We start from the raw sequence: 288,358 nt of genomic DNA, 5'->3' as shown, positions 1-288,358 counted from the left end.
ACAGAGGCCAGGTGTCCGCACTGACGCCAGGTTTCCGCACTGAGGCCTGGAGTCCACACTGAGACCAGGTGACCACACTGAGGCCTGGTGTCCACACTGAGGCCAGGTGCCCGCACTGAGGCCAGGAGTCTGCAATGAGGCCAGGAGTCCGGAATGAGGCCAGGAATCCGCACTGTGGCCAGGGGTCTGCACTGAGGCCAGGTGTCCACACTGTGGCCAGGTGTCCGCACTGAGGCCAGATGTCTGCACTGAGGCCAGGAGTCTGCACGGAGGCCAGGAGTCTGCACGGAGGCCAGGAGTCTGCACGGAGGCCAGGAGTCTGCACGGAGGCCAGGAGTCTGCACGGAGGCCAGGAGTCCGCTTGGAGGCCAGGAGTCCGCTTGGAGGCCAGGAGTCGGCAAGGAGGCCAGGAGTCGGCACGGAGGCCAGGAGTCGGCACGGAGGCCAGGAGTTGGCACTGAGGCCAGGAGTTGGTACTGAGGCCAGGAGTCGGCACTGAGGCCAGGAGTCGGCACGGAGGCCAGGAGTCCGCGCTGTGGCCAGGAGACTGCGCTGAGGCCAGGTGTCTGTACTGAGGCCAGGTGTCCGCACTGAGGCCAGGCGTCTGCACCGAGGCCAGGTATCTGCACTGAGGCCAGGCGCCCACACTGAGACCCGGGGTCCATACTGAGACCAGGTGACCACACTGAGGCCCGGTGTCCGCACTGACGCCAGGTGTCTGCACTGTGGCCAGGAGTCTGCAATGAGGCCAGGAGTCCGCAATGAGGCCAGGAGTCCGCAATGAGGGCAGGAGTCCGCACTGAGGCCAGGACTCTGCACAGAGGCCAGGTATCCGCACAGAGGTTAGGTGTCCACACTGAGGCCAGGTATCCGCACTGAGGCTAGGTGTCTGCACTGAGGCCTGGGGTCCGCACTGAGGCCTGGAGTCCGCACTGAGGCCTGGAGTCCGCACTGAGGCCTGGAGTCCGCACTGAGGCCAGGTGTCCGAACTGAGGCCAGGACTCTGCACTGAGGCCAGCTATCCGCAAAGAGGCTAGGTGTCTGCACCGAAGCCAGGTATCCACACTGAGGCCAGGTATCCGCACTGAGGCTAGGTGTCTGCACTGAGGCCAGTGGTCCGCACTGAGGCCCGGTGTCCACACTGAGGCCAGCTGTCTGCAGTGAGGCCAAGAGCCCACACTGAGGCCAGGTGCCCGCACAGAGGTTAGGTGTCCACACTGAGGCCAGGTATCCGCACTGAGGCCAGGTATCTGCACTGAGGCCAGGTGTCCGCACTGAGGTCAGGTATCCGCACTGAGGCCAGATGTCTGAACTGAGGCCAGGAGTCTGCATGGAGGCCAGGAGTCTACACGGAGGCCAGGAGTCTACACGGAGGCCAGGTGTCTGCGCTGAGGACAGGAGTCTGCACTGAGGCCTGGTGTCTGCGCAGAAGCCAGGTGTCTGCACAGAGACCAGGTGTCCGCACTGACGCCAGGTTTCCGCACTGAGGCCTGGAGTCCACACTGAGACCAGGTGCCCGCACTGAGGCCAGGAGTCTGCAATGAGGCCAGGAGTCCGGAATGAGGCCAGGAATCCGCACTGTGGCCAGGAGTCTGCACTGAGGCCAGGAGTCCACACTGAGGCCAGGTGTCCACACTGTGGCCAGGTGTCCGCACTGAGGCCAGATGTCTGCACTGAGGCCAGGAGTCTGCACGGAGGCCAGCAGTCTGCACGGAGGCCAGGAGTCTGCACGGAGGCCAGGAGTCTGCACGGAGGCCAGGAGTCCGCATGGAGGCCAGGAGTCCGCATGGAGGCCAGGAGTCGGCACGGAGGCCAGGAGTCGTCACTGAGGCCAGGAGTCGTCACTGAGGCCAGGAGTCGGCACTGAGGCCAGGAGTCGGCACTGAGGCCAGGAGTCGGCACTGAGGCCAGGAGTCGGCACTGAGGCCAGGAGTCGGCACGGAGGCCAGGAGTCCGCGCTGTGGCCAGGAGACTGCGCTGAGGCCAGGTGTCTGTACTGAGGCCAGGTGTCCGCACTGAGGCCAGGCGTCTGCACTGAGGCCAGGACCCCGCACTGAGGGCAGAAGCCCGCACTGAGGCCAGGTTTCTGCACCGAGGCCAGGAGTCCGCACTGAGGCCAGGAGTCCGCACTGAGGTCAGGAGTCCGCACTGAGGCCAGGAGTCCGCACTGAGGCCAGGAGTCCGCACTGAGGCCAGGAGTCCGCACTGATGCCTGGTGTCCGCACTGAGGTCAGGTGTCCGCACTGAGGCCAGCTTTCTGCGCTGAGGCCAGGAGTCCGCAATGAGGGCTGGAGTCCGCACTGAGGCCAGGACTCTGCACAGAGGCCAGGTATCCGCACTGAGGTTAGGTGTCCACACTGAGGCTAGGTGTCTGCACTGAGGCCTGGGGTCCGCACTGAGGCCTGGAGTCCGCACTGAGGCCTGGAGTCCGCACTGAGGCCTGGAGTCCGCACTGAGGCCAGGAGTCCGCACTGAGGCCAGGACTCTGCACTGAGGCCAGCTATCCGCAAAGAGGCTAGGTGTCTGCACCGAAGCCAGGTATCCGCACTGAGGCCAGGTATCCGCACTGAGGCTAGGTGTCTGCACTGAGGCCAGTGGTCCGCACTGAGGCCCGGTGTCCACACTGAGGCCAGCTGTCTGCAGTGAGGCCAAGAGCCCACACTGAGGCCAGGTGCCTGCACAGAGGTTAGGTGTCCACACTGAGGCCAGGTATCCGCACTGAGGCCAGGTATCTGCACTGAGGCCAGGTGTCCGCACTGAGGTCAGGTATCCGCACTGAGGCCAGATGTCTGAACTGAGGCCAGGAGTCTGCATGGAGGCCAGGAGTCTACACGGAGGCCAGGTGTCTGCGCTGAGGACAGGAGTCTGCACTGAGGCCTGGTGTCTGCGCAGAAGCCAGGTGTCTGCACAGAGGCCAGGTGTCCGCACTGACGCCAGGTTTCCGCACTGAGGCCTGGAGTCCACACTGAGACCAGGTGACCACACTGAGGCCTGGTGTCCACACTGAGGCCAGGTGCCCGCACTGAGGCCAGGAGTCTGCAATGAGGCCAGGAGTCCGGAATGAGGCCAGGAATCCGCACTGTGGCCAGGGGTCTGCACTGAGGCCAGGTGTCCACACTGTGGCCAGGTGTCCGCACTGAGGCCAGATGTCTGCACTGAGGCCAGGAGTCTGCACGGAGGCCAGGAGTCTGCACGGAGGCCAGGAGTCTGCACGGAGGCCAGGAGTCCGCTTGGAGGCCAGGAGTCGGCAAGGAGGCCAGGAGTCGGCACGGAGGTCAGGAGTTGGCACTGAGGCCAGGAGTTGGCACTGAGGGTAGGAGTCGGCACTGAGGCCAGGAGTCGGCACGGAGGCCAGGAGTCCGCGCTGTGGCCAGGAGACTGCGCTGAGGCCAGGTGTCTGTACTGAGGCCAGGTGTCCGCACTGAGGCCAGGCGTCTGCACCGAGGCCAGGTATCTGCACTGAGGCCAGGCGTCCACACTGAGACCCGGGGTCCATACTGAGACCAGGTGACCACACTGAGGCCCGGTGTCCGCACTGACGCCAGGTGTCTGCACTGTGGCCAGGAGTCTGCAATGAGGCCAGGAGTCCGCAATGAGGCCAGGAGTCCGCAATGAGGGCAGGAGTCCGCACTGAGGCCAGGACTCTGCACAGAGGCCAGGTATCCGCACAGAGGTTAGGTGTCCACACTGAGGCCAGGTATCCGCACTGAGGCTAGGTGTCTGCACTGAGGCCTGGGGTCCGCACTGAGGCCTGGAGTCCGCACTGAGGCCTGGAGTCCGCACTGAGGCCTGGAGTCCGCACTGAGGCCAGGTGTCCGCACTGAGGCCAGGACTCTGCACTGAGGCCAGCTATCCGCAAAGAGGCTAGGTGTCTGCACCGAAGCCAGGTATCCACACTGAGGCCAGGTATCCGCACTGAGGCTAGGTGTCTGCACTGAGGCCAGTGGTCCGCACTGAGGCCCGGTGTCCACACTGAGGCCAGCTGTCTGCAGTGAGGCCAAGAGCCCACACTGAGGCCAGGTGCCCGCACAGAGGTTAGGTGTCCACACTGAGGCCAGGTATCCGCACTGAGGCCAGGTATCTGCACTGAGGCCAGGTGTCCGCACTGAGGTCAGGTATCCGCACTGAGGCCAGATGTCTGAACTGAGGCCAGGAGTCTGCATGGAGGCCAGGAGTCTACACGGAGGCCAGGAGTCTACACGGAGGCCAGGTGTCTGCGCTGAGGACAGGAGTCTGCACTGAGGCCTGGTGTCTGCGCAGAAGCCAGGTGTCTGCACAGAGACCAGGTGTCCGCACTGACGCCAGGTTTCCGCACTGAGGCCTGGAGTCCACACTGAGACCAGGTGCCCGCACTGAGGCCAGGAGTCTGCAATGAGGCCAGGAGTCCGGAATGAGGCCAGGAATCCGCACTGTGGCCAGGAGTCTGCACTGAGGCCAGGAGTCCACATTGAGGCCAGGTGTCCACACTGTGGCCAGGTGTCCGCACTGAGGCCAGATGTCTGCACTGAGGCCAGGAGTCTGCACGGAGGCCAGCAGTCTGCACGGAGGCCAGGAGTCTGCACGGAGGCCAGGAGTCTGCACGGAGGCCAGGAGTCCGCATGGAGGCCAGGAGTCGGCACGGAGGCCAGGAGTCGTCACTGAGGCCAGGAGTCGTCACTGAGGCCAGGAGTCGGCACTGAGGCCAGGAGTCGGCACTGAGGCCAGGAGTCGGCACTGAGGCCAGGAGTCCACACTGAGACCAGGTGCCCGCACTGAGGCCAGGAGTCTGCAATGAGGCCAGGAGTCCGGAATGAGGCCAGGAATCCGCACTGTGGCCAGGAGTCTGCACTGAGGCCAGGAGTCCACATTGAGGCCAGGTGTCCACACTGTGGCCAGGTGTCCGCACTGAGGCCAGATGTCTGCACTGAGGCCAGGAGTCTGCACGGAGGCCAGCAGTCTGCACGGAGGCCAGGAGTCTGCACGGAGGCCAGGAGTCTGCACGGAGGCCAGGAGTCCGCATGGAGGCCAGGAGTCGGCACGGAGGCCAGGAGTCGGCACGGAGGCCAGGAGTCGTCACTGAGGCCAGGAGTCGTCACTGAGGCCAGGAGTCGGCACTGAGGCCAGGAGTCGGCACTGAGGCCAGGAGTCGGCACTGAGGCCAGGAGTCGTCACTGAGGCCAGGAGTCGGCACGGAGGCCAGGAGTCCGCGCTGTGGCCAGGAGACTGCGCTGAGGCCAGGTGTCTGTACTGAGGCCAGGTGTCCGCACTGAGGCCAGGCGTCTGCACTGAGGCCAGGACCCCGCACTGAGGGCAGAAGCCCGCACTGAGGCCAGGTTTCTGCACCGAGGCCAGGAGTCCGCACTGAGGCCAGGAGTCCGCACTGAGGTCAGGAGTCCGCACTGAGGCCAGGAGTCCGCACTGAGGCCAGGAGTCCGCACTGAGGCCAGGAGTCCGCACTGATGCCTGGTGTCCGCACTGAGGTCAGGTGTCCGCACTGAGGCCAGCTTTCTGCGCTGAGGCCAGGAGTCCGCAATGAGGGCTGGAGTCCGCACTGAGGCCAGGACTCTGCACAGAGGCCAGGTATCCGCACTGAGGTTAGGTGTCCACACTGAGGCTAGGTGTCTGCACTGAGGCCTGGGGTCCGCACTGAGGCCTGGAGTCCGCACTGAGGCCTGGAGTCCGCACTGAGGCCAGGAGTCCGCACTGAGGCCAGGACTCTGCACTGAGGCCAGCTATCCGCAAAGAGGCTAGGTGTCTGCACCGAAGCCAGGTATCCGCACTGAGGCCAGGTATCCGCACTGAGGCTAGGTGTCTGCACTGAGGCCAGTGGTCCGCACTGAGGCCCGGTGTCCACACTGAGGCCAGCTGTCTGCAGTGAGGCCAAGAGCCCACACTGAGGCCAGGTGCCTGCACAGAGGTTAGGTGTCCACACTGAGGCCAGGTATCCGCACTGAGGCCAGGTATCTGCACTGAGGCCAGGTGTCCGCACTGAGGTCAGGTATCCGCACTGAGGCCAGATGTCTGAACTGAGGCCAGGAGTCTGCATGGAGGCCAGGAGTCTACACGGAGGCCAGGTGTCTGCGCTGAGGACAGGAGTCTGCACTGAGGCCTGGTGTCTGCGCAGAAGCCAGGTGTCTGCACAGAGGCCAGGTGTCCGCACTGACGCCAGGTTTCCGCACTGAGGCCTGGAGTCCACACTGAGACCAGGTGACCACACTGAGGCCTGGTGTCCACACTGAGGCCAGGTGCCCGCACTGAGGCCAGGAGTCTGCAATGAGGCCAGGAGTCCGGAATGAGGCCAGGAATCCGCACTGTGGCCAGGGGTCTGCACTGAGGCCAGGTGTCCACACTGTGGCCAGGTGTCCGCACTGAGGCCAGATGTCTGCACTGAGGCCAGGAGTCTGCACGGAGGCCAGGAGTCTGCACGGAGGCCAGGAGTCTGCACGGAGGCCAGGAGTCCGCTTGGAGGCCAGGAGTCGGCAAGGAGGCCAGGAGTCGGCACGGAGGCCAGGAGTCGGCACGGAGGCCAGGAGTTGGCACTGAGGCCAGGAGTTGGCACTGAGGCCAGGAGTCGGCACTGAGGCCAGGAGTCGGCACTGAGGCCAGGAGTCGGCACGGAGGCCAGGAGTCCGCGCTGTGGCCAGGAGACTGCGCTGAGGCCAGGTGTCTGTACTGAGGCCAGGTGTCCGCACTGAGGCCAGGCGTCTGCACCGAGGCCAGGTATCTGCACTGAGGCCAGGCGTCCACACTGAGACCCGGGGTCCATACTGAGACCAGGTGACCACACTGAGGCCCGGTGTCCGCACTGACGCCAGGTGTCTGCACTGTGGCCAGGAGTCTGCAATGAGGCCAGGAGTCCGCAATGAGGCCAGGAGTCCGCAATGAGGGCAGGAGTCCGCACTGAGGCCAGGACTCTGCACAGAGGCCAGGTATCCGCACAGAGGTTAGGTGTCCACACTGAGGCCAGGTATCCGCACTGAGGCTAGGTGTCTGCACTGAGGCCTGGGGTCCGCACTGAGGCCTGGAGTCCGCACTGAGGCCTGGAGTCCGCACTGAGGCCTGGAGTCCGCACTGAGGCCAGGTGTCCGCACAGAGGCCAGGACTCTGCACTGAGGCCAGCTATCCGCAAAGAGGCTAGGTGTCTGCACCGAAGCCAGGTATCCACACTGAGGCCAGGTATCCGCACTGAGGCTAGGTGTCTGCACTGAGGCCAGTGGTCCGCACTGAGGCCCGGTGTCCACACTGAGGCCAGCTGTCTGCAGTGAGGCCAAGAGCCCACACTGAGGCCAGGTGCCCGCACAGAGGTTAGGTGTCCACACTGAGGCCAGGTATCCGCACTGAGGCCAGGTATCTGCACTGAGGCCAGGTGTCCGCACTGAGGTCAGGTATCCGCACTGAGGCCAGATGTCTGAACTGAGGCCAGGAGTCTGCATGGAGGCCAGGAGTCTACACGGAGGCCAGGAGTCTACACGGAGGCCAGGTGTCTGCGCTGAGGATAGGAGTCTGCACCGAGGCCTGGTGTCTGCGCAGAAGCCAGGTGTCTGCACAGAGACCAGGTGTCCGCACTGACGCCAGGTTTCCGCACTGAGGCCTGGAGTCCACACTGAGACCAGGTGCCCGCACTGAGGCCAGGAGTCTGCAATGAGGCCAGGAGTCCGGAATGAGGCCAGGAATCCGCACTGTGGCCAGGAGTCTGCACTGAGGCCAGGAGTCCACACTGAGGCCAGGTGTCCACACTGTGGCCAGGTGTCCGCACTGAGGCCAGATGTCTGCACTGAGGCCAGGAGTCTGCACGGAGGCCAGCAGTCTGCACGGAGGCCAGGAGTCTGCACGGAGGCCAGGAGTCTGCACGGAGGCCAGGAGTCCGCATGGAGGCCAGGAGTCGGCACGGAGGCCAGGAGTCGTCACTGAGGCCAGGAGTCGTCACTGAGGCCAGGAGTCGTCACTGAGGCCAGGAGTCGGCACTGAGGCCAGGAGTCGGCACTGAGGCCAGGAGTCGGCACTGAGGCCAGGAGTCGGCACTGAGGCCAGGAGTCGTCACTGAGGCCAGGAGTCGGCACGGAGGCCAGGAGTCCGCGCTGTGGCCAGGAGACTGCGCTGAGGCCAGGTGTCTGTACTGAGGCCAGGTGTCCGCACTGAGGCCAGGCGTCTGCACTGAGGCCAGGACCCCGCACTGAGGGCAGAAGCCCGCACTGAGGCCAGGTTTCTGCACCGAGGCCAGGAGTCCGCACTGAGGCCAGGAGTCCGCACTGAGGTCAGGAGTCCGCACTGAGGTCAGGAGTCCGCACTGAGGCCAGGAGTCCGCACTGAGGCCAGGAGTCCGCACTGATGCCTGGTGTCCGCACTGAGGTCAGGTGTCCGCACTGAGGCCAGCTTTCTGCGCTGAGGCCAGGGGTCCGCACTGAGGCCAGGTGTCCGCACGGAGGCCTGGTGTCTGCACTGAGGCTAGGTATCTGCACTGAGGCCAGGTATCCGCACAGAGGCTAGGTGTCCACACTGAGGCCTGGTATCTGCACTGAGGCCAGGTGTCCGAACTGAGGCCAGGTGTCTGTGCTGAGGCCAGGTGTCTGTGCTGAGGCCAGGTGTCCGCGCTGAGGCCAGCTATCTGCACTGAGGTCAGCTGTCTGCACTAAGATCTGGTGTCAGCACTGAGGCCAGGTGTCCGAACCGAGGCCAGGTGTCCGCGCTGAGCTCAGGTGTTCGCAGTGAGGCCAAGTTGTCTGCACTAAGGCCAGGTGTCTGCACTGAGGCCAGGTGTCTGCGCTGAGGCCAGGTGTCTGCGCTGAGGCCAAGGTGTCCGCGCTAAGGCCAGGAGACTGGCTGAGGCCAGGTGTCTGTACTGAGGCCAGGTGTCCACACTGAGGCCAGGTTTCTGCGCTGAGGTCAGGGGTCCGCACTGAGGCCAGGTGTCCGCGCTGAGGCCAGGTGTCCGCGCTGAGGCCAGGTGTCTGCGCTGAGGCCAGGTGTCTGCGCTGACGCCAGGTTGCCGCACTGACGCCAGGTTTCCGCACTGAGGCCAGGAGTCTGCACTGAGGCCAGCTTTCTGCCTGAGGCCAGTGGTCCGCACTGAGGCCAGGTGTCTGCACTGAGGCCAGGTGTCTGCACTGAGGCCAGGTGTCCGCACTGAGGCCAGGATTCTGCACTGAGGCCAGGTGTCTGCACTGAGGCCGGGGTTCCGGGCTGAGGCCAGGGGTCTGCACTGTGGCCAGGTATCTGCAATGAGGCCAGGTGTCCAAACTGAGGCCAGGTTTCTGCACTGAGGCCAGGGCTCCGTGCTGAGGCTAGGAGTTCGCACTGAGGCCAGGACTCTGCACTGAGGCCAGGTATCCGCACAGAGGCTAGGTGTCCGCACTGAGGCCAGGTATCTGCGCTGAGGCCAGGGGTATGCACTGAGGCCAGGTATCCACACTGAGGCCAGGTGTCCGCACTGAGGCCAGGTGCCCGCACTGAGGCCAGGTTTCTGCACTGAGACCAGGTGTCCGCACTGAGGCCAGGCGTCCGCGCTGAGGCCAGGTGTCTGCACTGAGGCCAATGTCCGCACTGAGGCCAGGTGTCCGCACTGATGTCAGGTTTCTGCACTGAGGCCAGGAGTCTGCGCTGAGGCCAGTGGTCCGTACTGAGGCCAGGTGTCTACACTGAGGCCAGGATTCCGCACTGAGGCCCGGATTCTGCACTGAGGACAGGTGTCTGCACTGAGGCCAGGGGTCCGTGCTGAGGCCAGGGGTCTGCACTGTGGCCAGGTATCTGCAATGAGGCCAGGTGTCCAAACTGAGGCCAGGTTTCTGCACTGAGGCCAGGGCTCCGTGCTGAGGCTAGGAGTTCGCACTGAGGCCAGGACTCTGCACTGAGGCCAGGTATCCGCACAGAGGCTAGGTGTCCACACTGACGCCAGGTATCTGCACTGAGGCCAGGTGTCCGTGCTGAGGCCAGGTGTCCGGGCTGGGGCCAGCTATATGCACCGAGGCCAGCTGTCTGCACTAAGGTCTGGTGTCTGCACTGAGGCCAGGTGTCCGAACCGAGGCCAGGTGTCTGCACTGAGGCCAGGTGTTCGCAGTGAGGCCAGGAGTCCGCGCTGAGGCCAGGTGTCCGCGCTGAGGCCAGGTGTCCGCACTGAGGCCAGGTGTCCGCGCTGAGGCCAGGTGTTCGCAGTGAGGCCAGGTGTTCGCAGTGAGGCCAGGAGTCCGCGCTGAGGCTAGGTGTCCGCGCTGGGGCCAGGTGTCCGCGCTGGGGCCAGGTGTCCGCGCTGAGGCCAGGTGTCCACACTGAGGCCAGGTGTCCACGCTGAGGCCAGGTGTCCGCACTGAGGCCAGGAGTCTGCAATGAGGCCAGGTGTTCACGCTGAGGCCAGGTGTCCTCGCAGGGGCCAGGTGTCCGCGCTGAGGCCAGGTGTCCGCACTGAGGCCAGGTGTTCGCAGTGAGGACAGGAGTCCACGCTGAGTCCAGGTGTCCGCGCTGAGGCCAGGAGTCCTCGCTGAGGACAGGAGACCGCGCTGGGGCCAGCTACCTGCACTGAGGCCAGCTGTCTGCACTAAGATCTGGTGTCCGCACTGAGGCCAGGTGTCCGAACTGAGGCCAGGAGTCGGCACGGAGGCCAGGAGACTGCGCTGAGGCCTGGTGTCTGTACTGAGGCCAGGTGTCCGCACTGAGGCCAGGTGTCTGCACTGAGGCCAGGAGCCCGCACTGAGGGCAGAAACCCGCACTGAGGCCAGGTTTCTGCACCGAGGCCAGGGATCCGCACTGAGGCCAGGAGTCCGCACTGATGCCTTGTGTCCGCACTGAGGCCAGCTTTCTGCGCTGAGGCCAGGGATCCGCACTGAGGCCAGGTGTCCGCGCTGAGGCCAGGTGTCTGCATTGAGGCCTCGTGTCCGCACGAAGGCCTGGTGGGTGCACTGAGGCCAGGAGTCTGCACTGAGGCCAGGGTTCCGCACTGAGGCCAGGTGTGTGCACAGAGGCTAGGTGTCCGCACTGAGGCTAGTTGTCCAAACTGAGACCAGGGGTCCACACTGAGACCAGGTGACCACACTAAGGCCAGGTGTCCGCACGGAGGCCAGGTGTCCGCACTGAGGCTAGGTGTCCGCGCTGAGGCCAGGTGTCCGCACTGAGGCCAGGTGTCTGCATTGAGGCCTGGTGTCCGCACTGAGGCCAGGATTCTGCACTGAGGCCTCGTGTCCGCACGAAGGCCAGGAGTCTGCACTGAGGCCAGGGTTCCGCACTGAGGCCAGGTGTGTGCACAGAGGCTAGGTGTCCGCACTGAGGCTAGTTGTCCAAACTGAGACCAGGGGTCCACACTGAGACCAGGTGACCACACTAAGGCCAGGAGTCCACAATGAGGCCAGGAGTCTGCAATGAGGCCAGGTGTCCGCACTGTGGTCAGGAGTCTGCACTGAGGCCAGGTGCCCACACTGAGGCCAGGTATCCGCGCTGAGGCTAGGTGTCCGCACTGAGGCTAGGTGTCCGCACTGAGGCTAGGTGTCCACACTGAGACCAGGTGTCCAAACTGAGGCCAGGAGTCCGCACTGAGGCCAGGTTTCTGCACTGAGGCTAGGCGTCTGTGCTGAGGCCAGGAGTCCGCAGTGAGGCCAGGACTCTGCACTGAGGCCAGGTATCCGGACAGAGGCCAAGTGTCCACACTGAGGCCAGGTATCAGCACTGAGGCCAGGTGTCCAAACTGAGGCCAGGTGTCCGTGCTGAGGCCAGGTGTCCGCGCTGAGGCCAGCTATCTGCACTGAGGCCAGCTGTCTGCACTAAGATCTGGTGTCTGCACTGATGCCAGGTGTCTGAACCAAGGCCAGGTGTCCGCGCTGAGGTCAGGTGTTCGCAATGAGGCCAGGTGTCTGCACTGAGGCCGGGGTTCCGCACTGAGGCCAGGATTCTGCACTGAGGCCAGGTGTCTGCACTGAGGCCGGGGTTCCGGGTTGAGGCCAGGGGTCTGCACTGTGGCCAGGTATCAGCACTGAGGCCAGGATTCTGCACTGAGGCCAGGTGTCTGCACTGAGGCCGGGGTTCCGGGTTGAGGCCAGGGGTATGCACTGAGGTCAGGTATCCGGACTGAGGCCAGGTGCCCGCACTGAGGCCAGGTGTCCAGACTGAGGCCAGGAGTCCACAATGAGGCCAGGAGTCTGCAATGAGGCCAGGTGTCCGCACTGTGGCAAGGAGTCTGCACTGAGGCCAGGTGCCCACACTGAGGCCAAGTATCCGCGCTGAGACTAGGTGTCCGCACTGAGGCTAGGTGTCTGCACTGAGGCTAGGTGTCCGCACTGAGGCTAGGTGTCCACACTGAGACCAGGTGTCCAAACTGAGGCCAGGAGTCCGCACTGAGGCCAGGTTTCTGCACTGAGGCCAGGCGTCCGTGCTGAGGCCAGGAGTCCGCAGTGAGGCCAGGACTCTGCACTGAGGCCAGGTGTCCGAACTGAGGCCAGGTGTCCGTGCTGAGGCCAGGTGTCCGCGCTGTGGCCAGCTATCTGCACTGAGGCAGCTGTCTGCACTAAGATCTGGTGTCTGCACTGAGGCCAGGTGTCCGAACCGAGGCCAGGTGTCTGCACTGAGGCCAGGTGTTCGCAGTGAGGCCAGGTGTCCGCACTGAGGCCAGGATTCTGCACTGAGGCCAGGTGTCTGCACTGAGGCCGGGGTTCCGGGCTGAGGCCAGGGGTCTGCACTGTGGCCAGGTATCTGCACTGAGGCCAGGTGTCCGCACTGAGGCCAGGTGTCCGCACTGAGGCCAGGTATCTGCGCTGAGGCCAGGGGTATGCACTGAGGCCAGGTATCCACACTGAGGCCAGGTGTCCGCACTGAGGCCAGGTGCCTGCACTGAGGCCAGGTTTCTGCGCTGAGGCCAGGTTTCTGCGCTGAGGCCAGGTGTCCGCACTGAGGCCAGGTGTCCGCGCTGAGGCCAGGCGTCTGCACTGAGGCCAATGTCCGCACTGAGGCCAGGTGTCCGCACTGATGTCAGGTTTCTGCACTGAGGCCAGGAGTCTGCACTGAGGCCAGTGGTCCGTACTGAGGCCAGGTGTCTACACTGAGGCCAGGATTCCGCACTGAGGCCCGGATTCTGCACTGAGGACAGGTGTCTGCACTGAGGCCAGGGGTCCGTGCTGAGGCCAGGGGTCTGCACTGTGGCCAGGTATCTGCAATGAGGCCAGGTGTCCAAACTGAGGCCCGGTTTCTGCACTGAGACCAGGGCTCCGTGCTGAGGCTAGGAGTTCGCACTGAGGCCAGGACTCTGCACTGAGGCCAGGTATCCGCACAGAGGCTAGGTGTCCACACTGACGCCAGGTATCTGCACTGAGGCCAGGTGTCCGCACTGAGGCCAGGTGTCCGGGCTGGGGCCAGCTATCTGCACTGAGGCCAGCTGTCTGCACTAAGATCTGGTGTCTGCACTGAGGCCAGGTGTCCGAACCGAGGCCAGGTGTCCGCGCTGAGTCCAGGTGTTCGCATTGAGGCCAGTTGTCCGCACTGAGGCCAGGTGTCCGCGCTGAGACCAGGTGTCCACGCTGAGGACAGGTGTTCGCATTGAGGCCAGGTATTCCCAGTGAGGACAGGAGTCCGTGCTGAGGCCAGGTGTCCGCACTGAGGCCAGGAGTCCTCGCTGAGGACAGGAGTCCGCGCTGAGGCCAGGTGTCCACGCTGAAGCCAGGTGTCCGCACTGAGGCCAGAAGTCCTCGCTGAGGACAGGAGTCCAGGCTGAGGCCAGGTGTCCGCGCTGAGGCCAGGTGTCCGCGCTGAGGCCAGGTGTCCGTGCTGAGGCCAGGTGTTCGCATTGAGGCCAGGTGTCCGCACTGAGGACAGGAGTCCGCGTTGAGGCCAGGTGTCCGCGCTGAGGCCAGGTGTCCGCGCTGAGGCCAGGTGTCCGCGCTGAGGCCAGGAGTCCACGCTGAGGCCAGATGTCTGCGCTGAGGCCAGGTATTCGCAGTGAGGACAGGAGTCCTTGCTGAGGACAGGAGTCCGCGCTGAGGCTAGGTGTCCGCGCTGAGGCCAGGTGTCCGCGCTGAGGCCAGGAGTCCGCGCTGAGGCCAGGTGTCCGCGCTGAGGTCAGGTGTCCGCGCTGAGGCCAGGTGTTCGCAGTGAGGCCAGGTGTCCGCACTGAGGCCAGGTGTCCGTGCTGAGGCTAGGTGTCCGCGCTGGGGCCAGGACTCTGCACTGAGGCCCGGAATCTGCACTGAGGCCAGGTGTCTGCACTGAGGCCAGGTGTCTGCACTGAGGCCAAGTATCTGTACAGAGGCTCGGTGTCCACACTGAGGCTAGGTATCTGCACTGAAGCCAGGTGTCCGTGCTGAGGCCAGGTGTCCGGGCTGGGGCCAGCTATCTGCACTGAGGCCAGCTGTCTGCACTAAGATCTGGTGTCTGCACTGAGGCCAGGTGTCCGAACCGAGGCCAGGTGTCCGCGCTGAGTCCAGGTGTTCGCATTGAGGCCAGTTGTCCGCACTGAGGCCAGGTGTCTGCACTAAGATCTGGTGTCTGCACTGAGGCCAGGTGTCCGAACCGAGGACAGGAGTCGGCACTGAGGCATGGAGTCTGCAATGAAGCCAGGTGTCTACGCTGAGGCCAGGAGTCTGCACTGAGGCCAGGAGTCTGCAATGAGGCCAGGAGTCTGCAATGAAGCCAGGAGTCCGTGCTGAGGCCAGGTGTCCACGCTAATGCCAGTAGTCCGTGCTGAGGCCAGGTGTCCGCGCTGAGGCCAGGTGTCCGCACTGAGGCCAGGAGTCCACAATGAGGCCAGGTGTCCGCGCTGAGGCAAGGAGTCCGCACTGAGGCCAGGAGTCCGCACTGAGGCCAGGTGTCCGCAGTGAGGTCAGGTGTCCGCGCTGAGGCCAGGGGTCCGCACTGAGGCCAATGTCTGCACTGAGGCCAGGTGTCCGCGCTGAGGCCAGGAGTCCGCACTGAGGCCAGGAGTCCGCACTGAGGCCAGGTGTCCGCGCTGAGGCCAGGTGTCTGCGCTGAGGCCAGGTATCCGCATTGAGGCCAGTTGTCCGAACTGAGGCCAGGTGTCTGCACTGAGGCCAGGCGTCCACACTGAAGCCAGGTGTCCGCGCTGAGGCTAGGTATCCGCATTGAGGCCAGTTGTCCAAACTGAGGCCAGGTGTCTGCACTGAGGCCAGGTATTCGCACTGAGGCCTGGACTCCGCACTGAGACCTGGTGTCTGCACTGAACCCCAAAACATCTATTCTCCTGCTCCTTGGATTTTGCCTGACCTGCTGTGCTTTCCCAGCAACACACCCTTGACATAAAATATGAGTTTCCTGTTTGGGCCAGGTATAAGATTTGCAGGTAGGTGAGCACTTTAGTGATAGTGATGACAATTCAGTTCTGTTTATTTTAGTGATGGAAAGGAATAAGTATATATTGCAGGGCAAGGGGAAAGGCAATTACGATGGGATCAGGCAGGATTACGATGCATAGGATAGGGAATTCAACTGCAGGGGATGAGCACAATTAAAATGTGGAGCTTTTTCAAGGAACAGCTACTGTGGATCCTTGATAAGTATGTACCTGTCAGGCAGGGAGGAAGTTGTTGAGCGCAGGAGCCATGGTTTAATCAGGAAGATGAATCTCTTGTCAAGAAGAAGAAGAAGACTTATGTTAGGATAAGATGTGATGACTCAGTTAGGGAGCTTGAGAGTTACAAGTTACCCAGGAAAGACCTAAACAGAGAGAGAGAAACCCACACTGGTAACTGACACAGCAGTGTATCTGTGCAGTTACTGCCATTGCTGTTTGAATTCAGGTATCGCTGAACAGCGGAGAGTTTCTAGAAAAACTTAACGAACAGCGAAATTCACAACTAATCTTTGAGGAACGTGTTTGGGACAGGTCACAGCACGGAAACAGATAAATGAATAGTTTTAAGCATAGCCTTTGCTGTAAATCTACAATAGTGAGTAGATTGGCTTCTTTCTTGATCATATGTTTTTATTGGGATCTGTCTCTTGATTAAATTATTAAAATATAAGCCATAAGTATTAAGTTAACCTGGAGCAGTGTTTTGTGGAGTAAGAAGACAGTGCTATTTTCTGGGTCTGTAGATTGGAAGGAGCAAAATGGCCTTTAGTAGAGTGACGTGCTCTTCTTTTCGGATGTAGGAGTTTCGGGAGAATTTAAGAGTTGCTGAGGATTATACCTGCAATAAAAATCCTTGGTTGCAAACTCTATCAGATCAAATGGATAGGTTGGAGCAACAGTTAGAAGCAATAAGAGCAGTGGGGTGTGATGGATGGCAGTTACAGGAAGGGAAAAAGGCCGCAGATACAGTCAAGTAGATGGGTTAACTCCAAGAAAGGTAGGAGAGGTAGGCAGGTAGTGCGGGAGTCTTCTGTGGCTATTTAAAACAAGTATGCTGTTTTGGAAAATGTAGGGGGTGATGGACTTTCAGGGGAACAGCCAAGTTTCTGGTATCAAGACTGGTTCTAATGTAAAGAGACTACATCAGTTTCCAAGTGATCGATTATGTTAGGGGAATGTCTAGTCAGGGGCATTGACAGGCATTTCTACGGCAGCAGCAAAAAATCTGAATGATGTTTGCCTCCCTGGTGCCTCAGGATGCCTCAGAGAGGGTGCAGAATTTTCTCAAAGAGGAGAGGGACCAGCAGGAGACCATTTTACATATTGGTATCAATGAGATAGGAAGGGGGAATGTAAAAAGTTAGGCAGGAATCTAATAAGGAGGTCCTCAAGGGTAGTGATATCTGGATTAATCCCAGTACTACGAGCTGGTGAGAGCAAGAATAGGATGATAGAGCAGATGAATACATGGCTGGAGAGCTGGTGTATTGGGGAAGGATTCACATTCTTGGATCACTGGAATCTTTTCTGGGGAATAAGAAATCTGTACAAAAAGGATGGATTGCACCTGAATTGGAAAGGGACTAATATACTGGCAGGGAGATTTGTTAGACCTGCTCGGGAGGATTTAAACTAGTAAGGGAGGTGCAGTTGGACCCAGGGAGATAGTGAGAAAAGAGAACAATCTGAGACTGGTACAGCTGAGAAAAGAAGCGAGTCAAACAATCCGAGCAGGCAGGAACACAGCAGAGAACAAGGTAGAACTGATAAATTAATTTATTTCAATGCAAGAGGTCTAACAGAGAAGACAGATGAATTCAGGGCATGTTTAGGAACACCGGACTGGGATATCAAAGCAATTGTGGGTGGCACGGTGGCACAGTGGTTAGCACTGCTGCCTCACAACGCTAGAGACCCAGGTTCAATTCCCGCCTCAGGCGACTCTCTGTGTGGAGTTTGCACATTCTCCCCGTGTCTGCCTGGGTTTTCTCTGGGTGCTCCGGTTTCCTCCCACAGTCCAAAGATGTGCAGGTTAGGTGAATTGGCCATGCTAAATTGTCCGTAGTGTTAGGTGAAGGGGTAAATGTAGGGGAATGGGTCTGGGTGGGTTGCGCTTCGGCGGGTCGGTGTGGACTTGTTGGGCCGAAGCGTCTGTTTCCACACTGTAAGTAATCTAAACAAAAATCAGTTTTCTGTAAGAATAATAGGGTGGTTATGGTAGGGGATTTTAACTTTCCAAACATAGACTGGGACTGCCATAGTGTTAAGGATTTAGATGGAGAGGAATTTGTTAAGAGTGTACAAGAAAATTTTCTGATTCAGTATGTGGTTGTACCTACTAGAGAAAGTGCAAAACTTGACCTACTCTTGGGAAATAAGGCAGGGCAGGTGACTGAGGTGTCAGTGGGGGAGCACTTTGGGGCCAGTGACCATAATTCTATTAGTTTTAAACTAGATCTAACAGTTGAAGTTCTAAATTGGAGAAAGGCTAATTTTGACAGTATTAGGCAAGAACGTTCAAAAGCTGATTGGGTACAGATGTTCGCAGGTAAAGGGACGGCTGGAAAATGGGAAGCCTTCAGAAATGAGATAACGAGAGTCCAGCGACAGTATATTCCTGTTAAGGTGAAAGGAAAGGCTGGGGGGTGTAGGGATTGCTGGATTAAGGCTAGAGAAATTAAGGGTTTGGTTAAGAAAAAGAAGGAAGCATATGTCAGGCATAGACAAGATAGATCGAGTGAATCCTTAGAAGAGTATAAAGGTAGTAGGTGTCTACTTAAGCGGGAAATCATGAGGGCAAAAAGGGGACATGAGATAGCTTTGGCAAATAGAATTAAGGAAACTCCAAAGGTTTTTTACAAATAAATTAAGGACAAAAGGGTAATGAGGGAGCAAATAGGACCCCTCAAAGATCAGCAAGGCGGCTTTTGTGTGAAGCGAGAGGCTGAATAGGCTGGGGCTGTTTTCCTGGGAGCATCGAAGGCTGAGGGGTGACCTCATGGAGGTTTATAAAATCATGGAAAGGATAAGTAGACAAGGTCTTTTCCCTGGGGTGTGGGAGTCCAGAACTAGAGGGCATATGTTTAGGGTGAGAGGGGAAAGATATAAAAGAGACCTCGGGGCAACCCTTTCACTCAGAGGGTGGTACGTGTATGGAATGAGCTGCCAGAGGAAGTGATGGAGGGGGTAACAATTGCAACATTTAAAAGGCATTTGAATGGATATATGAATAGGAATGGTTTAAAGGGATATGGGCCAAGTGCTGGCAAATGGGACTAGATTAAGTTGGGATATCTGGTCAGCATGGATGGGTTGGACCGAAGGGTCTATTTACGTGCTGTACATCTCTATGACTCTATGACTCTAGGAGCCAGGAGGGGACATGAGAAGTCATTGGTGAATGAGATCAAGGAAAACTATAGGTAGATCAGGAATAACTAGACTAGACTAAAATTAGGGCCAATCAAGGATAGTAGTGGGAAGTTGTGCGAAGAGTCTGAGGAGAAAGGGGAAGTGGTTAAATGAATACTTTTAATCAGCATTCACACTAGAAAAAGTAAATGTTGTAGAGGAGAATACTGAGATACAGGCTACTAGACTAGATAGGATTGAGGTTCACAAGGAGAAGCTGTTGGCATTTCTGGAAAGTGTAAAATGCGTAGGTCCCCTAGGCCAGATGCGATTTGTCCTAGGATTCTCTGGGAAGCTGGGAGGAGATTGTTAAGCCTTTGGCTTTGATTTTTATGTTATCATTGTCTATAGGAATAGTGCCAGAAGACTGGAGGAAAGCAAATGTTGTTCCCTTGATCAAGAAGGGGAGTAGAGACAACCCTGGTAATTATAGACCAGTGAGCCTTAATTCGGTTGTAGGTAAAGTGTCAGAAAGGATTATGAGAGACAGGATTTATCATCATCTAGAAGAAAGTAAGTTGATTTGGGATTGTCAATATGGTTTTGTGAAGGGTATATTTTGCCTCACAAACCTTATTGAGTTCTTTGAGAAGGTGGATGACAGTAAATTGATTGATGTGTATATGGATTTCAGTAAAGCATTTGAGAAGGTTCTCCACAGTAGACTATTGCACAAAATACAGAGGCATGGGATTGAGGGTGATTTAGCAGTTTGGATCAGAAATTGGCTAGCTGAAAGAAGACAGAGGGTGGTGTTTGATGGGAAATATTTATCCTGGAGTTCAATTACTAGTGGTGTACCGCAAGGATCTGTTTTGGATCCATTATTGTTTGTCATTTTTAGAAATTACCTGGATGAGGGCATAGAAGGATGGTTATTAAATTTGCAGATGACACTAAAGTCGGTACAGTTGTGGATAGTGACAAAGGATGCTGTAGGTGATGAGGGACATAGATAAGCTGCAGAGCTGGGCTGAGAGGTGGCAAATGGAGTTTAATGCGGAAAAGTGTGAGGTTTTTTAGATTAGATTAGATTACTTACAGTGTGGAAACAGGCCCTTCGGCCCAACAAGTCCACACCGACCTGCCGAAGCGCAACCCACCCATTCCCCTACATTTACCCCTTTACCTAACACTAACAAGATGATTCACTTTGGAAGGAATAACAGGAATGCAGAGTCTAATGCAGAGGCTAATGATAAGATTCTTGGTAGTGTGGATGAGCAGGGAGATCTTGGTGTCCATGTACATAGATCCTTGAAAGTTGCCACCAAGGTTAATAGCGTTGTCAAGAAGTCATACGGTGTATTAACTTTTATTGGTAGAGGGTTTGAGTTTTGGAACCATGAGGTCATGCTGCAGCTGTACAAAACTCTGGTGCGACTGCACTTGGAGTATTGCATACAGCTCTGGTCACCGCATTATAGGAAGGATGTGAAAACTTTGGAAAGCGTTCAGAGGAGATTTACTTGGATGTTGCCTAGTATGGAGGGAAGGTCTAATGAGGAAAGGCTGAGGGATTGAGGCTATTTTAATTAGAGAGACAAAGGTTGAGAGGTGATTTAATTGAGACATATAAGATAATCAGGGGGTTCGATAGGGTAGAAAGTCAAAGCCATTTTCCTCAGATGGTGATGGCTAGCACGAGGGGACATAGCTTTAAATTGAGGGGTGATAGATATAGGACAGATATTAGAGATAGTTTCTTTACTCAGAGAGTAGTAGGGGCGTGGAATGCCCTGCCTACAACAATAGTAGACTCACCAACTTTACAGGCATTTAAATGATAATTGGATAGACATAAGGACGAGAACAGAACAGTGTAGGTTAGATGGGCTTCAGATTGGTTCCACAGGTCGGTGCAACATCATGGGCTGAAGGGCCTGTACTACGCATGTAATGTTCTATGTTCTAGTCTGGGAGTCAGGGAACCCTGGCTGATAGACATGAACAGGAGTGTCAGATGTTCTGTTCACTCTGAGAGCTGGCTCTGAGGAAGCCAGACCAGTGTCAAGGACTCTCAATGTTTTAATAAAGTGTGACTTGGTGGCAGGATACTGGCCTCTGTGGAGTTATTTCAAATGCCCCCTTGAATCCATCAGTTGAACTACCTCCACCAGTTTTCCAGGTAGTGCATTTCATACCCCAACTACTCTCTTTGTGTGAAACCATCTTTCCTCACTTCGCGCTTGCTTCTTTTTCAGATAACTTTCAAAAAGTTAATTGGGGACGTGTGGTTAGTGGGGTCAACAGAGAGTGCAGGGAAGAAAGGAACATGTAGGTTTGGAAATTTGGGAGAGTTTGAGTCAGTGACTCTTCCTATGAGGCATGATTTGTGTTTCCAATCTCGTCTGAATCGTAAATGTGCATTGGAAATGGAAAACTGGCTGCCATCACACCCAGAGTGGACGGAGTCAGAGTTAATCATTCTCTGAGGTCATGACCTCCACCTGTGGTCACATGAGGCCCTTAAAAGGGCAATCGTATGATCCAGACACTTATAACAAACAGTTTCAAGACTTAACCATAGGATCCTGAATGTAAAAAACCTACAGTGTCTAACTTTGTGAGATATGAATCCTGGCCACAAGCAATCTTAACCATGCCACTCATCATTACAAATTGACTGTAGTCTTGAAGTAACCACAGGTGATCTTTAAAATATCACCTGCAGACCACTATTCACAAAGACAATCCAATGTCTCATAAGCTACACAATGGTCTCCTGGCCGTGCCCTTCAAGATGGAAGGTGCTGCCAAAAGAACCTTTTTGAGGTGCTGCAGTGTATCTTTTAGACGGTGCGCACTTGTATCACTTTGCATTGGTGGTGGAGGCAGTGAATGTTGAAGGTGACTGATGGGGTGCTAATCAAGTTGGTTTGTTTCATCTTAGATGATGTACAGTTTCTTAAGTGCTATTGGAGTTGCAGTCATCCAAGTAAAGTGGAGACTAACCCATCACACTCCTATCTTACGACCTTTTGCTTAAACTTCACAGAAAGCCTGTTCAATCGTAGAGTCTCTCCAGTGTGGAAAAAGGCCATTCGGCCCATCAAGCCCACACTGACGATCTGAAGAGCATCCCAAACAGACATCAACCCCCAACCCTGTGCCTGTAACCCTGCATTTCCCATGGCCAATCCACCTAACCTACACATCCTTGAACACTATGGGCAATTTAGCATGACCTAACCTCATATCTTTGGACTGTGGGAGGAAATCCAAACACCCAGTGGAAACACATGCAGACACAGGGAGGATGTTCAAACTCCATACAAACAGTTGTCCGAGGCTGACCACCGTGCTGCCTCATGCTCCTGCCAATTATTTTAAATGAAATGATCAAAAAATTTAAATACTCCTTCCCAAAATATATGTTGTTGCGGACAGTCGAGACATTAGAAGAATGAGGAGAAAGTTACTCCATCATCTGTCCCTATCCATAACACCGCACAAAACTGGAGCTATAGCAATAACATGAGCAGTAATTGTGCCAAATAATGCTCATGTTAATGAAATGCATTCAGACCCAAAAAGCTACTTAACTCCTTTCATTTATACAATTTGCAGCTAATGGGAAGAGATCATTTTTCAGTCTAGGCTATTTTTAATGTCAAGTTCCAGAGGTGAACATTCCATTACTCCCTTGCCCCCAAGAAATGATGTGCCAACCATGACTCAGTTGGTAAAGCTCATGCCTCTGAATCAAATGATTGAAATTTCAATTTCCAGTCCAAAGATTTGAACACATAATTGAGGCTGACATAATTAATGGAATTCTGCATTGTTCCAGCGGCTGGTTTGCAGATGAATTGTTGAACTCAGAATCCTCCAGATGGATGGTAAAAATTCCAAAGCACTGTTGCAAAGAAAAGTATGTGAATTCTCTGCTCTACCATCCTGACAATTGTTGCAAGTTATGCTACCAACCACTGGCAGCTTGTCATTGGGGTCGAGGGCTGCCACCCCTCCCAGGTCCAAGTTACGTTCATTTGTTATACAAAATTGCAAAGACTATCAAGAGCCACAGGTGATGTGTCAACCTCCATCGGGACCTTGTGGTAGACTCTCCAGTTCAACAATATTAACCCTTTTGGAACAAGTACTTCATACAACAACCATGACACCAAAAGAAGATTATCAGATTAATATATCTTGTGGCTCTTTTGCCATAAAATTGTTTGCCACGTTTGCTTCATTACATCATGGCTCACTTTAAAAGTACTTCATTTGTCAAACATTTTGAAACATTGTGAGGTCATGAAATCATGCTATGAATCCAAATCTTTATTTTTTAAAAGATTACTCCTCTCTTGCTAAACAATGTTTGACATTGTTAGTCCAGCAATGTTTTCAGTGCTTCCTTTTCCAAAATAAAAATCAATGCATATTTCATGAAATAGCACTTCACTTGGAAAATACGTTTCCCATTTAAACCCTTAGATCAAAGCAATTCCCAATTAAAAATGAATTTTTGAGAAGGTTTAAGACCAGACCTTTTTGCCTGAACAATGACACCCCCTACTGGCAAAAAAAAATAGTTTTTGGAAGCGAAGACATTGTCATTTTGGGATTTTGTTGATTCCTTAGCACCCCAGAAGTGAACATTGACATTATTTGAATTGTAGCTCCTTATTATTCTGTCTTATTCTTCTTGCCTCTTCTTCATTTTTACTGGCTTAAAAACACATATGTTGTTTCAGTCCCGATAAAAGGTCATTGACCTAAAACCATGGGTGGAGTCTTACAGAGATCTGAACAATGTGGGCTATGGTTTGTTTTGTGGCAAAATAAGGTGAGAAGTCTGGCGAGGCCTATCTCAACACGGGAGAAACTCACTGTATCTTTTATGCATTGACTGAGCAGTGGGGCAAATTTCTCACTAGACACCAATGAATTGTGAATTAAAATAATTCCATATGGAAGGATAAGGACTGCAGATATATGGGAACACCACACAGGTTTCCCTACACACCTTTCGCCATCCTGTCTTGGAAATATATCGCTGTTCCTGTGGATAGGTCAAAATCCTGGATTTTCCTTCCTAAGGGCCTAAAGGGTCAACCCACAGCACAAGAACTGCAGCAATTCAAAAAAGAAGCCCACCTTCACCTTCTCAAGGCCATCTGGGGAAGGCAATAAATGCTGATCAGCCAGCAACACCCATATCCCAAGAGTGAATAAAAAAAGTATTAAATCTTGTTAAACACCTTATTAATGGCACAACTATTAGCTTCATTTCTTAGCAAATGTGCTAACATATAGAATTCCTGATGTGAAATTCGGAACAAGTACCTGGTGACTTCAGCTTGTCGCTGGCTCCAAAGAGCGTCTATGTTGCACAGAACCAAACAGCATCTCAGAGTATGTTCCCTGGGTGCCAGCACAGGCAACCTTTGCCCACTGACATTGGCATCCAACAATTGTCACCTCCTTACAATCATTGTTGTACCTCTCAGATCCACTTTCAGGGAATTGGGCACTTGAAGGGTACTCCAGCAACTAGCATTGAAAGGTTGCTGCAAGGATAGTCTCCACACAAGGACAGGCACGCAGCTCATGGACTGGACCAAGCCACATCTCAGGGCTGTTTACTTGCTCTCTTCAAGCTTGCTCACTTTGCAACCACCAGCATTCTCACAGTATCCTGGCTATGCCATGCTTGTTAGCATATTGGCACTTCATCCAAAGCCCAGTACTGCCGTATTGATGTGCTGTTGTGCACAATCAAACAGACAGGCTTCTTGCCATTAGGAAACTGTTTGTGGGGGTGGACATCTTGTCATACTGCTCACTGAGATGTCAATCTTACACCTACAACATTGGCCCATGTGGCAAGTACACTGCACATTTATTGAATCATATGGCCATGTTGGAAAGTGGGTGGGGTCCACCCTCAGTCCAGTTAATGGGGCCCCATTGGTAGTTCCAGCGACACAGACTGAACACAATCCAGGGATTTGGCTATGGTGCGTCATCTGCTCAGGTTGCTCATGGCCAGGGGATACATCAAATATCATTCAGGAAGTTGGCAGTGGTCATTTCTGTCGTTCAATCACAAATAAGCAGGAGAATCACTTATCATCTGTTAAAAAGCTATAAGCACTGATGTCTGCAGTCTGGTCAGTCATGTTTAGTGGCTTCTCATCAATACAGCCCTGGAGAGTCCATCCATTGATCATTGATGGACTCATGCAGGCAGCAGAGGGAAAGGGGTGGGGGAATGGATCAGTAGGGGACTGCAGAGGCACAGGTAGAGGTGGGGACAAGGATGGTAATGGAGAAAAAGTTCAACGTAGTGGGTCTCCATGTTGCGTGGATGTTAAGAAATGAACCGTTGCGATAAAGCGAGGTAACAGGGAACATGGAAACGTTTGGGGATCTAGCTAGCAACCAAGTGGATCCCAGTGCTAATGGTGTTCACCGTAAGCTGCGTTCCTCAGAAGGCAATTGGAAAACAATGCCCAGAGTGGGCTGAGTCAGTATAATTTTGAGGAGCAAAAGTGCAGGATCCATGTCTGCTGGGTGCTAGAATATTAAGGAGGCAAATACATGAAGCAGGGGTTGGCAAATTCCAGCTACATTCCATTTGTAATCTTTTATGAGGTGATGTGCTAATTGCTGAAGAACTGGGAGAATGGGGGCAGTTTTCTAAAGAGGAGGAGAGGTTATTGCAGAAGTGCAAGCATGTCAAAAATCAGTTGCTTTGGGCATTACAAAACAGACAGGATTTGATGAACTCACAATTGCAGTAGATGGGTGCAACAGACCATCATAGACTATAGAATAGCCGTTGGTCATGATGCCAGCATTTGGTTTGCATTATGGAGGTGTGATAAAGCCTTTATTCATTTCATTTGTATTCACTTTGCTGGCGTAAATAAAGGCTCATGTTTGAAATTGTCTGATTACTTGTCTGTAGGAGGTTCCTCTACTGGACAATGGCAAGCTGCAAGTGGGCATTGTGGGCAGAGTAGCAATATCTTAGAGAGGGTTTATAGATGGGATTAAGCTAAAAACAGGTAAACTGTATGGTTATGCAAAGACGTGTGTGAGCAAACGGGATTATATACGAAGGAGTGCAAGCCCTACCAGCTATGTGATGTGCAGTGTGGCTTTGTGGCTACTGTGTTATAATGTTATCAATGAGGGGTAATGCTGGATTGACAACACTTGTCCTGGGACACATTGGCCTTTCAAAGATGGTACAGTCATGAGGTATGCCCAGCTTTTATTGGATATTGTTGTTCTAGGAATGGTAATTGGTAAAATGGGAATAGAATCAAATGAGAGTCACCATGGGGCTGGGTAGGTAGTTAATGAGATGAGTTTGCAAAGACAAAGCCAAAAATCTAAGTAGGCCCCATAGTGAAAAGCCCTTCAAAAAAACTTGTTGCAACTAGCAATTAGCCAAAAAAACATAAACTTCAGCCCAATAACTCTATTTCCCTCCACAGATACTGCTCAACATGCTGTGTTTTTCCAGCTTTTTTAGTTCTTGTATTATAGAAGCACTCTCATTGACAATGAGTCACTATCTCCAGAGATACGTGTCTGTACTATTATCATTATGTGTGTACCTTTGGCCATAATGGATGATGTATGAGCTCAATAGATTTCTAGAAGCATGGCATTCCAACTGGAACTCTCTCAACAAACACAGTGACTTAGACCCCATTAACCATACTTTGAGAAAAAGAATAGGAAATGACATCACCAATCCAAGGAAACCTAAAAACATAAATAGAAAGCAGTCACTATTGCCAGTACTTCACCAGAGGCTCACTGGTGATGTTACCTAGTAGGGTGACAAAATGTCTAAAAATGAACCTTCCAGCTCAGTGAGCAAACTTACATCAAGAATCTCAACCTGAGCTATAAATCTTCTCAAAACTTACTGAACAGATTTCAGTATGTTTTCTGTGCACTCTGCCATTCGTGAGCAGTGTATTAGGAGGCTTTTGCCCTCTTAGGGAAATTTTTCATAACATTATTTCAATACCCTTGGCAATGCTAGTGAGTCCAACTACAACACATGGTCTGGATAAAAGACTGGCCTGTTTTGCCAAGGCTCATAATAGCTCCCAAACTGATATAAACCAAATCACTTTCCTGCCTCACTCTGAGAGAGACAGAAGGACAGAGCTCTGAAGGAAAACACACACACAAGATCGAAAGATCATTTTGGGCATCTCTGCCAAGTACTTTGGCTTGTGTTCCTGTACCCTCTGTGAGTTTCAATTGCTCCTCTGGATGAATTCTGGGCACTGAAGTTTTCCCATTTATTCCTGATGAGAATCTCCAAATGGTTCAGATTTTACAGGCAATTTACCTCCCCATATGCTATGTGACCTTGTGATACTCTGGAAGCACCTTCAGAATGTTCCAATATTTCTATAGGCCAGCACTCTGCATCTTGTAACATGTTTTGCAGCTTCACTGTTGCAGGTATTGCTTCAGAAATAATTGTGAATGATATAGTGAGGGTAAATGTAGCCCAAAAGGAAAAGCAAGAAATGACTGAGCCCTGATTACCTGGACTCTTATTATCCAAGCTCTATTTTGTCAATGACCTGAACCTGCAGAGGAAAAATAGGACTGTTGGTAAAGATGGAGTATGGTAGAAAGGGGTGGTGGAGGGAGGTGTAGTGAATGGGGCTTGTGTGGCAAGGCTCCTGGTCAGATTCCACCTATCAACAGCTGACCTCCAAGGATTCACATTCCTGATGAAGAGCTTAGGCCTGAAAGGCCTGCTCCTCGGATGCTGCCTGACCTGTTGCGCTTTTCCAGCACCACACTTTTTGACTAGGATAGAATGCTGTCTTTTGGACAAATTCTACTGGGATAAAACACCCTACACCAACTCTTCTGGACCAGGCTTTGCCAAGGATTCAGTTCAGATCATATTTCACTCTTTGCTGAGCCTTTTGTTTATCATGAGGGCCTTAACAATTTGTATTGTGGTCAAACCTTTCTAGTTGGACTGAATTACAGCTGAATTATCAGTCATAATGGCTTATAGCCTCTGTCATAGTGAATAGTCAAGATTCCACCTTACATCAAAAATATTCAGAAATATCCTGAAACTGTGGCAGGACAGAACCTCTGCTCATACCTTTGCCTTAACCTGAATGCCCTTGCTGCTCTGTCAAGAAATTGGTCATTCAGACTGAAACTGCAAGTCTTTAGCTGTAAGTTGCTCACTCGCTGGCCTGCTCCTGTCCCTATGTTGTTTAAACTAAATTGTTGACTGACCATTAGCATAACTCTGACTACTATGTTTTAGCCTTATGTACTAAGTGTTGTAGAGAACCTCCTTGCCATCATTGAACATAGAACATAGAACATAGAACAATACAGCACAGAACAGGCCTTCGGCCCACGATGTTGTGCCGAACATTTGTCCTAGCTTAAGCACCCATCCATGTACCTATCCAATTGCCGCTTAAAGGTCACCAAAGATTCTGACTCTACCACTCCCACAGGCAGCGCATTCCATGCCCCCACCACTCTCTGGGTAAAGAACCCACCCCTGACATCTCCCCTATACCTTTCACCCTTCACCTTAAATTTATGTCCCCTTGTAACACTCTCTTGTACCCGGGGAAAAAGTTTCTGACTGTCTACTCTATCTAGTCCTCTGATCATCTTATACACCTCTATCAAGTCACCTCTCATCCTTCGCCGTTCCAATGAGAAAAGGCCTAGCACTCTCAATCTATCCTCGTACGACCTATTCTCCATTCCAGGCAACATCCTGGTAAATCTTCTCTGCACCCTCTCCAAAGCTTCCACATCTTTCCTGAAGTGAGGCGACGAGAACTGCACACAGTACTCCAAATGTGGCCTAACCAAAGTCCTGTACAGTTGCAACATCACTTCACAACTCTTGAATTCAATCCCTCTGCTAATGAACGCTAATACACCATAGGCCTTCTTACAAGCTCTATCCACCTGAGTGGCAACTTTCAAAGACCTATGAACATAGACCCCAAGATCCCTCTGTTCCTCCACCACACTAAGAACCCTACCGTTAACCCTGTATTCCGCATTCTTATTTGTCTTTCCAAAATGGACAACCTCACACTTGGCAGGGTTGAACTCCATCTGCCACTCCTCAGCCCAGCTCTGCATCATATCCAAGTCCCTTTGCAGCCGACAAGAGCCCTCCTCACTATCCACAACTCCACCAATCTTCGTATCATCTGCAAATTTACTGACCCACCCTTCGACTCCCTCATCCAAGTCATTAATAAAAATTACGAACAGCAGAGGACCCAGAACTGATCCCTGCGGAACTCCACTTGTAACTGGGCTCCAGGCTGAATATTTACCATCTACCACCACTCTCTGACTTCGACCGGTTAGCCAGTTTTCTATCCACTTGGCCAAATTTCCCTCTATCCCATGCCTCCTGACTTTCCGCATAAGCCTACCATGGGGAACCTTATCAAATGCCTTACTAAAATCCATGCATACTACATCCACTGCTCTACCCTCATCCACATGCTTGGTCACCTCCTCAAAGAATTCAATCAGACTTGTAAGGCAAGACCGACCCTTCACAAATCCGTGCTGGCTGTCCCTAATCAAGTAGTGCCTTTCCAGATACTCATAAATCCTATCCCTCAGTACCCTTTCCATTACTTTACCTGCCACCGAAGTAAGAATAACTGGCCTGTAATTCCCGGGGTTATCCCTATTCCCTTTTTTGAACAGGGGCACAACATTCGCCACTCTCCAGTCCCCTGGTACCACCCCCCGTTGACAGTGAAGATGAAAAGATCATTGCCAACGGTACTGCAATTTCCTCTCTTTCCCACATAATCCTAGGATATATCCCATCAGGCCCGGGGGACTTGTCTATCCTCAAGTTGTTCAAAATGTCCAACACATCTTCCTTCCTAACATGTATCTCCTCTAGCTTACCAGTCCGTTTCACACTCACCTCTTCAACAATACGGTTGTTGAATATAAATACAAATATACCTGAACATACCTGAACATTTGATTAAAATATATTTGTATATTTGTATAAGTACAAATATATTTGTATTTATACAAATATACAAATATATTTTAATCAAATGTTCAGGTATGTTATGACACACCTCTGCATCCGGTGTGATAAATAAATTTCACAAGTGCACATTATTTATTTAAAATTCTGTAATCAAGAATGTAAAGTGATAGGGTTAGGATCAAAATTCAAAAAAATATTCACGCACTACGTTCTTTATCTGACCAAATAAAATGTTAAAGTAACAAAGACAGAATTTGCTCAAGAAATTCAGCAGGTCTGGCAGAATCTGTGGAGAGAAAACACAGCTCATGTTTAAGCAAAGAACTGCATAGATGCTGCCAGACATGCTGAGCTTCTTCAGCAACCTCTGTTCTCATTTCAGATGTATCGGTGCTACCTCGTGCTCCCACGAAGAAGTTGAACAGTTCATCCACTTTACTAACACCTTCCACCCCGACCTCAAATTTACCTGGACTGTCTCAGACTCCTCCCTCCCCTTCCTAGACCTCTCCATTTCTATCTTGGGCGACCGACTCAACACGGACATTTACTATAAACCGACCCACTCCCACAGCTACCTAGATTACACCCCCTCCCACCCTGCCCCCTCTAAAAACGCCATCCCATATTCCCAATTCCGTCGTCTCCGCCGCATCTGCTCCCAGGAGGACCAAACAACCTCCTTCTTCAAAGACCGCAATTTCCCCTCAGATGTGGTTGATGATGCTCTCCACCGCATCTCCTCGACTTCCCACTCCTCTGCCCTTGAACCCCGCCCCTCCAATCGCCACCAGGACAGAACCCCACTGGTCCTCACCTACCACCCCACCAACCTCCAGATACATCGTATTATCCTTCGTCATTTCCGCCACCTCCAAACAGACCCCACTACCAAGAATATATTTCCCTCCCCTCCCCTATCAGCGTTCCGAAAAGACCACTCCCTCCGCAACTCCCTCGTCAGGTCCACACCCCCCCACCAACCCAACCTCCACTCCCGGCACCTTCCCCTGCAACTGCAAGAAATGCAAAACTTGCGTCCACACCTCCCCTCTCACTTTTCTCTAGGCCCCAAGGGATCCTTCCATATCCGTCACAAATTCACCTGCACCTCCACACACATCATTTACTTCATCTGCTGCACCTGATGTGGCCTCCTCTACATTGGGGAGACAGGCCGCCTACTTGCGGAACATTTCAGAGAACACCTCTGGGACACCCGCACCAACCAACCCAACCACCCCGTGACAGAAAACTTTAACTCCCCCTCTCACTCTGCCAAGGACATGCAGGTCCTTGGCCTCCTCCATCACCAGACCATGGCAACACGACACCTGGAGGAAGAGCGCCACATCTTCCACCTAGGAACCCTCCAACCACAAGGGATGAACTCAGATTTCTCCAGCTTCCTCATTTCCCCTCCCCCCACCTTATCTCAGTCCCAACCCTTGGACTCAGCACCGCCTTCTTGACCTGCAATCTTCTTCCCGACCTCTCCGCCCCCACCTCCTCTCTGGCCTATCACCCTCATCTTAACCTCCTTCCACCTATTGCATTCTCAAAGCCCTTCCCCCAAGTCCCTTCTCCCTACCTTTTATCTTAGCCTGCTTGGCACACCTTCCTCATTCCTGAAGAAGGGCTTATGCCCAAAACGTTGACTCTCCTGCTCCTTGGATGCTGCCTGACCTGCTGCGCTTTTCCAGCAACACATTTTTCAGCTCTGATCTCCAGCATCTGCAGTCCTCACTTTCTCATTTCAGGTGGACAGCATCTGCAGTTTTTTTGTTTTATAAAAGGTTAAAGTACATTTCTCGTGTGAATTTGAGTTTTGAGATCACATACCAACAATGGTATCTATCATTAACTATTTACAGATACAATTTTCTACATCTGGTTTACCAATTTAACACGTGTGGTTATGGCTAACATTTGGATGACACTGCAATACCCTAACCCCATTGCTTTGACTTTAATGAATGGAAAACACTATAGTGTAGTCCATTTTACACGGACACAATTACAGCTCGCATTAAAATAGACAAAAAGGGTAGGACCTCTGAAGTTGGTAGAATTTCTGAGGGAGCTCCCAGACTCTTATCAACGCAACCGTCAAAATTGAAATCATGATCATGGGAAGCAGGTAAAGGAAAGAATACCTTTCCAAAAACAATTGTTTCGTCCAAATATTTGTACTCCAACACGCAAGTCACAGTCAGGATTCAAGTTGAGTCTGAATGTTTCTTTTGCTGTGTTGAATTTGTATTGCACTTCTCTGAAATAAAACTGATGAGCTTTTAATAATGTATAGATTAAGCAAGGACAAGCTGGACATTTTGTTTTGAACAGTGATAGGCAAAGGTCAGTGTTTGTTTTGAAGATTTGGAGGGATAAAAGGAATGCAGTTGTTGTGTTATGTCTCACAGTTAGTGTCTCAGGGACATGCTCATTATATCATCACTGTATCATGACATAAGACCTGAGAATGTTTGGGTTTCATAAGCCTTCTTACTTGGGATCACATGCAGCATGACATGCCACAGGGAAGCATGCTGCTCTTTCTAACCTCATAGCTTAACGTCAGACTAGACACTTCAGTGTCTGTGAATGTAATATCTGTGCTTAACAGCTAGTTGTAATAGTTATGCAGTGCAGAAGAAGCCCTTCAGCTCTTCAAGTCTGTGCTGACCTATCTGTACTAATCCCATTTTCCAGCACTTAGCCCATAGCCTTGAATATTACAACATTTAAAGTGCTCATCCATATATGTTTCAAAGGTTATTGCCTTCTCTGGTAGTGCATTCCAGATTCCCACTACCTCTCTGAGTGAAAGAGTTTTCCTCAAATCCCCTCTAAATCTCCTGCTTTTCACTCGAAATGTCTGTTGTATTCTTCAATATCATGAAATCAACATCTAGTTTCTTATGTTAAAAGGAATAACATACATATTGTCACAAAAGGTAAAAAAAAAGGTTGGATGCATCATGGCAAGCAGCAGTGGCTATCTAGAAAGTGACCCAAAAATTCCTGTGGTAGATATTTGGACATCAAATTGAAGTCCAAACAGATAACAGCTTTGGAAGGAGAGAACTGTTTGTTTAGTGTATGGATTCTTCTGTGGATGAAGAACAGTAGAGGTCCTTTGCAGGTCTGTGAGCAGGTCTCAGCCCCCACCCCAGTCTGACCTATCACCCTCACCTTGACCTCTTTCCACCTATCACATTTCCGATGCCCCTCCCCCAAGTCCCTCCTCCCTACCTTTTATCTTAGCCTGCTGGACAAACTTTCCTCATTCCTGAAGAAGGGCTTATGCCCGAAACGTCGATTCTCCTGTTCCCTGGATGCTGCCTGACCTGCTGCGCTTTTCCAGCAACACATTTTCAGCTCAGATAACAGCTTTGGAGAATTTGGACAGTTTCTGTCACGAGTTTCTGTGAGTAACGATAGCTGTATAAATATTTCAATCGGGCATTGACCAGCAACAAGTTAGAATATAATTTGTTTTGATTGGAATATATGTTCTTTCAAGATAAAATACATTTCTAAATATGTCTGAATTAATCATTAAAAGAATCTGCAATCCACTTTTGAGTTAAGACATAAAGGAAGAAGTCTAATAATTTCTGTTCTTCACAGTGATACAAAAGTAATAAACTATTGAACAATAGTTGCAAAGTCTTCCATTGGAGCATTGTTACACCAATATAAAGCTGGGAACATACAGTCTTAAAGGTACAGTCCAATGTTTGTCGGGTGTAATGATGAATTGTTTATGAACTGGGTACCCAGTGACATCTCTCCTGAATTACAGCATGCAAACAATGGATGAAGTTCTGAGGGTCGGTGTGGACTGGTTGGGCCAAAGGGCCTGTTTCCACACTGTAGGAAATTTAATAATCTAATCTAATAATAGATGATACCAAGAATAGAGATCAGAAAATCATTCCAGCCATTGACATGGAGGGATTTCACTAAATTAAACCACTTGTTTTTTTCTGTAGATGACCAAAAGGTTCCAGAAAAGATCTAGCAAATTCTTGAAGACCAGTCAAGAGTCTATTGACCAGTTTGGTGGGAGATGCTGCAGCTAAGGACATGAATGTGACTTTTCTGAAGAGTTAGTAATTGCTTCTACATCAATTAATGTCTTTAGGAAGAATCTTTTAGGCAAGAAAAAGCGTTATGTCAATGACATATAATTTGAGGATGGATGTAAATACAAGATTATAATGGCAGGCCAACAACAATACATGCTTTAGGTGCAGCCAACACTATTGTTATGGTCAGTGAAGTGCACCAAACTAACAAGGTGTGTAACAGATGTGATTGGTTGTACCTACCGAAAAGCTGATCCAGACTTACTGAATATCTTAAAGCATGTGGCACCAAGGGAGATTGGGTACACATATCCAGGAAATCTGATTCTAAAGGCCAAGCCAGAGTCCAGAACAATGGAAAGCTAATCAACAAGATGGTCCAACACTACAACACTGGCAGTATGGAAGTTCAATGAAGTTCAGAATCAACGAAGCAAAAGACAAAGTTCAGAGGCTGACAAAGCTTTCCATATTATAAGTCTCACATACAATCTCAACAGTGTAAGACAATCAAAAGGTTTTACAAATATAAATGTTACACATCCTAAGAAGGCAAGGCGGCAATCACTAAAAGTTAAGATCAATTCAGGAGCTGGGGCCAACATATTGCCCCTACACGTCCTGAATGATGTGCCTCAGCAAGTGGCACCCAAGGGTAGGGCCATTTCATAATGTGTAACAGACCACCAATTCAGTGCATTAGCAGAATCACACCACAGTGCCAGTAAACATTCTCTTGTTGGCTTCCTGAAATTTTTTACTAGGTAATGGCAATAATCCAGCAGTAGCAGGATTATCAGTATGGACAGTATGTCACAATCCATGAGATAGTCAAACCATACCCACTGAACGGTATAGGCCACACTTGATGAAATCATAACATTCAAAGTTTTCTCCAGGGATATGACTTTGAACTGAGATATAAGCCAGGTACCAGGATGATTACATCTGACAAATGGGACAGGCTACCCCAACCACACAATGACCAAAATATTCTTCTTGATGTACCATCAATGCTCTTGATAAGAAAGTTGAAGATGTTTTCGAAGTTGGTTTGTTACTCCTTGTCCAGAACCTAGTGTGAAAAAATGCCAATTAGCATCTGCTAGAGATGAACAATGACAAGATTGAAAAAGCTCATGAACCAGAGAAGGCCCAATGGTATTAAAGAAATACCTAAGAAGATTCATTCATCTTGGCCAGAGAGAGATGAATTTAGTACATCACAATAAGTCATTTTAAAGAGCAAACCAGTCCTAATACCAAAAGCATTATGTTAGGGTATCACAGCTATTTCAAACCAGGGGCACATGGGTACTGAATGCACAAGACAATGAGCATATGAGACTACATACTGAGTAAAGATGGATCAGGATATTCAGCAACAAATGAATGCATGTGAGGTATACCAGAGGTATCAATCCCAGTTGCTCTGGGACTTTCTACAAGCACACAACATTCCCCAGAATTTCTTGAACAAGAGTAGCAACAGACCTGTACACAACACACAGGGCAGGTTACATCCTTGTGATGGATTACTTCTCAAATTTCCCATTGTTTGATGATGTAGCAACACAATGAATGCAGCCATCACTGATACATTGTCAGTCTATTCAGTAGACGTGTACTAAGTGGAGAATGCCCTCCATCACATCAGCACAGTGCTGTCCATGCTGAAATGTATCTAGAAGAGCAAATGTATCTAGCATACCAACCAATCAACTTTGAAGTGTCAAAGAACAAAGCAAGTTTCTCATACTGCATTGCTGCATTTTCATGCAACACTAATGCAGACCAATATATGGCACACAAGTCATGCAGAAAGTGAGAAAGAGCATTCCAATAATGATAATTGTGTGTGATATTGCTTGAAAGAAGCCAGCAGGAAGGCAACAAAATTGTCAAGCAAGTGCAATGTTGAGCAACATGGACCTTGTCACGCAAGTGTATGATCAATATGATGAACATTAGTATCGTAAACTCTAATTTATCAATTTGTAGGATTATCGAACTGCCAACACATACCAATTTATGTATTTTTTTAGAATTATGTTTTATCTTTGCAAAAAACAGGATGCGCTGTTGTGTCTCCTGATCAATATGTAAGTGGAGCTTTACAGGACATGCTCATGAATGGCATCACTGTAACATAGAATAACTGTAACATGCGATCTGATGGTATAACAGTCTCATAAGCCCTTGGGATCACTTGAAGTAGGGCACACTAGTAGAAGCATATTTCTCATTGTAACTTCACAGCATAGCATTAGCCTAGATGCTTATATGCCTGTGAATGTAATGCCTGCAAAAAACAGCTAATTACAATGAATGTCTGTTGGATTCTTCAGTTCCATAATATCCATGTCCAGCTTCTTATTTCACAAGGGATAAAATAACTATTGCCTCATCAGGTAAAATACCTTGTTGGAGGCAAACCCCATATCAGTAGTAGTTACAATGTTTATGAATTTTGGGAAAGCAATTGAAAATGTCTCAGAAAGCTTGCCAGAAATATTCCAGTGCATGACTTAAGAGGAAATGTAACAATGTTAAAACTTGGTTGACAGACAGGAAACAAGAGTATATGGAAGTTACACAGACTGGAGATGGATTAAAACTGGTGTATCAGATAACATTCCACCCCCCACCCCCAGCCCCACCACCAATCTAGCTCAATAGAAGCAATCTTATTCCTACTGTAGCTACGATCAGCCATCTCAACACAGATTTTCAACTGAATTTAGGCCTTTCCGAGTGTGTATGACTCAATAGTTTAGCATCTGGAGCATTTACCTTCGAGACATTGAGTCAGTTGGCTGGGGAATTCAATAATGAGTTACATTATCGAGAATCAGAAATAAAGGCAGACTTGAGAGATTCAGTTAATAGTATTTACAAAAGTGAGCCATACAAACTGCAAGATGAGATATCCCTTTTTGCAGTATTTGAGGAGCAGTTTTATTTCGATAGGGTTAGGTATTGAAAATCAAAGTGTCCCACTCATTTCTGCTTAAACTTAGCCTGCATTCGCACTGCTATACTGAGATTCAAGGACATAGTTATTCATACATGATACATACAAATTTATAATAATAGGCAATATAGTTCAATATTATTATCTTTAATTTCCTATATCTCTTCAAATTGATTTTCTGAAGGCAGGAAAGAAGCTGGCAATCTGTTTGTTCAGTTTATGCTCTTTGCGATTCACATTTTGTCAAAATAAAACGGGAAGACGTAACCTTTGCTCTGCACTTTCCCACCATATGAAAAGCAGTCAGAACGGGACTTTAATTTGAATGGCGAGGCACTGTTGTTCTCAGCATTCTAATTTAGTAACTGTGCATAGTTACTCAACGACTAAGGGCCTGAAGGAAGCAGCTCCTAACTGTGGCTGCACGCAATGAACAAATTGATGGTTAAATGTTTTTTTCCTGTTCAGTGTGACGCCCTCCATCACTCTGTCAAGAACTTCCAGAGATCTAATAATGAATGTGCATACATCTGTTTACAGACAATTATGTGCTAACTTATTTTTTTTCTGGTGCCTGTTCCTAAAATCTGAATGGACATTCTGCAATGGCAGTAATAGCTTGCACAAGCAATACACTTTAATCTTCCAAAAATGACATTTCAGAGGATAAAAACTTATTGTCTATTTTTTCTTTAAGTCACTGGTTTCCCACTCAATATCAATGAACATTTTAATATTTTTCAGTATCTGGATTGGGACACCTATTATGTTTTGTCATCACAAAATTGAGACAGGGAAAAGTGGAAGTATTATATAATAGTGTTTTGTTAGAAAATTAAGGTTACTTAAAATTCAAGGAAAGGGAAAGCAAAGTGTAAAACTGCAAGAAGAGAGGATATGTCATGGGCGGCAGTAAGATATGATGAATATCTTCACATGCAAACAGAACGGATAAGTCGCTGCCTCTTGCCAATCTTGTAAGTGGAGATATTTATAACTTGCTGCTTGTCATCACATGTTTTGTTTGTGCCTTTTCTTTTAATCACCATCTTCATGAAATTCAGAACACACAAGATGGTTGTGAGCCAATCATATAATCAAATGGGACTTACAGCTGGCAAAATTTGTGATTCAAGAATTGGATCGTGAGCACACATGGCTAGAACTTTGTAGGCATGAGTGCAATCACACAATGATTACAACACAAATGGAGGCCATTTGACCCATTGTGTCTATGCCAGCTCTCTGAAATTGTATTTCACCAAGTGGCACACGTTTTCCCAATTGACCTGCAATTCTTTCCATTTCAGTTAAAGATCTTATACTGTTTTGGAAACTACAATTCATTCTACATTCACCACACTCTCAAGCAATGCTTTCCAAAACCTAATCCATTGTTACATGGAAATATAACTTCATGTTTTCGGTGCTTCCATTGCCAATTAACGTAAGTCTGGGCCCTCTGTTTGTTACAACTTGCAATTAAAGAAATCGTTTCTCCCTGTCTATTCTGTCTAGACCCCCTCATGGTTTTCAATATCTCTATCAAATCTTCTTGCAATCTTCTCTTCTCCAAGGAGAGTAGTCCCAATTTCTTCAGCCTATATACGCAACAAGTTCCTCATCCCTGGAACTATTCTTTGTCAATCTTTTCTTTATCCTCTCTAATTACCTTCACATACTTCCTAAAGTGTGACATCTAAATATGAACACAATACTCAAGCCAGCATTTTATAAAAGTTTAACATATATCCAAACTCAAATGATAAAGGTCAGATGCATTATCAAGCAATCTGTCCTGCCACCTTCAATGATTTCAATAATAGTCTTTATGTTCCTGCTTGCAGTTCGAGTAATATCTTTTATTTTGTTTCTCATATTTTTTTCTACCTATACGTTAACATCAATAGGTCAATTTCAAATTACTTTGTTTCTTACACTATTTTCGGCTTACCAACCCACATATCTAAACAGCTGAGGCAACATGGTAAAGGTGAAAATTATCTTTTGCTATTTACCCAACTAATACACATTCTGACAACATTTTGCTACATTAAAGCTCACAATTTCAATCAAAAGAACAAATGTAAATAGATTTTTCAAGAGTATCAACCCTGCTGTTAACACTATGCTGTAACATTCAATTTTTAAAAATTCATGTTATAGGTTTCATGCTAATTAAACAATTGGACATATTTCAGGAAATTATGCAACATATTATTTATGAGTACTAAAAAAGCATTGGATTTCATAAAACTTTAGAATATACAATGCTTTGTGTCATTGGGATTAGGCACCATAGTGTAGATATTGTTACATCCTTGAATCATGTGAATCTTTTCCATGTCTGCACTTTTTAAGTTTCTGTTTCTTTTTGCTAGCCCTGCTTCTCCGGGAATAGGTTTATCTTTTAATTATTTATGTTTTTCTCAAAATAATTAATATTTTTTCACTTGACTTTTCTTTTAAGACAGAGGGTCCTGTGGAATGCACTGCCAGAATTAATGACTGAGGCAAAGGACCAGTTCAAGATTTAAGAATAGAATCTGTCGATGGTTGACGGAGAAGGTGATACAGGTATGTAAGATATGGGGTAGGTACAGCAAAACTGCCCCTCTGGTGAGTAAATACTAACACACATACTGGACACAAAATGTCAATTCTTGTTTTTCTCATCACCAACCTGCTGAATTGCTCTAGCACTTTCTGTTTTTATTTCACACCTCCAGCATCTACAACTTTATTTGAGTTTAATAACTGTACATTTTAATGGGCTGTAATACAAATCTATTGGGGATGTGGATCTTTCAGTATCACATTATCCATGCTTACTTTCTTATGTTACAAGGAATAACATAACCTGTTCTACAGGAGATAAAGTACCCTGCAAATCCCATATGAAGGGAGTGAGTGGAGTTGGCAAAGGAGGGCAGTTCCCCCAAGGGGGTCCCTAAGGGCGTGGCAGCTGAGATGGAAGAAGTTCAGTGACCTTACATGGTTAGTCAGTGCATCTTCACATGGCTTTGTCTACCATAGTACAACCAATATCTCATAATATTCAATGCACCACACCTCAACACTAATCCAATTCCTCATATTCAGAATTCACACTGAGCATTCTGATGCTGTGCCTCAGCAACATTAATCTTCTGGTGATGTCAGTCTAAAACTAACACGTCCCTGCCTTTGCCTACCTCCAGTTATTCTACTATGGCAGCCATATCATACAAACACAATGTAACACAATCAAAGATAGTTTAGATTAGATTAGATTAGATTAGATTAGATTACTTACAGTGTGGAAACAGGCCATTCGGCCCAACAAATCCACACCGACCCGCCGAAGCGCAACCTACCCATTCCCCTACATTTAGTCCTTTACCTAACACTACGGGCAATTTAGCATGGCCAATTCACCTGACCTGCACATCTTTGGACTGTGGGAGGAAACCGGAGCACCCGGAGGAAACCCACGCAGACACGGGGAGAACGTGCATACTCCACACAGTCAGTCGCCTGAGTCAGGAATTGAACCCGGATCTCTGGCGCTGTGAGGCAGCAGTGCTAACCACTGTGCCACCGTGCCGCCCTTTGATCCAAGACATTCTGCCATTTATCGAACAGGACAAGGATGCCCATACCAAATGGGAGTAGCAGAGAATTGGTAGGGGATTGACACAACTTCATCCACTCAGACCACTCGTGAAGGTGGTGTTGTGCATTAAGGTGTGGGTTGTGACAGAGCTATAGTGTCCTGCATTGCTAAAGTCACCCAAGACGATGTTATGTTACTACTGTATACCCTTCTCAACTCCCTCCTTACCCTTGTCTGACATGCACTCTAAACTGCAGATGGTGTGATAATGGTCCTCTTGCTTTGTACCCTCACCCTGCTTTCGCTTCACCTCCACCCTCCCTTTCTGTTTCTGTGTCTTCAGATAGTAAAGATAGCTATCTGCTCAGCCACAGATCTCTCGGGAAGAGGAGAGAGAGTGATCTTACTCGAGTGAAGAAGAAGCCAGCAACTGTGGACAGAACAAAGGAGTTAACATGACTAATGTTCACATTCTAGGAGAAAGTGAGGACTGCAGATGCTGGAGATCAGAGCTGAAAATGTGTTGCTGGAAAAGCGCAGCAGGTCAGGCAGCATCCAAGGAGCAGGAGAATTGACGTTTCGGGCATGAGCCCTTCTTCAGTGTGTGTCAGTAGGAACTCTCTTGATCTCTCCTACGCAGACACTATTTCAATTACTGACACTGCAGAAACTTCAGGAAACCAGAGGAGGGTAATGTATTGGGATCTGCAGGTGGAGACTTACTGGGCTTAAACCAGTTATAGGCAGGGAAGTAGAAAGGCAATTTGTATACCTGCTCCTCATGAGAGTGAGATCTCAGTAGAATGCCGCTACAGGAGATTCAGATGAGGATACACTTCAGAGCAACAGTGGTGTACAGTGTACAGTAGTGGTCTTTGTACATATGGAAGGATGTCAATGCATTGGAAGCAGTTCAGAAAAGATATATGAGACCAACACCTGGAGTGAACAGATTGCCTTATGTTGAAAGGCTAGATAGGCTCGGTCTGTATCTTCTAGAGTTTAGAAGAGTCAGAGGTGACTTAATTGAAGCATATACGATCCCGAGGAGAATTTATCAGGTGGACATTAGATGTTTCCTCTTGCAGGAGAATCTAAACCTGGGGTCGCAGGGGAAAATAAAAGCTCATCCTTTTAAGACACAAATAAGATAAAACAAAGTCTCTCAGAGAGTTGAAAGTCTTTGGAATTCCCTTCCTCAAAAGACAGTGGATGTAAAATCTTTAAAAATTTTAGGGCAGAAGTATATAGATTCTCGAATACCAAGGGGTGAAAGATTATCTGGGAGGTGGGGGGGGTAGGGAGGGAGTGTGTGCGGGGGGAAGGGTGTGGAGGGTATGCAGGGATGTAGAATTGAGGTCACAATCAGATCAGCCAAGGTCCCAATGAATGGCAGAGCAGTCTCAAAGGGCCGAATGGCCTACCATTGTTTCTGTGCTCAAGTTCAACTGTGGCAGGTAGGGAAGGAAGTGGGGAGGCAATGAGGCCTATTGGAGAACAGTACTGAAACTTTATGCCAAGGCAGGCAGCCTTCTCCCAAAATCCCGGGGATGATCCAGGAATGAGGTAATGTCTGCTGGCCTGCCTCTAATTCCTGTGCAGCAAGTGGGAGCCACCACTGCCTCAGTGTGCAGTGGAAGTTCAGATAACGTTTATGAAACTCAGCTATCATCCTGCAGGCACTGGCTGCCACCATCATGGTTGAGGATCTCAGTGTCCAAAGGGGCATTTTGGCTTTCACCACAGTCAAACAGTCATTGCTCCAGAGGATTAGGAAAATGCTGAGACACCAGCCTAGAGGAGGAGTAGTGTCACCATGAAGCACATGATTGTGGGCTCCCACCAATACCACTCTGCCAGTGCCTCTGCTGTTATCTCTCAGACAGCTAGTCAGCCTAGGCTGCTGCTGCCCTGGTTATGGTAGCACAGTCAACAAAGATGGGCTGTCAAGGCCCAAAGTTGCTCAATGACTATCTGTAAGACCAGCACCAGTATTGTCCCCTGAAAGTTAGCAGCCTTCCATCAGTCACTGCGATAGAAACTGCATATCAGCAATAGGCAGAAACAGCCACAGGACAGGAACCAAGAGGATGAACAGGGTTGAATAGTTCATTTCTGTTTGTATCATTCAATGTGTTGTCAGATAAAGATACTAATGAGAAGAATGTTCTGGAGGCTTTTGTTGTTGGATGGTAGCCAACAGGACTCTGTGATGGGGTGTCTCAGAGTCAGGTGGAGATAGTAGGAAACATACATCAGAAAAATCATTGGTGGGACATTTTGTGGAGAGCTCTCTTCCTCTGAGTTTACAGAGTCCTTCAGACAATACCCCTGAGTGGCCTCGTTCTAATTTTAATTTTATGTTCCTTTTGTTCTGGACTCATTCACCAGAAGAAATTGTTTTTTCTCTATCCACCCTAACAAATGTTTTAATTGTCTTAAACATTGCAATTAAATTACCCCTTAATGTGTTACACACAATAACACATATAGGCTGTCCTGATATTCTAGACCTTCAGGTCCCAGTATGACCCCGGTGAACCTATTCTTCCAGCCAATGTGTCCTTTTGACTGAACTCTGGTTAAAACACTGTGCACACTCACACATACTGAATTAGCTGGAGGGCCTCACCATCCAGAACAGGGCCCAGTACATGGCTTAGAATATGAACCGTAAGGGTTTGAATACTAAATAGGTTCTCAAACACCAGTTTGTGATTGCAATTGCAACAAAAGCACATTCTTACAAAATGATACACTAACCAGAATTGGTCTCCTCAGTCAATCAAATGGCCAGTGTTTGATAAAAGCAGCCACTAATGTAAAATAAAGTGCAATCATATGGTTCATTTGACTGATGCAATTGACAGGAAAATAAAGAAAAAAATTAATGCATAACATATGTATTTGAGTCCAGCTTGAGCACTGGTTTTAAGACTGAATGCTGAATGCACAGTACCAGTTAATAAAGCAAGTAACAATTTTTTGTTCTTCTCTGAAAGGAAATATTGCATGCAAAGAAAACATTTATTCTTAAAGGGAAGTGCCCCTGTAAAGGAGGAAGTGTTAGTGGCATTCCTTAGTTTTAGGAGTAAACTAGTTAGTAGGTGTGTTTACTACAGGGACACATTCAAAATCAGGAGTAGACAATTCAGACACTCAAGCCTGTCCATCACTCTAATTGCTCATACCCGATTTACAGTTTAACTCCATTTGCTCCCTTTCTACATCTCTTCATACCCTTACCTTACAAAACTTTTGTCTACTTAAGCATTGAAAATTTTAACTGACCACTCCCCACCTCAGCACTTTTACAGAGGAGAGAGTTTCAGACTTTCCCTTCCTTTCCTCATCAAAACAGAAGAGTCCTGATTTCACTCCTAAATGGTCAAATCCTAACTGTACAACTGTGGAGTAGATCAAAAGACAAGATTTTCATCACATCACACTTGCGCATTAGGATGCAGGGCTAACATATTTTCACAGTGTGGAGGTTTCATGGTTGTAATTTATCATTTTGCAGTGCGTTCTGAGCTTTTCAAAACTGCCCACGGGGACAATTATTCAAAGTGGAGACGGCTGGCTTGTGAAATGTTAAAAGAAGAGTGAGGAAAATGCTGAAGAAAAACATACACTCTGTGAGCTGGAACTTATTGTCCATGATTGCTGTTGACAGCCCTTGTGATAATATAAAATTGGCAGGAAGAGGTTGCGAAGACATACCCGGAGACTGATGGCAAGACTTTCACTGGCAACGTGCAGCAGTAGAACTTCTGATTTTGTTTTTGTTATTCCTCTTCGTTTTGTAAAAAAAGAAAACAAACCTTTGAGCAGAATATCTGGAATTAAGGTTTTCCACTCTGCCTCCAGCAATCCTTAATAGAGGAATTGTAAGGTACTAATAATGATTCCTCTCATGAAAGTAGTAGATGAAAGTTTACATGAATATGATTTTAAATCCACATTAAGATTAGCAAACTACTCTGATCAGAACTGTACATTTGCTTTTTGCTGTGCTCCAGACTACACCGCAGGATAACTTGTTACCTTTTCATTAACTACATGTCATCCCATCCATTATTATGGGCATATTTCTACATGTTACACAACACTTCAGCAATTGTCAGGATAAGGCTGCAAAGGTATCTCTGCCTCTCTCTGCTGCTTATTGTGGCTTTACTCCTGAGGTGCCTGCAACCCTCCAGTACAGAGGGGAACAGATTGGAAGGTGGGGTTGAGTCAGGCAAACAGCTGTGATCATATTAAATTGATAAACAGCATTGGAGGACCATAAGGTCAACTCCCGCGCCAATTTCTTACATTCTTAAGAATGAGCTCCACAAATGTCAGAAACTATTTGTTAAGCTAGTTTATTCAATCTAGCAGTGCACTTGGTGTGTGGCTTTAAACAAAGTATACTAGGCTTTGTGGGATGGTGTCAAACAGATAGTAGTGACATAGCAAACCATCAACATCTCTTGATTTTGGTTTCCATTGTAAAGTACAAAGAAATAGTCAATCACTGTACATTTTATACCATCAGACAAAGTCAATTTATGACATTGTGCTTTTAAAATTAAGTACAGTAAACCAATATTGCATTCTAATCCAATATTTATTTTTAGGATCTATTTCAACTCATTGGATACCTGTTTGCACTAAATTTACCATATCATTAGGCAATTTTGTTACCAGAGAGATATTGCTGGGACCTTCAATTCAGCTAAAAGGATATTGTTGTCATCTGTTGTTTCACACTCGTCAAAGGCACAGCCTAAAGATCGTAACAAATAGTAGCAGCAGTAGGCCATTTAGTCTATTGAGCCACTTTCATCATCAATAAGATCATGGATAATCTGATCATGGCCTGAACTCCATTTTCCTGCCTGTAGCACCATCCCTGCCCCACCAAACTTTTAATTTCTTTTGTAGATTAAAAGTCAGCCTTGAGTGTATTCAATGACCAGGCCTCCAGTGCTTTTGGTCAACAGAGACTGACAATGCTTGAGAGAAGAAGATCCTCCTTATCTCCATCTTTGATGGGAGATCCTTCAGTCCTGGATTCCCCCAAGAGGGGAAACAACCTATCAGCAATTAACTTGTCAAGTGCCTAAAAATCTTATGTTTCTATAAAATTAACCCTCATTCTTCTAAACTCCAATTAATATGGGCCAAAATGGTTCATGTTTTCCTCATAAGACAATCCTTTTCTCCCAAGAATCAGTTAAGTGAAACTTCTCTGAAATGATTCCAATACAGATTCCTCTTCTCAAGTAAAGCAGTATGGTACAAACTCATCAATGATCTGTACAGTCAAAGCAAGACTTTAAGTGTATTGAATGGCTTTAAATAGGATAGAGTACCTTTAAATGGTGCTCCAGATGTTCAGGCATTCGACAAAGCAGTTAGTGCTGCAGCCATGTAAATGAATAGGCAGCAGGAAATTTACAGTCTGGCTGTATCCAATGCAATAGGTTAATTGTGCTTTGGGATCTCTGTTTTAAAAGCTATCAAATTTAGACTTACATCAACAATCCGGGACTTGGAGGAACAGGGAACAGGTGGAAAATTGCACTCTGAGTCCCACCAGTATTTTCAAATCTTATAACATAGAACTTAAAACGTTACAGCACAGCACAGGCCCTTCGGCCCTCGATTTTGCGCCGACCTGTGAAATTAATCTGGTGCCTGTCAAACCTACACCGTTCCATTAGTATCCATATGTATGTCCAATGCCTTCTGAATTTATATTCTTCACCTTGTCATTTTAAAATGGAGGCTTCCGTGAACCTCTCAAAAAAAGAATATGCATGAAAGGCATTACTGGAGAATGGCCATTGGTACAATCCTTTATGACGATCTCTGCATCAGTGTCACTTCAACCATGATTACTTAGTGGTTGTCAAAGGCATGTGAGGGGAGGAGTAAATAAACCAAAGAAGAAATGGTAAAACACAAGTGAAGAAATTCAAAAAGAAGAAATAGTCAACAGTAAATTAAATGACAAGAGAAAATTAACATAATTCAGAGAAAGAAAAATAGAATCTGAAAAGAATTAAATAACCATGAAGTGGAAATGCAGGAAGAAAGCTATGACAAATTAACAAACTGAAATGATAAATAAAACTTTTTTTTTGTAATGTTTAGGCACTGGTGAGACTACAGAGCCAAGCAATTGAAAGTAAAGAGCGTTGAATTTATTTACAGTAAAGTGATCTTATCCTGAGCATTAAATCACGTGAATTAGGTTGTATTCAGGATCTTTATATTGACTTTTAATGGAAACAATTAGTCAGTGATGCCAATAAAAACAATTTGACTGCCAGTAAATTCACAAGAAAAGTCCATTTGATTTACTCAGATGAACACTTTCCTCGCAATGCATTGCCATACCTCATAAACTTCTTTACTTTGGATCAGTGGTAGTGCTGCAGGTAATTGATTCCATCTTTTGACCTTTTACTTGGCGGTCATTGCAGTTAATAAATCACATAAAGACACCAGCTTTGACAATGCAGCACTCTTTCAGTACTGCATTGGAGTGTCAGCCTAGCTTATTTCCAGAATTTATAAGCTCCTGGCTCAGGTGAGAACACAGTCAACTAAAACCAAACTGACATCTCACTTTATCTGTTCAACTTTCTTCAAAAAAGCAGCATAATGGGTTTTGGCAACTGCATAAAAAGTTCAAAGAGCAATTTTAAAATATGATACTTATTTTAATTTGTAGATTGCAAATTCTAAGGACCCAATGTATTTTTTATATGTTCAGAATATCTCTGAAATATAGATGTATGGTAGCAATTTTTGATAGATATTTGTCAATCTTAATGCAATATTTAAAACTGTATCAATCCACATGCACGGAATCAAGTCTCCACCGCTACTCTGATGTTAACCTTGCTGTCTCTGGCCATCTACACTGCTCTAATGAGATTCACTGAAAACTTGAGGAACAGAATTTCATTTTATCAATACGCAATTTACAGCCTTTTGAATGGAACATTGAGTTCAGCAACTTCAGTCCATGTAAACAGCACTTCCATTTTCATTGACAGCAGATTTTAATAATGATTCTGTTCTTTTTTTCCCAATTTACAGCCAGCTTCTGTTTTTACTTATCTCAGTAGAATCCCTCCAGCCCCTCAACCCAACAAGTCCACACCAATCCTCCAAAGAGTAAACCAACCAAACCCGTTTCCCTACCCTATTATCCTATATTTACCCCTGACTAATGCACCTAACCTACACACTCCCGAACACTATGGGCGATTTAGCATAGCCAATTCACCTGGCCTGCACATCTTTGGATTGTGGGAGGAAGCCCACACAGACATAGGGAGAATGTGCAAACTCCACACAGACAGTCACCCAAGGCTGGAATTGAACCCAGGTTTCTGATGCTGTGAGGCAGCAGTGCTAACCACCGAGCCACCATGCCATCTCATTGAGTCATATAGTCACAGCAGTTTACAGCATGGAAGCAAGCCCTTCAGTCCAATTTGTCCTTGCTGCTCAGCTTTTTCAATTAATTTAGTCCAATTTGCCTCCATTTGATCTGTATCCTTCCCTACCTAGCCTGCCCTTGTATCTGTCCAAATGTTTCTTAAATGACAAAATTGTACTCACCTCAATTATTTCTGGCAGCCTGGTCCAGACACTCACTACCCTCTCTGTGAAAAAATTGCTCCTCTGGATCCTTTTATATCTCCCTCCACTCATCTTAAATCTATGTCCTCTTGTTTTAGATGGCCCTACCATGGGGAAAAGCTGTTGGCTATCTACCTTATCTATGCCTCTCATGATTTTATAGACCTCTATAAGGTCACTATGCCCCAGGGAAAAAAGTCCCAGCCTATCCAGCTTCTCCTAATAACTCAAAACTTCCAGTCAGGTAGCATCTTAGTAAATTTTTTCTGCACTCTGTCTAGTTTAGTTATATCCTTTCTATAACAGAGTGACCAAACTGCATGCAGTACTCCAAATGTGGCCTTACCAACATCTTGTACAGCTACAACAAGATGTCCCAACTCCTATACTTATATTGCTATTCTCCATTCCCTTGCACCCACATCTTTTTGACCATTTAATCTCTCCTTCCTTTCACCCCAGAACAAACCTCCATTGTAGTTCTTAAATTCCACTCGCCTCCTCCCTGCATCTGTACTTGAATCAAACCTCTGCATCTCTGAATGTTTCCACTTCTGACCATCATTGGTGTGAAAAATTGTATTTTTCTGCACAGATTTTGCTTGACCAGCTGAGCATTTCCAACCTTTCCGATCTTAACTGCAGATTTCCACCAACTGCATTATCTTGCTTTTGATTGACTTGGCATTTTATTCTGGTAAGTAGTCAGCATTTGGTGTAACAATCCTTGTTGCTAAAAAAAAAGCTGTGATTAACCAGTTTGACAGCCTGCAAACAATCCAAAAGTAAATACTGCCAATGCTGAAAATCTGAAATAATTTAGAAACTGTTAGAAACGGGTGACAGGTCTGACAGCCTCTGTGGAAGGAGGAGGGGGGTTGGATTTCACAGACACTCTCACTCTAGCCTTTTGATCTAAAGAGTCCTGTAGGAACCCATCCAGGACATAGCACATCGAACAATACAACACAGAACAGGCCCTTTGGCCCTCGATGTTGCACTCAACTGTGAACTAATCTAAGCCCATCCCCCTAAGCTATCCTAACATCATCCATGTGCTTATCCAAGGATTGTTTAAATCTCCCTAATGTGGCTTAATTAACTACATTGGCAGGCAGGGCATTCCAAGCCCTTACCACTTTCTGAGTAAAGAACCTGCCTCTGACATCTGTCTTAAATATATCACCCTTCAATTTGTAGCTATGCCCCCTCATATAAGCTGACGTCATCATCCTAGGAAAAGACTTCCACTGTCTACTCTATCTAATCCTCTGATCATCTAGTATGTCTCTAGATGATGTCTGCCTTGCTTCAATTCAGCACTGGAAGCAGAATTATTTGCTCAATGGTTTTATTGGGAAAGCTGCCACCTATCCATCAGTCAGTATTTCTATCATCCCATCTGATCTAACAGAAGCCACTGTTCAGGGTACAAGCTGTCCCACAACAGTTAAGGTTGACCCTGAAGATCATGGCAAGGGTTGTGAGTGTGGGCTTGTGTGGTGCTGGTGGAAATAGTATGTTCAAGTTGTCAAAGAGGAGGTTTAAAGAAGGCCATGGCCTTTAGGTGGTACCTCTCATTAGGCCACCAAAGGAGGATTCCACCGCCCACATCTCCTTGCCTGATACCAGCCTACAAGACTAAAGATGCTAGGCTTCCAGAATATCTTGGACCCCTGTGCCACAACTGATTAGATTACTTACAGTGTGGAAACAGGCCCTTCGGCCCAACAAGTCCACATCGACCCGCCGAAGCGCAACCCACCCAGACCCATTCCCCTACATTTACCTCTTCAACTAACACTACGGGCAATTTAGTATGGCCAATTCACCTAACCTGCACATTTTTGGATTGTGGGAGGAAACCGGAGCACCTGGAGGAAACCCACGCAGACACGGGGAGAATGTGCAAACTCCACACAGAGAGTCGCCAGAGGCGGGAATTGAACCCAGGTCTCTGGCGCTGTGAGGCAGCAGTGCTAACCACTGTGCCACCGTGCTGCCCACAAGTAAAATACTTGCAACAGACAGGATGGAGCCTTTAACTAACTGTTAGTTGGCTACTTCTGGACCTCAATAAATCCAGTGAAGACCAGACTACCTGACACTTCAGTTGCCTCTCATTTCATACAGGTTGGAAATAGGTAAATAACGAGAAGGATAGCTACCCTTTAAATTTTACATTAATGCTGCCTTCACATCAGCCCATGGGGAAAGATATAACCTTTTTATTGAGATAAGGAGAAACCTCTTCAGCCAGAGAGTAGTGAATCTATGGAATTCATTGCAGCAGGAGGCTGTGGAGGCCAGTTCATTGAGTATGTTTAAGATGGAGTTAGATAGGTTCTTGATTGTCAAGGGGATCAAGGATTATGGGGAGATAGCGGGAGAATGGGGTTGAGAAACTTATCATCCATGATTGAATGACAGTAGACAGGCAAGAGGCTGGAAGAACACAGCAAGCCAGGCAACATCAGGAGGTGGAGAAGTCAACATTTTGGGTACAACCCTTCTTCAGGACTCAAGGGTTACACCTGAAACATCAACTTCTCCACCTCCTGATGCTGCCTGGCTTGCTGTGTTTTTCTGGCCTCCTGCTTGTCTATTTTGGATTGCAGCATCTGCAGTTTTTTTTTGTCTCTTACCTTGATTGAATGATGGAGCCAACTCAATGGGCTGAACGGCCTAACTTCTGCTCCTATGTCTTATGGTCTTATGTCCCTATGGATCTCACCCACATAGCTAATAAATACCTGGAAATAAAATTTGAGTATGGCTATTTGTTCAATTCACTTGATGCCTCTTTCCTCTAGCAAGAATATACTTTGCCTGGCACATTAATAGGAAGAGTTGCATTTTATTGGTACATTCTCAATAGATAATTAAACGAGCTTGAGCACCCTTTCATTTTTTTGAATTGGATCATTGATTTTTTTTTGCATAAATTACCAACAATGTTTCTTATTATTAAGATCACTGTCAGACTTACACTTCCAACCTGTATTATATTCCATTTCCAATCTACCATCTTGAGGTGTCCAAAATAGGAGTAAATTAAATTATCTTCTCCACTCAAAAGGAAGGATTCAACTATAATGTTCATGATCAAGTGACCCAATTGAAAACAGCATAATTAATCCACTGGACAAATATTAATTGAAGTGTAATTCAAAAGTATAATTTGGAAGTAAATTCCTAGCATTGGTATTCACGATTCCAGAGTCAGAGTTCTTGTCTTTACTTGGATTTTAACATTGACCTGTATGCTTGAAATCATCAAACACATTTCTAAATTTTTTCTGGTTTTAAGTTTTTTACTATCAGGGTTACTGTATCTCAGGTCAGGTATGGTTTAGCTAGAATTGATGATATAAATGTTGATAGAATACAGAGGTTAGTCTGTGATGCTGATGCAAAGTGAAAGCAGAAGTATATGTTAAATAAAAAGGATGGCTAGCCCATTACTGTGCTCCCCACCATTTCTCTTTACAATGGATCAGAAAAGAAATTGGGACAAATTGGTGATTTTTGGCATTTTGTTTGGGTCCATAACAGTACTCCTTGAAATTACTATTGTGCCTCCAATGATCTCAATCATTCTCATATTGCCTCCAGCCATACCTTGTTCCCTCTGATTCAATTGTCACTCTTCCTAGGATCATTATTATTGTGTCTGCCACATCCTCAATTACCAGACAGTTGTTCTGAGTTGAGAGTGACAGAAATGGCATCTGTCTCCAAATTCTTGCCCTTATCTACCAAATACCTTGCTTGTCCCAGTTTACCACTTTTACAGAGGATATGTGACATAGAAACAATGCAATTGTCTCACACATTCCACATCTTTGTTTATATTCCATTCAACCCTGCTCATATTTTTCTTATCAAAATATGTGAATGGAACCCAATTTTCCCTCCTCTTTCATATTCATGTATGCAACAATCCTTCTACTGTTCTTTTCCACTGTGTCGGGCGAAATCCGTGTGTGGCAGTGGCTCCTGGAAGCTGAAGCCAATACATTGGAACACCAATGGGAGTGCATGGAACATCTTTGTGGAGAGGGAATGTTGATTATTTGCCTTGTATTTAAATGCACCTCTATTATTTGCTTCGAATGTTCACTGTGGAAGGAAGTTTCATATTCTCAGCTCATTTTGGGTAAAATTGTTTCTTCTAAACTCCTTATAGTATTGGAATGCTTAATGATGTCTTTCTATCTTTGGTTCCTAATTATGCTCTTCCTCACAAAAGAAAACATTCTCTCTGCATGCACTTTCTACATAACCTTTCATAATTCAAAATACATCAATGATTTACCCCTCACCCTTTGTATTTTAAAGAGAAAGGAGATACCCAGCCTGTCAGTCGCTTCCAGACATATGCATGCTCCCCCAATCTCGCATCACTGCTCTTTGAACAATCCCCTCTGATGTACTCTGGGCTGGACAACCTTCCTCCCCCAACCTATTAATGGCAGAACCATCAGCTATGAAAGCACTTTTTCTCTGGAATTCTCTCCCTAAACCCTTTCACCCTACTATATCTCTTCATAAATCTGCTCAAAAACCCTTTAGCTTCATGAACAATGACCTCCTGTAAATCTTACAATTCTTAGTCACTGTTTTTTCTGAAATTTTTTCCAGTTTTAAAGCAACTTGTTATACTTCACTACATTAAAGATATTGTTTGCACAATTTATTGCTGTCGTCAATCTCAACACCATCTCACCAAAGTACCTTAAAAGGTGTGAAACTGGTTGTAAAGAATCATAGAATCCTGATGCAATGAAGGAGGCCAGTTGGTTCATGGTGCTTGTGCTGGTTCTTTGACTGAATTATCCAATTTCTGTCACTCATTCCACGTTCATGTGAAAAGCCTCCAGGATGTAATTCTCTTTCCAAAGCTGTTACTGACTCTGCATGCACCACCCTTTCGCACACTGCATTTCTGATCATAACAACTCACGGTGCAAAAAAACACAACTCCCTTTGCCAATTGCATTAACACTCTGCCCTCTGGTGACAGACCCTCCTGCCTGTAGAAAAAAGTTTCTCGCTATCTGCTCTATCAGAATTCCTCATAAATTTTTAGATATACTTGAAGTATATTTTGAAAATCTGTTAAATTGGAGCAATTACAAAGCAAAAAAAAAAAATAAGGAAAAATTAGGTCTTTAATGGGACTGGAAAAAAATAATGTCTCCTACTTAAAATAATGTCGCTCCTGTTGGTTGATTAGAGCTGACACCAACTTTATCTATTTTTGTAACTGTTGGAGGCTAAATGGATAGAAGAAATTTAAGAGAGAGTTTTGTGGCATGCTTAAACTATGTATGTAAATGCATAACATTAAATAAGTAATTCAATGTTCTATTCACTCCTGGGTATATTTAACGTCTGTTTTGATTGTCCTCACCAGACCTTTAATTGAAATAACATTTCACTGTAATTGCAACCTCTGTGTTCCTGTCTTTTCGCAAATAACGCCATTAATTTGCTGGGGCATCGATAGCAGACTGGAGCCAAAGGTTGACTCTGGGGTGTGGTGTGGGGGGACACATTAGCTTGATATTGCTCAGCAGGTCACAGCAACAGGATGCTGATAACATCCTGCAAGCTTCCTCCCAGTGCCTCTGTAGAAAAAAATTACTGCCCTAAGGCATACAACGGCCATCCATGCATTGCAAAAGCTACTACTGGGAGACATATGTTTAATTGTGTCTTGGGAAAACTGTCATTATTCCACATAGCTGGCCACTTGCAGTTTTACCATTGAATGTACCAGTCCACTTATTGTGATCAGCAGTATTTAATGACAGAAATGAATGGTACATTTTAAGAAAATCATCCCTGCTTTAATTTTTCTTTTAAAAGGTGTTAATATTTTGACACCCTTAAATGTGTTCAGACTCTTTATCTTGACAATTGTTTGTATGAATACATGTAGATAAAATGAAACCTACTTTTGAATGAAGATTAATTTTGAAATCAGTTTCCCTGGTGGTGTATTTGTCCAGTATTCCACAAGGCCTTACAGATTGAACACACGTGTTCTTTTCGAACCAATGTATATCCTTGATGCAGTATATCAGGAGCCTGGAAAATACTGATTTCCTTCATTGAGACAAAGACCAGTAGGTAAGGTGCATTGTTCCTGACATTACCCAAATCTGTTTGTCGAGTCATAGAGTTTTACAACAAGGGCCTTCAGCCCATCGTATTCCTGCTGGTCATCAAGCACCTATCCACTCTGATCCCATTTTTCTGTATTTGACCCATAGCTGAGTAGTTTATGTCATTTCAAATGTTCATCTAAGTACTTCTTAAATGCTGTGATGTTCCCTGCCTCTACCATCCTTTCTGACCTTGGGTTCCAGGTATTCCCACCCTCCAAGTGAAAATATTTTTCCACAAACACCCTCTATTCCTCCAGCCACTTTCCTCAAATCTGTGCATCCTGATTATTGATCCCTCTTCTAAGGGGAAACTTTAAGCACTGTCTACCCAAAACATAGCCCAAAATAACTTTGTATACCTCAATTAGGTTCCTCCCTCAATCTTTTCTGCTGTAAGGAAAACCTTCACCTATCTAGTCTCTCTTTATATCTGACTCAATCAACATCCTAGTCAATGTTTTCTTTTTTCCTCAACTGAGGACTCACCCACTAAGGTCAGTAGGGCACTTAGATATGTCCAACACACTTCCCATATTTCTGTCCTCACCCCTTCTCTCCCAGAATAACAATTTGTCCTCACTTCCTACCCTACCAATCTGTACATTCAAATGGTCATCCTCTATCATTTCCACTCCCTTCCAGGATGCCACCACCAAACAAATCTTCTCTGTCCTTGTCACCAGTCTACAAGGAACGTTCCCTTCATGGCACCATGTCCACCCCAATACAGCATCCTACCACTCTCCAATTGCATAAACCCCTGTGTTCCCTCCCCTCCAATAGTCCAAGGCCAGGTCTCTGTACATTAACACACTCAATAACCCCAGGATGAAAATGACAAAGGAATCAATATCTTAGTACTGAGTAGTTACAGGATGGGCAGTGGACTGGCCAAACATCAAGTGAATGGCCACCTTATGAAGCTGTCAATGAGATGCTGAAGTAGAGATATCTTATGGTCTCTCAGGTGGACATAAAGATCCTGTGACACAATTCAGGAAAGAACAGGGGAGTTCTTCCCAGCTTTCTGATCGATTATCTGTCCATGATCACATTTCTATTGTGCAACCTTTCTGCATATTCTAACTGCTGTGTTTCCTACTTGAAATCAGAGACTATACTTCTAAATTGATCGTAAAGCATTTCAGAACATCTTAAGGTCATGGCATGACCTATATCAATGCAAAAGGACTTTTAAGATAAAAGACTTTGTTAAATATAAGGCTTTTAATGACCAGTGGATGTTATAAAGTGACTTTCAGTTAATGAAGTCCTTTTGAAGTGTAGTCGTGTACTGTAGAGAATGTGGCAGCTAAATTGCACCCAGGAATCTCCCATTGTCTCAGGAATATGACAATGACAGATAATGGCTGGAATTTTGTGGACTGCTTCATTGCTCCACCATCATCAGGATTGGGTAAATGGTTGGGTCGGAGGGCTGAGTGTCAAACCAGGTTCCATGGTGTGGTCACTATGTCCGCCAACTATTCACCTTCATTTGCACAACTGTAAATGGTTATCATCCCAGATGTTCAACCTGGGGCAGCAATGGTACCTACAACGATAGCAGAGACAGAGGATGCTCAGTTTTACCAGAACGATATCAGTGAGATGTCACTGACATGATGACCTTGAAGAGAATCAAGTGATTGGAAGTAGGGTGTACTGTGGAATTGAGATAAAAGATATTTCGATTGACTTATTTATTGTAATAATTACATGTATTTATTGCAGTAAGTTGCAGTGTTTTGTAATGTCTCTGCTATCCACTGTCAACTTAAAAATACAGAAAATAAACAAAGGTAGAGAATATAAAGGTAAAAAATAAAAAAATCAACATTACAGTGCTTCTTGTTCAGTGCTTTAGGCAGGGGCCTGGGTCCGGGCTCTTCCACACCGATGCTTGGTCCAACACCAGCACAAAGCAGTCAGCCAGCCTCAAGTCCCTTCACTGTGCTGCCACCGCTGAAACTGTGTCATCATTCTTCGGTTCCAGCTTGCCTCCACCTACATCATCAATAACACGAGTCTGCACTGCAGCGATCTCAGCAATGCAGCTGAAGCTGCGAAGTCAAACCCAGCACTTGGGCCCACCACACCAAATCAGTGCTGCCAATGTTGCCGGGTCCTGCACCGGGCGCTGGGCCCAAGCTATAAGGATATAATGATGTAATGTTATTAAATGGCAGAGCAAGTTTAATGGACAATATGGTCTAATGCAGTCCTTTTTTGTCACTAATATCCAGGGAACTATTTTAGAGTGCCCAATATTGCCAATGAATGTCATCATTGTCTTCAATCAGTGCTTTCACAGGCAATCACAAGAACAGCTTTTGAGTCATTGGTCCTAATTTTCCAAGAGTACTTGCATTTTTTTTTACACATGCCTAATTTCATCTCCGTTTAATCCAAACATTTTTCATTTTCACTGCATTTAAGTTAGGTGAGATAACAACTGGACATGGAACTTGGACAAATGAGAGGAAATAAATTGTTTGTTGTTACAATCCTAAAGGTCTGAAGCAGCATGACGTTCCAAAATATCATATTTTTACTTACTGTCAAAAGCATGAGACCATTGACTTTGTCCACTGGAACATTTAAAATAATTAAAACTTTCTCTCATCTGAAGGGAGAGGTCTTCAGCCGTTGGTGCCTCATTTATGTAGCAGAACTCCCCATAAATGAATTTTTATACCATTAAAATGTTCCTTTCTGTTTTCAATGTAATGTGTGGTCCAAGGCATCAATAACACAACATATACAAATCAAACCCAAATGGGAAAGCAGCCAATGATACAAGTCCTTGCCCAAGTGCCAGGAGTGGTGTGAGGAAGAGAAAAGCATCCCAACCATTTTGGTTAGTATCTCGGCTGTTGACATTGTTACAATCAGATTCTGTTCCCCAAGTTATTACAGTTTCAGAATGGAAATCCCAAATTGGCAAGCTCCCTGGTGAGAACTGATGAACTGGCATCCTTTCATTATTCACCAACCTCCTTCACTTGATCACACAAGGGTTAATTTACAGAGAATTGCCTTCCTTGTGGATACCTTTCTCCCAGACCAAACAAATTTATGTTTTAAGATTAGATTCCCTACAGTGTGGAAACAGGCCCTTCGCTCCAACATGACCACACCGACCTTCTGAAGAGTAACACACCCAGATTCATTTCCCTCTGACTACTGAACCTAACACTATGGACAATTTAACTTGGCCAATTCGCCTAAACTGCACATCTTTGGACTGTGGGAGGAAACCGGAGCACCCAGAGGAAACCCACACAGACACAGGGAGAATGTGTAAACTCCACACAGACAGACACCCAAGACCAGAATCAAACATGTGTCCCTGGAGCTGTGAGGCAGCAGTGCTAACCACTGAGCCACCGTGCTGCCCAACAGTTTTTGTTGTGGTGTCACCACAGTCTTACCAGTCATTAGTGAGAAGTGACTGGTGATGATTTAACCTGAGGACCACCAGCAAGGGAAGAGGTTGAGAAGGAGAGTCCTTCATGGCAACCTCAAACCGGTGATGGGAATTGAACCCACGCTGTTGGTATCACACTGCTCTGTAAGCCAACAATCTGGCCAACTGAGCTAAACCGATTCCCTGAGCTAAACCAATTCCCTGAGCTTTTAAAATAAGCCAGTTTCACCAGACTTCTTAAGTGAACAAGAAAGTGAGATTTAGTTACTAAATGTGAGAAATAACACCGCAGCTCAGTTACACGGAGAGAAATGAGAAGCAGCAAACAAAAGCAAATGAAGTTGAAAGATATATGGTAAGTGTCTTTAGGTCATGAAGAGTAGACAGTGGAATTTTGATAGTTAAATGGTCAATTTATTTTATTCACTCATGAGATGTGGACATTGTTGGCTGGATCAGCAATTAATTGCCCCTTCCTTTTGCCCTTGAAGATGGTGGTGAGCTGCCTTCTTCAACTGCTGCAGTCAATTTGATGTGGGTAGACCCACAATGCTGTTAAAGAGAGATTTCCAAAATTTTGGCTCAGCAACACTGAAGGAACAGTAAGATATTTCCAACTCAAGATGGTGAGTGACTGGGAGGGGATCTTGCAGGTGGTGGCATTTCCATATGTTTGCTGCTCAGGTCCTTTGAGATGGGAGAGATTGTGGGTTTGGATGGTCCTGTCTAAGGAGTTATGATGATTTTCTGTAGTGCATTGTGTAGATGGTACACACTGCTACCTCTGAGTATTGGTGGTGGAGGGAATGAATCTTTGTGCCTGCAGTACCAATCAAACGGGCTGCTTTGTCCTCAATGGTGACATGCACCTTGAGTGTTGTTAGAGCTGCACCCATCCTGGCAAGTGGGGAGTATTCCATCATACTCCTAGCTTGCGTCTTGTAGATGGTAGACAGCCTTTGAGACATCAGGAAGTAAGTTACTCACTGCAGGATTCCTAGCTACGGTACTTATATAACTAGTCCAGTTCAATTTCTCATCAATGGTAACACCCAGGGTTTTGATAATGCAGAATTCAGCAATTATGTTACCATTGAATGTCAAATGGCAGTGGTTATATTTTCTCTTGTTGGAAATGGCCATCACCTGGTGCGTGAGTGGTGTGAATATTACTTGTCACTTGTTAGCCCAAGTCTGAATATTATGCAGATCTTGTTGCATTTGAACATGGACATGGGCTTGAAGAGTCATAAATGGTGCTGAACATTGTACAATCATCAGCAAATATTCCCACCTCTGATCTTTGGATGGACAGAATGTCATTAATGAAGCAGCTGAAGGTGGTTGGACTTAGGACACCAACCTGAGGATGTCCTGCAGAGATGACCTGGAGCTGGCCTCCAACAACCACAATCATCTTCCTAAGTGCCAGACTTAACTCCAAGTTAAACTCTTTCCAATGGGCCTCCTCCATCGCCAAACCCTTACCACCCAATGCCTGGAGGAAGAATGCCTCATCTTCCACCTTGGGACCCTGCAACCACAGGGGAATTAATGTGGATTTCAACAGTTTCCTCATTTCCCCTTGACCCACATTATCCCAGTCCCAAGCCTCCAACTCAGCACCACCCTCCTGACCTGTCCATCACCTTTGCCATCTATCTGCTCCCCTACCTCTCTGACTTATCACCTTCTCCCCCACTTTCATCTAACTATTGCATTCTCAGCTACCTTCCCCCAACCCCAGTTACTTAATTGTTCACCACCATTCATGGCTGGATGTGGCAGAATTCCAGAGCTTAGATCTGATTTGTTCCTTGTGGATTCACCTAACTCTGTCCATCACTAGCTGCTAATGGAGGTTGGTACTCATGTAAACCAGTTTTGTAGTTTCACTGGTTAACACCTCATTTTTCAATATGCATGCATCCCAGCACTCATCATTTAACCAAGGTTGATCCCCTGGCTTGATGGTTTGGGTAGACTGGGGGATATGTTGTGTAATGAGGTTACAGATTGTGTTGGGCTACAATTTGACTGCTGCTGATGCTGACGGTGTCTCATGGATGCCCAGGTTTGAGTAGCTAGATTTTTTTGAAGTCTGTCACATTTAGCATTGTCATACTGCCATAAAACACAGTGGAGAGTATCTTCAATGTGAAATCGGATCTTCAACTCCATAATGACTGTGGGATGATTACTGTCATGAATCTGTGGCGGGCAGACTGTTGAGAATGAGGACAAGTATGTTTTGCCCTGTTGTTGGTTTCCTCACCATCTACTGCAAACCCAGTTTAGCAGATCTTTAGTGCTTGAATGTCTTAGTCGTTAGTGTTGCTGTTTAACAATTCCTGGTGATAGATATTAAAATTGCCTATCCTAGGCATTTGACTTTGCCACTATCAGTGCTTCCTTCAATTTCAGGACTCTTGGCTTAATTTTTCAATGTATAATTTCAGTTACATCACACTGTAAATTTTTGCTATAGTGTGTTAGGATTGAGCCCTACATAATCACCTGATGAAGGAGCTTCACTCCGAAAGCTAGTGTGCTTCCAATTAAACCTGTTGGACTATAACCTGGTGTTGTGTGATTTTTAACTCTCCAGGAAGCCACTGAATTTACATTCACCATCATTTGTTTGAGAGTAGCAGTCCCCTTTTAAAAAACACATGTTGGACTTAGAAGTTCAATCAGTGCACAGGTAAGCTTGGGTTATGATCCTTGTCTATGAAAATAATCTCCTGTTGTATAATGAGAGTGATAAACAAATGCATTTTGTGTGAGGGAAATAGCGTATGCATTTATTTTATTTTTCTGCTGCTTTTGATTCTTACATGCCAGAGATTTCTCCATACATTAATTGGAAGCTGCCTTCTGCCTGAAGCAATTTTCTTTGTTAAAGTGCTGATCCAAACTTGGGTAGATATACCAGCTGTTACTATCTAAGGAACAGACAGATATACATGCTTAGATCCTGCCAACATTTATTGACAGATGTTACTTATATCATGACATGAAATGTCATATGGAATAATAAATGGTGCAAATTGAATTACAAGCATATGTAAGGTCCTATTCAGTTTGCACTCGTATGCCAACCCAACCAGAAATGTACCCCACATGTTTCACATTAATCCACTGAAACACTTGTTAGTTCACATAATGCATATGCCATTTTTCTTTGGCCTCCTTTCACAAATAGAAGAAGTACCAAATGAACAACAACACAATGCAATTTAGATATGGAGCATGCTAATTGAATAACAAAGCAAAAGGAATACGTATTAGATGAACATTTGAGAAACATTGGAGTTGCCTGGAGTGATTCTGAAAGAGCAGATTGCTTGTCCATTGCACAGCCCACTTATTTGTATATGGCATTGAAATCAATGGAACAGAACTCTAACAGATTCTACAAATAACAAGTGTCAGTCACTTGTATTCTGCTCTTTGATTACATAGAAATTTCAAGTGTAGCAATAGGGTATTCAGTTCAACTGGTCCAAACCATTGTCTATGCTCTACATGACCTCCTGCCACAGTACTTTGTTTAACACTGTCAGCATATCCTCTTATGCTTGCTCCCTCATGTAGGTATCCAATCTCCCTTAGTTACATCTATTCCATTTACCTTACTTATTCCATGTGATAACAAGTTCCAAAGCCCCAACATGCTGTCAGTAAAGGATTTCTCCCAAGTCCCCTATTGGATTTATTTTTGATGACCATATATTTATGTGGTCTAGTTTGAAAACCCCACAAGCAGAAGGCTCTTCTCTACTTAAGCATTCGCAAATTTCTCCAATATTGCAAAGTCTGTCATGTGACAAATAAATGAGCTGTCAGAATGTTGTATTGTTTTGCTGGGTTATGTGGTTGGATGGAAAAACATCATAACATTCAAATTCAAATAGTGGCATATTGTTCCTGATATTTACATTTCATTATATGACATGACAACTTCTTGTGTGGTTACCCAAATAATTTTTTTCAAAATGCAGTGTTTCCACCACACATTAAGAATTTTTAACTTTATACAGGGCCTCCTGTTATGTCAACCCCTAGCCTTTGGCCTGTTAGTTTCCACAGTAACTCAATCATCTTGTCTGATCTTCAGTGCCCTTACCTCCTTGCTCTGTGTGCAATGACTAACTGTTACAATGGAAATCAAGCATAACTTCAGCTAAAACTATCATATACTATAATGTTAACACCAATAACATTAGTCCTATGGCTCTCTACTTAGAGTTCTACATCCTGTTTAATATTTTATGAGGAAATCTGTGATAGGATTAATACTACTGAGTTATTGACAGCTGTGCACACCTCACCCATGATTGGGACCTGACAATGTATTATCCCACAGTTAACAAATAAACCTTGCTGTGTCTCACAGAAATTCCTTTGCACGAAAAGGTAAGATTTGCTGATGCCCAAATTATGCAAAATGACCTGATGAAGAAATGGTATTTGGTGAAATTTGCTACAATACATTCATCTCACTCTCCACAATATCGAATTTCGCAGATTTATTCACCTTCTAAGAGAGAACCTTCCTCCATTCTCTGTCCTAATTGGACAGAGTGACCCCTTACTCTGAGATTATGTCCTCTGGTCCTAGAATACTCAACAAGGGGAAACAACTTCTCTGCATCTAACCTACCATCTCCCTTAAGAGTCTTATATGTTTCAATAAGTTCTCCTCTCATTCTTCTGAATTTGAATGAGTACAGGCCCAACCTACTCAACCTTTTCCTTCTTGGTCAATCCAGGTAACACTCTCTAAACTATCTTAAATAGCAATATATCTTTCCTTAGATAAGGGGACCAAAGCTGTTCACAATATTATAGTTGTGGCCTGACTAGTGACTTATATATTTTAGCGAGACATCCTTATTTTTAAACTTTTAAATAAAAAAAACACATTCTACTTACCTTCCCTATTACATGGCGAAGTTGTAATTTTTTGTAATTTATGCACAAGGACTCCCATATACCTCTGTGCTTGAGATTTCTGCAATCTTTCTCTTTCTCAATAATATTCAGACTTTCTATTTTTCTTGCCTAAGTGCATAACCTCACATTTCCTCTGGTAAGATCCATCTGTCAAGCTTTTCCAACGTATTTATCCAGTCTATATCCCCAAGCAGATTCTTTGTGTAATCTTCACAATTCACCTTCCCACAAATTTTGTATTACCCATAAAATTGGTTATTTTCATTCACCTGTCTACCTCATCCCAAGTATACATTGTAAACAATTGTGGCCCGAGCACCAATCCCTGTAGCACTCCACTAGTTACAAGTTACCATCCTGAAAATGTCTCTTTCTTCCAACTCTTTGTTTTCTGTTGGTTAGCTAATCTTTTATCCATTCTAATACATTACCTCCAATGTCATAGGCTCTTATTAAGTAGCCTAACACATGGTACCATATCAAATACTTCAAGGAAATGCAATATATTACATACACTGCTTTACCTTTATCAATTCTGCTTGTTACCTCTGCAATGAATTCTAATGAATTTGTCAAGCATGATTTCCCTTTTGTGTATCCATACTGATCAGCTTGATTTCTGATCTCTGACATTAAGTTTGTAAATAGTCTGGTTCAGTCTCATACAATTGTCAGGCAATAACTTCGATGTTTCAAACATTTCACTGGAATTGATTTTGATAATAATACCCCACAGAGTTTCTTAAACAACAAAGAGAGGTGTTACAATGAGGCACCTGCCTTGACCAGGGTGGTTATTTATGGGACCATTTGGGTCAAAGAATAGGGTGCTTTTTTTTCTGGCATATAAATATGGAGCAGCTTTAAGCTCTAGCTCAGGTGGCTGCAAAGCTGTATCCTGATTTGCCATTCCAGTTTTTTTATCTGCTAAGACCTGTTCATTAACATTTTCAGGTGGCTGGCCCTCTCTTCTCTTGAGGCACAGCCATGTAGAGTTGAGTATGGAATGACCATTAGCACGTAGTTAACTCCCCTGACCCACCTTAAGTAAAGGGACAATCCATTCCAGAATAACAGAACACATCAAATCCCTTCATCCTGAATTATCTGTGCCAATTATGATAAGCCAATTGAATACATTGGCAGGAAATTGGCATACCTTTTCCAGTCTGACTAAAATCCTCACGAATAACACACAAAACATAAATGGATATTCTCCTTTAATAAAATAATTAACAAAATATACAGGAGTCAACCTTATCTTACCTGTAACTATGTGTCCTTTAGGTGGCTCACATAACTTAAATTCTCCATTCTATTGTTTCTCAAAGACATCATACTAGGATTGCAAAAGTTGATTGACTGTTCATGTTAGATAAGGTTTGAAAGCCTAAGATGGTCCTCTATGCATAGCGACTTGCTGTGGGTGGATAGTAACTTGTGACATCATCTCTGGGTCATCCTGGTGTTACCTTTATGATGCCACTGGCAAACTGTGCTGAAGGGGAATGCTCATTAACATGCACGTGCTGTGAATCTAAGAATCAGCAGTCTCAGGAGGTCAATTCCATCCATTGCCATTCCACTATGCATTAATTCTGTGCCTCCAATGACCAATAAAATGGATAGTCTGATGACAATCATTATATAAGCATGAAGAGACGTGTGATCGGTATCCAAGTCATTAGAGTCTGAAAACCAGTACACAGGATATGGCCGAATTTCTCCTGTGAACAGTTATGTACTAGTTTCACTCACACCAAGATTTTAAAAAAACCAAGGTGAAGAATAGAAATTTGACTCCTGTGTTCCAATAGCATTCCACAGCAGATAGTAAGAGACAACTGGTGTCACCACCTTGTAGTGGAAAAACAAAATTTGTTCTAAAGTTTTAATTGCTCCAATGGCACCCAAGGTTTTATTACAGAGATTTCCTGGTTTCTTCCTGAAATGATGCAGAAGGATAAAGGTTAAATGTAGGTAAACAAGATTTTCACAGACTTTTAGCTTAAACAATGACTATAGTTGCAGAGCCCTGTGCAATGGTTGACCCAGCTTACTTATTTGGTGAAGAACACATTATTAACTTGTATCTGCTTAATAATATATGGTTACAGTTGTGAGGATAACAACATTAGTACACTCTGGGGTTCGAGCTCTAAAATAGAGTAACTGAAAGTGATGTGACAGGAAGCTTGGGTTGTTTGATTGTTCCAGATCAAAGGGAGATTTATATTGTTTTATGAAGAAGAAGGTGATGGAAATGGACACAACAGTGCTACTCGCAATAACCTGCTCACAGACACTCAGTCTAGATTCAGCCAGGACCTCAGCTCTTGACCTCAGCACAGCGTTGGATCAAACACAAACAGCTGAATTTCCAAGGTGGGTTAAGAGCACCTGGATATCAAGGTTGCATTTGATTAAGTGTGACACCAAGGAGCCCTAGCAAAACTAGAGTTAGTGAGATTCAAGGGAAGAATTCTTAACTATTTGGACTCATATCTGGCACAAAAGAAGACGTAATGGTTGCTACAGGTCAATCTTCTCAGCTCCAGCACATGTCTATGTGAGGTCCTCAGAATAACATCGAAGGCCCAATCGACCTCAGCTGCTTTACTAATAACCTTCCCTCCAGCATAAGGTTGAAAGTGGGGATGCTCACTGATGATTGCATGATTCATGACACCTCGGATACTGTAATAATCTAAATGCAGGAGGACCTGGATATGCCCAGGTTTGATTGGACAACTGGCAACATAACATTCACACCTCACAAATTCCAAGCAATGACCATTTCCAATGAAAAAATGTATTTAAATATCATCCTTTGACATTCAATGGCATTACTTTCGCTGGATCCCTCTATCAACATTCTGGGGATAACCACCATTGACAGAAACTCAGTTAGACTCACCATATAAATACTGTAGATACAAGAACAAGTCAGAGTTTAGGAATTTTACAATAAGTACCTTACCTCCTAACTCCCCAGAGCCTGTCTACCATCTACTAGGCATAAGTCAGGAGTGTGATGGAATATTCCTTACTTGCCTGGATGAATGCAGTTCCAACAACATTTAAGAAGCTTGATACCATTCAGGGCAGAGCAACCTGCTTGACTGATGCTACAAACATTGTCTCACTTCGCCAATGAAACTCAGTAGCAGCAGTGTGTACTGTCTACAAGATGAACTGCTGAAATTCACCAAGATTCCTTGGACAGCACTTGCCAAACACACAACCAGTACCACAAAGAAGGACAAGAGCAGCAGATATCTGGGAACATCAACATCTGCAAGTTCCCCACCAAACCCCATCTCACCATCTGGACCTGGAAACATATCATCGTTGTTACTCAGTCAAGATTCTGGAGCAACCTCCCTCCCAGCATTCTGAGTTTACCTAAACCACATGGTCTGCAACAGTTCAAGAAAGCAGCCCATCTGTACCTTCTCAAGGGCAACTGGCAATGGATTTTAAATGCTGACCAAGCCAGTATGCCCACATTCCCCATGGAATGCAGCTTCTGCAATATGTAGGAAATCAGGGACATTTCCAGTGTCCATGGTGACCACATTGGCAGGAAGTGTGTTAAATTGCAGCTCCTGATCTATCACGTAGAGTGGCTGAAGCTGTGGATGGACTGACAATGGAGCATCCATGATACTGAGGACAACATGGATAGCATGCTTAGTGAGCAGGTCACAGGTCACAGCGTTAACTACACTGGTAAAAAAAATTGGGTGACCACCAAGAAGAAAAGTAAGTGTGGGCAAGTAGTGCAGGAATTCCCTGTAGCTATCTCCCTCTCAGATACTGTTGTATACTGTTGAGGGAGGGAATGACCACTCAAGGGAAAGCCAAGTTGGTGGCCCCACTGTTGACTGTGCTATGTAGTAGGGGAGGAAAAAGACTGGAGAGCTTGAGAAATAGGGGACTTGATTGTAAAAAGGACTGACAAGCAGTACTGTTGCTGGAAATGAGACTCTCAAATGGTACAATGCTTCCCTGGTGCCAGAGTTGGGGATGTCTCACAGCAGCTGTAGGGTACTCTGAAGGGGGAATGTGAACATCTGGTAGTTGTGGTACATGTCAGTACCAACAATGCAGCCAAAAAAAAAATGACATCTTTCAACAAGAATTTAAAGAGTTCAGTAGTGGTTTTAAGAGGAAGGACTGCAAAGATAGTAATCTCCTGATTAGTTCCAGTGCTACGCTCTGCTGAATAGAGGAATAGGAATATAGGTCAGATGAATACATGGCTAAAGGGGTGGTGTAGGAGGATGGGTTTCAGATTTTTGGATCATTAGGACGGCTGCTGGAGTAGCTGGGACCTGTCCAAGCTGGACAGGTTTCACCTGAACCGGAAAGGATTCAATGTCCTTGCTTGGAGGTTTACTCATGCTTTTGGGAGGTTTTAAACTAAATTGACAGGGGTACAGGGCACAGGGTAGATGTAAAGTCATGAGCAAGATCCAATCAGATAGAAAAGGAACACTAGAACAGTCCAGCAGGTAAAGAAGACATAGGCACGATAAGGCACATGGACGATCCGAGAAACTAAATTGTATCTATTTTAATGCAAAAGGTCTGACTGGTAAGGCAGATGAAGTTAGACCATTGATCAGCTCTGGGAATATGTTATTGTTGCAATCACTCAGACATGGTTGAAGGAAGGGCAGGTCTAGCAGCTCAACACGCCAGGGTATTGAAGTTTCAGGCAGGATAGAGGGATGTAAGGGAGGGGGAGCACTGCATTATTGATCAAGGAAACTATCACTGCGGTAATGAGGGAAGATACTGGATTAGTGGTGCTGGAAGAGCACAGCAGTTCAGGCAGCATCCAAGGAGCTTCGAAATCGACGTTTCGGGCAAAAGCCCTTCATCAGGAATAAAGGCAGTGAGCCTGAAGCATGGAGAGATAAGCTAGAGGAGGGTGGGGGTGGGGAGAAAGTAGTATAGAGTACAATGCTGACAATGAAGGAAGATATCCTAGAAGTCTCCTCAAGTAAGATCATCAGGGTACAGCTTAGAAATACAAATGGGGTAATTACCTTGCTGAGTTTATACTACAGGCCTACAAACATTTCACATTACCAAAAGGATGTGGACACTTTGGAGAGGGTGCAGAGAAGGTTTACGAGGATGCTGCCTGGTATGGAAAGTGCTAGCTATGAAGAGAGGTTGAGTAGGTTAGGTTTATTTTCATTGGAAAGAAGGAGAGTGAGGGGGGACCTGATTGAGGTCTACAAAATCTTGAAGGGTATAGACAGGGTAGATAAAGATAAGCTTTTTCCCAGGGTGGAGGATTCAATAACGAGAGGTCACGCTTTCAAGGTGAGAGGTGAATGTTTAAGGGGGATACACGTGGCAAGTACTTTACACAGAGGGTGGTATATGTTTGGAATATATTGCCAGCAGGGGTGGTAGAGGCAGACATGGTAGATTCATTTAAGATGCACCTGGACAGATGCATGAGTAGGTGGGGAGCAGAGGGATACAGATGCTTAGGAATTGGGTGACAGGCTTAGACAGTAGCTTTGGATCGGCTCAGGCTTGGAGGGCTGAAGGGCCTGTTCCTGGGCTGTAAATTTTCTTTGTGCTTTGTTCTGTTCAAACAGTCAGAGGGAGAGAGAGAGATAGAGGTAGAGATTTGTCGACAAATCACAAAAAGGTGTGACAGAAACAGGGTTATACTTGTAGGGGATTTTAACTTTGCTCACATTAACTGGGATTGACATAGTGTGAAATTATTAGATGGGATGGAATTTTTAAAGTGCTTCCAGGAGAGCTGGTCACGCCAGTACATAGATAGTCCTACTAGAAATGGGGCAGTGCGAGACTTAATGATAAGGAATGAAGCCGGTCAAATGGTTGAAGTTTCAGGGGCAATCATTTTGTAGATAGTGACCATAAGTTTGAACGTTTCAAAGTCATTATGAAAGGAATAAGGATAGTGCAGAAGTTAATTGACTAAACTGAGGGGACCAAACTCATGTCTGAAACGTTGATTCTCCTGCTCCTTGGATGCTGGCTGACCTGCTGCACTTTTCCAGCAACACATTTTCAGCTCAAACTAAGGGGAGGCCAATTTCAATATCACTAGATACTGGCAAACATAGATGGAGCAGTGACTTGTAAGTAAGTCGACATTTGGAAAGTGGGAGCCTTTCAAAAGTAGTATTGTCAGAATTCAGGGCCTGCATGTTCCTCTTTAGTGAAAGACAAGAGCAGCAGGTCCAGGGAACCCAGAATGTCAAGGGATATCGAGAGTTTTATAAAGGAAAAGAAGGAAGCTTTTATCAAGTACAGTGTAATAAAACAGGCAATATTTAAAAAGTATGGATAATGTACGGGATTGCTTAAAAAGAGGGGCCACAAAATATCTTTGACATATGGGATCAAAGAAACCCCAAGGCTTTGTCTAAGTATATTAAGAGTAAGGGGATTACCAGGGAAAGAATGAAACCAAAGGAGCTACCTGTGTGCATAGAGTCAGTCTATGGGTGAGGTCTCAGTTTAATATTTCTCACCTGTATTCACAAAAGAGAATTCAGTAAATGGAGATTTCAGTTGGAATGGTGAGGTTCTGGAGCATGTTAAGATTAATGAAGAGGTGCTAGATGTTTTAGCATGCATAAAGGTGCATACATCTCCAGGGCCTAATGAGATGTATCTCAGGCTCCTATGAGAGACAAGGAAGGAAATTACTGGGGCCCTAGTGGAGATATTTAATACCTTACCTGCCACAGATGAAGTGCTACATGGCTGGAGGATAGTTAATGTGGTTCCATGTTCAAGAAGGGCAGCAGGGATAGGCCAAGTGATTACTGATGAATTAGCCTAACATCAGTGGTAGGGAAATTATTGAAAGAAATTCTGAAGGACAGGAGTGATCAATACAAGAAAAGGCAGGGAATAATTAAGAATAGTCAGCATAGATTTGTTACAGAGAGATCCTATCTGACTAATTTAATTGAGTTTTTTGAAAAGTGACCAAAGATATTGATGAGAATGGTGTGTTTTAATATGGTTTGCATGAACTTCAATAAGACCTTTCATGAGATCCCACATGGAAGGCTGGTAAAAGCCCATGAGATCCAAGGCAAGTTGGCAAACTGCATCCAAAATTGACTTGAAATTAGGAGACAAAGGATGATGGTGGGAGGGTTGTTTTTGTACTTAGAAGCTGTGACCAATGGTGGATCAGGGGTCAGTGCTGGGACCCTTGCTTTTTTTATGTATATTAACAACTTGCATGGGAATGTAGAAGGTATAATTATTAATAGGTTTGCAGATGATACAAAACTTTTAGATAGTGAGGAGGATGATCTCCGGCTACAATCTAATATTGATCAGCTCGTAAATTGGGCAGAACAATGGCAGAGGTCATAGAGTCATAGAGATGTACAGCATGGAAACAGACCCTTCGGTCCAACCTGTCCACACCGACCAGATATCCCATCCCAATCTATTTCCACCAGCCAGCACCCGGCCCATATCCCTCCAAACCCTTCCTATTCATATACCCATCCAAATGCCTCTTAAATGTTGCAATTGTACCAGCCTACACCACATTCTCTGGCAGCTCATTCCATACAAGTACCACCCTCTGCGTGAAAAAGTTGCCCCTTAGGTCTCTTTTATATCTTTCCCCTCTCACCCTAAACCTATGCCCTCTAGTTCTGGACTCCCCGATCCCAGGGAAAAGATTTTATCTATTTATCCTATCCATGCCCCTCATAATTTTGTAAACCTCTACAAGGTCACCCCTCAGCCTCCGATATTTCAGGGAAAACAGCCCCAGCCTGTTCAACCTCTCCCTACAGCTCAAATCCTCCAACCCTGGCAACATCCTTGTAAATCTTTTCTGAACCCTTTCAAGTTTCACAACATCTTTCTGATAGGAAGGAGATCAGAATTGCATGCAATATTCTAACATTGGCCTAACCAATGTCCTGTACAGCTGCAACATGACCGCCCAACTTCTGTACTCAACACTCTGACCAATAAAGGAAAGCATACCAAACGCCTTCTTCACTATCCTATCTACCTGCGACTCCACTTTCAAAGAGCTATGAACCTGTACTCCAAGGTCTCTTTGTTCAGCAACACTCTCTAAGACCTTATGGGCGGCAAGGTGGCACAGTGGTTAGCACTGCTGCCTCACAGCGCCAGGGACCAGGGTTCAATTCCCGCCTCAGGTGACTGTCTGTGTGGAGTTTGCACATTCTCCCCGTGTCTGTGTGTGTTTCCTCCGGGTGCTCCAGTTTCCCTCCCACAGTCCAAAAATGTGCAGGTTAGGTGAATCGGCCATGCTAATTTGCCTGTACTGTTAGGGGAAGGGGTAAATGTAGGGGAATGGGTCTGGGTGGGTTGCGCTTTGGCAGGTCGGTGCGGACTTGTTGGGTCGAAGGGCCTGTTTCCACATTGAAAGTAATCTAAATCTAAATCTTACCATTAAGTGTATAAGTTCTGTTAAGATTTGCTTTCCCAAAATGCACCACCTTGTATTTATCTGAATTAAACTCCATCTGCCACTTCCAGATCCTGTTGTAATCTGAGGTAACCCTCTTTGCTGTCCACTACACCTCCAATTTTGGTGTCATCTGCAAACTTACTAACTGTACCTCTTATGCTCACATCCAAATCATTTATGTAAATGACAAAAAGTAGAGGACCCAACACCGATCCTTGTGGCACTCCACTGGTCACAGGTGATGCATGTCTGGAGGTCTAATAAAGGAGAGATATACAAGATGAATGGTAGATCCCTAGGGAATACAGATAAACATAGGGACCTTGGTTCACAAGTCCATAGATCAAAAAAGGTGTCAGCACAGATCGACAGGATTGTGACGATGGATTACAAGATGCTTGCTTTCATTAATGGGGGTGTAGCATATAGGGACAAGGCTGTCTTGTCACAAATTTATAAAACAATGTTTGTGTCACAGCTAGAATACTGTGTGCAGTTATGTTGCCACAGTATTGGGTGGATGTGATTGCGCTGGACAGGAGATTCACTAGGATGTTGTCTGAGATGAAAAATCTCAGTTATGAGGAGAGACTGGAGAGGCTGGGTTGGGTTTCCTTGAAGCAGAGGAGGCTGAGGGAGGATCAATTTAAGGTGCATTAGTTTAAGGCAAAAAGCAAGTGGTTCAAATGAGATCTGAGAACTTTATTTTCACACAGACGGTGGTAGAAATATAAAATATGCTGCCTTAGAGGATGGTGAAGGCGGGTACTGTCACAACATCTAAGAAGAATCTGAATGAGCACTTAAAATTCCAGGATATTGTATGTTATGGACCAATTGCAAGTAAATGGGATTAGTGTAATTTAATGTATGTTGGTTGCATAGACATGGTATACCGAATAGTGTTTCTATGCTGTACACTTTATGACTCTCAATGATTCTAAAGAGAGAATAATAGCAATCTCTTACTTACAATGAGTGGACTTTGAGTCTCCCAAATTTCCAAAAACATGCTGTTGGTATCAGGTTGTAAACAACTGTGTTTTAATCTGTTACTTTACTCCTAAGTTAAACAGGAGTTGGAGCTAATAATAGGTAATTAGCATTTCTACTAGAATGCAGGCTAATGGATTTGTGACTGTAGGAAAGAAGATAGAGGAAGCCATTTTGAGATCACGCTATAGCCTTTCATACAAAATTAACGAGTATCACAGACAAAAGTTTGATTTTGGCAAAATGGAGTTTGGCTTCAAGAACTTCCACAACTCAATGCAAGTGGAAAAAGTTATCCAATCAAAGCGATAAGGACATAACGACTTAAGAACTAGGAGCAGGAGTAGGCATTTGATAAGATCATGGCTGATATTATCTCAGCCTCAACTCCACTTTCCTGCCAACTCCTTAGAATCCTTCATCTCATTATTAATTTAAAAATTGCCTATGTCCTCCTTAAATTTACTCAACGTCCTGGCATCCACCACACCCTTGGATAGTGAATTCCACAAATTGATGATCCATTGAGAGAAGTAATTTCTCCACATTTCTGTTTTAAATCTGCTAACCTCTATGTTGTAGCCTTCCCTGGATTGTCAGAGATTCATGATGACATAGCTGAGGGGAAAGAATCATTAAAACAAACTCTTCTGATGATGCTATCAGCGAGAAACTCTCTGAAAACTCAGGAAGCACATTGAAATTGCTTTGCAGCATTATCACTAAGCAGAATGGGCATACAAAAGCTCATTGGAAGCTGAAAGCAACAATGGACTCTTTAGGACTGTACTTCCATGAGTCTAATGTGTATAAACTGCAAACCTTCCTCTATATGTTAAAGAATAAGTTGTCTACAAATAAAACTGTTTAGTAAATAGTGTTTTAATCATTTGTTACAATAAAAGTTTTTAACTGTGAAGTTTTGCCATTTAATTCTTTCAGCTGAAAATTTAAGTTCAAACCTCTTTGTGAAAGTTGGTAGTCTTTGCAGAGATTGTAACAATATTTATAGAATGTGTGCTATCAATATATCTTTGAACATTGTTTCTTCCTTATATACTGTCTCAGTCCTTTCCTTTATACTTTACTCCAAGAAAATACTCTCAACTTATAAAGTACATTCGCAATGAATGCCATACTCCCTTCCAAGAAATATGCATTGTGTCGGGAGTCAAAACTGTCTTTCATTCTCACAACAGGTCAGAAGCAAATCTGAAGTCAAATGGAACACAGAATCACAATCCCAAAAATTGCAGATTGGGGTCATTCGGCCTATCAAGTTTACACTAACACATCCCACCCAAATCTATCCTATCCTTATACCACACATTTAGCATGGCCAACTCACCTAGCTTGCACACCATGGGGTAATTTAGCAAGGCCAATCCACCTAAATTGTCCATCTTTGGACTGTAGAAGAAAACCAGAGCATCCAACAGAAACAGGGGGGATGTGCAACCTCCACACAATCATCCAAGGCTGGAACTGAACCCAAGTCCCTAGCACTGTGGAGTAACCACTGAGCCACTGTGCAGCCCCAAGCTGTTAGCAGTCAACCACCACTGCTTAGCTCTGCTTGGCCTCAAAATCTCCTCAGCTGATCTTGCCAACAGCTGAATCTTGTATTTCTCAGTCAGTTTTAAGCTTAGTGCATGGCGAGCACAAAGAGAAAAAATTCAGAGCTGAAAAAAACCACCAGCTCCTCATTTCATTATATACACCTCAACTTTGGAGGGACTCAACTGGGGAATCATATGGATAATTTAAGTACTCAAAATCTTTTTGAGGTGGCAGAACAGTGGAGGCAGTTTAAGGTTCTGGAACTTGTTATTACAGTGAGGTTGCCCTGATTTTAGGCCCCAGAAACACCAAACCACTGTGGAATTTCAGATCCCCAGTGTATAAGACAGGTTAGACCCTGAGAGCACATCTCTGCAAGCAGCATGTGACCGTAATCCAAGAAAGTTTGTGAACTTTGCTAAAATCAGCAACAATTTTTAAAAATCTAACCTAACGTAATAAATGTTAAAACATTCGTTTACTTTAAAGTAAAAATAACAAATTTTTGGAGAAAGGATTGGGCTAGAATCCTATCCGCTCTGAAGAAACGATGTGGGTGAGTAGGAAGTGTTAAATATCCAAGCAGTGAGTCATAATTTTGTGCAGATGTACAGTAAAAACTTTTCGGTTACAGTAATTTGATAGATGAAAATGTTTGGCTTGGCAATAAGAAATGTTCTAAATCTTTAATTTCATACAACTAGCTTTTTCAGTGACTGTAGAGTGTAGCCATTGGTTCAGTAAAGCAATTCATGAAAAATATAGGCGAGGTTAATAAATTTATAACATGATAGTATTGAGCAATAAACCAGAATGTTTCATTTACACCTCTATCAGTATAATGAAATTTTTCATTGCTTTAAATATGGAGCTAGTCTGTGACATCAAATGTGTTCTTATAGAACCAAGTTTTGATCCCCGGTTGGAGAATTGATACCCAAACACATCTGGAAAGCAAGGTTCAGATGTGACTATGGAAACAAATTACCTTAGCTCATGCATCAAGCAAGTCACTTGGATTGAGAACTGGATGACTATTAAAGCATCAGTGATGAAACCATATCCTGGTAACAGTCAGATTCTTCAGGAGAGGTGGGATGTCTTTATGACATGGTAATTGAATGTATCATAGTAAAGTAGAGCAATTTTATCAGCTTTTAAACTGCTATGTTAATTTCTGTGCTTTACATATACCATTCTGCCTATTTGCTGGCCATACAATAGCTTAATATTTTTCACCTATATCAAATTTAGCAGATATTTTCCCAGAAGTATAAGGTTCCTTTTCTCTTTTTTTATTCATTCATTGGAAGTGGACATCACTGGCTGATCAGCATTTATTACTGTCCCTTGTTGCCCTTGAGAATGTGGTGGTGAACTGCTTCCTTGAACCGCTGCAGAACATGTGCTGTCGGTTGACCCACAATACTCGGAGGGAGAGAATTCCAGAATTTTGACCCAGCTGCAATGAAGAAATGGTGATATATTTCTGAATTAGGATGGTGAGTGACTTTGAGAGAAACTTGCAGTGGTGGTGTTCCTATATATCTGCCATCCTTGCAGGTTGAAGTGGATTTGGGTTTATAAGGTGCTGTCTGAGGATCTTTGGTGAATTTCTGTAGTGCATCTTATGGTGGTTGTTGTGGTGGTGGTGGCAACTCTGATCTGCCCTCGAAATAGCCTAGCAAGTAAACAGGCTTATCACTACCCTATCAAACCCTAATCTCTGACTTTATAAATTCAGAAGCTTGACCATCTGTCCTTATCAGCATGTGTTGGGTTGGGATGAGCTGTGTTTGAAGACTGCTGATTTGGATGTTGATCTTGTGTGAAAGTTGGTAGTGGCTGAACTATTTATTGGTATCATTCATCAGGTTCATCCCATTGCAGTACGGATGGGTGTGGTTCTTTAGTGGGACAAAATGTCGATGATTCTAATGTACCATTCTTTCCAATGTGTCAATTGCTGATTTGCTATCTACTGCATGTCTGCACCTTTCCGGTTCAGATCCTCGATCTGTATTGTTTGACCTTGTTTCAGACTTGTTGAGATGTCGCTGTGGAACCATCTGTTATATTAATATGCTGTGGGTGACCGAAGTTCTGACAAGTGCTAACAAATCCATAGGGCTTATTTGCGGAGCCAATTGCTATCTAAGGATAGGGAGCTAAGTTTTTTTCATTTTCTCTACATAAATAATTCCAATGGTAGAAAACCACATCAGGGAGCCCCAGGACAGTATTTTCAGAGTTGTAAAGAACACAGACATGTCCTTCTTCTAGAGACTTTTGATAGTTTAGATGCAATGTCACCAGCTTTAGGACTTGAACAAAGATACCTTGGTGGATATTCAATTTCCTTGATGCTGTTTGTTGAGGCAGTCCTCTGAGATCAATGTTTTGTTGATCATTTGTCTCCATTGGAGGGTCTTTAGTTTCCTTAAACCATGTTAGAGAAAATACTTGAGTTTCTGAAAGAAATAAACATTTCCCTTTGATGCTGTATCGTGATCCTTCCATTCTTGATTCTATTCTTTTTGACAACATCACTACCCTATCAGGTTCAATCATACAGAGTAAAGCTGACTGTTTTAGTTTTGTACTGCTTCTTCTAATCAGCTGAATTTCTGTTTTAAGAGTCTATCATGAACTTGTAGTGCCAAGAATATACAATGTTCAGATTCTCCTTCAGTTGGAAAATAATTGAATAATTCCTCCCAATCTGTGAAATCAGTTGTGTCTTCTTATCTCTTCATGGTGAAAAGTTGTCACATATCAATCTAATTAATGGCAAGTGGAGCATCGTTTTCCTTAGCTTCAGTGAATATTCTTCTGAGACCTAAGAACGCTTCTTTTTACTGAATAGAGTTGTGCTGATCTGAACTGGCTTCTAAATTGGCTGACATTCATCCAGAAACTATAAAATTTTAAGAGAGAAGTATGCATTTATGCTCCGATCTGGAAATAAATGTTTGCAGAGATCTGGTTGCAAAGTGACAAAGGGTATTTGACATTTTGAAAGGATAAAAAGAAAGGAATTGACACAGTTGTACTAATAAAGGATGGGATCAGTACAGTTGTGAGAAAAGATCTTTCTTACTTCATGACAATCTTAAAATGTGTCCAAGCTTATTCAAACAAAAGTCAAGTTTGCAGACAGAAAGACAGTATAAAGCTGCAGGCCAGTAAGGGTGGTGAAGAAAATGTAAGAAGGACAATGTGGAGGGAAGTGATAGGTAACAATGAAATTGGTGCAGAACTCTGATCAACAATTAGTTCCAGTTACAAACACATCCTGACCTTGACTTTGATTGTCTAATGAGATCATATTTACGGCAGGCCTTCAGAACATAGTATTCATTATTTTTCTGTTTTAGCTGAAGTGATCATTTTCAGCCCCACCCCAAAGCATAAAGCCTTCGATTAACACACCCATCCATGCTAGGGTGAATAACATAATGAAGAATTTTGATTAGATTACTTACAGTGTGGAAACAGACCCTTCGGCCCAACAAGTCCACACCAACCCGCCAAAGCGCAATCCACCCAGACCCATTCCCCTACATTTACCCCTACACCTCACGCTACTGGCAATTTAGCATGGCCAATTCACCTAATCTGCACATTCTTGGACTGTGGGTGGAAACCGGAGCACCCGGAGGATACCTACGCAGACATGGGGAGAATGTGCAAACTCCACACAGTCAATCGCCTGAGGCGGGAATTGAACTGGGTCTCTGGTGCTGTGAGGCAGCAGTGCTAGCCACCCAATTTTATCCCATTTATTTGGAAATGGTTCTATGTTTTATGCCTGTGTCCCCATCTTGCCACCCCCCTCCCTGCCCCTTTGGTGACCTGATAAACTGTACTAAGAAAAGCAGTTCCAGAGTGGAAATGACAATTCTGGTGCCTGTTTGCATTGAATCATGTTGTTTTGTCCAAATGATGATGGCCTTATACCTTTAGATACAAGTTTATGACCATCTCTACAATAGTTGAAGTTATATCTGATTTTATTTCTCAACTCAGTTCAAGACCTGGTTGGTGTATGTCAATGCAATGCTGCCTTTGGAATATATCAGCTCATGAAACACTTTAACTGCAATTCTGTAGTTGGAGACACTATCTGGATGGCCAGTAAGGAATAGTGCATTAGGTCTGTCTGCAGCCTGCTACCACTACTGTTTCCAAATGATCTGCCAATCTTTCAATTCTGGGTGCTATGATCACAATATTATCAGCATTGGAATAGCTGAAGATGTGCTGTACAAGGTTCCTTCCATGTCACTCTACTGCAGAAGGCCATGAAGACGTCACTTACTGTATGGCACTTTGCATTTCCCACAGGCCTGGATGAATGTTAAAATGTTCTGCAGCTGTAGCTAAAACAAGTGCTATTTTAACTCATGTATCAAGGAAGCTTGGTGAGATGCTAATGTAAATGTACGTTTACAAATCTTTCTACATTTGTGAAGTCTGATCTCCCCGAGAGAATAGGGGCACAGAAACACAAGTTCAAATCCCACCATCCAGGATTCTCAATTCAACAACTTAATAAAATTGGAATACATGCTTATCAGTAACATGGGAGAATCTGCTGGATTGCCATATGAAACCAATCTGGTTCACGAGCCATTTCAAGGGAGGAAATCTGCTGTCTTCATCTGGCATGGCCTTTGTGACTCCAAATAATTGCCCTGTGAAATGGCTTGGCAAATCAATCAGTTGCAAGAATTAGAGATTAGTTTTAATTTGATTTATTATTGTCACATGTACCAAGATACAGTGAAAAGTATTGTTTTGTACCCTAACCAGACAAATCAGACCTTGCAAAAGTTCATCAGGGTAATAAAGCAAAATTCAGTATATAGTGTTATAGCTACAGAGAAGTTGCAGAGAAATATTAACTCTAAGATATGAGAGGTCCGCTAATAGGTCCAATAACAGCACAGAAGAAGCTGTTCTTAAATCAGTTGGCATGTGTTTTCAAACTTTTGTATCTTCTGCCCAAGGGTGGAAGGCATTTTTTATTATGTTGGATGTTTACCAGAAGCAGTGGTAAGTGTGGATGACGTTAATAGAAAGAAGGCTGGTTTTTGTGATGGACTGGCCTGCATTCACAACTCTCTGTAATTTGCTGTGGTCGTGGTCAGAGCAGTTGCCATACCATACTGTGATGCATTCAGATAGGATGCTTTATATAGTGCATCTATAAAAATTGGTAAGAGTCATGTGGACATGCGGAATTCTTTTAGCATTCTGAGGATGTAGAGGTGTTCGTGTGCTTGACTGTTGCATTGACATGGATAGATCATTGATGATATTTACTGCTCGGAACTTGAAGCTCTTGACCACCTCCACCTCACCACCAGAGCGGGGTGGGCCCTCCACTCTGCTCCCTGAAATTAAAGACACTCCTTCATTTTACTGACATTGAGGGAGAAATTGTTATCTTTGCACCATGCAGCTAAACTGTCCATCTCTTTCCTGTACTCTGTCTTATTGTTGTTGGAGATCTGATCCACTATGGTGGTGTCATCAGCAAATGGAGCGTAAATGGAGTTAGAGCTGACTTTGGCCATGCAGTCATGAGTATTTAAGGAGTATAGGAAGAGGCCGAGTATGCTGCCTTGTGGTGCACCAATGTTGAGGATTATTGTGGAAGGGGTGTCCTCATCTATCCTTATTGGTTGCAGTCTGTGGATCAGGAAGTCAAAGATCCAGCTGCAGAGGGGGAAGCAGAGTCGAAGTCTCAAAATTTAGAGGTGGGTTTTGTTGAAACTAGGTGTTGAAGGTGGAGTTAAAGCCAATAAATATAAGTGCTGGTCTTGACAATAATACTCACATCTCAAGAGCAAATAACCAAACCAACAAATCTCACTGCTCAATCTCACCCAGAAGTGCTCCAGTGCATTAGTAGCTGTGATAGTGCTGAGGGCAAGGGGGGTGCTAATGCAGCTTGCTGTTTTGTCCATCCATTGTGTCACTTTCTCCAACATTCATCCCATAAGAACCTATAATGAGAGAAAAAAGAAAACATATTGCTCAGCATCAAAATGGTATCTTCAGTGAGCTTCTATGCAACACGTTCTATGCAACATTAAGAAGTTTAAAAAGTTTAACTAGCAGGGAGAACTATGTAAATGAAGTCAGTCTGATTCCATACCTCTGTACTCACCTTTCTCAATCCTTTTCCCTCTGCCTCTCTCTCCCTCTCTCTCTCTAAGGTTGTCCACAATCCTGGTTTCCGGGTATTGTATATTATATAGACAATAGCAGCATCCAAGAACCAAAGAAAGACTCAGAGGCCTGATGACCTTCTATGGTCTGGACACTGCATTTTAGACACTGAAGTCTGAATGCTGGCAGTATTCGTTGGACTTGGAAAAGCAAGATATACATTTTCCTCATTCAGGCTATATTTCCACAACCACCTTCAATTTGGATAATGAATAAAAACACTTCCCTTGGACACCCACCTCAGAATTGCATTGCATCTGGCCATGAGTGATGTTCGCATCTTAACCAGCGATGTCCTAAAATATTGTTTCCTGAGAACAAAATACATTTTTTTATTTTTCTGTAAATATCTTCCCTTCCCTCTGCTCACCTGAAGGTGTTAAATAGTGTTGGGGTAGAGTTACATTGATACTGGTCATGAGCAGAACCTTAGACAGTTCTTACCAGTGCAGGTACAATGTGTGTGGCCTCCTTCTGTACCATAATAATTGTGTGATTCTGTGATTCGAAATGTCTGAGCTAAAACAGTGGCTGTGAACTATTTATTCCATCGTCATACGATCATAGACAAATCAGGTTTTATTATTACCCAACATTGACATTTAAACATCTTTTAGCAGGAATCACTGAATACCGTGAGAGTATAGGATCATTAGGCAACAATATTCTCCCTTAGTCCAAGCGTGCTGACACTAATTGCAATATTTATACATTTGTACCTATTTATGTTGGGCAAGTTTATTAAGGATTGTGGAACCAAGGTGGGTAGATATAATTAATATGTAGATCAGTATTGATCTAATTGAATAGCAATGGATTGAATGCTCTTCTCCTGTTCCTGCTTTCCCAGTGCCGCATCAAATGAAACCAAACATCATTTGGTTTGTATAATGTGGCATCGTACCAAGTGGTGGCTTCAAGCTTTGGGTCATGTTTTAGATACATACAAATGTATCCCTTTCACCTAAGCTCCTTGAGAAAACTAATGAAGATCAGATGCCAAGACAGGATTCCTGGCATCAATGTTCTTTAAATGTTGACCTTGCCAAGTGATGCTACATCATGAATAAAGGACGGGGTTGTCATGGTCTGGTCAAGTGTTGTGTATATCTGATGAGGCACAATACCAAAGTTATTTTACAATGCATGGAAGCGCATTTGTGGCAGATACCAAAGAGTTGAGAAGTTGAACTTTACTTTTTTGGGGGTGGATATCACCTGTCCCTTATTTAAATGGGCACCTTGCACCTGGATGAGCACTGGCATTCCAAAGATGCCCTGCTCAGTGACGGACATTCAGTCAGAAGATTTTGAGTGGTAAAGAGGTCCTGTGTTTCTCCAGCAGCCATATGGAATTCCAGTAGGAGGGGGTGGGGGTCATGCAGAGGAAGATCAGAGGATCCGCAGTGCCAGAGCCTGGCAATCTGGTCAGAGGGTACTAACTGCATCAGGTGCACTGTCCATGGAATGGCCAGCAGTCCCTCAAGAAGTTCAATGGCATCTCAGCTCTGCCAGGTCACATGCCACACTTTTCTCTGCCATCTACTACCTCTGACTCATACTACCTCTGCGACATCACCCAGCTTCCAGCAAGGATCATGCTCTGCCACTGTCACCATTGCATGCAGCATCTTCCCTCATTTACTCTCATTGCCCTCCAACCTCCCATGCAACTAAGCTCACATTGTCACTACACTGGTAAGGTATGGGTGCTGCCAGCATGCAGGTAAGCACTAAGAGAGTGAGTAGGCCTGAGACGGAGCCTTGTCCAATCCGTAACCTAGACGCCTGTCCACGTGTGCAAGTATCCTTGCAACAGCCTTTCAATGCTAATTGCCTTTGTGCCCTACAATGCAGTTCAGTACTTCCTAAGCATCCTGTGAACGGATTGTGGAATGTCATAAGCGGTTGGTAAATCTCAGACACTAATCTCCATGGACCAGGAGTGTATGCAGCTGTGCCCATAGACCATGCTCAGAATTGCTGTCACGTGCTGAGTAGCACAAAGTCTCGTCACAACAAGCAATGGGCTGATGTTGCCAGGTGTCCGTTCTGACTTCTGTGCAGAGACTTGTTGACATCTAGCTTGTTCAGTACATTAAGTAAGATAGGAAGCTGTGTGTTAGTGAAACAAGAAGTGCAGTTAATAAGGCTTTTAGAAGCAAAACAAACCCTTAATTGGCAATTCTGTGCTGCCTCGCATGTAATTCACACCAGCATATGCATAAAGGGTGCAGCAAGTTGCTCCAGACTGTGAGATTGGCCGTCGTTCGACTTAAGTGATTCTGCAACAAATCTTGCTGTAACTGACATCACTCGGGTGCCCAGACCATTTTTACTGCTTAAAGGCAAATTCTGAGTACAAAATAGAATTCCATAAGTGGGAACAACTAACTCAAGTTAAGATTAAGTGCTGTGAAAATACTTACGGTGTTGGGCATTGTTACATCACTGGTGCTGGATATATAACTCTCCAGTGACAATGTCTCATTTTAAAAATTCAAGGTTCTAAACTTGGTACATCCTGTGTCAATTCCAAAGCTCTAAGTCACATCAGTCATCAAAGAACTTGCTGCAGAACATGAGGAAATGCCCTTGCCATTTTCTGAGATACCGAAGAACAAACAAACAGCAATGATACAAGATATTGTGACTAATTGTACTCCAGGAATTAAGGCAAAAAGCATGATAAACTGATTTTTGTTTTAAAAATGAAGAACAAAGTGTTGATAGAACCAATGAGAAAGAGCTATTTTTCATAGTCAGTGAAATACACTAATTGATTTCATTGGCATAGGAAAAAGCTTAGGAATTTGTTTTCTATGAAGATGGTTGCAGGAGCATAGAATAGGTGAGAAGGGCTTATGCCCGAAACGTCGATTCTCCTGTTCCCTGGATGCTGCCTGACCTGCTGTGCTTTTCCAGCAACACATTTCCAGCTCTGATCTCCAGCATCTGCAGACCTCACTTTCTCCTCATAGAATAGGTGAGACAGGTTGCATCACTTAAAGAAAATTTAGATAAATATTTTACACAGAGGCTATGGGAAGAGCATGGAGCAATGGAATGAGTTTGAAATTATCTAAAAACATAAAAACTAGGAGCAGGAATAGGCCATTCAGCCCTTCAAGTCTGATCCACCATTCAATTTGATCATGGTGAATCTCAGTGTCATACTGCTGCTTTCTTTATGTCTAAAAAAAATCTATAAATTTATCTATGTCTTTCTTGAGTATATTCAATGATTTGTCCTCAGCATCCTTCTGTGCTGGATAATTGCACTGGATCATTCCACTTTGAATGAAGATATTTTTCTTCATTTCAGTCTGAAATAGCCTACCCCATATCCTGAGACTGTGTCCCCTGACTCTAGACTCTCCAACCAGGGAAATTGTCTTCTCTCCAGCGAGTGTGACAAGCCCTGCAAGAATTTTGTGCATTTCAATCAGAACTCCTCTAATTCTTCTAAACTACAATGAATATGGACCCAGGCAGACCCAAGAAGTCACAGACCAAATCAGCTAAATTGTTTTTTTTCTGTGCTGTAACTGTCTATGATTCACATGTAATAAAGGGACAACAGTCCTCCTGTCCTTTTCAGGCCATTTGATTGTTATTCCTTCCTCCTGGATTCAAAAGGAGTAAAGAGTCATTGCTAATCGATATTATCTATTTATAGATTTCAGAACTGTAATATGTAATGGTCCTATGTAAGGATGATGATTTTTTTCCATATTTGTCGTAGATCCTCAGGTTTTAGTGGAGGATCTCAGTCAGTTTTTGCCCACTGGGACAAGAAGCAGGAACTCATATTAAACAGCAAGAACGCTGTACCATACTTTAAGGGAAATGTCAAAGTATTATCGATTGCTTGTTTAGATTAGAACTCTGCACTGCCAAAAAATAACATTAAAAAATAGTCATTTCTCCAATGCAGTGTTAGCTATGGCTGAGTGTGCCTGGATGGATGTATTATGCATGTCAGATCTGTCAACAGTTTGTATTTCTGGGACTTTTTTGGAAAGTTATACACCCAGTGCTGAAAGGTTCCACAAGAACTTCAATCAAAGGAGGTTTTTCTGTTGAATTAAGAACAGAAAGCACAGTTTTAAGGAATGCTGCAATAATGAATACATACATCACATACATGGAATAATATATTTAATTTTATTAAATCACACCATCCGCAAATCAAAACAACAGCCACAGGTTGAGTTATTGGCAACGTTATTGTATTGTTAGTGGGCATGCTGCATTTAGGAATGCAGGTGGACATTCAAAGAGTGGCAGAAGAAGTAGGCTGGATAAGAAATGGTGGACAGAGAGGGAATCATGTGCAATGATGATGCATGTCAGTACAAAAGCTATCTGTTATCTGCATTTTTGCTCTTTTCATCGCCTCTCACGGTGTTTGCTATAAAATGCCATTTGGTAAAATAGAACAAAGTGCTCTACAGTCATTTTCCTCAGCGCTACCAATGCTATTCCAGAACATCTTGTTCTTGCCTCGCACTTCATTAACAACCAAGCCAGCAACAGATGAAACAACTAGTGTACTGTGAATAGGCATGAGTGATTAGAAATTAAGCACTAAATTTATCTGGATTGAAATTATTTTCAACAGCAGCAGAGGCATGGGGTGGCTGCTTTCAGTGCTTTTATTTTCTTAACCCAAGCCCTTCTTCCCCATACAACCCCTAGAACACAACTCATGAATCAGAAACTATGTCAAAAAATAGATTTAGACCATTTGAACATTACTAATGTGAAAATATTACTGTAGCTCACAGTACCTTCAGTGATACAGCAAATTCATTTGTCATCCACATAGTTAAGGATTACGATTAAAGATAGCATAGAGCTCACTGTATCAGGGACAGTACAGCACTCACAGTATCAGAGACTGTACAGCACTCTGTGTCAGGGCCAGTACAGCATTCACTGTGTCAGGGACTGTATAGCACTCACAGTATCAGAGAGATAACAGCACTCACTGTGTCAGGGACAGTACAACACATCACTGCATCAGGTACAGTACAGCATTCATGGTGTTAGGGACAGTACAGCACTCACTGTGTCAGAGAGGTTACAGTACTCAATGTGTCAGAGAGGTTACAGTACTCAATGTGTCAGAGACAGTACAGCACTGACTGTATCAGGAAGGTTACAGCATTCTCTATATCAGGGACAATAGGATGCTCACCGTATCAGGGAGATTACAGCACTCTCTGTATCAGGGACAATACAGTACTCACTGTATCAGGGGCAGTACAGCACTCACTGCATCAAGAGATAACAGCACTCACTGTTTCAGAGACCATACAACACACTGTATCAGGGACAGTACAGCACTCACTGTGTCAGGGACAGTACAACACACTGTATCAGGGACAGTACAGCACTCACTGGATGAGGGACAGTATACCACTCACTGAATCAGGGAAAGTACAGCACTCACTGTATCAGGGATGAGATGACAGCACTCACTGTATCAGGGACAATGCAGCGCTCACTATATCAGAGAGATTACAGCGCTCACTGTGTCAGGGACAGTACAACACTCACTGTGTCAGGGTCTGTACAGAGCTCACTGTATCAGAGAGATTACAGCGCTCACTGTGTCAGGGACAGTACAACACACTGTATCAGGGACAGTACGGCACTCACTGTGTCAGGGTCTGTACAGAGCTCACTGTATCAGAGAGATAACAGCTCACACTGTGTCAGGGACAGTACAACACACTTTATCAGGGACAGTATGGCACTCACTGTATCAGGGAGATTACAGCACTCACTGTATCAGGGATAGTACAGCATTCACTGTATCAAGAGATAATAGCACTCACTGTATCAGGGACAGTACACCATACTGTATCATGGAGATTACAACACTCACTGTATCAGAGAGATTACTGCAATCACTGTAGCAGAGAAAGCACAGCACTCACTGTGTCAGGGACAGTACAACACATTGTATCAGGGAGATTACAGCACTCACTGTATGAGGGAGATTACTGTACTCACTGTATTAGGGAGATTGCAACATTCACTGTATCAGAGAGATCACAGCACTCACTGTATCAGGGAGATTACAGCACTCACTGCATCAAGGAGATTACAGCACTCACTGTATCAGGGAGATTGCAGCATTCACTGTATCAGAGCGAGCACAGCACTCACTGTGTCAGGGACAGTACAACACACTGTATCAGGGAGAGCACAGCACTCACTGTATCAGGGAGATTACAGCACTCACTGTGTCAGGGATAGTACAACACACTGTATCAGGGAGATTACAGCACTCACTGTATCAGGGAGATTACAGCACTCACTGTATCAGGGAGAGTACAGCACTCACTGTGTCAGGGAGATTACAGCACTCACCTTATCAGAGAGATCACAGCACTCACTGTATCAGGGAGATTACAGCACCCACTGTGTCAGGGACTGTACAGCATTCACTGTATCAGGGATAGTGCAGCACTCACTGAGTCAGGGATAGTACAGTGCTCACTGAATCAGGGATAGTGCAGTGCTCACTGTATCAGGGATAGTGCAGCACTCACTGAGACAGGGATAGTGCAGTGTTCACTGTATCAGAGAGATAACAGCACTCACTGCATCAGGGACAGTACAACACACTGTATCAGGGACAGTACGGCACTCACTGTGTCAGGGTCTGTACAGAGCTCACTGTATCAGAGAGATAACAGCTCACACTGTGTCAGGGACAGTACAACACACTTTATCAGGGACAGTATGGCACTCACTGTATCAGGGAGATTACAGCACTCACTGTATCAGGGATAGTACAGCATTCACTGTATCAAGAGATAATAGCACTCACTGTATCAGGGACAGTACACCACACTGTATCATAGAGATTACAACACTCACTGTATCAGAGAGATTACTGCAATCACTGTAGCAGAGAAAGCACAGCACTCACTGTGTCAGGGACAGTACAACACATTGTATCAGGGAGATTACAGCACTCACTGTATGAGGGAGATTACTGTACTCACTGTATTAGGGAGATTGCAACATTCACTGTATCAGAGAGATCACAGCACTCACTGTATCATGGAGATTACAGCACTCACTGCATCAAGGAGATTACAGCACTCACTGTATCAGGGAGATTGCAGCATTCACTGTATCAGAGCGAGCACAGCACTCACTGTGTCAGGGACAGTACAACACACTGTATCAGGGAGAGCACAGCACTCACTGTATCAGGGAGATTACAGCACTCACTGTGTCAGGGATAGTACAACACACTGTATCAGGGAGATTACAGCACTCACTGTATCAGGGAGATTACAGCACTCACTGTGTCAGGGACAGTACAACACACTGTATCAGGGAGATTACAGCACTCACTGTATCAGGGAGATTGCAGCATTCACTGTATCAGAGAGAGCACAGCACTCACTGTATCAGGAAGATTACAGCACTCACTGTATCAGGGAGAGCATAGCACTCACTGTGTCAGGGAGATTACAGCACTCACCTTATCAGGGAGATCACAGCACTCACTGTATCAGGGAGATTACAGCACCCACTGTGTCAGGGACTGTACAGCACTCACTGTATCAGGGATAGTGCAGCACTCACTGAGTCAGGGATAGTACAGTGCTCACTGAATCAGGGATAGTGCAGTGCTCACTGTATCAGGGATAGTGCAGCACTCACTGAGACAGGGATAGTGCAGTGTTCACTGTATCAGAGAGATAACAGCACTCACTGCATCAGGGACAGTACAGCACTCACTGTATCAGGGACTGTACAACACTCACTGTCTCAGGGATAGTACAGTGTTCACTGTATCAGAGAAATAACAGCACTCACTGCATCAGGGACAGTACAGCACTCACTGTCTCAGGGACTGTACAACACTCACTGTCTCAGGGATAGTACAGTGTTCACTGTATCAGAGAAATAACAGCACTCACTGCATCAGGGACAGTACAGCACTCACTGTCTCAGGGATAGTGCAGCACTCACTGTACCAGGGAGATTACAGCACTCACTGTATCAGGGACAGTACAGCGCTTACTGTATCAGGGAGATTACAGCACTCATGTATCAGGGACAGTACAGCACTTACTGTATCTGGTTTATTACAGCAATCATTGTATTAGGGTTCAGTACATGACTTACTGTATCTGGTTTATTACAACACTCCCTGTATCAGGATTCAGTACAGGACTTACTGTACCAGGGATACTACAGCGCTCACTGTATCAGAGAGATTGCAGCACTCACTGCATCAGGGAGATTACAGCACTCATGACATCAAGAGATAGTGCAGCAGTTTCTGTACCAGTGGATAATATGACTCTCACTACATCAGGGACTGTACACTATTTGGCTTCCTTGGGAATATTACACTAGTCAATTTACCAGGAACTGTAGTGTCATTCACTATAATATAGAGAGTTGTCAGGCATTCACTGTATCATTGGGCAGTGCAGCACTCACTATATCAGGGATTTTACTAACTCTTCATACCAGGGGATAGTGTAGCACTTACCCGTGTGAGTTCAGGGCATTATATAACTCTGTCTACAGCAAAGGCATAGAACAGAATGGCTCCACAACCGTAGGAATAGAATAAAACGGCTCTCAGCCAGGAGATCATACAACAGCCCCCTATATCCACAGATGGGAAAGCATTCTGGACTGCTGATCCCAGAACTGGTCAAGGCAGTTCCACTATGAGAACTCCCATTTTAAAATTTTCTTAAATAATACATTACCCTTGCAGCTTTTCACCAGAATATTCACTGGCTGAATCTTAGCTTTTTTGGCCAAGTGAGAGTTGTGAAGGTTTTTGGAGGGTTTTTCCACAGTGAGGCTGAGTAAGTTTTATCACCATATTTTAGCAAACACACCTCAATAACTATCTACCATTCTCCTACAGTGTCCCTCTCATTCAATTCCAGCCCAGTCTCTGAGAGAATAATTGCTATGATGGTGAATAAACAGTCCAGATATGCAGGCTGGTCTGGTCCATGAGCTGGGTGTGGCCCAGAGCACACAGAGTCGTTGCTGCAGCATTAAAACGATAGTTGCCAGAGCAGCCCACCTGCAGTATTGAAATGCAGGGGTATGCAGAGATGTGTCATACAGGCTGGAACACATCAAAATCCAAAGTCTGTGGATGTGTCATACATGTGGCTGGTACCCATGGACTGTGGTCTGACAGGTTAATACCCAGTGTCCAACATCAAGGTCCTTCTGAGTAAATGGCGAGCCGAAGATGCCTGGTATTTGCTCTTATTTCCATGTCGAGAAAACTTAATGTCAAGCATGTTTGGTGCATTTAGTAAGATAGGAAACTGAATACTAATGAAGTGAGTTGTGCCATGAACAAAATGTTTAATAAACCCCTAGCCTTGTGACCTAAACTTCTCACTGAGACAATTACAATTACAACATGTAAAAGGCATCCAGATGGGTGTATGAATAGGAAGAGTTTGGAAGGATATGGGCCAGGTGCTGCAGGTGGGATTAGATTGGGTTGGGATATCTGGTTGGCATGGATGAGTTGGATTGAAGGGTCTGTTTCCATGCTGTACATCTCTATAACTCTATAATTCCCCCAAGCTGAAGCTAACTAAGTTAATTTCCAATAATTTATTTTTAAAACTGTTAATCTCAAAACTGCCTGTAAAGAAAACACATTTGAATGTCTGCGTTTTTGCCGAGGTATTTGGTCTTCCTCCAACTTCATTCTTTTATGTATTTGGTGAGAGATCTACAGCTTACCCATTGTTGAATAGTTCTTTCTGAAGGCATTTTGAGATCTGATAATGGTCTTCAGTTGCGAATGTTACCATTATGATATATTGCTTTTCAATTAATGAGTAATTCAGTTGCAGAGTAGAAGTTTCTTTTTAGTATTTGTTTCAGTTTTGTGAATACTTTGCTCACATTTCACTGTAAATCTTATTCTAGGGTTCTTGATTGATGCAGAGTTTAACTTTCATTTCACTTTAAGGACAAGAGAAAACTGAGGAATATAAATATCAGCCAAATAGTCAAACCAGTACCATTATCCTGGCTGTCTTGGAAAAACATTCACCACTAAAATAAACTCCAGTGAATTAATAGAACAATTATACAGCCTTGATGTTTCTTTCTATTTACAGATTTTTCATAAAGGTAAGGAATTAATATTGCTTTCTTTGTTTTCTTGGAACAATAGTCGACTTTAGTATGGTATCAAGGATAGAGCATTGAGATTCCTTCTCTTGAGTGCTATTATATTTGATGTAATGTCATATTTTATTTAATGTACTGTAATGTTATGTCACTAATCACCACACTACCGGAAGAACATGGAGGTTTTGGAAAGGTTACAGAATTAGTTTACTATGATGTTGCCTGTTTTGGACAGTATGAGCTATGAGGAAACATTGGACAGGTTGGTCTGTTTTCACTAGAACATTGAAGCATGAGGGGCAACAGGATAGACATTTACAAAATTATGAGAGGCATGTATGGAGGGATAGTGGGAGTCATTTTCCCAAAGTAGAAATGTCCTTTGCTGAGGGACATAGGTTTAAAGTAAAAGGGGTAAGCTTAAAGGAGATGCGAGAGGTTTTTTTTACACAGAGCGTGTTAAGTGCCTGGAGTGTGCTGCCAGAGGCAGTGGTGGAGGCAGATACAATAGGAAGCATTTTTACAGAGCTGAAAATGTATTGCTGGAAAAGCACAGCAGGTCAGGCAGCATCCAAGGAGTAGGAGAATCGACGTTTCGGGCATGAGCCCTTCTTCAGGAAGAAGGGCTCATGCCTGAAACGTCGATTCTCCTGCTCCTTGGATGCTGCCTGACCTGCTGCACTTTTCCAGCAACACGTTTTCAGCTCTGATCTCCAGCATCTGCAGTCCTCACTTTCTCTGAGAGCATTTTTACAGAGACATGAATTGGCAGGGAATAAAGGAACACGGACCATGTATAGGCAAAAAGTTTTTAGTCTAGAAAGGTATATGTCAGCGCAGTCTTGGTGGGCCGAAGAGCCTGTTTCTATGCTATGCTGTTCTTTGTTTAATCTTTGTACTTGTAGTTTTGATCTCAAAGTATAAAGAGATGGACTCAAGAACAATACCACCTCTTACACCCCCACCCCTCCCCCAACTCAAAGCCACTTTTAAAGTTTTGTTTTTTGTTAATTTGCCTATAATGTTAATGCATTTAGATAAATCAACTCACGCGCAGTCTAATAACAGTAACAATTTTTATTGATATAATGCCTCTAAAATGAGAGGTCATGGTTTTAGAATAAGGGGTAGCGGATTTAAAACAGAGATGAGGAATTATTTCTCTCAAAGGGTCATGAATCCCTGGAATTCACTACTCGAGAGTGAGATGGATGCTGGGACATGAGTAAAATTAGGATAGATCATCAGTAATGAATGGGCTTAAGGGTTTTGGAGAGCGAGCAGGGGAGAGGAGTTGAGGCCAAGTTAAGATCAGCCATGATCATACCAAATGGCAGAACAGGCTCAAGGGGCTGAATTGCCTATTCCTGCTCTTAGTTCTTATGTTCTTTTGTTCTTCAATATCATGAAATAACCCAAGGTATTTCACAGAAGAATTAAAGGACAAACTTTCACTCTCAGCACTCTAAGGCAGTATTAGATAGCTAAAATCTCAACAAAAGGGCTAGCTTTTATAGAGGGAGGAATGGAATGCTGCAAAGAGAGAAGTCCAGAGCTTATGGTTCAGGCAGCTGAAGGCTCAACCACCACCAGTGGAATGGGTAAAACTGGGAATGTGTAAGGTGCTAACATTGGATGACCGCAGGTATTTCAGAGACTTATGCAACTGGATGGGACCACAATTTTAGAGGGGCAGTTTGAAAGTAAGGATGAAAATTTTAAAATTAAAGCATAGTTCCCTGGAGACAATGCAGGCCAGTGAGCACAAGGCTGTTGGTAAGTGGAAATTAGTGTAACTAAGGGCACTGGGAGCAGATCTTTGCATGAGCTCAAATTTATGGGGATTCAATGAAGCCGGCTGTCCAGGAAGCTGTTAGAGTAATCAGGCCTAGGGGTAACAAAGGCATTGATGAGAATTTCAGCACGAGGTGAACTGAAGCAGTGGGGGAGTTGGGTCTGCTACGGAACTGAATATAGGTGTTGTGACAGCCTCCATACCTGGCCAATAGCTCCTCGCAACGTTAAATATGGCAGTTAAGGTGTGAGCAGGGTGGTTCATCCTCTGACACTTGCTGGGGAGAGGGTTAAAGTCAATAGCTAGGGAACAGAGTTTGTAGTGAGGACTAAAGACAATTGCTTCAATCTGCCCAATATTTAATTGAAGAAAATGCTTGCTCATTCTAAATGCACTAGGGGAGGCAATGGCGTGGTGGCATTATCGTGAGACTATTAATCCAGAAACTCAGCTAATATTCTGCGGTCACAGGTTTGGATCCTGTCATGGCATATGGGGGAATTTGAAATCAATAAAAAAGAAAATCTGGAATTAAGGTGATTGTCAGGAAAAGCCCATCTAGTTTACTAATGTCCTTCAGGGAAGGAAATCTGGCATCCCCATCTGATCTAGCCTATATGTGACTCCAGACCTGCAGCAATGTGGTTGACTCTTAACTGCTCCCTGAAATGGCTTAGCAAGGGTAGTGAGGAATGGGCAATAAATGCTGGCTAGCCAGTAATACCCACATCGCATGAATGAATAAAAGAATCTGAGGAGTCAAAGATGTGATGAGATTCCATACAGTATGGAAATAGGCCCTAGAGCCTAACAAGTCCACACTGACCCTCCAAAACATAACGCACCCAGACCCATTCCCCTAACATCTATTTAACCATGACTAATGCACCTACTACTATGGGCAATTTAGCATGGCTAATTCACCTGGCCTGCACATATTTTGTGTTGTGTGAGGAAACCAGAGCACCCAGAGGAAGCCCACACAGACATAGGGAGAACATGCAAACTCCACACAGACAGTTTCCCATGGGAGGAATCAAACCTGGGTCCCTGGGTCAGTGAGGTTGTAATGCTAGCCACTGTGCCGCCCCTGAAGTAGTACGTTGGAACTATGTGTTGTTAATGCAAAATTGAAACTGATATTATATTTTTGGATGTTGCCACTGTGGTGCGGTTGATCTGAGAGATGTATGCTGTACAACTTAATCTGTAAATAAATATAAGTGAGTAAAGATTGTCCGCTGTTCTTTCCTTGACCGAGTAGCATTCTGGAATAGAAAATATTGCATTAGAGTGCCAGCCTAGATTTTGTACTCAAGTGGCTTGAACGGAGTGTGGAGGGAGATTCTTGAGTCCATAACTTCTTACTTCAAGAGTAAGACTACTCCAAACGTGCCATAGCAGACACCATAAAAATGATTTTAAAATTACACAGTAGGCTAGTTTGATCAATGAAAATTAGGGTACTTTATCCTTCTTGTAAATTGAGTTGTCTTGTAAAAACAAAATACCAGAATGAACTGAGCGACAATTAGAGTTAAATAAACAGTTAGCCAAAAGACCTGGACACTGGACACTGTAATGTATTCCTGGTGTATATTATTAAAGATGTAATTCTGACCTTTCACATAGTTTTCTAAGATGTTCCCCCAGTATTTGGATCAAGCAAGGTCCCATCCTCTACTATTGCTGGTATTATAAAAAGCTACATAAATCAATTTCCCTTCACCTTGACTAACTTAGACATAGAGTTCATTTGTCTTGGTTAATTATTTCTATACAATTGAATTATTTCCTCCAATCTTCATCAGGTTCCCTTTCTCACGGTTCTAGTTTTACTTACAGAGCTTTGCCTGTGTTCTTGACATTAATAACTATGCAACCTCAAAAAACTTGTCCAAAATTGTGTTCTTTCTTCTATGCTTCAAATAAAGAAGACATTCAGTTAAAAGCATAACTATCCACAAAAACTCACCATTTCAGGAACTTTGGGGTACAAATTGGCAAAGCGGCCTAATGTAATAATGGTAGGACATTATAGGCAGTTGTTAACATTTTAGCAAGTCATGGAATATTTCAGCAGTAGACCATTTGCTCTTGATGCTTGTGATAACTGCATTGTTAGACACATACTAATGTTATGTCCCATTGGTCCTGCAAGTCATTCCTTTACAAGTATTTACCCATGGACCTTTTGAAAATTATTACTGGAATTGCTTCAACCATTCTTTCAAGCAGTGTACTTCAATCAGAACAGTTTGGTATGTAAAGTTGTCCTCATCACCCTTTCGTACTTTTGAAAACCATTGTAGGTTTGTTCTCTGGTTACTGAGTCTTCTACCAGTAGAAAAAGATACTTATTTATTACTCTATCAAAATCTAATTTTGAACACTTTACTAAATCTTCTCTTATTAACATTTATTGAAAAATCAGGTGCATAGTACTTGTGATTTCCAGCTATCATCACTAGAAAGTCATGCACTGTGTTACTTTGGTATGCTTCCAAGCACTGATATAGTCAGAAAATTACCCTTAAGTTGTACACAGGTCCTTGTAGGGTGTGGTATTATGACCCTGTTAGAGAATTCTACAGTGAGAGAGGTATATTACAGAAAGGGTGTCATTGTGTCGTGAGCAAAAGATCTAAAATTAATCTGTGACGTTAGTAATGAATCATTGATGCTCTCCCATGATTTGTGTCTGCACTCTTATTTTATTGAGCACTTCAGCTGTTTAATTCCAAAAATGTCAGAGTGTTATGCCAGAAATATTACAAAATTAGATAACTTGAAGCGAGGGTTTGAAATAGGAGGAGCATTATTTGAGTAGTTATGATTGCATAAATTTTGCTTTGTTCATGTTTAATGAAACGGTTTAATATAACATTTTCTGAGTGATCTTGTATTATGGGTTACATTGCATGTGATTCAATAGGCTGCATTAAAGCATGGTGGAGCATACTGCAATACGAATCATTATGGAGTATGGTAATTTCATGTATTGAACATGTCCAAAGAATAGTACATTAGATCTGTTATGTATTGACCTAATTCTAAGACATGAAGTAATCTTAATAATTAGATATATTGCTTCTATTTCTGAACATATTTCTCATGGCTGACAGATAGAGTCTGGCTCAACCAGCACCAGTGTGTACGTTGTCTTCTGAAGTGCTGTAGTAAACATCGACCTAACCAGAAGTTGACAGTAACCATATATGCCAGACTGTTTACCCTTTGAGGACTGCAATTGGTAATTGGTTCATGCTTTAAACAGTAATGGTAATTACTGCTGACCTTTGACTCCATATTTCACATTCCACCATCCCTGTTTCAGACGTGTACATTCCTTATTTTCTGCTGGGATCGTACAGATCCAGATCATCCCAAAAAATCATCCCAGATAAGAGTAGCCTGTGCTGCTGAGGAGCAATTACCTCTGCTTCATGAGTCTTTGCAATCCATTTTGGTCAATTTGGGGCCAGGATGTTATTATACCTTAACTTGTAAGTGCTTGTCAGGCTCAAAAAAGGTTACTATTGCCAATTTGTGAATATTGTTCATGAATTTATTCAGTTATGTCACAGGAACTGGAATCGGTCATTCAGTCCTTCAAATTTATTTCATTTTACTATTCCATCACGACCTGTACCTCAGGTGAACTTTATATCCCGCCCCTCCATAAAATAGCAGCACTAATAACATTGTGGGTGCTCCTAAACCCCAGGACTGCAGCAGTTCAAGAAGACAGCTCACTAACATATTCTCATGGACAACTAGGAGTGAGCAATAAATGCTGGTCAAACCAGTGATATCTCAACCCCTGAACGAATTTCAAAAATCTATTCAGCTCAATTTTCAAATAGCCCAAAGTCCATAGCCCTGGATTCCAGACTCCGAATATCCTTTGAATGAAAAAGGGTGTCTTCAATTAACTCCTAAATGGCCTTGCTTTAGAAGATTGTGAGATAATAAAGGAAACTGAGGTTAAATTTTCCTTAATTTACTGATGCTGCTGCTACTGCTGCCTGTAGCTACTTCTACCAGATCTGCCATCATGCATTTGTCTGTCCTTTCCCATCCTCACACATCCATTGTAGCTTGCCTGCAATCACTCTGAGATATCCATTGTCCACCTTCACCTAGGTCGACACCACCCCCCCACTTCAGCTGCACTCCACTTTGCCGTCTAGAAGAGATCCTCAAATGAGCAAGATACTTACATTTTCTTTTCCAAATATCACATTTTTGAGTCATGTTTATTCTTGCAACCTCAAGTACCTCTTCACTTGCCTTACGATTTATTTACAAAATTTTAAGCACATGTCTTAGCATCCATGTTTCAAAGGCCCCTAAACAAGATTAGATTAGATTACTTACAGTGTGGAAACAGGCCCTTCGGCTCAACAAATCCACACCGACCCGCCGAAGCCCTACATTTACCCCTTTCACCTAACACTATGGGCAATTTAAGCATGGCCAATTCACCTGACCCGCACATCTTTGGACTGTTGGGAGGAAACCGGAGCACCCGGAGGAAATCCACGCAGACACGGGGAGAGTGTGCAAACTCCACAGTCAGTCGCCTGAGTCGGGAATTGAACCCATGTATCTGGCGCTGTGAGGCAGCAGTGCTAACCACTGTGCCACCGTGCCGCCCAAGATACCAGTTCACATTATGACACAATGCTAACATTCTTTTGTAAGATGATTCATTTCAGATGCTTCTTCCTTTAAGATATCTTGTGTTGATATATTTTCCATTTTATGTTTCCATTCTGCTTTTAAGGTCTTATATGTGAGGAAAGTACTGACACTGGTTTCAGGGTCAGAGTTTGTTTGATAAATTAACCCTGTGAAACTCCTTGATTAGTACACTACAGTTCCTACCCAAATGCCAGTTGTTATTTTTCTTTTAGCTCCCTCTAAGTACAACATGCACATCCAGTGACTAACTAGCAAAATTGGGATAATTTTAAGCTGATCTGTTCTGAAAGCAACCGACAGATAAGTTGGAATGCCAGTTTTACCCCACCTCCTTTGTCATTATCCCCTTGGATTCTAGTACAGATTAAACAACTGCTAATGGACTTCTTTTGTCACAGGAGATGTAAGTGCTAAGTTTAAAAAGTAGGTGAATCATGAGGAGTAAGCAGGAAAGTGGAATGGAGGCTTCGATGAGATCAGCCATGATTCTATCAACTTATAGAACTCCCTACAGTGTGGAAGCAGGCCATTTGGCCCATCAAGTCTGCACCAACCCTCAGAAGAGCAACCCATCAGAATCAGTTCCCTGCTCTACCCCGCCCCCGTAATCCTGCATTTCCCACAGCTAACCCATACAACCCTGGACATTAGTGGCAATTTAGCATGACCAAACCACCTAACCTTTGGACTGTGGGAGGAAACAAGAGCAGCCAAAGAAGACCCACACAGTCAGTCACCTGAGGGTGGAATCGAGCCCAGGGCCTTGGCATTGTGAGGCAGCAGTGCTAACCACTGAGCCATCATGCCCCAACAAATTTAAACGCCATCGCTTTCAAGGTGGGATGTGAACATGTGTCATCAAATTATTAGCCTTGGTTTCTGGGGGATTACTAGTCCGGTGACATTATCACTAAGTCATCATTTCCTTATATGCGCGGAGGTTGTCAGATTTATTGTCAGTGATTTACCTGTGTGAAGGTCTGTCAAAATATGGAAGTTGCAGGGGGAAAGTTACTTGTCAGACAGCCGCTGAGTTGACACAAAGAGGGTTCCTGTGCATGCAGCAGGTTCCTTTAGCAGTGAGCTCAGATTATTGTCAGTAAATTCAGGGACAAAGAAACTATAATGGAGGTTACCCAATATCCTGTTTAGTCTGGCATGTCTGATGAACCCCTTCTGTTCCTTTATCATCAGCCTCCTCAATGCAATAAATCAGCAGAGGCCTAAGGTAGGTTCTGTTGGATATTAGGCTTCAGTTTACAAGATTAAATTGTTTTTTGTTTTAGAAATGATATAATTAGTTTTAAAATTTAAGATAAAAATCTTCACAGACAATGTAAAAAATAAATGATGAACCTTTGAAGAAAGGTCACAAAAACATAAAGGGAACTTTAAACCAACAATTGCGACCCAAATGTCTCTTCCAACGTATTCAATTGTGGCTCTGATAACTATGTAGAGGTGTGTCAGTTGACACATAATGAGCCGAGGGTATAATGGCCTGAAAACTCTGCTTTTGACAGTGCAGAAGATCTGAGGCCAGTAAGGTGGTGATACCAGGTTGTAGCGTCTGTTCACCTCGTTTTCCTCCATTAGTCGCTCCCAGTATGTCTGAAAATGGGTGGATAAATGGAGGAAAGCCTATCCTGGACCTGTTCCATGCAGTGGTAATACTCTTATTCCCAATACAGTTTGTAGTAGCATCAGATGACTCAGACACACTGGCAGACACTTCAGTTTTGCAAGCTTAGTTTTCCATGAGTCACTTGTTAAAATGTGTCCCACCACTTGGCATTCATCTCCATTCTGGTATCCCTGCATTTAATGAGTTTGCAAAACCATGTTGTACAAGTACATAGTGTGCACAGTGAATCACAGCTCATTAGCCGTGTGCAATAGGCCATTTATTCTATTTCTAGTTCTTCCAAGCAGATGGTAGCTCGAGATAACTTCTTCAATTATTTTTTTTTCTGCAGATGACTGTCTCTTTCATGTTTTGGTTTCCTGTGCTGTAAACATGCTTCCCATCTTCAAATGGATGTGAAAAATAATCGGCAAACTGCTACTGTGCCTGAGGTGAGTGAAAAGTAGCCTCTAGAAGGCAGGTGAGAGTAAAGTATGGTGGCTACAACACATAAATAAAGTTCCTTTCATTGTAGCACATATGCCTTCCTAACAATTCCCAGTTCTCAGTACGTTTGATAGAGCAGCAACTACTGTTCAGCTATTCACTACGTAGAAAACATCACAATTTGTTAAGTGTTCTGGTTGTCAGATCACACTTTAAGCTTAGAAAAATGAGAGCTCTTTGTACCTACTGCAACTGCCACGCTGCCTAGTCAGAAACCTTTCTCGGAACATAGGAACTGGAGTTGGCCATTCAGGCCATCAAGACTACGCCACCATTCAATTAGATCATACGTACCATCTACCACAATGTCACTTTTCTACACCGTCATCATTTGTCTTCTTGATGTCTCAACCCATGTTGTGACCACGAACCTGATTTGCCACTGAGACCATGAATGGTCCTCATTGGAATCCTTACAATTCCCCACAAAATACATACCCATTCAGTTCATACAACTGAATGTGTTCCTAGCTCTTAGCAGATAATGCAATATATAATATATTGTACTCTATTCTACTTTCTCCCCTCCCCCACCCTCCTCTCATTTATCTCTCCACCCTTCAGGTACTCTGCCTGTATTCCTGATGAAGGGCTTTTGTCCGAAACATCGATTTTGCTGCTCCTCGGATGCTGCCTGAACTGCTGTGCTTTTCCAGCACCACTCTAATCTAGAATCTGGTTTCCAGCATCTGCAGTCATTGTTTTTACCTCGTTGATTTTAACCCTATTGCGAATTCTCTTGCAAGGATGCCTGCCTTGAAGAAGTTTTCCTCCTCTCTCTTCAAGAATCTCAGGGAGTCCCTCTCCCACTGCAATTCCCAGGTTGTTTCCTCTGCCCTGAAGCTCTTCAACCATGTCCTGAAACAAACTCGCTACCACAGCCACATTTGCTTATCATCATTGAGTTGTCCACATTCACCATTATTACTAAACTACTCAATATTGCAGTTGAATATCGAATTTTCTGTCTTGCAGGCTATCCTCATTGTATAGAAAGGCATTGTCCCATGCACCACTGGGACACATAAATCAGACTGATTCTATTTTACTACCTGGTGGCCATTGGGTAACTGCTGTCTGCCAGGACAACATTAAAAATAAAAGCAGACGCAGGGCAGAAAGTTCAAAGTGGGAGAGAAGTAGAGAATTGAAATGAAAAGCTACAGGAAGCTCAGGGTTATGCTTGCAGACTGAACTGAGCTGTTCTGTAAAGTAATGTCAGGCTCCATATGGTCTCCCCAGTAAAGAAGAGACCTGTTTATGAACATTGAACACAATGTACTAACATCACACTTCATTGGGGTAACATGCTGGAAATCAAGCCCTACTGTTACCATGTCAGTGCAAAACTTAAAAATGTTATAAAAATATGCAAAACCCCCAATTTGTCTGATTCCATCTGCAGGTTAACAGAAAAAGCCAGATTAGATTTTCTTTTAGGTTACTTACAGTGTGGAAACAGGCCCTTCAGCCCAACAAGTCCACACCGATCCGCCAAAGCGCAACCCAGACCCATTCCCCTACATTTACCCTTTCACCTAACACTACGGGCAATTTAGCATGGCCAATTCACCTAACCTGCACATCTTTTTTGTACTGTGGGAGGAAAGTCTTCACTATTTCTGTACTCAAATCCTTTTGCAATAAAAGTTAATATTCCAACAGCGTTCCTAATAGCTTCCTGCATGTTACCCTTCAGTAACTTATCAGAAACAACTCAGGTCCCTTTGTACATTGGCACTTTCCAACCTCTTACCATTTATGAAATACTCTGCACATTTATTCCTCCTACTGAAGTGGATATTCTCACATTTTCAACATTTTATTCCATTTGCAATGTTCTTGCCCATTCATTACATCTGTCCAAATTTTCCTGAAGATGCTTTACATCTTTCTCACATCACGCATTTGCTTTGTATCATCCACAAGCTTGGAAATATTACATTTGGTCCCCACCTCCAAGTCATTGGTAGTGTGTAGCTCATGCCCTTCTCCAGAGGGCTGAGAGAAAGGTCAGGGGAACAATTTCTCCCTAACCTTCTTGTAGGCTATGAAGGACATTGAAAATTTCTCAGCTTGGCAAGTTTTTATGTCTAAGTTTTCTTGTTTTCCCTCACATAGATCTCAGTCACTGGTGTACAACAGCATGGACACATGGCCTGGGCAGTTCCCATCCAATACCTTAACTGAGGTTGGTACAAATCTTCATTTCACTCTCAAATTAAAAATAAGTGAACAGAGCTAAGAAAATGAAATGGAGAATTACTGACCTGTTGAAAATGTACTTAGACCAAAGATCCTCATTCATTCCTAAAGAATTCCCCTTTTTTCCCTCCTGGGGGCTCTAGTTTTTCTTTCTCAATGTTATTTTAATCTGTTACAAATTAATAGACCAACAGATAAGGAAAAGCTCAGAACCGATAAACTGAAACACAGCGAAGGACGTGAGGGAGTGTCTCTTTGACTTCAGCATTGAAATCTCCCCTCTTGTCTCCCATCTCTGGTCACAGTCCAGCATTCAGTTGCTATAAAATATTATATAGGAACTTGCATGGATTAGTGGAAACCAAACCTCATAAAAAAATACTACACCATTACAGTTCTGGCAGAACATGTGAATATTTTGACTAACCCTATGTTTATGACCAAATTAGTATAATTTTATGCAGCAGAGTTTTCCACATTGATTTACTAGTTGGACGCTATATTTTTGCTTTGTGCCAGATTCATCCTTGTCTATTTGTTAGGACTCTTGCCCTGAATTAGAGGTTTTGCATTTCCTGCACCATTTCATAACTTGGCATGCACAATTAAGGTTAACACTTAAGCCCTTGCCATCCTTTTGACAAGACTTTAAAGGGAGGTCTAACTTATCCGTCTCTTTCAGTGGTTAAGACAGTAACCAAGAATCCTAAGCTGCTATTTGAGAAAGTACAGGGAGTTCTCCAGTGTTCTTGACCAATACCACTAAAACATAACAGCTTAACCAGCAGGGCATCTCACAACAACTCAATACAACTCAATGGATTTGAAGCACAGTGGGTGTTGTGAAAAGCATAAGCATAAAGATTTTTTTTCACATTTGTAGTTTTAGATATGTTTTACCTAATTCAGCTTAATCATCCTGGAATTTACAGTAATCCTGACTATTTACACAGTACAAAATTATCATAATATTTTGTGCAAGTTCCAATTCGATGTTGATCTGTCTACAAAATACAATCCAAAATAGATAATTGTTCATTTGTCACATGAGATGCCTTTGCACTTGGAGTTTCTCCAGTCTGGGTTCATTGGTGACTAACAGTTGCGAACTTGCTCCCTGTATTTGCTTTGCTAAACTTCGCAACCCAATGCTAGAATCAAAGACACATCACAAAGAGTTTGCAATGTAAATACAGAGAGCTGGCACACAGATATCACTTGCCCATGATCTGAATAGTTCAATTTCAGACATGTAGTCATCACACAATGGCTAATATATTTGCTGATGTAAATAATCACAACACTCACTGCAGGCAATATGAGGTATTTCAAAATTCTCAGATGGTTCCTCATTGATACTTGTTTCTGATTCATTCCTACAAAATACAACTGTCAGGATTTCCTGAACCAGAAGACAATATTGACAATTAAACTTAAGGTGAATGATGAATGGTTGGGCATTTCTTTACAGTCAATTTGGGATTGGGTGTGTAACGAGTGGGTGAGGGTGGATGTGAGGCTAAGGGTGATAAGGATGACAGATAAATTCAGATGTATATTTTTGATTGCATTAATCGCTGTTAGCCAGTTGTAGTGAACTGAGGATAAGTTTCAAATGAACCTCCCCCACTTAAACAGTATAACTCATTCTGGTAATAAATACAAATCATGCTAATATTTGACTCAGAGATCAATTAAGCTTTAATGAAAGTTGTTTTAGAAGCTCATTTCTGTGCGCCGTTGTTGATTCCATTCATTTAAAGTACATTTGAAAGTATCTGCTGCTCTTCTGCCCTCTAGTGGCATTTTTCCAAACAGAACTGGAGTGTAATGATTGGAAATAGTCTTATTTTAAAAAGTAAGTTAAATCAGCGATTGTTTGAAACTCTCTGTACTTGACTAACTAACTGTTAGGTTAACCTTACAAGAACAATCACTCTTTATTCAACTTAAGGAATATTTATGCCATTGAACTGGAAAAAACAGAATATAGAAAATTGGAAGAAGTTGATGAACTTAAAATCTGCAGTTGCCTTTTTAAACTGAACTTTTGATTAAGAAGGAGAATAAGAATCACTACAGGCCAGCCACTTTAACTTAGTGGTGAGAAATCTTTTGGAGATAAGGTTCATTTAAGTTAACACTTACTTGGACAAGGATGAATTAATTAACGAATACTGGCAGACATTTATTAAATATTAATCATGCGTCATCAACTTGACTGAATTTTTTTTATAGATATTTTTATTAGAAATTTAACATTTTTGCAAGTTTACAAAAATAAACAAAACTCTCAAATATAAACATTGATATACAATTAAATCAAATATACAATAGCCAAAATTTAACAAAAGAAAAAAAAATACCGAAAAAGAAAAAAAAACAAAACTCAACTATCTACTAATCTAACCTACAACTAACCAGAGTGTATATTTAAGTCTCTTGCATGCTCGGAATGTGTTAACATCAGACGTAATAAAACCTGTATTCGTGCGGGATTCCTCTCCGAAGGGGCCCTGGACCAGCCAGGTTTGTAATCTCAATTAAATAAAAGACCTTGTTAGGATAGCCGAAACATCTGCATTTATGTAATTCAAGAAGGGCTGCCATATTTTATAAAGTCTGAATTTTTTTGATGAGGCAACAGAGGGCTGATGAGCTTGACATGGCTCTGTATCATGTACAGGGACTTCAAAAGGCACTTGTTCTACATATTAGTAAAGTTGAAGCCAATAGAATGAAAGGGTCATTGGTGTTATAGATTTGTAGTTGGCTGAATGACCAGTGAACGATTTGTCGTCATAAATGAATGTTTTCAAACTGAAGGAAGGTGCAGTGCTGTTCTCTGAGGTTTGGAACTAGAAGCACTGCTTTTCTTGATCTACATTAACAACCCAGACTTGGGTGTGCAGGGCACAATTTTAAAGCTTCCAGATCACACACAACTTAGAAGATTTGTGAACTATAAGCAATGTAGCCCACCACCATTCAGAGGATCTAGGCTCATTGATCAGTGCTTTGACTACCCGATCCAGATGTTGATGCCAAGCACGGCCTTGGAGATTGGTGCACCAAAGAAAAATAATACAGGGAGTAGTGACTGAAAGGAAGTTAGTGTTAGACATCAAGAGGTCCAAGGTAGCTTTGTAGAATGGTGGGACACTTGGCAGATTAAATTTAATGCAGAGAGGTGTGAAGTGATTCATTTTGACAGGAATGAAGGGAGGTAGTATGAAAATCAAGGGCATAATTCTAAAGGAGGTGCAGAAATACATAGACCAAAGGAGAATTGACACAAGTTGTTGAAGGAGGTAGGGCAGGTAGAGAAATTGGTTAATGAAGCAAATGAGTTCCCAAGGATTATTAATAATGCATAAAGCACAAAAGCAAGAGAGTTATAATGCCCCTTTATAACATGCAGGTTCAGGCTCAACTTGAGCGGGTCTTTGAGACTTTAGAGAGGATACAGAAAAGATTCACGAGAATGGGTTCAGGTATAAGGGCTTTCTGTCAAGTGGATTGACTAGACCAGCTAGATTGGTCTTCTTAGCAAGGAGAAGGTTGAGAGGAGATTTGATACTGGTGGTCAAAATCAAGGGGTTGGGATCTGCCTGAGAGTGTTTTGGGATAGGCTCAATTGTTACCTTCAAAAGAGTACTGATAAGCACCAGAGGATAACAAATAGATATAGGAGGGCAAAGGGAATGGATGGGAGGTAGGAGTAACTGACTTGCTCTTGTAGCAATCTGACTTTAGGGCCAAATGGACTCTTCTTCTGCTGTAATGATTCAATTAACTGTTTCATATATTTATACAGCCACTTTTACAACTGAGAATCATGGAATTCCTACAATGCAGAAAGGCTAATTGCCCATCAAGTTTGTACCAACCCTCCAAACAGCATCCCACCCAGACTCAGCACCCCCACCCTATCCTGATTACCCCACATTTCCCATGGCCAATCCACCTAACCTGCACATCTTTGGACTGTGAGAGGAAACCCACACAGACACAGGGAGAACATGCAAACTCCACAAAGACAGCCACCCAAGGCTAGAATCAAACCAAGTCTCTGACACTCTGAGGCAGCAGTGATAACCACTGAACCACTGTGCTTCATCTAAAATTTAACTTTAGATAATGTATAAGATCCTGATGTATCTTGACAGGTTGGATGTTGAAGAGATGTTCCAACTTGCAGGTGAAGCTAGAACCAAACTTCACTATTGAAAAATAAGGGCTTGCCCATTTAAAACAGAGATGAGCTGAAATTTGTTTTGTCACAGACTGTCATGAGTCTCTGGAACTCTCTTCCTGGAAACGAGGTGGAAGTGCAGTCCTCAAATATTTTTAAGGGAGAGGTGGATCGTTTAATGGTAAACAAAGTGTTGAATGGGTATCAGGGGTAAGCAGGAATGGAGATTTGAGATCACATAATGATCAGCCATGATTTCATTAAATGGGTGGAGGAGGCTCAAGGAGTTAAATGACCCCCTCAAGCTACTTACTAATACGTTTGTGAGTTAATGTGGTTCCACAGCACTCTACAGCAAATGAAGTAAAGTGAATTATTCTAAAGTTGAACATTTTTTCACAGCCAGGTCCTAACAGCTGGATAATAATGACCAGATAACCTGTTTTAGTGCAGCTGATTGGACGTAAGTGGCGACAGTGTGACAAATCCTTTCTTGATTTTAAAAAAGTAATATTTTCCATCTGCGAGGACACGCAGGGGCGTCATTTAATGTTTCATCTAAAAGATGGCACTCCTGAGAATGCAGCCATCCTCACCGCTATACTGATGTTTTTGTCTAGATTATGCACTCGAGTGACTGGCGTGGCACTTGAGGCCGCAGCGTTCTTATTCAGAGCCACCGCTGTAACAAAAACAGGAAATAGTGGAAGCACTCAGCAAATCTGGCAGCATTTGTGCCGAATAAAACAGAGCTAACTTTTCAGGTCAATGACCTTATGGAAGGTCACTGACCTGAGAAGTTGGTGCTGTTTCTGACTCCAAAGGTGCTGCCAGACCAGCTGTGCGTTTCCAGCATTTTCTGTTTTGATTCTAGATCTCCAGTATATAAACGAATTTGCTTTTGAGCCACAGCTAACATGGCAATGCGGTTCAGTATCAAGGAAGGATTCCAGCAAAATATGTACGCATTGTTTAACATACTTAAGATGTAGCCAATATTTTGGGAATCAAATACTTTACCCCACAGCTAGAAGTAACTTTACATTACTATGTTTTGTTTTAATCCCAGTAAATACTGATAATTTTTATAAAGAGATATGAAGTTCCCTGTGACTAACCCAAAAAAATGTAAAATATTGCACGATTCTAAGTGTTGTACTGTAACCAATAAGCTGAAATAAACATTGATTGATCATTACTTTGTAGGCAACAAATATACTAAAGAACACTAAAAAAGTATTTTCTGTTAACTTTATAACCCCATGACTGAAAAACCTGAGGGACATTTATACATTACACAATTCTCCCAGGTGCAAAGTAGTCTTATGTATAAAGTCCCAACTTGCTCCTGGCTTCAACTGCATCTCTTATCTCAATCTCACCAGAGCAAATCTTCCAGTGTTCTATTAATTAAAGTTCCTTAACTCAAATGTCTGAGTGTAACTAACTAGACATTTTAGTATCGCAGCTCAAGAATCCTTAGTCTTTAATTCTCTACAAGCCTTATCTCTTCAAACAGGAAATCCCTTTGCATCACTACTTTGCTTAGTGGGTTAACCCAAGAAAAGTATTTTTGCTCTGCCTGGTACAGTATCTGTTTCTGGTCTCCTTCTTCAAGTTGCTCTTCCTGATTGATTATGAGAGTCTTTGAGTCTGACCATAGCAAGACCATCTGCCTATGAATCATTTTGCTAAAATTTCCCCCTACTTTCAATAGATTTTGACCCAAGCATCTGTTCACATGAGTACGAGATCATAAGGTTTTGTCTCCAGGTACATTTCATAGCAGGCTACATATCCCCTTCCAAGCAACAACATTTTTACTCTGAATTAAGGGAGACAGTTTAAAATATAAGATCCAGTGTTCATAAAACTACTTGTAATACCGTTGTGCTTAAAATGTTTCGATCACATCAGTGAAATTGCAGGACATAAATCTTGAAATTCAGTCCAATAATGATGAACAAATTTATGACTTTTTTTTGCAAAAAAACTCACTGTTTCCTAAAGCAATCTGCAATAGCTGTCCATTTTAGGAAATTAAAATGTTTCAATTGAGTGGACTAGTAGAAATCCAATTCTGAATGTAATTGTAATACCTGTAACATTACTGTAGTGCGTACGCTGATCAGCTGAACGTTTTGGACAGGAAGATTCTTCTAATATTTTTGTTACTGATTGCATATTTAAAGAAAACACCTGAATAGACTGGATATGTTTTAGAGAAAACCAAAACAGGCGAGCAACAGCTACAACAATCATACCAGCAAGTTGTCTGAACAGAAAGTTGTTCTTGACTTATAATAACAGGTATGACCTTTCATGCACAGATATATCTCAAGGATTTCACAGTGAACACCGCACACTGGCATTAAGAGATAACTTTGATATTATGTTGAAACGAGACATTTTTGAAGATGGTACGGGTGATAGTACAGTGATCTTTAAATTTTCTAATAACTGTTTTAATAATAGACTTTCAAATCAAAAGCAATTTGTCATAAAACAGAATATGGGTTTTTAACTAAGGTTTATTGCATCTTCTATCATCAGATGGAGTACTGTCACTTTTACTCCTTTGTCCTGACTCGATGTGTGTGTGTTCGAACAATTTGCATTGTAATTCCCTACAGAATGTCTCTTTATCTCACCAGCATGTCTTCCTGTTTATCTTTGTCATAATTCTGTCAGTAAGATTACTTTAATTGTTATAATAACATCAGTTATAAATGACAGATCATAATACCAAGAGTTAATTGGGGATTTCATAAATGTTACAACTGAGAATTTTTGGAATGTGTCTTTTACGTCAGACTGAGCACAGTGGGCCAAATTTTGGCCTCCCTAATTTGTGCGAAATGTAAGAGTTTAGCAGCTCACTGCTTATTATAAGATCTCAGGATAAGTTCATTAGTCCTGCATTCCCAGCAGGGAATTGCTCTCAATGGAGAGTGGATGAGAGGAACAGAACTCTGGGGAGATGCCGGCCAAGCGGTGTTATTGCTAAACTGTTAATTCAGAAACCAGGTGATGTTCTGGGGACCTGGGTTCAAATCCTGCCATAGGAGATGGTGGAATTTGAATTCAATAAAAAAAAATGTGGAATTATGATTCTAATGATGACTATGAATCCATTGTCATTTATCATAAAAACCCTTCAGGTTCACTAATGTCCTTTAGGGAGGGAAACTGCTTTCCTTTTCTGGTCTACATGTCACTATGGACATATGGTTACCCCTTAACTGCTCTGTGATGGACAATAACTGCTGGGTCAGCAGTGATGACTTCATCCTATGAACGAATAAAGAGCTACAATGTGATAGCCCTGTCCCTCCCCAAACTATCAAAGAACAAAGGACAATGCAACATATGAACAGGTCCTTCACCCACCAAGCCTGCACTGATTCCTAATCCTTATTTAGATCCACCACTTATTGCCCACATGCGATTTCTATCCCTCTGTTCGCCTCCTGTTCATGTGTCTATCAATATATGCTTTCCATGTGGCTGTTGTGCCTGCTTCCACCATCTCCACTGGCAGTGCATTCAACCACCCACCACCCCACACTTCTCCTGTAAACATTCCCCCTCTCATTTCGCATTTGCCCTTTCGTAGTTGACCTATCCATCTTGGAAAATGCTTCTGATTATCCTCCCTATCTCATAATTTTGTGAACTTCCATCAGGTCACCCCTCATCTTCTGTTTTTCCTGTGAAAACAATTTGAGTTTATCCAAACTCTTCTCATAACTAAAACACTCCAAACTGGGCAACACCCTGGTAAACCTTCCCTGTGCCCTCTACAAAGCATCCATGTCCTTCCCGTTGTGTGGCAACCAGAACCGCACACAATATTCCAAATGCGACCTGACTAACTTTTATATAGCTGTAACATAACTTGCCAACTTTTACATTTGACATACTGACTGATGAAGGTAAGCATGCTGTGCCTTTGAACATAGCTGCCAGTTGAGAGTTGGGAACAGTCAATTATCTAATTGTGCCTGTAAAGTACACAATAAGAAGAATGAATAGATTTTAATGGTAGCAACAGGAATTATGTTGTGATATGCAAATTTTTCAAAATCCTTACAAAGTTTTTGTTGCACGTGTCCTTTTAATTTACATTAATTCTGGAAATGTAGTGTTGCTAGCGACGCTGCCTTTTCTTGTCCATAAATTGATGGTGATCCAAATTGAAGAAGGGCTCTTGCCCGAAATGTCGATTCTCCTGCTCCTCGGATGCTGCCTGACCTGCTGTGCTTTTCCAGCACCACACTCTCAAATCTAATCTCCAGCAACTGCAGTCCTCACTTTCGCCAACTTGAAGTGCTGCAGACTATGAGCTGAAGTATGTCAATTGTTACAAGTTGGGAGCAGCCAGCCAGACAAATTAATACAAGCAAATTCCTATGTTGCATTGAGGTTCTTGAATTAGGTTGCAAACAGTGCAGAATAGTTTGGTTCGAAGGAGAAAAATTAGTATCAGCTTTGCAGTTATGATTGAAGTGCAGATGACACATTGGGCGAAGTCTTCACCTCTCTGGAGATGATGAGAAAGGTGTTGAGAAGGGGAAATAATTGGGGGTTTGCCCTAAAGAAAAAGTCACCCCCTGCTCATCCCCTCTTCAATGAAGTGCTTGTTGAAAAACTTCGTTGGTGACACCTTTACTCTCCAGCAATTAAGGCACTTAAGTGGTCAATTAATGGCCTCGGCTCATCAATCAGCTACCTCTCCAACTAACGATGGGAAGTTATGACCTGTCTGCTGAGTTGAGGGTTGCTCTATTAGCCTTAATCTGGGGGTGCATTGAGGTATGGATGGCAAGCAAGAAGGTGATGTCTGAAAGCTGCCCCTGAAAGCCACCGCCCTGCTTTTGTTTCCCACACTACACCCCTCCCTACAACCCCACTCCATGCAAACAAAAAGGTTTGCCTTCTCATCCCTAGATCTCCAAAGAAGTCAGGTCTGAACAGCAGACTTTAGGACCCAGAAGCTGACAACAGTTGATTAGTAGTATCCAAGTGTCGAGGCCTGTGATAGGGCACAATTATTGCCCATACTTACCTGTCAGCTTGTTATGTGCTGATTGGCAGGTGAGTTAGTGAATGAGCTCATGTTAGTTGGTCCCTAACACATTCTCCCCTACACTTGAAGATTTATTGGAAAATTTGCATAATGTGATTTACACATCTTTAAGACAAAAGAATTGTAAACTTTTCCAGCTGTATAAAGAAACTGCAACAAATTGTATTAGTCTTACATTAAAATTAAGTTGGTTTTGTACTGTGATCGGAAATGCTGGTGTAATTGAACAGCATACTTGATTCAGCATCTGACCAAGTTCTTGACAGTGCATCTTTTTTAATGATATGATGACAGCCTGTTATTAGATTATATTCCCTACAATGTGAAACAGGCCCTTCAGTCCAAACTGACCCCATGAACAGTAACCCACCCAGAACCATTCCCCTCTGGCTAATGCACCTGACACTATGGGCAATTTAGCATGGCCAATTCACCTAACCTGCACATCTTTGGATTGTGGGGAGCAAACCCACGCAGGCACGGGGAGAATGTGCAAGCTCCATGCAGACAGTCACCCGAGGCTGGAATCAAACCCGGGTCCCTGACGCTGGGAGGCAGCAGTGCTAACCACTGAGCCACCATGCCACCCTTTTGGAAGTCAAAATCTTGGACTTTGCTTAAATAATGATCAAGTCTGAAGCAAACAAAGCAAATACTAAAAAAAAAGAAAAGAAAAGACTGGTTAATATTTCAGGGGAATTCTGTTTTACATTTTCTTTTACCAGCCACCAGCTGTTGACTGACTTGCTGCACACTTCCAACTTCTCATTTTTGTTTCCTTTTCTTCAATCTAATGCCCACTTCCAAATGCCTCTGACCCTGGGACTCCCAATGGCTTTAGTGCCCTTTTGCCCACATTTAAGCAAACTGCATTCTTCTTCCCTGTACCTTCATCCTGTGAGGGGGCAGAAAGCATCTGCGATAAGATTGGTTATTGCTGGTCTGGTGCCACTGCTTTGGTACAGTAAAAGATATCAACAGAAATACAAAGCTCTGGTGATCTTATCATTGAGACAAGAACAATTTATGCTGGTAAATGCAAATTGCAGTGGCATTCTCTGAATCCCTTAATTACCCAAAGGCTTTTGGCGTGGATCCTATCTCACATTACATCTCTCAGCCCTGACTACAATCTCATGTTTCATCTCTTGTAATATTCCACCCCTATGTTTCCTCCGCAAATTTATTCTAGCCAATAACTATCAACTTTTGTTTCTATTTGAAGCAAGGAAACACTACACATGTCATATATTATAAATTATTTTATTTATTACTGCTACATTTAAAAAAATAATATTTCAAAAGTTATCATCTAAGTTTCCAATGCATGAGACTTTCAGAAACATGGAAAGTTTACACAGGGTGGTGATAGGATCAAACATTACTTATATTAACATTTCCTCACAGGTTTTTGCAACTGGATATCTTCAGGAGACATGGAATTAAGTAAGTAAATCAACTCCTGCCTCAAATTAGTAGTTTTAAAATGTTTTCATTAAATGTGATTTCTTTTTGAAAGACATGATAGACTTCATGAAGCATACTTTCATCAAATCAATCAAAGTCTGCACATTTCTACATTAGGCAAACACGATGTGTGAAGTCATTTGGAATAACAAGCGACTTGAGATGTGAATTATCCTCACTGCCTTTGTTCAAACTTTTCTCAATGCTTCTATATTGTCTACCATGTGAGGGGACTGAAATGGTTGCAACCTTCCACATCCAGTCGAACCAAGATCTTGTACAGAAACAGAAATTATTGGACCTTGGAAATGTTACAGACTAAAAAATCTTCAGATGCTGGAATCCAAGGTAGACAGGCAGGAGGCTGGAAGAACACAGCAAGCCAAGCACCATCAGGAGGTGGAGAAGCCTCAGGAAGTGGAGCCTTGCTGTGTTCTTCCAGCCTCCTGCCTGTCTACCTTAGAAATGTTATGGCAAGAAGCAAATTGTGCTCTTGATTTTTTTGTGGAATAGTTTAGTGTCGTCTTGTGAGGGCAAAGAGCTGCTGCAATTAGATTCCCTATTGTCAAAACAGTGTAATTGCCTTGTTATGGTAAAAGCTAGCAGCAGAAGTGTAAAGCAAGTATAAATTGATCCTTGAGACAAGAATAATTTATGCTGTTAAAGCTAACTACTGTGGAAATCTTGAGTCCTTTACTTTTCCAGTGGTTTCTCATTCACATCCTATTTTGCCTTACATTTTCCAATCTTTACTGAAATCTCATGCCCTGGTAAAATGGAAAGCAATTGAAATCAGGAGGAGAAAAGTACTCATTAGAATTACATGTAACACGAAGGAAGACGGTGTGATTGCTGAAGAATAATCATCTCAACCTCAGTACACTACTGCAGGGTCTGCAGTCCAACCACCTTCAATTCTTCATTAATGGTCTTCCCTCTATTATAATATCAGAATAGGAAAGTTTGTTGATGGTTGATATTGGCCAGTACGACTTCCATTTACTCCAATACTGGAACAGTTCATGGTCACTTTCACCAAGACCTGGAAAACATTCAGCCTTGAGTCACTTGTGGCACAAAACATTCACACCACACCAGTACCACGCAATGACCATCACCAACAAGAGAGAATCTAACCATCTCCGTTTTGATGTTCATTATCATCAGTGGATCCACCCTTATTACCATTGGTGAGAAACCTAAGTAGACCAGCTTTCAATAGACAATGTCTCTTCCCTGGGTTGAGGGAGTCCAGAACTAGAGGGCATATGTTTAGTGTGAGAGAGGAAAGATATAAAAGAGACCTAAGGGGCAGTTTTTCACACAAAGGGTGGTACGTGTATGGAATGAGCTACCAGGGAAGTGGTGGAGGCTGGTACAATTGCAACAGTTAAAAGGCATCTGGGTGGATGTATGAATAGGAAGGGTTTGGATATGGGCTGGGTGCTGTCAGGTGGGACTAGATTGGGTTGGGATATCTGGTTGGCATGGACAGGTTGGACCGAAGGGTCTGTTTCCATGCTGTACATCTCTATGACTCTATGACCAGGTATGTGTATATCATCACACCTCACTGGGGTAGCATTTTGGAAATCAAGCCCAGCTATTCCTGAAAATGTGCAGACATAAAGGATTATATAAAATTATGCAAGATTCCCCAATATGCCTGGCTTTTTAAACCTAGGTTGACAGAAAGAAAGGGGGAGAAGGTGAGGACTGCAGATGCTGGAGATCAGCATCAAAAGGTGGTAAAACACAGCCGGTCAGGCAGAATCTGAGGAGCAGGAGGACAATTGCTGATGAAGAGCTTATGCTGAAATGTTGATGCTCCTGGTCCTAGGATGCTGCTTGACCAGATGCTCTTTTCCAACACCACACCTTTTTGACAGAAAGAAAGGCCCAGCTACCTGTACTGAACAAGAATTATTATTTATTACAAATAAATAGGTTCTAGCTACACATAAAGAACTATAAACTGTTGCCATTTAACTCCATTGGTTACAACGCTAACCCCTTATAAAATTTCCTTTACACATAATACAAGCAGTCACAGTCCCAGATACAAATGATATTATGGGTGAAGGGAAAAACTGGAAGACAGTTCAATTTCCCCAGGAGTTGCTAAGATGATCATTTTGTCTTGTCAGGATTTGTTGCTTCATCTCCCCCTTCTCCAGCTACCTTGCTTGCTTACAGGAGGCACAGAGTGACTGGTTCAGAATGTATGAAGTCTCTGACTTATTGGTTAAAAGTACCTGCTTACTGCAACTGGTGAGGGAAAATAAACTGGCATTCTTCAGACTTTATTGATATGAATAGCATACAGCCAGATACCATTTCTATTTCCAGAGGTCCGAAGGCTTCTGGTTATCTTGTTTTCATCCAGAAGCTATTTAGCGAGCTGAGAGCAATTCACATAGTTGTTGGCAGGCAGAAGGCTTTTGTCATTGACAACTAGTGACCATTCCTCAGACCAACCAGCTAGCTGTTGCTGGCCAAATCTCACCTTGTCCACAGCCCTGGTTCCAGTTTGTCTACACGTAATCTTCCTCGACTGGTGGAATAAACAACAGTATACACAGCACTTACAATAACTTGTTTTTCAAAAGAACAACAACCCCTTCCACAATCCTTCCTTTTTAAAAGAATCCTTTTTCCATTTCAGTCCACAATTAAAAATACAGTAAAATAAAAGATAAAGCTACTGTGGCTACAAAGTAGGATAGAGGCTTCGAATTGTGTGGCATATGGCTCAACCTCCTGACACCCCAAAGCATGTCCATCAGCTACAAGTCACCAGTCAGGAATATAATAAAATACTCTCTACTCGAGGATGAGTGCAGCTCTAAAAGCATTCAAGAACTCCAGGACAAAGCATCACAATTGATCAGCACCTCATCCTCCACATTAAACATTGACTCCCTCCATAATGGGCACACATCCTGTGCCAGCAATAATAAACACTACAGCAACTCATCAAAACTCCTTCAGCAGCACCTTCCAATCCCGAGCTCTTTATTACCAAGAAGGACAGAGGCATTAAAATGCAAGGGGACATCACCATCAGAAAGTTAACTCTAAGCCACACTCACTTGGAATTATATTGCCATTCCTTTACTCTCATTGAGCCAAACACCCTTTCCTACCAGCATTGTGGGTGTACATGTGGACTGCAGTGATTCGCCCTCACCATCTGAAGGGCACTTAAAGATGTGCAACAAATACAGGCCTTGCCAGCAACACTCATACCCCAGAAACTAAGATAAAAACATACCCAGTTTGCACTGGTTATGGCTTGTCAACACCCATTATGATCCTTTGGAGCACAGTCAATAATAATGTCCATATCCTTTTCTCTCTCAACTGATGTTAATTTAAAATTATGTTTTGTGTTCATACAATTAATGTTGGCATCACACTGCAGTTATGTGAGTGAAGGGGTGTCTGCAAAACTTGTCCTACCCCCTGGCGTATTTGGATCTGCTGCTGCAAATCCTACTCCTCTGCAATTCAGACATGCTCACAACTTTTAGTTTCATCTGTGAACTGGAAAGCTATTTCCTTACTACATCTCCATCTAGCAAATTAAGGGTGGATATTTATAAAAATATTTAAAAGCAATGACCATGCCCCACTGTCTGATCCTCGGGGTGGAAATGATGTAATCCAAGGCCAGTTCTCTGGGAACATGAGTTTGAATACATAGCACCACCCCCACCCCTGCCTGGCAGCTGAGGAATACTTGAATTCAATTAATTTTAGATGGAATTAAAAGATAATCTAATGGAGATGATGAAATTATTGCTGATTTTTGTAAAACAAAACCCATCTGCTTCATGAATATACTTCAGAGGAGGAATTTGGCCATCATTACCTGGTCTGATTTACATGTGACTCCAGACCCAGCAATGTGGTTAACTCCTAATGACCCTCTGAAATGACCCAGTGAGCCACTCAGTTTTATCTAATTGCTATGGCATCTAAGAAAAATAATGAAACCAAATAAAGCCTGGCACCACCCAAGATGGTAAGAAACAAAACAAATCCAGCCCTGTAATGTCCTCCCTAATAATATCTGGGGGTTTGCATCAAAATTGGGAGAATTGCCTCACAGACTAGTCAGTCACAGCCTGAGATAGTCATATTCATGGAACCAAACTCATAGATAATGCCCAACAACACCCCTATTCCCATTCTGGGTATGCCATGTCTCCCCAGCAGATTAGTCCCACTGAAGGATGGGAACACGGTTGGGATGTAGTTGCCCTCAACATTAAATTTGGACTCCATGATGGCTACTGGCATCTGGTCAAAAATGGTCAAAGAAATCTCTTTTAATTAGTATCTATTGCTCTCCCCTCCCCTTCAGGTGATGAGCCAGTTCTCTATGTTGAATGCCAATTGACATCAGTAAGGGCATCAAATGCCCTCTGCACGTGGCACTTTAATATCCATCACCCCACGATTGTCTTGGCAGCAGTACTGCTGACCCATACTGAGGGTACCTTTGATCATGTTTTTGTGTATCTGTGTGTACCTGTAATGCCAGTGACATTATGGCGGTAGGAAGAAAAAAGCATGAACATGACCACAATCAGCACTGATTGGTGCAAATAGCAGGCATTGATGGACTGGTGTTCAATCAGCAGAAATGTCATTACAATGTGGGACAAATCAACTGAGATTGTCGAATGAGGAAAGATTGGGTCAACTGGGGCTGTAGTCACTGAGTTTAGAAGAATGAGAGGAGTTCTCATTGAAACATGTAAAATACTAGAGCTGGGACTGGACTGACTGGATGCAGCAATGGATGTTCTGAAGAAGGGTCATTGGACCCATTAACTCATTAATTATGCTTTCGTTCCACAGATGCTGTAAGACCTGCTGAGTTTTTACAGCGATTTCTGTTTTTGCTTCTGAAAGCAGGGATGATGTTTCTCCTGGCTGGTGGGTCCAGAACAAAGGGCTCAAGGTCCCAGGACATGCAGGACGCCATATTGGGCTACGATGAGGAAAAATTTCTTCAGTCGGAAGATGGTGAACCTGTGAAATTTTCCACCACAAAAGGCTAAGGACTGATGTTGCTGAATATACTTAAGAAAGGAACAGATTAATTTTTAGAAGCTAAAGGTGTCAAGGGATACATAGAGAGAGAGACAGCATAGTCATAGAGTCATGTACAGCACAGAAACAGACCCTTCAGTCCAACTTTCCCTGTTGACCAGACATCCTAAATTAATCTAATCCCCTTTGCCAGCACTTGGCCCATATCCCTCCAAACCCTTGCTATTCATATACCCATCCATATGCCTTTTAAATGTTATAATTGTACCAGTCTCCGCCACTTCCTCTGGCAGCTCATTCCACACATGCACCACCCTCTGCATGAAAAAGTTGCCTCTTAGGTCCTTTCCAAATTTTTCCTCTCACACCCTCTAGTTCTGAATTCACCCATCCTAGAGAAAAGACCTTGTCTATTTAGCCTATCCATGCCCCTCATGATTTTATAAATCTCTATAAGGTCACTCCTCAGCCTCCGACGTTCTAAGAAAAACAGCCCCAGCCTATTCAGCTGCTCCCTATAGCTCAAATCCTCCAATCCTTGTAAATCCTTTCTGAACTCTTTCAAGTTTCACAACATTGTTCCTATAGGAGTGTTGAGATAAAGAATCACCTCCGATTAGGTTGAATGGCAGAGTGGGTGGGATGGGCTAAACAGCTTCCTCTTGCTCCTCTATTCTATGTTTTCATGGTTCTATTTATTTTCAGTCCAGGCATACATCCTAATCTAAATAAAGAAAATGACACAGAAGCCATACTAGCTCCTCAATCTTTGATGATGTTTAGATCTGTTTAATCTCTTGCCTCCATACATACCCAATTTTACTCAAATGATTTCATCACTAAAGGAGTTACTGAGAAAGGATAAGCCTTTCCTATGGCATGGGGCCAATTGGTGTGTCTTCAAAACACTGAAACAACAACCAGCAGCATCAAGATTGCAATTTCATACCTCTCGGGAGACAATGATGTTGTAGATAGAGGCCGCATAAAAAGGCCTCAGCGCATGAATACTGCAAAAAAAAACTTGTTTCAAACACTCCATCTTTGAGGGTGGCATGATGGTTCAGTGGTTAGCACTGCTGCCTCACAGTGCCAGGGACCCAGGTTCAATTCCAGCCTTGAGAGACTGTCTGTGTGGAGTTTGCATATTTGCCCTGTGTCTGCGTGGGTTTCCTTCCACATTCCAAAGGTGTGTGTGTTAGGTGAATTGGCCATGCTAAATTGCCCATAGTGTTCAGGGATGTGTAGGTTGGCTGCATTAGTCAGGGGTAAATATAGGGTAGGGGAATAACTTACTCTTCAGAGGGTCGGTGTGGGCTTGTTGGGCTGAAGGGCCTGTTTCCACACTGTCGGAATTCTAATTCTATATTGCTATCCATCTACATAAACATTGACCATTAACTTTGGTTGTTGGAATCGTGCATTTTTATAGGTATTTGTTCATAAAAAGATCTGTGTTAAGAGTTTGACCACAAACCACTAGAAATTATTTGATGAAAACCATTGACCAGTGCAGCACCAAGATTGGAGCACCTTCTAATAGAGGTCAAAGATTATGACTGTTCCTGAGACCGCAAAGTGACCTTGGGAAGAAGATTGTGGAAGAATGGGAACAGGCATCTCCCAACCATTTAGAGTGGGGAGGGATGCCTAGGAAGGCATGCTGGATTTAGCGGGTAGGCAGGGAGGAATAAAGCTGGGAAATGAGGGCATCTTGTTTTGATGACAGGGTGGATTCACAATGAGCACAGCATACTCCAATTGCTGAGCCCCTTCGCCCATTCTTTCCTATCTTTTTAAGTAAGCTGTTTCAAAAATGTTCGTCACACTCAGGTCATAGGGTCCTACAGCACAGAGACAGTCTCTTTGGCCCAAACTGGTTCATGCCAAACAAAATGTCCATGTGAACCTCATTTCTCTGCACTTGGCCCATATCCTTCTAATCCTTTCCTATACATGTATTTGTCCAAATGCCTTTTAAATGTTGTTAATGTACCTGCTTCAATCACTTCTCCTGGCAGCTCATTCCAGAGTTGTACCACCCTCAGTGTAAAAAAGTTACCCCTCAAGTTCCCTTTTATTCTGTCCCCTCTAACGTTAAACTGATGTCCACTCGTCCTCAATTCCCCAATGCTGGGAAAAAGACTGAGTGTATTCACTTTACCCATGCCTCTCATGACCTTTTACACCTCTATAAGATCCTTCCTCAGTATCCTATGCTCTAGAGAAAAATGTCCTAGCTTGTTCAACCTCTCGCTATAACTCAGACTGTTGAGTCCTGGCAACACCCCTGTAAATTTTTTCTGCAATCTTTATGATTTAATAATATCGTTCTTATTGCAAGATGACTAAAACTAAACACAATACTCCAAGTATGGCCTCATCAACATCTTATACAAATGCAACATAACTTCCCAACTTCTATACTCAATGCCCTGGTTGCTGCTGCCTGGAGTTTTCTGGCAGTGAAAATAGATTGAGAATCTTAATTGTCAATTACTTAAAGGACTTAAAGACCTCAGTAGGCCAAAGGGCAAGTGACCTAGTGAGCAACTTACCCAACCCATGCATCATGGGGAACAGGTTAGGGTTAGATAGAATGGAGGTGGGCTGGGTACCCAAGATATTTTACTAGCCCCACCCACTCATCAAAAGCACCCTCAGGTAGGGGCTATAAAATCTTGTCCATAGTCTTTTCAAGTAAGCTCCTGAGATGTAACTAGTCACATGTTATTTGGAGATGCAAAAGCATTGTCTACCAAGAAATTACAATTCACTAATTGTCAGTAGAAATCTTTCCAAACCAATAAAACAATCTCTACCCCCTGTGATCTGTTAAAGATAAATTAAAGGAGAATCCCAAAGCATTTTATTCTTATATAAGAAGCAAGCAGGTAGCTAGAGAAAGGATTGGTCCACTAAAGGATAATGAAGGAAGGCAGTGTGTCGAACCTGAGTGAATGGGTGAGATTCTGAATGATTACTTTACATCAGTGTTCACTGAGGAGAGGAACATGATGAATCTTGAGATTAGAGATAGAAGTTTGATTAGTCTCGATCACATTGACATAAGTAGGGAAGATGTGTTGGGTAGGCTAGAGGTTATTAAGGTGGACAAATCCCCAGGACCGGATGGAATCTCTCCCAGGTAGCTGAGGGAGGCAAGAGAGGAAATAGCTGGGGCCCTGACAGATATCTTTGTAGCATCCTTAAACACAGGTGAGGTGCTGGAGGACTGGAGGGTTGCTCATGTTGTCCCCCTGTACAAGATGGATAGTAAGGATATTCCAGGTAACTACAGACCAGTGAACCTGACGTCGGTGGTTGGAAAGTTGCTGGAGAAGGTACTGAGGGATAGGATCTATTTATATTTAGAAAAGAATGGGCTTATCAGTGATAGGCAACATGGTTTTGTGTGGGGGAGATCGTGCCTTTCCAATGTTTTCAGGGAAGTGAACAAGTTGATAGATGAAGGAAGGGCTGTTGCATGGACTTTAGTAAGGTGTTTGATAAGGTTCCCCATTGTAGACTAAAGGAGAAAGTGAAGTCACATGGTATGCAGGGCACTCTAGCTAGGTGGATAAAGAACTGGTTGAGCAACAGGAGACACAGAGTAGTAGTTGAAGAGAGTTTCTTGAAATGGAGAAAGGTGACCAGTGGTGTTCCACAGGGGTCAGTGTTGGGGCCACTGTTGTTTGTAATATAAATAAATGACCTGGAAGAGGGCACTGTTGGTATGATCAGCAAGTTTGCAGATGACACAAAGATTGGTGGAGTAGCAGAAAGCATAAGGGACTGTCAGAGAATACAGGAGGACCTAGGTAGACTGGAGAGTTGGGTGGAAAAGTGGCAGATGGTTTTCAATCCAGACAAATGTGAGGTGATGCATTTAGGCAAGACTAATTCTAGAGCAAATTATACAATGAATGGAAGAGCCTTGAGAAAAGTTGATGGGCAGAGAGATCTGGGAGTGCAGGTCCATTGTACCCTGAAGGTTGCTGCACAGGTGGATAGAGTGGTCAAGAAGGCATATAATATGGTTGCCTTCATTGGACGGGGTATTGACTATAAAAGCTGGCAAGTCATGTTAAAATTGTACAAGAGATTGGTTCGGCCGCATTTAGAATATAGTGTACAGTTTTGGTTGCCACATTACCAAAAGGATGTGGACGCTTTGGAGAGGGTGCAGAGAAGGTTTATGAGGATGTTGCCTGGTATGGAAGGTGCTAGCTATGAAGAGAGGTTGAGTAGGTTAGGTTTATTTTATTAGAAAAAAGGAGATTGAGGGGGGACTTGTTTGAGGTTTACAAAGCCATGAAGGGTATAGACAGGCTGGATAGGGACAAGCTTTTTCCCAGGGTGAAGGATTCAATAATGAGAGGTCACACCTTCAAGGTGAGAGGTGGAAAGTTTAAGGGGGGATACACGCGGTCAGTACTTCACACAGAGGGTGGCGGGCGTTTTGAACGCATTGCCAGCAGAGCTGGTAGAGGCAGGCACGGTAGATTCATTTAAGATGCGTCTGGACAGATGTATGAGTAGGTGGGGAGCAGAGGGATACAGATAATTAGGAATTGACCAACAGGTTTAGACAGTACATTTGGATCGGCTCAGGGCCGAAGGGCATGTCCCTGGGTTGTAAATTTTCTTTGTTCTTTTTCTTTGTGCTGGCAAATCACATGTTTGTATGCATATATCAAGCCATGTAGGAACTCTCTTTATCACTCTTTATAAACAAACACACAGGAAGTCTGATAATATTTTGAAAGATATCCAAAATCAAATGTCGTTATGCTACCAGCATTGTGAAAGAGCAAGGAATAGCTTATCTGGGTCTCTCTAATGTGTTTGATTCCCTTATTGTAAATAAGTAAAAGCAAATGCTTTGTTAACCAACTGGGATTGCTCGATTTTGCCAAGGAATTAAAGCTACCATTTCCTAAGACCAATTTTCAAACACAGTGTAGCTGGAAGATTAATAAATGTGGAGGATAACAGCAGCGATCATTGATCTTTCACTATTTGGCTACCTGATGGCTATTACCAGCAGCTATTTAAATCTACACATGAGCATATAGGGCTTATGCTGTAATATGTTGATGACCGATGAACATTTAGTGCCCCTCACATCTCAGACTATTTCCATTGGTTTGTATATTAACTCCAAAAAACAGATATATCCAGGAATACTCATCAGCTGCGAAAGTAGCAACGAAAGTTAAAGGTCCTATGTTTGTTCACAATGTCTGGTTACAACTTGTACAGAAATGCCTTTTTCTTTCAAATAGAGATTCATACATCCAAATGGTCTGTTTGTAAAAGGAGATTTTGTTTTCCTAACTGTTTGAAGGAATAAATATTTTCTAAAATGGATAAACCAGAAGATGGTAGACCAATAAAAGTAAATACAATGTTTGTTACTTCTCACGTGATTAGAAGAGGTTTAGCATGAGATCAAATGTAAACTAGGGATGGGATTTAATGCCACACAAATGATGATGCATCCATTAACATATTGATTCTGCTTTTGATAACATTGCACAACAGATTTTCTCATAATCTCAACCGGTTCAGACCCATCTCTGTGGTAGATGGGATTTGAACCCACACCCAGCTGGCCCAGAGTTAGAATACAGCCACTGCATCACAAAACCCTCTGTACACCAGATCCATAATTTAAACAAATTTCAATTTATAAAGCTTTCCATGATCTACTACATGACAGTCATACTGAAAGATTGGTAACTCAAGGAACTGGAGGCCTGCAAAATTTCATAATGATTAGAATGCAACATTTATAACAAAAATGTAGAGTCAGCACAGAGGAGTGTAGAAAAAATTGGATAGGTTTCATTTTGAAAGACATTTAAAATGGTGAGCACTTTAAATAAATGCTTGGGCAATTAGCATAATTTTGCATTCCTTATACAAAAAAAAAAGTGTATATCTCCTTTGCATTAATCTTTCCAATTACTACAGAACCAAGATTGCCTTAACAATTGTTATTTTAATTTTAACTATTGTTCAGTAGTAAATATTCAACATTCTGTTAAGGTTTCTTGCCATGGAGAAACAGCGCAGGGAGGATCAATTTTCTTTTCTAAACCACTAGAGGGTGGTAGTTAGACAGTAATAGGTTCCTTTTACTCAAAAGTCCTAATTTAGATTTTAAAAAACTGAGGATTGTTTTGTTCATTGATCCAGTAAAGCCTTGAAAGGATCTATGCAGTTCTATCAAGATACAAATGTAACAATTCCTAAGGGAATTGACAACCTCATGGGGCAAAAGAGCAAAAAATACATCAGGGTGCAGTGTGCATATGGGTTTCCAAGCTAGTGCAACTACTCAAAAGCAATGGACAGAAAAAGATCCTTGCTCTCTCTAGACCTTCCCAACCAGATGTGACCTCTATGCATCGTGAATGAAGACTCTATCCTACACCACCTGAGATCCTGGAGTCTTCAAGAACCAGAGGAAAACCTCATGCTCATTGAGGGAAAACAATCTGGAGCAGTTTTTCTCTGATTCCTTTAAGCATGTAAAACAAATCCAGGAAGTCACATTAATCATGAATTAAATGACAGGTTAGCTCCAGCTTGAACAAGATGTTCTCCATTCAAAACCAAAACAGGTCCACTTAAACAGAAATGACCAGGAATAGAGCATCTCAACATTCACTGTAGGAGAGGGCAATCTAGACTACCCTATCACCTCCATCCCCACCCCCATTCACCCATTGTACTCTATGCTACCTTCCCCCACCCTCCTCTCTGACCTATAACCTCCATCCCCACCCCCATTCACCTATTATACTCTTTGCTACCTTCTCCCTAGCCCCACACCCACCCACCCCTTCCCCCATTTATTTCTCCATCCTGGAGGCTTCCTGCCTCTATTCCTGATGAAGGGCTTTTGCCAGAAACATTAATTTTCCTGCTCCTCGGATGCTGCCTGACCTGCTGTGCTTTTCCAGCACCACTTTGATCTAAACTCTGGTTTCCGGCATCTGCAGTCCTCACTTTTGCCTCACAGATTCTGCCACCACTAGTGTATCCCTGTACTTAACTTGAAAGCATGATTATTCCTCCATTATCTGTCCAGTTGAAGTAACTCATCGACAAAGTCATTATCTAATAGCTCCCCACAAACACTGACTATATCCAGCTCTTCCTCACCATCAGTTCTTTTAAACTTTCTGCTGTCTCTGCATTGTTGGACGACATCCTTGATTAACTGTGCTTTTTTTTCTCTCTGGTACAATAATACATGTGGGCGGCACGGTGGCACAGTGGTTAGCACTGATGCCTCACAGCGCCAGAGACCCGGGTTCATTTCCCGCCTCAGGCAACTCTCTGTGTGGAGTTTGCACATTCTCCCCGTGTCTGCGTGGGTTTCCTCCAGGTGCTCTGGTTTCCTCCCACAATCCAAAAATGTGCAGGTTAGGTGAATTGGCCATGCTAAATTGCCCATAGTGTTAGGTGAAGGGGTAAATGTAGGGAATGTGTCTGGGTGGGTTGTGCTTCTGCGGGTTGGTGTAGACTTGTTGGGCCAAAGGGCCTGTTTCCACACTGTAAGTAATCTAATACATCTCACGCTGTATTCCCTCAACACTGATCACTGATTCTACTCCCTAGTGATGATTTGTCATGATCCTATCTTGAAAAGAAACACCTTCAGTAAGATCAGTCCAGGAGGACTATGTTTATTGGTTTGGCTTCACCATCTTACCATCTGATTTTCCAATAGAGCTTATATGACAGACCTGCTTCTCAAAAAATTCCGTTTGCATTCTTAGCAGGATAATGGATCTGAAACATTAACTCTGCTTTTTTGCCACAGATTAGATTAGACTAGATTAGATTACTTACAGTGTGGAAACAGGCCCTTCGGCCCAACAAGTCCACACTGACCCGCCGAAGCGCAACCAATCCAGACCCATTCCCCGACATTTACCACTTCACCTAACACTACGGGCAATGTGACATGGCCTATGCTGCCAGACCTGTTGAGTTTCTCAGTACTTTCTGATTTTGTTTCTGATTTCCAGCATCCACAGTTCTTTGCATTTTTTTTATTCTCCAGCTAAGTTCACATAATGTGGAGGTGCTAGTGTTGGACTGTGGTGGACAAAGTTAACAATAGCACTGCACCAGCTTATAGTCCAACAGCTTTATTTGAAAGTACTAGCTTTCGGAGCACTGCTCCTTCATTAGGTAGCTGTGGAGCAGAATCATAAGACACGGAATTTAGAGCAAAAGATTGCTGTGTCATGCAACTGAAACGGGTTATTGAACAAACCTAGATTGCTGTTAAGTCTTTCATCTTTGAGAATGGGTGGCAGGTCACCCTCATGCGCACACTCGGCCAAGCACACACATGTGCAAACACATTCTCTCATGTACACTCACACTCACATGCACACACACACTCTCTCTCTCTCTCTCACACCTACACGCACACACACATATAAGTCTATGGAGTGAATTTGCATTTACAGAATTGTATTTGCTGATACATTCATTTTGCTCGGGAAGCACACAATCTGCAGGCAGTCAATGCAGGCAGTCAATCCATGAAACATTTTATAAATTCCTACTTTGGTTCTATTTCCTACTTTGGCAATAGAACCAGTCTGACTCAAGCTTGAGATACAGGCAGACTCTAACCTCACACCTTCAATACATTGTCTGAGCTGAGGTGTCACTTCTTTTTGCAAAACCTTAAGCTATCTTCAGAATGTGACTTAAAAGAACTGTTAATGAACTGAAACCTGCACCCATACTAAAAGCTGAAAGACTTAACAGCAATCTAAATTTGTTCAACATATCATTTCAGTTGCATGGCACTGTGATCTTTTGCTTTAAAGTCTGAGTCTTATGATCATGTTCCACAGCTTCCCGATGAAGGAGCAGCGCTCCGAAAGCTAGTGCTTCCAAATATACCTGTTGGATTATAATCTGGTATTGTGTGATTTTTAACTGAATTCACATCATCAGGTGTGGCATGGTGGCCGAGTGGTTAGCACTGCTGCCTCACGGTGCCAGAGATGTGGGTTCAATTCCTGCCTCAGGCGACTATGTGATTTGCACATTCTAATGTGTCTGTGTGGATTTCTTCCCACAATCCAAGGATGCGCAGGCCAGGTGACTTGGTCATGCTAAATTGCCTATGGTGTTACGTACATTAGTCAGGGATAAATATAGGGTAGGGGAATGAGCCTGGGTGGGTTACTCTTTGGAGGGTTGGATTGGGCTGAAGGGCCTGTTTCCATACTGTTGGGAATCTAATCTCTTAATAATTCATTCAAATATCTTATTTATTTCTGAAGGTAGGCTAACGGATCGAGAGTTAACCAGTTCTGCCTGATCATCTTGCCCATAATTTGGAACTACACAGTCATCCTTACAGTCTAAGGGATACCAGCAATCTATGATAACGTTAGGCAAATGACTCAGACGAAACCTGCCCAATTTCTTTACGCACTCACAGATGCATGTCTTCTGGACAGATGTCCAACCTGGTTTAATAGTTTTTGGTTCTATTTCAGATGATATCCTCAACTATTTCAATGCTAAAAATGTTTCTGTTGGCAGCACAACTCAATGTTTTTGATAGAACTTCACCTTCAAGAATTCAGATTAATGCAAATTACTCATCTAAGATATCTGCTAATCACTGAAAAACAATTTTAACCTGTTCTTGAGAATATTTCAATGGCCTAACATAGTCTTTGATTCAGAACATAGCTGAGAAGGCAGAGTGTGTTGGTTTCAGAGTTGTTTGATTTTCACAATCTTTTATTTGATCTAGTAACAATTTTTGCTTTCCTTGACCATTTATGGTATCTGCCGGGTAAGAAATACTTATTGTTCTAAAATCATTTTTGTTTTACAACTTATTTATCTTTAGATCTGGCCAATCAGCCACTTAGGCATCTTCCCACGAGACACATTTCTTCAAAAACAATGTGACTTCTGTATATTTCTTAAAGTCGTCGGACTTGCATTCAATATCAGTTGCAGCCTGCCCAATAATTTCAGTTAATTGCCCAGTTCCAAATCTTCTGTTAATTTGACACCGTTAACCTTATTCAAATCTAGAATAGATGGTATTTTTGCGTATTTCTGGTACTGCTGTTGATTGCAACTGAATCAGAGAACAATGTCATGGGTCTGCTATGGCTATCCTTGGCCAAAGTAGCCATCTGTAGCTCAATGTAAGGGGAGAAGGATTCTCAGGGGAATGTAGCACAAACAGCCAAGTTTCAGATATTGAGACTGGCTCTAATGCAATGAGGGTATGTCGGGTTCCAATTGATCGATTGTGTTAGGGGACTCTCTAGTCTGAGGCACAAACAGAGATTTCCGTGGCCAGCAGCAAAAAATCAGAATGGTGTGTTGCTTTTCTGGTGCCATGATCAAGGAGAGAGAGTAAGCAGAATGTTCTCAAGGGGGAGAGGGCCCAGCAGGAGGTCATTGTACACATTGGAACCAACAACATAGGAAGGGAAAAGGATGAGATTCTGAAGGGAGAATACAGAGAGTCAGGCAGGAATTTAAAAAGGAGGTCCTTGACACTAGTAATATCTGGATTACTCCTGGTGCTGCGAGCTAGTGAGGGTAGAAAAAGGAGGTTAGAGCAGATGAATGCATAGCTGAGGAGATGGTGTATGGGAGAAAGTTTCACATTTTTCGATCATTGGAATCTATTCTGGGGTAGAAGTGACCTGTACAAGAAGGACGGATTGCACCTAAATTGGAAGGGGACTAATATAGTAGCAGGGAGATTTGCTTGAGCTGCTCGGGAAGATTTAAACTAGTAAGGTGAGGGGGTGGGGTGGTGGGACCCAGGGAAATAGTGAGGAAAGAGATCAATCTGATATTGGTACACTTGAGAACAGAAGCAAGTCAAACAGTCAGGGCAGGAAGGGACAAAGCAGAGAACAAGGTAGGACTGATAAATTAAACTGCATTTATTTCAATGCAAAGGGCCTAACAGGGAAGGCAGATGAACTCAGGGCATGGTTAGGAACATGGGACTGGGATATCATAGCAATTACAGAAACATGGCTCAGGGATGGACAGGACTGGCAGCTTAATGTTCCAGGATACAAATGCTGCAGGATGGCAAGAGAGGAGTGTGAGTGGCATTTTTGATAAAGGATAGCATTACAGCTGTACTGTAATGCTATCCAGAGAAGTTACTTGGGTGGAACTGAGAAATAAGAGAGGGATGATCTCCTTTTTGGGATTGTATTATAGACACCCTAGTAGTCAGTGGAAAATTGAGAAACAAATTTGTAAGTTATCTGTAAGAATAATAGGGTGGTTATGGCAGAGGATTTTAAATTTCCAAACATAGACTGGGACTGCCATAATGTTAAGGGTTTAGATGGAGAGGAATTTGTTAAGCATGGACAAAAAAAAATTCTGATTCAGTATGTGTATGTAAGTACTAGAGAAGGTGCAAAACTTGACTTACTCTTGGGAAATAAGACAGGGCAGGAGACTGAGGTGTCAGTGGAGAAGCACTTTGGGGCCAGTGACCATAATTCTCTTAGTTTTAAAATAGTGATGGAAAAGGATAGACTAGATCTAAAAGTTGAAGTTCTAAATTGGAGAAAGGCCAACATTGATGGTATTAGGCAAGAACTTTCAAAAGCTGATTGGGGGCAGATGTTTGCAGGTAAAGGGATGGCCAGAAAATGGGAAGCCTTCAGAAATTAGGTAATGAGAGTCTAGCAACAGTATATTCCTGTTAGGGTGAAAGGAAAGGCTGGTAGGTATAGGGAATGCTGGATGACTAAAGAAATTGATCGTTTCGTTAAGAAAAAGAAGGAAGCATATGTTAGGTATAGACAGGAGAGATCAAGTGAATCTTTAGAAGAGTATAAAAGCAGTAGGAGTATACTTAAGAGGGAAATCAGGAGGGCAAAAAGGGGACATGAGATAGTTTTGGCAATAGGGTTAAGGAGAATCCAAAGGGTTTTTACAAATACATTAAGGACAAAAGGGTAATGAGGGAGAGAATAGGACCCCTCAAAGATCAGCAAGGCGGCCTTTGTGTGAGCTGCAGGAGATGGGGCAGATACTAAAGAGTATTTTGCATCAGTGTTTACTGTGGCAAAGGAAATGGAAGATATATAATGTGACAAAATAGATGGTGACATCTTGAAAAATGTCCTTATTACAGAGGAGGAAGTGCTGGATGTCTTGAAATGCATAAAAATGGATAAATCCCCAGGACTTGATCAGGTGTACCCTAAAACTCTGTGGGAAGCTAGGGAAATAATTGCTGGGACTCTTGCTCGGATATATGTATCATTGATAGTCACAGATGAGGTGCTGGAAGACTGGAGGTTGGCCAACATGCTGCCGCTATTTAAAAAAGGTGGTAAGGACAAGCCAGGGAACTATAGACCAATGAGCCTGACATCAGTGGTGGGCAAGTTGTTGGAGAGAATCTTGAGGGAGAGGATGTACATGTATTTGGAAAGGCAAGGCCTGATTAGGGATAGTCAACATGGCTTTGTGCATGGGAAGTCATGTCTCACAAACTTGAATGAATTTTTTGAAGAAGTAACAAAGAAGATTGATGAGGGCAGAGCGGTAGATGTGATCTATATGGACTTCAGTAAAGTATTCGACAAGATTCCCCATGGGAGACTGATTAGCAAGGTTAGATCTCATGGAATACAGGGAGAACTAGCTATTTGGATACAGAACTGGTTGAAAGGTAGAAGACAGAGGGTGGTAGTGAAGGGTTGTTTTTCATGGAAGCCTGGGACCAGTGGAGTGCCACAAAGATTGGTACTGGTTCCACTACTTTTTGTCATTTATATAAATTATTTGGATGTGAGCATAAGAGGTATAGTTATTAAGTTTGCAGATGACACCAAAATTAGTGGACTGCGAAGAAGGTTACCTCAGATTGCAATGTGACCTTGATCATATGGGCCAATGGGCAGAGAAGTGGCGGATGGAGTCTAATTTAGATAAATGTAAGGTGCTGCATTTTGGGAAAGCAAATCTTAGCAGGACCTATACACTTAATCGTAAGGTCATAGAGCGTGTTGCTGAACAAAGAGACCTTGGAGTACAGGTTCATAGCTCCTTGAAAGTAGAGTCGTAGGTAGATAGGATAGTGAAGAAGGTGTTTGATATGCTTTCCTTTATTGGTCAGAGTATTGAGTACAGGAGTTGGGAGGTCATGTTGTAGCTGTACTGGACATTGGTTAGGCCACTTTTGGAGTATTGCATGCAATTCTGGTCTCCTTCCTATCGGAAAGATGTTGTGAAGTTTGAAAGGGTTCAGAAAAGATTTACAAGGATGTTGCCAGGGTTGGAGGATTTGAGCTATATGAATAGGCTGGGCTTGTTTTTCCTGGAGCGTTGGAGGCTGAGGGGTGACCTTATAGAGGTTTACAAAATCATGGATAGGATAAACAGACAAAGGCTTTTCCCTGGGGTCGGGGAGTCCAGAACTAGAGAGCATAGGTTTAGGGTGAGAGGGGAAAGATATAAAAGAGACCTAAGGGGCAACATTTTCACGCAGAGGGTGGTATGGGCATGGAATGAGCTGTCAGAGGAAGTGGTTGAGGCTGGTACAATTACAACATTTAAAAGGCATCTGGATGCATACATGAATAGGAAGGGTTTGGAGGGATATGGGCCGAGTGCTGGCTGGTGGGCGAGATTAGGTTAGGATACCTGATCGGCATGGAAGGGTTGGACTGAAAGGTCTGTTTCCACTCTGTATATTCTATGACTCTTTGACATTGGAATTTCCTTCAGGTTACTTAGATCAGCCGGTGTAATGCCAGTGGAGAGTCAGCAGAAACCATGTGAATGCGATTTCCATTGATCACCCTCTAAGTACCTGAAAATGAGAGGGCCCAAGGAAATTTCCAGTATAGGTTTCTTTGAATTGAAATTCAGAAATCATGTAATTGGCAATTTCAGAAGTTTCAACTCAGGAGCTTATTACTACCCACAACCCTGACAGATCAGGCCTCAAAGAGCTAATGGTATACTCCTGTTCTCAGGTGTTTGTGAAGTATTGGCAATGTTGGTCTAATTTTTGAGAAGCTTTTGTCATTTGTTTCCAAGACATTGAATTGTTCCAGATTATCCTGACCCGATGATGGTGGGTTTGGATGAAAAAGGAAGGTCAGGGGTCCTTGATACAGTCCCTATGTTGGGAAGCTTTCATCAGGGCAGCTAGGAATTGGATTGGCTACCCATTTTACCGAAGCTGGTTAAGTTAGTGGCATTTCAGGAATTTTCAAAATGGCTGATCAACTCCCTATCATAGGCAGAGGTTGGAGCTTTAACTCTTTCGAAGCCTCGGAGATGGTTGAAGTGGGTGGAAGGGATAATCATTGGAATTGAAGACTCCATACCCTATTAATGGGGCCACATAGCCAGAAAGCTACAATTGCAACTCAGCCCAACTCAATGAAGGAGATGATCTTTCACCCTGATATTCTGATCAGATGCAGCAGACATTTTTTGAGATAAGCCGGTTGTATTTTCTCATAGAGGATGAGAGTAGCAGATGGGATGAACAAGAGGGAATTGTGGGTGAGACCCATATTGATTCTCCCCAATTTTTTGGCTAACAAAATGTATAGCAAACCCAGCCTCCTTATTCACAGAACAGTGAGCAGACTAAGCAAGGGCTTATGCAGAGATTAGCCAAGGTATACCTTCTGCATGGTGTAGATATCAGAGAGGCATAGGGCATCACCCCTCCCAGCCAAGTCCAGAAAAGCTGGCCCATGTTCAGGAAAGATGAACAACATGGTGGAGCACCAACCCAAGAGTGTATAAGAGCCATAAGTGGAGCTCTCTGGCTTCACAATGGCCCAGACACAATTCCAAGACTGACAAGCCAGGTAATGGCAGGCTTAACTAATTGGATAGCATTCCCAGAAATCGTCTGGTGCACAGAGCTACCTGGGAAATGTAGTTAGAATAAGTGGAAACCTTCTTCCAGAAAATACAACCGGCTTATCTCATAATTAATCTCACAAAGGGGCCTTTTGAGGACATGTAGTGAGTCAAGATGGAATACTGCCCACAGCTGCAAAGGTGCAGGCTGTACCATAATTTCCCATTCGCCGCAACAAAATTATGAAATTCTTGGAAAAGTGTAAGTTTTAGTGAAAGTTTGTCCCAATCGTCAGCTGTGTTGCCATATGCTTACAGACCTACTACAGAAAGACCTACTACAATTATGAATTGAAAAATACCAAACTGCTTTTAAAAAGCTGAAGACCACTTTGACAAACAAGTCTGTGCCTTTAGCTTCAAACTTTAACCAAGCCTTTCCAGTAGACATCGAAATGAGTGACAGTGGGGAAGATGTTATCCTCCTTCAGGAAAATTAAACTGAGGTAAAGAGACCAACTAGGTACTTCTCCAAAAGTCTAAACAAACATCATAAATGGTACTTCACAGGAAGGAAAGTAACAATTGATTTATCACTGGCTTTCACTTTAAGATATGTGCCCAAATTGAGTACAAAAAGTCTCTACTGACCAGAATTTCTTAAATTTTGTGCAGCCATTTAAGAACCAGAATACCATGTTACTCCTTTGGAGTATATTCATTCAACTGTACCACCTACAATCTTTACTGGGAACTGATCATGATTACAAACAGCTTGTCCAAAACATAACCTGCCACATATCTTTTAACTTTTATTTATCTTTTTGAGCTCTCTTCTTAATCCCAATCTGTGTGCCTGTGTGTTGTGTTAAAAAAATTTACCACACCAAGTAACTAATAAACTCACTCTTTTGATAACTCGAGAAAACCTGGTTAATTCAACTTGTTATAAAATACGAATGCATTTGATTTGGGAGAAAGACATCCATAAAGCAGGGGTCTTTTTAAAATTAATCTTGTGACCAACAGAGCGGCTGTGTGAATTAAGAAGGGGAGCTAATTGATTCCTCCTCACCAGGGCGCTTAATGATTTGGGATATTCTGTCTGGAACTGTAATAAATCAAAGCACTGCTTGCAGCAGATTGCATTAGATGAAACCATTTTCCATTTGGAAAAATAATCTAATCTGGAATTTTCTCCAGCTGTCATAACCATCATGAGATCCAATTGAAATCCCTTACATGTGGTTACAGCTGATCTTCATTGGAGGTTGTAGTTAAGATGGATGATCTGGACAGCACAAAGGAATTTTCCAGTTTTATGAGCAGTAACGTGATAATGCTTTTATAATGATTTTAAGTGTTTTGATTGCATCAATCTACTTAGAGTCCATTTTGTCTGTTGTTTATTCAGTGTGAAGGTGAATTTCCTGACATTGTTCCGAAATTTGCTTTATCCTGGTTTGAACCTGTATGCAATTGTCATACTACCAGTGATGTAGTACTCAAGGGGAATTGAATCCCTATTGTTTCAGCAGAGTTGCTCATTGTGGTGAGCCCTCCATCTTCCTGCCACAACTGGCTATTTGTCAAGGCTCCATTTGATGTCAATGCCACCAAATGTCTGGTGCGGCAAACATGCATGCACAGAAATGCAGCATTGCAGTGCTGCATCACTGCCAATTGATGGAGCAGCAGCTGCCTGTCTCAAAGATAGCACTAGCTGTACAGGAAGATAGGTACTGGAGTAGGTCATTCAGCCCCTCCAACCTGCTCTGGCATTCATGGCTGATCTGTGGTCTAAGTCCATACGATTGCCTTGGGCCCATGTCCCTTGTAACCTTGCTTAATAAAAACATGTTGATCTCAGATTTAAATTTAACAATTGAATGAGCATTGGCCATCATTTGAGGAAGCGAGTCCCAAAACTCCACTACTCTCTGTGTGTAGATATGCTTTCTAACATCTCCCTTGAATGATCTGGCCCTAATTGTTAGACTTTGCCCTTGGTTCTAGAATATTAAACTACTGGAAATTGTTTATCTTTATCTTTATCTACCCTGTCTTTGCCTATTAATATCATGATTAGATAGGTACACAAGCAGTACTCAGCTTTTTGCAAGATGAGCGAGAGTTGGTTTTCTGAGCATAACTGATTTCTGTACAAAGGTCTGAGCTGCTTGAAACTGCTACATCTCTCAGCAGAGGCTGTATATCAGTTAAAGTGGCTGGTCTCTCGAAAAATGACTAACCTATTTCAAACATTCACACAAACCAAGCCCAAGGGATGTGCTTGAAATCTACATGGCAGCACACACAGAGAGGTTGGAGCAGTATTGGAGGGATACGTGCCAGGAGCAGGCAGGTGAAACTCATTTAGAATTATGTTCAGTATGGACTGGTTGGACAGAAGGGTCTGTTTCGGCACTGTATGACTCTATGATTTGGGAGGTGTGTATAATCCATCATATTGTCCATAATATGCCACATTAGGGCAGTGATATTTGTGTTGTCTACAACTGATGCATCCCCTTTGCAAGAATGGAAATATAGCACAGAACACAAATGCTGACATACCTTAAAAGTACAAAATTGCTGGAGAATAGGCAACACTTCAGGTTTTGGCTGGTGCTGACAGAAGGCAGGACTTTGGGAAAAAATTGTTGACTATTGTGCACATGCACTAGAGACAATTTACTCAGGCAATGATTTGTAACATCCTCATCCATGCACAGACACATCCTGGTTATAAACATGCTGGCTAACATCACAGGGACATTTGTGTATGCGCAGGCTCCTGGCTATTTCTTTATGCATCAATAACAGTAATCTGATTTCTCAATCCTGAGACATTGACAAAAAGATTGGGATCTTTTCATTGATAGTACAAGAACTTCACCCACTGTAAAACTTCCCTTAACATTTTCAATTCATTTCCCTATGTAGGGAATCGAGCACTATTTCAAAATTAGTTCAAAATCTCACAACACCAGGTTCTCGTCCAGCAGGTTTATTTGGAAGTACTGGCTTTCAGAGCGCTGAACCTTCATCATGTAACTGATGAAGCAGCAGTGCTGTGAAAGCTTGTACTTCCAAATGAACCTGTTGGATTATAACCTGGTGTTGTGTGATTTTTAACTTTGTCCACCCCAATCCAACACCAGCACCTCCACATCATAAAAGTTAGTGGTATCCTTAGTGAAACTTAGCGAACTTGCTGAATTTGTTAAGAGAAATAAGTGAACATGCAATAAGAACACTCCTTAGCAACCCTGGGTTAAACCCTGGATCTATGAATATTAATTACATTCATCATGTACTCTCAGGTTTAGTATCACTTCCAACTCAGTTTCGCCTGGTGAAGTAATTAAAAGAAAACCCATTTTTATCTTTGCACCTGGGAACAATGGGAGGGGCAATAATGCTTTTAAGTAACTTAGCCAGTATGTCCTTCTGAATCTACCCATAGTGGTTATAAAATAACATGAATTGATCCCAAATTTACAAACATTTCCTGTACTTACGAAAGACTATTTTATATTGTCCTGCATTGCATTCCAACTTCTGTATAAACTGACTTGTGAACAACCTCAAGAATAGAACCCATTTGCAGCTGAGACATTGCCTGAAAAAGAAATTGTTGGGTGACCTTATCAGCAATGACCTGAATGAACACAACTGCATAAAATTATAAGCCAAATCTACTTCACATTAATCAGTTAAAAACTGGTCAGATGTTCCATCTGCTTCCACCTTGATGCTTCTCTGCCCTGTTTCTGTTCCTTTTATTGTTCATTGTTCCATTTTTGCCTAGGCTTTGGTATCATTTATGATCCTTCAACTGGCAGAGATTTCATTATCAGTAGAAGAGGAACTGCCTCAAACCAATAAATTGGTTAAAAATATAACAAAGCTGGTTAATAAAGGCAAATGTGAGCAGTACAAATGATTTGTTGGTGCGGGCTGTCAAGTGGGTGCAATCAAAAATATTTGGGTGCTTTAGGATCAATACAATGGTATGGTGAGAACATTCTAAATTTACTGTGCTATGGAATGGGGAGGCACAGATTTGGGATCCAGTATCCTGAATGGATAATGGAAATTTAGAAGACTTTCACCTCTAAAAGGCTGTTGAGACATGATTGAAATTGCAAAAGTAAGATTCTAGATTTTTGTTAGGCAAGAGTATAGAACCAAGTAGTTAAGATACAAATCAGCCATGATCTAAATGAATGGTGCAAGAAGCTTTGGAGGCTGGTGGCCTACTTCAATTCCAATTTTCAATGAGTTCCTAATCTGATTCCTACACAGAAGGGGCAAGCTAAGAACAAGCCCTTAATTATCTGGAGGAAGGAGAAAGCAAACAGTTAACTTTACACTTTATGTAACAACATTCTGTCAGTGCAGGTGTCAGCTGAGGGAAGGTTTGTGACGTTGGCCGATTATCAATTAGGTTAAAAAAACAGAAAAGAAACTTTAAGGAGGAGATATTAATTGTTCCAATTTTACCCAAGATTTGGTGTCAGATGTGCTTTGCCTGCGCTTCAAGTCGAATATGACTATTGTTCAGAGCTCATGTCTCGTCACTTTTAAGGTAAAAGAACGTGAAAAAAAACTCTGAATGTATAAAAATAAAATTAATTCCTTCCAGGATATCTCTCTGAAACATGTAAAATCTTGCCAATATCATGGACTCAAACTCACCTTTCATAGGCACTGAATATCTGGTCCTCAAAGAATGCCCATTATTCTTTTGCGGATGGGGCTGATCAGGTAATAATACACATTATTATACTGTCTGCAATCCAGCCTTTCCCAATAGATCACATTTCCTTTTCAATCCAACAATCTGTTGTGTAATTTTACTTTATCTGGTCTTAGTGTGGCTGATGTTGTCAAGTCTCAAGTTATCTTGATTGTGGACCCAAGCCATATATTAAGTGAGGCAGATAGCATGTCATGTTCCCTTCCATCAAGGAGATTAGGGAAGCAACTTAGTCATTGCTTTTACCTGATACACCCCAATAGGTTACTAGATTTATTGATTCCAGTTTCTCAATTTGATGTTGTAGAACTAAAACACAAGACCAGTGTTTTGTTAATCTCATGCCTTATCCACAAGGCTATCATATCCAATAGAAGACAATGAGGTCTGCAGGTTCTGGAGATCAGAGTTGAGAGTGTGTTGCTGGAAAAGCACGGTAGGTCAGGCAGCATTCGAGGAGCAGGAAAATTGATGTTTTGGACCGGAGCCCTTCATCAGGATTCCTGATGGAGAGCTCCAGCCCAAACTGTCAATTTTCCTGCTCCTCAAATGCTGTCTGACCTATCATATCCAATAATTAATTTTCCAGTAAGAGATATTGTCACACGTATTGATTTTTCACTTTTCTTTCAGAATGTATCAAGCATCACTTACTATAGATTGAGGATATTCTGATGCTCATTGTTATCAGGCAAGGCTTCACTCTGACTTGATGTTTTGCTCCTGAAGCCTACTCTTGCATCATATGAGGAAATAAACTCATCATCTTACAGTAACCACTTTGTGTGTTACCAAGCATCGACAACCAGAACCAGATAGAACTTCATTCTTACTGCATCCTATCATGTAATAGGGATCCAAGGGGTTACCTTTTGAAATACCAGATGCCATTATTGCATAGATCACTGTGTGGCACAGAACACTGTGGCTGCCATACCTCATATACAATCAATGAAAGAATGACCATGTGACAATAATTTAGCAAGAAATAACAGACAGAACACTTGTGGGACTTTGCTTGCCTTTGAAAAGTACCTTAGGAAATTTTATGCCCTTTAAGCAGACAAAAGAGGGGGTGTGGCAGAAGCCAGTTCAGTTTAATGCTTTAGATAAAGCATGATACTTGTGTCAGTACATCCTCTAATGCAATGCCAACATTGACACCCAACGCTGTCTTGAAACTGTAAACTTCTCAATTGGCTATGTAGAGTGTTAAAAACTGAGTGAAGCCATTAATAAATTCATGTATGTCAAGGAACATATAAGAGGTGAAAAGGGTACCACTCTAAATTGGGGTAATCAAGATGGCAGCTGTATGTATTTACAGGAGGTGACAAAATGAGTAAATATGAAGAAAGTACCCCTTCTGAAGCTGTGGGGACTCGACATTTAATTACAGAAGTATACAGGAAATATGATGGATGGTCATAAAACATATTGATCTCTGAACAATGTTGCCAATATATTCTAATACTAAAGAAGGTTAGAACCACTGATCTAAAATTAACATTGTTGTTAAAAACATCGCAGCTAACAGATTCACCTACTTCAAAGAAATTTTATTGCAGAGCAGTTAAACTTCAGCGGGTCTCTGATGAAACCAGCATTTTATTGAGGTGAAGTTCATGTGATTATCACTTCATGCAAACTTTCCCTGTTCTGGTTGGTAAACCGAAAGTCACAATAACAGAAATTAACCACCCAGACCACATACTTCGATAGTGGAACTGCAGTTATGCAAACCAGGTACAGCTGGTATTAAAGAGCCAGATCTATGCAGGTTCAAACTAAAATTGTTAGCAAAGTAATGACAAAGTGGATATTTTATTATCACTTCAAATTCTGCTTCAACATGAAATGTAAGTGGTTTGACTACAAAAGACATTATCCTATTATGTTTGATTTCCATTGGTTGCAGTTAATTCTGGGGGTTAAAATTGTTTCTGCTCTCCTATTGAATCGAAGGCACTGCATTTACTGAAGGGACTCACAGAAGTGCTCATTATTCATTGGCAATCTTTGCTTGAGAGAACCATACCAACAGATTCCTGTACAATGCTCACTTGTCAATCATACCTCTTACAAGTGATTGAATTGGAGTCACAATTGGAAGCCTAGGCTGTGTTCTTTTGTTTAGCATAAGCACAGCTGAGTTCAGCTACTTAAGTATAGGCCACCAACAGCAACAACAACTTATATGTATATCGTGCCTTTAACAAAATGAAATGCTCTTCCATGTTTCATAGGAACACCATAACACAAAGTATGACACCTATCCATATAGGGAGATTTGTTTCCACATATTAAAGGCTGGCTCAGCCAACATTTATTGTCTTTCACTGATTATCCTTGAGAAAGTGTTGACCAAAACCTACTGGCCGAGTTTTATATGGAGACAGTGGTCTGGGAGTGAGCCTGCTTCCACTACTGAGCCACGAATTTCCTCAAGATGCAACTTCTACCACCATCTGGAAGGAAGACCTCTCTGAGGGCTGGTGAACTAATCAAATGGCCGGTAGCTGTCTTAGTCCCAGGAGTGTCACCAGGAGTGTTGGTCATTGTTGGGATTAGATTACTTTACAGTGTGGAAACAGGCCCTTCGGCCCAACAAGTCCACACCGACCCGCCGAAGCGCAACCCACCCATACCCCTACCCCTACATTTACCCTTTACCTAACACTACGGGCAATTTAGCATGGCCAATTCACCTGACTTGCACATCTTTGGACTGTGGGAGGAAACCGGAGCACCCGGAAGAAACCCATGCAGACATGGGGAGAACGTGCAAACTCCACACAGTCAGTCGCCTGAGGCGGGAATTGAACCCGGGTCTCTGGCGCTGCGAGGCAGCAGTGCTAACCACTGTGCCACCGTGCTGCCCACAATCCCAGAAGGAGAGATGCCAGAGATATGGACCTATATTTAAGAACAGGATATTGCCTGAGCTAGCTTTGCAGGCCCTGGTGAATGGAGGGGCGAGGAGGTTAGGGATCAGATTTAGCAAGGCTGGAGGGGTGGGATGGTAGAATACAGGTGGGAGATCTTAACTTTAGGGAGATGGTGGGGTTGTGGTGGCTAATGTCGCTATGATGGACACTCGAAGCCTAGACTGGCATCAGGTTATGAAGTTTCAAATTGTAAGTTGGATACTTGGCCCTGGCATCAGTCACGTTGAGTAAAATCCTGCCTAAGATCCCCAATTGACCCACAGATGAGCAGACTGCCCATGCCCCACATGGACAGGCAAAATTCTATCAGTGGCAAGTGAGTAAAAGACATGCCACTCTGCCAAAGAATCCAATTTCCACCCAGCACTGTTTGTTGTGAGGAACATGGGGAATATGTAATGTTCGTCAAAGAGATAAGTTTTGATAAGTGCTGGAAAGAGGAGAAGAAAAGAAGGAGGTGTAGGGACACAGCCAATATTGTTGAATCAATTAAAACTGAGAGTGCAGAAGTGCCAGATTTGGGGGAGTACAGATATCACAGAGGATTATGGAGTTAGCAGGGATTGGAAAGGGGCAAGGTCATAGATGGAAACAGTGTTGAAAGTCTTAATATCAAGATATTGCTTGTCTCTGAGCTAATGTAGATTAACAAACTGAGGTCTGACAGGGGAACAGGATGTGATGAGAGAAAAGATGTAAGCGGTAGGATTTTGGACAACTCATATTTATGGAGAGGAGAATATATTAGGCCAGCCAGGAGAGCATTAGAATAGTTAGATCCCGAGGTAATAACAGCACGAATTAGGGTTTCAGCAGTGAATGAACTGAGGGACAAAGTTAGGTACATTCTGGAGGTGGGAATAGATAGTCTCAGTGATAACACAACTAGGAGGTTAGAAAATAATCACAAATTCAAAGGTTGCCTTAATCCTAGACTGTTTCCAGGGAGATTGGAGTGGACAGCTAGGGAGTAGAGTTTGGAATTGGTATACAGAAAAGCCTCGATTATCCGAAAATCAATTATCTGAATTTTGGATTACCCAAAGAAGTTCTCAAGGTCCCTATAGAAGAAGGTATTTCAACACTGATCACGTCCTTTGTTTACAATGATTAAAAATAAAATTGGCTTATGAAATGCTGCTGAGAACAGTCCTAGACATCAATGGGAGCCCATGCACTGTCTCCAAATGTCTGACCGCCTGGTCTCTCTCTCTCTCTCTCTCTCTCTCTCTCTACACCAGCCCCCCCCACCGCCCCAAACTTGCCCTGGCGTCCTACAGAGTGGTGTACCCTAACACCCCCTACCCCAGATAATCTCTCCAACATTGTGCTACAGGGCAAAGGTGGAACCTGTCAAAATGTTCCAGTAAAAAGGTGTATGTGTGTCTGTGTGTGTGTGTGTGAGATTGTGCGTGTGTGCTATTTTGAGACTCATCCCCAAAGGTAGCAGCAGCTTTGTTGTTGGTGTCCAGTCAGGTTGCCCATGAGAGGGGGTGGGGAGCGGACAGGGGTACAAGGGAGGCTCACAGGGGCTGATGGGGGCAGGGCCCACGTGAGGCAGGGGCGGGGCACCAGGTTTAGATGGGAGGAGGGAGCGTGGATGGGGAGTGCAGACGGTGGGTGGGAGGTGGAGTTGGGTGGGGTTGGGGGAGGGTTGGATGGGGAGTGCAGACGCAAGGCGCAGGTTTACGCGCGGTGTGCTGCTGCCTAGTCTCCTGAACGGAGTGGGGGTGTGGCGGATTTAGCAAGTGCTCACTCTGTCAATCCCACTGAACTGTTGGTGTGGTTGGGTGGTGGTGGTGGTGGGGAGGTGGGAGGCTTCAGCAATGCTGCAGGTCCCTTACGTAGAAGTGTGTGTCTGCTCAGAAACAAACCCTGAGACAGAGAGAGGGAGCAAGGCAGGCAGAGCGAAGAAAAAGGAAACTTCAGAAACCTCAGAGCCCCAGAGGAGAGGCATTGAATCAATTAACTGAATAATCAATCATCCGAATGGAATAGTGCCCGCCCATCTCGTTTGGATAATCGAGGTTCCTCTGTACGTGGTGAAATCTCCTCCTGTGGGTACAGTAAATATTGTGGCTGTGTTCACCAGAACCATCTAACATACTTTGGATAGGTTAATTGCAACCAACCACTCTTATTGGTGTCTTTCTGGTACATGTGAAAAACAGTTTCCTAAGACAGCTGTAGCAGAAAATAGGGTCAATCGTTATAAATAGTAAAGATTTAATGCATTGCATTAGCAATCACTATGTACATTACATCTGATGGTCTCTTGTGAGACTAATCAGGCTCAATTTATAAGTAAATACAAATTATTGTTAGCTGCATTTTTGAAAAAAACATGGAATATGAGTGTTGCTGTCTCGACCAGCTTTTATTACCCATCTCTAATTGCCCTTGAACCTAGTGATTTCTGTCTCTTTAGGACATTAGTGAAGCCGATGTGTTTCTACAACCAATAATAATAGTTATCTGGTTACTACATCATTTAACTTCAGTTTTTATTGAATTAAAATTTCATCATCTGCCTTGTTGGGATTTGAACCCATATCCCCAGAACAATATAATAGAATCCTGTACTACTAGGTCCAGCAGTGTTATTCCTGCCCCTATGTAGCCTCCACAGACTTAATATTAGAACAACACTGGAACGCTGACAAAATACACTTCAAAACCCTTTTCTTAGCTCCTTCCAGGACCAGTTCTTTGTATTCTGATGGATATAGCTTAGCTCACAGTATCAGTTAACCCTTTCAGGTAATAACTGCCTTTGCACAACAGCCATGATTTGGAGGAGCCGGTGTTGGACTGGGGTGTACAACGTTAAAAATCACACAACACATGGTTATAGCCCAACGGGTTTATTTGGAAGCACTAGCTTTTTGAGCGCTGCTCCTTCATCAGGTGGTTGTGAAGTATAAGACAGAATCTATAGCAAAAGTTTACAGTGTGATGTAACTGAAATTATACATTGAAAAAGACCTGGATTGTTTGCTATGTCTCTTGTCTTTTAGAATGAACATGTTGGTTTCAGTTCATTCATATGTAAATCGCAGAGCATTTTTAAAGTTACATTCTCAAGTGAACTTTAACAATTGGTGCCATGTCTGCCCAGATAATGCATTTAAGGTGTGAGGTCCCCTGTGTGAGGCCAACTGTGCCACAATGTTCAGACTGATTCTAATCTAAAACACAGATATACAAAACCTTACATGGATTCATGCAGTTTTTGAGCAAATTCACTCACAAACTTATATATGTGTGTGTGCATGTGGGTATGTATGCTTGTGGGGGGTTATGAGATTTGTGAGAGATTGTGTGAATGTGTGTGAGTGTGAGTGTAAAGGGGTATAAGTCTGTGAGAGGATGCATGTGTGGGTGTGAGTGTGGGTGTCTATGTGTGAACGTATGAGAGAGAGCTTGTTTATGAGAGAGGGTCTGCATGAGTGTGTAGGTCTGTAGGAGTGTGTGTGCATCTGTAGGAGTGTATGTCTGTCTGTAGGAGTGTGTGTGCATCTGTAGGAGTGTGTGTCTGTCTGTAGGAATGTGTGTGTGTGTGTGTGTGTGTATATAGTGGGGTCACCAGTCGTGTGACATGAACCCAAGGTCCTGGTTGAGGCCATCCCCATGGGTACTGAACTTGGCAACCAGCCTTTGCTCGTCCACTTGGCTCTGTTTCCTATCCCAAAGTCTGCCTTGGAGGATGGTCACCCAAAAGTCCAAGGTCAAGTGTCCCAGACCACTGAAGTGTTCTCTGACTGAGAGGGAACACTCCTGTCTGTTGATTTTTGTGCGGTGTCCGTTCATCTGTTGCCATAGCCTCTGTTCGGTCTCACCAATGTACCATGCCTCAGGGCACCCTCACCTGCAGCATATGAGATAGACAATGTTGGCTGAGTCGCATGAGTATCTGCCATATGTATGCAACACCGAGCAGATCTTGGACCTTTGGGTGACAGTCCTCTAAGGCGGACTTCAGGACAGACAACAAAGCCAAGTGGCCGAGCAAAGGCTGGTGGCCAAGCTTGGTACCCATAAGGATGGCCTCAACCGGGACCTTGGGTTCATGTCACACTACAGGTGACCCCACTGCACTAACACACACACACACACACTCCTACAGACCCATACACACGTGCGGACCCTCTCTCATACACAGCTCTCTCTCATATGCTCACACATACACTCCCACACTCATTCGCAAACAAGCACCCTCTCATAGACTTATATCCCTTTACACTCACACACATACAGACACTCGTAAACCCCAGCAAACACACATATCCATATGCACACACACATACATAAGTTTGTGGGATGAATTTGTACTTGCAGAATTACATTTTATTTTGCTTAAAAAACTGCATGAATCCATGTAAGATTCTGTAAATCTGTTTTTTAGATTAGAATCAGTCTGAACATTGTGGCAAAGACAGTCTCACACAGAGGACCTCACATCTTAAATGCATTATCTGGGCAGACATGACACCAATTGATAAAGTTCACTTAAAAATGTTCTGTGATTTACATATAAACGAACTGAAACCAACATGTTCATTCTAAAAGATGAGAGACATAAGAAACAATCCAGGCCTTTTTCAATATATAATTTCAGTTACATCACACTGTAAACTTTTGCCATAAATTCTGTGTTTTATAATCTTTTACTTCACAACCACCTGATGAAGGAACAGCGTTCCGAAAGCTAGTGCTTCCAAATAAACCCGTTGGACTATAACCTGTGTGATTGTGTTGTGTGATTTTTAACTTCGTACAACAGCAGCAGCATCAATTGAAAGTAACAATCAAACCAATAATCTCTCTGGACAACTGGGGTGATTATTTGTGGATGGTTTAAAATAGGACCATTTAAGCTTGTCAGAAAAGGGGAAGTGAACATGCTTCTAGCACTAACTCTTGCATTGTGAATGGGAAAGCTTTTCTTCTTTGTATTTTAAGGAGAATGTGTTTGGAACCTTATAAACTGGTAGAATCTATGTACAACACTGTTAAAAAGCATCTAACATCAACAGACAGGGTGTAATTGTTTCCTTATTCTTAGTTAGGGACTACATTTTCGATGTCCATTCAATATTTTCCCTAATGCAAGGTAGTCTCACTCCATGCCTTTACAACCTTAGTCTTTGTGCAATTTGTTTTGCTGCAAATGTTTATGGAAAATTCTCTGGAAGTCTAGACGCACAACATTAAATACTGTAATGCATGTTCATAAGGTTATATAAAAATCAAATTTTAAAAAAACTGGAGTTCATTTTTAGATGGATAGAACTGGAAGTCAGAGAAGTTACCTTCCCTTGTATTAAATCATGACTAAACCATGCTTAAGCAAAGTTTGCCAAGTTCTGGTGTCAATAGTATGGAAAGGACATAGAAGTACTGGAGAAGGTAACATTTTTATTTGCAAGAACAGAGAAGTTATATATATATCAGGAAAGGCTGACCACTATGTGTCTGCTTTCTTTACAAAGAAAAGGCTAAGAATTAGACTAATTGTCTTTAAAATTATGAAGGGAATCAATAGGGGAGATGTAAGGGAAATAAAATCTTAAAACCAGAAATTAGGCCATTCAGCCCATCAAGTCTGCTCCGCCATTCGATTATAGCTGATAAGTCTTTCAACCCAATTTTCCCCATTTTTTCCCCATAACCCTTGATCCCTTGGCAATTAGGAACTTATCTATCCCTGTTTTCAATGTATTCAATGACCTGGCCTTCACAGCAATGAATTCCACAGATTCACCACCCTCTGGCTAAAGAAATTTCTCGTTTCTAAAAGGTCTTCCCTTTACTCTCAGGCTGTGCCCTGGGACCTCTATCTCAAATGCTTTCAATGCCAAAGTTAAGAGCTTTAAACATAAGATAACCACGAAAGAGTCCAAAAGGGAATTCAGCAGAAATATATTGGCTCTGAGTTGGCAGTGCATCCTTGGAATAGGAACACTGGCATAGACAAGCTTTGCTGAATACCCTGTTTCCAAACCTGCATTTAACATAATGCTATATAATAGAGAGCTCTCTATTGCCACACACACTAATTTTCTCACAAGATGTCAAGAAGATCAATTGAACTGGAACTATCCTGGAACCATGTTTACTGAAATTTATTTGACTGTTTTCATTGAAGCAATCTTTTATTTTATTATGGAGTTCATTCTTTTCCCAATCAATGGTGACACTGAGTGTCACACTGATTTATTTGGTAGATGCCAATTTAATGTGCTTTAAAGTTATTTTGGTCAACATGAGACACAACCGCAACCTTAAAGTTAGCAAAATAATTCTGAGTGGGATATCGATGTCAACTCATAAGACTGTTTGAAAGCAAACGATAAAATTACTCTCTTTCTTTCAGAAATAAAAAAGATGATGAAAATCCCAGTTTAAATCAGTGATAAGTAAATGAGATAATGGTTAAATTTGTAAACCTAAAGTTTTTTTTTCTATTTTTACATTTAGTCATGATGAGAGCAATTATCAGTTGAGATTCATCAGATGATTAAGATCCGAACCTGAAAGTCAGTGATAAATCAAGTAAAACAGCTGAAGAGGAAAAGATTGCTGCTCAATGATCATGTGCTCCCAGGGGTATATGTGAAGAAAATGGTGGTAAATTTGAAGTTGAATCTTTACATTTCTGCACATTATGTGTAGTTTTACAATGTTATCATCAGATCTTTGAATATTGGAGTTGGGATGTCATGTTGAGGTTGCACAGGACATTGTTGAGGCCTCTTCTGGAGTACTGTGTGCAGTTCTGTTCACCCTGTTATAGGAAGGATACTATTAAATGGGAAATGGTTCAGAAAATACTTACCAGGACATTGCTGAAAATGGAGAGTTTGAGATATAAAAATAGACTGGAAAGACTGGGACTTTGTTCACTGGAGCATAGGAGGTTGACGGGTGACTGTATTGACATTTATAAAGTCATGAGGGGTATAGATAAGGTGAATAAGATGGGTCTTTTCCCTAGGGTGGAGGAGTTCAAAACTAGGGGGGGGGGGGGGAATATTTTTAAGGTGAGAGGAGAAAGATTTAAAAAGGACATGAGGAGCAACTTTATTTACGCAGAGTGGTTCGTGTGTGGAATGAACTGCCAGAGAAAGTGGTGGATGTAGGTATAGTTACAACAATTAAAAAGGTTTGGAGGGATATGGACTAAGCAGGTGGGCCTAGTTTAATTTGGAAACATGGTCAGCATGGACAGATTGGACCGAAGGGTCTGTTTCCGTGTTATGTGACTCTATGTAACTGTCAGCATGCATTACTTCCACCAAGTAGTTTTCGGAAAAAGGTCCCTTTAGTTTGTGGGGGAGGGATTTTACCGTTCAAAATTACACATAGTGTTAACAGAACCAGGGGCACATCGATAAAAGATTCAATGCTATCAATTTGTCAGATTGCTGACATAGAGCATCTATACTTGTTAAAAATAGCACAAGTCAGAAAATTCATTTCATTTTCCGGAAAGTTCTGTGGCACTGCCTCCAGCTGCTGGGCAATGCAACGTCAAATTCTTGCAAAAACTAATGCAAAAATGAGCAACTGATTAAATATGTGCATTTAAAAAGCAACTCATTAGCAAAAGAGTTCTCTTATACACTAAGTGAAGTTTACAAAATTGTGAAAGGCATAGATGGAATGGAAAGGAGTCTTTTTCCCAGGGTAGATACATCAAATACTAGAGGACATAGGTTTAAGGTAAACGGGGGCAAATTTAAAGGAGATGTGAGAAGCAGGTCTTGTTTTAAATACAGAGGGTGGTAAGCACCTAGAATATGTTGCCAGAGAAGATGGTGGAGGCAGATACAATAGCAACACTTAAGAGGCATCTTGACAGATATATGTAGAGGCAGGGAATAAAAGGAATCAGACAGAATATAGGCAAAAGGCTTTTTGTTTCGAAAGGCATCATATGTCAGCACAGTCTTGGTGGGCAGAAGGGCCTGTTCCTGTACTATACTGTTCTTTGATCTAAATGGGTGATCCCTGATTTCTAAATAATGACCCTGAGTTCATAAATGAAATCATCCTTTCCGCATCTATCCTGTCAATCCCCCATTGGGTCTTATATGTTTCTGTCAAATCACTTGTTCCTTTTCTGAACTCCAGCAGATACAAGCTGAGCCTGTCCATCCATTTCTCGTAACACAACCTGCCATCTCCAGGCATTAGGCTCACAAACTGCTTCCCATACATTCACATCCTTTCTTAAATAATGTGACCAACATTGCACACAGTACTCCAGATGCAGTCTCACCAATACTCTGTATACATGGAGCATAAACTCTTGTTGTTTGTATTCAAATTCCCTTGCAATAAATAATACCATTCTATTCATTTTCTAAATTACTTACTGTACCTGCATACTAACTTTTTGTAATGCATGCACGAGGACATGGAGAACCGTCTGCATCTCTGAGCGTGAAGAGTCACAAAATGAATTATTTTATATTTTCACACATTATATTCCATTTGCCAGATCTTTGCCCATTTATTTAACCTACCTATATTATTTTTAATCTCCTTACATTATCCTAATAACATATTTTCCTATATATCATTGTTTCACAAGCAATTTTGACAACTATACCTTTGTCCGTGCCAATATGCTATGCCTACACCATGAGCTTATACCTTCTGCTATTCCCTGTAATATGACACTTTATCAAATGCTTTCTTTGCGATCTAAGTGCAGCATATCCACTGGGTCCCTTCCATCTATCATGCATGCTACTTCCTCAGAGAATGAGAATAGATTGTTTAAACATTACTTCCCTTTCGTGAAACCATGTTGGCTCTGCCCTTATTACCTGAACCTATCTAAGTACCCTGCTATAACTTAGAGTCATAAGAGTCATAGAGATATACAGCATGGAAACAGACCCTCAGTCCAACTTGTCCTAACCTAATTTAGTACCATTTGCCAGCACTAGGACCATACCCCTGTAAATCCTTCCTCTTCGTATATCCATCCAGATGCCTTTTAAATGTTGCAATTGTATCAGCCTCCACCACGTCCTCTAGTAGCTCACTCCATACACGCACCACCATCTGTGTGAAAGAGTTGCCCGTTAGTTCCCCGAAACATTTTCCCCCTCTGACTCTAAATCTATGCCCTCTAGTTCTGGAGTGCCCCATTGCAGCAAATGACCTTGTCTATTTATCCTATCCATGCCCCTTATGATTTTATAAACCTCAATAAGATCACCCCTCAGCCTCCGATGCTCCAGGGAAAATAGTCCCAGCTTATTCAACCTCTCCCTATAGCTCAAATCCTCCAAACCTGGCAACATCCTTGTCAATCGTTTCTGAACCCTTTCAAATTTCACATATTCTTCCGATAGGAGGGAGACCAGAATTGCACACAATATTCCAAAAGTGGCTTAACCAATATCCTGTAGAGCTGCAACATGACCTCCCATCTTCTATACTCAATGCTCTGATCAATAAAGAAAAGCATACAAATGCCTTCTTCACTATCCTATTTACCTGCAAATCCATTTTCAAGGAACTATGAACCTGCACTCCAAGGTCTCTTTGTTCAGCAATGCTTCCAGGACCTTCTTTGATAATGGCTTCCAACATTTCCTCTGTGGAAGATAGTATGCTAACTGTTGATTCTTTCTTTCAGTCATCCTTCTTTTCTGAATATAAAAGTTATATTTCTAATTGTCAATTTCACAGAATTCAACTATCTGACTAGCCACTTCTTTTAAGATCCTAGAATGATCCTGGTCTTCATGTATTTTTAAGACTGAGATAGATACATTCTTCATTGGTAGAGAAATCAAGAGTTGTGGGAAAAGTGCAGGAAAGTGGACATGAGGAATATCAGATCTGCCATGATTCTATTCAATGGGGAACACGCTGAATGGCCTCCTACTGTTCCTACTTTGTATGATCTTACCTCTGTCAGGACCCAGGCACTTGTCAGCTCATAGTTTCCTCAGTATGACTTCTCTCAGTATGACTTCGCTCAGCATTGGAATTTGGTCAGTTAGTTCAGATGGTCACACTGTGGTGCTAATAATGCCAAGTTCATGGGTTTAATCCCCACACTGACCAGGTGTGGCATTGGAGTCTGGAAGTCTGTGTTTGTCATTGCTTTTATATACATGGTGGCTCAGTGGTTAGCACTGCTACCTCACAGTGCCTGGGACTGGGGTTCAATTCCAGCCTCGGGTGACTGTCTACATAGAGTTTGCACGTTCTCCCCATGTCTGCGTGGGATTCCTCCTACAGTCCAAAGATGTGCAGGTTCGGGTGAATTGGCAGTGCTAAATTGAACATAGTGTTCCGGGGTGTGTAGGTTAGGTACATTTCTCAGGGGTAAATTCAGAATAGTAGGGGAGTGGGTCTGGGTGAGTCTCTCTTTGGAGGGTTGGTGTGAACTTGTTGGGCCAAATGACCTGTTTCCACACTGTAGGGATTCTAAAAAAAAATCTCTGCTTTCTATTCTCCTTGATTTGGAGCAGCACGGTGGCTCAGTAGTTAGCACTGCTGCCTCACAGGGACCCGGGTTCAATTCCAGCCTCAGGCAATTGTCCGTGTAAAGTTTGCACATCCTCCCTGTGTCGGTGAGGGTTTCCTCTAGGTGCTCTGGTTTCTTCCCACAATCCAAAGATATGCAGGTTAGGTGAGTTGGCCATGCTAAATTGCTCATAGTGTTCAGGTTATGTGTAGGTTAGGTGCATTAGTCAGGGGTGAATGTGGGGTAATAGGGCAGGGGCAATGGGTCTGGGTTGGTTACTCTTTGGAAGGTCAGTGTGAACGTGTGGGGCTGAAGAGCCTGTTTTCACATTGTACAATTCTATGATTCTAGTTTCTATTTCCTGATTTACAGCTGGTTCAGTGATGTGTAAACCTTATATTGTGAAAACCTTTTCAATTCATCTACCAGCTCAATTTTCCATTATCAGTTCTCCACATTCACTTTCTGTATGATCAATGCTCATTTTGTTAATTATTTCCTTTCTGAAATATTTGTAGAAACTCTTACTACTTGTTTTAACATTTGTGGTTGTACTTTAAGTTTCTCTCCTTACTACTTTTAAAAGTTTTTTTTTGTTTTTATGTTTTGTCCAATCTTTTCACCTACCACCTGACTTGACACAATTATATGAATTTTTGAAAAAAATGTATATTATCACAGAATCACAAGGAGGCCATTTGACCCATTGTGCCTGCACACACTATATAATACAGGCCCAATCTCCTGCTTAGCATATCCCCATGTCCCTGCGCACCATTACTATCCAAATAACCATCCAATACTCTTTACAATGTATCAATTGAACCTGCCTTCACCACATTTCCACTTAACTCAATCCATGCCCTAACCACTCGCTGTGTGAAAAAGATTTTCTCACATCACTCTAGCTTCATTTGCAGAATACTTTCAACCTCTCATTCTTGTTTCTTTTACATGTGGAAACACCTTCTACTCTACCCAGACCGCTGGTGATTTTGAAAATCTCAACCAAATCTCCCCTCAGCCTTCTTCCCTCCAGAGAAAACAATTCCAACTTCTTCAAATTGCCCTCATAGCTAAAGTTTTTCATACCTGGAACAATTTGAGTAAATTGCCTCTGCACTCTCTCCAATACATTTGCATCTTTCCTTTAATGTAGCAACCACAACTGTACACAATACTCCTGCTGCACACAATACTCCAGCTGCACATAATACTCCAGTTGTACACAATACTCTGGTTGTACACAATACTCCAGCTGTACACAATACTCCAACTGTACACAATACTCCAGTTGTACACAATACTCCAACTATACACAATACTCCAGCTGTGCACAATACTCCAACTGTACACAATACTCCAACTGTACACAATACTCCAACTGTACACAATACTCCAACTGTGCACAATATGCCAGCTGCACACAATACTCCGGCGGTACACAATATCCCCAACTGTGCACAATACTCCAACTGTGCACAGTACACCAGCTGCATACAATACTCCAGCTGCACACAATACTCTAGCTGTACACAATACTCCAAGTGTAGACAGTACTCCAGTGTACACAACACTCCAGCTGCACATAATACTCCAAGTGTGGACACCGACACTCTCATTCGTTTGGCCGAACTGGTCCTCACCCTTAACAATTTCTCCTTTGAATCTTCCCACTTCCTCCAGACCAAAGGGGTAGCCATGGGCCCATGTATGGGCCCCAGCTATGCCTGTCTCTTTGTTGGCTACGTAGAGCAGTTGATCTTCCGTAATTACACCAGCACCACTCCCCACCTCTTCCTCCGCTACATTGATGACTGCATTGGCGCTACCTCGTGCTCCCGCGAGGAGGTTGAGCAATTCATCAACTTCACCAACACATTCCACCCTGAACTTAAATTTACCTGGACCATCTCTGACACCTCCCTCCCCTTCTTGGACCTCTCCATCTCCATTAATGACGACCGACTTGACACTGACATTTTTTACAAACCCACCAACTCCCACAGCTACCTGGATTACACCTCTTCCCACCCTACCTCCTGCAAAATGCCGTCCCGTATTCCCAATTCCTCCGCCTCCGCCGTATCTGCTCCCAGGAGGACCAGTTCCACCACAGAACACACCAAATGGCCTCCTTCTTTAGAGACTGCAATTTCCCTTCCCACATGGTTAAAGATGCCCTCCAACGCATCTCGTCCACATCCCGCACTTCCGCCCTCAGACCCCACCCCTCCAACCGTAACAAGGACAGAACGCCCCTGGTGCTCACCTTCCTCCCTACCAACCTTCGCATAACCAAATCATCCGCCGACATTTCCGCCATCTCCAAAAAGACCCCACCATCAGGGATATATTTCCCTCCCCACCCCTTTCCGCCTTCCGCAAAGACCGTTCCCTCCATGACTACCTGGTCAGGTCCATGCCCCCCTACAACCCACCCTCCCATCCTGGCACCTTCCCCTGCCACTGCAGGAACTGTAAAACCTGCGCCCACACCTCCTCCCTCACCTCACTGGGGCGGCACAGTGGTTAGCACTGCTGCCTCACAGCGCTAGAGACCAGGGTTCAATTCCTGCCTCAGGCAACTGACTGTGTGGAGTTTATACATTCTCCCCGTGTCTGCGTGGGTTTCCTCCCACAGTCCAAAGATGTGCAGGTTAGGTGAATTGGCCATGCTAAATTGCCAGTAGTGTTAGGTGCAGGGGTATATGTAGGGGAATGGGTGTGGGTGGGTGTGCTTCGGCGGGTTGGTGTGGACTTGTTGGGCGGAAGGACCTGTTTCCACACTGTAAATAATCTAATCTCTATCCAAGGCCCTAAAGGAGCCTTCCACATCCATCAAAGTTTTACTTGCACATCCACTAATATCTTTTATTGTATCCGTTGCTCCCGATGCAGGTCTCCTCTACATTGGGGAGACTGGGCGCCTCCTAGCAGAGCGCTTTAGGGAACATCTCCAGGACACCCGCATCAATCAACCACACCGCCCCGTGGCCCAACATTTCAACTCCCCCTCCCACTCTGCCGAGGACATGGAGGTCCTGGGCCTCCTTCACCGCCGCTCCCTCACCTGGAGGAAGAACGCCTCATCTTCCGCCTCGGAACACTTCAACCCCAGAGCATCAATGTGGACTTCAACAGTTTCCTCATTTCCCCTTCCCCCACCTCACTCTAGTTCCAAACTTCCAGCTCAGCACTGTCCCCATGACTTGTCCTACCTGCCTATCTCCTTTTCCACCCTATCCACTCCACCCTCTCCTCCCTGACCTATCACCTTCATCCCCTCCCCTACTCACCTATTGTACTCTATGCTACTTTCTCCCCACCCCCACCCTCCTCTAGCTTATCTCTCCATGCTTCAGGCTCTCTGCCTTTATTCCTGATGAAGGGCTTTGCCCGAAATGTCGATTTCGCTGCCCCTTGGATGCTGCCTGAACTGCTGTGCTCTTCCAACACCACTAATCCAGAATCTAGTTTCCAGCATCTGCAGTCATTGTTTTTACCAAGTATGGACAATAGCTGTACACAATACTCGAGCTGTACACAATACACCAGCTGCAGACAATACTCCAGCTGCACACAATACTCTAGCTGTACGCAATACTTCAGCTGCACACAGTACTCCAACTGTACACAATACTCCAGCTGTACACAATACTGCAGCTGCACAATACCCCAGCTGCACACATTATTCCAACTGTACACAATCCTCTAGCTGTACACAATGCTCCAACTGTACACAATACTCCAACTATACACAATACTCCAACTGTACACAATACCCCAGCTGTGCACAATACTCCAGCTGTACACAATGCTCCAACTGTACAAAATACTCTGGCTATACACAACACTCCAGCTGCACACAATACTCCAACTGTACACAATACTCTAGCTGAACACAATACTCCAGCTGCACACAATACTCCAACTGTACACAATACTCCAGCTGTGCAAAATACTCCAGCTGTACACGATAGTTCAACTGTGCACAATACTCCAGCTGTACACAATACTCCAGCTGTGCACAATACTCCAACTGTACACAATACTCCAACTGTACACGATACTTCAACTGTGAACAATACTCCAGATGTACACAATACTCCAACTGTACACAATACTCCAGCTTTTACACAATACTCCAACTGTACACAATACTCCAGCTTTTACACAATACTCCAACTGTACACAATACTCCAGTTGTACACAATACACTAGCTGCACACAGTACTCCAGCTGGACATAATACTCCAGCTGTACATAATACTCCAGCTGCACATAATACTCCAGCTGCACACAATACTCTAGTTGTACACAATATTCTGGCTGTACACAATACTTCAGCTGTATACAATACTCCAACTGTACACAATACTCCAACTGTGCACAATACTCCAACTGTACACAATACTCCAGCTTTTACACAATACTCCAACTGTACACAATACTCCAGCTTTTACACAATACTCCAGCTGTACACAATACTCCAGCTGTACATACTTCACCAGCTGCACACAATACTCTAGCTGTGCACAATATTCTGGCTGTACACAATACTTCAACTGTACACAGTACTCCAACTGTACACAATACCCCAGCAGCACATAATACTCTAACTGTACACAATACTCCAACTGTGCACAATACTCCAACTGTACACAATACTCCAGCTTTTACACAATACTCCAACTGTACACAATACTCCAGCTTTTACACAATACTCCAGCTGTACACAATACTCCAGCTGTACATACTTCACCAGCTGCACACAATACTCTAGCTGTGCACAATATTCTGGCTGTACACAATACTTCAACTGTACACAGTACTCCAACTGTACACAATACCCCAGCAGCACATAATACTCTAACTGTACACAATACTCCAGCTGTGCACAATACTCCAACTGTACACAATACTCCAGCTTTTACACAATACTCCAACTGTACACAATACTCCAGCTTTTACACAATACTCCAGCTGCACACAATACTCCAGCTGTACATACTTCACCAGATGTACACAATACTCCAACTGTACACAATACTCCAGCTTTTACACAATACTCCAACTGTACACAATACTCCAGTTTTTACACAATACTCCAGCTGCACACAATACTCTAGCTGTACATACTTCACCAGCTGCACACAATACTCCAGCTGTGCACAATATTCTGGCTGTACACAATACTTCAACTGTACACAGTACTCCAACTGTACACAATACACCAGTTGTACACAACACACTAGCTGCACACAATACTCCAGCTGTACACAATACTCCAAATGTACACAATACTCCAGCTGCACACAATACTCCAACTGGACACAATACCCTAGCTGCACGCAATACACTGGCTGTACACATTACTCCAACTGTACACAATACTTCAGCTGCCCACAATACTCCAGATGTACACAATACTCCAGCTGTACACAATACTCCAGCTGTACATAATACTCCAGCTGCACACAATACTCTAGCTGTACACAATATTCTGGCTGTACACAATACTTCAGCTGTACACAAGACTCCAACTGTACACAATACCCTAGCTGCACGCAATACACTGGCTGTACACATTACTCCAACTGTACACAATACTTCAGCTGCCCACAATACTCCAGATGTACACAATACTCCAGCTGTACACAATACTCCAGCTGTACATAATACTCCAGCTGCACACAATACTCTAGCTGTACACAATATTCTGGCTGTACACAATACTTCAGCTGTACACAAGACTCCAACTGTACACAATACCCTAGCTGCACACAATACACTGGCTGTACACATTACTCCAACTGTACCCAATACCCCAGCTGCACATAATACTCCAACTGTACACAATACTCCAGTGTGCACAATACTCTGACTGTACACAATACTTCAACTGTACACGATACGTCAACTGTGAACAATACTCCAGATGTACACAATACTCCAACTGTACACAATACTCCAGCTTTTACACAATACTCCAACTGTACACAATACTCCAGTTGTACACAATACACTAGCTGCACACAGTACTCCAGCTGTACATAATACTCCAGCTGTACATAATACTCCAGCTGCACACAATACATTAGTTGTACACAATATTCTGGCTGTACACAATACTTCAGCTGTACACAATACTCCAACTGTACACAATACTCCAGCTGCACACAAGACTCCAACTGGACACAATACCCTAGCTGCACACAATACACTGGCTGTACACATTACTCCAACTGTACCCAATACCCCAGCAGCACATAATACTCCACCTGTACACAATACTCCAGCTGTGCACTAAAATACTCCAACTGTACACAATACTCCAACTGTACACAATACTCCAGCTGTACACAATACTCCAGCCGTACATGATACTTCAACTGTGCACAATACTCCAGATGTGCACAATACTCCAACTGTACCCAATACTCCAGCTGCACATAATACTCCAGCTGTACACAATACTCCAGCTGTACACAATACACTAGCTGTACACAATACTCCAGCTTTTACACAATACTCCAACTGTACACAATACTCCAGCTTTTACACAATACTCCAACTGTACACAATACTCCAGCTTTTACACAATACTGCAGCTGCACACAATACTCTAGCTGTACATACTTCACCAGCTGCACACAATACTCCAGCTGTGCACAATATTCTGGCTGTACACAATACTTCAACTGTACACAGTACTCCAACTGTACACAATACTCCAGTTGTACACAACACACTAGCTGCACACAATACTCCAGCTGTACACAATACTCCAAATGTACACAATACTCCAGCTGCACACAATACTCCAACTGGACACAATACCCTAGCTGCACGCAATACACTGGCTGTACACATTACTCCAACTGTACACAATACTTCAGCTGCCTACAATACTCCAGATGTACACAATACTCCAACTGTACATAATACTCCAGCTGCACACAATACTCTAGCTGTACACAATATTCTGGCTGTACACAATACTTCAGCTGTACACAAGACTCCAACTGGACACAATACCCTAGCTGCACACAATACACTGGCTGTACACATTACTCCAACTGTACCCAATACCCCAGCTGCACATAATACTCCAACTGTACACAATACTCCAGCTGTGCACAATACTCCGACTGTACACAATACTTCAACTGTACACGATACGTCAACTGTGAACAATACTCCAGATGTACACAATACTCCAACTGTACACAATACTCCAGCTTTTACACAATACTCCAACTGTACACAATACTCCAGTTGTACACAATACACTAGCTGCACACAGTACTCCAGCTGTACATAATACTCCAGCTGTACATAATATTCCAGCTGCACACAATACTCTAGTTGTACACAATATTCTGGCTGTACACAATACTTCAGCTGTACACAATACTCCAACTGTACACAATACTCCAGCTGCACACAAGACTCCAACTGGACACAATTCCCTAGCTGCACACAATACACTGGCTGTACACATTACTCCAACTGTACCCAATACCCCAGCAGCACATAATACTCCAACTGTACACAATACTCCAGCTGTGCACTAAAATACTCCAACTGTACACAATACTCCAACTGTTCACAATACTCCAGCTTTTACACAATACTCCAACTGTACACAATACTCCAGCTTTTACACAATACTCCAGCTGTACACAATACTCCAGCTGTACATACTTCACCAGCTGCACACAATACTCTAGCTGTGCACAATATTCTGGCTGTACACAATACTTCAACTGTACACAGTACTCCAACTGTACACAATACCCCAGCAGCACATAATACTCCATCTGTACACAATACTCCAGCTGTGCACAATACTCCAACTGTACACAATACTCCAGCTTTTACACAATACTCCAACTGTACACAATACTCCAGCTTTTACACAATACTCCAGCTGTACACAATACTCCAGCTGTACATACTTCACCAGCTGCACACAATACTCCAGCTGTGCACAATATTCTGGCTGTACACAATACTTCAACTGTACACAGTACTCCAACTGTACACAATACTCCAGTTGTACACAACACACTAGCTGCACACAATACTCCAGCTGTACATAATACTCCAGCTGTACACAATACTCCAGCTGCACACAATACTCCAACTGGACACAATACCCTAGCTGCACACAATACATTGGCTGTACACATTACTCCAACTGTACACAATACTTCAGCTGCCCACAATACTCCAGATGTACACAATACCCCAGCTGCACACAATACTCCAGCTGTACACAATACACTAGCTGTACACAATACTCCAGCTTTTACACAATACTCCAGCTGTACACAATACTCCAGCTTTTACACAATACTCCAACTGTACACAATACTCCAGCTTTTACACAATACTCCAGCTGTACACAATACTCCAGCTGTGCACAATATTCTGGCTGTACACAATACTTCAACTGTACACAGTACTCCAACTGTACACAATACTCCAGTTGCACACAATACACTAGCTGCACACAGTACTCCAGCTGTACATAATACTCCAGCTGTACATAATACTCCAGCTGCACACAATACTCTAGTTGTACACAATATTCTGGCTGTACACAATACTTCAGCTGTATACAATACTCCAACTGTACACAATACTCCAGCTGCACACAATACTCCAACTAGACGCAATACTCCAGCTGCACACAATACACTGGCTGTACACATTACTCCAATTGTACCCAATACCCCAGCAGCACATAATACTCCAACTGTACACAATACTCCAGCTGTGCACAATACTCCAACTGTACACAATACTCCAGCTTTTACACAATACTCCAACTGTACACAATACTCCAGCTGTACATACTTCACCAGCTGCACACAATACTCTAGCTGTGCACAATATTCTGGCTGTACACAATACTTCAACTGTACACAGTACTCCAACTGTACACAATACCCCAGCAGCACATAATACTCTAACTGTACACAATACTCCAGCTGTGCACAATACTCCAACTGTACACAATACTCCAGCTTTTACACAATACTCCAGCTGTACACAATACTCCAGCTGTACATACTTCACCAGCTGCACACAATACTCCAGCTGTGCACAATATTCTGGCTGTACACAATACTTCAACTGTACACAGTACTCCAACTGTACACAATACTCCAGTTGTACACAACACACTAGCTGCACACAATACTCCAGCTGTACATAATACTCCAGCTGTACACAATACTCCAGCTGCACACAATACTCCAACTGGACACAATACCCTAGCTGCACACAATACACTGGCTGTACGCATTACTCCAACTGTACACAATACTTCAGCTGCCCACAATACTCCAGATGTACACAATACCCCAGCTGCACATAATACTCCAACTGTACACAATACTCCAGCTATACACAATACCCCAGCTGTACACAGTACTCCAGCTGTACACAATACACTAGCTGCACACAATACTCCAGCTGTACATAATACTCCAACTGTACACAATACTCCAGCTGTGCACAATACTCCAACTGTACACAATACTCCAACTGTACACAATACTTCAACTGCGCACAATACTCCAGATGTGCACAATACTCCAACTGTACACAATACTCCAGCTTTTACACAATACTCCAGCTGTACATACTTCACCAGCTGCACACAGTACTCTAGCTGTGCACAATATTCTGGCTGTACACAATACTTCCACTGTACACAGTACTCCAACTGTACACAATACTCCAACTGTACACAATACTCCAGCTATACACAATACCCCAGCTGTACACAGTACTCCAGCTGTACACAATACACTAGCTGCACACAATACTCCAGCTGTACATAATACTCCAACTGTACACAATACTCCAACTGTAGACAATACTCCAACTGTACACAATACTCCAGCTGTGCACAATACTCCAACTGTACACAATACTCCAACTGTACACAATACTTCAACTGCGCACAATACTCCAGATGTGCACAATACTCCAACTGTACACTATACACCAGCTTTTACACAATACTCCAGCTGTACATACTTCACCAGCTGCACACAATACTCTAGCTGTGCACAATATTCTGGCTGTACACAATATTCCAACTGTACACAATACTCCAGCTATACACAATATCCCAGCTGCACACAGTACTCCAACTGTACACAATACACTCGCTGCACACAATACTCCAGCTGTACATAATACTCCAGCTGTACATAATACTCCAGCTGCACACAATACTCTAGCTGTACACAATATTCTGGCTGTACACAATACTTCAGCTGTACACAATACTCCAAATGTACACAATACTCCAGCTGCACACAATACTCCAACTGGACACAATACTTCAGCTGCCTACAATACTCCAGATGTACACAATAACCCAACTGCACATAATACTCCAACTGTACACAATACTCCAGCTATTCACAATACCCCAGCTGACACAATACTCCAACTGTACACAATACTCCAGCTGTACACAATACACTAGCTGCACACAATACTCCAGCTGTACATAATACTCCAACTGTACACAATACTCCAGCTGTGCCCAATACTCCAACTGTACACAATACTCCAACTGTACACAATACTCCAGCTGTACACAATACTCCAGCCGTACATGATACTTCAACTGTGCACAATACTCCAGATGTGCACAATACTCCAACTGTACACAATACTCCAGCTTTTACACAACACTCCAGCTGCACACAATACTCCAACTGTACACAATACTCTAGCTGAACACAATACTCCAGCTGCACACAATACGCCAGCTGTGCGCAATACTCTAGCAGTACGCAATGCTCCAGCTGTACACAATGCCCTAGCTGCACACAATACTGCAGCCAAACACAACACTCTAGCTGTACACAATACTCCAACTGTACAAAATACTCTGGCTATACACAATACTCCAGCTGCACACAATACTCCAACTGTACACAATACTCCAGCTGTACACAGTACTCCAACTGTACACAATACTGCAGCTGTACATAATACTCCAGCTCTGCACAATACCCCAGCTGCACACAATACTCCAGCTGTACACATTACTCCAACTGTACACAATACTCCAGCTGTACACAATACTCCAGCTGTACACAATACTCCAACTGTACACAATACTCCAGCTGTACACAATACTCCAGCTGTACAGAATACTTCAGCTGTGCACAATTCTCCAGCTGTGCAAAATACTCTAATTGTACACAATACTGCAGCTGCACACAATACTCCAGCTATCTTTAACTTTTCTAGTTTACCACAGATGGTGGGTCTGTCCCTTGGAACTTTTCTTACTCAGTGTAATATATCTATTCTGTATTCTGAAATATCCCCCTCAATGTCTGCTAGTGAATATCCATTGACAGATCCTGAAGCCTAATTTGCCAATTCTCTTTAGCCAAGTCTGCTTTCTTGACTCCATAATTCCCCATATTGAATCTTTATAAAATAGTCTCAGACTCACTCCTATCTCCCTCAAACTAAATGGAAAAATTCAATAGCATTATCATTCAATAGATTGAATTCAGTATGAGAATATTAATAAATTCTATTTTGCCAAACAAAACAAGTCTAATATAGCCTGGAGCTGAAAATGTGTTGCTGGAAAAGCGCAGCAGGTCAGGCAGCATCCAGGGAACAGGAGAATCGACGTTTTGGGCATAAGCCCTTCTTCAGGCTTATGCCCGAAACGTCGATTCTCCTGTTCCCTGGATGCTGCCTGACCTGCTGCGCTTTTCCAGCAACACATTTTCAGCTCTGATCGCCAGCATCTGCAGACCTCACTTTCTCCTAATATAGCCTGGATTCTGGCTGGTTCCAGAACATGTCATTCTAAGAAACTACCCAAAAGTGGTCTATGAACTTTTCATTTAAGCCAGATTTGTCCATCAGACTTTTCCAGCCTGTATGTTAATTAAAATCTCCTGTGATTATTTTTATGGCTTTCTGATAAGCTCCTATTATTACTTCCTTTGTGCAGCACCCCACCATGAGATAATTGTTTGAGAGACAGAACGACACCCCAAAGGTGATTCCTTGCTTTTAAGAAATAGGAACACAAGTAGATTATGCAGCACATTGACCCTGCTCCATCACACAACAAGACCATGGCTGATCTTTTACCTCAACTGCAGAATTCCATCCAGTCCCTGTATTTTTTTAATTGCCTTATGCCAAAGTATCTGTTAACCTCAGTCTTCCTCCGCTCTCTGGGACAGAGAGTTTCAAAAATTCACAACCTTCTGAGTGAGGTAATATCTCCTCATTTCAGTCCTAAATATTAAACCCCATACCCTGAAAAGATGACACTGGGACCCAGTTTCCTCATGCAGTGGCTGGAAAATACCTTCTTCCTCTTAACAGGAATGAGGAATGACTTCCATTAATATTCCAGGTGCACCATTTAAAAACAGGGGGTTGAGGGGTGGCCATTTTAGTTAGAAAGAATTAAAAACACACACGGGAGATTTGTAATCCTTAAAGCTTTGATACATGGGGAAGAATACTCGATCTTAAATGTTTACTGTTGCCTGGCTCACACCTTTAAATTCTTGACAGATGCACTTTCTTGACTGGTTAACCTTGCATCTCAATATATCATTCGTAGGGGGGGTTTTCAAGTGTCTCATAGACCCTACAGTAGACAGATGTCCCAAAGGCCAGCCAATTATTTTTGCAATCTAAACAATAAAAGGATCTGTGTGCTGAATTGGGGGTCAGTAGATGTTTGGAGGCACCTTCACCTGACTGGCAGGGACTTCATGTTCTTTTTGAATCCACATAGATGCCATACCAGAATTGATGTTTTTCTGACCCCTGCAGCACATCTGTGCTCGGTGGTGTCATACCACTTGGCACTATCACTATTTCCGACCATGCCCCACTGTATTTAATGGTTAAAAGTAAGGGTACAATGGTAGGATTGAGGCACTGGTGACTGGACCCCTTCCTCCTCAAGGATAGCAAGTTTATTGAATTCTTTTCTACTGAGTTCAGGGCTTTTTAAAATATTAATTCAGGCTTGGCCAATAGCCCATCCATCCTTTGGGAAACAGCTAAAGCCTATGCTAAGGGGTTAGTTATTTCCTATTAAGCCAGTAAGAAGCGACGGACAGTTGATATTGCTTGAGGCATGTCTGAAAGTAGCTGAAAAGGCATATTTTGACAGGCCCTCATTGGTTAAACTGCAGAGGATCACAGCGTTTCGGTCTATGCTGAACTCCATGCTCACATGGACAGCCAAGAGGGAGCTTTACAATCAAAGGCTCTTTGAGCATGGGGATAAGCCATGCAAGTATCTAGCGTATCTTGCTAGGAAAAGGAGTGCCCCCCCAGCCATTACCTCAATCAGAAAAGATACTGGAAATTTGACCTAAAATTCTAAAAGGATTAATGCAGCATTCTGGAAATTTTACTCTGAATTATACCAATCTTAAAGCTGTGAATGTGGGCGGGTTAGGATGGAATCTTTTTTAAAGAATTTGGACTTTCCGGGAGTAGCCCCTGAACAAGAGTCTCTACTCAATGTCCCATTGTCAGAGCAAGAGGTGCAGGAGGCTGAGAGGCAGCTCCAGAATGGAAAGGCGCCGGGTCCTGATGGGCTCTCCGGTGAGTTCTATAAGGAATTTATAGGTATATTGTCAGGGCCGATGTTTAGTATGTTTAATGACTCACATAGTTGGGGCCTCTTCCCTCCATCCCTGAGAGAGGCAAATATCTTTCTACTTCTTAAAGAGGGAAGGTCCCGGAGGACTGTGCCCCCTATAGACCATTTCACTCCTAAATGTCAACTTCAAAATCCTATCCAAGATTCTGATATTAAGGCTAGAACTGTACTACCCTGCATCTGGAGGACCAGATGGGGTTCATAAAAGGTCGCAGATCAACGGATAACATCAGGAGACTCCTTAACGTAATCCAAGTATGTCAACAGCGATCAGTACAGGGATTAGTGATCGCCTCAGATGCAGAAAAGGCATTTGACAGGGTCAAGTGGCCATATCTTTTTCATACTTTGAAGTGGTTTGGCCTGGGAGAGACCTTCATCCGGTGGGTGGAGGTTTTATATAGTGATCCTCTTGCCATGGTCCTTACCAATGTTGTACGGTCAAGCAATTTTAATATTTGTAGGGGCAGTCGATAGGGCTGTCCCTTGTTACCATTGCTTTTCACATTGGTGATTGAACTGCTGGCGGAGTCAATACGCAGGGATCCCAATATAACCGCTCCAGAAATGGGGACAAAATCACCTAAGATCGCACTGTATATTGGTGACGTTCTTGTCTTTTTATCAAACCCAACAGTCTCAGTGTCACACCTGATACAATGCATCAATTTATTTGGTGGCTTTTCGGGTTATAAGATCAATTTTGCGAAATCAGAGGCCATGCCCACAGGTAGTCTCCCGAGAGTGCCTGATCCTGAGGGCGGATCTCGGTTATTACTCCCATTTTTGATTGGCTATTTAAAGCCAATTTTGCCCATTTATTCGACAGAATCAAGCAGGATCTTCATAGATGGGAGGCGCTTCCAATTTCTTGGTTAGGTCGGATAGCCCTCATTAAAATGAGCATTCTACCCTGCCTGTTGTATCCTATGTGAATGCTTCCTCTGCTTTTTACTAAGCAAATATTTAGAAGGCTGAGCGGCTGGTTTAGTTCTTTTATCTGGTATCACAAGTGGCCCCTAATCAAACTGACTAAGCTGCAGTTACCTTACAGACTGGGACGAGTGGGCCTCCCAGATATAAAAAACTATCGGTTAAGCTCATTGCTATCTTATGTCAATGATTGGACCCGGGGTGGTGGGAGGGGGTGACACTCACTCACTCACTCACTTTGGTTGGACATTGAAGCATCTGAAGCAAGATGCTGACTTATTAGCCTACTGTTTTTAGACAAAATGAGAACAGTTAAGGAATATTGCCATAGCCCAATAGTCATCAATACTGTCAAGGCGTGGAGGACAATGCGTTAGGGTGAGGGTAATATTGCCAAAACATCATTTTTGAGACCCATAGTTGGTACGCTGGACTTTCAGCCAGAGATGATGGACTCTGGGTCTAAACTGTGGGCAGCTCGGGACGTGTCTTGCCCGGTTGATTCACTTAAAGGGGACATATTGATGTCCTTTGATCAATTGGCTCAGAAATATGAATTGCCTAGTAGGGACCTCTTTAGTTTCTTTCAAATTAGAAACTTCATGCAAAAAGAGACCACACTTCTAACTGATCCTTATATCCCCGACATGGAGAAGAGGGTGTTGAGTGCTGAGGATACATTATCTGTTAGTAACACTTATCATCTATTGCGAGAGGGACCCACCAACAAAACCGAATGGCTCTGTAAGGTATGGGAGAGAGAGTTGGGCATTGAGCTCTCTTCTGAAATGTGGGACGGTATCTGGGAAAATGCAAGAATGTCTCAATTTGCAATTAGGACCCACGCCGTGCAATTGAAGATTCTCCACAGGGTCCATCTGGCCCCAGACCGCTCCGCTAAATTTAAAGTGGGAGCATCTCCAACGTGTCCTAAATGTAAAGTGAGCACGGGCACGCTTACTCATTGTCTTTGGTCATGCCACAGAATGCGGGCATACTGGAGCACTGTGGTAGTTGAAATAGAGAAGGACTTGGGGACGGAGGGGGAGATGGACCCGTTATCTCTTCTTCTTGGCTTTGTTAATTCATTTTCATTAGATGCACACCAAAAAAAAGCTTTTCAGGATCCTCATTTTTTGTGCCAGAAAAAACATTCTATTAGGGTGGGTGCCTGAAAATCCCCCAGGGCTGGCAGGCTGGTGTAAGCACATCCCCTTGGACTTTGTTACGAGAATGGCGCACCATGAAACTGAGAATTTCTATAAGACGTGATGGCCCTTTTTGGACTACCTGGGTCCATATTTGTCCACCATACTAATAAGAGCCTTTATATAGCCATGGCAATCTATGTAATGGATTTGGTATCCAGAAAGGAGGAACTACGATCGTATGAATATGCATAAACTTATGCACTCGATGATCAAGGACTATCGCTTTGCTTTCGTGAGCTGTGTTATGGTTATTATCATTATTATTTTTGTTAAGACTTTTCTTTTTCAGCTTAGTTATTAGTTGATATTTATTTATGTAATTAGCAGGTTTGTTTTTTAATTTTAGTTTGAATTGTTTTCGGTTTTGTATTTGCTGTAATATTCAAAAGAAAATATGTTCCTTTTCTAATAAACATATTTTTTTTTAAAATCTACTGATGACCATAAAGCCACTGTTGATCGTTAGGAAAAGCTCATCTTGTGCCCTAACGTTTTTTTAAGGAAGGAAATCTGTCATCCTTCCCTGCTCTGACCTACATGTGATTCCAGACCCATAGCAACCTCGTTGACTTTTAACTAGCAGCTGAGCAATAAATGCCGGCTTGGCCAGAGATGCCCACATACCGTGAATAATTTTTAAAAAATCTACAATGAACTGCCTCAGAGTGTGGTGGGTGCAGATTATATTGTGGCTTTCAAAATAGATCTGGATAATTACTTGAAAGGAAGAAATAGTAAGTCTATGGGGAAATGGCAAGACAGTGTGACTAGCTAAGTTAAACTTCCAGAGAGTGAAAAATCACACAACACCAGGTTATAGTCCAACAGGTTTATTTGGAAGCACTAGCTTTTGGAGCACCATTCCTTCATCAGATGTTTGCTAGTGCTTCCAAATAAATCCATTGGACTATAACCAACACTGACACCTCCAAGTCATGGCTTCCAGAGACTTGACACCGAAACAACAGGATCAGTGACCATTTTCAGTGCTGTCATTTTTTTTTAATACTGTGATATGACTCTATGATATCCCCATTACATCACTGTAATTGGAACAAAATAATGGAATTCCCTCCCTAACTGCATTACCAGTGCATCTGCGCCACATGGACTGCCACAGTTTACACTGGTGTTGTGAGATTTTTAACTTTGGGGTTTGTTTACAAAGGTGGCATATTCTCAAGGATAGTTAAGGATGGACATTGAAACCCACATCCCATGAATGACTAAAAAATCTTTTACACTTCAGACAATGTCGAGAAACTCAAGCCATCACTTCTCATTAATGGATTGTCTAATCCCAGGAATCTTCCTTGCATGTGTCGAAGGCAAGTATATCCTTGTTTAAGGAAGGAGATCAAAACAGCTTGTCAAGTGTAGTGATGCCAAAGGCCTATGCAATTGCAACAAAACATCTTTATTTTAACACTCCAAACCCTTGCTGTAAAGGATCACATACCATTTGTCCCAATACATACATAGAAATCCAAGTGAAATTTTGAGGAACAAAGAGGTAGATTGTGGTCTGTATATCTTCCATTGATGTATAGAAGGCAGTTGGCAGAATATTGCTTGAAACAACAAATTCTGGAATTGAATGCCAACTCCGATGATAGCGACGATGAAATCATCATCAATTGTTATGAAAACCCATCTAATTCACTTGGGGAAAGTAAATCAGCCAACCATACTTGGTCTGGCCAAGTGTGATTCCAGACACTGGCAAAGTGGTTGACTCTAACCTGCTTTAAAGGGCAATAAGGCATCGTTAACAAATATTGGCCTTGCCAGTGACATTCACATCTGATTTAAAGGAAAATTTTTAAAATAGCCTAGCCAGTCATCTCAAAATTACCAAAGAAGATGTTACTTTATTCAGTTAAAAATCACACAACACCAGGTTGTAGTCCAACAGGTTTAATTGGAAGCACATTAGCTTTCGGAGCGACACTCCTTCATCAGGTCATTGTGGAGGGCTCGATCGTAACAGAATTTATAGCTATAAATTATGTGTTACGATCGAACCCTCCACAATCACCTGATGAAGGAGCGTCGCTCCAAAAGCTAGTGTGCTTCCAATTAAACCTGTTGGACTATAACCTGGTATTGTATGATTTTTAACTTTGTACACCCCAGTCCAACACCGGCATCTCTGAATCATTACTTTATTCAGGTATTAATAAAAACGGTGTTAGTGCCATAGTATGCAGACAACCCGTTTTGCTATTTCACTTGGTTGTTCAGAGATAATGAAAAGCTGTTCCCTGGACTTTGTTAAAGGAATGAAATGAGTCATAAGATAATCCACATTTAAGGAAGTCACAAAATGTAAATTCCCTAACCGCACAAATTGGTTCAACTTTGATTTACAAGAAAATGGCAACAAATAAGGAATAAATTAGCTTTCAGTTTATGTCAGCACATTTCCCAATTTACAGAAACAGATAAAAGTGAGAAACCTCAACCTATATGAAGTGTGAATATACCAGCATCTGTTGCTGTGTCACTAACAGGTATTGTGAGCTTGTTCTGAATTGTTCAATGTCAACAGTTGAAAGGCTAATAAATGTAGTGAAACACCTTCAATAGTTTCTACTATTTAACAATTTTGGGAAATATGTGGCTTAGTCTTACTACAAAAGGCATGCCTTGGTCTGAGAAAGTTTTCAGATTGATAAATCAACAATGAAGGAAGCCACCAAGCCTGCACACGCTCTTTCAAAGAGCAACCCAGTTAGTCCCATTCTTCACATCCCTGACCCCAACTCTCCTCATTTCCTGTTGTATTCTTCTTCTTCATCTATTTTTCCAATTTCCACTTAACTCTACTTTTGAAGGCTATCATCCCTTCATGCAGTGTATTCCAAATTCAAAACATTTGTTGAGCAAAATTTCCTCATGTTGTCTCTGTTTCCTCTGTCAATTGCTTTAAACCTGTGCCATCTGAGGATTAACCCTTTAGCCGTTGGAAATTGGTTCTCTTTGTTCACTGTATCTAAACGCTTCATGATTAGATTAACAACATAGCAACTAAGACTGGCAAATTGGTCTTTTCTGCTCTAAGAACAATTGGCTCCTTCACATAACTGTAGTCCTCATCTCCATAACAATTCTTGTAAAGTTCTTCTCTACCAACTCAAAAACTTGCATGGTCCAAAAGCATGTTCCCTGAAATGCATACAGTACTCCAGCTGATGAAGAACTGTGGTTCTGAGCAAAGTGCCTGTGGGAGAATTGGACAACAAATCCAGCGAGGTCTTTCTAAACGTCAAGAGCAATAATTTTCTGCCTTTGCCAAGTGCCAAGGAATGTTTCTCACTAGGCAGCAAATAGTTGTTAAATCAGGGGATTAAGCAACTTTGCACAATAAAATCATGATTTCTAGCAAACTTCTCCAAAATGGTTTATCAAACCTCTTGCTAGCAACACAACACATCTAATTAATAGTGAGCTTCCTAGCTTACCAAATGCACCAAACAAGCTAAACGAAGAGAAATATTGACATGGAATTCAGAACAGGTGCCCAGAGACTTCATCTTGCCACTGGTTGCAAGGTGTCTCTATATTGATCAGCACCAAATAGTATCTCAAGTCAAAAGCCATGGGCGACAGCATCCCTCATCCACATACATATATTCATCAACACTCAACATTTGCCAACCCCTCACCACCATCATGGCACCTCTCTGATATACTTGCAGTATGCACAAAGCACAGATTCACTTTGCACGGCACATTGGCAACTAACACTGAAGGGCTGCTGCAGAGACACTTTGTATGCAGGGTCAGGCACACAGCTCACACATTGGACAATGCTGTATCTCTTTGCGCTCTTAGCAATCTTGCTCATTTTGCACCTCCTGCATATTTTCAGCATCTATGCTGTGCTGTCAGCACATTGGCACTCCAGCCAGTGCTAAAGGTTATCAGTAATTCGGTATTGGTGTGCCCTTTGGCAGAAACACACAACTAGGCTGCTTGTCATACTTGTAAATACAAACGTGGAGGGGGCCATCTTGCTACACAGCACACTAAGTATCAAATTTACACCTACAATATGTGCCAACTGCCTGTGGAGCAAACACACTGCAGAAAATGGTTTGGGATTTGTCCTCAGTCCAGTCAAAGGAGAAGTGGGTGCTTTCTATTGGAGGTTCTAATACCATCAGTCAGGCACTGTCCACACACAGTTCAGGGCTTCACTATGGTCAATCATCAGCTTTATGTCATTAGTAACTAGAAATCTATCAATCTCTGTTTTGAACATGCTCAATCTCTAAACTTTCTCAGTCTTTTAGGGTAGGGAGTTCCAGAGATTCACCCTCCCACCTCTCCTCCCAAGTGAAGAGATTCATCTCACTCCTAAACTCACTTCTATTCTGAAGTTATATTTCTAGACCCCCAAAGCAAAGGAAAAAATCTTTTCTACATCTACTTTGTCTCTGTGGTAAGTATATTTTCAGCTTGTACAAGGGGCATAACTACAATTTGAGGGGTGATAGATTTAAGACAGATGTCAGAGGCAGGTTCTTTATGCAGACAGTGGTATGGGCGTGGAATGCCCTACCTGCTAATGTAGTCAACTCAGCCACATTAGGGAGATTTAAACAATCTTAGATAAGCACATGGATGATTTTGAGATAGTGTAGGGGACGAGCTGAGAATAGTTCACAGGTCGGTGCAACATCGAGGGCCGAAGAGCCTGTTCTGCGCTGTATTGTTCTATGTTCTACGTTCTATATCCTTCCCTAGGCAAGGGGACCAGAACTACACAAAGAACAAAGAAGTACAAAGAACCTTACAGCACAAGTATAGGCCCTTTAGCCCTCCAAGCCTGCGTCAATTCAGATCCTCTATCCAAACCTGTCGCCTATTTTCTAAGGATCTGTATCCCTCTGCTCCCTGCCCATTCATGTATCATCTTAAATGACACTATCGTTCCTGCCCCCACAAACTCTGCTGGCAATGCATTCCAGACACTCACCACTCTCTGCATGAAGAACTTTCCCGTATCCCTCCCCTAAACATTTCCCCTCTCACTTTGAATTTGTGACCCCTAGTAATTGAATCCTCCACTCTGGGCAAATGTTTCTTGCTATCCACCCTGTCGATACTGCTCATGATTTTGTATGCCTCAAGCAGGTCCCCCTCAACCTCCCTCTTTCCAATGAAAATAATCCTAATCTCCTCAATCACTCCTCATAGCTAGCATCCTCCATACCAGGCAACATCCCGGTGAACCTCCTCTGCACCCCCTCCAAAGCATCCACAGAACTGTTCGCAGTATTCCAAATGTGGCTGAACCAAAGTCTTATACAACTGGAACATGACCTGCCAACTCTTGTACTCAATACCCCGTCCGATGAAGGAAAGCATGCTATATGCCTTCTTGACCATTCTACTGACCTGCATTGCCACCTTCAAGGAACAATGGACCTGAACACCCAGATCTCTCTGTGCATCAACTTTCCTCACAGTTTTTCCATTTACTGTGTTGTTCACTTTTGAATTGCATCTTCTAAGATGCACCATCTCACAATTGTCCAGATTGAACTCCATCTGCCATTTCTCTGCCCAACTTTCCAATCTATCTATATTCTGCTATATCCACTGATAGTCCCCTTCACTATCTGTTACTCCACCAATCTTAGTGTCATCTGCAAACTTGCTAATGAGGCAACCTACACCTTCCTCCAAATAATTTATGTATATCCTAAACAACAGTGGTCCTAGCACAGATCCCTGTGGGACACCACTGGTCACAGGTCTCCATTTTGAGAAGCTCCCACTACTACTCTCTGTCTCTTGTTGCCCAGCCAGTTCTCTATTCATCTAGCGAGAACACCCTGGACCCCATGTAACTTTACCTTTTTCATCAGTTACCATGGGGAACTTTATCAAATGCCTTACTAAAGTCCATGTATATGACATCTACATTCCTTCCCTCATCAATCAACTTTGTCACCTCTTCAAAGAATTCTATTAGGTTTGTAAGACATGACCTTCCCTGCACAAAACTATGCTGCCTATCATTGATAAGCCCATTTTCTTCCAAATGTGTATATATCCTATCCCTTAGTATCTTCTCCAATAGCTTCCCTACCACTGACGTCAGGCTTACCGGTCTGTAAGTACCTGGATTATCCCTGCTACCTGTCTTAAACAAGGGGACAACATTAGCAATTCTCCAGTCCTCTGGGATCACCCCTGTGTTCAAGGATGCCGCAAATATCTGGTAAAGCCCCGGCTATTTTCTCTCTCGCTTCCCTCAGTTACCTGGGATAGCTACCATCCGGACCTGGGGACTTGTCCACCTTAATGCCCTTTGGAATACATAACACCTCCTCCCTCCTTATGCCAACTTCATCTAGAGTAATCAAAGATCTATCTGTAGCCTTAATATCCACCATGTCCCTTTCCTCAGTGAATACCGATGCAAAGTACTCATTCAGAATCTCACCCATTTTTTCTGACTCCACGCATATCTTTCCCCCTTTGTCTTTAAGTGAGCCAATCCTTTCCCTAGTTACCCTCTTGCTCCTTATATACTAATAAAAGGCTTTGGGGTTTTCCTTAACGCTGCTCGCTAAGGATATCTCATGACCCCTTTTAGCCCTCTTAATTCCTTGTTTCAGATTGGTCCTACATTCCCGACATTCTTCCAAAGTTTCATCTGTCTTCAGTAGCTTAGACCTCTTTACACATCCTTTTTCCTCTTAGCTAGTCTCACAATTTCACCTGTCATCCATGGTTCCCAAATCTTGCTATTTCTATCCCTCATTTTCACAGGAATATATCTCTCCTAAACTCTAATCAACCTCTCTTTAAAAGCCTCCCACATATTGAATGCGGATTTCTCTTCAAACAGCTGCTCCCAATCTACATTCCCCAGGTCCTGCTGAATTTTGGTACAGTTGGCCTTCCTCCAATTTAGCACACATTACTATGATGCAGTTTCACCAGTGTTCTACACAAGACTTCTTTGTTCCTGTGCTCAAATGCTCTTGTGATAAAGGCTAACATACTGTTTGTCTTCTGAATTGCTTGCTGCATCTGCAAGATAGCTTTCAGCAAATGATGAACCAGGTTACCGCGGTCTGAAAGTTTGCAAAGATTTGTAGCTCAGGAGCCAAATGCTGTGGTGGTGGGTATGTTCACTGAGCTGGGAAGTTGATTTGCAGACGTTTCGTCCTCTTTCTCAGTGACATCTTCAGTGCTTTGGAGCCTCCTGTGAAGCGCTGCTGCACTGCGTCTTCTGGAATTTATTTGGTTCAGCTTCTGCTGCTTCCGGTTGTTCATTGTAGTGGCCGGTATATTGGGTTCAGGTGCACGAGTTTGTTGATGGAGTCCGTGGATAAGTGCCATGCCTCTAGAAATTCTCTAGCTATCCTCTGTTTGTTTAGCTTGTCCTATGATTGCTGTATTTTCCCAGTCGAATTTGTGGTCTTTGTCATCTGTATTTGTTGTCTAGCATTTAATGGCTAATTGGTGTTCGTGGATGCAGATTGCTAGTTATCTGCCTGTTTGTCCAACATAAATGTTTCATGCAGTCTTTGCATGAAATTTTGTTAATTACTTTTGTCTTGCACATGATGGGTATAGGGTCTTTTGTCTTGGTGAATTATTGTCTGAGCGTGCCTGTCAGTTTATAGGCTGTCATCAATCCCAGTGGTCGGAGAGGTCTGGCTGTCAGTTCCGAGATGATTTTTATATAAAGTAGCATGGCTAGTGTATTGTGTCGTGGCATTTCCTTGTTGTGTTGTTTGTCTGCTAGGCATCTGCGGATGAAGTTGTGGGGATTTCCATTCTTGGTGAAGACTCTGTAGTGGTATTTTTCTTCTTCCCTTCACAGGTCAGGAGTGCTGCACTATGTTGTAGCCCTTTTGAACAGTGTCCTAATGCAGCTTCGCTTGTGTGTGTTTGGGTGATTGCTGTTGTAGGTTCAGGATCTGTTCCGTGTGTGTAGCTTTTCTGTACACTCTTGTGGTACATTCACCATACTGTGTTCTTTCTACCATCACATCCAGGAATGGGAGTTGGTTGTTGATTTCCCCCTCTCTCATAAATCTGATCGCTGTGAGCATGGTAGTGATAATCCAGTGTGGTTTTCAATTTCTGTTCTCTTAATAATTACAAAAGTATCATCCACGTATCTGATCCAGAGTTTGGGTCGGATTTATTGGAGGGTTGTTTGTTCCAGTCTTTGCATCACTGCTTCTGCTATGAACCCAGAGATGGGTGAGCCTACAGTCCCATTGATCTGTTCATATATTTGGTTGTTGAATGTGAAGTGTGTCATCAAGCACAGGTGCAGTAGTTTGGTTATGTAGTCCTTGGGGATTGGTTCCCCATCATGTCATCTGTTCTGCTTATCAAGAGGTTGGCTATTGTCTCTGTGGCCCAACTCCAGGCTCATACAGAAGCAGTAGTGCAAAGACTGGAACAGGGGACAAAATGTCTGCAAATCAACTTCCCAGCTCAGTGAACATACCCACAACCACGACATCTAGGTCCCTTTAGACACCAACACTTTCCAATCTCCCACCATTTAAGAAATGCTGTACACCTTTGCTCCTCCTATTAAAGTGGATAACCTCTACATTATATTCCACCTGCCATTCTCTTGTCCATTCAGCAAGTCTAAATCCCCATGAAGTCTCTTTGCATACTCTTCACTACACACCTTCCCACCAAGTTTAGATAACGTGCAAATATTATAATTGGCCCCACACCCAAATCATTGACATAAATTGTGAACACCTGGGGCTCAAGCACTGATCCTTGTAATAACCCACCCATCGCAGCCAGACACCCTGGGAATGATCCATTTATTCCTACACTGATTTCTGATGGTTAGAGTCTAGATTAGAGTGGTGCTGGAAAAGCACAGCAGTTCAGACATGATGAAGGGCTTTTGCCCGAAACGTCGATTTTACTGCTCCTCGGATGCTGCCTGAACTGTTGTGCTCTTCCAGCACCACTCTAATCTAGACTCTGGTTTCCAGCATCTGCAGTCATTGTTTTTACCTTTCTGATGATTAACCAACACTTAATTCATGCTCATATATTACCAACAACCTCATGTGCTTTGATTCTAGATACCATTGCCCATGTGGGATTTTGTCAAAATTCTTCTGACAATCCAAAAACACTACATCCACCAGATACCATTATTAACTCTGCTAGTGGCATCCTCAAAAATCCTTGCAGGTTTGTCAAACATGATTTCACCTTCACAAATCCATGTAGGCATGGTCCATTTAGGCAATTAATTCCTAACAATGCAGTTATCATCTCCTTAATAATAGATTCCAGTATTTTCCCTACCACTGACATCAGGCTAAGAGATCCATAGGTCCCTGTTTTCTCTCTCCCTCCTTTCTTATACAGTGGAGTTCTATTTCTGTACCCACCTTTTTCAAAATTCTAGTGTGATGGTCATCAGGCCCCAGGGATTTGTTACCTTTTCAGCCCATTCACTTCTTCAATATTACTATTTTACTTATACTAATTTCTTTCAGTTCCATTCACTCAATACACAGCTCAATTGGATCGATGGCAGAATTGTGATGCAGTTGAACAGCCTTGGGTTCAGTTCCCACACCAACTGAGGTTACCACTGAAGACCCTATCTTCACCCCTTGCCTGTGGCATGGTGACTCTCAGGTTAAATTAACCATCAGTCATCACTCTTTGATAAAAAAAATCAGATTAGGCTTTATAAGATCACCAAACAGTTAGGGTAATTTGTGGTGTTGTTCAAACCAGAATTTTTGTTTATTTCAAAAATATACTTTATTCATAAAATACTTTGATGATCTGTACAACTGGACATGCCATACATATGTAAACATTCCATTTGTTTGCATACCGAAAACAGAGTAATCATTCCTATTTACAGGTCTGTACGATTACATTTTTAGCTGAGGAGTCAGCAGAGCCCAAATGATTGCGCGGGCCGCCTGTTCTTCTTTAGGCAGGCAGACGTTACACGGTAGTCTTTCCCCACAGCGCCTTGGCGGCAGCTGCCCCAAGCTTCAGTGCGTCCCTCAACACGTAGTCCTGGACCTTGGAATGTGCCAGTCTGCAACACTCAGTCGGGGTCAATTCCTTCAGCTGGAAGATCAACAGGTTTCGGACCGCCCAGAGAGCGTCCTTCACCGAGTTGATGATCCTCCAGGCACAGTTGATGTTCGTCTCGGTGTGCATCCCGGGGAACAGGCCGTAGAGCACGGAGTCCCGCGTCACGGCGCTGCTCGGGACGAACCTCGACAAACACCACTGCATTCCTCTCCAGACTTCTTCTGCATAGGCACATTCCAGAAGGAGGTGTGTGACAGTCTCATCCCCCCCACAGCCGCTTCGAGGGCAGCGTGTGGTGCAGCTGAGAGTCCGGGCGTGCATAAAGGATCTCACAGGCAGAGCCTTTCTCACCTCCAGCCAAGCCATGTCTTGGTGCTTGTTGGAAAGTTCTGGCGATGAGGCATTCTGCCAAATGGCTTTGACAGTCTGCTCAGGGAACCGCTCGATAGGATCCACCCTCTCCTTTTCCCGAAGGGTCTCAAGGACACTACGTGCTGACCACTTCCTGATGGACTTGTGGTCAAAGGTGTTTGTCTTCATAAACTTCTCCACGAAGGACAGGTGATACGGAACGGTCAAACTACTCAGAGCGTTCCGCGGCAGCGAGGCCAGGCCCATCCTTCGCAACACCGGGGACAGGTAGAACCTCAGTACGTAGTGACACTTGGTGTTTGCGTACTGGGGATCCACACAGCTTGATGCAGCCACACACAAAGGTGGCCATCAGGGTGAGGGTGGCATTGGGTGTATTTTTTCCCCTGTTGCCCAGATCTTTGTACAGCAAGTCCCTTCGGACCCGATCCATCTTTGACCTCCATATAAACTGGAAGATGGCCCTGGTGACTGCAGTGGCACAGGTTCTGGGAATAGGCCAGACCTGTGCCACGTATAATAGCAATGACAGTGCTTCACACCTGATGACCAGGTTTTTTCCCGCGATGGAGAGCGACCGTAGCTTCCATCTGCCCAGTTACTGCCTCACTTTGCTGATACGCTCCTCCCAAGACTTGGCGCACGCCCCAGCCCCCTGAACCAAATACCCAGCACCTTCAGGTGGTTGGTCCTGACGGTGAAGGGGATCGAGAATTGGTCGGCCCAGTTCCCGAAGAGCATGGCCTCATTCTTGTCTCGGTTTACCTTGGCCCCCGAGGTCCGTTCGAACTGGTCACATATGCACATGAGTCTGCGCACGGACAGCAGATCTGAGCAGCAAACGGAGACGTCATCCATGTACAGGGAGGCCTTAACCTGCAGGCCCCCGCTGCCAGGAATAGTCACCCCTCTCAGGCTCGTATCCTTCCTGATGGACTCGGCAAATGGCTCTATGCAGCACACAAACAAGGCAGGAGAGAGAGGGCAGCCTTGCCTGACTCCAGATCTGACTGGGAAGCTATCTGATTCCCACCCATTGATTGAGACTGCACTGACAATGTTGGTGTAGAGCAGTCTGATCCAATTGCAGATTCCCTCCCCAAAGCCCATTTTGGAGAGAACATCTCTCATATACCTGTGTGATATCCTGTCAAAGGCTTTCTCCTGGTCCAGGCTGATCAGGCAGGTGTCCAACCTTCTGTCCTGCACGTAGGCGATCGTATCCCTTAGGTGTGCGAGACTCTCAGCGATCTTCCTGCCCGGCACAGCACAGGTTTGGTCAGGGTGAATCACCGACCCCAGAGCAGGCCTGACCCAGTTGGTGATTACCTTTGACAGAATTTTGTAATCCGCATTCAACAGTGAGATTGGTCTTCAATTTTTGAGTTCCTCCCTCTCCCCCTTCCGCTTGTAGATGAGGGTGATGATGCCTTTCCTCATGGATTCACTCACGGTACCTGCCCGAAGCATACTGACAAACACCTCCAGCAGGTCCTGGCCAATCAAGTCCCACAGAGCGGAATAGAGCTCGACCAGTAAGCCGTCGCTTCTGGGAGTTTTATTCTTTTCGAAGGACTCGAGGCCCTTGGTCAGCTCGTCCAGAGATAGCGGCTGGTCCAGCCTCTCGCGTGTTCTGTTGTCCAAGACCTCCGTGATAGAGGACAGGAACAACTGGGAGGCCGCGCCAGAATATTAGATGTGCATGGGCAACAAGGTGGCTCAGTGGTTAGCACTGCTGCCTCACAGTGCCAGGGACTTATGTTCAATTCCACCCTTGGGTGACTGTGTGGAGTTTATATATTCTCCCCGTATCCTCTGGGTGCTCTGGTTTCCTCCCACAGTCCACAGATACGTCAGTTAGGTGGATTGGCCATGCTACATTGCCTATAATGTCCAGGAGTGTGCAGGTTAGATAGATTAGCCATGGAAATGCAGATTTATAGGAATGGGGTGGATCTGGGTGGGACACTATTTGGAGAGTCAGTGTGGATTTGATGAGCTGAATAGCCTGCTTCTATACATCAGAGATTCCATGTAGCAAGAGGAATGTTGATTGGAAAAAATTAACACGCACCAGCAATATGGAGGAAAATTTCCTGTAATGTATTCCAGTTTTCTGGAATCAAGACCACAGGTTAATTCAATATTTTGCAATGGGAGAGAGTTAATTATTAATCTCCAGTATGTGCAACCCACCTATAGTTCCTAGTTAGATGGGACTTCCAGAACCTGCCTGTTAGTTTACCCTGTCTGAGAAAAAAAAACAGAGATATGCAAAACCCAGCATCCAGAACATTCATCCAGCAGAGCCAGTATAAATTACAAAGGGTGGCCAATTGGAAAAGACTGTCCAATGTAGTCTCTTGCTCCAACATTTTCACCCCAATAATTCCTTTCCAGACATCTCTTCTGGGAATCTGATTGCAGCATTCTTTCAGGTACTACATTCCTGTGCAAAGAAACATATCCTAATTTATCGTGCAATTCTTTTGCCAGTTACTTCAAATCTTGCCCTTGTTACAACCCACCTGTTAGAGAAAACAGTTTTTTGTTGCTTGTTTTATCAAAACCCCTCAACATTTAGAACGCTTCCACTTGGTCTTCCTTAAGCCCATGCGTGTCCAAGGAGACCATGACCATTTTCTGCATCCTCGCCATGAAGGTCACATGTTTCTGTTTCTTTGTTCCTAGAGTGAATTATTTGCTCATATACATAACAAGGTTTCTCCTGAGCCAAAATGTCAGCTTCTAGTAAGCTACCAAGAAATGCATTGACATTTGGCCAGGACTGACATTCACGATTTGAAGCTGTCAGCTTAAACCAACATCTTTTCAGACTATCCACAAACATTGTACAATCCAGAAGCATGTACAGCAGGTCAAGATTATATGCTGATCTACTGACACTGAGCAGCCCGACAAATGGTCTATTTCTGCACAGTCTGAGATATCTTGCCAACATTTTGCAAACGTTAGTCACCAATGCATGTAATAATCTGTGAACAAATAACAATTCGCATAATCAGTTTCTTCTCTTGGTTAATGCTCATGCATAGCTAACTATAACGAGGCTGTCAATATTCTAGACAATACCTAAGTAGGTAAATGAAATAACGACTGTAATAAGACATCAGCATTTAAAATCATGAATAAAAGCAAATTACTGCAGATGCTGGAATCTGAAACCAAAAAAGAGAAAATGCTGGAAAATCTCAGCAAGTCTGGCAGCATCTGTAAGAAGAGAAAAGAGCTGACGTTTCGAGTCCAACTGACCGTTTGTCAAAGGGTCAATTAGACTCGAAACGTCAGCTCTTTTCTCTCCTTACAGATGCTGCCAGACTTGCTGAGATTTTCCAGCATTTTCTCTTTTTTTGTTTCAGCATTTAAAATCAGGTGGCCAGCAAGTGATTTGGTTTAAAATTGTGCTGTCTGTTGTTCCTATGTACATGCTGAACTTATCCTGGTAGATGGCGCAAGTTAGAGGATTGGGGGCTGTTTCTGCAAAATCATGGTGAGTTTCTGCAGTGTATCCGACAGGTAGTGAAGTCTGCAGCCATGGTGCACCAAAGGTGGAGGCAGTACATGTTTCAAGCCAGTGGTTGGGATGCTGCATTGATCTGGATTGCATTGAGCTTGTTAGACGTTGTTGCAGCTGTAACCATTGCAGGTCCAGATGGGTTTCTGAACAATGGTGATCAACAGCATGATGATGAGACTCAGTAATAAAAATTCTAGTGAATGACAAGGAGAGGTCATTAGCTTCTCTTATACTGGAGGAGGTCATTGTCTGATCATTTTGTGGCCCAAGTTTTACAAAGAGAGGAGGTGAAACCTTAAATAACTCCACAGAGGCTGGTATACCATCACTGAGTCACCCTTTGTTTTCACATGCATAGCACTTGACCATGATCTAGCTTCCTCAGAGCCAGCTCTCAAAGAGCTGACACTCCCCTTTATATTTGTAAGCCAGGGCTGATTGAATGTCAGTAACAGTCCTAATCAGGGAGCTCATAACCAAGAGGTCCACCTGGCTGACCTCATTCTAATCACTACAAAACTTTTCACAACAGAAGGTGTGAGAATACAGAACATGCTAGGAGAGATAGTGAGGTAAGTATACAATATTGGTAGTTTTAACTTCGCATGTTCACTGAAAACAGACTGGAGGAAAACAGTCAACCACTTGAAGAAATGAAAAGTAAAATGCAGCTTGATATCAAACCTACAGCAATTAACTCATCAATTTCTTGCCAATAAATTAAGTTAAAAGCATACCCAACATGTCTATGCTTAAGAATAAATCAATGGTTGATGATAAAGGAAAGCATGGAAAATAGAACAGGGTAGATACATTGGATTAAAACCATGCTTGCATACAGGATAAAGATTAGACAGATAAATAAATGAAAGTAAGAATAAACTGATGCCTCCCAAACTTTTTCTCACCATGATCCCATTTGGAGACTTGAAAATTTACAGAACTTTTCAGTGAGAATTGTGTGGCACTAGGGAGGCTATGAGAACTGGATAATAGCCCAATACTGCAGATGCTGGAAATCTGTAACAAACAGAAAATTCTGGAGAAACTTAGCAGGTCTGACAGCATCTGTGAAGACAGAAACAAAGTTAATATTTCAAAAAAACAGATATATTTGTCACAAAACGTTAACTCTGTTTCCCTCTCCACTGACCAACTGAGTTTCTCCAATATTTCCTCTGTGTGATTTGAGTCTGTTAGTGGCAGCACATTGTTCTAACTCTGTTGGAGTCCCAAAATGGCCCTTGCTGCCTTAGAGTACAAAACCAAAATTTCAGCTCATGACTCCACTTAGGATGGTGACACCCATGGCATTTTGTGTTATTATAGTTTTAGGTGCAGGCTTTGTAGAATAATACATAAAATATACAAAGACAATGAATAATATGTTATCAGTGATGCCTGCTGATATAGAGACACAAACTTGGAAGTAGAACTGTGTCTACAGGGTTCTAGGAATGCTATCTCCTACCTACACATGTATATAGCCACAATAGTTAATAAAGGTTTTCATTCACTAGTAGAAGGACGACTTGCCTCTCTCTCAGCAACATCAATACCATCTCAAATAGGGCTGAACAACTGAGAGATACAGACGAAGACCAAACATGGCCGGTAACAATTAAAGAGATTTGCTAATGGATAATTCTTTCTTCTCATACCTTGACTGTAAGCACTTCAAAACTAAATTTAGAGAGGCCATTGCAGGCCCATTAATGAGATGACTCATAAACTTGTTTCTATTTGGAAAGTTTGGCTATCTTTCAAGCCGTTATTGATGTCATTAGCAAAACCACCTTGTGTACTTTTATGCAACATCCACAAAAAATTGAGTTGAATTTTGCAGCTTAGTCTAGCCTCAGAATCCAGGAACAGAGAGAGCTTGGGGTATTGAGGAGCACCTGCAGCAGTGTTGTCATAAGGAAAGCTCTTGTGATCCAGGAATCACTCCATAAGCTTGTAGCATCCATCAAGATGTATCCAGAACCTGGATCTTGCTGGAAGCTCACCTGGGTCCACTTAGCCATCTTCACACAATACGGGTGGTGACCTGTAAGTGATTTATATGGTTGCCACATTTTCCATCATTGACAATAGGCCATAATAATGGGAAGACATAGGGGTCCCCTCCCCATGCCTCACACCATCTCAACCTGTCACTATGGGACAGGAGTATTCTGACTATTGTTTATATCTGTCAATTCTAAGCTTCTCCACGTTGATACTGGAGATGACCTTTTAAATAACTGTCATCTAACAAATGCCTGTTATACTGATATGGAAACTTAAACCTTAATAATCTTCATGTACTGAATTTACAGTTCCAATTATCAAGAAGGTTTGCCAATATAACCTTGTTGTTATATCTGTCTCTTTATTGCAAGTTTTTTTTCAATTATGCAATCAAATAATCTTATCCCAAAGTTCACATGATTTTTTGGGGGGGGAATCGGCACGAGATGTAGGCCTTTTGGGGGGGAATCAGCACGAGATGTAGGCCTTGCTGAAAATGCCAAGATCTCTTTTCAATCCTTAATTTCCCTTTCACTGTGAGGATTGATAGCCATTTTAGAGGGAGAATTCAGAGTCAATCATATTTCTGTGGGTCTGGAGTAGCATGTGGACAAGACCAGGTGAAGATGATAAATTTATTCCACTAATAGTTATTGGTCAGCCAGATGTGCTTTAATAACAATCAATTTATGGAGCAGCCACCAAATATTGTGCTGAATTTTGCAGTTTGCAGATTTGTTCCACCATTAGTGAATTTCACTTATCTTTTCATACTGCAAATTTATTAATTGAATTTAAATTAGCTGTTGTGGTGGTATTTGAACCCATACTCCCAGATAATTAGGTTAGATCTCTGGATTGCTATTCTGCTACCATCTCCCCACTTCATTAACTCATTAAGAACATGCTGGGGCTGGAACCTAAATTCAACTGCACTAATGATAAACCTTACATATTAATATATTACAATGGGATTTAATTATTCAATGTGAGACACAAACTCGGATTATGTACTATATTTTTGTATGACTGTCTCTACAATCATTTATAAAGTGGTAAAAAATAAGTAAATGTTTTGCAGCAATAAATGCTCACCCACATTGCAGCTGCAAGCTTTAAAAAAAATCCTATTTGCAAAAGTCCTGAAAAAGCCTCAAATTAATTGCTGATCATGTTTTTTGTCCTTCAATTTTTGATGTCAAGCAGCAAGCTTAAAAAGCCCCAATCTCCCAGTGCTTTCTGCCTCTCCTGTGCATAAAATTCAAGATAGCTGACTAATAAATTTGTAATTGTTTGCAGAGTTGGCTCCTCAGCATATATAATAAGATCCAAAACAAGTCATTCAATCTGGAAATAAATATAGAACAAAGACAATGAGATTCTGGGGTTATTGTTGGATCTAGGTGCATTGAATCTTTTGAGTGCAATGTACAGAGAAAAATCACGCAGTGAGAGTCACAAGTCAATAATGATATCGCATTGAATGAATAGATTGAAATTCAGCTGACCTTTTTTTATCAAGGAGTCCGATTCATCCTGAGCAACTTTATCGTGAATCACAGAATTGTTACAGTATAGAAATTCATTGCATATGCACCAAATCTCTGCAAAACCATTTCACTTTGTGCCATTCTCCTGCTTTCATGCCACAACACTGCACATGATTCCTTTTCGGATGATGATCTAATTCTCGTCTGAGTGATTTGGTGAGAGCTGCCTTTGCCATACTCGCTGGTACTGCACTTCAAACATTTACTGCTCACTGAATGAAATGGTGCTTTTTCTGAAGATCCTATTTTGCTCCTTTTGCCAATAACTTTAAATCTGTGCCCTCTCCTTCCCAACTCTTTCACGAGTAAGAACAGTTATCTATTTGGTCTAAACTTCTCATGATTTTGAATAACTTGATCACATCTCTTCTCAGGAGAAAGTGAGGACTGCAAATGCTGGAGAAGGGCTTATGGCCGTAGCGTTGATTCTCCTGCTCCTCGGATGCTACCTGACCTGTTGTGCTTTTCCAGCACCACACTCTCGACACTAATCTCCTCTCAGCCTTCTCTTTTTCAAGGAAAACATTTTCTCCAGTCTATTGTCATAACTTTTAAGAATGTTTCTACACTCTCTTTAATGCCTTCACATTCTTCATAAAGTGTGGTGCCAAGCACTAAATGCAATACTCTAACTAAGTCTAAACTTGTGTCTTATAGAGATTTAACATAGCTTCCTTATCCTTGTAATCTATGACCTTGCTAGTAAAGCTCTGGTTACAGGATCTTTTATGAACAGCTCTCTCAACTAGTTCTGCCACATCAATGAGTTTGCCTTACTTTGCTCTAAGAATAGTTATAAATATATGCTTAAAAAAACTATACCATTATAAAGTGAGATCACATGGAACCGGATTCTGAGTCTGCTGGATTCCAAAAGTCTCTTGCCATCGTATTGATATAGTTTTATTTTATAAGGCTGCTGAATGTTCACTTACCTGAATGTTGATTTGACAACGGTGCATTTATGCACCAAAGTCTCTCTGGTTCCCCTTTATAGAGTGGTATCTTATGCTATCTGTCCATGTTGTTTCTACCAAAATAAAAGAAAGGTTCACATTTTGCCACATTGAACTTCATCCGCTGCTTGCCCATCAATTTCACCAAAGTGTACCTTGTCCTTTTCAAGTTCTGCACCATTCTCCTTGCAGTTTACAATGCTTCTATGTTTCATATCATCTGCAAGTTTTGAAATTGTACCCTGTACATCAAGGTCTTGGGACAGAATCTTATAAGCACCTGAACAATGTGAACAATCCTCAGATTTGTGGCAGAATCGCACAAGAAAACCAAAGAAGTCTACTCCATTGTTGGGATCAACTTGCTCTAGCTTTTATACATTGGTCGGGTGTCAAGGTCAGTTAAACACCAGTAAGGTGCCAATTAAGGGAGAAAAGAGCTTGTTAAACACGTTATAAATGCCACAATTCACCTCATTATATTCAGCTTCCTATATTAACAAATAAGGTTAATGAGGTTGAGAATTCTTGACATGGAAATCAGAGGGGGTGCCTAATGGCCTTAATTCACTGTTTTCTCCAAAAGACCTACATGTTGGACACCAGGCACTAACATCTCAGAGCATGCTCCATGTACACCAGCCACATGCACCCCACATCCATGGACATTGCCATCTGACATGTGCAAGTCTCTAAGAACCCACATCTCCAATCTATGTATTGGACACTTCAACGGTTCATGGCTGCACCTCAGGCTGCACTGACAACTTATATTGCAATGCTGCAGCAAGGACACTGTGCATTCTGGGAAAGGGAACCCAGCTCAGGGACAGAATCAGGTGACATCTCGGTCCTGTTCATTTGCTGTTGTAGCACTTACACACAATGGATGCTCACTGCACTCCTGCCTTGCCTTGCCTTGACTTTCTTTTCTCTTTTGTATTTGTCTTCTCAGCCGGAGAAACCAGGCACATGATGCTGGTGGATTGCTGTGTTGCTGAAGACAGCCACAAAGCCAGTAGTCTTCATTTAAGTCAAGGGAGAGAGATTTTGGTCAAGATGCCCCAACGCAGCAAGTCAAGGGCTGCCTCTTAAAACAGTCCTGGGGCTTGGACATTGTCAGTCAGACGCTCGGGGTGGTCAGAGTCAGGATGCTGTCCATGTAAGGGGCACAGAACTGAATGTTGGATAGCTCAACAAGGATCTTGAGTCTTTCTGCCTCTGGTCAGCTATCTTCTTCCTGGAATGAGAGAGAGGCAGGTATTAGGTGAGATGAAAGTGGTTGGCACATGTTACTTGTGTCGGGGTAGGTGGTAGGGGTGGGGTGAAGAGTTTTTGAGCAGGTGATTAGGCAGTGCAGAGGGAATGCAGGGTAACTGGTGCCAGGAGTCGGTGTGGTTGACAGTGAGTGAGGGAACACAAAGCAGGCAACAATGAGAATGGTAGATCATTAGATTTGATGGAAGGTGGATGCAGAAGCAGAGATAGAGTGAGGTGGTGCACTTACCCTGGCAGAATGGAGAAGGTCGTTGACCTACTTTCTATGAAGCTGATCACTCCTCCAGGTGACTGAGATTGCACTGACCTTGGTGGCACTGACAGATCAGGATTTCCTGGATGCAAAGAATGATGTAATTTCCCCCTGTCCACAATGTCCAGGGCAAATGCCCAGACCTGAGCATGTCCAAACTGACAGTGCTTGTCTGGGTACAAACAGCTTTTCAAACATGGCACTGGAACCAGGGATGCCTGTGCATTCTAGGATATCCCAGCACAAGCAACTTATTCTGGGAATGGCACATAGGGAGAAGAGGGTAGAATCAGAAGATAGGGACATCATGGGGAAGTGTTAATGACTAATGAGGTGAATTTTTCTAAGATATGGCGAGAAAGCTTTCTTGGCCTTTTTGCAAAAAATCTCTCTAAATAAGTTGACATGACTGGCACGTGGTCAAATTGATCTAAGATCAAGCTCTAGTTCAGTAATATACATCAGGCAAACATTGGGTTACAATATGGAACCCTGGAGAACTCCACACTCAAACCTTCACTGAATGCAAATAACATCCATCAAAAGAAGCTACATTTTAAACATATTTTTGAGATGAGGGCATCACTGGCTGGACCAGCATTGATCGCCCTTCCCTAGTTGCCCTTGAGAAGGCAGTGTTGAGCTTTCTTCTTGAACTGGTGCAGTCCACGTGCAGTAGGTAGTCCATATCAATGTCAGGGAGGGAATTCCAGGATTTTGATTCAGTAACAGTGAAGGAATGGTGATATTTTGAATGGTTTGGAGGGGAACGGGTGGTGATGTTCCCAAGTATCTGCTGTCCTTGTCTTACTAGGTGGTCATGGTCATGGGTTTGGAACTACCGTCCAAGGAGCCTTCAAGAGTGCCTGCTGTGCACCTGATAGTACAGACTGTTGCTACTGAGCACTGTTGGTGGAGGACGTGAATGTTTGTAGATGTAATGCCAATCAAATGGGCTGGATACAAGAATACAGGAAGAGGGATGTACTGCTGAGGCTGTATATGACTCTGGTCAGACTGCATTTCAAACGTAGTCATGATGTGGAGGTGCCACTGTTAGACTGGATGGACAAGGTCAAAAATCACACGATACTGGGTAATAGTGCAACAGGTTTATTTGAAACCGTAAGCTTTCCAAGCCTTCATTCCTTCCACAGGCAGCCAGTGAGAGACAATACATCGAACACAGAATTTCTAAGTAAAAGATCAAAAGGTAATACAACTTATGCAACACCTTTATTCAGATAAAACCTGAAGTTATCTTGGGGCAATGATTTGAAATAAATTCTGGGATTTACATACTAATCAATCGAAACCTGCACCTCGATTCTAACTGATTAAAGACTTAATAGCCAATTAGGAGTGTTCAAAATATTCGCATAAGTTGTATGACCCTTTGATCTTTTACTATAAATTCTGTGTCAGATATATTCTCTCTCACCATCTGCCTGAGGGAGGAGCAGGGGCACCGAAAGCTTGTAGTTTTAAATAAACCTGTTGGACTATAATCTGGTGTCATGGGATTTTTGATGTGGAATATAGTGAGCAACTTTGGGCTCCATTTCTAAGGGAGGATTAGCTGGCCTTGGAAGGGTCCAGAGGAGGTTCACAAGAATGATCTTGGGAATGAAGGGTTCCTCATATGAGGAGTGGTTGAGGACTATGGGTCTGTACTCGGTGGAGTTTGGAAGGATGAGAGGGGAATCTCATTAAAAGTTGCGGAATACTGTCAGTCATGGATAGAGTGGATAGGGAGAAGGTGTTTCCATGAGTAGGTGAGATGTGGACCTGAAAGTTCAGACTCAAATTGAAGGGACCCTCTTTTAGAACTGAGATGAGGAATTTCTTCTGTCAGTGGGTAGTGAATCTATGGAACTTACTGCCACAGAAGGTTGTGGAGGCCATGTCATTAAATGTATTTAAGACAGAGGTAGGTAGGCTCTTGATTATAAGGGGATCAAGGGTTACAGGGGAGGGGACGGCAGGTGAATAGGGTTGAGCAACTTATCAGCTGTAATTGAATGGCAGAGAATGCTCAATGGGCCAAATGACCTAATTCTGCTCCTATATCTTATGATCTTATGAAAAGACAACCTTCTTGAGTGCTGTTGGAACTGCACACATCCAAGCAAGTGTTCTATCACATTTTTGTTGTATGCCATGTAGATGGTGGGAAGGCTTTGGGACGGTGAGTTACTTGCTGCAGGTTTCTGAGCCTTTGAACTAGTATAACTACAGTATTTATATGGTGAGTTGAGTTGTGTTTCTGGTCAATGGTGTTCCCCAGAATATTGATAATGGGGTACTCAGTGATTGTAATGCCATTGAATGTCCAGGGAAATGGTTAGATTCCCTCTTGTTGGAGATGGCCATTACCTGACACTTGTGTGGCATGAACTTCACTTACCATTTATGGATATTGCCTGAGTCTTACTGCATTCAGACATGGACTACTTCAGTATCTGAGGAGTCACAAAAGGTGCTGAACATCATGCAGTCATCAGCAAACATCCCCTTTTCTGACCTCATGGAGGGAAAGTCATTGATGAAGCAAATGAAAATGTTTGCACCTCAGACATGACTGTAATGAACTCCTGCAGAGATGTACTGGAGCTGAAATGAATTACCTCCAACAGCCACAATGATCTTCCTTTGTGCCAGGTATGACTCCGACCAATGTATTCCAATTGACTCTGGCTTTGGCAGGGCTCGTTGATGCAACACTCAACATCAATGCAGCCTTGATATCAAGGGTAGTCACTCTCACTTCACCTTTGCAATTTAGCTCTTCCATCCATGCTTGAACCAAGGCTGTTAATGAGGTCAGATGATGAGTGGCCACAGTGGAACTCAAACTGAACAGATTATTACTAAGCAGGTGCAGCTTGATAGCACTATTGATGACTCCTTTCATCACTTTACTGATGAGTGAGTGTTGACTGATGGGGCAGTAATTGCTGGATTGGATTTGTCCTGCTTTTTAGTGTAAGGACATACCTGCATAATTTTCCATCTTATAAGGTAGATGCCAGTCTTGCAGCTATACTGGAGCAGCTTGGCTATGGGTACAACAACTTCAGGAGCACAAGTCTTCAGTAACACTGAAAAAATGTTGTCAGGACCTTAAGCCTTTGTAGTGTCCAGTGCCTCCAGCCATTTCTTGGTATCTTGTAGAGTAAATAGAATTGGCTGAAGACTGATAACTGTGATGCTGGGGACCCAATCTGGAGGTCAGGAACCATGGAAATATAGTTTGTTTGTATGTTCCTAAGCCTTTCCAAGCAGAACTTCTGTAGGCAACATTTGACATCCAATGTAAGCACATGTCATACAAATGTGAATTGAAATAGGATATTTGAATTGCTTGATGCTGACCTTATCTCATTTTAATATTTTTAGAAAAAAATGGTATTTTCAGTGAAGATGGCTTTGTTTCTTCCACATGGGTTTCCTGGGTTTGTCTCAATCCATGGTCTGTTAGACATGGCAGTCATTTTGGGTCAGTATTTGTCCTTGTTTAACACCATTTTAGTGCATGAATGGTTTCATGTATAGAAATCAGATGACTGAATTTGAAAATTGATAGTCCACACTTAGCATTGTTATCTTGTCGTCTTTCATGATGAGCTTGGTTGCACCTTCTTTCTTGGCAAAGGTATGTGTAAAGTGTTCACTTATTTTCTCATCTTGCTCCCTACCTCTATCCTCCCCACTTCTCCTTTTACCACTCTTTTACTAGTTATATGTCTATCTGAAAGCTTCAGGATTTGCTTCTACATTAGCTGTCAGTCCCTCTTTCATTTTGCCTTTTTGCTTTATATATTTGCTTTTTCACCTTGCCTCTGAACCTTCCAACCTGGTTCTCAACTGAATTTTTTTCTTTACCTCCTTTTATTTTAGTTTGTACCTTTTTTTTGTCACCCAAGGAATTCAGCGTTGATTCCTCATACCCTTCCCTTTTGAGGGTATACACCTTGACTCCACGTTCCATCTAATTTCCTTTATGACTGTGGACCTCTGAGGTGCATGCATAGCAGCAACATCCTGAACCTGAAGTCAATACTGGTATCAGATTGAAAATTTTGCTCTAGATTGTTCTTTGTCCTGTTCCATAGTCAACATAAACCTAATGATACAATGGCCTCTGTTCCCTCAGTGTTGTGGTCAGCATTCGCACTGCTGCTACATGGATTAGATTAGATTGGCCAGCAGTTCTGTGTTCGGATGTCCCCCTCAGTTATCAAAGGAAACTCTCCTCCAATGACAAAGTGGTATCAAACAATACCAGTGTACCAGTGTTACTAAAATGCAATGACGTGCCTGGAATAAAGGTTGCATAATGTGACAATAGTAGCAACTGAATATGGTCAAATTATAGATACGTATAGCCTTTGCATGAATTGGTTTAGCACATAACCCACAAGAGTTATTGACAGACCTATTTTGTTTTTATAGACAAATTGCTTTCAAAAGGTCACTGCTCTGAGAGAAATTATAAAACACATTTGTAATCAGTAACAAATGTGTGCACCAGATTTCACTTTTGAGTGCAAAGCACACTCATAGAATCCCTATAGTGTGGAAACAGGCCATTTGGCCCAACAAGTCGATGCCGACCCTCCGAAGAGTAACCTACCCAGTCCCACTCCCCTACCCTATTACTCTAAATATACCTCTGCTGATGTATCTAACCCAGACATCCCTGAACACCATGGGCAATTTAGCATGGCCGTTTCACCTAAGCTGCACATCTTTAGATTGTGGGAGGAAACCGGAGCACCCAGAGGAAACCCCTGCAGACATGGGGAGAATGTGCAAACTCCACATAGACAGTCGCCCAAGGCTGGAATCAAACCCAGGTCTCTGACACTGTGAGGCAGCAGTGCTAACCACTGAGCCACTGTGCCGCCCTGGGGAGTGTCTGGTGAGCATAGGAAAAGGCTTGTTTTTTTTCAACCCATCATTTGTCTGTAAGCTGCTTTAACGTACAAGGTGTGTGAAAAGCTAATTTATTATTGAGATCTCCTTAGAGCACCATGTGTGCCTCTTACTACACAGGTTTAAATTTTTCATCATATACAATAGAAGAAGGAAATTTACTACCCCACCAGTACTGTGATTTAAATGGTTTCAAAAATAACTAATGTTTTCAGTTCACTCCGAACTTCACTTTAACAGAATTATTCGTACTGGGGGATATTGTAGGAGTCAGTTCCACCATTTAATTTGTTTATAGCTGCCATTATTCCACATGCCTTAATATCTTGCCTAATAAAATATGATGTGAAACTTAATTTGACTAAGCAGCTACATCCTTCAATGGAAAAAGTACTATACTTCCATGAGGCTTTGGGTGAAAATGTGTTTCGCAATTTCACTTTCAAATGGCCAATGTCTATTTTGAATTTGTGTTCTCTTGTTCTGGAATCTCTCATCTTTAGAAATAACTTCTCCTTATCTAGACCATAAAATGCTTCTGTTATTTTAAACAAATCAGTTAGATTACCCTCAATATTATAAACCTGTGGGAATTAAGTCCATGTTTGTGAAATAGATGGTGACATCTTGCAAAATGTCCAGATTACAGAGGAGGAAGTGCTGGATGTCTTGAAACAGTTAAAGGTGGATAAATCCCCAGGACCTGATCAGGTATACCCGAGAACTCTGTGGGAAGCTAGAGAAGTGATTGCTGGGCCTCTTGCTGAGATATTTGTATCATCGATAGTCACAGGTGAAGTGCCGGAAGACTGGAGGTTGGCAAACGTGGTGCCACTGTTTAAGAAGGGTGGTAAGGACAAGCCAGGGAACTATAGACCAGTGAGCCTGACCTCGGTGGTGGGCAAGTTGTTGGAGGGAATCCTGAGGGACAGGATGTACATATATTTGGAAAGGCAAGGACTGATTCAGGATAGTCAACATGGCTTTGTGCATGGGAACTCATGTCTCACAAACTTGATTGAGTTTTTTGATGAAGTAACAAAGAAGATTGAGGGCAGAGCAGTAGATGTGATCTATATGGACTTCAGTAAGGCGTTCAACAAGGTTCCCCATGGGAAACTGATTAGCAAGGTTAGATCTCGTGGAATACAGGGAGAACTAGCCATTTAGATACAGAACTGGCTCAAAGGTAGAAGACAGAGGGTGGTGGTGGTGGAGGGTTGTTTTTCAGACTGGAGGCCTGTGACCAGTGGAGTGCCACAAGGATCGGTGCTGGGTCCTCTACTTTTTGTCATTTACATAAATGATTTGGATGCGAGCATAAGAGGTACAGTTAGTAAGTTTGCAGATGACACCAAAATTGGAGGTGTAGTGGACAGTGAAGAGGGTTACCTCCGATTACAACAGGATGTAGACAAGATGGGCCAATGGGCTGAGAAGTGGCAGATGGAGTTTAATTCAGATAAATGCAAGGTGCTGCATTTTGGGAAAGCAAATCTTAGCATGACTTATACACTTAATGGTAAGGTCCTAGGGACTGTTGCTGAACAAAGGGACCTTGGAGTGCAGGTTTATAGCTCCTTGAAAGTGGAGTCGCAGGTAGATAGGATAGTGAAGAAGGCGTTTGGTATGCTTTCCTTTATTGGTCAGAGTATTGAGTACAGGAGTTGGAAGATCATATTGCGGCTGTACAGGACATTGGTCAGGCCACTGTTGGAATATTGTGTGCAATTCTGGTCTCCTTCCTATCGGAAAGATGTTGTGAAACTTGAAAGGGTTCAGAGAAGATTTACAAGGATGTTGCCAGGGTTGGAGGATCTGAGCTACAGGCTGGGACTGTTTTCCCTGGAGCGTCAGAGGCTGAGGGGTGACGTTATAGAGGTTTACAAAATTATGAGGGGCATGGATAGGATAAATAGGCAAAATCTTTTCCCTGGGGTCAGGGAGTCCAGAACTAGAGGCCATAGGTTTAGGGTGAGAGGGGAAAGATATAAAAGAGACCTAAGGGGCAACTTTTTCACACACAGGATGGTACATGTATGGAATGAGCTGCCAGAGGATGTGGTGGAGGCTGGTACAATTGAGGCATTTGGATGGGTATATGAATAGGAAGGGTTTGGAGGGATATGGGCCAGGTGCTGGCAGGTGGGATTAGATTGGGATATCTGGTTAGCATGGACGGGTTGAACCGAAGGGTCTAGTTCCATGCTGTACATCTCTATGACTCGAAGTCTGTCTGCATAATTTAACCCATTAACCCTGGTGTCATTCTGGTGAGGCTGAGTTTGATTACTAGAAATGCATTATTCCTGTTTCTTCTATCCTTTCTGAAATGTGAGGTCCAGAACTGAATGCAATACACCAAAGATCAAGTCTCTCACATTCAACATTCCCTCTAAGATGTGGAATTCTGATCTTTCTCCAAAATCTTCCACTTAATGTTATCGGGGCATTGGCTTCCAGTTTCAGAAGTCACTACATCAGAGGTCCAAACAAAAATCAGGGGAAATATTGCTTTTAACTTCCCAGAGGCAAGTATCCTATCCCAAAGTCATCCTTTATTTACACATAGAGAATCTTGACACTGATCCACCTCCCTCTGAGCCAGCTCTCAGATTGAACAGGATATCTGGCACTCCAGTTTTTTTTGTTTCTTCTCTTTCCCATAGTGTGCAGGTGTGAGACACAGTGAAAGACACAAGGTGTACAAATCTTTATTCAGTTTCCACCCCCAGGAAGAAAGGAAACACGCAAGTGGCCAGTGACAAGCACTGCCCTTCACATCAAAGGGCAATGCTGCATGATCAAACCGTGAAGGGGAGGACAGGGATTAAAGCAAAATAGAGTTGCAGGGGGAAATAATACACTCTAATCCCGGTGATGCCCACCTCTCCCTGAACAGCTCAAGGGTGTTGGCGGGCACACGGTGTGCTCCTTCTCCACAGACACCCAGGCTGTAACGTAACCGCGGAAGGCAGGCAGTCGACCCTAACAACCCCCTCCATGGCCTACACTTTTTTAAAAATTTTATTAAGCAATTACAAAACAGTTAACATTTACAGCTGTATACAACAGCAGTTTTACAAGGGAGAGGAGCAGCAAAGTCAGGCCCCAATCCTTACCTTTCAACCAGTTTACAGGGAGATGAGGACAAACCCCAAATCCCAGTTTTAAATATGAAAAGACATCAACAATGACATTTGTACATGAGAATCCTGTTACATACAAAAGTGTAGACAATACAGACCCAGCAAGCCCCCGTCCCTCCCACCTTCCGACCACTCTAAGGCAACCTGCCCCTACACACCTTCTGGCTCTTGGTCCACCCTATGCCCCTTCAAGTTCTCAGTCTGCCCTGACATCTTTCGACCACCTCTAGGACAGCCCACCCCCATACCTACCCAGGGTGACAGCGCTGAGGACAGCTACCCACCTTCTGGCTCTCGGTCTGCCCCTATGTACCATTATGCTCTCACCCACCCCGATGCACCATCCGGCCAGTGGGCTTGCCTGACACACCTTCCGGCCACCTCTAGGACAGCCTGTCCCCTTCCCCAGGAAAGGACAGCATGCAGGGTAGCCCACAAGCCTTCCAGATCTCAGCCTGCCCCTACGCACTTTCCGGCTCTCGGCTGCTCTGAAACACCTTTTGACCACCTCTAGGACAGCCGTCCTGATCACCCCTTCTCGGGATGACAGCGCTCAGGACAGCCTACCCACCATCTGGCTCTAGGGGCGACTGGCATCAGGGTGGCCTACCGACCCTCTGGCTCTCAGGGTGACAGCTTTCAAGACGACCCATGAGCCTCCCAGCTCACAGTAAGGCCTGCCGACAGTGCAAGTGATAGACCCCACAAACATCATAATACAGTTAATTACCAAAAAACACAGTCCTTTCTGGTACACACAGAGTCCAGGTATAGAGTCTGGAAAAATATAGAGTCCATTCTCAGGAACAGAGTCCACTCCAGTTTACAGCATGCATAGTCAGAAGTGGAGTCCACTCCAAATTGCAAAGTCCACTCCCAAAGGCAGCAAATGCACAGCACGCAGGTGTCTAGTCTCCATGGAGTCCAGGCCCAGCCTTGGAAAACCAGGCCCACTCACAGGAACACAGTACATTGTACAGGTGCAGTTAACTCAGGGGTTTGGTCCACTCCCAAAGAAAAGATCTTCTCCCAAATTCCAGGATACAGCAAGTGCTCAGCTCCCAGCGCAGACACAGATGTTCAATCTTCAGAGGCCCAGTCCCAGGGCTAGGCCTCCCCACTGGAACAGCTCCCCTGGTAAAATATGTCTTCCACAAGGGCTCAGTCCCAACACCAAATAAGGGGAAGACACATACAAAAAAAAAGGAAACTAGAGTCCAAGGGCTAAGCCCTATCACAAAATTAACATTGTCCTTTTCTCAAAAACGGAGAGAAAAGAGTAACACACAGGCTGTAACCAGCCAGTGAAACAACAATCCCTTAATGAGAACTGAGTTACACATCAGGAGTTTAACAATCAGTCCTCACAAAAAGGAATGCCAGTTAACAAACTGGCTAAATAATTCAGCCAGTTCAGGAATCAGGTTTTTCCCACCCCCCAAAAAAAGTAGCAGAAACCAACACTAGCACCAGCCAGCACAGAGTCAGTCCCCTAATCTGAGAAGACTCTGAATCTCCTGTTTTTATCTGTCAGCCAGGGCTCCCTGATTTGACCAGATTTACAGCCCGAATCAGGGAATTTTTATTCTATGAGTTCCACCTGGCTAACCTTGTTACAATTACTAAACTTACATCTGAAGTGTAACTCCCTGTTCTTTACAATGCCATTAAGATGAAAATTCTAAGGGATCATCTTATGAGCAAAGGATAAACAGGTTTTGACTCTACTTGTAGGAAATCAGAAGTACGAGAGATGATCTCATTGAAACATACAGAATTCTAAGGGGTTTGACAGGGTAACTGCTGAGAAGGTGTTTCCTCTCATGAGAAAGTCATGGACCAGAAGGCATAGTCTTAGAATTAAAGAGTGCCAATTTAAGATGAGGTGGAATTTCTTCTCTCAGAGAGTGAGAGACTTTGGAACTCCTTGGCACAGAGAGCTTTGAGGATAGAATCCTTGTAAAACCAAAATACCAAAAGATAGAGGAGCAGAATTAGGCCATTCGATGATGGCTGATAAGTTTTTCAATCCCATTCTCTTGCCTTCTCCTTGTAACCCTTGATCCCCCCTTACTGATCAAGAACTTATCTGTCTTAAGTACACTGAATAACTTGGCCTCCTCAGCCTTTTATGGAAACCAGTTCCACAGATTCACCACCCACTTGCTGAAGAAATTGTTTATCGTCTTGAGTTCTAAAGGGTTATGCCTTCACTCTGAGGCTGTGCCCGCAGGTCCCAGTCTCTCCTACTGGTACAAAACATCTTCTCCATGTACACTCTCTCCAAGCCTCTCAGAATTTTATCAGTTTCAAAGAGATAATTTGTGTACTTAGGGCTGAGATAGACAGATCCTTGATCATTCAGGGAATCAAGGGTTACAGGGAAAGGGCAGGAAAGTGGATGTGAGGAGTGTATCAGATCAGCCATGAGACAAATTTTGAGTTGTCTGAGCAGATTAAAATCATGGTACCATCAGCAAGAATCAACACAGTGTGGTTAAAGTAAAATCATGTTCGACTAATTTATTACAGTTCTTCAAGGAGAGCTAGAGTGCACATTTCTGGGTGAATTTTAAGGTGGCAGTGTCGGAAAACCTCTCCATCCAAAATATCCTACCTCTACAAAACATGTTTTACTGTGGAATATATGTCTCGATAATTCAATTAATATTGCATTGATTGTTAAATTAAGGAGAATGCAGAATACAAATTTGGATTAAGATGGGGTAAGACAGATTTGTGAATGTGACAATATTTAAATACTATGTGAATGAAGATGCAATGTGACAATTCCTCAGCAATTCTAATGTATAATAAATACATGAAGAAATGAGAGAAATGAAGAAGGTTGTGACAAGTCAACTGTTCAATATATGTGATGCCTTCAGGCACAGCTATGCACTTGATGTAATTAAGGTAGAACTAGTTTCATTGAACATATCCTCAAAGTCCGAAGTTCTATTTGTCCTTAGATCCAAGTGAGAATGTGATAGTTTGCAGAGCTCATTTTATGCCTGAAATTTTGAGATTTTTGAGATATTCCAGATTGTTGACTGGGTTTTATGGCAGGTCAACTCCAATAAAGTAAAAAGGCTCTAATTACCTCCCATTGAGAGCAGGTGACAATCCAGGTGTGGAGTGTGACTCAACGGCTCATCAGATCTTAGTCATCAGCCATTCAATTACATGCTGCTTGTCAGCTCCATGGGTAAGCATCTTTACCTGGCAATATTAAGGCCTTAGAGTGGTCAACTAATGGCCACATAAGGACGTCAACTTGCTACGAGTTTGATTACCCGCCTTCCAATTGGCTAATGCCTTTAAATACAGGTGGGTGCCACAGGGTCTAGAATGCATCAATTTGGTCAGTTGGTGTTCCAGTTATCCAGGTGCCGATGATAATTTGCTTTGTTTTTGTTACAGTGACCTACCAGAGGCTGCCTAACCTGATTAATGCTTATCTAAAAGTAGAATAGTAATTAGTTTACCAACTGGGAAAAAAGGGTGAGCCATCTATGGAAAATCCAATTGTTCCATTCGCAGGGAAATCAGAGGCATAAGCTTGAAGACTCAAAGAGCTGAATGGTCTACTCCTGCTTCTATTTTCCTTGCTTTGTGTATGAGCTGTTGTGGTGGGCCCCAATTCCCTGAGAACTACCTTTAAATTGTGGATGCACATTCATGGCCTTTGACGTGTGACTGAGTCACCTTGCATAGCGGCTCAGTAAGTGCTTAGCAGGGAAACACCAATTGCTGTTAGGGACTGAACACGTACAACATTTTTGTGATGTTTCCATGTTGATAATCTTTGAAGGTTGAATTATGGAAACTTTGGCATATAAAATCCAGAGAAATTACATAGAAAGACAGAAATATAGAAAATAAAAGTGGAGTAGGCCATTCAGCCCTTCATGTTTGCTCTGCCATTCATTATGATCATGGCTGATCATCCAACTCAATAACCTGTTCCTGCATTTCCCATCTCTTGCATATCTCAATAATAAAAAAAAGTTGGAAATTATACCCAGAGGAACATGTCCAGTTGGTTTGGTATGGTGCCATTGAGACTACAACATCCAGATGAAAGTGGGGTCTCGAGCCCACACTTTCTGACAGTGAGTCCAATGACATAATCTTCCAGGAGTACTCATCACAACTGACCACTTATACAATCGTTGTCCTTTGTAGGTTTTGGATGTTAGAGATGTGACAGCCCTATTGGGAGAGTTTGGTGCAGACTGGGGACCATGAACATGGAGGTGTGAATGCAAATGAAGCATTATAAGAGCCAAAGCCATTAGGCATCCCACCCCCTCACCCCTCACTAAAGAGGAGGGGAAACATACTGGATGAACCATTGGGCATTTCTCATTCATCTGCAGTTCTCTTGGTCCCTCACCCTGTTGCAGGGAGTCTGCCTCCATTGAGCTTACAGCCTCTGCACGGAGCAGGGGCCTCCTCACCACCAGTGAAATGTCAGTGAACCCTTGAAATAATCTAATTGGAGCCTTAACAATGTATGTTGGGTGCCACATTGTTGGAGAGGGTAGTCAGTTCAATCCCAGCCCTTTCCACAGAAAGATACTGGTGGGGGGAGCTATTCAGTGATGTCCCCCAACCCCATTCACCACCAAACCCACCATCGCAAGGTTATGAAAATTCAGCCACATCTGTATATAAATATCTTAGCCAGTAGGTGGTGTGGGATATTGAGGTTGAGAATGAGACTACACACAGAGATTTAAAAATTTACAACCACTTCAAGGTGTTGGAAAGCGATGAAGGAAACAAAATAAATTGCGTAAACACACTTCAATTCCAATACATTCAAACGTGTATTCCTTGAGTCAGTGATCATGAATAGTCTGAAGAGTGATGGGGTGTTGGTTGATTGTTCAACATTAATTTGCATCCACCTGGTGCCTTTACTGTAGCAAAATGTACCAAGGCATTTCGCACAAGTATTATGAAATGGAATTAGGCACCAAGTCACTTGAGGAGCTATCAAGACAGATGGCAAAACCTTAACCAAAGAGTTAGGTTTCACAGAGAGAAAGATAGAAAGATGCTGAAATTTAGGGAGCTCCTTTTGTGACAACGAATGTTTCTGTCAGTAAAGACATCGAGCGGGACATTTCTCCTGGGGTTGGGAGCCTGGAATCAAATCCAAATCCCCACTCTGCATTGAATTACAATCAATCATCTGACACAATCTTTCATGTGTTGCCTAGTGGTTGGCCAGGGAGTATGCTTTAAGGATAGGCTTCTGAGGCTGAGAACCAAAAATAGATTCTACAGTGTTTTTGGGAGAGAGGACACCTTAAGGCAATAATGCCCTCAAAAAACTTCCAAAGCTTTATGAAAATAAAAATGCCCACAGCTGCCATAACAACAGATGGTGGGAGTTTGATTGTTTAAATCCACACAGAGTGCTAACTCCCTCATCCCACTGCAGGACAGCCATTCCCTTTGTCACTATTTGGGATTCCATCCCACTGACAAAAAGAGTCCACTTGCCATGGGAAAAGGGTTTTATTTAACTCCATTGATCACTTACCATTCCCAAGTGGTGTAGTGCTTTAGCCCCCACATGGGCCTCATCAAAAATGGCCAAGAGTCAGAACCATATAATGAAGCCAGAACACTGAACAACATCAGAAAATTCTGGGCTTCCATTCCAGCTCCATCCCGCAGCCAATATTCTGCCACCAACTCAAAAGACTGTAGAGCTGCCAGAAATTCCCTCCTTCCCCTTCCAAATAAAGTAGAAAATAGTAAAAATGATGATTAAGTTACTTCAATCAACCACTGCTCCAATCTGTACGAAGTAGCAGCAATGAGTAAATGATGTTAAAATTGGACAACAAATCTCTAACATCTGTTTCAATCCAAAGTCATCTTCATATTTTTAACATTTCTCAGAAGTTTATTTTATTTGATTCTATGTAGATTTCATAATACAAGTTTGGCAAAACCTGGGAAGTTCACTTCCACAATTAATAACCTAAATCTCATTAAAGCACGTTCTGTAACATTTACAACACGTTACTCTACTGTCACTTCAAATACCAAATAGTCAAAAATTTATCATCAGGTTTTTAATAAAATTGTTTCTTTAACAAAGATCTTCATGAATTGCTATGAAGACTGAATGTCTGAATGTTTCTGATGTTAAGTGAGTCACTTTTCATTAAATACCACTGTATTATTGTCACTTTTGAACAGGATTGCACCTAATTGCTACTAATACTGCCTGAACAGTCAGAGAGGAACTTTCAAGTGTATTTTTTCCTTACTGACCTTACGGGTTTTCTCCTTTTTCTTGTAAAGTGACATTTCTGGCCTCTCATGGAAGGAGGAGGTATCATGGATTAAGTATGAATGGTGGGATGGTGACTTAGTGGTAATGTCACTGGACTAGTAATTCAGAAATCAAGGAGGTGATGGAGTTTAAATTAATTAATATCCCAGCTATTGAAAATACTGGACAAGTCAGAGCGACAGGTGAAACCTGGCTTGATAGATTCTAAATTATTTATATTTTGTTTACCACAGAAATCAAACACAAGAGGCTGTCAGTGTCCTCTTAACAAAAGCACATATAAATTTATTTCACAAAGAAATATGTGAACTATATTACATGAGGCAAGAACAACTGGATCAATACTATTACAAGAATCCAAAAGGTTTCATTCCTTTAATCGCTGCAATATCCTTACAGATTCTCAAACTATCTCCCAGCGAAAGCTTCTTTCAGTGGGTACAGCTCAATTGTTGGTTTCCTTTCAGCAAACAGCTGCACCTACATTAGATACAATTTTCTTCAATAAAAGTGTATTCCTAAGACCCATAACACAAACAGCTAACTCAACGGACATACTATTTAACATCAGTTCCCTAAACTCATGGCTTCAACAGTTTTATAGATGTCTTACTTTCTGACATCCCTAAAGGCTTTTGCTAAACCTTTTTTAAATTAGATTAGATTCCCTACAGTATGGAAACAGGCCATTTGGCCCAACATGTCCATACAGCCCCTCCGAAGAGTAACCTACCCAGACCCATTCCCCTACTCTATATTTACTCCTGACTAATGCATCTAACACTATGAGCGTGACCAATTCACCTAACTTGCATATCTTTGGATTGTGGGAAGAAACCGGAGAACCCAGTGGAAACCCTCACACACACACAGGGAGAATGTATAAACTCCACATAGATGGTCGCCCAAGGCAGGAATCGAAGCTGGGTCCCTGGTGCTGTGAGGCAGTAGTGCTAACCACTGAGCTACTGTGCCGCCCTGAAATAAGGTTAGCACCAGTTTCCCCATGAACATGTGCGATTAAAGGAGAGAGGTAGCGCTTAGAAGTCTGAGATGCTTAGAAGGTATTTTTTCTCACTTCCTTCTAAGCATCTCAGGACATGTTTCCATCCTTGGCTACTTGTTAACTGCTAATAACAGTACCTCTGCTGTTATGAACTTTTCTCATCAACCTGCTCCTGGACTTCCCATTCCCTCTCACTGGAGGTTGGATGGTTCACGTCAGCAAACAACTTAGCCATCATCTCCTCAGGTGCTTTCCTGGTCATTTAGCTGAAACACATGATTTCTTGCAAATACTGTTTTGAACCCACTATTCAAAATGTCTTTCTAACCTTAAAAGATCAATCAATAAAAAACTGATTTGAAAAAACTGAAATGCATTTATCCTCCACCATAGAATGCAAGCCCTCAAATAATAATAATATATAATGAAATTTCATAATAAATCCAAGGTTTAGATCTGGAGTTGTAAAGCTGGTTTCAGTAAATGGTGATCATGAAAACAATAATCAATTACTATAAGAGCTCATCTGGTTCACTAATGACCTTCAGGGAAGGAAGTCTACCATCCTGCTTGCATTGGTCTACATGTCACTTGAGATCCACAGCAATGTGGTCGATCCTTAATTGCCCTCTGAAAGTAAGAGGAGGCTACTGAGTTCAAGGGAAATTAAGGATGCACACTAAATGCTAATGTTATCAGGATTACTCATATCCAGATGGAAAAAAGTGGAAAAAATAACTAACTTGATTCTCCAACCATTATGGAGTAGGGCACGTGCAATGGTCTAGCTGCCTATTTCCTGACCATCACTACCATATATTCATGTGTAACTCTCCTCAAGGAATAACAGCTAGTAATGCATTTCTTATCATTGATTGCTAAACTGTCTTAAATAGTCTTGTAACTTTTAACAGGCTTTGTATTATTGTACCTTTTTAGATTTTGCACTCAAACAAAGGAATATCAAGAGTGTGCTTTATAAAGTTGTCTGTTCTGTGCAGCTTTATGTCCATTAATTAGGCACATGCTAGAAATGTTGGTACCTATTCAGTGAATATGATTCAATATATTCAAAACAAGTGCCTTTCAAAAGTAGAATTCTGCACATGTTCATATTTCTGATATTACATACAATTTCCCTAAGACTACGTTAGTAACTTTTATGCCATCTCCTCATCTTTCAATTCTGTTTGGCCCCACTACTAGCTCAAAGAATACTTACTGTACCATTTCACTTTGTGGGCTGTTTTGGTGCACTTTTTGTATGTTTGCATTAAGTTCCTGTCTACTCTGGTTAACTCAGTCATTGACAGCATAAATAAAGTAACAACTGCATTAAAACAGAGAAGACTTTTACATAAATGCAACCACCTGTGCACTAACACAGTACACCAAACAAAGTAAGTCCAAAGATATTGCCTTCTTTATACACTGTTCATGACCAGGAGTGCTTTAAATGACACAGAGCTGCTGTTTTAATTTTACTTTGTTAAGTTTTATGTATTAAAAAAAGAAGAGAACAGTTTTAGGGAAATGTTAAGAACCTCAATGTGTCAATTGCCTTTTAATTTGTATTATTTAAAGAATATTTCTTAACCATTTTCCAAAATATGCAAAGTTATTTTGGTCCCAAAGAGTGATAAATGAATGGGGTACGATGTTTAAAACAGACAGGAATCTGATCAGATTATTGAAATAATGGCTAATACTGTATTAATATACTACAGTTACAATTTTTAAAAATCATATCTGAAGTGGTGCGCAATTACAATACTTTTAACCATACAATGACAAAGTAAATGTGAAAACCATTAATTTTTAATGAATAAAGACCAAAGCAGTGAATTAACAAATCAGGGGAAATCCCCATAACTATAACCACAGACAACATCTCAAGTATAACATCTCTCAAGAACTACAAGCATGATACCTCCACAGGAGACTTCAGTCACCATGATCAGAAGCCTTTTTTTTGTCCCTGGGAAAATAAAGGTTTTTCACTTTTTGTTTGCATACCTTGCTAACTTGCTAACTCTTCCTCTTGATCCTATTGTTGTCTTTTCCTTTTTTTTTCTCTAGAATTAGTTCCCCTCCTTTGCTGTATTTACCTGTTCTACTCAACCCACTGGTCTCATTTAGCGGGAGAAAGAAAACATTATGGACGTATGGCAAGTGCCCGAATTGATCATATAATGTGAGTCAGATTCTGTGCCAGACTCATGACAGGTATACTAAATACTGTTGTGACATTACATGGCATATTTCAGTGTGAGATACATCTTGTATAACATAATGGTTCTGAGAGAGTTAACGATTGCAATTTTGTTCGCTCTTCGCAACTCAATGATATTACACAGTCTTCGGGTGTCAAAATATTCCATATTGCACAAGTTCCCAATGGAGACAGCCATGGCATAGCTCCTGATGGTTGTAATTATGTCTAATTAATGAATACTAATGATACCCACAACTATAATACAATAAAAGATATGTTGTTATGCAAGGCATGTGCCTCTTTTTGTTAAGACTCTTGTGGCCTCTCAGCAGAGAAGGGAATCTTGGCAGCAATGATCTATCCTAGCTGTGGTTGATACACAGAATCCACTTTGAAAATATGAATCAATCTTCCTTTCATAATATTGACGGTTTAACCAAGAGATAATCTTTACTTCTGTGAAATCATAGCTAACCTCAGTAACACAGGAAAAATAAGCAGCATACTTAAAGCACTAACCGGTATAAGAAATTGAGATTGTTAAGCCCGCCTCAAAATAAATATTCATCAACAGCTTTATTGGGGCTTTAATAGAAATGCTTCTTAAGGCTAACACAGCGAGAATATTTGAAAATTACAGTCAGTTGCATGTTAACTGATACATTTATTTAGTCAAGGATCTTGAAGTAGTTATTAGCTCCTGGAAGATGTTGAACTCTCTTTAGGAAACTCCCCCTCCAAACAGCAAAAGCCCCATGATATTATTTGTGGAGCCTTCAGTAAAATCACTTGATTTATTACATCAAAAAAAAATTCACTGTTAAAATTAGGAAATGCCTCACTCATTGGAAACCTTCTGTGGAAGGTAGAGAGATGTGTTTTTTTTTCCTATTGAGTCAGTTAACCTTTCAATCAATGAGGCAGCTGCTGCTTACAGATACTGAGAATTCATTGACAAAAATAAACAACCACAGCATTGGCTTGGTATGTTTAATTCACCAGGTGTACACTGACTAGCCATCGACAGGCAAGAAGGTCGACTGTAAAAAAAGAATTAGCCTGTGTTCCTTCTATACATTATGATCCAAAATCTGATATTCCTGCTGTGAACAGCAGCACTGAATCAGTTCTGTAGTCTGCCAATCTGGCTATTGATGCTTTGACAGGAGTAATCACCACCGATGTTTCTGCATTGATTTAGCATCTTCTGAATGGCTTCCATTTGGTTTAGTTTCTTTTAGTTTAAGGCTTTCTATTGGTTATTACTGCACAGACTGTTAAGCTCAGGTTGCCATGAATTTGTTTACATTAAGCCAGAAGTTGCTGGGAGATTTGTAGGCACCAACTCTTTGCTGCAATTCTCCCATTTATCATAATAGCAATCACTAAATTGACAAATTTAGCCGGGACTGGTTGTCAAAATAATTTCAGAGACCAATAGATACTCCTAATTTTTATGATTAAAGAGTAAGGCAAGTCCAGGAGAAGGGCAGATGCTTGTAGAAAAGTTGCTATGCAAATTGGGACATCTGCCTCACCAGTGAATTGTATTGGAAGCTGCTACACTTGTTTGGTAGACATGAACTAAAGTCATGTCATTCCAAGTCCATGTGCTCTTTTAATGTGGTGATATGCATTTAGTACCACTAAACAATCCCAATACAAGTGGGGAGTTTCTTTGCATTGTATTATTTATTGTTGGAGGTATTAAAATTGAATATTGCTTAAAAGAGAAATGGGTTACAGAGTTTTTCATCTCGCATTCATGAGGACAAATTCAGAGTGCCAAATTTCAAACAACCACAACCATTTATAATAGAGAAGAACAGTGTGGGTTGTTTCACAAGTCGACACCGAGTAGCCGAGGTATTGCTATGGAAAAACCAACTGGGAAATTAGAGTCCCCAAACTCCAGAATAATTCAAAAGAGGTACAAGGTTAGAACATATTCCTTTTGATTTCAAAGAGTAGATCCCTGTGTATTAATGGAAAGCTTGAACAATATCTGTTTTCAGCAAAATTCAAGCTTTGTACGACCAAGTAAATGTTAAAAATGGCATGCATATAATTTTTAGAATTTTTAAAATTTTCCTTTTTTCACTTTCTCTCTCTCTCATTCTGCTTTTTGCTTCCCCATCTTTATTTCTCTTTCTATATCTGATTTGACATTGAAATGACACATTTTAATTCACCCTATTTCTTAGTCCTTCTGCTATTTATCTCTTGATCTTTCAAACTGATTCATTAAGGAGGTACTTTATTGCTTGTCCCATTCAATCAAATGATGTGATGTTATTAACTGCCACAACCAATAATTCAATCAGCAAAAAACTTTTTAAGTTGGAATGTGCAGCAGCAAATCTAATGTGGATGCCATGATTTGTCTAGTTATAGTAAAATCTGGCCCTTTACAAAGTGTTTTCACTACAGCAACATAAGATTGGAAATTAAGGTCATTAACTGTGACTGGCATGATTTACTGCCCTCACAAGTCAATCAATATTGAATTGTATCTAAACTGGGATGCAGAATCTTTTGTTTCGCATGCAATCAGCACTGTATTCCTGTTTGTTTAGATAATTATATTTACCTTAATCAGAGAAAATACCAGCCATTCAAAGAAAAATAATCCAAAAAGATAGATGATATGTGCAATTCTTAATATTTTATAGAATGATAGTGATTTATTAATAACCCTGTGCCAAATCTGAGACTCAGCGATTCAGTTAGTTCAAGCACAGACCTTAAACATCTCACAGCTTACTGCTTTGATTGGAACCACTCCTGAACTGAATGAAATATTATTCCCCAAAAGCCTACTAAACAAATCTGCAGCAGAGAGCTGGCTATAGGTGCCAATAGATCCTAAATCACTTGTAGTATTCAGAGAGGCCCTGAATGGGAACATCTCCACTAATCTAGCAAGAGGTGTCCTGAGTTTAGGGGTCAAGCCACGTTGTTGGATAGTGTAGATAAAGCTTTACTCTGCACATGGTCACATTAATTTATGGAAAAATATATCCAATAAGTGTGCTTGAAATCATATTTCACAGTAGACAATGGCATAAAGTCAATTCATTAAATGTGCTGGATGGAGCACAGGGCAAAGAGCTTTCCAACTCATAATCATTGCTGACTTGGTTGCAAGCCAAGTGTGCAACCTCATTGCATTTTTCCTTATGAATCAAATCTGTTCATTTTGCTATCGGGATAATTTTACAAGTTCACTAGAAGTGTGTGTTTGAAAGGTTGGGTCCAGATGCAGTTTTGATCCATTAATTTTAATGGACTGAGACCCTTAGGGAGAATTTATCCAAATTCCCAACATGCAGTCCTGACTATTAAGACTCCATATGAGAATATGAATGTCTAAAATTACTCTTTTAAATTTGAGAATGGTTATTGACTTTTAATTTTTAAAAAAATCCTAGGCCATAAGTTTAAATCATTTACAGTGATTTCTCATATAAGTTTACGAGTGAAACACTCCTATGTTTTGCTTCAATACATGATATACGTTAGCATTTAGGACCTCTGTTGTAGATCCTTTTTCATTTTCTTATTTCTGATTTCTTTAGCAAGAGGGAGAAAAACGACAGGAAGGTATTTTTTAGTGTTAAATGAATTAGGTTCAGAGCAAGCCAATACAGAGCATGAGCACTACAGTTGTATGGTCTGTGGCTGTGTTGTAGGTTCCATGTAGTTCCATGGTTTGCTTTGTGTTCTCTGACCTGTGTTTGGTTTCCTCAGATGTGACTCAATAAATGTAATCAAGAAACTGTGCCTGATCAAAGTATAGACTCATGGACATAAAAATAAGATGAGGTGTTCCTCCAGCTTGTGTTGAGTTTCATTGGAGCAGCGCAGCAGGCTAGAGACAGAAATATTGGCGTGGGAACACTGTGTTATATTTAGGTGGCAGGTAGCTGGAAGGTCAGAATGTAGGTGTGGCTCAAAGTAGTTGCCCAGACTGTGTTTCACCTCCCCACTGTAGAGGAGACCACATTGTGAACAGCAAATCCAGTAAACTAGATTGAGTGAAGTGCAGGTAAATCGTTGCTTCAACTGGAAGGTGTATCTAGGTCCTTGGATATTGAGGACAAGGCAGGAAAACTGGTACATACACTCATGGACAGCCCACCTGGAGCAAACAGATCTCAAATGTCTCCTCCCTTTCTCTTTATCCTTTTATTCTACCTTCTCCACTCCCTTGACCTCCTCTGTCTCTTCCTCTTCCACCTATGGTGGCCTCCAAGACTGTACTTCATGATAGCAAAGATGTGGAGAAGACAGCAGTCTACCCCAATCTCGAAGATATCAGAAATGGAGCCTTGAGTCAGGGGTAGAACCAATATCCTGGTCACCCAACGGCTTGCTTCTGACTCTTTGTTCAGGGCCACAGGATAAATGTATTTTAGCTTCTGCTATGTTATCAGGCATTCACAAATAAGGGTCACAAACCAGCTACAAGGTTATAGAGTCATAGCACTTCTATTTGTAGTGCATTTCCCCATTAACGAGTAGGAGCCGCTGAGCTGGGTATGTGCATTGATTGAATCTGACACAACTAGGAATCCTGCTACCCTGCCAAAGCCTTGTATTCTCTTGCTGCTTCCTCTGAGTCGAAAAGTGTGGCGCTGGAAAAGCACAGCAGGTAAGGCAGTATTTGAGAATAAGGAGAGTCGCCATTTATGGCATAAGTCCTTCATCCCACTCCTGATAAAGGGCTTATGCCAGGAACATCAACTCTCCTGCTCTTCGGATGCTGCCTGACCTGCTGTGCTTTTCTAGAGCCACACTTTCCGACCCTGATCTCCAGCATCTGCAGTTCTCACTTTTTCCGAGTTTCCTCCTTGCTACAAGATAGAAAAAGAAGCTCCTCTCCTCCTCGATCCTCATTCTGATGGAAAGATGCAGGGCAAATTATATGTTAGAAATGTCAATGGCACATCTCAGTCACCATCACTTTACTGAAACATAGACTCCTCTAATCCCTGGATTAAGTGGAAGTGGAAGAAGTGATCCTTTCAAACTCTTAATGGGTATGACCTGCCAGTGAAAACCTCCTCAACCTCCTCCCTATGTGTACAGCTTTCCTTCGCTACTGCCTGTGCCCCATTTCGCAGTCATGTTGCAGCTGAGAATATCAACTTTGCACCACTAGTTGTGCATTTGGTTGAGATGTACTTCTTTATGAATCTGTGCTGTTGCAAAACTCCCCTAATGTCACTGAATACAGTACATTGAGAAACTGCACCAGCAAAAGAAAGTCAAAAGCCCCTCATTTAGAAGTTGCATGATTATTCCCTAGTAGGGGCTCTCATGTAACAGAAATTATTCAGGGAGGGTGTTAACTGAGTCAGGGTGATTGAAATGGCAGATTGGTGTGACAGATCAGTTTCAGAGGCTGTTGAAAGTCACAATCCACTCACCCCACAGATTTTCAGCACACACACAGGCCCACAACTAGCACACTGACAGTCAGCATGGAGCATGTCAGGAATGACCAGAAGAGTTCCCGCTGAGTTTCAGACTTGTACCTGCATCATGGAACTGAATTTCATGATTAGGCAATTCTGTCAGCTAATGAAATCTACACAATAGACAGGGGACAAGTGAGCTGTGTAAATATGAGGTTGAGAAATGTAAATGTGAGATTTTATGAGGGACAAAATTCAGTGTGGGCCAGTGATCAGAACAGAGTTCTGGATTCGCTGTAGTTCAAAGACCATGTTGATCAGCCAGCGGAGCACAGGAGACTGAACGAGGGTTTCAGCAGTGGATTGGCTAAGGAGAGAAAGAGGGTGTATGTCATGCAGATAGACAGTATTGATGGAGAGGATATGGCTTTGTGAACTCAGGCAAGGTTCAAATAAATCTTTGTGGACTCAATTGTCTGAATGCAGCAGGAGTACGACGCAGAGCTTGTCCCATTGTTCAAAAGTGATTATTTTCACCTTCCCAAAGCTACACTGGAAGAAACTTTGGTTTATCCGAGGCAGAGTTTTGGACGTGGAATCTGACAACACAATGGAAGTTGGTGAAGAGGCGAGGCTAGTTTTTCTCATCTATCAATGACAATCACAATCATCTCCAGTTTGTTTCACCCGGGAATAGTAGGTAAGAAGGAACAGGTTAGATCCTTGACTGATTCCAGAATGAATAAGGTGAAAGTGAGGATTGCAGATGCTGGAGATCAGAGTCAGAATTAGAGTGGTGCTGGAAAAGCACAGCAGGTCAGGCAGTATCTGAGGAACAGGAAAATCATTCCTGATGAAGAGCTCCTGCTCGAAACGTCGATTATCCCGCTCCTCGGATGCTGCCTGACCAGCTGTGCTTTTCTAGTACCACTTTAATCTTGACTTTAGAATGAATAATCTTGGGGGTGGCAAGAGATGCCACTGTTGGAGATTAAGCTGGTAAGTGTGGATAAAATCAGCTAGGCAAAAGTGAGGATTGCAGATGCTGGAGATTAGAGTTGAGAGTGAGGTGCTGGAAAAGCACAGCAGGTCAGGCAGCATCCGAGGAGCAGGAGAGTTGACATTTCAGGCAAAAGCCCTTCATAAGAAATGAGGTAAAAGTGGAGCCAAGTAAGAGCAATTATCCTGAAGTCAACCATGAATAAAAGCAGAACATCAAAGGGGAACAATCAAAGGATTTGTAGAGTATAATCAGGAATAATATATCACAGTCATAATCACAGAGGATGTCATTTGTAGCTTTGAGCATGTTGAGATCAATGCTACGATAGATGAACCTATCCTTAGAGAGATTCAAACACAGTTTACAAGGAAGGAGAACTGTACCTGAGGAGGGGATGTCTCCCAATATGGGGAAGAGGAAGAGAAGATTATTGTCCAGCCATTAAGTTGAAATCGGGGTTGGGAAATGCAGGATGAAGGTGAGTTCATGAAAGCTGAAAGAAAGAATATGTGGGAAGCAACATGCAATCCAAGTCATCTTTAGCTATTCCTCATTCAAATATGGCATTTGTTCAAGGTTGCGCATTTCTGACATGTGTCGCACCCAACACCGCGTGATCAACCAATTCAACTCCCACCACCCTCCACCTCCCCCAAGGATACACAAGTCCTTGGCCTCCTCCACTGACAAATCAAATTCACCTGCTAAATGGAGGATGAATGCCTCATCTTCCACCTTGGGACCCTTTGACCACATGGCATTAACATTGACTTCACCAGTTTCCAGATCTCCCCTGCCCTCACCTCATCCCAGATCTAACCTCCAACTCAGCACTGCCCTCTTGGCCTGTCCATCGTCCTTCCCAACTATCCACTCCAACCACCTCACTGACCTATCACAATTTCCCCCCCACCTACTTCTACCTATCACCTTCCCACCTATGTTCCCTCCAGCCACACCCCCCATGTTTCTCTCATTCCCCCTTCCCCCTCCACGTTCCTGATGAAGGGCTCATGCCCGAAACGTAGACTATCCTGCTTCTCAAATGCTGCCTGACCTGCTGTGCTTTTCCAGCGGCACACTCTCCCTCTCTTCTTTTAACTGAACAAGTTATTTCTCTACACACAGATCCTTTGTCACATGGGGCAGGCCACAGTGGGATCTAGAGTGCAGGATTTGATTCTTTCCTATCCTTCTCTGCCACTGCTTTGGCCAATCATTGAGATGTTTAGATGCAGCTGAATGAGCATGTTGTCACCATCTTAAACGATTGGTAACAGACTCCACTCAGTCATTAATGTCAATACTGATGCACTGCTGGGAGAGCTTCAGAAGTTTATGGTTTTTTTTCCATGTCGTCCCATGGAACACTGGCCATTTGAGTGGTGAGGGATCAGGACGTGGCAGAACAGAGGGCTATTCAGCTCAGTGAGGGCAAGGTGGGAAGAGAGGCCGTGGAGATATCTGAATATGAATCAACTCTTTGGATATATGAAACCTGATTGCAAAATTGAACCCTGACTTCACACATTTAGTTCATGAGATAAAGCTGTGACCTGAGAGTTTTTGGCCGACTGAATATTCCATTTGACACCAATGGGTGCAGAGCCAATGACTGAGTCATTGCACAGTTGTGGGCAGCCATCCAAACAGGTATCATGTTTCATCATCTACTTACATTTTCCTAGAATAGGTGTCAACATCATTTACAAGAAAGGATCTCTGGGCCTTATGTAATTTCACAATTAAATTACAATAGTTTTGTTTTTGTGTGGGTGTATTTGCATTTGTTCTCTCAACTTCTTTAATATTATGCTTGTTTAACATTCGGGTTAAGAAATATGCAATGTTGGGGGAATCTGTACAAGAGAAAATAAAGCAAAAAGGCAGTTTTACATTGAGTGAAACGTTCACCGAGTCTGAATTGGATCGTCACATGATTGACTTACATTCTATTGATCTTACCAAAGGCTAAAAAGCAATCTAAACTTGAAGTCCATGAATTGCATGCTGCGGATTGGCAGCCACTAGAATCAATGAGGACAATACTAATGTTTGTATAGGACTGAATACAAAGACAATGTTGGAATAATTTGGAATATCTGAAGGATAGAGCTCATAAAGCAGGGGAGTGATGGAGAAAAATGGTGTGAAATGAAACTCTGTAGTGCTTGAAGTCTTGCACTTACAGAACCAAAATGCAAACTGGACACCATATTGGCACCCCGCTGGATGTATGCAGGGCAGACACTGGGCTTGACACTGGCCCAATTTAAAGTAATCATCAACTGTTTACATGCTTTCTTAGTTGTTGGTTGATTTCTTCTGGATGTCAATTCAATCCTATTGGAGTTTGGTGTTTTCTGTAGTTCGTCATTGTTGCAAAAGAGAGAGAGGTGTGATGACGAAGGCATTTTCACTGACTTAAAGGCTCCTGCAGAAACACATTTCTTCCTGCACAAGTAGACATTGCCCAAGCATTGCAGCACGACTTGGGGAATTAACAAAGGACACAACAAACATGCAAAGCTGCTGGAAGAAAGAGGAGTGGGTTTGGGATCTCAGCAGGAAGCTAAATCAATCCAGGATGTTCAAGGAGCATTCTGCTTCCTTAATCTTACTGAGGAACACAGTAGCAAATTTCTGTGCTTCACTAAGAATGTACTTACTGAGATCTATCATCGATTACAGCCAAGAGTGCAACCTCAGGGCAAGGCTGGAACTAGAATTTGTCTGCAATGTTTTGACCCACTGTGAGTTAAGGAGGTCACTTATTCTCTCTGTCCAACATGTAGTAACTATATTTCATTCTCTCAACCAACAAGCAGAGGAAATGTATAGTTTTACTAAGTTTGCAGGCCTTCTGGAGGTGCATGATGCTTTTGACAATTACATACATGGCTTTGTGGGTGCAGGATGTCAACTGTGTCCTTGGAGGTGTGTGACCATCAGCAGATCAATGCTTCATACACTGGCAGTATTCACGATGCCTTCACTCTGCAACAGACCATTGTACGCATTACTTATGCATCGTCATGACAAACCAAAGAGTGACAACTTGATCACAAGGGATATCTGTGAACAACATTCTCATGATTGTAGCGGACAGCCCGCACACACTTTGCAATACTCATACATAGCTACAAATTAGGAGCAGGAGTAGGCCACTCACCCCTTTAAGCCTGCCTTTTGCTTTTGAATAAAAATATGGTAGAGCTGATTTAAGCCTCAAGTCCACATTGCTGCCTACCTCTGATAACCTTTCACCCCTTTGGTCATCAAGAGTCTATCTGCCTAGACCTACATTGAAAGCTGGGTGACCACTCCAAATATGTTACCATTGGCATACTGAAGAAATAACTGCTTTTTGTTGGCAGAGAGTAGGTGCTAAGATCCTTGGCGATCTGGTTCATGATGGGCAAGCTCACCATCACAAGGAGCAGTCCTTGACACTAACTGCCTGGAGATCAGCTGAGGAACAGATAAAGTGAAGTAGAGGATGAGATGGCGAAGAGGAGGCCTAGACGTCCTTCTGTCCAAGCTGCCTGGGAAAATAATCATCTCAATGCGTGCTATACATCTCTATGGCTCTATCTGTAACTGAACTAACTCGAATTCTGCATTCACCAAAGTCCCACTCGCACCTCAACTTCCCTCTATCAATAAGGATCCACCTGGCTATAATGCCACAACCAAAAAAAAAATTATAGCCAAATTTTGGAATGAAATTATTCCATATTACATATGGATGTCAACTAAGTGACCTTTATGCATTCCTCTAATACCTTGGCTTCAGAGTCCCTTTGCTGGTCCTTTGAGTCCTATGCAGTGCCATTCCATTGGCTGCAGCAGAACTGGTGAAAGGCTGTTGACTTTCAGTGGAGGAGAGTGCAAGCCACCTTACAATTGAAGTTCCGGATCTCAAGACCCACCTATGACTATACCAACATGGCACAGACTGGGTTTGGCCGATTGACAGGCAACCACAACGACTCTGGAGCACTGACAGAGAGAAAGGACTGCAGTTTCCTACTTTCATGGAGACACTGGCACTCCTTTGAGAAGATACATCGGTAATCCTAGTAATCTGTTGGAGGGCAGATCGATGGTCTGACATCCTATTTGCCCTTTCTAATACAATAATCTACAGCCATCATGACAGCTACAGCAAGCTGATTTTGTATGATCCCAGTATAAATCTTGGAACAGTTGGCACTAGACTCCCTATGCTCCCCGGCATTGAAAGCAGACTTGCTGATGGGCTTCCCAATGCACCAAACATTTCATTGACTCATCAGGTGTTCTCCACAGGCTGCCCTGCCAAAGTGCACACCTGAACCTGCCCACTGTAGCAGAGCTCATGTGGCACCCTACCATCCAAAGGCACTAGTACCATTGTCCTGGCTGCAGGACACTTACACCTTGTCCCTCAGTACAAGCAGAGTCAGTAATAGAACATGTAGCTGTGACTATAAAATCAACCCATAATATATCTTCATCCCTCTTTGACATCTGACAGGCCAAAGTGGCATATGGTAAGGTAGTGTGACTGGTAGTGAAGATATGTGAGTGTGCAAGCTTAAATCCTTTGCTGTTCACATAACAACAGTGTGGGATGAAGCAAGGTATAATATGAGAAAGAGGAATTCATAAGAGGATGCAGTTATTGCTGATTTCCTTTCATAGCTTCAGCAGTGGGGATGTCAATGATGGCTAGCACATGTCCCCCACAGAGATTAAGATATGCAAGAATGCATGTTAGCTCCTGCAGCCTCAACGTGATCTGTGAGAGAAATGGAAACACATTGATGAGTGTTGTGCAATCTGGAGGATGAGGCTGTCATGGTTGAACAGATAACAATGTATGTAAGCCGTGTGATATGGAGGTGAAGTTTGCAACAATGGTATTTACTACAGAATATGGTGAAGGATATAAGTGTCGGGTTCGAGTGATAGGTGAATGATGTGGGAGTGGTGAATTTGAGCATTGTTCAAACAAAAAGGCAAACATCTAAAAGATCGACATTTTTTCCTTCTCCATGGATACTGTCAGTTTATAGAGCAGTGTGAGGCTTTGTTTTACATATCTAGGTATGCGATATTTTGTTTTTGTATTAGTGTCTGAGATTTGTCATGCAGTCTGTATGATAAAGAACCATGTTGCTCATTGCAATATACTTATCTGTTTCTGGATATTTTCCAGTTTAGTCACCAAAGAAGCTTCAGGTTAATAAAGGTGTAAACAGTGGAAATCAAGTTATGTAACCATACTGTTGAATATAAATAAAGAACCATGTAATTATATTGGTCTGTGTACAATCGAATCAAACAAACAATCATACAATCAGACTAAATTGTCTTTATATTCAATAACATATCTGAAGACCTGTGCAGGACAATAAGGAGAGCTGATTATTATTTCTCCATCACTAGTTGCCAAGAGGACAGTTAAGGTACATCTGCGTTACTGTGTCTCTGGAATTATGTGTCAGCCATACCAGCTAATGCTGGCAGATTTCCTTCCCTACAGAACATTTATGAACCAGATGGCTTATTAACATGGAAACCAACAGAGATTACATGTTGCCATTAATTTAGTCCTTATGAAGCAGGCTTGAAGGCCTACTTCTGCGTGGAATTCATATGCTCATATTTAAAGATCTCTCGCAGATTAGAATTCAATGCACATATTAATCGGGCATTTTAAAAATAATTTCTGAAAGTTGAATCACTTGGGCGGGACAAATATGGCAAGGTGAGCAGTAGGGCCCTGGGTAGCAGGCATGATGAGAATTAGGACCCTGGGAAGCACCGAGGATCAGAGGGACCTTGTTGCACATGTCCACCTCTCCTTGAAGGTAACAAGGCAGGATAAAGTAGTTGAGAAGGTGTATGGTGTACGTGTTTTTATTAATCAAGGCAAAGAGTTTAAGAATAGGGAGGTGATATTGAAAAGCCTCAACTAGAGTGTTATGTACAGTTCTGGAAACCACATTAAAGGAGAGATATGAGTGCATTGAATAGAGTGCAGGTTTACCATGATGTACCCTAGGGTGGAGAATTTTAGTTATGAAGAGAGATTGGACAGATTAGGGTTGTTAGGGATTGAGAGGGGTCATGCATGAAATATATAAAAGTATGAGAGGCATAGATAGGGTAGAAACGTGGAAGATAGGAGCAGGAGTAGGCCATTCAATTCCTCAAATCTGCTCCACCAGTCATTATGATCAGAGATGATAATTGAGCTCAATATCCTAATCCCCCCTCCCTCCATATCGCTTAATCCTTTTAGCCAAAAGAACTTCATCTGCCTCCTTCTTGAAAACGCATCAAATTTTCATCTCCACCACATTCTTCGGTAGAGAATTCTACAGGCTCTCCACCCTCTGGGTGAAGAAATTTCTCCTCATCCTAGTCCTAAAAGATTTATCCCTTACCCTTAAACCAACCCTGCTTCTGTGAGATCCCCTCTCATTCTTCGAAACTCCAGTGACTGCAATGCTAACCAACTCAATCTCTCCTCACATGTCAGTCCTATCATCCCAAAATTAATTTGGTAAACCTCCATTGCACTCCACGTATTGCAAAAACATAATTTCTCAGACAAAGAGACGAAAACTGCACATAACATTCCAGTCTGACCTCACCGATTCCCTGTATAATCGCAGCAAGACATTCTTATTCCTGTCCTCGCTACAAAGGCCAACATACAGTTTGCCTTCTTGACTGCATGCTTAACCTGCACAACTACTTTCAGTGACTGGTTTACAAGGACACCCAGGTCTTGTTGAGCATTTTCCACTCTCAATGTACAACCATTCAAGTAATAATCTATCTTCCGATTTTTGCTACCAAAGTGGATAACCTCACATTTATCCACATTATATTGCATCTGACATGCCTTTACCCACTTACTCAGCCCATCTAAGTCACATTTCTACATCCTCCCCACAAATCATCCTTCCACCCAGTTTTGTGTCATCTGCAAATTTTGAGATATTACATTTAGTTCCTCATCTAAATCATTGACATATATTATGAAAAGCTGGGATCCTACTTCCGATCCCTGCAGTACTCTGTTAGTCATTGTCTGCCATTCTAAAAAAAACATTTATTCTGATTCTCTGTTTCCTGTCTGCTGGCCAGTTCTCTGTCCATCTCAGTACATTACTTCAATCCCACACATTTAATTAATCTCTTATGTGGAACTTTGTCAAAGCCTTCTGAAAGTCTAAATAAACTGCCATCCACTGGATCCCTGATTCTACTCTAATAGTTACATCTTTGAAAAATTCCAGTAGATTTCTCAAGCATGTTTTCCCTTTTGTAAATCCATGTTGAATATGTCTGTTTCTACACAAACAGACATTGCTTGAGAAACTCAGTAGGTCTGGCAGCATCTGTGGAGAGAGAGCAGAATTAACATTTGCGGTCCAGAAGGGTTACTGGACTCGAAACAATAACTCTGCTTTCTCTCCACAGATGTTGCAAGACCTACTGAGTTTCTGCTTTTGTTTCTGATTTCCATCATCCACAGTTCTTTGTTTTTTGCGTGTCTGATTCCACCACTGTTTTCCATGCGCTCTGCTTTAAAATCCTTGATATTGGATTCTTGTATCTTCTCCATTACCAACATAAGACTCACTGGTGTATAATTCACGGTTTTCCCTCTATCTCCTTTTTAAATAATGAACAACAAGAAACCTATCCCTTAGGTGAGTAGTCAATGACCAGAAGGCACAGGTTCAAGATAAGGGACACAACGTTTAGAGGAGATGTAAGGAAATATATTTGACACAGAAGGTGGTGAGAATCTGGGACTCACCATCTGTAAGGCTGGCTGATGTAGAAGTGCACTAACAATGCTAAGGGCATACAAGACTAAAAGGCAAATGCTGGAAAATGGGCTTTGAATAGGTAAGAGCTTATTTTTGACTGGTGTGGAAGCAATGGGCCAAAGGGCCTTTCTCTATGCTCTAGTTCTCTATGACAATGAGTTGATATCTTCTTGATGGATTAATCCAAAATGTTTATATTTCTGAACCTATAACTTTACTTGCATTGCTAAAGTAATGAAACACCCTTCATTTTCTATGAACTGTGCTGCCCAAATAAAGTTTACCTCTTCGTGATATTCATGCAGAGACTTCATTGAAAGACGAGAAAGTAGTCTCAATTTTATGCTAGACTCCAAGTAAGGTAATATTCAACATTTTTTAAAAGCTTAAAAGTGATCATTTTATTATAGTGCTCACTCTCTGAGTTCTTAATAAAATTCCAATACTCTTCTAACAATTTTGACTGAGGACTTACCTTGCAATTACATTTACCGATAACCCCTATATTTTCTAGAGGACTTGCTGTCACTTGGTTCTCGTGATCTTTTATCCTGCACGTCAGAGCTGAACTAATCAGAAATTGACTGTATTTCTGTAATAAGTAATTTCTTTGTAATAATGAGATTCTCTTGTAAATAGAGGGGATTTTCTGCGACTTAAAATTATTCCTGTCCTTTCAAAAGGTCAAGATACTCCTTTTACATGAAACAACTCACTAACGAAACTCTCATCAATGCCTTTGTTATCTGAAACCTTGAGTTTTTAAAAGTATTGTTGGCCAGCCTCCCATGTACCACTTTCCATAAACATAATGTCATCCAAACTTCTGCTATTTTATCTGAACTTGCAACAAGTTCAGTTCAGCCATTTGCTTTCTGACACACATTCATTCCCTACTGAATTTACTCTGTTTCAGAACTCTGTTCCCTCCCTTAAAAACACCCTGTCGCATTATCCCTCTCTATCTTTGCAATCTACTCCAGCCCTGGCAAGACCCCTCCCAATGTGGCATGTTTAACATTGCTGGTTTCATCACCCCACCAGTGGAAGCTGGGAACTTTGACAGCTATATTCTGAAATTCCTTTCCTAAATCACTCTCACCTTCATTAATGTAGTCGTTAAACTCCAACTCTTTAATAATTTCTTTTGACATTCAGTTTTGTTAAGTTTTGCTTATAAAACTCCTGCCACGTCTGGAAATATTATATCCCATTAAAGCTGTGATATATAAATAAAAGTTATCTCTGCTGACTGTTTTGTATTAAAATCAAAAGTTTTTTTTATATCTCACTAGATTATTTAAATATAGTCAGTATTAAGACCTTACCTGATATACATTCATGTTTACAGTCTTGGTGTGCAGGAGAAAATTTCAAAGTTTAAGGATACAAAACTTGGAAACGTTGTGATAAAACAAAGGACTGCAGTTGCTGGAGATCTGAAACAAGCAAAAGCAGACTTGATGGGCTGAATGGGCTCTTTCTGCATTGTAGGGATTTTAGGATTCAGTTATGTCTGATATTAGAAATTGCTGGAGAAACTCAGCAGGTCTGAGAGCACCTGTGGAAAGAAAACAGAGTCAATGTTTCAAGGAGTTCTACACAAGTTGTGACATTGAACACTTCTCCCGCCACCTCTGCCTCCAGGCTTATTTTTTGTACCAGAACTCCTGCGCACTGTCCGAGGACCCCTTCTCCCACCTGCAACACACCCCACCCACCTGGACATCCTGCGCTGGTCTGTTACCTGCCCTCAATCTCTTCATTTCCAACTGCTGCTGTTACATTGACTGCCTCAATCTGTCTACCCCCCTCACCCACTCCAACCTCTCACCCTCGCAACATGCAGCCCTCCACTACCTCCACTCCAACCCCAGCCTCACCATGAAACCTGTGAACAAGGGGGGCACTGTGGTAGTTTGACGCACCAACCTCTACACGATTAAAACCAAGTGCCAACTCACAGACACCTCCTCCTCCTGCCCTGTCAACTTGCCCTCCCATCGCCAAACCATCATCACCCAGGCCATCCACACCCTCATCACCTCAGGGGACCTCCCAGCCACCAAGATGGGACCATTCACCACAGCAAATTCACCGCTGCCGATTAGCCACTGCCCTTTCACCACCGAGGACGTTTAGCCACCGCCCATTGGCCACTGAAGACGATTCGCCATCGCATGCATTTGTCACTCATTTTTATATATAAACCAATAAAATGATATTTATTTTACTTTTTTTATCAATATGTAGTATATAGTTGTATAAATAAAGGGACTGAGGTATGAAAGAACAGGCAGGTGGGAAAACAATCCCTACATATATATATATTTCCGGTGGTGAATAGTCTCTCGAGGTCAAACGACCTCAGTGGAGAAACGCTGGTGGTGAACCGGCAGTAGCTAATCATCGGCGGTGAATCTGCCGTGATGAATCGTCACCAACCCCCCAGCCACAGCCTCCAACCTCATCATCCGGGAATCCCGCACCACCCGATTCTACCTCCTACCCAAAATCCACAAACTTGACTGCCCCAGTCAACCCATTGTCTCAGCCTGCTCCTGCCCAACCAAACTTATCTCTGCATACCTTGACACTGTTCTGTCCCCCTTAATACAGGAACTCCCCACCTATGCTCGGGACACCACCCACGCCCTCTACCTCCTCCATGATTTCTGTTTCCCAGGCCCCCAATGCCTTGTCTTTACCATGGACATCCAGTACCTATACACATCTATCCACCATGAAGAAGGCCTCCAAGCCCTCCGTTTCTTCCTCTCACCCGACCCAAATAGTACCCTTCCACGGATACTCTCATTCAACTAGCTGAACTGGTCCTCTATCTCAACAACTTCTCCTTCCAATCCTCCCACTCCCTCCAGACCAAAGGGGTAGCCATGGGCACCTGCATGGGTCCCAACTATGCCTGCCTCTTCATTGGGTACATGGAACAGTTCATCGTCTGCAGCTACACTGGCACCATTCCCCACCTTTTCCTCCGCTACACCGATGACTGAATCGGCCCCACCTCATGTTCCCTTGAGGAGGTTGAACAGTTCATCAGCTTCACCAACACCTTCCACCCTGACCTCAAGTTCACCTGGACCATCTCAGACACCTCCGTCCTCTTCCTGGACCTCTCCATCTCCATTTCCAGTCACCAACTCATCACAGATTCCACCACAAACCCACCGACTACCACAGCTACGTGGATGACACCTCTTCCCACGCTGCCTCCTGTAAAAATGCTATCCCCTATTCCCAATTCCTCTGCCTCCACCGCATCTGTTCCCAGGAATACCAATTAGAAAATCCCAGATGGCCTCCTGCTTCAAAGACCTCAATTTCCCCTTTCACATGGTCAACGATGCCCTCCAGCGCATCTCCTTCACTTCCTGTACCTCCGACCTTGAACCCCACCCCTTCTAATGCAATAAAAGCAGAAATATCCCCCCAGTCCTCACCTTCCACCCCAATAACCTTCGTATACATTGTATCATCCTCTGCCACTTCAGCCACCTACAAACAGACCCCACCACTAGGGATATATTTCCCTCCCTACCCCTATCAGTGTTTAGGAGAGACCATTCCCTCCACAACTCCCTTGTCAGGTCCACACCCCCTACCAACCCATCCTCCCCTCCTGGCACCTTCCTGTGCTATTGTAGGAAGTGCAAAACCTGTGTCCATACCTCCCCCCTAACCTTCGTCCAAGGCCCCAAAGGATCTTTCCACATCTGACAGAAATTTACCTGTACCTCCATACATGTCATCTACTGTATCCGTTGCACCTAATGTGGGGAGATAGGATGCCAACTTGCTGATCATTTCGAAAGCATCTCTAGGACACCCGCACCAATCAACCCCACCGTCCAGTGGGTGACCACTTTAACTCCCCTTCCCACTCCGCCAAGGATATGCAGGTCCTGGGCCTCCTCCATCGCCAAACCCTAACTATCCGACGCATGGAGGAAGAATGTCTCATCTTCCGTTTTGGGACACTTCAACCACAAGGATCAATGTTGATTTCACCAGTTTCCCAATTTCCCTTCCCTCTACCTTATCCCAGTCCCTCCCAGCTCTGCACCGCTCTCTTAAATGGTCCTACCTGTCCATCTTCCTTCCCACCTGTCTGCTCCACCCTCCTCTCTGATCTATCACTTTCACCCCCACCTTCACCTACCTATTACCTTGCCAGTTACATTACCCCAGCCTCACTGCCCCCTCCTCCCCCATTTATCTTTCAGCCCTCTGGCCCACAAGTTTCATTCCTGATGAAGGGCTTATGCCCGAAATGTCGACTCTCCTGCTCCTTGGATGCTGCCTGGCCGGCTTGTGCTTTTCCCGCACCACCCTCTTCGACTCAATGTTTCAAGTTCAGTGACCTTTTTTTCAGAAATGAAAGCAGCTTGAAAAAGATGCCATTTATGTTTGCATGTAGAGATGAAGTGCAGACTACTTTGATGAATATTACATCCTGTCCATTAAAATGGACCCAAGCTTCTAGCTGCCTGCCATGTCAACACAACAGCACATGTCCATGCCAATATTCCTGTCTCAGGTGGGCTCCAGTGAAGTTCAACGCAATCTGGAGGAACAACACCTCATCTACTGCTTAAGTACTTTACAATCTTCAGGATTCAACACCAGGTTAACAATTTCAGAGCATGAACACCTCCTTCCATCTCTATTACCTATTCCTCCGATCCCACATCCTATCATGGAATTAGTTGCTTTCAGCACAGCCAACTCCTTTTCATAGTCCTCATTGTCACCTATCTGTCATCTCTTCTTGCCTGGCTTACTATCAATGATTGCTTGTCTGCCTATCCTTTCTTCTCCTCTGTCTCTGAGCTTCAACTCCATCAATCCACTCAATCCATTCCCCTCATCCCCTCATTTCCCCACCATCCTCCCCAGCATCAACATAAATAGCACCCTTTCATAGCTGCTATTAATTCTCAAGAAGGATCACGAGACTTGAAATGGTAACTCCGTTTTCTCTGCACAGATGCGGCCAGACATGCGGAGTTCCTCCAGCAATTTCTGTTTTGTTTCTTTCGTATCTCCAGCATCCACAGCTTTTTTGTTTTATTGAAATATTATTCTGTTCTCAATAAGCCATTTCAGTGTCATGCAGCTGACTCATTTACAAGATTACAAGGTTTGGCATGTGTTCTCAAGTGAAATGAAAACTGACTCAAGCAGAGTTTAAAAAGTCAGTGTTAGTGACAGCTGAAACATCACCGAGGAGGTAACAATTAGAGACATCTTAAGAGTCAATGCTGTGGTCAATCCAGTTTGCAATGGATACAAGTAATTTAGAAGTGGGGACGGAAATTGTTGCCACTAAGGTTGACATGGGTAGAACTGAAAACAACAAAGAACAAACAGAATGATCAAATACAAATGGAAGTGATAGATGGGGAAGCTAGCTACTAAATATCTGATGACTGTAGCAAACAATTATTTACTTACTAAGTCACTACAGAATCCCTTACAATTCAGTTCGTGGTCTGAGCTTACATGTTCGATGAGATTTTACATTCTTTTGTGTGAACAGCAAAAGGCTTGATTGAGCATAGCTATATACAAAGGATGGTAAAAGAAGATATCTTATGAGGTGCACTACAAAGACAGACTGGAAGTCTAAATTGCCTGATGTCACTATGACATAGCTCCTTTTATACATCTTCAGTAACTACACCCAGAAAAAAAACACGCCTTTCAGTGGTTAACATGACAGGGTTATACGGTGTTCTAGGAGAAAGTGAGTACTGCAGATGCTGGAGATCAGAGCTGAAATAGTGTTGCTGGAAAAGCGCAGCAGGTCAGGCAGCATCCAAGGAGCAGGAGAATTGACGTTTCAGGCATAAGCCCTTCTTCAGGTGTTCTGTTCGATGTTGTCCTGAAGGCTGGGCAGTTTGCTACAAACAATGGTCTATTTAAGTTTTGGTGGTTGTTTAAAGGCAAGAATTGGAGGCATAGGGAAGGTCTTGGTGATATGCTCATCCTCATTGATAACATGTTGCAGTCTGTGAAGTACATGGCATAGTTTTTCGGCTCCCGGGAAGTACTGGACAACAAAGGGTACCCGATCAGTTGCAACCCTTATCTGTCTCCTGAGGAAGTCATTACGGTTTCTCACTGTGCCATGTCAGAACTGGCAATCAATAAGTTGAGCATTGCATCCCGTTCTTATGAGGGCATCCTTGAGCACCTTCAGGTCACAGTGTTGACACAGATACCACCATTATCTGGAGGGACACCACCCACCATGTACACAGCAGGTACTCATGTGACTCATCAACGTTGTCCATCTCATACGCTGCGGACAAGGATTCTCCGAGGCATGGTACATTGGCAAGACTGAACTGACACTACAACAACAAATGAATGGACACCACGCAACAATCACCAGACAGGGCTATTCCCTCCCAGTCAGGGAACACTTCAGCAATCAGGGACATTCGGCCTCAGATCTTCAGGTGACCATCCTCCAAGGCAGACAGAAATTGGCTGAGCAGAGGCTGATAGCCAAGTTCGGTACTCATGGGGATGGCCTCCACCAGGACCTTGGGTTCATGTCACACTACAGGTGATCTCACAACACTGTACATGCTTACACACAAACTCTTACATACTGACGCACTCACACAGACCTCTCTCATGCACACGCTGTCTCTCATATTCACACACAGTCACACCACACACTCTCACCCATGTGCATACCCTCTCACAGGCTTATATTCCATCATACTCACACACACACTTTACCAAGCTTTCACACATGCAAACACACATACTCTCACGTACACTCAAACTCACATGCACACATTCACTCTCTTTCTCTCTCTCTCTCTCACATGCATGTGCACACACATATAAATCTATGGGAGTGAATTTGTGTTTGCAAATTATATTTGCAGATACATTCTATTTTGCTCAAAATATGCGCAATCTGCAGGCAGTCAATCCGTGTAATATATTGTAAATTCCACTTTGGAAATAGAACCAGTCTGACTCAAGACTGGGATACAGACAGATTCTAACCTCACACTTTTAGTGCATTGTCTGAGCTGAGATGTCACCTTTTGTTATAAAACTTTAAGTTATTGTGGTTCTGTTCGCCGAGCTGGGAATTTATGTTGCAGACGTTTCGTCCCCTGCCTAGATGACATCCTCAGTGCTTGGGAGCCTCCTGTGAAGCGCTTCTGTGATGTTTCTATAAATGCCGGAGGAAACATCACAGAAGCGCTTCACAGGAGGCTCCCAAGCACTGAGGATGTCACCTAGACAGGGGACGAAACGTCTGCAACACAAATTCCCAGCTCGGTGATCAGAACCACAACAACGAGCACCCAAGCTACAAATCTTCTCCCAAACTTTGAACCTTAAGTTATCTTGAGAAGGTGACTTAAAAAAAAGTTCTGGGATTTACATATTAATGAACCGAAACCTGGAACCCATTATAAAAGATAAAAGACTTAACAGCAATCCAGGTTTGTTTAATATATCATTTGAGTTGCATGACACTGCATTATTGTGCTATAAATTCTGTGACTTATGGTCTTGTACTCCACAACCACCTGATGAAGGAGCAGTGCTCTGAAAGCTAGTGTTTCCAAATAAACCTGTTGGACTATAATCCTGTGTTGTGTGATTTCTAACATTTTACAAGGTCTACCCAAGGTTACCATTTATCTGGATGGCATGCTAATAATAAGCCCATAAGACCATACGACAATGGAGCAGGAATTAGGCCATTCAGCCCATCGAGTCTGCTCTGCCATTCAATCACAGTAAGTTTCTCAACTTCAATCTCCTGTTTTCTCCCTATAACCCTTGATCCCCTTAATACTGAAGAATTTATCTATCTCAGTCTTAAATATACTCAATGACCTGGCATCCACAGCCTTCTGTGGTACTGAATTCACCACTCTCTGGCTGAAGAAGTTTCTCCTTATCTCTGTTCTAAAAGGTTTACCTTTTAGATAAAGGAACCCTTTACTCTAAGGTTATGCCCTCGGGTCCTAGTTTCTCCTACCAATGCAAACATCTTCCCAACATCCACTCTATCCAGGCCATTCAATATTCTGTATGCTTCGATTAGATTCCCCGCATCCTTCAAAACTCCATCGAGTATAAACCCAGAGTCTTCAAACATTCCTCATATGTTAACCTTTTCATTCCTAGGACCATTCTCATGAATCTCCTCTGAATATACTTTAGGGTCAGTAATCCTTCCTGAGATATGGGGCCCAAAGCTGCATGCAATACTCCAAATGTGGTCTCACCAGACTCTTATAGAGCCTCAGAAGTACATCCTTGCTTTTATATTCAAGTCCTCTCAAATAAATGCCATCATTGCATTTGCTTTCCTAACTACTGACTCAACCTGCAAGTTTATCTTGAGAGAATCCTGGACTAGAACTCTGAAGTCTTTTTGCACTTCAGACTTCTGAATTTTCTCCCCACTTAGAAAATAGTCCATGCCTCTATTCTTCTGACCAAACTGCAAGACCTCACAATTACCCAAGTTGTACTCCATCTGCCACTTCTTTGCCCACTGTCTTAACCTGTCCAAATCCTTCCGCAGCCTCCCCATCTCCTCAATGCTACCTGTCCCTCTAACTACCTTTGTATCATCTGCAAATTTAGCAAGAATGTCCTCAGTTTTTTCATCTAGATCGTTAATATATAAAGTGAAAAGTTGTGGTCCCAACACTGAGCCTTGCAGAACACCACTTGTCACTGGCTTCCATCCATAGGGAAAACCAATAAGGAGCATTTAGAGAACTTGGACATAGTCCTTAGATGTTTCTCCCAGGTGGGCATATACCTTAGAAGGGAAAACGTATGTGTTCCAGGTGATATACTTGGGCTACAGAGTCAACAAGACCAGGCTATACATATTGGAAGATAACGTGGGGATGATCAAAAGTGCACCAAGCTCCCATGTCTAACCAGAGTTTAGGTCTTTCCGTAGGCTGTTGAACTATTACTGAAAGTTCATGCATAATCAGGCCTCAATCCTGACACCTTTGCATCAAGTCTTTAAAAAGGGTCAGCCTTCTGACCTGCCTAGCTCCTTTTCCACCTATCCACTCCACCCTCTCCTCCCTGACCTATCACCTTCATCTCCTCCCCCACTCACGCATTGTACTCAATGCTACTCTCTCCCCACCCCCACCCTCCCCTAGCTTATCTCTCCACGCTTCAGGCTCTCTGCCTTTATTCCTGATGAAGGGCTTTTGCCTGAAACGTCGATTTTGCTGAAGCTCCTCGGACGCTGCCTGAACTGCTGTGCTCTTCCAGCACAATTGATCCAGAATCTGGTTTCCAGCATCTGCAGTCATTGTTTTTACCTTGGAATTGGTTGCACAGCCAAACCTTAACTTTCAGGGAAGCAAAGAAACAGCTGTCATCCTCTAAGATGTTGACACACTATGATTCCAAGCAAGATCTGGTATTGACATGTGATGCCTCCCTGTATGGCATTGGAGTAGTATTACATCATAGGTAGACAAATAGAGAGGAATGCCCAATAATATGTGCATTCATGATTTTGGCTAATGCAGAGCATAAATACACCCAGAAAGAGAAGGAAGCTTTGGCCGTCATGTTTGGAGTCTACCAATATCTTAACGGATGTAAATTTATAAAAATAATGGAGAACAAACGTCCGCTGGGTCTACTTAAAGAGGACAAGACAGTGCTACCCAAAGCTTTGTGCCAAATTCTACCTGTGTGGGCTCTAATTCTAAATGTGTATAAGTACAGGTTGGAACACTATTCAGAAGGACGAGTAGCAAATGTGAATGCATTCAGCCACCTCCCACTGGCAGATGCAAGACCAGTGGTACCACCACTGGAAAAGTTTGTATTAGTTTTAAACTTTCTGGACATATTTCCAGTCACAGCTTACAATATCAGACTTTGGATGCAGAAATATCTGGTTCGAACAAAACTGAAATAGCTAGTGGTGATGGGGGAAACCAAACGTCCATCACAACCCAAAGTGAAATCTGTTTGGACCTGGGGAGACAGGGTCACAGTAGAGGATGGTATATTATTATGGGTAGTAAGAGTGATTGTCCCATGCAAAGATCGTTACCAGATACTGGCTGAACTCCACCAGGGTCATCCAGGAATTTTCCAAAATAAAGATGTTGGTGAGACAATATGTCTGGTGGTAGCAAGGAATTTGAGTATTTCCTGAAAGTCGAATACTGTTTGGCACATAAGGAAGATCCATACCATCCATCGTCCCATGACCTGACCGAAAGAACAGTCCAAAGAGCAGTTTGAAGGCAGGCTTAAAGAAACAGCCTACAGCTTCGCTAGATACCAAACTGTCGCAGTTCCTATTTGACAATAGGACCATCCCTCACACACCTACAGGGATAGCTGCAGCAAAGTTACTAATGGGGAGAAGACTCCACATCAGGTTAAAACTGATCTTCCTGGACCTGAGGAGGCAGGGAAGGTGAAATGGCATCAGGAATGCCAATGACAGACACAAGCAAGAGAGATACTTTACTTCAGGGGTTGAAGTTTGATGTAGGAATCATGGGAATGGCCCTTATGGGTAAGAGGCATGGTCAATGTGGGATTATTCCAGTGATGTATGAAGTTTATATTGGTGTGATGGTCCTGAACACGCACATTGACCATGTGAAAGCTGCAAATTCGCAAACAACGTGGGAGCAAAACATGCCTGGCTCCTCGACTGCCTTCTGATCAGTTCCGGAACCCATGGATTCTCCCGATCTGCTAAGCATTGAAGACACCTTAGATTCTTCAAGGTGCAAGGTAGATGTTGCCGCTTCGATATCTTTGCCACCTGAGAAGTGAATTAAGTAATCCCAGACACTCCAGACACAAGAGATGAGCTGCTGTAGTTACAGGCCGCCTGCACCAGAGGCAGAATTGGAGGAACCTGACCCAGTGCTAAAACGCCCCGGGGGGAGCTGCAAAAAAAAAGAATCAGCCAATGTCCTGTGATTCAAATGGAGAGGGACATAGTGATTGCAACTGGGTCAGCCAGGTAGTCCTCATAGAATATGTGTTCCCTGATCGGGACTGTTAATCTGGTCCAATCAGGGAGCTGTGGCTGACAGATAAGTGTGGATGGGTAAAAACAATGGCTGCAGATGCTGGAAACCAGATTCTGGGGAGAAAGTAGCATAGAGTACAATAGGTGAGTAGGGGTGGGGATGAAGGTTATAGGTCAGGGAGGATGGTGAGGGAAGGTAGCAAACGTACTTCAACAGTTTCCTCATTTCCCCTTCCCCCACCTCACCCCAGTTCCAAACTTCCAGCTCAGCACTGTCCCCATGACTTGTCCGACCTGCCTATCTTCTTTTCCACCTATCCACTCCACTCTCCTCTCTGACCTATCACCTTCATCCCACCCCCATCCACCCATTGTACTCTTTGCTACCTTCCCCCACTCTCCTTCCTGACCTATCACCTTCATCCCCACCCCCATACATCTATTGTACTCTATGCTACTTTCTCCCCACCTCCACCCTCTTCTCATTTATCTCTCCACCCTTCAGGCATTCTGCCTGTATTCCTGATGAAGGGCTTTTGCTCGAAACGTCAATTTTACTGCTCCTCAGATGCTGCCTGAATCTGCTGTGCTTTTCCAGCACCTCTAATCCAGATAAGAGCGGGTGTGCCAGACATCCTGTTCACTCTGAGACCTGGCTCTGAGGGAGCTGGATTAGTGTCAAGGATTCCACATGTATCGATGAAAGGTGACTTGATGATGGAATACCAGCCTCTATGCTGGTCATTGTTGATTCTCCTGTTCCCTAGATGCTGCCTGACCTGCTGCGCTTCTCCAGCAACACATTTCCATCTCTGATCTCCAGCATCTGCAGACCTCATTTTCTCTTCAAAGATTTCCTCATTCCTGAAGAAGGGCTAATGCCCGAAACGTTGATTCTCCTGTTCCCTAGATGCTGCCTGACCTGCTGCGCTTCTCCAGCAACACATTTCCATCATTGTTGATTCATTCCTAGTCTACAATAATCAACTTCACATGTTAAAATTGCCTTGGCTCCACTCCATAGTCTTTAAAAAAAACAACACTGGAAAAAGAAATACAGTCTTTACAAGAAAGAAGGTATAATTGCCTTTATATGTGCCATTGTCAATGTCGGAATGCTCCCATGCCGCAAACGCATCAGTGAACCTGGTGCCATTTTACTACAATGAAGAAACTGACATAGTTACATTTATGGATTTATAAGATTTTGTGAATTCACTTTCATATCTTTGGTGGGATATGAACTCTCAATGCTGTAGTGGCATAACCACAACACACCTGCACTCCATAATTTGCTCATTAGTGTCGTATATCTGGGAAAAGCTTCTCTTATTGCTGCGGCACCATATCCCTTTCGTTTCAGAATTTCTATGTTTCACATCGTACCATACAACAATTACCTTGAGCTTGATTGCAAAAATGAGCAGAAGAATATAGGAATAGAAAGAGGCCATTTAGTTATTCAAGCTTGTTCAGTCATTTAATGAGATCATGTCTATTCTGAGACCTAATGACATATCTCTTCAAATGTTTGGATAACAGCGATTAATCAAACTCAAGTGTCACTTCCTCACTCCCTATAATCTTGTAGCCTTCAAATTGCTTTCTCTCTCTCTTTAAACTTAAAGGTGATAACGTTCTTTTCCCAAAATGCTTTTGTAAATTCATCTTTTAATTTTTTGCCATCTGCACTTTCGCAAATAATGCATCAAGTGCATTCTTTGAAAAAGTATTGACATGATGTGGCAAACCCTTTTCAAAATAAATTTGTTCAAGTCACACCACTTTACTCTTGACTCCAAAGGGAGACCCAATAATAGCTTTGCTTTCCAATGCAACCTAACATCCAATATTCTCCTCCACCATGGCTGCAGATGGTCAAACAAAGATACAAACTGCAAACGGCACTGCAAAGTTCATAAATATTGGAAACAGTGTCAAAGATTATGGATAATTCTTTTATGAACATGAAATAGAAGTAGATCTAGCCCCACTTGAGTCTGTACCATCATTGAATTAACTCATGGTCAACCTGCATCTTCAAATAATTTGACACCATATCCTTCATGTCAAGGGGCTAATGGTCCAGTCTTGCTCCTGTTCCTTATGTTCTTACACCCCTTTTGTAGCCATTGAGAATTGAAATAGTCTACTCACCTCCACACATGTTCCACTCAGCCCAATTTCCAACCTCATTACTCCCATTCCCTTCTAAGCACTGTGCCCAGCTCTCATCACTCCTGCAATCCGTGACCTTGCCACTGAACAACAATATTCACCTCTTTCTCCACAACAAACAGGAGGGTCTAGCCCTGACCATCCCTCCACAACCAACTGTTGCCCCACCCATCTTCAAAATCCAGCAGTGTCTTCTTGCAATTGAATAACACCTAATACACACAGCATGGTAACATCCAATTATTTATTCACCAACAGTGAGCAAAGTCCAATGTCCCTCAATGTAATTTCCCCCAATTAGAGGAGTATACCTTGGGAATATAAATGATCTGGTTATGTACACTGGCCCAATTCTCCCAAAAGTTTTAAAGCCACCTAGCACACATCTAATCCTGGTCTTAACTCCCCAAGTGCAATTTACAGTGGACTTAATGAAGGTCCCTTACATAAATGTTAAACGAATGCAAACTTCTTCTTCATAATGTTCAAAGACACTGTGAGTGTTTCTTCACCCTAATGTTTACAGCAGTTCAGCAGTACATCTCACCAACACCTTCTTAATGGCGGTTAGGAATGGGTAATCAATACTGGTTAACTAACAAAACCCACATGCCCTGAGAAAATTTATTTAAAGACTTTATATTTCCTGGAAAGATTATAGAACACAGATAAAACACTGCGAATACTTCAATCAACCACTTCAGGATATTTTTTTAAGCTAGCAAACAAATTGAACATTTTTTTTTAAAAGTCCATTGGAAACCCTACAGTACAAAGCTGCACCTGCAGCGGTCTTCAGCTTGAGCTTATCACTACCATCAAAGTAACTTTCAACAATTCATGGACAACACTCCTTGCAACACAAACTGCATAACATGCTATTTGGTTTATGTGGGTAAGAGAAACAGCAGCTGTTTGATTTTTTTTTAATTTAGGGAAGTAGTTTGCGCATTGGAAATGTCCTCCCTTCCCACAGATTTTTCCTGATGTGGACTCAGTGTTTATCATGTGACCAGCTCACGACCTCCAAAGATCTAACTTTGGTTTGAAACCCAACAGATTTTTACGATGTTATGCAATTTTTTATTTCCTTTTAAAACTGTCGTGTTCATTACATTTGCTTTTTTTATACATTTCTTTACCAATGGAACCACATACTTTGTGGCTCAAATCTGCACGTAGCCTATTGAAAGCCAATGGCTTTGTCAACAGACTCATTGAGATGTTCAGAATGTTTACTGCAAGATTTATGTCAAGAGTGCACTGTGCTTTACAATGTCCTACAACATTTTTACTGAAACATCTGTGTCATTTTACATCGATAGTTTTCTTATTTACAATTGTTGGTATTTGTTACTGAATATTCAGGTGACATGGTGGCTCAGTGGTTAGCAATGCTGCCTCACAGCACCAGGGGCCCAGGTTTGATTCCAGCCTTGGGCGACTGTGCAGAGTTTGCACATTCTTCCCGTGTCTGTGTGGGTTTCCTCCAGTTCAAAGATGTGCAGGTCAGGTGAATTAGCCATGCTGACTTGCCCATAGTGCTAGGTGCATTAGTCAGAGGGAAATAAGTCTGGTGGGTTACTTTTCAGAGGGTCGGTGTGGACTTGTTGGGCCAAAGGGCCTGCTTCCACCTAGACTCAAAACGTTAGCTTGCTCTCTCTCTCCATGACCCACTGTGACTTCCAGCATTTTATGTTTTCAGTACTGTCAAAGAAGGGCATTTTTCTACCATTTCATTAAGAATGGGAGTAGGCTATTCTGAACTCCTAATCTTATCTTCTAATCTTCCAATCTCCCGATGAGTAGTTCAGTCGAGTCTTTACCAGCTTTATGCTAAGTTTTATTTCAACCTCAATCTCATAACACAGAATACAATACAATATCATTTTTTTGTCATATGTACTCCACTGTAGGAATACAATGAAAAGCTTTTACAATGTCTGCCATCTTATGGTGACATCTTAGGTACACGTACAGAGGTACAATTCTTGGATACAGCAGAGGAATAAAAGTAGTTGTATTACTTACAGAGTTGAAAAATAAGTTAAAAATAGGATAACGTTAAAGGAATGACATTACAGTAAGGTAGGAATTTTAAATAAACATTACAGTGTAGCAGTTCAGCGCAGGACCACGCATGTGGTTTGACCGCCTGAGCCATACCCCAGTTCAATTGCCGTTCCCGCTCCACTCCAAGCCCCAGACTGCTTTGCACTGACATTCAGCTGCTCCAGGGTTCGCAGCTTGCGGCATTCTGGGGCTTGTAACCCACGTGCTGTTCCAAGGCTCGCTGCCAGCGCCTGCCCCTGTGCCTGTATTTGCCTCCAGTGCTGAGGGAGAGAAGAAGACAAAAAAAGGGAGAAAAATAAAGAAAGAGAAAGAAAAAGAACAGGCGGAGCATAGGAGCTCTGACAGGAACATCCTACATTGCCGCCATCTTGGTATGAATGAGAGGAAGAAAATAAAGAGGTTAAAATTACAACAAAAGCTGATATAAACTAGTAAAGATTTCTAATAAATGAGAGGATGCAAGAATTTCATAAGGACATATTATTCCTTCATATAGTATCTAGATTCCTCCATTTCTGGCAGATTTCTCAAAATGTGCACTTTCCCCACCCACACCCCCACATGTCACTTAACATCACAGCATTTATAAGAATTGGATTTCAGTCTGTGAAATGATTCATTGTGCACATTACTTATCAAAATTGTTTGCTCATACTCTTTATTTTACTTTCACTTTGTTTGCTTGCAGAAGAAGACGATAAGATCATAAGGACATAAGAGCATAAGTAGCTCATTCGGCTCATCCAATCTGCTCTGCCATACAATGAAATCGTGGCTAATCTGATAGTCCTTAAATCCACTTTCCTGCTTTTTTCCCCGTATTTCTCAATTTGTTTATTGATTACAAATCTGTCTATCTCAGCTTTGAATATTTTTAATAACCCAGCCTCTACAGCTCACTGCAGGAAGGAATTCCACAGATTCATTACCCTCTGAGAGAAGAAATTCCTCTTCACATCTGTCTTAAATGAGTACTCCCTTACTCTGGGATTATGTCTTCTGATTTTAAACTTTCCACAAGGGAAGCAACCTCTCCCCATCTACCCTGTCAAGCAGCATGGCCACTCAGTGGTTAGCACTACTGCCTCATAGTGCTAGGAATCTGAGTTCCGATCCACCCTTGGGTGACTGTCTGCGCAGAGTTTACATGTTCTGTGTGGGTTTCTGCTGGTGTCCAGTTTCCTCCCACAGTCACAAAGATGTGCAAGCGATGTGGATTGGCCATGCTAAATTGACTATAGTGTCTTGGAATATGCAGGCTAGGTCGATTAGCCATAGGAAATGCAGGGTTATTGGGAACTGGGTGAGATGCTCTTTGGAGAGTCAGTGTGGACTCAAAGGGTCAAATGGCTTGCTTCCACAGCACAGGGATTCTAAGTTATCTAAGAATATTATATATTTCAGTAAGGTTGCCTCTCATTCTTTTAAACTCCAACTCACATCATACACCATTAAAGTTTGCTTGTTCATTTTCATATTTATTTCAGCTTGAACCCATGGGGCAAATTATCTAGTTTGCTAAGCAGTTGTTATTTTAAATCCAATCCAATCAATATGATTACCAGTCAAGGTTTTCCAATGATCATTGTCATAAACTCATATATATGGGAATAATTCAGTAACATGGATGATGCAAAAATGACCATTGCAATAGTGTTGCTTTAAACTTCTCCGGTGTCATGTACCTCTAGCAAGTCATCCAACAAAGGAGAAAGTAATGACTGCAGATGCTGGAGAGTCAGTGTTGAAAAGTGTGGCTCTAGAAAAACACAGCAGGTCAGGCAATATCCGAGGAGCAGGAGAGTCAATGTTTTGGGCATAAACCCTTCATCAGGCTTATGCCTGAAACGTTGACTTTCCTGCTCCTTGATGCTGTCTGACCTGCTGTGTTTTTTCAGTGCCACACTTTTCTACTCTTTCATCCAACCAACTCTGGTGAACACAAGAGAAAGCAGAACTTTATACTTAGCCTAGAAAGTTCAACTCTTAGGGACAGTTTTAATTTCCTGGACACAGAAGAGAAAGATGGCATGCCAGGGTAAAAAAGTGGCTTCTGATTTTCCCCTTCCTCTGCCTGATTAAAATAAAAATGGCTTGTGAACAGTCACAAAAAAAAGTTAGAGAAGACAGACTGGACAAATGCGATTGATTTTAACCATTTAATTGAATGAATGGAAAACCAGATCAATTCCATTATGGACATACAGTTGTCCCTTTCCCATTCCCCTAACTAAGGAAATATCCAGCTGTAATATTTTGGAATCGCCAGCCATGTCGGGCCATGTTCTAATTAGCCCATAAATGAGTAACTTATTCAGTCGGGCCAATGTTCATGTCCCTACTAATTCAGCTGTACCTGTGAACAAGGCAGTTGCAGATCCAAAATCACAGGTGGATTAAAAGAGACAATGTAAGGCTTGTTGTCATCCCGTTCTGATTTTCAGGTGGACCTCAACTTATGCAGCAGAACTGGAGATCAGTGGAGGAGCTCATGAGTAAATTCAAACCAGGATCAGATTCTGTAGTGACAAACCCCAGCACTATCCCTGTCTCCGTACATATTGCAATGGCTAGTGTGTGTGATTGCTCACCACCGAGAAAGCTGCATTAAGACTTTCGCCATGCTACAATTCACCAAACCAGCCTTGACACCTTAGCATCATGCATCAGGATAATTGATTTGCGGCCAGGGTTATCTCTAATGAAGGATTCACCTTCTCAGCGTCACCCCTCACTTAAGGTGTGGTTACCTCAGGTTAAACCATCATCAGTCATTTCTCTCTACCAAGAGAGCAGCCCTACAATCCAGTAGGACTATAACAATGACACCTTTCCCTCCTGAACTCCAATTCTAATAAGTTATCCACAGACAGACAGTGCGAAAGTTTACAATGAGTCTCAGAAGACTGTAAGAATTGAACAGAGTATAGCAACAAGAAGGAATTGAATCTTCTTATTGCCCTTCATGTCTGTCTATAACAGGGATGGATTGTGAATATTTATTTGCATTTAAATGGTAGTGAGCCTCCTCAAACCCTGTTTGTGAAGTCCATTTTTAAATGATCCACATTGATGGAAACATGGTTACAAGGAAATCAAAACTGGGAATTAAATATTTGTGGGTTTATGACTTTTGAGAGGGCAGGCAGGTAGAAAAGGGTGGCAGAGTAGGTTAGAATAAGATTAAATAAGCAAGAAAGATAGCAAGGGAAAAATTATCTTGAATCAAAAAATGTAGGATCTCTATGGTTGAAGGTAAGAAATAACAAGGGAAGAAATGACTGTTGGGAATAGCCCATGTGTCCCCTAAGAGTAACGATACATTAAGATAGGCAATAAATCAGGAGATAATGAGGGCATGTAAAAATAGCAGAATGTAACCATGTGTGACTTTAACTTTCATTTAAACTGGGAAAATCGGATAGCCATAAGGAAATGATTTAGGAAGGTATTACTCTCCAGATCTATGTTTATGGATCCAACCAGAGCAATATGAAAGAGGCAAGTTTAATAAATGATTTTAGGAAAGAAAGCCCCCTTAGGAAACAATGAGCATAACGTAGTGGAATTTAACATTCAGTTTGAGTGTGAGAATATTAGGTTGTTAACAACTGTCCTAAATTTAAAGAAGGACAATTAAAAAGGAATACAGGCAGAGTGTATTGGATTGGGCTGTGAATAGAAAATAAGTTGATAAAATCGACAGATATTTAAGAAAATATTTCGTGGTTTACAACAAAGATATATCCCAGTGAGTAAGAATGATGCTAGGAAGGTATTAGACCACGATTAACCAAGGAAACTAAGGGCAATATTATATTGAAAGAAAACAAAAGTGACTAACATTAGTGGGAAGCCAAAGGATTAGGACAGTTTTTAAAAATATATAATAAAATGAGAAGAGGGGGTTAATAAACTCGGAGGGCAATTAGCAAGTAACATAACAATGGACAGCAAGAGATTCTTTAAATACATAAAAAGCAAGGGAGGCCAAAGCAAACATAGACTCCTTAAGGAATGAGGTTAGGGAAATAGTAATGGGAAACAAGGAAATGGCAGAGGAGTTGAGTAAATGTTTTGTATCAGTCTTCATAATAACAACACTATCAAGGGCAAAAGAATGGAGAAAGAAATAATAAATATCACTAGATAAAAACACTGAAATGAAGACTGATAACGCCCCTGGGTCTGATGGGATACATTCTGGGAAACTAAAGGAAATGTCTACAGAGATAGTGGATGCACTGATTGTAATCTTCTAAGAATCCTGAGATTCTGGAAAAGTCACAGATGATTTGGGAATTGCTAATGTAACACCTTTATTCACAAATGGAAGAAGATAACAAGCAGGCAACTATAGGCAATTTGGGGGGGAACTATAGGCTTAGCATCTGTTATTAGGAAAATATTAAAGTGTATTCAAAAGAATATAATTGCAGACCATTTAGGAATACACAATATAATCAAGCAGAGTTGGGACTGAGGCAATCATTGTATAAAGGGGGAACATTCCTTAAAATGGAGTGCATTTTTATGCTAACACATAGATGGTCCTACCAGTGTACTGCTGGACTTAATTCTGAGGAATGATGCAGGCATGTGTTCGGGGCGAGAGTGTGGGAGCATTTTAGTGATACTGACCACAAGACCGAATGTTTTAAGTTTGTTATGGAAAAGGTAAAAGATGGTCTACAAAAAAAGGTTTTGGTTTGGGGTAACGCAGATGTTATTTAAATAAGGCAGGATCTGGCCAAAATAGACTGGGAATATCTACTTGAGGGTAAATCTACAGCAGAACATTGAGAGCCATTCAGAAAGGTATTGGGGTGAGTGCAGGCCCAATACGTTCCCTTTAGGGTGAAATGGAAAAGAGGGATATATAACACACGTGTGAGAGGAATATACAAAATGCAGAGGGAACTCAAGAATGCAACTAGGAGAGCAAAGAAAGGGAATGAGAAAAACACCTGTGGGCAATTTGGGGGAGAATCCTAAAATATTCCAAACTTATATTAAGAAGAAGAGAACAACCAGGAAAACAATGAAGCCCATTAGGGACTAATCTGTGCATGAAGCCAGTGGACATTGGTGGAGTGTTAAGTGAATGTTTCACATCTGTCTTTACTCAGGTACAGAGTACAGAAGATGGATTGTGAAGTTCTTGAGCAGATTGATATAAAAAGTGAGGTAGTATGGGAGATTCAAGCAGATTTAAAAGTGTACAATTCCCAGGACAAGATGAGCTGTATCCCTGACTGTTGTGGGTTATGTGAGAGGAATTTTTTTAAAATGTCGCTGGCCATACAGAGGTGCCAGCGGGCTGGAGGACAGCTAATGTGGTTCCACTTTACAAGAAGGGTGGTAGAGGTGGACCAGGGAACTATAGACCAGTGAGTCTAACATCAGTGGTAGGAAATCTTTTGGAGAAAATAGGGAAGGAGAAAATTCATCTCCATTTACAGAGGCAAGATTTGAACAGAAGTAGTCAGTATGGCTTTATTAAAGAGTGTCATGCCTAACAAGTCTGGTGGAATTTTTTGAGGTGGTGACCTAGTGTTTGGATGAGGGTAAGGCAGTTGATGTAGTTGATATGGATTTCAGCAAGGCCTTTGAAATGTTCCACATGGGACGCTGATAAAGAAAGTAAAAATTCATGGGATCCAGGGTAACTTGGTAAGATGGTACTAAAATTGGCATGGTGATAGATGACAGAGAGTGGTGGTAGAAGGTTGTTTATGTGACTGGAACCTGGTGTGCAGTGACATACCACTGGGTTCAGTGCTCAGTCCCTTTTTTTGTGAAATTCATAAATGATATGTTTGCAAATGTGGGAGAGTTGATAAGTAAGTTTGTGGATGACACAAAGGTTGGCTTTGTAGCTGATGGAATCTAACCCTGATAAATGGGAGGTGATGCAGTTTGGAAGAAGGAAGCTTCAACGAACAAAGGGATCTTGGGATATTTGTCTACAGATTCCTGAAGGTGGCGGGACAGGTATGTAGGATAGTTAAGAAGGCATATGAGACACTTGCAGTTATTAGTTACGGCATAGATTATACAGTAAGAAAGTCATGTTGGAGCTGTACAGAACTTCAGTTAGGCCACAACAGAAGTACTGTGTGCAGTTCTGGGTTACCACACTATAGGAAGGATGTGATTGCACTGGAGAAGATTCACAGGATGTTGCCTGGGATGGAGCAGGTTAGTCATGAAAAGATTCCTGACGAAGGGCTTATGCCCGAAACGTCGATTCTCCTGCTCCTTGGATGCTGCCTGATCTGCTGCGCTTTTCCAGCAACATATTTTTCAACTCTGATCTCCAGCATCTGCAGTCCTCACTTTCTCCTAGTCATGAAAAGAGACTGAATAAGCTCAGGTTGTTTTCTTTGGTGTCCAGAAGGTTGAGGGACATGGAGAAGCTGTTTCCCTTAGTTGAAGGGTCAATAACAAGGAGAGATCATTTTAAAGTGGAAGACAGGAAGTATTGAGGGGATTTGAGGAAAATCATTTTCACTCAGGGTGGTGAGGGTAGGAATGTGTTGTCTTGGATGGTAATTGAGGCAGAAAACCTCATAAACTTTGAAAAGTACTTGGATGAGCACTTGAAGTATGTAACATTCAAGGCTATTGGCCTACAGCAGGAAAGTAGGACTTGTGTACATAGTAGCATATTTTTGTCAGTACAGACTTGATGGGCTAAAGGGCCTCTTCCACGCTGTATGATTCTGTGATTCTGTGATTAGAGAGTCAGTATGGCTCCATGACAAATTCAATTGGATTCTTTGAGTAAGTAACAAACAAGATAGATAAAGGCAAACAAGTAGATGTGGTATATCTGCATTTTCAAAATGCATTCAATAAGATCCTGAACATAAGGCTACTGAAACAAATAAGAGCCCATGTGTTGAGGGCACTATGTGAGTATAGATGGAGTTTTGGCTAACTATTAGAAGACAGAGAGTTGGAATAAAGGGGCCATTTTCAGGATGGCAATGTGAATTGAGTAGAATGCCACAGGGACCTGGCATGGTGGGTGGCACAGTGATTAGCACTGCCTCACAGCTCAGGGACCCAGGTTCGATTCCAGCCTTGGTGACTGTCTGTGTGGAGATGCACATTCTCCCCATGTCTGCTTGGATTTCCTCTGTGTGCTCCAGTTTCCTCCCACACTCCAAACATGTGCAGGTTAGGTAGATTGGCCATGGGAAATTACCCACAGAGTCCAGGGATGTGCAGGCTAGGTGGATTAGCCATGGAAAATGCACAATTACAGGTATAGGGTGGTGAAGTGGGTCTGGGTGGGATGCTCTTCGGAGGGTTTGTGTGGACCTGATGGGCCAAATGGCCTGCTTCCACACTGTAGGGATTCTATGTTTCCGTGACACTACTTTGAATCCGGCCACAGCAGATGAAGCCAATAAAAGTCTGGAATTAAGAGTCTAATGATGACCATAAATCCACCATCAATTGTCAGGAAAAACCCACCTGGTTCACTAATGTTCTTTAGGAAAATAAACTGCCATTCTTACCTGGTCTGGCCCACATGTAAGTCCAGATCCACAGCAATGTGATTGACTCTTAACTGCCCTCTGAACAATTAGGGCGGGGCAATAAATCCTGGCATAGCCAGCATTGCCCACATCGTGTGAATGAATAAAAAAAACTGCAGAGGGAGCTTCCAGAGAGTCAAAGTCAAACTTTCTTTGGATTTTAATAGATTTGACAAAAGACTCAACAATAATTACATTAATTCTATCTTTAATTGATCCTAATTTCAAACTCCGTAATCACAATTTTTCAGTAATCTGTAGAGATCAATCATGGTAATATTCAAGGATTCCTCTGGAAACAACGCTGTTCTGTAAAATCCTACTCTGTCGAGAATCTTTTTTTGTTCTTAGAGTAAAGTAAAAGCTGTCAAAACTTCTTCAAAGCTAACTGTGCCCTTGTTCCATATTTTAGTCTTTTTATCATCTCTTTTGAAAAAAATTATTTATTCACTTGTGCAACATAGACATCGCTGGCTGGCTAACCTTTATTGCTCGTCACTAGTTGCCATTGAGAACTTGGGGGTGAGCTGCCTTCTTAAACTGTTGCAGTCCATATGCTATAAGTAGGCTCATAATACTGTTATGGAGAGAATTCCAGGATTTTGCCCTAGTGACAGTGAAGGAATGGTGATATATTTCCAAGTCAGGATGGTAAGTGGCTTGGAGGGAACCTTGCAGATGGAGGATAGCCCCATGTATCTGCTGTCCTTGTCATTCCAGATGGACATGGCTGTGGGGTTGGAAAGTGCTGTCTAAGGATCGTTAGTGAATTTCTGCAGTGCATATTGTGGATGCTATGCACTGCTGCAACTGAATGTTGGGGATGGAGGGAATGGTTATTTGTGTATGTAGTGCCAATTAAGCAGGCTTATTTGGCTTGGATGGTGTCAAGCTTCTTGAGTGTTGTTGGAGCTACAGTCATCTATGCAAGTGGGGAATATTCCATCACACTCCTGATTTGTGCCTTTTAGATGGTTGACAGACTTTGGGGGTCAGGAGGTGAGTTACTCACTGCAGTATTCTGAGCCTCTGACTTGCTCTTGTAGTCAGTCATTGTGTTTATGTGGCGAGTCCAGTTGAGTCTTAATGATAATCCCAGGATATTGATAATGGAGGATTCAATGATGGCAACACCATTGAATGTCAAGGGACAGTGGTTAAATTGACGCTTACTGGAGATGGTCATTGCCTGGCATTAGTCTGGCGGATATGTCACTTACCACTTGTCAGCCGAAGCATGGATATCATCCAGATTTTGTTGCATTTGAACGTGGACTGCTTCTGTATCTGAGGAGTCATGAATGGTGCTGAACATTATGCAGGCATCAGTAAACATTACAGAGAGTTGTGAACTCAGCCCAGTCCATCATAACAACCAGTTTCCTTCCATTGACTCAGTTGATATTTCCCATTGTGTTGAGAAAAGGAGCAAACATAATCAAAGACCCCTCCCACCCCGGTTATACGTTCTTCCACCCTCTTCCATTGGGCAGATGTTACAAAAGCTTGAAAATAATAGATTCAAGAACAGCTTCTTCCCTGCTGTTATCAGCCTTATAAACCGACCTCTCATATATGAGAGTTGATCTTTCTCTGCACCCTCTCTGTAGCTGTAATACTATATTCTGCACTCTGGTCTATTACCCTGATGCAAGGTATGATTTTTCTGGATAGCATGCAAAATAATACATTTCACTGTAACTCAGTACATGTTTTGATTTGATTTACTATTGTCACATGTACTATGTAAAGTGAAAAGTTTTGTTTTGCATGCTAATCAGACAAATTATACCTCAGAAGTGACAATAACACATCAAATCAAAATGTCCCCACTTTTAACCTTATGATAGAGGAAAGGTCATTAGTGAAGCAGCTGAAGATGGTTGGGCCGAGGGCACTACCCTGTGGAACTCCTGCGGGGTATCCTGGAGCTGAGATGATTGACCTCCAACAACAACAACAACCATCTTGCTATGTGCCAGGTATGAGTAACCAGGCAGAGTTCTCCCCAGATTCACATTGATTTTAATTTTTCTAGGGCTCCTTGACACCATACTTGATTGAACGCAGCCTTGATGTTTAATTGTCCGCCACCAGTCACGACTGGATGTGGCTGGACTGCAGAACATAGATCTGATCCATTGGTTGAGGAGTTGCTTAGTGGTGTCCATCACTTGCTGCTTAGGCTGCTTGCCTCACAGGTTGCCCTGTTTGGTAGCTTCACCAGTTTGATACTTTAGATATGCCTAGTGCTGCTCCTGGCATGCCCTCCTGCACTGTCCATTGAATCAGGGTTGATCCCCTGCTTGATAATAATGGTTGAGTAGGGGAAATGCCAGCCTATGAGGTTGCAGATTATGTTGGAGTACAATTTGCTGCTGTTGATGGCCCACAGCAACTTATGGATGCACAGTCTTGAGTTCTAGATCTATTCAAAGTCTGTCCATTTGAGCACAGTGATAGTGACATGGTGGTGGAGGGTATTTTCACTGCAAAGGAGGAACATTGACAACCACACAGTCCTTGTGGAGACACTCTTACAGAAACCGTCATGGACATCTGCATCTGCAGGCGAAAGTGGGGACTGCATCTGCAGATTGATTGGGAAGGAAGAGGTCAAGCATGTTTTTGGAGAAAGTGAGGACTGCAGATGCTGGAGATCAGAGTCGAGAGTGTGGTGCTGGAAAGGCACAGCAGGTCAGGCAGCATCTGAGGAGCAGGAGAATCGTCATTTCACGCAATAGCCCTTCATCAGCAATATCACTCGTGGCTACTGTGCCACAAGCTCTGCTGGGTCTGTCCTGCTAGTGGGCCAGGATATAACCAGGGATAGTGGTGGTAGTGTCTGGGGCATTGTCTGTAAGGTATAATTCCATCACTGTGACTACATCAGGCTGTTGCTTGACAGTCTGTGAGACAGCTCTCCCATTTTTGGCATGAGCCCCCAGATGTTCGTAAGGAGGACTTTTCAGTATCTACAGGATTGTTTCTGCTGTTGTCTTTTCAGGTACCTAGGTCAATACCAGATAGCCCATCTGGTTTAATATCTTTCTTGAGAACTTCATAATGATTTATTCAACTGAGTAGCTTGCTAGACCATTTCAGAAGGCAGTTGAGAGTCAACCACATTACTATAAATCTGGAGTCACATGTGGGCAGACCAGGTCAGGGTGGTAGATTTCCTTCCCTGAAAGACATTAGTGAACCAGACAGGTTTTACTGATAATTGACAATGGTTTCATGGTCATCAATCAATTCTTACTTGCACATATTTTTATTGAGTTCAAATTCCACAATCTACCATGAAAGGATTTGAACCCTAGTCCCCAGAACATTGCCTGGGTCTCTGGATTAACAGTCTAACGATAATACCACTAGGCTGTCACTTCCCCTAATTCTTTTGCTGAGTTTCTGGATTGAAACTTTATTGCTGGAACAGCACAGCAGGTCAGGCAGCATCCAGGGAACAGGAGATTCGACGTTTCGGGCACAGGCCCTTCTTCAGGAAGGGCCTGTGCCCGAAACGTCGAATCTCCTGTTCCCTGGATGCTGCCTGACCTGCTGTGCTGTTCCAGCAATAAAGTTTCAACTTTGATCTCCAGCATCTGCAGACCTCACTTTCTCCTCGAGTTTCTGGATTAATGGCCGAACAATAATACCATTCAGCCATTGCCTCCCCAGACGTAGCTAGTCAAATAGCTATAGGTCCTAATGAACACAACAGCAAAATCTCTTGTTCATCTTGAGATTTAGGATCTAATTGTGAAGGAATTCTATCCCTTGAGAATTGTTTTCACCCCAGTTGTCAATATGGTGCTCAAGTGGCCTCATCTCTGATATTAAATTCCTGAGATAGTACCATTTCATAGAATCAGAATTCCCACAGCGTGGAAGCAGGCCATTCAGCCCATCAAGTCCTCACTGATACTCCAAAGAGCATTTCAACCAGCCCCTCTGTCTGCAACCCTTCATTTCCCATAACTAACCCACCATCCCTGAACAGTTTGGGCAATTTAGCATGATCAATCCATCTAACCTGCACATCTTTGGAGTGTGGGAGGAAACCGGAGCACATGGAGAAAACCCACATGGACACGGGGAGAATGAGCAAACTCCACACAGACGTTCCCGGGGTGGAATCAAATACGGGCCCCTGATGCTGTGAGGCAGCAGTGCTAACCACTGAGCCATCATGTTTCCCCATTTTTCCTGCCATTTTCTCCTTATATATTTATATAGTCTTCTTACCTCCTGACTATTTTAAATACTGTAGTACAGTATCTGAATGTTGCATTAGACTTGGCTTTAAAGTTTTTAATCCTGCCATTAGTTAATGTTGTTTTTATCTCTTCTTTTGAAAGCCATTTACTTCCTTAAACAGCAAGGCTATTTTTAAAATTTTTACAAGCTATTAAACTGTGATTTTGTTTCCTTCATTTTTTGCTTTCAATTATGTATTGGCACAATGTTTTGTTATTTTCTTACAATAGACCTTTAAAGTCTGTTAAATACCAATGCTGTTCGAAAGTTTGGAGAAGATTTGTAGCTCAGGTTGAGAACCAAGTTGTCTGTTCACTCGCTGAGCTGGTGGCTTTGTTCAGAGGTTACCAAGTATGGTGATGAAATGTCTGAACACAAACCCACCAGCTCAGCAAGCAAACAGACAACCCCCCCCCCCCCCCAATGCTGCATCTCTGTGCTGCTTGCTGAGGCATCTTTCTGTCTTTTGTGGTCAAAATGTTAGTTTGCTACTTTCTACTCAAAATGGACATTTTCCAACCGTCTGCAGCTAAAAGGAATGTTACAAACTCTTGCACGGGACAAAATGGTCACTTCCCCACTTTTCATAACCTAAAACACAATGTGCACCCTCTTTCACAATTTTCCAATAAAGTTTTATGGTTGTGAGTTGAATAAATCTTCTAAAAATCTCTGTTTGGATTATTAATCTCCAGTTCAATCACAATTTAAAGGTCTTCTAACACTATCTTCCTCTTAGACACTGTCTTATTTATCTCCTGAATTGTTTTTTCATTGCAATTAATCTGCCCCGTGATATCCCTGGTGATGCAGCCTTGTTAAAAATTGAATCTATGGCCTTTGACTTCCTTAAGATAGGAGTGCCCTTGTGCTGGCAGCAAGGACCATTATGAATGGTCAGCTCTCTTTTCTTAACTGCGAAGTTTTCCCAGTCTGGTGTACATTACTGTTAACTTACTATTTTTCCCCTGGTATAACAGGGATTTTTAATTTTACTTACATAGCTCCAAAACAGTTACTTCCCAACTAAACGTTAAATTGGGACTGTCCCTAGAATCTTCCCTGAGAACTCTGCTGTCTTAAGGAATTGTCTTAAAAAGCTACAGTTGACTCAAAATTGTCAACCTGGCTTGTAGAGTGGCACACTTGCGTGTACTTGAAACTACATCTATTCATACATATGACCCTGTTCTTTACAGACATAAAGAGCAGAAGAACATAGAAAATAAGAGCAGGAGTTGGCCATTCAATCCTTCAAACTTGCTCCACCATTCAATATGATCATAGCTGCTCAGCCAACTCAGCATCCTGTTCTCTCTTTCTCTCCATACTCTTTGATTCCTTTAACTCTAAAAAACTATATCTAGCACTTGAAAACATTCAATGTTTTGACCTCAACCACATCTTATGGTGAAGAATTCCACAGGCCCATCAGTCTCTGGATGAAGAAATTTCACCTCATCTCAGTCCTAAATGACCTACCCTGTATCCTTAAACTATGACAGCTAGTTCCAGACTCCCTGGCTCTTGGGAATATCCTTCCTATGTTTACACTGTTACATGTACACATACTCTGGCTCTTTCAACTCAACAGAATAGCTGGCACATGTTCATTTCTCAAGGCAATGTCCTGACCTATCAGTCAACCTGCTTTGTTTAAAACATAAACAAAGCCTGGCAGTTAACTGTCAATCAGCATTAATGTGTGCATTCCCCATGGCAAAGCCTCTAACAATCAGCCAATAACTAATCAACACTCTCCTATACATGCATTATAAAGGTTGGTTTTCCCCTTGAATTGATATCCTAGCAAAATGTCCTGTTGAGTGCAAGACAAAAAGCTGTGGCAATATGTGAATTTTTCACATGACAGATTCTACCTTAGTGCTTGGTAGGAATAGTACAAATTATATTAGCGAGTTAGATATAATAATGAAGACTATCACAAGTCAATAATGTTACATTTGGTTCCATCAGAATTTTGAGCAAGTTCCACATTTCCCCATCTATTACTGAATGGGAACATCAAATTAGATGGAGCTTAACTCATTCTTCAACATTAAGCCTTTCAGAACCATAACATTATACATCAATGGTGAACTGAAATAAAGGAGGGATTAACAAAGCCAGGCAAAAGCTTAGTGAGGTTGCACAGATGGCTTGGGTTATCACTACTAAAAGCATGTTTAGATCAATCAAGTAGTGGTCAGCCTTGGCAGAAAACTGAATTCTCACTTGAATAGCATTGCACTTGATATATATTTTTATTTATATATGGCTGTACTTCTACTCTAAGCATCAATGTGTGACAGGCTGAGAAACTATAATGAGTAACTACAGCAAATAAAGATATTTGAATATGATAAAAGATTTGAAATACTGTATTACATGAAACCAATAAGATTTTTTCAAAGCTGTTGACCCATGACATTCTAACAGGCAATATATTATTCTCGCAGGATTTGGAGTAGTTATTCATATTAAAATAGTACAGTTAAAAATTATTATTGTTTTATATTTTAATAACACTGAGTAATTTCAGTGAAATTTGGACAACTACACAACCAGTCTAACAAAAAGCAGCCAACGGAAGTCGATTACAAAGGCAAAGTGTAAATGAATTTCTGTTCTTCTTCTCAATCAAATGCACAAATATGCCTGAGCATTTTGCATAAAGGGATTTTTCTCCATTGCACGTGTTATATCAGTGTCTTGCTTATAAAAAAAGGATTGTAAACATTAAAAAACTTAAAGAGAAATGGAAATAATTGGATCATTCAACATCTAAAACAGAAGCAGAAATAACCAATTCTGAGGAAGGGTCACTGGGCCCGAAATGTTAACACTAATTTCTCTCCACGGACGTTGCCAGACCTGTTGAGCTTTTCCAGAAATTTCTGTGTTTGTTTGTTTGTGAGCACACATAACTGATTTGATTGGGGTGTTTTATTAATTCTGATAAAGTGTTATATCAAAGCATAACTTTTATATTTATATTTATAACCTTGCTTAATTTTAATCAAATATGGTATGATAAATTGATAGATTAAGATAAAGTAAATTGAGAAGGAGTTCACAAAGAGCATAAGCATCAACATAAACCAATTGCTGAACTAAGCAGCCAGAATCTGTATTATAAAGTTTATGCCATTTTATCATTTTGTTTGGTTTTATTGTGTATTAATGCCCTAGAGCAACAGGAAATGATATTTAGCCACTAAGTGCACCAAAAGTTACAGTATTCAGCACATTAGAAGTCACAGATAAATGCGTTTTAATATGAGATTCTTTTCTTGCCCAACAACAATGTCATTTGTGACTATTATTATTTCAGCTTACAGCATTCTAAACTGTGCTAGAGGAATTTTATTTTGAGGAAGTGGTTTAAGAACTAAAATACCGTACTTTCTCCTTTGTTCTGAAATGTCCAAAGCTTAATTACCCTTGGATTTTCTTTTGCTCACTGTCAACAAAGCTATATGTGCAAGGAAGTAAATGTTGAAAAACAAATTAAACGTTAACATGAATGAGAGTGATCTTTGGCACAGATTTGCAGTAACATCGGGTTGTTTGCATGTTTCCAATTTCACAGTTACTGCTACTGCAGCTGCTCCTTGCAGCTATTCCTGTCAGGAGAGCTGCTGTTTTGGTATGCCATGTTTTATCTGTCTTGCGCCATCCTCACACATCCATTATAGCTGGGCATTAAGGAATTTCTAACCGTTATGATTACTCAACATTGTCTGCTGAACGGAATCTGCCTTGAGTATTCAAAAAGGAGATGGTTAACACAGTTGTTTTGTGGAGAAAGGCAATGATAGATATCAAAGTAAATGTGCTTTTATATAAAATTATCTGGGATTAAAAAGACTTGAAAATATAAGCAGAGCCTTGAAACCATATGAAGTAGCATTAACAGGCATTCCATTAAATGCTTAATTACACATTTATTTCTCTCACACTGAAGACTACACTTGTCAGAGAATCAGTATAATTCCGTTGGAATGAAATGACATGTAGATGTACACCTGCAGAATGTCTATTGAGGGAACGCACCACTGGGGATTAAAATATTACAACTTTCCAGTCCTTCATTTTAAGACATTATTAGTCATCATGTGACATCTTGAGAAATGTAAGGCAGCATTGGAAGAGTTTATTTCCAAACCAAAGGCTTATTGGAAGGCTTTAGGGATGCTTGATATTACCTAATTGTCATAAAAACTGATACATTTGTTTGATTAACAGCTTTTGGATATAGTGCCAAGTGAAGCATTTGTTGGGGTAATTATAATATAAGGGGTTATGTCTGACTTTAGTATGTTAACGAGACCATCACTGGAACTGATGCATATGATCTTGCTGTCTCCCGCACCTTCTTGGCATAATTAAACTAATGTAGAATGCTTCTTACATAGATTTACAGACTCTACACAGTTTTTAGCAGCACAATGATATCAAGAATATTGCAGTAATATGCTCAGTTTGTATGCTCATACCCTTGTAACGATGGTGGTGAGGCATCTTTTTGATAACTGTGAGACTTGTTAGGTCATTTCTGATAGTTTTGACTACCTAACACTTTTCACCAAAGGCCAAGTCACATTTAGAACAACCCAGTAAGGATTACAGATTTCTTTCCCGAAGGGCATAAGGCAACCTGATGGATTTCTGCAATAACTCAAACATTTTACGGTCATAGAGTCAGGGAGTCATAGAGATGTACAGCATGGAAACAGATCCTTCGGTCCAAATCATCCATGTCAACCAGATATCCCAACCCAATCCAGTCCCACCTGCCAGAACCTGGCCCATATCCCTCCAAACCCTTCCTATTCATATACCCATCCAAATGCCTTTTAAATGTTGCAATTGTACCAGCCTCCACTACATCCCCTGGCAGCTCATTCCATTCACATACCACCCTCTGCATAAAAAGGTTGCCTCTTCGGTCTCTTTTATATCTTTCTCCTCTCACACTAAACCTATGCCCTCTAGTTCTGGACTCCCCCACTCCAGGAAAAAGACTTGTCTATTAATCCTATCCATGCCCCTCATTATTTTGTAAACCTCTATAAGGTCACCCCTCAGCCTCCGACGCTCCAGGGAAAACAACCCCAGCCTGTTCAACCTCTCCCTATAGCACAAATCCTCCAACCCTGGCAACATCCTTGTAAATCTTTTCTGAACCCTTTCAAGTTTCACAACATCTTTCTGATAGGAAGGAGGCCAGAATTGCATGCAACATTCCAACAGTGGCCTAACCAATGTCCTGTACAGCCGCAATATGACCTCCCAACTCCTGTACTCAATACTCTGACCAATAAAAGAAAGCATCCCAAATGCCTTCTTCATTATCCTATCTACCTGCAACTCCACTTTCAAGGAGCTATGTACCTGCACTCCAAGGTCTCTTTGTTCAGCAACACTCTCTAGGACCTTACCATAAAGTGTATAAGTCCTGCTAAGATTTGCTTTCCCAAAAATCAGCACCTCGCATTTATCTGAATTAAGCTCCATCTGCCACTTCTCAGCCCATTGGCCATCTGATCAAGATCCTATTGTAATCTGAGGTAGTCTTCTTCTCTGTCCACTACACCTCCAATTTTGGTGTCATCTGCAAACTTACTAACTGGACCTCTTATGCTCGCATCCAAATCATTTATGTAAATGAAAAAAAGTAGAGGACCCAGCACCGATCCTTGTGGCACTCCACTGGTCACAGGCCTCCAGTCTGAAAAACAACCCTCCACCACCACCACCCTCTGTCTTCTACCTTTGAGCCAGTTCTGTATCCAAATGGCTAGTTCTCCCTGTATTCCACGAGATCTAACCTTGCCAACCAGTCTCCCATGGGGAACCTTGTCGAACGCCTTGCTGAAGTCCATATAGATCACATCTACCGCTCTGCCCTCATCAATCCTCTTTGTTATTTCTTCAAAAACTCAATCAAGTTTGTGAGACAGGATTTCCCATGCACAAAACCATGTTGACTATCCCTAATCGGTCCTTGCCTTTCCAAATACATGTACATCCTGTCCCTCAGGATTCCCTCCAACTACTTGCCCACTACCAATGTCAGGCTCACTGGTCTATAGTTCCCTGGCTTATCCTTACCACCCTTCTTAAACAGTGGCACCACGTTAGCCAACCTCCAGTCTTCCGGCACCCCACCTGTGACTATCGATGATACAAATATCTCAGCAAGAGGCCCAGCAATCACTTCTCTCGCTTCCCACAGAGTTCTAGGGTAAACCTGATCAGGTCCTGGGGATTTATTCATCTTTATGCATTTTAAGACATCCAGCACTTCCTCCTCTGTAATCTGGAAGGCGTCGCTATCAATTTCGCTACTTTGTATATCTTTCATATCCCTTTTCCACAGTAAATACTGATGCAAAATACTCGTTTAGTATCTCCCCCATTTTCTGCAGCTCCACACAAAGGCTACCTTGCTGATCTTTTGAGGGGCCCTATTCTCTCCCTAGTTACCCTTTTGTCCTTAATGTATTTGTAAAAACCCTTCGGATTCTCCTTAACTCGATTTGCCAAAGCCATTTCATGTACCCTTTTTGCCCTCCTGATTTTCATCTGAAGTATACTCCTGCTGCCTTTATACTCTTCTAAGGATTCACTCGATCTATCATGTCTGTACCTTACATATGCTTCCTTCTTTTTCTTAACCAAACCCTCAATTTCTTTAGTGATCCAGCATTTCCTATTCCTACCAGCCTTTCCTTTCACCCTAAGAGGAATATACTTTCTCTGGATTCTCGTTATCTCATCTCTGAAGGCTTATCCCATTTTCCAGTCGTCCCTTTACCTGCGAACATCTGCCCCAATCAGCTTTTGAAAGTTCTTGTCTCATACCATCAAAATTGGCCTTTTTCCATTAGTTTTTTTTATTCCCGATTGACTGATTTAAATCCAACTTTACCCGTTGCCATGATGAAATTTGAACTCGTGTCACGAGAAGGAATTTGTCCAGTCTGCTGCAATGCAATATCGAAGTCACAATTTTATCATAAGCCTTTCGCAGGACTTAGGGTTTGCTGCATGCATGGAAATAACAATGATGAAGCAAAACATGCTGGACACATCATACCAGCTCTGCTTCATTTGTAACAGTGGAGTCTAATCCAATCAAATGCTCCTCATTAAAGGATTTCACAGGAATTTATTCATAAGCAAGTGGCATGTAGATTGTTGTCAAGATTTGTTTTTAAAGGATTTACATTTGTCAATATATTCCAATGATCATTAAGAATTGTGCCTACGGGCACCCATATGCTAACAATAATGTTCTATAAACCTTTTTGCTGTTAGGATATACAGGGATTTTCTATATCTCTGAACAAATGGCTGCTTGACCCAATATTAGATTATCCTTTTAAATAGTGCTTTGTGAATTTTGGTTAACTTTGTAAGTATGCTTTATGTTTATTCCTTTTAATATAACAGTAACTCTGTTAAAGTCAATTTGCTGTATTTAGGTGTTACTTAAAGGCATGTGTTAGATTAGATTACATTACAGTGTGGAAACAGGCCCTTCGGCCCAACAAGTCCACACCGACCCGCCGAAGCAAAACCCACCCATACCCCTACATTTACCCCTTAGCTAACACTACGGGCAATTTAGCATGGCCAATTCACCTGACCCTGCACATCTTTTGTGACTGTGGGAGGAAACCGGAGCACCCAGAGGAAACCCACGCAGACACGGGGAGAACGTGCAAACTCCACACAGTCAGTCGCCTGAGGCGGGAATTGAACCCGGGTCTCAGGCTCTGTGAGGCAGCAGTGCTAACCACTGTGCCACCGTGCCGCCCACTATTGTGAAACACTAGTGGCACTAAAATGTGTAGGTTTAATCAAATTAGTTCAAAATCTGAACTTAGACACTGGTGTACATTATGCAATACTTTGTGCAGATACTGAAAACTGAAATCTGAATGTGCAACCAACCGATATCATAGAATACTGAAAGTGTGGAAGCAAGTCATTCAGTTCATTAAGTTTACACCGATCCTCTGAAGAGCAACCCACCCAGACTCACTCTCCTAGCTTATCCCTGTAACCCTGCACTTCACATGGCTACTCCACCTAGCCAGCATATATTTCGACACTGTGGGCAATTTAGCATGGCCAATCCACTAAACCTACATATCTTTGAACTGTGGGAGGAAACCCATACAGGCACAAAGAGCATGTGCAAACTCCACAGGTTAAGTTGCCTGAGGGTGGAATCGAACCCGTGTCCCTGGTGCTGTAAGGCAGGAGGCCAACGAGCCACTGTGCGACCCAAATCAAATTTGCCTGAAATTAAATATGTGAGATGATTTTCAGTTGGTTCTTTCTGTGCACACCATTCAACAAACTCAAAAATCAGACAAATCTTTCAAGTTTATTAACTTACCCTTATATGCAATGTTCAGGTTCAGTAGAGAATGATTATTTATTGAGGGTGAAACTTGAGTTCATAATTTAGGCTGATGCTTCAAGTACAGAATTTAAGGATGAGGTGTAAATTCAAGGATATATCTTTTCTCTGAAATGAATGCAAAATATTACTTAACACTATTCAAAGAGAAACAGAGATATGCTGATTAGTGTCCTGTGCAAGAATTATCCATTTATTAACATTCATTGTACAAATGATCCATTAATTACTTAATTGTTATTTGGGGAATCTTCCTGTCATTTTTCCTACATTACAACAATGCTTACATTTCAAAAGTACCTCAGTGGCTTAGATCAAACATACATTCATATTAAAACATAATCAGCTCTATTTTCAATGTGGTTGGACAGACCTAAAACTGCCTTGGGGTTCATTACCCTTAAATAAACCACCCAATTTGCATTGCCACAATGGAACTGAAAATTACACAGTTTCAATAACAAGTCAAGAGTATTCTACGCAAAGCGACACAAAATATACCAGAGGAAGTAATAGCAATGTAATCTGCACATCAAATCAAAGGGCCAACTGGACTCCTCCTGTTCCAATTTTCATGAAATATTCCTCTATTCCTATTATTCCACTCAGTTTTCTTAACTCAAAATGTTGGTCTCCTCATAGAACCTAACTCACATGTTGCAGTTGTTTGAAATGACCAGTTTCTAAAAGATGTGCCTCAGTGCTGGGTAAGGTCACATTACACGAGTGTTACTGGACTAGTAACTCAGACACCCTGTCTCCCAGTGAGAAAATTCAGTAAAAGCTCAAAATATTTGGAAATGAACAAATGAGTCATAATGGAGCTCCATCTTGAGTTTTACAAAACAAAGGAAGATGTAAATGCATTGGAGGTATTCAGAAGTCTTTTACTAGAATGGTACATGGAATAAGCGGATGATTTTATGAAGAAAACTTGAACAGTCTGGGCTTGCTTTCACTTGAGTGCAAAAGAACATAAAGTTTATAAGATTATGAATGGTCTTGTGAAAAGTGAAGATGAGTCCAGAACCAGAGGCATTATTTTAACGTTAGGAGTCACCCTTTTAGGATAGAGATGAGGGGACTTTTTTTTTCTCTCTCTCAGATAGTTGTCTGACTCTGTCTCAGAAGGCAGTGGAGGTGAGATCACTGAATATTTTTAAGACAGATAGTGTCTTGTTGGTCAAGGGATTCAAACTCTATCAGCACTTGATAGGTTGAAGGGCTAATTCTGCTATTTAAAAATGGGAAGGCTGATAGAAATGACCATATGAAGGTAAATCAGAATCTGGATTTTGTATAAACATGTTGAATTTGTACAAGATGTTGGTGGGACCAGAGGTGAAAAATTCCATCTAGTTACTGGCATTATGCTAGCGGAAGTTCATCAGAAAAATATGAAAAATGAGAGGTTACATTATGAAGATTAGAATATCGTAGCTTTTTAGTATTTCACTGGAGAAAAGAAAATTAAAATGTGCTCAAACTTATGTAGGATTCAGAAAGTAAATACCAAAATATTGCTTCCAATGGTTAGTTGTCTTCCGAAGAGTAAGAAAAGAAGTTAGAAGGATTTTTTTTTAAATGGATTTCTCCACCATCAGTACTCAATTCAAACATAATTATAAAGTAGTGGGATAAGTATTTGAAAGGGATACAAGCAAAGGGAAGAGACATTGAAGTAAAGTAAATAGTCCCTAATGTTCACATTGATGCACACGTAATGAGACAACTAGTCTCCTGTAATTTCCTTGACTTTTTAATTGATTTATATGTATAGATCCACACCACCTATAGCATTTCCCATGGGAATTCAAGGTTTACATATCTTGAAATGGGTGAAACAAATGGATAACTTCATCTCTTGAACATCTCTCCACAAAATGTTAAGCAAGTTGAAGGGATTCTGCAATATCACAGAGCTGCATTACATGCATAGACATTCACATTGATACCAGACCTTTATTACAAAAGACACAGTAAAGTCATGGTTAGAATCTGGAATCAACTCCTCTGAGGAATTGAATTCAAAACCCATCAAATGAAATTGATTTCAGTTTATCTGATTACTTGTGGATTGGCTTTGAAAAAGGGAAAGAAAATCTATCAAATTGTCATTAAAAACTGAAGGATACATCTGAAGTTTAGGCAGCATTTTAGTTTACCTGACGTGGTTGGCTTGTTCCACTCCACATGTTGAGTAATGAAACATTTCCACAGGGCTTCCAGCACTGCATCCAGCACTTCTCGATCCAATGGGTACTGATTTGATACATATTTAACATCCCAGTCCCTTGCCTCAGCAACATGTCTCAGCCCCAGCCGTGGATGAACACCAGTGTGACATCATTCCGTATTACACATCTGTAATTTTGTGACCATTTAAGTAGTGTTTGCCAATTCTGTACAAAGTTGGGAATGACTTTTACAGTGTGAGCTCAGTCCAATTGGGAACTGGATCAGGCAAAGCTAGATGTCATGGAGAACCCGAACACCCAGCAGACAGAAAAGACTTTTATCTCAATTTCTGGGCTGAAATTAAACCCAGAAATTAAAAGCATGTGTTTAACCAATTGCCTCATTCTATCATTCCCTGCTTCCTGCCTCATTAATAATGAAGTATAGATAAACAGTTGTGACAATAGAGTAAGTCGAACAAGAAATATTATAATCGCTTTGGGATTTGTGTTTAACTTCTGAGGTTTGATTTTTTGGTCTATTCTTCAAAAGATGTAAATTTAGGGCTGAAAATATTCTACTTATACATAAAATTAAGAAAATAGTTCAGAAAATGCAGCTGGAGAGAAATGATAAGTAGTTCACATGCTAACATCCTTGCAGTGAGAGAGAAAAATAAAGCCTTAATGAGTCTGATATGTTTACATAACTGATTAAAGCAGAATATCTCAGCTTTACTTAGGTGAGATGCAGTGTATAGTCCTCCCTCAATAAAACTATCTGATGTGTTGCTGCTTCATTGAATGGGTTATCTGTGGGTTCTTCCCATGTGTAAATTACCTGTCAGGTGTACCTACCATGACACTTTATTTGCTACATTTAATCATGTGGCTGTTACTGACAAGAACAGTGTTGAAGGGACCTTCCCTAATTGCTATTGAAAAGATGGTGGTGACCTGCTTTCTTGAACTCCTGCAGTTCATGTGGTTTAGCTACAGTGCTGTTAGGGATGGAGTTCCAACATTTGACACGGCAACTGATGAAGTAATAATGGAATGCATTGAACTGAATGCATTTCTAAAGTAAAGGTAAAGATGGCATAGTCCCAGAGGAACGAAGGGGTGCTCTCTCATTAGAGACAGATGACTGGTCGTGAGTTTAACCTGAGGGTCACCACATCTCAGGCAAAGGGCGAAGTTGAAAAGGCATAACCTTCTTGGTGATCTCAGCCGGTGTGGGATTTGAATCTGTGCTGTTGCCTTACTTGTGAAGCCATGGTGCATCTTTTGGGCACACTGAACTGCCAGAGCAAAGAAATCAGAAAGATTTATTCGACCAATCTAACCGATTTGTTTCACTGTGATTATGCTTCCTGATTAATAGTTTTGAAAAGTGATATGATTTGTAAGTGCTCCTATCTTATACATTACTGCTAAACAGCAACAGTTGATTTTACAGGTATTAATTTTATCCAATCAGATGCAAGTTTTTTTTTAAGATTAGATTACTGACAGTGTGGAAACGGGCCCTTCGGCCCAACAAGCCCACACCGACCCTCTGAAAAGCAACCTACCCAGACTCATTCCCCTACACCTAACACTATGGGCAATTTAGCATGGCCAATTCACCTAACCTGCACATCTTTGGACTGTGGGAGGAAACTGGAGCACCCAGAGGAAACCCATGCAGACACGGGGAGAATGTGCAAGCTCCACACAGACAGTTGCCTGAGGCGGGAATTGAACCCGGGTCTCTAGTGCTGTGAGGCAGCTGTGCTAACCACTGTGCCATCGTGCCACCCACAACTAATTGTCCTTTAAATCTGTGAGTTTGAAGTATGCCAGAGACAGGAGGGTTCAATGGCACATGGTAATGTCCTCACCTCTGAGCCTGAAAACCTGGGTTTACATTTCACCTGATTTGTGTCACAACATGTTTGAACAGATTTTCATGACAAAAATAAAAATGACATTGTCAGCAGTGGTTGAGAAAGCACAAAGGATACATTCCTTTGTATTTCCTTTCTATTTACGGCTTGGAAAGTAAAAGCAGGAGCATACAACACGGAAGAATGTGCATTCCTATTAGAAGATACAGAACAGATTTATGAGGGTGTTGCAAGGACAGAGAATTTGGTTATGAAAAAAGATTCGATAAGCTGGGGTTGTTTACTTTGTAAAATAGGAGTTGAGGGGTGATTTAATGGAGGGACTCAAAACTATGAGGGGCTTTGATGGAATGGATAACAATGAGCTATCTCCTCAAGCAGAAAGGTTACTTAAGCTGGGGTTGTCATGCTTGAAGCAAAGAAAATTGAGTGGAGATTTAACAGGACACACAAGAATGAAACAGATTTGAATAAGGTAAACAAGGGAAAATTGTTCTCATTAGCTGACAGTACAAGGAATAGGCGAAATGAATTTCAAGTTTGGGGCAAGGAACGTAAGGGAAATGTGAGAATGAACATTTTTAGTGGCAAGTAGTAACTCGCTGACATTAAAGATAGTGGAAACTACGATAACCACTTCTAAACACAATTGGACGAATGTTTGAAGGATGCAAACTTTACAGATGAATGGGATCAACTAGGTTGGTACATGGAGATGTGGAACAAGCTTGATCAACCGAAAAGGCTTCATCCTATGCCAACATGACACTATAACAGTAAGGATGATCAATGAACAGGAAGTACATTCAAAGTAATTGGCAGAGGAAGAATAAGGGAATTATCAGCAATTATTTCATCCAGAAAGCATTGTGAGTTGGAACTCATTGCCTGAAGTGATAGAAGTAGAAAAGTCATTGTCTTTGAAAAAAATGTTTTTGATATTGACTTGAAGTGCCTTTGTCCACAGGGTGACAGACAAAGAATGGGAATGTTGGGTTTGTCTTTCTGGCTGTTTTTCAGCGAGCAGTCATGATGAGCTGAATGGCCTTTTATATGCTTTAAACATACTATTTTTACATGTTTTCACTATTTGAGTGGTATATGTCCATTCTCTAGTGTAAGTAGCCTATTTAGTCATTAATATTCCAATCTAGCAGTGGTGAATGTGCAAGTGATTCTGAGGAATTGAGTCACATTGCTTCTTCTGTCACTTCTAAAGAAAATCAAAATGCTAAACAAAATGATGTTTTTATCACAAACTTTAACATAATTAACTGAAACTGACATTTCACATGTTCTTCAGCATAAAAAGAATAAATAGTGGAATTACGGTAATTTGTCCAATAATCAAAAGTCTGAAGTTCATACTCCAACACAGCAACTGGTGGAACTTAAAGTCAACTAAATTTAATTAATAAATTTGGAACATGAAGCTAGTCTTGGTAGTGGTGACCATCGCTGAGTGTTGGAAAAACTGATCTGGATCACTAATGTCCTTTAGGGAAGGAAATCAGGCATCCTAACCCAGTCTGGCCTACATGTGACTCCAGATTCATAATAAAGTGGTTAACTCTCAATTGCCCCTTAAGTGACATGACAAGGTAATTACAAAAGAGCAATTAAAGAAGACTAACAAAAGCTGCTCATTCCAATGTCAGTCATATCCCCTGAAAGCATAAAGAATAATTACACTAATAGCTAATGCACCATGTTTTACTTTCTTGTCTCATCAGTTTGCAAAGGTAGCAAATCTCAGGAATTTTAAGTCATAATTAAAATCCCACCTCAGATTCTCAGCATTAGAGTTAGGACAGGATAAACTGAGAAAAGCAAATCCATATCTTCAGTGGAAAGAAATCTTGAATAGCTGCAATATGAAAATAAATGTTCAAGAAAAGCTGAGTTAAATCATATTTTCCAGCTTTGTCACACAGAGCCACCTCTAGCCCGAGCACACAAGTGAAACATAGCATAGCAACAAAGAGGTAATTGTTTCAATTTGGCAACCATTCCTTTAATTGACTTGGATATTGATAGATTGGGTGAAACTAATTGGGTTATAGGGTTGTGTACAACATTAGATGGAGGAAATCCAAAATCCTGGCTAACGTTCTGAGGACGTCAGTTTGAATCCCACAGTCATAGATGGTCAAATTGGAAATTAATTTTAAAAAACTTGAAACACAAAGCTACTCTAATTTTTTTTTTATTCATTTGTGGGACTTGTGCATCACTGGCTGGCCAGCATTGATAACCCATCCCTATTTTCCCTTGTGAAGGTGGTGGTGAGCTGCCTTCTTGAATCATTGCAGTCCACTTGCTCAGAGCTGACCCACAATGCTTTGTTGTGACTTTCTCATGATTGATACAACCGAGTGGCTTGCTAGGCCAGTTCAGAGTCAACCACATTGCTGTGGCTCTGGCACCAGACCAGGTAAGGATAGCAGATTTCCTTCCCTAACGGACACCAGATGGTTTTTTTTCTGAAAATTATTTCATGGTCATCAGTTGACTCTTAATGCCAGATTTTTAAAATTGATTTCAAATGCCACCATTTGCCATGGCGGGATTCAAACCCAGATCCCCAGAAAATTATTCAGCATTTCTGGATTAATAATTGAGAATAATACCATTAGGCCATTGTCTCTAAAGGCAACCATGTAACTACAATTGATCTAAGAAAAAACTAATTTGTATCACTAATGTGCCTGAGGGAAGAAAAGCTGCTATCTTTATCTGATCTGACCTACGTGTGATTCCAGACCCAGAAGTGGTTGAATCTTAACTGCCCTCTGGGCAATTAGGGATATACAATGAATGCTGGACTAGCCAGTGTTGGCCCTATCCCATGAACAATTCTTTTTCAAAAAGGTGCAACCTTCTGAGGGCAATAGAGTTACCCACTTAAAAAAAAAGCATTCATCAAAAGAAACAAAATTAAATTAACTCCTTCGTTGAAATGAAATGTAATTATTTAAAGAAAGCAGTCACAAGTCCTCCTTAGTGCAGCTCCTTAGTCCTCAGCCAGCATTTTATTTTTGTTTTCTGAACCCTGGATTAATATAGAAATAGTGGTAGTCAGCACTTCTCTATCACTAAAAAAAAAGGGACATCAGGCCTCTCATGGATTTTTTTAAAGTTGTTGATTTCCTAAAATTACCCAATAGGTCAATCAGCTGACTTTGTTCAATATTACTCAAGATGCATTATTTAGCCCAGTTAGCACATTTCTGGTGTTACCAATTCATCATCTAAGTGTGCAATAAGTAAAACTTCTAAGTTACCAGTAGGTGAAGTTTAAAATTCAATTCTATCACATAAACAGAATTTAAAAGTTGTACCTCAATCTATGATATCTCTCTGGAATTGCTCAGTAATTAGTGAAGTGTTAAAAAGGTTACATTTCACAGCCTACCCAAGTAGGATGAAGTACATCCAGCTGTCTCACTCATCAGGAAATGATTAATCTATAATTTGGTAAAGTGTTTGGCAACTGATTGACCCTGCAAATGGGAAGAGCAGTGTAGTTCAGCTGTTAATGCTATTGCCTCGGCTTTGTTTGTCCAATTAGTCGTTTAAGCAATGAAACATTGAATTGAGAGTGTGGTGCTGGAAAAGCACAGCAGGTCAGGAAGCATCCGCGGAGCTGGAGAATCAATGCTTCAGGCATAAGCCCTTCATTAGGAATTGTGGCTGAAGAGCTTCAGGGCAGAGAAGTTGACCTGAGGGGTGCAATGTGAGAGAGAGAGAGAGAGAGACTCAGAGATCCATGTAGAGAGGTTCTTCAAGGTAGGCATCCTTGGAAGAGGTTTTGCAGTAAGGTTAAAATCACCTAGGATTCCTGATGGTAATGATTCTTGATGAAAGGCTAAATCCCGAAATATCAGTTTTCCTGCTCACTGGATGCTGCCTGACCTGCTATGCTTTTCCAGCACTATACTCTCAACAATGAAACATTGAGTATTGGATGTTATCACTAAGAAGTTTTCATTGAGGCAATAAACTAGCTTAGACATTTGGCATAATATAGGGTCAATGGAGTTGACTGGTAGCCACCACAACTCTGGTTAAGATCCTAAAATGGACTGCCAAACACTTAGCTCTTTTGGGCAAGAAACTATTGATGATCTGCATTCTTTTTTGTTCATTTGTGGGATGTGAGCATCAATGGCCTGGTCAGCATTTATTACCCATCCATTTACGCCCAGAAGGCAGTTAAGAGACAAGCACATTGCTGTAAGTCTGGAGTCACATGTAGGCCAGACCAGGTAAGGATGGAAGTTTCCTTCCCTAAAGGGACATTAGTGAACAAGATGAGTTCTTCCTGACAATTGCAATGGATTCACAGTCATCACTTGCCTCTTAATTCCAGAATTTATTCTTATTGATTTCAAATTCCACCCATCTGCCTTGGTAAGATTTGAACCGAGATCCCCACAACATTTCCTGCGTCTCTAGATTAACAGCCCAGCAATAATGCCACTAAGCCATCACCTCCCCGTCTAACACATTCATGAGATCTCAGTTGCAGTATTGAAGTACAAATGGGAGCATGCCTTTAAGAGACTGCTGGCTACCATGTAGAAAGTGACTCATGAGTTGTTTAATGTTTTTGGTGGCTCACACAGGCCAACAAGAGAAAGTCTCCCTTACATTTGGAACACGAAAGTACTCCCCCAATCACTTTGTTTCCATCCCATCAACATCAGCCTGTTCAACAGGAAAGCTAGGCAATTTCTCAACCTCCCAATGACCAGTGTGCTTGAGTGAGATATTTGCTTGTTGCTGCATCCTCTGAATAGTGGGGCCTCACTAATAACTCCCACAAATGATTCTCACACAGTCAACAACTGGCAAATAGCAGGCACACCCCAGCTACCTAGCATACATGCAGAGCTAAAATCACATTTTCTTTCTTTGCACAGCTCAGTGAGGATGCAGAAATGAAAGGCTTAATTGTCATAATTTGGAGATGCCGGTGTTGGACTGAGGCATACAAAGTTAAAAATCACACAACACCAGGTTATAGTCCAATAGGTTTAATTGGAAACACACTAGCTTTCGGAGCGATGCTCAGGCAATCACCTGATGAAGGAGCGTCGCTCCGAAAGCTAGTGTGCTTCCAATTAAACCTTTTGGACAATAACCTGGTGTTGTATGATTTTTAACTTAATTGACATAATTCTCCATGCATTGTCTTGGTTTCAAAGGTCACCAACCAAGCTGGATTACAGTATCATCAATTCAGTCCAGTTCAATCCTGGCATCCTTCCATCTGTGCAAAATGACCAATACAGCAACAAAACAATCCCACTTCAGACAGACACTCTTCATAATAGCTGAGGGGACTTGAATATGTGAACATTTGAACATACAAAGTGGTCGGCTATTTCAGCTCAAGCCATCTCGACCTTCCAATAACATTGTGGCCCATCTGCTTGTGTTTCAAGTTCCACATTTTCAATCTCCTTGCCTAAAAAGAATCTATCAACCTTTCCTTTAAAAATATTCTCTAACTTCACTTCTACTGCATTTTGAGGCAGAGTTCCAAATTCAGACAGCCTGCTGAGAGAAACAAAAACATCTCTTCATCTCTGTCCTAAAAGAGTGACACCTAATTTTAAAATCTCCTAGTTTTGTTTTGGACTGACCCACATCCATCTTGTCAAGTCTGTTCAGGATCTGCTACACTTCGATCAAATCATACCTTACTCCTCTGAACTACAGTGGAACAAGCCCCACATGTCAAAACTACCCTCGTAAGGCAATCCATTCATTCCAGATATCAATCTAGTAAACCACCTCTAAATTACCTGAAACATATTTACCCTTTCCTTAATTAAGAAGATGGAAACTACACACACTATTCAAGATGTGGTCTCATCAACGTCCTGTGTAACTAAAATTTGACATCCTTACTTTTATTTTCAATTCCTCTTATAATAAAATTTTGCATCCTATTGGCCTTCATAATTACATATTGTATCTTCACACTAACATTTTTTGACTGATGCGCTAGAACAGCTGGACTTCTCAGTACCTCGGAATTTTGCAACTATCCTCTGTTTTTATTCTTCCTGTTAGAGTAAACAACATCACACTTTCCCACATTATATTTCATTTGCCAGATTTTTGCCCACTCACTCAACCTATCTACATCCAACATGCATTCTTACCAATCTTGGCTCCTCTCATCTAAGCCATAATATAGATTATAAAAAATTCTGACATGAGCACAGACTCCTCTGTAACTCCATTAATCACATCCTGCCAATAAGATAAGGTGCCATTTGGATATACTGTCTATTTACTGCCAGCCAGTCCATCCATGTTAATATGTGATTCCCTACAGCATGAGCTTTGATTTTCCACAATAACCTTTGATGAGATATCTTGTCAAATGCTTCCTAGGAAATCAAGTGCAGTACACCTAAAGGTTTTTCTTTGCGCACTGTTGTAACACACGTTGCTCCTTCAAAGAAATGCAATGAATTAGTTAAATGTGATTTCCATTTCATAAAACCATGCTAAATCTTGCTGATTACTCTGGGCTTTTCTCATTGCCTGAATGTAACCTCTTTAATGATCAATTCTAATGCCACTCCAAAAACAGACGTCAAGCTGACTAGCTTGTAGTTTCCTATTTCCTTCCTCCTTACTCTCTTGAGAAAATGAGTTATAATTGCTACATTCCAGTCTGATGGAACCTTACCTGGATCTAAGGAGTTTTGAAAAATTGATACCAATGTCTTGTTTCTCATCATTAACCTCTGCTCCTGGTGTTTGACAAGGTCAGCTTTTCTTTCTTCTTGATATGCTGTCCTCTGCTTAACCGGCATTCTCTTGCTGTAAGCTCCAACTCTGCCTATCCGCTCACTCCTTACTCCCCACCTCCAACTCACTGTCATCAGCATAAATATCACCTTTTCCTGGTTACTATCCGTTCTGAAGAAGGGTCAATGGACTCAAAACATTAACTCGGCTTTTCTGTCTCCACAAATTCTACCAGATCTGCAGAGGTTTTCCAGCAAATTCTGTTTTGCTTCATCTAATACATCATCTGCCACTCTCAGATGAAATCTATCTGGACCCAGGGGCATGTTAACTTCCAACTCCATCAGTTTGCTCAGGCTTACCTCCTGAGTGAATGCAATTTCACTAAAGCTTCCCTCTCTATTCCACACCCTAATTTTCACAATTGCTGGAATGCTTTTGTTTTGTATCTTCTCTAATGGAGACAGAGGCAAAGTATTTGTCCATTTCAGCTGCCATTTCCTTTTTATCTATTCTTAATTTATCATCTCACTGTCAGCACAACACTCATTTATTCTTTTTCTTTTTTCGGTTCCTGTAGAAACTCTTTTGATCTGATTTTACATTCTTAGCTAGCTTTCTCACATACCATAGTTACTTTACCCTGATAAACCTTTTAGTCAATCTGTGCCTTTCTTTATGTTCTGACCTGCTGCCCATATTTGTACAATTATGTGCTTTTTCTTTAAGTTTGATATCCTCCTTAACATCTTTAGTTAACTTTGGATGGCAGGACCTTGCGCTAGAATTTTTTAGTAGTAGGAATATACTTACACTGAGTAACTACACATCAAATCTAATCACATTGAGATTGCTGCTACATAGGGGTGCCTCAACTCTGGAGTCATAAATTCATCCTGTGACATTACACAATACCAAGTCTAATATAATCTGCCCTCTGATTAGTTCCAGAATTTGGCTATTCTCAGAAACTAACTTGAAATCGTTCTCTGAAATCCTCATCCAGGCTACTAATGTCAAATCTCACTTTTCCAGTTGACATGTTGATGACAGTCACCCATGATTACTGCCCTAATTTTATCAAAGTATCCAATATCTCTTCTTTCTATTTAGTGGTTACTAGTAGGGGGCCTGTAGACTACTGCCACTAGTAATTTCTTTTCTCTAATATTTCTCATCTCCACACAAGTGGACGCACTCAATCTCTAACTATTGCACAAATGCAATTCTTGAAAAGTAATGCTGTACTTCCACCTTTACCTTACTCATTCTTCTTGAGTATCAAATATCCCTTAAAATGCAGCCCACACTGTTTGACACTCTATAGCCATCTCCATAACAACTATCACATTATATTTACTGAGAGGCAGGATCAATCAGGCATGATGCACATCAAGCTACCAAGTATCTTTTGGGTTGTTGCTGTTGACATTGGCATTTGTTGTCAAACCACTATGCTACTAGTCATCATGGGGTTGCATGCAAGCTCACAAGAGGTGTTATTATTCTCCTCTGTTGCCAGCTTTCATGTCATGCATGATCTATTATGGTTAATAGAACACCATAAAACAGGGATTACTAAATTGACAACCCAATTTACTGTAACCAGTTATCAGTGGAAGTGGTGATAGGCTGAGAAGGACAGTCAGTTAGTTCAGTTGGATAGACAGATGGTTTGTAATGCAGCATAAAGCCAACAGCATGGGTTTGATTCCAGCTCCAGCTTCTCAACCTCTCAGCACACATATGGTGTAGTGACCTGCAAGTTAAATGCCACCAGTTTTTCTCTAATGAGAGAACAGCCCTATGGTCCTTTTGGACAATGATGGCTTGACCTTTACCCTACCAATAGGATGGGAAAGTGGAGTCAAGGTAGAAGATCAATCACAATTATATTAAATGGCACAGCAGCCTCCAGGATTGGATGGCCAACTCCTGTTCCTATTTTCTTAGATTATTATCTTCTCAAATACATTGTTGATGCAGATTTGCAGTATTGCAGTTGGGGGCAATCTGTTTCAGATGGGACTGAGAGCTATTACTGGACACCAAAGACAATGAGGTTGATTCCTTGCAGCATTTGATGCTGACACTGAATAGCAAAATGGAAAATGCAAAGTGTTCCACTCCTCAACGCCAACGTGCTTCACCTTGATGAGTACAACATTTACCCACAAAAGGAGAAGTGGATGAACTTTAGCATTATCAGCAAATGGAATCCCCTGGGAGTCTGGCCACAAATGCGTGTGTTTGTGTGTGTGTCTGTATGTGTGTGTATGTGTGTGTGTGCTTGTCAATGTGTGTGTGTGTGTGCTTGTCAATGTGTGTGTGGGGAAGGGCACGTTTTTATTGAGCTCTAATGAAGGTTTTCCAAGGGCAGGCATTGCAGCTATTAAATTATTATTTCAAGGCAAATATTTTTGTAACAAATAATTTTAAAAGTACTGAAAACATCAGGACTGAGTGCTTTTGCTTTCAAGCTCACTTTTAGGATTATGAAAGATAGCACAATCTGTTAAAGGGTAACTCAGCATCCAATGAAGAACAATGTTCACAGGGAACATAGCTAATAGAATTGAGGGTACATTCTTGAAGCTCTACCTTCCTTCTAGAGCAGCTTCTCGCTGGAGACATATGATTGAGGAATTGTCCCTTAAACTGTTCATTCTATTACATCCTGAGAATCTTAACTTCTGCAAGTGTATTTAATGCTAACTTGTCATTTCAATGTGGCGTGGATAGAATTGTTGATGAACAGCAATTGAGAATTTATAAATGGAACTTTTGAACCATAAATTTTATTGTTTTAGCATAAGAAATAAGATGAAACCTTCTCCCAACCAATCAACTTTGAAGACACGTTTGCCAGTTCCTCCTTTTGAGAAACTGACAATGTTATTACACGCAATGCGTTCATTCTTGAACTGGCCAGTTCCTCACACATTTTAACCCTATATTTTTTTGATAGGGTCTCAACTGCCTCCTGTGTGCCTCAAAGCACAAAATCTGTTCAGGACAAAAGAAGCCACCACACATTTTTTGCTTAGGTAATGTTTTTATGCACTCGAATGATGCAGTGTGTTCATTCTTTCATTCACCTGATGGATACTCACTTGAGTAAATCATACATCACACAGCATTATTTTTATTTACATTTTTCTTTGTTCTTTTCCTGGGCATTACAGGCAAGGCTGGCCTTTGTTGTTCATCCCTCAACACAATGGCTTGCTATGCTAATTCAGAGGACAATTAAGAGTCAACCATATTACTGTGGATCTGGAGTCACATGTAGTCCAGACCACTTTAAGATGGCAGATTTTCTCCCTAACAGGCATCAGTGAACTGAATGGATTTTTATGATAATCAAAATGGTTTCAAAATCAGATTGCCTTTTCATTCCCAATTTATTAGTTGAATTTAAATCTGATATTATGGATTCAAACTAATGTGCCTAGACCAAAAGTCTGGTCCTTTGGATTAAGTGACATTACCACTACAACACTGTCCCCTCAAAAAGGCATTTCCAAACTGGCAGACAGTCAATTCTTGAAACAAAATCAAAGCCTGAGCGCAAGCTGACTTTTTGCTTTGTTATTTTCTTTCCTGTACCCAACATCTTTTTCCTGTAAAATACCAGAAGCTCCACAGACATTGAATCACAGTTTCAGTTCTACTTTCAGTGGAGTAGTTTTAAATACAGCAAGGGTCTGTTCTTTTACGTATCCCTCATGCAGCTATGCTTTCTTCAAGTATCTCACATAATAATCATGTCACATCAAGCAGCTCAAGGTTCTTGTTGCTACCCCTAGAGTGCATTGAATTGCTGAGGCCTAGTACATTAAAGAATATCAAACAAGGAAAAGCAAATACTATATCTATAAGAGAGCTAACAATGTTCCAAATGTTCATCCATTTAAGTGGATAACAAGCTAGCTCAGCCATATTGCAAAATTACAGTTCCTTCTGTTAACTTTTCACGAAAGAATCATAGAACTATTGAATCCCTAGGGTGTGAACGTCCTCATGTGTCCAGCCGCAAAATTCTGAATGGACTTGTTAAGTAAAGCCAGAGAACATTCTAATTGGAAATCGCTCTTCCATTTTGAACAAGTGTTACATTAATTGCCACATCATGCACTTTAGTTCAGCAAAAACCTTGAAGTAATTTTCTTCAGGTATCTACAAGAGCCAGATATATCCAATTCTCTTGGTTTACTCCTGTGTTTGGGCGTGGGGGTCAGGATTCATGGTCAGCTCAGTTAAAGCAGGCACCAAACAAGCATCACGCTGTCTCCTTATTTGAATGATTTTAGTCTTTGGCTGAGTTTGACCTGCACTGCTGACTGACTGCATGATGAATGCACAGTTATCAGATGTTCTAAAGACCCTTTGCATCTCAATGGCAGCTCACTCCTCTTAAAGGGCATTCTAAAGAAACTGGGCTATCTGAAATAGCCCAAAAATACAGAAATAGGATGTTGGGGTGAGAGACAGAGGAGTTGAGTGGGAAGAAAGTTTTAGCTGTGATAGGAAGTTGTGGAGTTGTCAAACAACCATAACTATAGCACTCTTTCCATGGAGAGGTCACGAAACCTGTTTGTTTTGACCCTCAGATATAGTGTTGACAGGCAGGATAAGCTTCAGAGGGAGCTGGAATCGACCAGGTTTTCACAGATTATCCATGTGGAGCAATTATTTCTCTGTCTCCTTTTCTTCTCCTTCGTTCATTTTCTCCCCCTCCTGCCAATGTGGCCTCCAATAAGAGTCACAAGAATTTTGCAAAGGGCACAGTAGACCACAACAAATTTGGAAAAAAGTCCCTGTAAATACTCTAGGGCAGTTCCCAAGCAGCACAGGCAGTAGAAACATGGTTTGAGAATGTCATGTCTGCTCAGTGACGTTCTTGATGGCAACATGGCTCTTGCTACAAGCTCATTGGTGTCACTGGTCAGATGGCAGAGGGGAGTTTTGAGCCATATGTAAAAAAGGTACTCCTTAATGACCATCAATCATCCAATGTCTGGTTCTACATGGAGACTTAAAGACAAAAGAACAGTAGACTGTCACAAGGTAATGCTGCCATAGCTATTGTCATACATTGTCATGATGGTCGGGCATGGTCACATACTAACTACACCTGAATGAAATTGAAAGCTTTGAGGTTGAGGTACAATTTCCCTGTGGCCTCTCAGACCCACTATGCTGCCTGAAATATTGGCCATCTTACTATCTGGCAAAGCCATGTCCTATCTCATCTCGATTCTCTCTAATTACCTTTTGCACAGAGCTTGTCCCCTGCATCCCATTTCCCTGTATTGCCACATACCCAGACTGTTTGCAGCTACTGCACCCATAACGAGGGCAACTTTTCCATGGATGGGTCATGAAGCCTGTTTGTTTTGACCCTCAAATGTAGTGTTGAGAGGACGGACAGACAAAAGGGAGGAATTTACATCGTCTCTTTCGTAATCTCAGAATGTCACAAAATGCTTTACAGTCAATTATGTACATTTGAAGTTGATATTATAGGTCCTATGTAACCATATAGACTGAGTGTTCTGTCCATTTCAGTTTGTTTGCATGAGTTTACTCTGAAGCTTTTCTGCAAGTGTGCCAGCATTGACAGGAATGACTGTCGGAGTGCAAAATGGCAACAATTGGACACCAGACTTTGAAACCAAATGCCGACTAAACTCAAGCTGTGTGTATTTCAAACATTTACCTGCTAAAGATACAGGAAAGATGCCTTTAAAGGTAGAGATCAGTAAACGAACAGTCAATTTAGTTGTTAAAACATGTCAGTTGCTCTCCAGACCTCATACTACCCACGAATAACAACCTGGTGATCAGCTATATTTGATCTTTGATAAATATTTGACCTTCACACCATTTTTCCTCCCCATTCTTCCCCAACTAATCCTTAACTAGTCTGGTATGGAAGTGAAAGGAACTGTAATCACAACTTGATGATTTTATGACAAGAATAGTATTAAGTGAATTTGAACAGATGACCATTAACTGTGTTTTCAATTTCACTCTCTCACTATTATAGCTTAGAAATACATCTAGAAATTTATACAATGACCAGGATCATCACTTAAAGAGCATGTGATCTAGAATTTACCCTTTTTAAATTAATAAGCGGAAGAGAGGGGCAAAGGCTTACTGTAAAGAGAGATTGCTTCATTCAATCTGTCCAGAATAGACTGTGTACTTCCCTTATGCCTAGAAACAGTCAAATATGGTTTACATTTTCAGGAAAGGGGGAGATTTCAGTAGTGTGTTGGGACAGTGTTTTTAACCCTTCAAGGAGCATGCTGCTGATTTCAAAATATAGAAATCTAGAAAGTCAGAGTGGGAATAAGTCATTTGACCATTCAAGCTTGTCATTCAATATGATCACGGCTGATCTGTAGCTCAGCACATTATTCCCATTGTCTTTCCATTCTCCTTGATGTCTTAAATATCCAAAGATTGGTCAATCTCTTCCTTGAATATAGTCACCGATTTGTCTTCCATGGCCTTCTGTGAGATCCAGTGAACTCAAGAAGGGAATAAAGCCACACGATTCCATGGATTTTGACAAACAATAATGCCTATCCAGTCAGAATGGCAATAGAATATGTAAAACACATAAAAACTGTTTCCATAACCCAGAACAAACATGTGGTAAAAATGCGTGATACATTGTGCTTTGAAACCTTTTCATTAAATAGCATTTCCTAACGCTGAAATCATAAACATTGTCCTTAAAGTTCCAAGTTTGTGCTCCTGACCATGAAGTCCACTCACTGGCACTGCATAATCTGGAATCTGATAAAGTTTGCATTTATATGGCAACACTCTTAGAACATCACAAAGTGGCTCACAACCAATAACATAATTCAACCTGAAGTCACTGTTGCAAAGATTATTGGTATCCGATTTAAAATGTGAACAAGAATGGATTTACAAAGTTTTCTCACTGCAAATTTTCCCTTTAATTTCTGGCCTTCATCCAAGGATGTCCCAGTGATCTGTTCCTAAGCTGACATCGGAGTTCTTCTTGAATCTAGGCCATTGATGCAGGGAGATAACATTACCTCATCAAACATTGCTTAGGTTGATAATGATCAATGCAAGCAAAATCAGACCCCAATACTCCTCCACATTAATACTAGTGTCACTGCTTCAAAGCTCAATGTCACCATATCACAACACAATGATTACAAAGTTATTGACAGCCAGTCTTTGATTCAAGGTTGATGGCCCCTCAGGATTGAGAGTTTCTGCTATGGGTCTTCAGTGAGTGTACAGACCAATTCTCAATCCTCAGATCTTTGGACATACAGGGCAGGGTGTCTGATGAGGTCATGGAACCAAGCATGGAAGATGTTCATCCTTTCATTCTTTCTTTGCCCTCATTCTGTCTCATCATTAAGGCATTTGAACTCAAAGTATGGTGAACAATTTGTTACCATTTTGCACTCTGACAGTCATTCCTGTCAATGCTGGCACACTTGCAGAAAAGCTTCAGAGTAAACTCATGCAAACAAACTGAAATGGACAGAACACTCAGTCGATATGGTTACATAGGACCTGTATTCTCAACCCTTGAATAGCGAGCATTGCAGGGGAGGACAAATAAATTGTTACAAAGATACAGAAGGTTATCATAGTGCATCAGATAAAGAACCATTTCTCTCAAAATATACTTCTTGCCCTTCAGGATTTCAGGAACACTTCACAGGTAGTTAAGTAGTTTCTATGGTGTAGAGACTATTGCAATGTGTAAACAGTATTATCCCTGATATTTAATTTCAGATGTTCTGGCTAAGAGAGGAGTATAATCCAGATCTTCAGGGAGTTATTGTTTTATTCACTTGCTGGCTGGCCAGCATTTATTGTCTGCCTCGAGTTACCCTTGTGAAGGTGATGGTGAGTTGCCTACTTGAAGGCAAGTCCTACCTTCAAACAGCGTAATGAGATCTTTGATATTCATCTAAGAGACCAGACAAGATATCTTATTTAATAGATCACCCAAAAGATGGCACCTCTGTCAGTGCAGTAGTCCCTTAGTACTGCAATGGAATATTCATCTAGATTTTTATCTTCAGATCTTTGACTCGAGACTTGAAGCCACAACCACCTGACTAAGAGTGGCAATAATGTTACCACATGATCCAAAGCCAATTCTCAAACATGATAAAAGGGTTTAAATCCCTCTGTCAAATGTCAATAGCAAACAGATGAAATTCCTATGTGCACATTTTATCAAATATACTAACACATTTATCTTTAGCTCATTAATATTTCTGCTAAAGCAGAAAAAAATTCACACAAATGAACTAGTGTACTGACGAACAAACTTACTCAGCACAATATGGACTGTGTGTTTCAGCCACAAACATATCTTTCCATTGCAGAATCTTATGTATTAGAATGCATTGCAGCAGCAGCAGCAAAACAAAATCCTGACACCAGTCCGTTTCCTGTCTCAGCGTCTTGTGAGAATATCTTCAGAGGACTGAAATTTAGTTTTTGTCCTCACTTGCTCAATCATAACCCACCAACTAAAGTCCTTTCTTCGACAAGTAAAATGCCTACTAAGGCTTGTTTGATTTTTCATTAAACTCTTCCATTGCTGCCCTTTACCGTTTGTTTTTTTCCCCACATGCAACCTTGGCCACAACACCTGGGAAAAAACTACTGACCAGTGGCACCACAGAAACCTCAATATTGGTGTTGCAATAACTTGCTTCTTGCCACATTGCAGACGCAGCAGCATCAGTCAGGAAGAAGCATCCTGTTGCTTGTCAGATGACCTTCATTAGCTTAGCCTGGGAAATGCCAGCCAGATTATTTTGGCCCCTTAGATTTAGAAGGCTGGCAAACTCCAAGGATCTTTAGATGAACATTATTTAACTGGAGCAATGAATTGCCTACAAGCGCTTCCCTTTTCCGTGGAGGTTTTTTTGTGTGCTGAAATGTGAATTTTAGCATCAAGGTTTCAGTGCATTCTTGATTCTGAGCTAACACTCAGCACTGTGAAGAGGTTTTAGAAAGTGAGAAACTGTTCCTGTTACAAGTTGTATAATGAGAATTAAATTGGTCACTTAAGATTGAAATTTGAAAAACAGGGATTCTCTTGAGTGAATGAGGTTTTTATATCAGGGTTTCACTACCAAATTCAAACAAGAAGTGGGTTATACTGTCCGTACATTACTGAGCTCACTACTAAAATATGAGTGAAGTTGTAATCACGCCAGGCTCGGTGCCAAATGGGAAACTTGTAAATGAGAATTTAACCATATAACAAAATGCAGTTTTTACATGGAGACACTTATGCAATACAAATTATTTTGTCAACCACGTTAATGGAGATCTCAATTCCAAATTTGGGTAAAAGCACAATGAATGTTTATACAATAATACGCTATAGCAAAATGTTTAGTTCAAACCAATCTTAATTGGTTGAAATCCGAAATGAACGCACAGCAGATTTACGCAAAAGATCCATCATGTCAGAATCCAACAGGTTAATGCTTTGGATGTCACTCTTGTATCAAAACTCATAACAATTTGTTCAGGGATTGATTAACCCATGAGTATGTGTTTGCAACCCCAACCTTTGCTTTAGTTCTCCCTTTCTGCTTCTGATTCAGTCAATCTCAGAAGAATGCTCTCTATTTCCTCTCTGAAGTATTAAGCATTTCCTCTCTCTTTCAAAAGCAGACAGATACTTGTTTATCTGAATATCCTCAGTTCTGACTGAAGGAAAGCCAGTATTTTTGGCAAGCGTTTTTCATTCCTCAAGCGGTGTTATCAGCAGTGTTGACACTTTGTATTTAAGTCAAATGCTCCAGCTCCTGTTACTGATAAAAATGGCCTCTTTCAACCTTTTCCTTCCCATCCAATTCATCTAATTCTGGTGAATAATTTGAAGAACTAAGGATGAATTCGTTAAAGCAGAGACATTTTAAGAAAGATCTAATGAGGAAATGCAGGGTGAAGATCACATAGAATTTGGATTATATGCAGAAAGCATAAAGAGAGAGGTGAAAGTATGGGACTTTTTTAACTCAAGAGATTGTTTAATTATGATATACATTACAAAAGCAGTCTTTGAATGTGGAAACAGATGTTTTTTTTCCTAAAAGGAGTTTACAAACTCAGAGGTGTAATGGGCTCAAACACGCTCTTCAGCTTTTAAATTCCTCTAACTCAATGCTTCCTTCATTTTGGCTTCCACTCAATCCTATCTATAATTAAATATCTTTTCCATGCCCTGGAGAGGTTCTTCAAATGGCTCTTTTCACACTATTAAACAAGGTACATGTTAATGTTTATAATCTGATAGGTGACCATTTTCTTGACTATAACCCTAATTAATCCTTTCATCATCGCCTCCTTCAACATGACTTTAAGGTTTAAAAGGTCCTCTTCTATCAGTTCCATTGTTACACATTAAGTAAATACTGCACAATTTCCTATTAGATCTTTGGGCAGAATTTTCACAGATTTTAAACTGTCTGGGCAATAATGAGAAATAGAGTCATACAGTCATACAGCACGGAAAATGGCCCTTTGGTCCAACCAGTCCATACTGACCATAATCCCAAACTGAACAAATCCCACCTGTGTGTGTCCTCCAAAGCTTTATTATTCATGAACTTATCCAAATGTCTTTCAAACATTGTAACTGTACCTGCATCCACCACTTCCCCAGGAAATTCATTCCACATATGAACCACTCTCCATGTACAAAAGTTGCCCCTTATATATTTTTTAAAATCTTTCCCCTCTCGCCTTAAAAATATGCCCCCTGGTTTTGAACTCCCCACTCCAGGGAAAAGACACCTAACGTTCACCTTATAACCTCTATGAGTTCACCCCTCAATCTCCTGCACTGCAGTGAAAATGATCCCAGCCTCTCCTTATAACTCAAACCTTCTATTCCTAGCAATATCCTGAAATCTTTTCTGAACCATCTCCAACTTAATAACATCCTTCCTATGATAGGGCAACCAGAAATGTGAGAGAATAATGCAAAAGGAAAGTCTGAGCTTCCCCCGGAGATTTCAATGGCTGGATGAGAATTTCTCATAAAGATGAGAAACTCCTGCTATAAGGATGGAGTCTGATATAGTATGGGATGGCAGAAGATGTTGAGGCAGGGGCTTTTTTTTTGCAAGTCACCACAACCCTGGCTTCAACGGTTGGATAAGTGGGTCAGGCAAAGCAATAAGCCAAGGGCTGTGGAAGAAAGCTGGGGGTATTGACCATTAAATAAAAGGTTTGAAAGGGAATGTGGGGTATCAGAGAGCTGATGGAAGTTGACAGGGACATGAATGTGCAGCAAGAATCTTGACTATCAGGTGGAGTGCAGCCTGGGCGACGAGTCATCTTCAACCAAATCTTGACTGCACAATAAGAAAGACAAATGGCTGCCAACACATTCACAGAGAATAGAGGAGATTTCATTATTTTCTTATCTTTGAAGCCAGAAGGACTTATTTGCATTATAAGGGTAAGTCTGGATGGTAATTGAGCATGGGTCATCACTCATCTTTGAATGAGTGCACGCTCCCTGTTTAATCATATTGGTAAAATAAATCTTTGCCTCAAGAGATGTGTGCATTCATGGGTGATCACATCTAACACACCACGTGTTTGTGAGTGTGGAATATAAGTGGAGGCAAGGATATATTACAAAGTATTTACATTACTTTCAGCTAAATCTAAAATCTTAATGTACAGGTCAGGTGAATTGGACATGCTAAGTTTCCTATAGCGTTAGCTGCATTAGTCAGACGAAAATGGGTCTGGGTGGGTTTCTCTTCTGAAGGTCAGTGTGGACTTGTTGGGCTGAAGGGCCTGTTTCCACACTGTAGGGAATCTAATCTAATCTAAATAAAGTTATTAAGTGTTAAATCTTGCCTGCCCTCATGAACATAAAGTTTGAAGAATGCCTGAAATTTTCTGCTATTTAGGATACTTCTGAGAGGTGAGTATTGCCTCATCATTTATATTCTATCTCCCTTGTGTGAAATGAGAGGACTGCTCAACTCTGTCATGGCAACCACTTAACCAAACCCTGTGGCTAACATGACAGTCAATTATACAACTGATGATTAAATATGATTATATATATCTACAGATATAAAAGTGTATTTTTAATGATGTATCATCCATGGTATCTCTGTACACTCTGTATGTTTATTTTCCTTTTAACTCCCCTCCCATTTTGCTTTATCTATGTGCAGCCCTGGGTCCGTAGTGGGGTGGAGAGAGCTTGCTGTACAGTGTACTTTGGTGGAGTTGGATGAGAGAGTTGGTTGCATAATCCCAGGGGTATTTATGACTAGAGGGAGCCAAGACATCTGAAAGCATCCCAACCAGATGCAGGCTCACTCTCCTCAGCTTCAGCTTCTACACTTTTGGGATTACAGGCAACATGAATGTGGAAGGACCTGGCATCCCCATGAATTCTGGGGTGGCTGGGGAGGGAGAGACCATGGGTTGGGGCTGGCCTGTGAATGGTTTCTCCTCCATGTGTATAGCTATTGGTATTATCTTGTTTCCCTCAGTGGAAGGGGTGCCTGGAGTATGATTTTGGGCACATGTGGAGTGATGTCTAATGGAAAGTTGACTTTTATAGCGAGAGGATTGGAATACCAGGATGCTGATATTAAGCTGAAGTTATACAAAACCATGGTTGGGTTCCATTTGGAGTATTGTGAGCAAAGCTGGACACCACCTTTACTGTCCTTGGAGGGAGCACAACTAGATTTACAAGAATGATATCTGGACATCATGGGTTAAGTTATGAGGAGAGATAATATAAATTAGACCTGTTTTTTCTGGAATTTAGAAGGTTAAAGAGTGATCTGATTGAAGTCTTCAAGATATTAAAAGACAGGGTAGTTAAAGATAAACTATTTCCATTCATTGGACATTCTACAACAAGGGCGTAGTTAAAAGATTAGGGCCAAACTGTTAGGAAGCACTTTAACACGCAAATGGTGGTTGTTGTTTGGAACACTCTTCCATAAATATCAGCTGTTCCTCGATCAATTTTAACTTTGAATCTTAGATTTTTGTTAAACAATGGTGCTAGGGAATATGGGCCAAAGGCAGGTATATGGCGTCCGACCACACATCAGCTATGATATAATTGAGTGGTGGAATAAGCTTAAGGGGCTGAATGACAAACTGCTGTTAATATGTTCCTCTATCCTTGGCCAATAATCATTCTGCTGGACCTGGCCGTGTATAGTGGCTGCCACCCTGTCCATTGAGATAGCCAGACAGATACGTGTTGGAACCAGGATTGGGGTGGACTCCTCAAAACTTTGATCCAGTTTGTCTCTGAAAAATCTGCCTCGTCCTCCTGTGACTGTCTGTGCACTAGAACAAAATTATTCATGACCCTCAACATGGGTTATTCTGAAAACAAAAAGTGCTGAGAATCACAGCGGGTCAGAAGCATGGGTTAATTTTCTGCCTGGGGCTAAGCTGATGTCTGGTCTCCAGCTGTCCTCTGAGAACCAGTGATCTGGGGATTTCTTCCTCACCAGCTGTAGAGACGTCTCAGTGATGTGCTCACCAGAGGGTGAAGATGACACTTTGTTGAAAAAATTTGAAAAATTCACCCCTTTATTTTTTTTTCCCAGAATCTCAATCTGTACAAAATTCCAAGGAGTGGGAGGGGGGGGAATTTCCGATACAGACCTCTCAGACTGGTCTGGCACATAAACGGGAAATTACCCATCCCTCTCTGCCAACTCTCGAGTCCAGGAATCCCTCATGTCCTTGTGTTCTGAGAGAGCCAAGGCCCACCTCATTTCTTGTTTGTTTGAACAAAGGAACAAATGTGAGGACATTTCAGATCAAATTGCTGCAAATGCCGAATGAAACAATAGCAATAGTCACCTATTTCTTAGCACACAGCATGGGGAAACAGCTTCCTCCAACACCTTAAAGGTGTGCTAAAGTTTTCCTAACTTAGGCTGACCAATTAAAGTATTATTATTCAATTTTAACAAGGTTTTCAATCTATAAAATGGATGAAAAATAATTTCAGGGATATATTCAAAAGAGCTCCAGAAATTTATGGTTTATAACATGTGCCAGCTCATTGTGCTTATTACTTGCTAATTGCTGTAAAAAAGTCTGTGCCAGTTGAGGTCTTATTATTTGCTTTGTCCAGGGAGATATTTTAATAAGCAGCATTTTTAGTGTCCTTTATGTTTCATGGAACAACAGCACAAAAAAAAAGTCAATTCAGCAACAACTATTCTGCAGGCAGAAGTTAATGATCATATGATCAAGTAAGGTTTGCTGATTGTAGGATTTGTGTATGTCATCTTAAATTTAGTATCTGCTTCCAAATGAATTAATATTCTTCTTTTTGATTTTCAATGGACTTAACAAATGTAATAAAATGTTCAGTGTATTTTTGTAGTGTATTAGTTGGACAACCTTTATGGCATCAATTAGAAAACACTTGCGAGGAAGATCATGTGGAGTTTTTTTATTCATTCATGGGACGTTGGTGTCGCTGATTAGACCAATATTTCTTGACTATCCATGGTCATTCTTGAGAAGATGGTAGTGAGCTGCCTTTTTGAATCACTGCAGTCCATTTAGTATAACTATGTACATACTGCTATTATCGACGGAGCTCCAGGATTTAGATCCAGCAACAATGAGAAATAGTGTGCAATATTTCCAAGTGAGGCTGCTGTGTGGATTGGAGGGAAAGTTGCACGTGGTGGTGTTCCCATGTATCTGCTGCCCTTGTTCTTCCGAATGGTTATGAACTTGGAAGGTGCTGTCAAAGATGGTATGAACTGCTGCTACTGTGTTTGCTTTAGTTTACTTGCAACCAAAACAAATTGAATTCAGAGAACTTGTTTGGGATTCATTTCTCGTTGTTATAGATAGGCTTGTCAAAATGAAGAGAACTTTTGACAGTGAATGCCGAAAGAGGAAAACAAAAAATAGCTTAAGGAGTATCCAAACAGAAAGGGCAATGGAAACAGAAATCTCAAAGCTTTGTTTTATACACATAGACAAAGGGCAACTAAAAGCTAATAATCTACACCAGCTAATAATATCAATCTGTATAATATACACATTTCTGTAAACCTATTTGCACATTCTCCCTAAATCTGCGTGGGTTACATCCGGGTGCTCTGTTTAGCTCCTACAGTCCAAACTAATTTACTTCAAGATTTCTTAAATAGCATATATGAAAACCTTCACTTCAGAGCAACACAAGATGCTTGTGCATGTTGGAGCTGAACTCATGCTAGGAAATTGGAAATATTCCATCACACTCCTGACTTGGGCCTTGTAGGTGATATACAGACTTTGAGAGTCAGGAAGTGAGTTACTTCCTGCAAGATTCCTCACCCGTGACCTGCTGTTGTACCATTGTATTTATATGGAGAAAGTAAGGACTGCAGATACTGGAGATCAGAGTGGAGAGTGTGTTGCTGGAAAAGTACAGCAGGTCAGGCAGCATCTGAGGAGCAGGAGAATCAATGTTTCGGGCATAAGTCCTTCATCGGGAATGGATGAAGGACATCGATTCTCCTGCTCCTCGGATGCTGCCTGACATGCTGTGGAATTTCCAGCAACACACTCTCAACAGTATATTTATATAGTTAATTTAGTTCAGTTTCTGACCAATGGTAACCTACAGAATATTGGTAGTGTGGGATTCAGCAGTGGTAATGGCAATGCAAATCAAGAGACAATGGTTAGGTTCTCTGTTGTTGGAGATTGCCTGTCACTTGTGTAACACAAATGTTACTCGTCACTTGTCAGCCCAAAACTAGATATTATCCAGATCTTGCTACTTTGGTGCATGGACTGTTTCAGAATCTAATAAAGTATGAATGCTGAAAAACATTGTGCAATCATCAGTGAAAATCCCCACTTCTGACCTTGTGATGGAGGGAAGGTCATTGATGAAGAAGCTGAAAATGCTTGCGCATCGGACACTATCCTGAGGAACAGCTGCCAAGATATTGAGAGCTGAGATGGCTGGTGTCCAACAAGCACAACCGTCTTCCTTTCTGCTTGTCATGATTCTAATCAGCAGCAAGTTTTCCCTCTGATTCCCATTCACTCCAGTTTTGCTACAATTCCTTGATGCCACACTTGGTTGAATGCATCCTCAAAGTCAAAGGCAATCACTCCCACCTCCCCTTGGGAGTTCAACTTTTTTTCCACTTTTGAATTTTGCTGTTCACAGTATACAGAGTGATTCACTTTTATTGTTAAGTTCATAAAAAAAATATAATATTCTAACAATCTTCTAAAAATTGTACAATGATATGTCCGCATATAAGGGGCAACTTGGTGGCTCAGTGATTAGTACAGCTGCCTCACAGCGCCAGGGACCCAGGTTTGATTTCACCCTCAGGCCACTGTCTGTGTGGAGTTTGCATATTCTCCCCATGTCTGTGTGGGTTTCCTCCGAGTGTCCGTTTACCTCCCACAGTTCAAAGATGTGCAGGTTAGGTAGACTGACCATTCTAAATAGCCCATAATGTCCAGAGATGTGCAAGCTAGGTGGATTAGCCAGGGGAAATGCAGGTTTTCGGGGTAGGGTAGGGGAGTGGGTCGAGGCAGGATGCTCTTCAAAGGTCAGTGTGGATTCAATGGGTTGAATGGCCTGCTTCCACATTGTAGAGATTTCTATGATTCTATGTCTGCTGATGAAGTTACTATAGTAGTCAATGAAAAATAAGTTCTTCATTGTAAGCAGTTAACCTGCTCAATCACAAAAATGATACGCATTCAAAAAAACTTCATTTTAAGCAATGCAGTCCACAGACATGCATTTGAACTAAAACCAAAAGAACTGCAGATGTTGGAAATCAGAAACAAAAACAGAAATTGCTGAAAAAACTCAGTAGGTCTGGTTGCATCTGTGGAGAGAAAGCAGAGTTAACGTTTAGGGTTCAGTGACCAGCCTTGAAATTGAATTGCGCAGAAATAGGTGCTAATTTGCTGAAACTAATATGTTTGCAAAGACCTTTTATGAAGGCTTTCCTCATACTATGCATCATATTTGTGGAGAAGTAAAGGATATCAGCTATTCCTGATACAACAGCAAATATCATGGAAGCTGGAAATCTAAAATAAAAGCAGGAAATGCTGGAAATGATCAGAATGCCAGCCAATAGTCTATGGATAGAGAAAGAAGAGTTCCGTTTCAGATCCGCCACAGTCAATCAGATCTTTTCCCCCTTCAGATGTTGTTACATATTTCCAGTGATTTCTCTTTTGTATTCTCAACTTCTGAATGCTCCTAAAAATGCTCTTATGTGTTCTTAAAATTTACTCTGAATGATGTGTGGAAGAGAGTCACGGTCTGATATTTCCACTTACCATGATTCTAAGTTATCCCCACCCTGAAGAAGGGTCACTGGACCCGAAACATTAACTCTGCTTTCTCTTCGCAGATGCTGCCAGACCTACTGAGCTTTTCCAGCAATTTTTGTTAAGGCATATGAACTTCTGACTTTTTAAACAAATATAAAAAGATATTCCTGATAGTTGAACAGTGGGTGTTCTTGTGCAACGGTGTGTGAACTTTGTTCTGCCTTGAGAATAGATGGAAATGTTGTCTCCATGAAACTTATCAATGTGATGGTTTGTCCTCTACAGTGGAAAGAGATATGTGGTAGGTCAGGAGCCATATGCTTGCTGGCTGACCAGTCAGACCCAGAGTTCCTGTCAGGGCCGATTATGACATGCTGACATACTAAGATATGTCAAGCTTAAGAGTTCACACAACATTACCAATTAGACATTCAATAGTACTTAAATCATTTTTTTATCCAAATGCCACCAAACCAAAACATCTCTTCTATGTTGAACACACATACAAAGGCTATACCAGCCATAAGATTTACTGTTCAATTCTTAATTTTCTTACCCATCTTCATACTGATGACAATGAACAAGATGATACTAGGTTAGAAGCTTGAATTGTTCAGGAGAAAATGGAGGGCTTGGAGATTGTGCTCATTGAGTCATAGAGATGTACAGCACAGAAACAGACCTTTCAGCCCAACTCATCCATGCCAACCAGATATCCTAACCTAATCTACTCCTATTTGCTAACACTTGGCCCATATCCCTCTAAATCCTTCCTATTCATATACATTTAAAAGTTGACTTTTAACTGTTGTAATTGTACCAGCCTTCGCTACTTCCTCTGGCAGCTCATTCCATATATGAACCACCCTCTGTGTGAAAAGGTTGCCCCTTAGGTCCCTCTTAAATTTTTGCCCTCTCACCCTAAACCTATGCCCTCTATTTGTTGACTCCCTCACCTCAGGGAAAAGACCATTCCAAAGGTGTGCAGGTTAGGTGAATTGGCCATGCTAAATTGCCTGTAGTATTAGGTAAAGGGGTAAATAAAAGGGAATGGGTGGGTTGCTCTTTGGAGGGTCGGTGTGGACTTGTTGGGCCAAAGGGCCTGTTTCCACACTGTAGGGAATCTAATCTAATCTAATCTACTTAACCTATCTATGCCCCTCACGATTTTATAAACCTCTATGAGATCAGCTCTCAGCCTCCGATGGAACAACTTGAGGCATGACAGGATGCACAGTATTTTGGATGTGCATAAAGCTTTGCACATCACTCTCACTTCTTGAAACAAACTTGAGAAAGACTTGGTGATATTGAAGTCAAAGCAAAAGAAAATCTGCTTGATTCTGACAACATGTTTGTGACTAAATAAAAAGAAGGGAAATCAAAAATGTCAATACTGATGCTGCTCCGAGTGCTGATGAAACAGTTTCTCCAAGAGACAGATTTTGAGTGAAAGCCTTTCTTCCGATGATGGATACACTTAAAAAGAACAACTTAAGGAAAAGAGCAATGATAAACAAAAGTGATACTAACATTTTTTCTTATTTGTTTAATTTAAGAAAGTCATAAAAACAACTAAACGGTGTATAAAAGTATATCCTGGTGGTGTTGATGTCAACCTTGTTGGAGAATATTTTTTAAAACCTCATTCACAGGATGTGGGCATCACTGACTAGGCCAGCATTTTTTGCTCATCTCTAATTGCCCAGAGAGTAATTAAGAGTAAATCACATTAATGTGAATCTAGAGTCACATGTAGGCCAGACCAGTTAAGGATGGTAGCTTCCTTCCCTGAAGAACATTAGTGAACCAGATGGGAATTTCCCCCAACAATTGACAATGATTTTATGGACATCAATAGGCGCTTGATTCCCAATTTTTATTGAATTCAAATTCCACTATCTGCTAAGGTGGGATTCAGATTAAGGTCCCCAGAACATTACTGAGGTCTCTTGATTAACAGTCCAGCCAATAATATCACTAGGCTATTGCATCCCAGACTTCCAGGACTATATCAAGGAAAGCCTTTCAGATAAGTATGGGTGGCACAGTGGCTCAGTGTTGCCTCACAGCACCAGAGACCCGGGTTCAATTCCCGCCTCAGGCGATTGACTGGGTGGAGTTTGCACATTCTCCCCGTGTCTGCGTGGGTTTCGTCCGGGTGCTCTGGCTTCCTCCCACAGTCCAAAAATGTGCAGGTTAGGTGAATTGGCCATGCTAAATTGCTTGTAGTGTTAGGTGAAGGGGTAAATGTAGGGGAATGGGTCTGGGTGAGTGGCGGGTCGGTGTGGACTTGTTGGGCCGAAAGGCCTGTTTCCACACTGTAAGTAATCTAATTTACCACTAGTATCTGTATCAAATCATCATTAAGATACAATTCACTTTCCCTAATGTAGAAGCAACATTGTGATTCATTTTGAATTTAATCATAACAAAACCACTCAGGAGAAAGGTCATTCTCAGAGCAGAAGGCCATCAGGAATGAACAGCAGATGATAATGCTGTAAGAAAAGCTGTCTGCGATAAGTATAATGTGTGTTGAAACTGATAATCTTCACTTCTAATCAGCAGTGACTTTGCCATCAAAAAATCAGGAAGGAAAAAGTTTTAGATTTTATACAGGTTGTATTATTGCTGTGGACTAAAGGATTTCAAATACCATTAAGAAAAAATGAAATCATCTGATTTGAAAGCATTTCAAAATGCAAATAGGTTTAATGTGAGGATATATTTTAGTTCGATTATTAGTTTGTACTTGCCCCTTTGCATATCCATATGGACAAAAATAAAACTTTGATATTGTTATTTTCATTGTCCTTTCTGTTAGGATATTTTTCAAGCCATTGCTTGTTTTTCAATTCTGACTTCCACTCTCAAATGTTCACTTCATTTTTAACAGGCCTCTTTGTAATAATGAGCAAAGCTTCCTGGACAAATTCTTTGAACTCAAACCCATTTGTTTACAAATAAAATAAAAGCCATAAGTGCACAGATGCATTTCAATAATGTATATATTTACCTGGTGTCAAGGAGGAAACCGAGTGCTTATCACGCTTCATTAGTTGTTTAAAAATAAATGCATTTTTTAGAAGTAAAATGTTTTCAAATTCAATAGCTTAAATGTATAATATAAGTTGAAAACACCTTATAAGTCATTTTTATTTCATGAACTCGAGGACATAGGTTTAGGGAGAGAGGGGAAAGATTTAAAAGGAACTTAAGGGCCAAGTTTTCCGCGCGTGTATGGAAAGAATGGCCAGAGGATGTGGCAGAGGCTGGTACAATTACAACATTTAAAAGGCATCTAGATGGGTGTATGAATAGGAAGGGATTAGAGGGATATGGGCCACGTGCTGGCAAATAGGACTAGTTTAACATAGGATATTTGATTATCCTGAACTAGTTGAACCAGAGGGTCTGTTTCCGTGCTGTACATCTCTATGACTCTTTGACTGAAGCAGTAAAATGGATCACGTGACTCTGAAAAATAAAGGAAGTGGGCAGAACTGTTCTTGAACTGGTGTGTAGTGCTTAGGAACACAGTAATATTGGAGTTTGTCAGTGTGAGACTCAGGGAATGGGAGACTAAGCACTACACATCTTCATTGAAGGCACTGTACAAACTGTAGCATTCTGACCATGTTTAATATCCAAGGAGAAAGTGAGGGCTGCAGATGCTGGAGTATCAGAGCTGAAAATGTGTTGCTGGAAAAGTGCAGCAGGTCAGGTAGCATCCAAGGAACAGGAGAATCGACGTTTCGGGCATAAGCCCTTCTTCAGGAATGAGGAAACTGTGTCCAGCAGGCTAAGATAAAAGGTAGGGAGGAGGGACTTGGGGGAGGGGTTTTGGAAATGCGATAGGTGGAGGGAGGTCAAGGTGAGGGTGATAGGCCGGAGTGGGGTGGGGGCGGAGAGGTCAGGAAGATGATTGCAGGTTAGGAATGCGGTGCTGAGTTTGAGGGATTTGACTGAGACAAGGTGGGGGGAGGGGAAATGAGGAAACTGGAGAAATCTGAGTTCATCCCTTGTGGTTGGAGGGTTCCCAGGCAGAAGATGAGGCGCTCTTCCTCCAACCGTCGTGTTGCCATGGTCTGTTTCGCAGTAGGTTAAAATCTTCGAGGAGAAAGTGAGGGCTGCAAATGCTGGAGTATCAGAGCTGAAAATGTGTTGCTGGAAAAGCGCAGCAGGTCAGGCAGCATCCAAGGAACAGGTTTCGCAGTAGGTTAAAATCTTCGAGGAGAAAGTGAGGGCTGCAGATGCTGGTTAAAATCAATTCTCCTGTTCCTTGGATGCTGCCTGACCTGCTGCGCTTTTCCAGCAACACATTTTCAGCTCTGATACTCCAGCATCTGCAGCCCTCACTTTCTCCTCGAAGATTTTAACCTACTGCGAAACTCCAAACAGACCCCACCACCAATGATATATTTCCCTCCCCTCCCCTATCAGCGTTCCGAAAAGACCACTCCCTCCGTGACTCCCTCGTCAGGTCCACACCCCCCACCAACCCAACCTCCACTCCCGGCACCTTCCACTGCAACCGCAAGAAATGCAAAACTTGCGCCCACACCTCCCCCCTTACTTCCCTCCAAGGCCCCAAGGGACACTTCCATATCCGCCACAAATTCACCTGCACACACATCATCTATTGCATCCGCTGCACCCGACGTGGCCTCCTCTATATTGGGGAGACAGGCCGCCTACTTGCGGAACGTTTCAGAGAACACCTCTGGGACACCCGGACCAACCAACCCAACCACCCCGTAGCCCTACACTTTAACTCCCCCTCCCACTCCACCAAAGACATGCAGGTCCTTGGACTCCTCCATCGCCAGACCATGGCAACACGACGGTTGGAGGAAGAGCGCCTCATCTTCTGCCTGGGAACCCTCCAACCACAAGGGATGAACTCAGATTTCTCCAGTTTCCTCATTTCCCCTCCCCCCCACCTTGTCTCAGTCAAATCCCTCAAACTCAGCACCGTCTTCCTAACCTGCAATCATCTTCCTGACCTCTCCGCCCCCACCCCACTCCGGCCTATCACCCTCACCTTGACCTCCCTCCACCTATCGCATTTCCAAAGCCCCTCCCCCAAGTCCCTCCTCCCTACCTTTTATCTTAGCCTGCTGGACACAGTTTCCTCATTCCTGAAGAAGGGCTTATGCCCGAAACGTCGATTCTCCTGTTCCTTGGATGCTGCCTGACCTGCTGCGCTTTTCCAGCAACACATTTTCAGCTCATGTTTAATATCCAAGCAGGATTATTTTATATGATGGGTAATTTATTTAATAAGAATAGTTTTATCATTACAGAAAACAAAATACATGTTTGAGAGTTTCTTTTGCCTGATCACTTCATTTCTCAAGCGATTATCTGAAACTTAAAGTTTAGTCTTTTATATTTAGAGGCCCCACGGTGTGGTTTATCTAGATTGTGCATAAACCTGGTACTGGCTCTGGCCTCCTCTGGTCAGGACTATCTGGAGTAGTTCTTGCACCTTCTAGCTAAGAGATAGGAAAGCTCCCCCTAAGCTAAAACCTCTGTCTGTTAAGCATAGTGCATTTCCAATTTTTTATTGTTAATTTTAAACACAAAACTCAGTAACTCTTTCAATTCTCTAAGCAATCAAGATGTTTTATATTCTGGAGTGCAATCCTAATTAGAGTTCTGTCTGGTTATAATCTAATGCACAGAATGACTGTCTGCTAATGTACCATTGATTAATAGGCCTCAGAGGTCAAAATTCTTCTTGAACAATTATAATCACCTCATGGTATCAGTGCTGGGTCCTCTACTTTTTGTAATTTACATAAATGATTTGGATGCGAGCATAAGAGGTACAGTTAGTAAGTTTGCAGATGACACCAAAATTGAAGGTGCAGTGGACAGCGAAGAGGGTTATCTCAGATTACAACAGGATCTTTACCAGATGGGCCAATGGGCTGAGAGGTGGCAGATGGAGTTTAATTCAGATAAATGCGAGGTGCTGCTATTTTGGGAAAGCAAATCTTAGCAGGACTTATACACTTACTGGTAAGGTCTTAGAGAGTGTTGCTGAATAATGAGGCCTTGGAGTGCAGGTTCATAGCTCCTTGAAAGTGGAGTCTCAGGTAGATAGGATAGTGTAGAAGGCATTTGGTATGCTTTCCTTTATTGGTCAGAGACAGGAGTTGGGAGGTCATGTTACGGCTGTACAGGACATTGGTTAGCCCACTGTTGGAATATTACGTGCAATTCTGGTCTCCTTCCTATTGGAAAGATGCTGTGAAACTTGAAAGGGTTCAGAAAAGATTTACAAGGATGTTGCCAGGGTTGGAGGATTTTGTCTATCGGAAGAGGCTGAACAGGCTCGGGCTGGTTTCCCTGGAGCATCGGAGGCTGAGAGGTGACCTTACAGAGGTTTACAAAACTATGAGGGGCATGGATAGGGTAAATAGGCAAAGTATTTTCCCTGGAGTCAGTGAGTCCAGAACTAGAGGGCATAGGTTTAGTGTGAGAGGAGAAAAATATAAAAGAGACCTAAGGGGCAAATTTTTCACACAGAGGGTGGTACGTGTATGAAATGAGCTGCCAGAGGAAGTGGTGGAGGCTGGTACAATTGCAACATTTAAGAAGCATTTGCATGGGTATACGAATTGGAAGGGTTTGGAGGGATACAGGCCAGGTGCTGGCAGGTAGGACTAGATTGGGTTGGTGTATCTGGTTCGGCATGGATGGGTTGGACCGAAGGGTCTGTTTCCGTGCTGTACATCTCTGTGACTCTATGGTATTTGATGCTCTGGTCGTTAGTTCTACTGAAGTCAATGGTGATGAATATTGAATGTGAGTTGCAGAAAATTAATGAGAAGCCACTTTTTCATACCATTCAAGTCCTATCCAAAATACTACTGTTCTCTCACTCTCCATGCGTTGAACCTCAGTACAGCCTTGTAAAAGTTGAATTGAATCATGGGAGTTCCTTGCCGAGAGGAAATATCAGGCCATGACTCTCTCCCACACATCATTCAAAGGAAACTTTTAAGCATAT

Source organism: Chiloscyllium plagiosum, unplaced genomic scaffold (assembly GCF_037043375.1).
Source record: "Chiloscyllium plagiosum isolate Xiang-an unplaced genomic scaffold, Cpla_swu_hap1 HiC_scaffold_17, whole genome shotgun sequence".
Lineage (NCBI taxonomy): Eukaryota > Metazoa > Chordata > Chondrichthyes > Orectolobiformes > Hemiscylliidae > Chiloscyllium > Chiloscyllium plagiosum.
This window is presented reverse-complemented; position numbering follows the sequence as displayed.